This window comes from Phoca vitulina, unplaced genomic scaffold (genome assembly GCF_004348235.1).
Source record: "Phoca vitulina isolate PV1807 unplaced genomic scaffold, GSC_HSeal_1.0 scaffold64, whole genome shotgun sequence".
NCBI lineage: Eukaryota > Metazoa > Chordata > Mammalia > Carnivora > Phocidae > Phoca > Phoca vitulina.
Window position 1 is genome coordinate 3,438,418 of NW_022589767.1, and position 256,442 is coordinate 3,694,859.

The 256,442-nt window shown below is 39.2% G+C and overlaps 8 protein-coding genes and 1 non-coding gene across 9 annotated transcripts; 2 read left to right on the forward strand and 7 right to left on the reverse strand.

Moving 5' to 3' along the window:
• Positions 1 to 248: 248 nt before the first annotated feature.
• GUCY2C (guanylate cyclase 2C) lies at positions 249 to 121,420 on the reverse strand. Its single transcript, XM_032391787.1, has 30 exons — positions 121,198 to 121,420; positions 98,539 to 98,730; positions 84,150 to 84,294; positions 71,653 to 71,817; positions 65,270 to 65,382; positions 63,508 to 63,572; positions 60,321 to 60,536; positions 59,129 to 59,250; positions 57,577 to 57,673; positions 55,078 to 55,195; positions 53,334 to 53,469; positions 47,436 to 47,521; positions 45,221 to 45,332; positions 36,802 to 36,883; positions 33,380 to 33,485; positions 30,257 to 30,319; positions 29,632 to 29,703; positions 29,059 to 29,163; positions 23,504 to 23,590; positions 22,235 to 22,367; positions 19,599 to 19,736; positions 18,721 to 18,809; positions 17,010 to 17,101; positions 13,982 to 14,140; positions 9,619 to 9,811; positions 7,975 to 8,149; positions 5,371 to 5,469; positions 4,031 to 4,125; positions 1,956 to 2,032; positions 249 to 839 (listed from the first exon to the last, which is right to left on the reverse strand). Exons 3-30 carry the CDS (start codon positions 84,181 to 84,183, stop codon positions 662 to 664), a joined length of 3,207 nt encoding a protein of 1,068 aa, XP_032247678.1. The 5' UTR covers positions 84,184 to 84,294; positions 98,539 to 98,730; positions 121,198 to 121,420; the 3' UTR covers positions 249 to 661.
• A 465-nt stretch (positions 121,421 to 121,885) lies between these two features.
• LOC116624117 (histone H4) lies at positions 121,886 to 122,261 on the reverse strand. Its single transcript, XM_032391754.1, has one exon. It carries the CDS (start codon positions 122,252 to 122,254, stop codon positions 121,943 to 121,945), a length of 312 nt encoding a protein of 103 aa, XP_032247645.1. The 5' UTR covers positions 122,255 to 122,261; the 3' UTR covers positions 121,886 to 121,942.
• Positions 122,262 to 125,217: 2,956 nt separating this feature from the next.
• LOC116624138 (histone H2A.J) lies at positions 125,218 to 125,922 on the forward strand. The gene has a single exon (XM_032391782.1). The coding sequence runs from the start codon at positions 125,362 to 125,364 to the stop codon at positions 125,749 to 125,751; it is 390 nt and encodes a 129-aa protein (XP_032247673.1). The 5' UTR covers positions 125,218 to 125,361; the 3' UTR covers positions 125,752 to 125,922.
• A 13,776-nt stretch (positions 125,923 to 139,698) lies between these two features.
• WBP11 (WW domain binding protein 11) lies at positions 139,699 to 155,290 on the reverse strand. The gene is made up of 12 exons (XM_032391751.1): positions 155,145 to 155,290; positions 153,061 to 153,168; positions 152,588 to 152,619; positions 151,663 to 151,756; positions 149,024 to 149,220; positions 147,602 to 147,735; positions 147,187 to 147,386; positions 146,594 to 146,785; positions 143,728 to 143,829; positions 143,009 to 143,302; positions 141,833 to 142,015; positions 139,699 to 140,727 (listed from the first exon to the last, which is right to left on the reverse strand). The coding sequence occupies exons 2-12, from the start codon at positions 153,122 to 153,124 to the stop codon at positions 140,294 to 140,296; spliced, it is 1,926 nt and encodes a 641-aa protein (XP_032247642.1). The 5' UTR covers positions 153,125 to 153,168; positions 155,145 to 155,290; the 3' UTR covers positions 139,699 to 140,293.
• Positions 155,291 to 155,709: 419 nt separating this feature from the next.
• On the forward strand, positions 155,710 to 169,622 carry CUNH12orf60 (chromosome unknown C12orf60 homolog). Its single transcript, XM_032391752.1, has 2 exons — positions 155,710 to 156,130; positions 168,700 to 169,622. The coding sequence occupies exon 2, from the start codon at positions 168,724 to 168,726 to the stop codon at positions 169,456 to 169,458; it is 735 nt and encodes a 244-aa protein (XP_032247643.1). The 5' UTR covers positions 155,710 to 156,130; positions 168,700 to 168,723; the 3' UTR covers positions 169,459 to 169,622.
• Positions 157,595 to 165,504, reverse strand: SMCO3 (single-pass membrane protein with coiled-coil domains 3). Its single transcript, XM_032391753.1, has 2 exons — positions 165,472 to 165,504; positions 157,595 to 158,381 (listed from the first exon to the last, which is right to left on the reverse strand). The coding sequence occupies exon 2, from the start codon at positions 158,363 to 158,365 to the stop codon at positions 157,688 to 157,690; it is 678 nt and encodes a 225-aa protein (XP_032247644.1). The 5' UTR covers positions 158,366 to 158,381; positions 165,472 to 165,504; the 3' UTR covers positions 157,595 to 157,687.
• A 5,103-nt stretch (positions 169,623 to 174,725) lies between the features above and the next one.
• Positions 174,726 to 186,860, reverse strand: ART4 (ADP-ribosyltransferase 4 (Dombrock blood group)). Its single transcript, XM_032391813.1, has 3 exons — positions 186,520 to 186,860; positions 183,389 to 184,097; positions 174,726 to 175,273 (listed from the first exon to the last, which is right to left on the reverse strand). The coding sequence occupies exons 1-3, from the start codon at positions 186,718 to 186,720 to the stop codon at positions 175,182 to 175,184; spliced, it is 1,002 nt and encodes a 333-aa protein (XP_032247704.1). The 5' UTR covers positions 186,721 to 186,860; the 3' UTR covers positions 174,726 to 175,181.
• Positions 186,861 to 196,652: 9,792 nt separating this feature from the next.
• On the reverse strand, positions 196,653 to 196,759 carry LOC116624166. Its single transcript, XR_004297837.1, has one exon. It is a non-coding gene; the product is annotated as a U6 spliceosomal RNA (small nuclear RNA).
• A 31,872-nt stretch (positions 196,760 to 228,631) lies between these two features.
• MGP (matrix Gla protein) lies at positions 228,632 to 232,181 on the reverse strand. Its single transcript, XM_032391750.1, has 4 exons — positions 232,036 to 232,181; positions 230,343 to 230,375; positions 229,436 to 229,511; positions 228,632 to 229,004 (listed from the first exon to the last, which is right to left on the reverse strand). The coding sequence occupies exons 1-4, from the start codon at positions 232,094 to 232,096 to the stop codon at positions 228,863 to 228,865; spliced, it is 312 nt and encodes a 103-aa protein (XP_032247641.1). The 5' UTR covers positions 232,097 to 232,181; the 3' UTR covers positions 228,632 to 228,862.
• Positions 232,182 to 256,442: the final 24,261 nt, after the last annotated feature.

A 256,442-nucleotide genomic window follows, 5' to 3' on the forward strand; every position in this document is an offset into this window, starting at 1 on the left:
GGAGACAGATGTAGGCCCTGTCTCCCATGGTAGAAGGCTAGGCATAACATCCCCTCGGGCGTAGCTGGAGATACTGAACATCCAAGTTCGTAGCCCTGAACAACAATCCTGGCTTTGTCTTGCTTCCGTGCTGGGGACTGTAATCCTTTGTCCAGCAAGCACAAGATGGCAGCTAGCGCATTTCAGGAAAATGGCTGGAGTCGCTGGAAACACATACACAGACTCAGGACATTTTTAACTTTTATTCCTGCCTCCCATATAGCATGTTTTCTGCAAAAATTATGAGTTAAATATAATTTAATGGAGATAGGGTATTTAAAATATCGTGACCATTCAAAAACTCTCATGAATACAGAAGGAAAAAGAGCCAGCAAACAAACCAAAACAAAACAAAACCAAAATAAATGAAATAAGAACACAATCTCTTCAACGTAGAGACAGTCCATCCATTCTTCTTTCCCAGGGGGAAGTTCCCTGGAGCCACTGCTGAGATCAGACTCCAGAGTAGAAGGTAATTTTTGCACCGAGAGTGCACATCTGATTCACAGAAGCAAGTCTATGTTCCAGCCAAGGCAGCCAAGGCTAAGCAGAGCGCAGCTAAGTCTTCTGTCGCTTTGAGGTCCCCGGGACACTTGAGGCCGCTGCCGGAGTGCAGCTCTACTTAATTCGCTTGTGTGTTCTCATTGTCGGTCGTGTTCAGCTGCAGGTATTCCAGAGTGCCACTTTTGTAGCTGGCCACCCGTGTGGGTTTTCGGCGTCTTATCCCCGCCGCCTGCCTTTTCTGTAAAGAGTTGGCGAGCATGTCAGAAAATTCAGCTTGTAAGCGCTGCTGATTCTCCCTGGAAAGAGAGTGGGGAGGGAAAATGGAACTTCTCAGCAATTCATACAGAATATTCCGTCGCTCCAGAACAATCAGTTCTGTTTACCAAACACTTATTGAGTGCTTAGTCCGTGCTAAACACGGGAAGTCCAGAGAATACAGAATGAGCCTTGCTTCTGATGGGCTTACAAGAGCTGTCATCCCTGCTCTGTGCATTTGTGGAGAAAGCAGGATACATTTCAAGCAGAGAATTCTATTTCAACTTCAGAGTGGAATGGCATGCTGCTTGGATTTGGAAGCACGGTTAGGTTTCCACATGCCACTTCAGGGACGGCAAACAAAGCTAGGACAACGCGAGGCCCCTGTGACCCAACCCTGAGGACTTGGGTCCCACACATTCTGGGGTGTGGATCTTGTTTGGGGAGGCCTCCAAAGGGATGGAGGGTTTCAAGAGTCTGGAATGGACCTCGGCGCTCCAATAATGGGCCAGCTCCCCTGTGGCCCAGGGAAGATCTTGCTTGTGTTGGCTTCTCTACAGGCTCGCCATCTATCTGGGTCCAGCATCTGGGAGTCTGCAAGACGGGGTCTCTCTACCATAGCAAAAGCCACCCCAGCAGCCATGCAACTGATTGCAGCAACCAAATGTGCAACGGGGTGACCCTGTCGTTCACCACGAAGGGAACTGAAACCTGTTCGTTAGACCTGAAACCTGGCCTTCCTCATCTCTGGGAGAACACAGTCTCCATGTGAAAACCCAGAACCACAGTCCTGGGGTGGGCAGGGGGTCGGGGAGGGTCCTGTTTCCATCAGCAGCCCCACAGAGAGCTGCGGGCAGGGGTCCGAGTCGCAGAGTGCCTCTTGGCCACCAGCAGGCCTTCCTCTGGTCTGAACCAGATCTGCCAGGAGGTGAGCTGTCAACTCTCCTCGGTTCTGAGCGTGCCTGGAACACCCAGCTTCTGGCATCCAAGAAGGGAGGTTTCTAGACTTCTCATGTATGTAGTTCCTGGCCGTGTATTCAATATATCATTGCCATGGGCAGAGCACTTGCCAACTGTTACACTGGCTGTAGGTACCACAACTGATAAAACCAAGCCTGCCCCTCCCCTGTCCCGCCCTGCCACACCCAGCAGCTTACACAGTAGGAGGGGTCGGCAGGTTGTACTCCTGGCCCTTCACCCCCGTCAGCCAGTAGGTGGTCTCAGTTCCTCTTCCCTGGGGAGACAAGAAATGTGGGCGCCACAGAGGCCAGTGAGACAGGTCAGCTCTAGCCCACGGTGCTGACAAACATCCATCTCCAAGAGACACCTCACTTCCATGTTTCTCATCAGTGTCCACACCTCAGTAGAGCCCATGTTCTGATGGGATTTGCATTCCCTCTAGACGTATCTTTCTTTCCAAGTGCCTTTTTAAAAGTAAGTCTCTCATTCCCCAGACGTGTTTTTTTTTCCAAAGTAGAGTTCTCTTTTTTCCCCAAAAGACATCTCAAAGTGTCGCTATAGCAACATCATAAGAACTCTAAATGAAAAAAGAAGAAAATTCGCATCCAATCCTGCTACGCCAAGACATCCAATTGGTTTTCATCACCCACTTTTTCTTCTAGCCCTTTTCGCCACAAGATTTCATCACAAACCTTTTGCCACAGTTTCCCCACCTTAAGCATGTAAATTACAAACACATGTACACCCTAAAAAATGCTTAATAAGTGACTTTTGCTGGGCACATCTGGAGGCTATAAAATGAATGGAAATGTACTGGAAATCCTATTTTCGCTAAACCTTGTATTTGAATAGGAGATGGGATGGCTACATATTTAAAAATCACTCATCTTTAAAGGTTTATTTATTTGAGAGAGAGAGAGCACACATGATAGGGAGAGGCAGAGGGAGAGGGAGAGAGAGAATCCCAAGCAGACTCCATGCTGAGTGTGAGTCCAATCTGGGGCTAGATCTCATGACCCTGAGATCATGACCTGAGCCGAAACCAAGAGTCAGATGTCAACAGATTGAGCCACCCGGGCGCCCTACAAATCACTCCTATTTAGTGAGTAGTTTGCTGGCTGTGTTTGGACTGCAGTCATCCATACACCACTTCTATGCTGGGGGGAATGCTCTGTGCAGAAAGTGTATTGATAATGCGTGTGATATTAGGGCACGTCTACGGGAAAGGAGGCTTTTCCAAGCTGCAGTCACAGTGTAAAGATTAGAAGCACCGTGACTCCTGGAGACAGATCATCTTACAGTCGGTAGTTGGCTTCAGATCAGTTGTGAAAGGACTGGAATGACGTTTGAAAAGCAGCCCGAGGGCCAACTGGAGACCCTTGGTGCCTCTGGAGGGCAGCTGTTATGAATGTGAGGAACAGCCTGGAGAGGAGAGACTGGTGATTCTCCATCCTTGGCGTGCATCCTGATCACTTAGACTACTCCTTAAAAATATAGATTCCTGATCTACATCCACAGAGGGTCTTTCTCAGCAAGCCTGGTGGAGAGTCCAGGCATTTACATTTTCTAAAGCACCCAGATGATGCTGAATCAGAAGTCTGGGGCCACAGGTGGCAATTCATGGGTCCAGAGCTTCAGAATGGTAAAGCAACCCCTGGAGAGGTGGTTTTAGAGAGAAGCAGCATCTTGCAGTGAGGGCAAGGAAGTAAGGGAGGACATGGGGGCTTTGACTTAAGCTAAATAAGTCCCAGGGCACCTGGATGGCACAGTGGGTTGAGCGTCTTGGTTTCACCTCAGGTCATGATCTCAGGATCATGGGATCGAGCCCCGTGTTAGGCTCTGTGCTCAATGCAGAGTCTGCTTGAGTTTCTCTCTCCCTCTCCCTCTGCTCCTCCCCCTACCCCCGCTCTCTCGCTCTCTCTCAAATAAATAAATACACCTTAAATAAATAAATAAATAAGTTCTGTCCCAGACCTTAGCTCTCAGCTTTGCAGGAGGAAATGGACACAAAACTTGGAGGTATGTGGAAGAAATGGTGGTAGCATTTTATAACATATTGGTGTTAGTTCAAAATATGAAAAAGGCTCTGAGTTCGCATTCTTCAGGGGTGGCTTCTCCTACAGGGGGTAATGGGTGATCACCGCAGGGAGTGCAGAAAAGGATTCTTCATCTTTGTGCTCCTCAACATTATTGACCACTGGATGTCCTGTCTCCAAGGAGGTGACCCCCGAGTGAGTGCTTTTTCTGGGTCCTCTCTCTGTGGATCCCTTACCTTTAAGTACGTTTCCCCTCTCACTTCGTACAGGAACTGGCATTCAGTTCTCTTCAGGATGGCTATTGTGGAGCCGCTCACATGAATTCTCAAGGCTGGAAATGCAAAATGATCAATGAAAATCTCATCCATTTTGAAGTCTATTATACGAACACATTTGTTTCCACTTGATTCAGGACATTTGTTACAGGAGTTCTTGACAGCTGAGATATTTTAGTGAAAGGACACTTGAAAATACAATCCGTGAGATAAATTCTATCACACATGGGATGAAAGAGGGTCTGACATTGCTTTTTGGGGTCCTGAGTGAAGGGGCTCCCCAGGTTGTGCTCTATAGATTCTCCCTCCTCCTCAGAGTGGTGGCCCCTGCGGTTCCCATCCTCAATTTATTCCTTCCACTTTCTGATGCCTAGAAAGATGAGGCAATTTTCCCCCCGTTTAGACAGACAGTGATTTGTATAGCTTTAACTGTAACCCAAATCCGCCCTTTCCTTTATACCATGATTTTCTAGTACAAACCAGTATCAGGTTGTCAGCAGACTGCCAAGATACCACTCTATCACCTGTGTTCTTGTAAGCCCCACCCACACCTACCAAAGCTTGCTTTCTCTCTTACACAGATTTCTGTTACTATCACTGTCACCAGTATTTATTATCTACTACATGTAGCTCCCAGCGCCTCTACCCTGTCAGGCAAATGCAATAGAGGCTTCTGCATATAATAAATACTTATGTTTTTCTTTACTAAAACCAATTCTCAGGAAAACAAAAGAGGAATAGGAAAGCGAGCCAGCGTATGCTCCATATCTAGCCCACTGAATTTTTTTTAAAAAGATTTTATTTATTTATTAGAGAGCGTGTGATAGAGAGCATGAGTAGGGGAGAGGGGCAGAGGGAGAGGGAGAAGCAGACTCCCCGCTGAGCAGGGAGCCTGATGCGGGGCTCGATCCCAGGACCCTGGGACCATGACCTGAGCCAAAGGCAGTTGCTTAACCGACTGAACGACCCAGGCGCGCCTGAATTTTTTTTTTTTTAACTTCCATGCTAAATTTCATGACCATTCCAGGGAAAGCATGTCTGAATGCATTGCAAATGAACCCAAACAAATAGAAATAGTCTACTACTGAGCTAAAAAGGAAGAACACAGTAATTCCCAGGAAATGGTGGCGACAAAAGCAAATGTCGCAAGGACCGAATGGACTCAGGCTCACGTCCAGTCAATGTGAAAGGTCATTCTTTCATCTCACTAGCACTTTGTAGCTCCTTATTGTGCGTTTTGTTCTCTAGTTCCCCTCTGCTGGAAGACACACTCTTCCTCTAAGAAAAGTGATCTTTCTTACGGAGGCCCGTGGATTCCATCCTAGAGGCTGTGTTGACGGTGTCTCCAAATAGGCAGTAACGAGGCATCTTGATCCCCACGACTCCGGCAGCACAGGGACCTGGAATGCACAGAAAGCAATTAGTGGAGGCAGCAGCAATCACGGTGCGGAGTTAGGGTGGGTAAGGCTTTTCTCAGGGGCACAGTGCTGCATCCTTCATTTGATGTAGGTGCGAAAAAGGAGCCGTGACTTTTCTTAAATGGATGTATTCAATGAGGAAAGCATTGTTCTAGCAAGACAAGCTTCCAGAAAATATTTTGCTATAGGACAGAAAAGTACATTTGCACAAAACAAGAAAGGTTTCCAGAGATCCAGGCTGCAGAGGTGGGAAGTCCTTCTTAATATGTTCAATAGAAGGTTCTCGGGAAGGATGAAGACTCCCCCACGGCTCACTTACTGTGCTAGGCCACACAGCCCCGAGCTCTTAGCTCAAAGCCTCAGTGGCCAAATTGTGTTTTATTTTTATTTACTCAGAGTAGCATTGCTCGGACTGGCGACACAATGATGGAAGACCCAGAAGATGAGGGCTTGGCACACTTCATGTGCCGTGTGAACGCAGAGGGATGAAAGAGGCCGCGGCGCAAGGACATTCTCGCAAGAACACAGAAACCAAGGCAAGACTGGGCACAGCAGCATACTGGGTAGGGAAGAAGGGTTGTTAATCAGGTATCTGTGTGGAGTGACTGAACATAAGGAGTTACAGATTTTAGACGTTAAAGACTAATTCAGAAATTGCAAAACCGGTTTTGGATAAAGGGAACTTGATTTTCTAGTTGGCTTATTAGGTTTTGACCTACATGAGTTTCTTTGTAGGTTTATCCTATAGATTCTCTGTGATTATTAACATTGAAAAAAAAAAAAAATCAAAATACCGGATCTTCCTTTGAGTGCTGAGCCCTTCTTTGTTAGGTTCAAGGCAAAACAACACAAAATAACCAACCAACAGCAACAAGAAACAAACAGAAGCAGAAGCAGCCTACCCAAGGGAAGGAGCGGGAGAGGCCTCTACTGTTCCAGAGGATCTCTCTGATCTGGGCCTGAGGTCCGCTAGGGCAAATTACAGGTGACTCTTCACTTCAACACTGGAGTGAAGCTGGGAAGGGCCGGGCAGTGAAAATTCCTGCAGATATGAGGTCTTGTTTTCAACTATCAATATTTAACTGCAACCTCTTAATTTCTGAGGGCTAAACCCCTCCAGGTATGTATGCCTAATATCTATGCTCACTCCAGCCCAATGTGGCGACACCTGGGACCCTGGCAGTCGGCTCAGGCTTGAGCTGGTCACAGGGGGAAAGAGATGGGACCGGGACCCAGAGCCCTGACTCGGCTCAGTCAGCCATGCCGCTGTCCCTCCCTCCAGGCCTGGCAATCTGTGATGGGTCAGAAACGGGACAGCATGCTGTTGCTGGCTGGGGAAACGCCTGAGAAGTCTCCTCATGTGTATATGGAAACATCTCTGATATATGGCTGTGGTCATGATTGTGGCAGAAATTTTTAACTTCTATTTACTTTTACTTTGAGAATCTCACCGGCTCATTACTAAATCAATAAATGTTTACTGCCAGGCTCTCTGCTAGGCATCATGGCTAGAGGATGACTCTTGCAAATGCAGTTGCCTGGTCCTCGTCACAAACCCTGGAGTGATCTTGGGTTTTCTGTATTTTGAGTCTTCTGTGAGCCATGGAGGGCAGAAAAAAGAGCAATGACAAGAAAGTATAGGGAGATGTGAGTTTTAACACAAGGAAAGACTGTCTAATAATTATAACTAGTAATGCAGTGAGTTGGCTTTGGAAACAGTGAGTTTTCAGGGAATCCTGGGATTATTCCAAAGGTAGCTATAGTATTACTTGTCTTGGAACCTATAAAAATAAGTTGTGCCCTATAAAGGATTAATCTAGATGACTTCTGAGTTCCTCTCCAACTTCATTTTTCTATAACATTTGTAGCTCATCTTCTCAAATCTCTACATTCTAGGCTGAGTATCTTTCATGGTCTTTGAAGTGATCCATGTACTTTCTGTACCATAGAGGGGGGTGGGGTGGACATAAATGCCCTTTCATTATAGGAATTTTACCAGCTATTTTTTTCCCCTGTAGATAATCCAATCCGTGAAAGATACTATAATAGTGTAGTGGGAAACAAAACAAAACAAAACAAAACAAAAAAAACAGACGTTGGGGGTGGGGGGAGAGGGAGGGAATGGGCAGGAAATAAATGAAACAGTAAATATGGGGACTTAAATAGGAGGAAGTCTGGAAGCTGTCATTTTAGTCTGTAGTTGGTGTTTATCATTCCAGGAGTCAAAGGTGCTGTAAAAGGTGTTGTTCCCTAGAACTCTCGAAGGAGGGTCGACTTATGTCAGGATATGTAATGGGACCTCATTAGGGTTTGGGATTGGGTCTAATTATGTCAGGATATGTAATGGGATGTCATATTTGCTAGGCAGACTCAAGAGTAAACTTCATGGGAAAATCGATCACACCTGGAGACCCTTTATCCTTTCTGATTTAGTTGGTGCACAGAGGTTCATATGGTTCCCATTTGCTACATTGCTTAACTCCGTACCAGAGTGAACTCCAATGCGAATCCATATGGGGAGGCCGGGAAGATGCTCCAGCTCGAAGGTCCCCATGAAGCTGAGGATGTCCAAGGCCATCTTGGCAATGTCGATTGCATGCCTGTTGCCATTCCTCTTGGGTAAACCGCTGGCCACCATGTAGGCATCGCCAATGGTTTCCACCTGTGGAAATAGTTGCTCATTAGCGGTCCTACCCCTTCAAAAGGCAGAAGAAATAAAAAACAAGCAGTTGATGGCATGTCAAAACAAAAGCTTTTGAGAACTCAGTGTGAGCACAGCCCCATACTTCTTTTTCTGGGACTAGCTCAAGACCAGGTCTCTGCTAATTTCTTCACGGTTTTAGAGTCTAGTTAAATGAATGATAAAACAGCTATAAAAGACTTTGACCATATGAAAGTACTTCATAATAATATAAACCATACAGATGTGGTGACCCTTCTCTAATGTTTACATAGTCTGAATGGTTGTATATAATTTCAGGAACACCTGTAATTACCAGAAAAGTCACCTTTAGCACTTAACATTTTTTCTCCTGTCCTATTTGACAAAAAATAATTGTAGGCTCCTCCAAGATGTAATGCACATTCTTATAGTATGGTGATTCCAAACACTTTTCTTGTAATAAGTATATTTGTATCAACAGTATCCTATAAACATTATTCTCTCTTTTAATTTTATTTTCATAATCATATAGTTCACGTTTGTTGGGTAGTTAACTTCTCTTTGCCAACCATCTCTAAAACGCATAACCATTTCCTATCCAACAAGAACTATTGTTCATATGGCTTTACTGACCTACATGGAGTGAAGATAGGGCTAAGACAAACCCTAAAAGTAACATCTTCTCTGTGGGTAATAACCATTATGACAGACTGTTACATGAGTGACCTCTAAACTTTACTTGAGCATACAGTATTTTATCTCAATAACCTTCACAATAATCTACCGAGTTAGGTGTTATTATCATTCCATTTTACAGATAGGCAAACTGAAACTTGACAAAGTTAAATGTATTTTATGAGGTCACACAGGGAGGGCCAGTTGGGATTTGAACAAATAGCTCTAATTCTAAGTTACTTGCTCCATAAGCTCTGCTGTTTTTCCAACATGAAAATGTAGGAATTCAATTCTCCTTTACTCTTCTGACTCAGACATTATGAGCCCAAAATGGGCCCTCACTCTAGTCAGATAGAGTGCTGAACTTACAGAATATTCTCCCTGTTCTTCTTTAGTCTTCTTTGAATGATGCTTGCTATTTCAACAGCAGATTCCTAGTCTACTTATTATAACTCCAGTGTCTTCTCTGCTTCCTTTGCAATCAGTCCACACACTGTCCATTTTTTTAAAAGATGACTTGAGAGAATGCCATTTTCTCTCAATTTAGTACCCAAAATTCATTCCTGATGAGGTTTATGTTGTTTCTTTCAAACTGCTTCTTAAAGTCACATGGGCATTTTGACTTCTGACCCTTGTTACTCTTTTACTTCCCTTCATTTTGAGCTCAGATTCAATCATGAATTCATTAAATCTTAAATTAGGACAAGATCTGAGTAATAATAGGAACCAACCAACTTTGGCTCTGCTGACCAAGGGCAGTACAATCATTTCAGCCTGTTAGGTGAAGTGGTTACCTTGTACACATCATGGTGATCAAGAATGTGGTCAAAACTCTTGTAGATGTCATTGAGCATGTCCACCACTTCCATAGGGGTGCTGTATTTGCAGATGGTGGTGAAACCTACAATGTCACTGAAGTAGACTGTAACTTCCTCATACAATTCAGGCTCCACAATGCCTTTCTCCTTCAGAGACTTTACCACTAGCCTAGATGAGAAAGGGGAAAAAATGACTTCGACTTCAGTAATTATTTTTTTTATCTTGCATAAATCTTAGAGACAGTAGTAACGATCCACAGGGAATTCTAGGATTTGGGTGGGGTGACCAGGAAGCAAAGACTGGTCGCACATACTGACTGTAGGAATATATTACATACATACACATATGATACTTGCATTTGAACTCAGAGGAATATACGCAGGTTTAGCATTAACTTGGTACTTGATTATTAACCCTAATAAACATGTACATATAACTCTAGTACCTATATAACCCTCATATGGATACACACTTGCCCACTTTTTGCCACTGTATTGATAGTCAGCTTCTTCTAGCTATAGCTCTACATCAGGAAGCTGAGGAGGGTGTGTCATTAACGTAAGAGCTTGAATCACTACAGCTGTCACACCTGACTTTTTTCATCAGAGCCAACAGTTTTGCCTCCCAAGCATGGTTTACTTGGTACTGTTTAATATCACTATAAAGGAACAATACATTTAAAAATTAACTTTGATATTTTCTGAACAAGAACTTATTTGATATATTTTTGAACCAGATTTGGGTCTTTTAAAAAGCAAAGTCAGTCAGTCAAGTTAAAATTATGGTAAAACTGCAGAAGTCAAATAAAAGCAACTTAGAATATCTTTGTTGCAGAAATGGAAGGAGTAGTATATCAGACTCAGAATTAAGAGAGAACCACAAAGAAGGAATTCCACACCATACTTCCTCGATGGGCCAAGTTGCCTTTTCATTGAGAAAATGGGTGGGGCCAACATGAGGCTAGCCTGTCCCTGTCTGCCCTTGGGATCCCTCTGTAAAGGATCCAAGTATGGAACCACTAGAATCAGAACATGGCCGCTGGGAGGTGCCGTGGAGGTCACTGAGAACACTGAGGCTTAAAAAGAAAGTACGACTTTCACAAGGTCCCACAGCCACTAAGGGGAGAGCCAGTACTCAGCAACATCCCACCTTTTGGTCTTTTTATTTCCGGGCATCTCCTCCACAACCCAGACCTTGGGTATTCATGGAGATGAGGAAGATCTGGAGGTAAGCTGATTGTATCGAAGGAGGAATATCTGCCATTCTCCCAGAAAACAGTTCATTAACCACAAGGACACGCAACACTCGTTGTGAGAACCTCCAAAGCATCGAGGAAAGTCTTGTCAATTGGTGCAATGACAAAACCTGGGACCTTTGAGAAACACCCCTGTGATGTGGCTGGTTGGATTCTCAGGGCACTTCTGGGGTGGTTGTTCTTGACCGGCCCAGTGTAAGGGTGCAAATTTTTTGAAGGCTATATAAATGTAATGATAAAATTGGATATTTCACCATCTTTACCCTTCCTATTACTGCTTATATCTGAAAAGTCATATGAGCTTGGAAACTAGTGCATTATCCAGAGAGAGAAACTAATGCTGGTAGATAAATGAAGAGCTGTGACTTAGCCTGACGAGCTTTGGTAACAGGCTGTTGCTGACACAGACAGATTAGTGAACACAGTAGATGTCTTGGAAAGGCTTCCCACAAGAAGAAAAGCTTCTATTTTACTGTCTCAAAACCCAAGGGGCACTGTTTAAATAAGTGTTTAAGTAGTATCTGGTTCCTACATGCAGTCTGAGTTTATTCGCAATTTTGCCATTATATTTCTTTTTGATCCTTGTAGTTATTGTTGGTGTATGTTTTAGTTTTCTTTTACAAATATACATACTTTTTACATAAATTATCAAAGTGAGTTGCACTGGAGGCCTGGTGTATTGCAGCTATTGAAGTGATTGGTGCCATATAACCTTTGGCAATCCAATAAAAACATCTACCCATGGAGATGAAAAGTAGAGCACAGGGAATATAGTCAATACTGTTGTAATAACATTGTATGGAGGCAGACGGTAACTAAACTTATTGTGGTGAGTACTGAGTAATGTACAGCATCATCAAATTAGTACGTTGTACACCTGAAACTAATATAACACGGTCTGTCAACTATACTCAAAACAAACAAAACATCTACCATCTAGTGGTCAAAGTGGCACATTACACCAAGGGTAAGATAAAAATCTGAGGTGGTGAGCTAGCTGTTTCTCAAACTAATCCTTTGAGTAACATTATTGGTTAAAGCCACTGATGATGACACCCCAGGAAGGCAGCTAGATTATGTGGATGTTGTTTTTGTCACCACTCAGCAGTAAAGGCCAGGGAAGGAATTATGCATCGTATAACTAGCATTTCTGAAGCTCTGATAGAAATCGCCATCTCTGGGGCGCTTGGGTGGCTCAGTCATTAAGCGACTGCCTTCATCTCAGGTCATGATCCCAGGTCCTGGGATCGAGCCCCACATCAGGTTCCCTGCTCAGTGGGAAGCCTGCTTCTCCCTCTCCCACTCCCCCTGCTTGTGTTCCCTCTCTCGCTGTCTCTCTCTCTGTCAAATAAATAAATAAAATCTTTCTAAAAATATATATATATAAAAAAATCTCTGATGGGAATATTAAGGGCTCAAGCCTATCTCCAGGGTACCATTCCCAGGCTGTTCCTTGGCACTCTGAGGACACACAGATTCTGCAGTAGGCTCCCTTTGGGCACGGATGACTGAACAGAGCATGTGTGTCACTCCCACCTCTCCACCCAGGTTTGTCAAAGAGAAACTGTCTCTTTATTTAGAAGACAGCTCCCATGGTCTCAAAATCATTCCTTTAGTAATGTAGAACTGATATTCCAAATGAAGCATGGGTTCAAAACCATGGGCATTGCAGGCTCTGTGCTGACTACCTTATATCCTGGGCATTATTTCAGGAAATTCTTAGGGCCAGCCTATGAGGTAGATGAGAAACTGAGGCTTGGCTCATGTAGGTAACTTGTCCAAGTTGGTGGTGGAACCATGGCTTGAAGTCAGGCCTTGCTGACCTCAGCTTCCACGATTTCACCCAATGCTAGACTCCTAGCTTAGTCTTCAGCTCATAGAACAGTTTAGTCTACTTTAATGACAGGAGAACATTCCTGCTCCCTTTGGCCCAAGCCTATTTTCTAGCTCTTCACATTTTAATTTCTTGCTTCTCTTAACTTTGCTTAGTTATTTTCTGAGTACCAGCACTCAGAAAACTTTAAACTGTTTGGGGATTTCAACCTTACCTCCTTTCTCTTATGTCCATGGCTGTGATTCTGCTTCACAAAACAGAGGTCAGCTCATAGATGCCTCTGTGATGAGGCATCTGATACGTGGCCCCCACCTCCTCCACTCACGACTGCCCCTATTTCTTGTAATTTGGCTTCTACTTTGAGGTGGAAATGGGCATTTAGTGCCTGCAAGAGCCTCATAGCTCCTAGATTCAATAGGAAAACTTTGATTTCCATTTTGAGATTAAGGAGAGACAGCCAGTGACTTGCCAAATGTCCCAGACTTCGTAAAAGTGGCAAAGAGGTGTTAGAACCCTGGTCATTCTAACTCCACCGCCCATGCTCCTTCTGGGGCACCACACAGCCACTTGAAAATAGCCTTTTTCCGGGTGCCTGGGTGGCTCAGTCATTAAGCGTCTGCCTTCGGCTCAGGTCATGATCCCGGGGTCCTGGGATCGAGCCCCGCATCGGGCTCCCTGCTCAGCGGGGAGCCTGCTTCTCCCACTCCCCCCTGCTTGTGTTCCCTCTCTCGTTGTGTCTCTCTCTGTCAAATAAATAAAATCTTTAAAAAAAAAAGAAAATAGCCTTTTTCTTTTAGATATATATATTTATTTATTTATTATTTTTTAAATAAGATTTTCTTTTCTTTCTTTTTTTTTTTTTTAAAGATTTTATTTATTTGACAGAGAGAGGGAGAGAGAGAGGACAGCATGAGAGAGCACAAGCAGAGGGAGAAGCAGGCTCCCCACTGAGCAGGGAGCCCAACACGGGGCTCGATCCCAGGACCCTGAGATCATGACCTGACCTGCAATCAGACGCTTCACCAACTGAGCTGCCCAGGTGTCCCTCTTCTAGATATTTAGAGTACGAACCAGACCAAGTCTTAGCAAGGTATTTTTTTTTTAACTCAATAATTTGCTGAAGAATGTGCAAAAGGGAGCGATCCCATATAGATACAAAGGAAAAAAAAGTACTAGACAAAAATGCTGACACTTTCAGCTGGAAGGAACAAGGCACAGCTGCAGAATCCTGCCGGAGGACTTGCCTTACCTTGGGAGCAACATGAAATTAAGTCTGTCGGCTCTGTCCCTCTCTGCCTTGTACAGCTGGGTCCTCTCCTCCACCAGGTGTTCCAGATTCCGAGAATACAGCTGTAGACGTCGGATCAAGGTGTCCATATAACTTTCACTTTTTTGGTCGTGAAATAGGCTGTACGTGGTAAAAGATAGAGAGCATAAACATCTAGTAACACAGTGGGCAAATATGATATGACAGTTAATTAAAGAAAAAAAATAAAAATGGCCAACACACATTTAAAAAAATTAACCTCAGGAAAAATTAAATAGAAATAAATAGATATAAGATTTTTTTTTTTTTTTTAAGAAAACCGAATGTTAGAACAATGGTAATCAATGGAGTTAAGGAGGAAAAACAGACACTATGACCTTCCTGGAGGGGCATCCTGGCAAAATGTGTCATAAACTTGAAAAGTACACACACTGATCAGTCCACCAGCACTACTTCTAGGAACTATCCAAAGGAAGCAACATGAATGTGCTGAAAAGTAACTATAAAAAAAGCTACAGCATTCTTTATAATAGCAAACATTCAAGAATAACCCAAATGTGTAACAAAACATAATTAAAGTATTATGATACAATGGAATATTAATGTATCATTAAACACAAATTAGAATAGTTAAATGTACAGAAAGACGCTACCTTGATATTAAACAAAGAAGTTGATAAAATGGCAAAAATTATTATTTTTAAGTTTTGAAAACCAGGTGGTCATCTACTGACAAATAGGTGGTTTTTTCTTTCTTGTTTGCTTATACCTGTTTCCTGAAATTTTAATAATAATTTACGATAAAGGGAGACATTTTTTTTTAAAGGCTCTAGCAGTGTGATAAATGCAACGATAAGAGAAGGATCAAGAAAAGCAAAGCTGAAGGGCGCCTGGGTGACTCAGTCGGTTAAGCCTCTGCCTTCAGCTCGGGTTGTGATCCTGGGGTCCTGGGATTGAGCCCTGCACTGGGCTCCCTGCTGGGTGGGGAGCCTGCTTCTCCATCTCCTTCTGCTGCTCCCCTTGATCATGCTCTCTCTCCCTCTTTCTCTCTGTCAAATAAATAAATAAAATATTTAGGAAAAAAAAAAAGCAAAGCTGAGCCTTCTATTATCTCCTTAGAACAGAGAGCCGAGCTCCTAAAGCAAAAAACCTAACTCCAGATGATTTGTTAGGCCAAGGAGACTTAGACAAGATGACAGCTTTTGGCAAGCCTTGGTGCAGAGCTTGGTCAGGGGATAAGCTGAGTGCCCGCAGGGTGGTTCAGGATCGAGATAATGTTTATAACGTAAATGGTGCCATTGAAGGGGCTGAATAAACCCTACCATTTATTACAACAATTGTAAGTTACCACTTCAGAGCTCAAGAAGAAGATGGCCTCCGTCATAGTCCCCTGGGGTGGGGAGGGAGGTTTGTTAAAAATTCGATACATTTCTGAGTCCTACCGCAGACCTAAATCCCTGGAAACCACTAAGCTTGGGATTATGAAGCAGTATTTTTTAACAAGTTCTCCAGGGGATTCTTCCTTGAAGCCACTAGTATAGAATCTAGTTGGGTGAGGGAGCAGGTGTAAGGGATGAAGATAGATTATCCTCTTTCGTGATGAATTGATTCAATTAAAACAGTTTCCTCAACCTTGACTGCCTATTTTAATCATCAGAGGAGCTATTAAAACTCCTCATGCCAGCCTGCTCCCCAGAGCAATGGCATCAGACTCTCTGGGGCAGGACTGTGGCCCTGGTCTTTTTAACAACCCCCCCCCCCCCACCACCACCAACCCGCATGCCCAGGCGATCTCAGTGTTCAGCCAAGTTTGAGAACCACCCTATTCGAGGCTAAGTACTGGGGGCCCAGTTTATCTTCATGAGTTTACATTTCATCTGTCACACGTACAGTCTCAGCTGATCTTAGTCAAAGGTCTGTGAAGGAATGAAAAATGGGCAAGAATTACATTGTTCATTATTTTCTGCTCCTTTCACACAAATGATGGATTAGATGTACCAATCAATGACCACCCTCTCATGAATTCACTCAACCCCATCTCAGCCCTGGGCTTTTCGGCTCATTAAGTATCTGAATCTTTGACTTAATGACAACTATGGAAAATTAAGAGCTGGAAGGAATTGCCGAAATCGTCCTATTCAAATCCAGTTTTACTAAAAAGGAAATTGACATCCAGTTAGGGTAAGCATTTTGCCCAATGTCCCGCAGCAAGCTATTACTAGATCCTAGTCTAGAAATCGGATCTCCTAACTCTTACTTCACAGTTATTTTTTTCACTCTGCATTGCATGTAACTGAAACACGGAAAATATGGAATTCAACCTTACTGGGTAATTGTGTGCTTTTTTGTTTTTGTTTTTGTTTTGGACCCTGAATTATAATCTGATTTAGGGCACAAGTCTTAAGTACCAAAGGCTAACGTTGCTGGTTTTAAGATCTTAAGAAACTTCTTGATCTTAAGAATTATCTGGTGGCTTTGCAGATTCATAGGACTCATGCTAGACTTCTAAATCCTAATTACCTGCAGAATGGTCAGGGAACTATATATATATTTAAAGATTTTATTTATTTATGAGAGAGAGCGTGAGTGCACGAGTAGGGGGGAGAGGCAGAGGGAGAAGCAGACTCCCTTCTGAGCACAGAGCCAGACCGGCTTGGGGGCTGCTGTATCCCAGGACCCTGGGATCATGACTTGAGCCAAAGGCAGATGCCTAACTGACTGAGCCACCCAGGCGCCCCAGGGAACTATATTTTTAACAGACATATTTATGATCAGTCAGAATTTATTTTTTAATCAGGCAAGTGTTGCCCTTGAGTATTTAACGTTTCAAGTGATTATTCCCTGAGAAAATGGTCTCTTGGTCTCCATCCCCTTGTAATTTTTTTGAGATAGATGTTGTGGTCTGGGGTTTTTCATTAGAACAGGCATTTCATTCTGAGGTGCTACTGAATGTCAACTGTTATTAGAAAAATCTGAAATTAGTGAGGAAATGTAAACATTTCAACAATACCCAAATATCTTGGCCAGTGTAGACTCAATTTTCTTGAAATCTGGTCTCTTCTCTGGATCCTCCTCCCAGCAGTTTTTTACAAGTAGATAGACCTGAAAGAAAGCAGGGGTCGATTGGCTCGGGGGGCGGTTTCCAATCCTACTGTCTTCCCCCCATGAGTAGTTGAGGCAGGGAATATTTTTAAAACAACTCAACTCTGACAAAGAGGATGAGATTGCTGGGTTCCCTTCAGTCTGTCTCCACTCCGCCCCCTGCACCATCTTGCCTCATCCTTCTAATGGAATGAATGCAAGGAAGCATTGCCCCCCTGAGAGGACATGTGACAAAAACTACAGATCTTCTCTCAGTAAGAACTACAAAATGTTTGTTGTCCCACTAGAGTGGTCTAGTTCAGGTGCTAAACAGACACACGTCCTAAGTTAATGAAAAATGTGATACCAATTTGGACAAGGCTGGATTGTTGGGAGAGACAAAATGCTCTACAGAAGTTTGCAGGGTTTCTGTTGCCGAGGACAGTAAATCGTTGGGGTCAGTGGATATGAGGCAGTGACTGTAATGGGAGGCTCTTCCACAAGGGTTTCCAACCAGGGCTACTAGTGGAATCATGTGGGGAGGTTTCCAGTTTCTTATGCCCAGGCCCCACCTCAGGAGATTCTGACTTCAGCAGTCCCTCCTTGTCTGAGTCAACCACGGTCCGGAATCAGATGATCCTCTTTCTGACCTATCGGCAGGGTCAATAGTAACCTAACAATACTTCACAACGCCTGTGTCATTCACTTAGCTTTGTCTCATCACGTGGGCATTTTATCATCTCATGTCAATACAAGAAGGGTGAGTGCAGTATGGAAGGATATTTTTGAGAGAGACCACAGTCATATACCTTCTATTACAGTATATATAGTTACAATTGTTCTATTATTATTGTTGTCAATCTCTTACTGCGCCTGACTTAGAAATTAAACTTTACCACAGGTATGTATTTATAGGAAAAAACCTAGTATATACAGGGCTTATCTGTGATCCACTGGGGGTCTTGGAATGTATCCTGTACATTTCTCGATTGTTTCTAGATGCTGACATATTCAATTGTAAATCAGTGGGTAGGATTTACAAGCCTAATAAGTGTATCGCATGGACACCTTGATCTTTTAGGTCCTAAAAATTGAGAATGGGATATGGGCTTCAGGAGCCAGCTTTTTTTTGAGCTGGGAGAGGTGAGAAAGGACGTGGGGAGTGTGGCAGGCTGATAAAGGCACCCAAAGGGAATGGCCGAGGTCTGGCCTCTGGAGCCTGTGAATGTTACCTTATTTGGAACAAGGGTTTTTGCAGATGTGATGAAGTAAAGGACGTTGAGATGGGAAACTTATTGTGGAGTATCTTGGTAGGCGCATTCAGTCACATGAATCCTTATCCTGGGGGGAGGTGGTGGGAGATTAGACCAAAGAGGAGATAAGATTGTAACCATGGAGGCAGAGATCGGAGTGTTGTGGCCACACGCCAAGGAATGTCAGTAGTCCCCAGAAGCTCCTGGAAGAAGCAAGGAATGGATTCTCCCCTTGAGCTTCTGGAGGAAGTATGACCTTGCTGACAACTTATTTCAGACCTCTGGCCTCCGGAACGATTAGGCAATAAATTTCTGTTGTTTTAATCCACCAAGTTGCTGGGAATTTGTTAGAGCAGCCCAGAAACTCATGCAGGGAGATGCACTCACTTCCAGTTCTTTTTCCTCTGCTGTTTCTAGGAATAGATCTGGGCGGAAGGGTTTTACTCCGTTGGCATTCTCCACTCTGAAAATCTTCTCTGATGGGATGAGAATAATTCAAATTACAAGAAAGAATGCAGCATGAAAACATTTTAGCAGCAGCAGACTCTGAATTGGTTCACCGTCCCCCCTCCTCCCGGATGGGTGCCCAGTGAGAATGTTGCAGAGCCGAGGCCAGCACTCAACAGGATGAATGAGCCACCAGGTGAAAGGGTCTGATACCCACTTATACCCAGGAGGTTAGCTTAAGTTAAGGTTCCTAAGCCTTTAAAACGTAACTCGGATACTACTACCTTTAGTAGGCTTCTTCTAAGACCCTAGCACGCCCTCCCTAGACCCCTTAGACACCCACCCTCCAGAGAGTTGAGACCTGGGACATAATTGCTCAGTAAGCAAGGATTGGATGAATGGATGGAAGCGTTTGCCGCCCCCCTACACCCCCCCCGCCCCCGCCCCAGAGAGGACGTGTGACAAAATCTATAGATCTTCTCTCAGTAGGAACTATAAAATGTATGTTGTCCCACTAGAGTGACCTAGTTCAGGGGTTAAACAGACACTCATCTTTTATTAGAATCAGAAGGGAAGGGGGAGATTGTAAGGAAAGAGTCTTTAACTGACAATGATGACAATGACAACATCTGGTACGTTATGCTCTTCAGAGCATTCTAACATTCATACTGTCAACCCCTCTAATACCCCTATGGGACATGCAGGGTGGATATGCCATTACTTTTTGCAGATGAGGGGACTGAGCTGTGGTCACAGAGAGATGAAGTCAGCCTAGAACACAGGCTCCCAGAGAGGGCAGACGAATCGGTCTGACTTACCGTTCTGGTCCCGGCAGCTCAACGTGTAGAAGGTTTCTCTCCGCAGGATGATCTCCTGGGCAATGATCCCATAGCTGTACACATCGCCTTTCTGGGAGATGTTGGCTTGGCGGAGGTGCTCCGGGGCTGTCCACAGGTCTGCTCATTCAGCAGTGAGATTGCAAAATCGAGGGAGATGAGTGGCCCATAGGTCTCCAACCCGCTTTTGTTCTTTAAGTCTCTATGCCATGCACCCTTAATCCGAGTGGTCCTGAATTTATATGTCCCAAACTTTGGAGGAGTTTATGTTAATGCTGGTGATTGGGGGAGAACACACCCTTGCCTTTTAAGCTGACTGTGTAATGCCAGGATTTGGGTGAGGTCACGTGGCAACGTCTCCCCTAAAATGTCTAGGATCATAGCGCTGAAAACCCTCAAGCCTACCTAGAATAGCACCTGGTGTATAGAAAGTACTCGGGAAATATTTGTAGAATGAGTGCAGTAGAATATGAGAGGCTGAGGATTTAATAGCTTTTGGGACATATGGCATACATCTATGAAAACCTTCATAAATAAAAAATATATAAATTTATATATTTTTATTATAAAATAAAAATACATTTATATATTTTGTCACATAAAAGTATTATGCTTAATATATATGCATACATGTTTAAAAGCATTTAAGTAAAGAGCCTATCACTGATATTTTGCAGGTGGGACGTATTGGCAGCCTCTAAATCCGCTATTGCTCACAGATGTGTTTTCTTGGGTTCCCACAGTATCCTTTAAAAAATAATGCATACAATTTGGGCGCGTGGGTGTCTCAGTCGGTTAAGCGTCTGCCTTCAGCTCAGGTCATGATCCCAGGGTCCTGGGATTGAGCCCCGCATCGAGCCCGGTGCATCATGCTCCCTGCTTAGCGGGTAGTCTGCTTCTCCCTCTGCCCACCCCCCCCCCAGCCCTGCTCGTGCTCACTCTCACTCCTTCTCTCGCAAAAATAAATACATAAAATATTTTTTAACATTACTGCATACAGTAATTTTACTCTGTGCCTGCTACTTCCTAATGCTTTCCATGTAGTTCACGTCACACAAGTGAAGTGTTCCTGTGTTCCATGTTTGGTTCCTATAGACACTTGGGTTTTGAACCCTATCACGTAGCTTATTTAGTAACAATAAGGGCATACCATTAATTTTCCTCCATCCCATGTAAGTTTTCTAGGATCACCTAGCTCCTTCTAAACTTTTTGTGATTTCTGTCTTCAGCAGTTTCAATGAAAAAAAATCTATAGATTCACGTTGTGAGGTCCAGTGGCATGCTTATGTTGAGGCACGTTTTCCTCACGTTTGGTTTGCCATCCAAATGTTCATTACCTTTTTGAATTTATGTCTTATTCATTTATGTGACTTGTGATTCATATACATATGATTGATCCTAATGGTTTGGGGTAGTAAGAAAGGTAAGTAGATCCACATATGCTAACAATTCAGGTAACCAACAGCACAGATAGGTAGGTATAACTGAGTGATGTTCAAGAGGAAAGCATTTGAACAGCAATTCATCTGATTTTGTGTTGTGGTGAGTCATCTAATGAAGGATGTTTGTTCCACCACACGATGAACCATGCTTGACATGCTAGATATTCATCAATATCTCAATATTGGATTGAGTCCAATGTCATCTTATGCTTGATGTGACTGACGAAGTAGGAGCAGAATTGTAATTTTTCTTTCATTTATTTATTTTTAAAATGTATTTTTATTTACTTATTTATTTTAAGTAGGTTCCTCGCCCGGTGTGGAGCCCAACGTAGGGCTTGAACTCCCGACCCTGAGATCAAGACCTGAGCTGAGATCAAGAGTTGGACACTTAACCAACTGAGCCACCCAGGCGCCCCACCATTTTTCTTTTATTAAGGGAAAACTAAAGGATTGCCAAGTAGAATTAGAAATAGAATTTAGGTTTTTGGATCTAGGTGGTATTTTGAGGCATTATATATGAGCGCTAGATTTCTGAGGCTGTTTGACCCTGAGTTATAGTAAAAAATGGATAAATGTTTAACATGAAAAACCCTTTAAACACTGCACATCACTTTTCTTTCTGTTACTTTTTTTGACCCTTAGCACAATCTAGAAAGGGATAGGTAAGAATATATTTTACTAAGAAGAGGGTTTTTTTTTAATCATTATAATTTCTTATCATTATCACAGATAAATGAATGAGAGTTTGGAAATAGGTCTTCGGCCTAGAATTCTATCTTCTTGGGCAAATCTCTTGGGCTTTTGGAACCTCAATTCTGTCTTCTATGAAGGATGAGGGTTAGAGCAGATGATTTTTATGTCTCTTACGACTCTAACCTTGTCTATTTTTTCACCCAGTTCTGCTTCCCCAGCCAATAAGTTCTTCATGATTTCCTCACTGATATCAAGAAACACAGGGACGAAGGAAATCCACAGAGGAGGTTTGTTGGACTCAAGAAGCACTTGTTAAAAACCGACAAGGGTGAAGTGCTGGAGAATGAGCCAACTGTTTCCTCTTGTGGCTCTAAGTCTTTATTTTCTGATCAGCATCACCTACTCCCTGACCACCTTACATGGACTTGGGAGAATTTTTTTTTAAGTGGGAAACCAGTAAAAATGTCATTCATTACAGACCTTTTCTGGGAGGCAAAATGGAATTGCAGCCAAAATCAGTGATCTTCACCACCATTCTACTGTCTACCACACAGTTGGTGGATTTCAGGCGGCCATGGACTTCAGTCTTACTGGAGTGCAGGTATGACATTCCCTATAATTTTTCAGATGACAGGGAAACAGAGATAGGACACTCTTCAGCTGCTTGATTATTTTAAAGAAAGAAATGACATTCTGAAACCATTTCAGCACGCATATAGAATCACACTATCAGATTTTAAATTTAGTTCTGTTAATTTTACTTGAAAAATACTGTTAATGCCCTAATATTTGGCTCAGCACTGCATCTTAAGAGGCAGTTGTCTAAAGACTGTAGTTAAATAGTTACATCTAATATGAAACAAAGCGTTGATCCTAATTTTTTTTTTTTTAAGTGTTTCTGCTGACTAATTATTCAATCTGTTTGGGTATATCTCTGGTCTTCCACCTCAATTAAAAAAATATGAATAATATAGCCTTGCCTTTCTGAAAGGAGGAGCTAGCCTTATTATTTCCTAAAATATAATTGGTCTCATTCTATTTTGAAAGAGAATGTTTCCTTCAGTTATGAAAGGGGAAGCCCCCCACCCCCAACCTTAGGTTTTTGGGCTGCTGTGTTTCCCTCTGGTGGCCAGAGGTGTCCTTGCAGAAATTGGTTTTCATCCCGGATCATAGGAGTGAATAGTGGCAAAGAGAGTGGGGATCCTATAATATTTTTAAAAACTGATTCTGATTCTAGATGACTTTCAGGTAATTTAAGACTGTATCAAACAGCTCAATCTTGGGACTGACTTTTCTTCATTCTTGAACGAGGTCCTGGTCAATGGTATCCACTTCCTTTTTCATATCCTATCTGGGAATATTCATGCTCAAATTCATTATTGCCTCGTGCAAGAGGGTTGCCTGCCCTTGATAGTTTCTCATAAAAAGTTGAAGATTGTTGTCTTGCCTGCAGCTTTATACGATTTTGCTTTCCAGCAAGTCTATGAAAATGTGTGCCCCAAACTCAGAGTAGAAAAAATATTAATAATAAAAAGAATAGCTTGTATATTGAACATTTACTTGTACCAAGCATCCTATGAAGCACATGTATTATTTACAAAATCCTCACAACAATCCTCTGACATAGGTACTATTTTTATTATCATTTTACAGATGAAGAAACCAATGGTCAGAGAGGTTGAAAGCCTGCTAGATCTGTTTTCCTATGTTTCATTTTCATAAATGCCTTTGTGTTTGCAGGTCTCTTACCTTAGCAATATCATATAAGACCGAGATCTTAAACTCCCAATCCATGAATGTACCATCAGGGTAGGAGATGGTGTCATTTAAAACTTCCTGAATGGCAGAAAAAGAAAAGGAAGAAGTTGCAAGGAGGGGTACTGTGGAGAGATAACTAAAGGCTAATCATGATCTTCTAATCACAGGACCTGGGGCTCAGAAACAAACTGAAAATCCATCGTCCTGATTTTCCTGAATATGTATTTCTTTTCTTTCTTATGAACCATCGGGTGGCTGTCACTGCAATGAAATGAGCAGGAGACACCCGTAGTATCCCAAATCCTGGTTCTTGCACCAGCCAGGGGTAAAGGAATGAGCAGACACCTGCCGGGAGCATGGGCTGTAAGCCTGACTCACAGGTGGGTTGTAGGTTCTAGCTCACTGAAATTCCACTAGTGTGTTTCAACCAGGAATTGCTATTCAGGAATCCCTTCCTTAGGCTTATGTTTTATGATCACTTGCATCCATTAGCTTACAGCCCTAAGTTTTCTTTACATTTACCGAGTCCTCTGTCAATAAGAGCGAGTTCTTGTATTTTGTGTGAATTGTATCACCTAGAATTTTGAACTCAACATTTTAATACGATGATGGTTCTATTAAGATACAGGTTGTTTTTTTTAAAAAGATTTTATTTATTTATTTGACGGAGAGAGACACAGGGAGAGAGGGAACACAAGCAGGGGGAGTGGCAGAGGGAGAAGCAGGCTTCCCGCTGAGCGGGGAGCCTGATGTGGGGCTCGATCCCAGGACCCTGGGATCATGACCTGAGCTGAAGGCAGACGCTTAAAGACTGAGCCACCCAGGTGCCCCAAGATACAGGGTTTTAGCGAAGTTAATAACTATTCTTCACAGTAAAACTCGAACAACCAACAATAGCCCCATCTGACCTTTAGTTTTAACTCAGGCACTGCACCAATAATTTCCAAAGAAGGGTCCAAAGTCATTAATCATTTCAGATAAGGCTGCCTTGGCTGTGGGTACCAGGCCAGGTTAAGAGAGGGAAATTATGAGCAGACAGATTCTAAAGTAATTCTTTCCCTTAGCACCTGACATATTTTATATTTTTATTTATGATCTCTTCTCCCTATGAAAATGTAAACTCTGTGATAATTTTTGTTCTCTATCTGCAATATCTAGACCAATGTCTGGCACGTATAGATGGCTCATAAATATTTGTTGCATAAATGGGTCAGTTGTTCCTAATAAGGTTAGCCAATGTTGTTGTACATTTATAAGATGGGAAGCATATTGTTTTTATTTAGGGAGAGACTGGTTCATTTGTTTCCTTACAAAAGTAGGTTCCGATGGGATTTGCTATGGATTGAAGCCTAAAGGGGTTATGTCAGGGAGGGGACTATAAAGTTTGCATTGGCACAGGCTTTGCTTTGAGATTCAAGACACAAAGGAGTGGTTTCCTGTAGAAGGGTCTGCTGTCTGCTCCCAACAGGAGTAAGCAATACCAGAAGGGGGCCCAGGACCACTCAGATAACAGAGGTTTCCTAGCTTGGGGCAGAGAGCCAAAAACACTACCTAAATGTTGACTGGGCATTTTAGGGATTAAAAGGCCCTGTGAAACCCTCTGACTAGGCCCTGTTAATTGGTATTCTAAAATTTCATCTCACGGAAATCAAATGAATCAGCTTTGGTCTAGCCCTCTTATGAAAAACATTTCTATAGATGGTCCCTGACTTACTATGGTTCGACTTACAATTTTTTTTACTTTACAATGGTGTGAAAGTGATATGTATTCAGTAGAGACCGTACTTCGAATTTTGAATCTGGATCTTTTCCCGGGCTGGCGATTCATGATGCTGGGCAATGAGCCTCAGACCCCCCAGCCAGCCACTCGATTACAGGGTAAATAACCAATACGCTTATAACTATTCTCTGCTCATACAGCCATCCTGTTTTTCATTTTCAGTACAGTATTCAGTACATTACAGGAGATATTCAACCCGTTATCATAAATAGGCTTTGTGTTAGAAGATTTTGCCCAACTGTAGGCTAATGTAAGTGTTCTGAGCACATTTAAGGTTGGCCAGGCTAAGCTACACTGTTCGGTAGGTCAGATGTATTAAATACATTTTTGACTTAGGATATTTTCAACTTATGATGGCTTTATGGGGATGTAACCCATTGTAAATCGAGGAAGCGCTGTAATTTTGAAAGACCTGAAATTGTTATTATTAGGAATGTGTGTTTATTTTATATCAGCATTGATTAAAATGATCATATGAGTTTTCTATGACCTTTTGTTATGAGGTGTTATAGTAATATTTTTTCCTTTCATAGAATTAACCATATCTGATTATATTATGCTTTTTACATGCAGCTGGCTTAGAGTTACTAGTATTTTATTTATAATTTTTCCTTCTAATTTCATAAATGTGGTTAGTCTTTAATCATATTTTACTATCAACTTTATGCTAGCCTTGTTGAATGTTAAATGAATTTAGAAGATGTTCATTTTTCATTTAACATTAGGATAGTATTTATGTGGACAATGAGAATTACTTTTTGAAGTTTTAAAGAATTAAGCTGAATCTGGTATTCTCTACAATGGAATTTATAATTTCTTGTATCATTATTGTCCTACTTAAGTTTTTAGTTTTTGAGTCAAACTTTCATGGTTATATTGCTTCTGAAATTTATTTTTCCTTTTTTAAGATTTCATAATTTAATAGTCATGAAGTATTCTTTCACAACTGAAAATATCTTTTCCATTGCCTTATTTTTTATTCCTATTTTTGTTTTAAAAATTTTAATTAGAAGTATGAGAGGATTGGGGCGCCTGGGTGGCTCAGTCGTTAAGCGTCTGCCTTCGGCTCAGGTCATGATCCCAAGGTCCTGGGATCAAGTCCCACATCGGGCTCCCTGCTCAGCGGGAAGCCTGCTTCTCCCCCTCCCACTCCCCCTGCTTGTGTTCCCTCTCTTGCTGTGCCTCTCTCTGTCAAATAAATAAATAAAATCTTTAAAAAAAAAAAAAAAAAAGAAGTATGAGAGGATTTATGGTTTTTTTTTTTCCTTCCAAGTTTTTATTTAAATTCTAGTTAGTTAACATACAGTGTAATATTAGTTTCAGGTGTAAAATTTACTGATTCAACATTTACAACACCCAGTGTTCATCAAAAAAAGTGCCCTCCTCAATCCCCATCACCCATTTAACCCATCCCCCACCCACCTCCCATCTGGTCACCATCAGTTGGTTCTCTACAGCTCAAAGTTTCTTGGTTTTCCTCTTTTTTTTTTTGCCCCCCCCATGTTCATTTGTTTTGTTTCTTAAATTCCACATGAGAGAAATCATATGGTATTTGTCTTTCTCTAACTTACTTCACTTAGTGTAATACTCTCTAGCTCCATCCATGTTGTTGCAGATGGCAAGATTTCATTCTTTTTTATGGCCCAATAATATTCCATGGTGTATATATATATATATATATATATATATATATATATATATATAATAAGAGGTGGTATATATATATATACCTCTTATTTATCCATTCATCTGTCGATGGACATTTGGGCTCTTTCCACAATTTGGCTATTGTTGATAATGCTGCTATAAACATCAGGGTACATGTATCTCTTCAAATCAGTATTTTTTTGTATCCTTTGGGTAAATATCTAGTAGTGCAATTGCTGAATCATAGGGTAGTTCCATTTTTAGCTTTTTGAGGAAACTCCATACTGTTTTCCAGAGTGGCCGTACCAGTTTGCATTCCCACCAACAGTGCAAGAGGGTTCCCCTTTCTCTACATCCTCCCCAACACACTGTTGTTTCTTGTGTTGTTAATTTTAGCCATTCTGACAGGTGTGAAGTGATATCTCATTGTAGTTTTGCTTTGTATTTCCCTGATGATGAGTGATGTTGTCTGTTGACCATCTGGATGTCTTCTTTGGAAAAATGTCTATTCATGTCTTCTGCCCATTTTTAAACTGGATTATTTGGTTTTTGGGTGTTGAGTTTTCTAAGTTCTTTATAGGTTTTGATACTACCCCTTTATCAGAGATATCATTTGCAAATATCTTCTTCCATTCTGTAGGTTGCCTTTTAGTTTTGCTGCTTGTTTCCTTCGCTGTGCAGAAGCTTTTAATTTTGATGAAGTCCCAACGGTTTATTTTTGCTTTTTTTTCCCTTGCTTCAGGAGATGTGTCTATTAAGAAGTTGTTGGGGCCACTGTCAAAGCTTTTATGTTTTATATTAAAAAAAAACCTCATAAAAGCACTTTAAAATTCTATCTTTTTAGTAATAATTAAACTTTGTAAGTTTCCTTTACTTAGGCCATAGTTATTCCTCTAAATTTTGCATTGAACAGATTATTCTTTTAAGAGAAAATAGCACTTAGGGCTATTTTTTTTTTCCTTGAAGCTAGATTTAAGTTTATGCCACACATTTTGAAAGCCACTCTTCTTTTTATAATTGAAGCTTATTTTAAAAAAATTCTAAGAGATTAATTTAAAAATTTTATTATTTAAAAATTTTATTGTATTGTGAATATTTGGACCTCTTTGAAGTTGCTGCTGCCCCGATTCTTCATATTTTGACTTTGTTGTAGGGAGGACAATGCGGTTATTTTTAAGAAAATTAAGAAACTGGGTCTGAATGTAGCCCAAAGGCAGTGACCACACGTCTTTGTTTGCTTGGACCCAGTTGCAGTTTCTATCTGCTGTTCCAACATAATTGCTATAGTACCCCTTTCCTTCTCAAAGTATCCTGATAAATTATATGGTCACCTTACCCAAAGGTATTTAAAAGGCTGAAAGCTCTTGTAACAGATGCCCAGAAAGTGCTCAAGGTGAGGTGCAAATATTTCAATGCTCTTTGATGCAATTATCCTGGATTCCTTTCTGCTCCTGCCCATTTCCCCATTCTGGTCCTGTTTCTGCTTGAAACCTGACTTTGTTTCTTGTATGTAAATGGTTCTCGTGTATGCCTGCCTTCTGAACTACCCAGTCATTTGATATTCCTCGCTTGAAGCTTTGTTCTTCCCAGGAACTTGGTTCAGCCCTGTCTTACACTCTCTTTCTGCTTTGGACTTGCTCAACCAGAATGCCTGACAACATCTGGCAACTCCTGGGCCATCCTCAGTCTCTCCCAAAGGACAAAAGGGTAGGAATTTAGACTATAGCAGAACCAGGACTTATGGACAAGTCTCCAATGCTTATTGGGTTAGGGTTGACTATCCATTTTTCTCTTAGTGCAAAAGCAAGTATGTAAGTAAAATAAAATGAATTTAGAGGTAATCACTCACTTTCCCACATCTGTTCTCTGGCTTTTCAAGTCTACACTCCTATTTTTGGCTTGTTTTTGTTTTTTGTTTTTGTTTTGTTTTTGTAAAGATGTAGTAAGACTGGTTGACAAAATCTAAGTGATCTAGTTAGGAAGCATATGGACCTACCACTTTTTCCTGATAATTCTCTGATACTTTTTCACTGGGTAAACATTTAACATTTCTACTAAATATTCTTTCTTCCCATATGGCTGGCCAGTTAGGAAATTGGAAATGATCATGGTTCCTTACCCGGAGGGATCCTCTCTCGCAGTATTCGATCACCCCGAAGATCATGGTGTCAAGCTTCACTGTGCCGTAGAACTTGGTGAGGTTGTAATAGTCAATCTGAAGCAACTAAGATAACATGTTTAGTTATAAAGCAAGTCAGCCAGAGAGCAGGGCCACAGTAAAAATTAATATGCTAATAAAACATGCCGTGCTTTAGGTCTTTGGGAAGATGTATTATTCCTGACACATTGGAATGTCAGTACATTTCTCACTGACACTACATCTTCCTCAACAGTTTTTCTTTTATCAGCAAGGAGCCTGGAAGACGAACCTTTGACGACACGCAAATAATAAAAGGGCCATTTTCTAGGACCTGCTAATAGATGTCTAAAATTTTTTACACCATCAAACACCACTCTTCAACTTCTGTTGGTAGAATTTTCAACAAAGAAGTAGAGTCTCCCATTTCTTGGTCTGAGGGCTTTTTTTGGTCTCCATCCCCCATAACATCTGGATCCACCAGGGACTTCAGTGCTCAGGGAAGATGGAGTGAAGCTATTTCTCCTTTAAGGATTTCAAGTAAGAGACACATACCTTGTTCAATTCTATCTTCTGTTTCTCAGTGAAATTGCCGTCGTTGTGCTTGAGATCCTTTAGAATCACTTGCTGCAAAGATCATTTGAATTAAGGAGATAATGTTGTAGCACGACCACTTCTGTGCATATTATAATAATTTGTTGTGTGTCTATCTTCCCTGTATACTGTAAGCTCTTGAGAGCAGTGACACGATTTTATTGATATTTATATCCCAGGTGCCTAGTACCTGGCATAGGCTCAGGTTTGAATGTTTCTTTGAGAATGACTCAATGAAAAGGGAGGGCCCGGGGAGGAAAGAAGATATAAAACCCCCATATGGGATTGTTGTATTCTCACTGCAGTGAGCCACAATATCATACTAGGGTAGTTTGGCCAGCTCTGAACTCTTTTATTTCTCCTTTTCCTTCCTATTCTCCACCCCCCTTAAAAATTCTATTTGTCCAGGCTTGTGAGTTTTGTAACCCTTGAAGCAGAGCCCTGCCCATCCCTATGAAAAGCTCCAGGAACAACCCTGGAGGCAGCCTGCACCATTGCACGGTCCACATCAGGAGCCAGGGCAAGGATGAGCAGAAGGCCTGGAACACAGCCCGACTAAGAGTTCAGAGAAGCAGAGACTAGTCACCTTTTTGTCATATTTGCACTGTCGGAGTCTCTGAATTGTGTCTCGTCTCCTGTCATCGTCGATCTGGCACAAGAAAAAGCTGATTATTATAGACACTTCATATCTTGTCGCATCTACTGTGAAGGCAGAGACGGTCTGCCAGGTGGGTGTATCTGTTGGTTCACAGCATGCCGGGAAGGCTTCTGGCAAAACTGTGACAATTGCCTTGTGTTTCCCTGTCACTACTCATCTTCCCTCCCCACCAGGGTCTTCTTTCCAGGTATCTACCTCTCATCCTTACCTCTGGGTCTTCCTCCCTCTTCCTCCCTTCTTAAGGCCTGTCAGCCAGGGATTTCCTTTGCTTCCTTCTCTCCTGGCCCATTCTGCTGGGAATCATTGTCTGTAGCTAGAGACAGGTGCTCCTAGGGGAGCCTGTTGTGCTCTTGAGTTGCAAACTCACACCTCAGCGTTCAATTAGCAAAGCAAGTGAGGACACTGGGTGGGGTGCCTAAAGGGGGCAGCCCCATCAGCTCTGGGTTCAGCGGAGAGTTGCCAGATCATCAGATTTGTCAAAAGAAGCTGGTAATATGGATTTTCCCATGCCATTCCAAAATTTTTATATTTGGCAATTAATTTTAGAAGATGTTAAATATTAAATGAAACCACACACACACACACACACACACACCTGCAGGCTAGATATGGCTCTTGGTCTGCCAGACTTCTGGTCTCAAGGCAGAAAAAAGATTGAGAAATAGTGCATCTTTTAATTTGGTTCTCATAGAAACCTGTGATGTATTATGATATTGGTTAAAACTTACCTCGTAGGACCTTTTGAAATGTGAGCAAAATAAACTATATCAAATTCCAAGCATGATGCCTGGCACAATGCAGATTAACAAATGTCAGATGTCTTCTCTTCCTCTTCTCATTTTACTAATGGGCCACATACGGGTTAAATGACACTAAGTGTCACATATGGGCATGCCAAAATCTGAGCTTGCTGCCTTGTCTCATATTCTTTTTTCTGAGCCCTCGATTAGTTCATTTAAACTATTTGAACCTCAGTACTTCATCTGGGAAATTCTAACTGACAGGGGTCCTGGGCATCAAATGCAATAAAGCTTGTGCAATTTTCTTGCAAATTTGAGTGTTTTATCCTCAAACGAGTTATCTTCATCTTTTTCATCGTTTTCATCTGTTATTCATCCCTTTGAACTTCCTGACTTGTCTCCTTGTCTGCTTTGGTTTTCTGCCCCTTTCTGTCCTCGTACAGGGATGTACTCTTTCTCATCCCATCCCGTGGTCTTGTTTCCTTATCTCTGCCTTCAGCGCACATGCACATCCGGGACTTGAACCATTTCCTGTCTGGTGCTGCGGCATTTCCACCTCTGGCTGACTTTGGCTGACCTCCTTGGGCTTTCTCCCTGCTCCACCTGACTCACAGTGCTGGAAGACCTCTCTTGACAGTTAGTCCTTGGCCACCTGCTTCCCAGCCTGCCTGAAACTCAGTGTGACTGTGACGGTCCATGCCTCGAATCACCTCTCTGGTCCCTCTCTTAAACTTATTGTCCCAAAGACTTAGTCCTTAGCCAGGTGAGTGGTTAATCTGATGAATTCATGCATAGAAATTGTGTAATGTCTGATGAGGGATGGATGGGTTATATTTCTAGGAATATCTACATTTGAAGAAAACAGAGACACAGTATTTTAGGCTACATCAAAAAGAACAAATATGAAATGTGGGGTTTGAGGCAGTGGGGGAGGCTTGTGAGGAGTGGAGGCATGGCTGGATGTGCGCAGAGGTGGGCCACACGGGAGCCCATCCTGGCGTCATACCAGAGGTGGAGGAGCACTCACTCCTTCTAGAGGTCTCCTCGCCCCTTCCTGGGGTACTGTCAATTAGTCATTTAGGTCCAAAAATTCTCTCTTGGGAAGTCCGATAGTCTTACGGTCATTTGCACCTTTCTGTGAATTACTGCAAGATGGATTTTATCCTGACGCTTGCCTGAGATAGAGTGGTCTTTGCAAATAGAAGTCTTATGTGTGAGGTTCCCAATGCAACAGGAGGGTCAGTCAGAGCAGGAGCATTACTGGGCGCAAGGGAGATCTAGTCCTTGTAGAGCGTGAGGGGATCCTAGCTCTTAGAGTGTGACATGCAGGAGATGGACACACCTGACCCAGCTGCAATTGTACTTTTGCTGGTTTTAGGCAGGGAGGCATCTCAAGTCACACTATCCTATCGACTTGGCCCTAGGCTGAGGAACCCCACCATGCCCTTCATGTGGAGGTTCTGGGTCTCCTTCTCTTAGTGTGCTTTGGTCTAAAAACTCTGTAAGAATATGGTGAATGGTAGGTTTTAGGATCTTAGACTTCACAGTTAGACACACTAGGTTCAAACTGTGACCATGTTGCCCAGGTTCTAGCCCTGTTACCTCCCAGGGTTTGTCGGGGGAAGATGAAATGGGTCAATGCCCCTGGCACGGGAGAAGTGCTCAGTAAGTGTCAACTCATTATTTGCAGTAATCCTACTCATTAGCTGTGCGTGACCCTGCACTGTTTCCTAACCCCACATCCTTTGGTTTCCTCATCAGCAAAGTTATGATAAAGTTTAACTCGTGCACTCCTTCTGGCGAGCACTGCAGATGAGATGATTGGGCTCCAGCACTGGCTGTGCCCAAGGGGAGTGATTATTCCTGGCTGCTGTGATGTGTCCTGGCAGAGGGAGAATGCAGGCAAATGTCAGCAGAGGCCTCTTCAGCAATGAGCAAGATAAGCATACATCCTTAGCATGGGCAGAGTAGTAGCCAAGGCTTAGGGGGGCTCAAATGCTCTACTTATTTCTACATCGCTTCCATGACAAATGCACACCATATGCATTTCCCTTCTGGGTCAGAGGCAAAGAATGAGTAACACACCAAATCTCAGCCTCCGCTGAAGTGTTCAGTGGATCAACCAGCTGACATTTAGGACACTGGAGGATCAATGGAAAGACGGGAGCTGAGAATTAAAAAATGTCCAAGTCTTAGATTCTCAAGCAGAGGATCCCTGCTTGGCCCATTTCTTACCGTGTTATCAGCCTTGTCAAATACCTGGCAAGTTGCACCAGCCCTAGCATTCTTCAACAGGTGAGGTTCATCTTACCTTCAGGCTAATATGGTTAGTCTCATTGGTATCCAGAGGAAAGATATTTTCAGAAGGAATGTGGGACCATTTTTTCTGACGAAGTTCATATTCTTTTTTATATTTTCTGTGAAAGGAATAGAACCAGTCAGTAGGTTTTTATTAATATTCATGTCATTTAGCTTCTGAACACTAAGAGAAATTTAGAACCCTGACATTCTCAGGTAGATATGTGGTGAGAGATGTTAGCCCAGTGGTGTGATTCTATGTTCTGCAAACTGGTGAATGCTGGCCATTAGGTCAGCTGTAATGATTTCTGATGGTAGTTTAACTTTTTCTTTCTTTCTTTTCTTCCCTTCTTTCTTTCTTTTCTTCCCTTCTTTCTTTCCATTTCATTTTCTCAGGTCCTTCACTAAGGCAGCCCTTCACTATTATAAAGAATCTGAACTGATGACATGGAAAGAGTAAGGAAAAAACAGAAACAATTCAAAACTGGTAAGCTTGAAAAGCAAATATGTTAATTTTTAAGTCACCAGAGAATACACCAGATTCCTAAACAAGCCAGTTCTTCTTCTTCTTCTTTTTTTTTTTTAAAGATTTTATTTATTTATTTGACAGAGAGAGACACATCGAGAGAGGGAACACAAGCAGGGGGAGTGGGAGAGGGAGAAGCAGGCTTCCCGCGGAGCAGGAAGCCCGATGCAGGGCTCGATCCCAGGACCCTGGGATCATGACCTGAGCCGAAGGCAGATGCTTAACGACTGAGCCACCCAGGCACCCCAACAAGCCAGTTCTTCTTATGCATTTGTGCCTTTAAGAATATGTGTATAGGGTGCCTGGGTGGCTCAGTTGGTTAAGCGACTGCCTTCGGCTCAGGTCATGATCCTGGAGTCCCAGGATCGAGTCCCACATTGGGCTCCCTGCTCAGCGGGGGGTCTGCTTCTCCCTCTGACCCTCTTCCCTCTCGTGCTCTCTGTCTCTCATTCTCTCTCTCAAATAAATAAATAAATAAATCTAAAAAAAAAAAGAATATGTGTATAAAGAAAATAGAAAAGCACAGAGAAAATGTAACATGTATTTCAGCATTCAAAATGTCAATTTTTTAAGTGTTTCCCCCAGATAGTACAGATAAAGCAGAATCCTTGGGTTATAGGAAACACTTACAACTTTACGGATATTGTCAAATTATTTTCCAAAGTGGTTATACTACTTACACCTTCCCAACATGAGAATTCCCGTTTCTTCCAGATTCTTAACATTTGGTATTATTAAACTATTTTTTTTTACCATTATGATGTATGTGAGATGGTGTTTATTGTTTTGTGTTTCATTTTTATATTACAGAGAGATCCAATATCTTTTCAAATACTTTCTAGCTATTTTATAGAACATACAGTTATATATTCATTCACAATTTTGCCCATATATCATAATTTACATGAGTTCCTTATATATTCTGCAAAACAGATCTTTTGTCCTTTTGAGTTGCAAATACTTTCTTCTAGTTTATTGCTTATTTTAACTTTGTTGTATAGAACATTTAGTTTTTATTATGGCCCCATTTATTTTGTTTCTTCTATGACATTTCTATCTTAGAAATATTCTCCTACTTGAGATCATAAAGTCCTTTTCTATTAATTTCCTCTAAGTTTTGAAGTTTGAATTTCACATTTAAGCCTTTATTCCATTTATAATCCGTATGGAATGAACTCTATATTTGTGTATGGTTTCAGGTAGGATTTTAATTTCATTTTTTCCATGTTGCAAGCCTACCGTGCCATCATTTTCCAATTGACTTGTAATGTCACCTCTAGCATATTCCAAATTCTCATGCTTGCTGTGTCTGGTTCTAGAATCTGAATTTTTCCATTGACCTATTTGTCCTTGAGTTTATCTTTGCTTGTGGTTATTTGACAAACTTCTACTCACCTTCTTAGGTCATTCATGATGCTTTCTTATTGGATTCTAAGCAGAAATGACTATTTTCTTCCTATGCTTCCATCTAACTCTGAGTATTCCTCTATTAAATACATATAAAATAGCATATTATTGACCAATGATTATCCTAGAACCTGGGGCAAAGAAGGCTTGTAGCCTTAAAGGCTCTCATCTCTGCATTTGGAGAGACTCTTGGGACCCTACAGAGCCACGTGTCATTCATATTGAATCAGAGGATGCCATAAATCATTCACTATTTTCCTTATATAGGCAGTTGTAATGGAAAACTATAAGAATAACATCTGTCTACCAGATCTCCTTGTGGACACACCATTGCTCCAGCCAGACAGGACACACCTGTCTCTTCCTGTTTCCATCTGTTACTGTCTTTTACCTTGTGATTCCCCCCGATCTGAAGCTGACACTCATTTGGACTCGGTTCCTGAAGGGCATCAGCCACATCTGTGACCTTGCTATTGACTGGCTTTATTCTCCTCAAATTTTGGTTTCTGGTTATCTTCAACTAAATGGCCATCATACACTGTATATGTGTATATACAGCTCAAATTTGGGGTAATGCAGAGTTACAGGAGTCAAGTTCTGCCTTCAGACTGAACAGAACATTCTACTGCCTTTCCTGGAGAAACCTTTAACTGACATACAACAGAGTGGACTCTCTCATGAGAAAGTACAGTGTCACACCGATAAAAGCATGTGATACGAAGAGAAAAACTGTTCTCTGGTTCAGTTGGGAAATGGGGGTGATCCTGACAATATAATAGGATGGAAAGTTTTATGTGTTTAACATAACGGATTAGCATAGTGTGGTATTCACTCATTCATTTATATATTCAACAAATATTTCTGAGCATACAGTATGCGTCTAACACTGTGCTGGGCACTTCATCTGTCCAAATTGAGTAGAACAACCATGGAACTGATGGTCAGAAGGCTTGAGTGCTAGTTTTGGCCCTACAACCACCTGGTGATGTGACTCCAGACAAGCCATTTGGTTTTCTGGGTCTCTTTCCCCAGGCTAAAATGGGAGGTGTGAAGTAGATGATTTCTAAAGACTCTTCCAGCCTGAACACTATATAATATAGAGATTGAAATGTCCCACAAAATACCAATAATACAGCAGAAGAGCTGTTTCCATCTATAGGATGCCTATTATATGGCAGTCACTACCCACACTTTATTTCAAGTTCTCACAACAGTTCAGATGAAGATACTGAAGTTAAGTAACCTGTAATAACACACTAAAAACTGCACAACTATTAAGTCACAGAACTGAGATAGATATGAGTTCAGGTGTCTCTAACTGATCCATTCAATACTGTTCTGCCCTCGATGTAGTCTTTGATGCAGAATGCCTCCATGATCTTAGATCTGTCTAGACACCTTCTTGTCGATGTATATTATCATTGATGACATCAGACTTCTCCCTCTCCCCTCCCCCACTCTTTGGATGATGAGCACAGCGAGACAAAGGGGGTGGTAGGTACCTCAGCACCAGAAGAGCAATGAGCAGGAGCAGAACCACAGCTCCTGTGAGGGTGAAGACTGCAATCAACAGGACTTGAGGGCCTGTGGCAGAAAAGAGTGAAAAATGCATTAGTAAGGATCTTTGAAAAGAGAATAAAATCATTTCAAAGATTCTAGTTATATAATCTCATTTGAAGGAGGGAAAAGGAGAGACCTTTTAAAAAAAATTTTATCTTTTATTAATCCCTTCATTGGTAATATAGGTCCTGTATCTGTGGTCTCTGAGGAAAACTACCTGGAATGTGCCAGGGGAAGTGGTTTAATTTCAGTGGTCCTTATAGACTGCGTACTGCGTTCCTATGGGAATCACCAAATATCACAAGAACATAAAATAGTGTCCAGTATGCAAATAGTTTTGGTGGGAAACCCACCTGATGTCCTTGAAACCAATATACCTAAGGAGGATTCACAGAGGAAGAAAGTCAACTATTTTTTTAAAAGATTTTATTTATTATTTATTTATTTAAGAGAGAGAAAGAGAGAGAGACCGTGCAAGCAGGGGAAGGGAGAAAGACAAGCAGTCTCCACTTGCTGAGCGTGGAGCCTGACGAGGGGCTTGATTTCAAAACACTGAATCATGACCTGAGCCAAGATCAAAAGTCGGACGCCTAACCAACTGAGCCACCCAGGGCTCCAGAGTCAACTATTTTTTAATACCAAGCACAGTCAGAGGAAAAGCCAGTCATTGTGGAATATTAAATGACAGTGTTGCCTGCTGGTCCTTCCCAAGTGCTACAAAATCATTGATGGAAGTCAGTGAAGGATGTAAGTGATTTTATTTATTAGAGCACAAGTGTGTAGGTGGAGTTATAAAGATGAAGCAATTTAAGAGACTGACAGAAGGGTAAGTGGAATTCAGGAAAATGTGGATCCAACCCAAGGAAGCTTTGAAACAGAAACTGAATATGCAGAGGAACAGGCCTCGACTGAGAAGGACAACAACAATAGTAAAACTATACAAGAAAGTCATGTTTTGTACATGCCACGATGGATTCTGATTAGAATAGGAAGTTAGTGAGTTCAAGAAGGAAAAATGGAATGGATTCTAAGCAATAGAGTACTATTAGCTTTATATAAATAATAATGATGAAAATGTTACTAATTTTCAACTTACAGAATCAACTTATAGGTAAATGACAGAGGGTTTATATGACTGCCAAATAAATATTATCAGCTATGACAAATTAAAGAAAAATACAGAGAATCTGGGAGGTAGGAAGGAGGTAGTAGGAAGGATAGATAGGTAGTAGGAAGGTAGCAGGAAGGTAACATCTTCATCTTACCAAGTTGGGAAGCAAGAAGTTTTTATTTTTATTTTTTTTTAAGATTTTATTTATTTATTTGAGAGAGAGAGAATGAGTGGAGGGAGAGGGAGAATCAGACTCCCCACTGAGCAGGGAGCCCAACGTGGGGTTCGGTCCCAGAATTCCGGGATCATAACCTGAGCCGAAGAAAGATGCTTAACTGACTGAGCCACCCAGGCGCTCCATGAAGTTTTTTATACAGTTGGTAGAACAGTACTAGAAGCTTATGCATATTAATTAAAATTACAAAGGCACCCAATAAATGTATTGACAAAAAGATATAACTAATTTGAGAAAAGGTTAGAAAAAAGTAGGGTTAGTGAAGATGAACTAAATCTTTTATCAATACAAGAAATAAACAGATAACATCCAAAGCTTATGAATCAAGAAATATATGCATATTATTTAGAAATATGCAACAAACTAAAGGCAGAAGTGACTGAGAGACCAGAGCTGACAGAGGAGGGGCCAGGCATACTCACGTTCCATTATGAATATTTTTACTATTGGATTTTAACATCACGTGCACAAATTTTCTTCACTAAAAAATGTCTCCATGCTTTCTATAAGGGGTGACTTTGAAGGATTTATGCTTTGCTAACACAGGACTTTACCTCTGCTTATCTTGTTTCCTGCTAAGGGAAATTTTTAACAGTGAAAATGTGAGCTCTGGATTTCTGTTCTCATCAGGGCAGAAACAGATTAGTATCTTGGATTTGGATGGGCATATCTGACGGTGTGAATTCTGTTTATTACTGTGATCATCACTCCTATCACCCCGCCACCATTGCCATTACCACCACTCTCAAAATCGGTATGAGAAATATAATTCACCCATCAACGATTCTACTCATCAGTCTACTGAAATGACACATCCCCTAGACTAGAGCACGAATTGGAGGGACTGGGGGACTTCTGTCTGCTGGGTCCTCCCCATCTCAATTCCTGTCTACCCCCCACAGCATGAACATCTCACTGCACTAAATATACTTATGATATTTATTTATATTTTTATTTTAAAGATTTTATTTATTTATTTGACAGAAAGAGAGCGAGCACAAGCAGGGGGAGCGGCAGGCAGAGGGAGAGGGAGAAGCAAGCTCCCTGCCGAGCAGGGAGCCCGAAGCGGGACTCGATCCCAGGACCCTGGGATCATGACCTGAGCTGAAGGCAGTCGCTTAACCAACTGAGCCACCCAGGCGCCCCATACTTATGATATTTAAATATGCTGTATACTATTTAAATATAGAGGTGGTTAATTCAACATACTTTTCAGTTTTGCTTGAGTTATCAAGTCACAGTATTATATTAGTTCGAAGGTTAAGCTTCTGCTGCCTTCTGGTGGCTGCTGTGGTTATCACAGTCTATTTAATTAGATTCACAGTGATGGTGGAAAGAGTTTATAACCCCAGGTCATATGGCATGATAGTTGGAAAGAATCTTGGAATCAGTTAACAAATCTCCTCATCTGAAGAAGGAAGAAACTCACACTTAGAGAAGTAAATTGACTAAAATTAACGCAGTGTGGATAAGTGCTGAGTAGAAACAGATTTATAGTTATCTCATTGTCCCTCCTTTCTTCTTTCATCCCTTCCAAGGTACTTTGTTGGGCAGAGGTGAATAAAGAAAAGACCCAAAACCACAATGAGATACCACCTCACACCAGTCAGAATGGCTAAAATTAACAAGTCAGGAAACAACAAATGTTGGCGAGGATGTGGAGAAAGGGGAACCCTCCTACACTGTTGGTGGGAATGCAAGCTGGTGCAGCCACTCTGGAAAACAGTATGAAGGTTCATCAAGAAGTTAAAAATAGAGCTACCCTATAACCCAGCAATTGTACTACTAGGTATTTACCCTAAAGATACAAATGTAGTGATCTGAAGGGGCACCTGCGCCCCTACATAGCAGCAATGTCCACAATAGCCAAACTATGGAAAGAGCCAAGGTGTCCATCGATAGATGAATGGATAAAGAAGATGTGGTATATATATATCATGGAATATTACTCAGCAATCAAAAAGGGTGAAATCTTACCATTTACATCGATGTGGATGGAACTGGAGGGTATTATGCTGAGTGAAATAAGTCAATCAGAGAAAGACAATTGTCGTATGGTTTCACTCATATGTGGAATGTAATAAACAGCAGAGAGGATCATTGGGGAAGGGAGGGAAAACTGAATGGGAAGAAATCAGAGAGGGAGACAAACCATGAGAGACTCTTAACTATAGGAAACAAACAGGGTTGTTGGAGGGGAGGTGGTGGGGGGATGAGGTAACTGGATGATGGCATTAAAGAGGGCATGTGATGTGATGAGCACTGGGTGTTTTATGCAACTAATGAATCATTGAACTCTACATCTGAAACTAATGATGTAGTATATGTTGGCTAAGTGAATTTAAATAATAAAAAAAAAGAACAGACCATACACTTAAACAGTGTATGGTTTTAAAAAATGTGTAAACATATAAGTATCAAATAAATTCTAAGCTAGAAGTTGGGTGGGATGTAGGCAAGATCAATAGCCTCCTGGGGGGCTAAGGAAAAGCTTAGAAAAATGAAATTCAAGTTAAATGTTGAAGATGAGTGGCTGTTTACCAGTCGTATGGGGGAGTGATACATTTTAATCAGAGGTAGTAGCATTACTAAGGACACAGGGGCATGAAGTTGCAAGACCTCCCCTTCCTTTTTTTTTTAAGGAAGTAGGTGGAAATTGAGGGAATGGGGAAGGGATTTCAGGTAAGAAGAAAGATAAGGCTGGAGAAGTAGGAAGATCATGGACATTTTGTGCTATAATAAGTCATTTGGACTTTATGAGTAAAGGGGAGCTGCCAATTGAGTGTTAGCAATAGTGTGACAATATGACTGGATCCATGCTTTCATTCTGGTGGCAAAGCTGGTTGGACTGGAGGTGGGCAGGAAGCAGGACTGAAGCAGGAAGTCAGGTGGATGTCATTGTAACCCAGGAGGCAGATGATGTTGGCGTGGATGAGGAACAGGAACACATGTGCATTGTCCATTGCTGTGTTCCGGGTGCTGAGAACACTGCCTGGCACTAGCAAACCTTTGTAGAATGAATGAAACGACAGTGATGGTGTTATCTCCAGATGAGACATTCTGTTACTTAGGGGGCAGCGGTGTACCCAGATAAAAGACCAGATGAATATCTGATTTGTATACTATTTGAAAGATTGAGTTACTTTATTTATAAAGATTAAAATTAAATGTAGGGACAGTCGAGTAATGAAAAGCTCTGGCTAACTGAATTTTCTGGTTAAATGAGGATGAAGTGAAGTTGCTCAGAATGATACAATGTCCCTGTAATACGAATACTATAACATGAATATTTAATGTGATCTCTTTCAGGTAAATAATGAGAGCTCTCTCAAAAATTACTTCTTGAAGGGTGCCTGGGTGTCTGCCTTCGGCTCAGGTGATCCCAGGGTCCTGAGATTGAGCCCCACTTCGGGCTCCCTGCTCAGTGAGGAGTCTGCTTCTCCCTCTCCCCACCCCCACTTGTGCTCTCTCTCACTCAAATAAATACATAAAATCATTTAAAAATTGCTTTTTGAGAAGTTGAGCATTTTACAAATAATATAAAAAATACAAATAATATAATATAAAAAATATAAAAAAATATAAAAAATAAAAAAATACCTACAAACTCTTAAGGAAATATATTAAAAATACAAACTAACATTGTCACTATAATTAAGGGAAAAGAAAAAATAATTGTAATTCAAAAAGTTGCAAAAGAAAGAAGTAGAGAGTTGCAGAAATCCATAAGAAAAGAGATATATTTCAAAAGTAAGTTTGGTTTAAACCTACAAAGCTTGCAGATGGTTCTAGAGATAATTAAAAAGTGTCTGCCTTCAGCTCAGGTCATGATCCCAGGGTCCGCTCCCTGCTCAGTGAGGAGTCTGCTTCTCCCTCTCTCTTCCCCCACTTGTGCTCTCTCTCTCTAGCTCAAATAAATACATAAAATCATTTAAAAATTGCTTAATTAAAAAAAAGCTTGCTAATGAAAAGAAATCAACTTTAAAAAGCAATGATAGCATTGCTTTTCTTTTTCAAGACTGCTTTGGATATTGGGGGTCTTCTGTGGTTCCATACAAATTTTAAGATTGGTCTAGCTCTGTGGAAAATGCTATTTGTATTTTGATAGGGATTGCATTAAATGTGTAGATTGCTTTGGGTAATATAGAAATTTTAACAATATTTGTTCTTCCAATATGTGAGCATGGAATGTCTTTTCATTTCTTTGTGTCATCTTCAATTTCTTTCATCAGTATTTTATAGTTTTCAGAGTACAGGTCTTTCACCTCTTTGGTTAGGTTTATTCCTAAGTACTTTATTATTTGGGGTAGGATTAAAGACCTAAATATGAGATCTGAAACCACAAAAATCCTTGAAGAGAGCACAGGCAGTAACTTCTTGGACATCAGTCATAGCAACTTCTATCGAGATATGTCTCTTCAGGCAAGGGAAACAAAAGCAAAAATAAACTATTGGGACTACATCTGCACGGCGAAGGAAACAATCAATAAAACTAAAAAGCAATCTCCAGAATGGGAGAAGATATTTGTCAATGACATATCCAATAAAAGGTTAGTATCCAAAATATATTGAGAACTTATAAAACACTGAAAAAACAATCCAATTAAACATGGGCAGAAGACACGAATAGATATTTCTCCATAGAAGACATATAGATGACCAAGAGACACATGAAAAGATGCTGCTCATAATCACTCATCATCAGGGAAATGCAAGCCCAAACTACAGGAGACACCACCTCACACCTGTCAGAAGGACTAAAATCAGCGACACAAGAAACAAGCGTTGGCGAGGATGCGGAGAAAGGGGAACACTCACACACTGTTGGTGGGAATGCAAACTGGTGCAGCCACTCTGGAAAACAGTATGGAGGTGCCTCAAAAAGTTAAAAATAGAAATACCCTATGATCCAGCAATCGCACTACTGGGTATTTACCCAAAGAATACAAGAACACTAATTCAAAGGGATACATGCACCCCGATGTTTATAGCAGCATTATTTACAATAGCCAAGATATGGAAGCAGCCCAAGTGTCCATCGATTGAAGAATGGATAAAGAAGATGTGATATATATATATATATTTATATTTATATTTATATTTCTACATATTTCTATACATCACATCTTTATATATTTAATGGAATATTATTCAGCCATAAAAAAGAATGAAATCTTGCCATTTGCAATGACATGGATGGAGCTAAAGAATATAATGCTAAGGGAGATAAGTTAGAGAAAAACAAATACCATATGATTTCACTCATATGTGGAATTTAAGAAACAAAATAAACAAGCCAAGGGGAAAAATAAGAGAGAAACAGAGAGAGAGAGAGAGAGAAAGCAAGAAACAAACTCTTAATTATAAAGAACAATCTGATGGTTACCAGAGGGGAGAGAGGTAGGGGGGATGGGTGAAATAGGTGATGGAGAGTAAGGAGGGCACTTGCTGTGATAAGCACAGGGGGATGTATGGAAGTGTTGAATCACTATATTGAACACCTCAAACTAATATAACATTGTATGTTAACTAACTGGAATTAAAATAAAAACTTAAAAAATGATAGCAGTAAATCTGAAATCAGTTCAGGATTGCTTATTGTTTAGAAGAATGGGAACCTCACTTCCCACTTCCCTCTTTGCTTCTTTGCTTTAGTCAACTGCTCATGGCTACTGAATAAAAATACAGGAGTCATTTTTAACCATATTTGACTCATGGAACACAAGAGGACTGAAAACATAGCAAGTGCATCCAACACATTAACACAAGGAAGTGCATCAAACCAGAACTTTTCTCTTTAAGTCATATCGACCTCAGTTTCTGGCTATAGACCAGGGCTGGGAGAGAAATATTTCTAGTTTATTTTTTAATATTTAAAAGTGGTAAATTAATACAGTCATTATGGAAAAATTTGGAAAATTAGGAAAAGCATAAAATAGCAAATAAATAAATAAATAAATAAGTAAATAAAATCTCAACCAACCAAACAAACAAAAAAACCCACTCCTAGGATCCTATTACTCAGAAGCTACCACTGTTAACATTTTAGCATATTTCTTTACAATCTATTTCTAACACTGTTTTACAAAGTTAGAATCTCATTAAATAAAAAAGTTGTTTATTTTCCTGTTAATTTACCTTATAAGTTTTCCTATGTCATTTAAAATTCTTTGTAAATAATTATTTTAATTGGCTTATGATGCTCCATTTATGGATATATCATCATTTGCTAAATCATTTTATTAATGTTGCTTCTACATTTTTTTTTTGCATCTTTGGGCATAAATGCTTGTCCAAATTTAAACTTCTTTCTCTAGAAATAGATTAGTAATGTGATATTACTTACTATTCATTGTCGTAAGCCTTGGCTAAGCCAGACTGTCCTGAGACCTTGTTGCCCAGGAGATACCTGGCTGGTCCTGTCCAGGGATGGCCAATGTTATATGGTTGTATGGGAAGTTGCATGGGTGAAGTCCTGGTCATGGTAGGGCTTTCCATGACATGATAGGACCTCATCTTAAGTAGGTGAGTAGCCATCATTATAACCCAAGTATGTGTCCGGTGAGGAAACGGGGGATACTTTTGAAGCCATGCTCACTGATGACTGATGGCTGATGGCATCTTGTGTTCCTTGCTGAAATATGTATACTTTGAGTTTATTGAAATAAAATGGAATCAGTGGCATTAAGAATACATGTGTCTGTGTTCATTTTGCCAATTGTCAAACCTAATTTTCTATAGGATAATTTTGTCAGTGGTTAGGTAGGACACATATTAAAAAGAGGTATAGCTACATTAGAATAGGGATATTTTCAGTGTTTAATCAAAACTGTAATATCATTCATTAGGCAGGGAAGTAAAGCCCACATTTTACAAACCTGGCAAATCTAATTCAGACAACAAACAAAACAAATGAAAACATAAAAATGCAGGCTAATTGCATAAACCATTGAATGTACTTACCTTACCAGAAAAGCAACTTCACAAAAACAAAATTCATTAAGGGATCTCTTACCCTGGCCTGGGATATCACTTGGAAGTTTGTGGTTCATCCAGATGAACGTGGGGTTCTTAATCTCTGGGGTAGTCTTATTTACATGGGTGTCATACCTCAAGAGAACCATGTACTGTGTCAGGGCATGAAAAAGAAGAAGGATGAACAGAAAAAGACATTTTAGAATGACTTCTGATGAGATTGTCCTGCCCAATGACATCTGAATTTCTTAGTAACAATTCTGAGTGAAATAGGTAATGTTTAGCAGGCAGGAGCTAGCTAGTTAGCATCCATTTATTGGTTCACAGCATGAAAGTAGATTTAAGCTCCAGCTGGGTCAATTATTTTTGTTTCTTTATGACCATAGGGTACTTTAGTAACTCCTACCCAACATAGATTCTTTGGGTCTTTAGAGAACCAGTTCAAGTCTCTCATATTACAAAAATGTTAAAATAGAGACCAAAAGAAATTAAATGGTTAGGTCCAAGTCACATGGCAAGTGAAGTACCAATGTTTTCCACAATATTAAGTTGCTATTGAAGATAATAGCTTAAAAAAATGCACTACAGCTAAAATCATTTATTATCCATTTTGATACATGTCAAGGGGCTCTGAAATAATTCACATTTAAATTCTGTCAATTACATAATTTTCAAATCTCTTCTATCCTTTTGCTCTAATGTGTTGTCTTGTACATGATACTAATTAGGTTTCTAAGATAAAAGTTTTCTTTTTCAAGCAATCTGCTGATAGGATATATTACTATATCCTTATATTACTGCTGCATATAATGATCATCTTTCTAAATTCAACACCATTCCCTCAAAACTTTCTGGACAAAAGTTTTACATCTTTAGAAATATACTTTTAACTTGAAAGCATGATCTATAATTGCATATATTGAGGGTAGTAAATATCCTACTATTAGGAGACAGTACATTGAATCTCTATTGAAACTTCCTCCGGATATAGAATAATTTATTTATATCCCTGTGTTTTGAGAATTAATCCCTGGTTTCCCTATATGTACATATTATACAGCACAACTGATGGCATTAGATTATTGAAAAATTCAACTAGATTTGCCTTTATTGAAAAATTCAGCTAGATTTTCTTTCAGAGAGAATAAGTGCACAGAACATTTTTCATATTGAAGAGCAGTTATGAGGCTGATGTAGGATCTTCCCACATGTATTTGCTTCTCTCCAAGAGCATCATCCCAGTACAAATAACTTAGAGAGGAGTATAGTTCTCTTTATAATTACTATAATAACTGGAGAATTGATGACACTTCAAGGTTTTTATAGTAACTGAAAACTATGGAGTACTTTTCTGAAATGTTGTCCCCAAATTTCTGGTTTAACTTTCTCAATCTGGACATCTTTCCTCTAGCTTTCCACATTTTTATTACAGATATATTTTTAGAAAGTGGGTTAAGATATACACTAAATATATGACTTAAAGATGTCATAATGATCACATCGGAAAATCACATGAAAAAATGAGAAAGAAAAGAAAAAGAAAACTTTTTCTCTTAGATTCCTAGTTATGTCAGGACATGACATCTTAAAGAGAGAAACTTTCTACTGACCATTTGGTTGGCAGAACAGTGGCTTTCATAGTTTGTGACAGGCACTACTTTGGGTGACATAAAGACAGGTGATTTGTTTTTAAATTAAATGATGATCAGCCATCAACTATATGCCATATAAGAAGCTAAGCACTGGAGGCATAGAGAAGTAAGACCCACTCCCTTTCTTTAAAGAACCTATATGTAGGTGAGGAGAAAAGAGATACATAACATGAATAAGAGCATGACATTATAGGACTGTTTATATGTGTCAGAAAGATAGCACAATTAATGGTTTTCATGAGTTCAGAAGGAGAGAATAGAGAATGTTTCATTGAAATTTTTAGCTGTGGAAATGAATAAACAATTCTTAGGAGAGCACTGTCATCTTCTTGTTAGTATCCCATCAATAGTCTGGTCTTTATATCAATGTATTCTGGGTGGGTATTTTATATATAGCCAATAGAGTGTGGACGTTCTAAATAAGGTATGCATCAAAATGCTTAAAGAATACAGTCCTAAGTAGGTCATAATTGTGAATCTGAAATAAATAACTTGCAGATTTTAAACACAACTTCTCTAATTCCTTTGCTATCACTCGCCTTGTAGTTATCCTTCCTCACCTAGTCACTTAACCCCAAGTTCCTGATAAGAAGTCAGACATACTTTGTTGGTTTCCACAGAAGTATACAGAAGCACCATAGTGTTGTCAATATCCCCACAGTCGTCCAAAGTCACAGGACCTGCATGCCCTAGGGCAAAATCAGAAAGAGTTGGAGGTTATTTTTGACTTTTTGACTGAAAAACCAGTTAGATTCTTACAGACGGTATAAAATAGGTTCAAATTGCTCTATTTTACTGAAAAATTATCTTAATGAGCTAATCAGAGGGAATATCCATTGGCTCTTGGCCCTGAGATCTCTGATGGATATTTTTAAGAGAGATGCTATTTAGTATTTAGTTAGAAGAGAAAATTTTTGCATTGCAGTTAGGATGAAAATATAATCAGCCAATTGAATCTAATTATTAGTGAAAAGTTTTTGCTAAGAATATGTACTAAACTAGTAAAAATTCCCCATTTACCATGTGATTTATAGGATTATTAGATTCAAATTATTAGAATTCAAATATCTAGTTTTCAACAAAAATATCACAAGGCAGACAAGGAAACAGGAAAGTGTCACCCAATCAAAAGAAAAAAGGAATAAACCAACAGAAATTATCCCTGAAAAAGACCTGATGGTGGATCTAATAGACAAAGGCTTTAAAACAGCTGTCTTAAAGATGCTCAAAGAACTAAAAGAAGAGATAGATAAAGTAAGGAAAATGATGTATGAACAAAAGGGAAATATCAATAAAGAGAGGGAAAATCTAAAAAGGAAACCAAGAGGAAATTCTAGAACTGAAAAATACAATAGCTGAAATGAAAAATTCACTAGGGAGATTCAGAGGCAGATCTGAGCAGGCAGAAGAAAGAATCACTGAACTTGAAGATAGGACAATGGAAATTATCAAGTCTGAGGAACAGAAAAAAAGGTGAATCTGTAACACCATCAAGCAGACCACCATATGCACTGTGGAAGTCCTGGAAGAAGAAGAAGAGAGAAAGGGGTAGAGAGAATATCTGAAGAAATAATGGCCAAAAATTCTCAAATTTGATGAAATACATGAATATAAATATCCAAGAAGTTCAACAAACTCCAGTAGGATGAATTCAAAGAGATCCACACTGAGACACATTCTAATCAAACTGCCAAAAGCCAGACATCAAAAAGAATGAAAACTTGCCATTTGCAACAATGTGGGTGGAACTAGAGGGTATTATGTTAAGTGAAATAAGTCAGTCAGAGAAAGAGAAATACCATATGATTTCACTCATATGTGGAATTTAAGAAACAAAACAGATGAACATTGGGGAAGGGAAGGAAAAATAAAATAAGACGAAAACTGAGAAGGAGTCAAACCATAAGAGACTCTTAACTATAGGAAACACACTGAGGGTTGCTGGAGGGGAGGTGGGTGGAGTGATGGGTAACTGGGTGATGGGCATTAAGGAGGGCATTTGAAATAACTAGCACTGGGTGTTGTATGCAACTGACGAATCACCGAATTCCACCTCTGAAACTAATAATACACTATATGCTAATTAAATTGAATTTAAGTAAAAAAAAAAAAAGACAGAATTTTGAAAGCAGCAAGAGAGAAGTGATTTGTCACATGTAAAAGATACTGAATAAGATTTTTAGCAGGCTTCTCATTAGAAGTTTTTGAATCCAGAAGGCACTGGCCTGATATACTCAAAATGCCAAAAGGAACACTTTCATCTAAGAATTCTTTATCCAATGAACCTGTCTGTCAAAAATGAGGGGGAAAGTAAGACATTCCAAGATAAACAAAAGCTGAGTTTGTAACCACCAGAACTTGCCCTGCAAGAAATGCTAAAGGTAGTCCTATAGGTTGAAGTGAAAGGACACGGGACAATAACTTGAAGCCATATGAAGAAATAAAGATCTCAGTAAAGGCAAATACATGGGCAGTTATTAACATCTAACATTAATATAACAATGGTGTGTAATTCCAATTTTTGTTTTCTACATGATTTAAGAGATGAATGTGTTTTTAAAAACTAGTCTAAAAACTAGTATTATTGTAACTTTGGTTTGTAACCTTACATTTTGTTTTTGGCATAATTTAAGAGACTAATATTTAAAACATCATTAGTTTGTTTTTGGACACACACATATAAAGATGCAATTTTGCATCAATTTGCGTCAATGTCTAAAGAGGTGTATATGGAAGTATTAAAGGAGTACAGTTTTCAGATATTATTGAAGTTAAACTGGTATAAAGTCAAATTAGAATGTAATAACCTTAGGGTGTTAACTATAATATCCATAGTAACTACAAAGAAAATAGTTAAAGAATATAAACAAAACAATAAGACAGGAATTCAAACATTTCACTACAAAATAAATCAACTACACACAAAAGAAGACAATAATGTAGAAAATCAGAGACAAAAAGCTGTAAGACAATAGATAACAAAGAGCAAAATGATAAAAGTAAATCTCCCCTATCAGTAATTATTTTAAATATAAAATAGATTAAATTCTCCAATCAAGGATAGAGATTAGGAGATTGTATTTTAAAAAAATGATTCTATATGATATCTATAAGAGATCCACTGTAGGTTTAAAAACACAAATAGGTTGAAAGAGAAAGGATGGAAAAGGATATTCTATGCAAATAGCAACTAAAAGAGAGTGACTGAAAGAGAGTAGTATATTGCATATGCTAATATCAGACAAAAGAGACTTTATTTTTTTTAAGATTTATTTATTTATTTTAGAGAGAGAGTGCGCATGCAAGTGGGGGGAGGGGCAGAGGGAAAGAATCTTCAAGCAGACCCCCTGCTGAGCGTGGAGCCTGACGTGGGGCTCGATCTCACAACTCATGAGATCAGGACCTTAGCTGAAATCAAGAGTTGGATGCTTAACCGACTGAGCCACCCAGGCACCTCCAAAATAGATTTTAAATCAAAAAAGTTTACAAGAGACAAAAAAGGACACTATATATTAATAAAAGTTTCAATACAGCAAGAAGATATAACAATTATAAACATTTATGCACCTAATAACAGACTACCAAAATATATGAAGCAAAAATTGACAGAATTGAACAGAGAAATGGACAGTTCTACAATAATAGTTGAAAATTTCAATACTCCTGGTGCCTGGGTGGCTCAGTTCTTAAGCGTCTGCCTTCGGCTCAGGTCATGACCCCAGGGTCCTGGGATCGAGGCGAGCCCCGCATCAGGCTCCCTGCTCCGCGGGGAGCCTGCTTCTCCCTCTCCCACTCCCCCTGCTTGTGTTCCTTCTCTCGCTGTGTCTCTGTCAAATAAATAAATAAAATCTTAAAATAAAAAAAAGAAAATTTCAATACTCCACTTTCAATAATGGATAGAATAATAAGACAGAAGTAAGGAATAGAGGAATAGATCACAACCTGAGCTGAAACCAAGAGTTGGACACTCAACTGACTACAACACCCAGGCGCCCCTCTACAAATATTTAAAGAATAATTAACACCAATCCTTCTCAAACTTTTCAAAAAAACCTGAAGAGGAGGAAACATTCCCGAATTCATTCTATATAGCCAGAATTACTCTGATACCAAAGCCAGAAAATGACCCTAAGAAAACTACACATCAATATCCCTAATAAACACTGATATGAAAGTCTTCAACAAAATACTGGCAAACAGAATTTAGCAGCATATTAAAAGAAGTATTCATCATGACCAAGAGAGATTTATTCCTGGAATGCAAGAATAGTTCAACATATAAAAGTTGATAAATATAATATACCACATTAAAAGAATGAAGGAAAAAATGCATGATCTTTTCAATTTGATGAAGAGAAAGCTTTTTACAAAATTCAATATGCTTTCGTGATAAAACACAACAAACTAGGAACAGAAGGAAACTAGCTCAACATAATAAAATCCGTCTATGGATAACCCATAGCAAACATCATACTTAATGGTGAAAGACTAAAAGTTTTTCCTCTAAGATCAGGAACAAGGCAAGGAACTTTTATTAAACATAATACTGGAATACCTAGCCAGAGCACTTAGGCAAGAAAAAAATAAAAGGTATCCAAATTGGAAAGGAAGAAGTAAAATTCACAGCTGATATGATCTTACATGTTGAAAATTCTCAAGATTCCATCAAAAAAGAGGTCAGCAAAGTGGCAGGATACAAAGTCAACACTCAAATATCAGTTGCATTTCTATAGACTAACAATGAACATTCAGAAAAGGATGTTAAGAGTACAATTCCAGTGGTAGTTACAGGTCTCCATTTATGGAATGAATAAGTCATGGGGATAAAAGGTAGAGGAAGTAGAATCAATGTATAGTCAAAGGTATAGGGAACATAGTCAATGGTACTGTAATAGGGTTTTATGGTGACAGATGATAGGTACACCTGTGGTGGGCATAGGATAAAGTACAGACTGTGGAATCACTACGTTATATAGCTGAAACTAAGGTGACATTGTGTGTCAACTATATTTCAATAAAAAGAATACAATTCCATTTATGATAGCATCAAAAAGAATGAAAGATTTGAGAACTGACTTAGCCAAGATGAAAGACTTGTACAAAAAAAACTACAAAGCTTTTCTGCAGGAAATTGGAGAAGATATAAATAAATGGAAACCTCCCATGTTTATGTATTGGGACACTTAACATCATCAAGAAATCTATATTACCCAAAGCAGTCCACAGATTTAACACAATCTCTGTCAAAAAAATTATTTTTTTTTGCAGAAATAGGAAAAGCCATCTTAAAATTCATATGGAATCTCAAAAAACCCAAAAATAACCAAGACAACCTTGAAAAAGAAGAACAAAGCTGAAGGACTCACTTCTTAATTTCAAAACTTGCTAAAAAGCTACAGTAATCAAAACAGTATGGTACTGGCATAAAGTCAGATGTATATACAAATGAAATAAAATAGGATGTCCCGAAATCAGCCCTTATATATATGGTCAGACGATTTTCTCTAAGCCTGACAAGACCATTCACTGGGGGAAAAGAGAGTCTTTAACAAATGGTGCTGGAAAAATTCAATATCCACATAGCTCAAAATGCAATCATGACCTAAATGTAAACCTACAAGTATAAAACTTTTAGAAAAAAACACAGAGCAAAAGCTTTATGATATTGGATTTTGCAGTGATTTCTTGGATATGATACTAAAGGCAGAGGCAACCAGTGAAAAAATAGGCAAACTGGACTTCATGAAGATTTAAAAACTTTGTGCATGAAGACATTATCAACAGAGTAAAAAGGCAACTCACAAAATAGGAGAAAATATTTGCAAATCATATATCTGATCAGCCAATAATATCCAGACAAAAACCCAAACAATTCAAAAAGGGGCAAAGGCTTGAAGAGACATTTTCTAAAGAACATATACAAATAGCCTATAAGCACATGAAAAGGTGCTTGATATTGCTATTCATTAGGGAGAGGCAAATCAAAATTACAGTAAGATACCATACTTCACACTCAGGAACATGTGTTGGGAACCTTGGGATGATATTGTTATGAGAGGTTCTGGTAGTTTGAGGGGTAACACAGGGTCCCAGATCCCTAAAGGATAGAAAGGAGATATGGAAGGACCAAAACCAAACTGCAGAGATTTCTCTTCTTGCTAGTCTCCAAGCACAGTCAGGACATCGCCGCCCCAAATGCCCTGTGATGAGTTTGTTCAAAGTACAAAGTCCAAGCCATGTGCTCTTTCTTTGATATGGACAGATTCTGAAATCCTAAAGCATAAACTGGGGTCCAGATATCGCTAACAGCAACCCTCAAATGTATGCAATGGTATTTGCCTCCAAGTGAGTTTGAAGATATTTAGCTGTGGCTCTATCTACGGCCAACCCCCCTCTTTGCTTCCCAAAGTCCATCCACAAAGCCCAAATGTCTTTAGCTTTCTGTAGAAAGTGTTAGTTAAGTTTTGTTGCTGTTGTTGTTTGCTCTTAGGAAACCAGTACCTTCAAAAGTGAGGTTCCTGAAGGCCTGAGCAAATTTGGGGGTGGTAACAGATTCTCCATTCTCAAGAAATGTCTTCAGTATGTGTCCAAAGAGCAAGATTCCATCCAAGTAGGCAAGAGCAAAGTTATTTTTTGCCTGAATGAGAAAGAAAAATCTTAAAATGAGTTCCCAAAAAGAGATTCTGGTCTTGAGCCTGGAGCAAAACATTCTTGGGGTCTGCAGAGTAACTGGAAAGGTAAAGGGATGTTAGGACAATTGTAGGGATGGTATTAAAGAAGTCTTTTGGAAAATATGTCCTTGAGCCAGGGCTCTTTTATTAGCCTTGTGTCAAAATTCTGCCTTTCCTTGGCAATCAATAAACCTGGAACACTATCCTTAGGGAAGTAACTAAAAGCAATTATACTTTCTTCCCATGATGGCGAAATCTATTATTTCAACCAGGAAGAACAGCATGCAGCATTGTCATAATTCTTGTGAGATTTTATATAGAAAAAAATGTTTGCTTGTAGTGTAATGTTTTCACAAAGAGTAAAAGAGAACAACAGTAAAAACAACTCTCTGCCCTTCAGCACCCTGAACAGGGCAGGAAGAGAGTTGATTGGATGATACCATTGAACTTGCTTTGAAGACGGTTCTTGACCGTCTTGCATGGTGGTCTTCACAGAGTTGGGCTGTGGATTAAAAGTCTTAGGCCCCCTGAGACCAAGTAAATTCTGTCAGCTTGGGCATTTTAGAACGTCCACCTGTGAAGAATCACACTTTTGCCAGAGCCTAGCAGCTGGGCGAGTGATATCTGAATATTACACCCAGAAGTATATTTGCTAGAAATATAAAAAGAAAAAAGAAAACGCCTCTCATTGGTTTCAGTGTCTTTTGCTGAAATCATCATTTCATGAAACCAAAAGAATCCAGTTAAGTCCCAACCCCAAAAGTGGTTACAGCTCCTAATTTTGGCAGGGTTGTAAAACAGAGGGTTTAGAACTGCTAGTCTGGGAAAAAACTGTGATACTCCCCAAAGTACCCAACTTCCCTTATAGCTCTTTGGGCCTGGCTTGCCATCCCAAGGTTGTTCACGGTCTTCAGGACTGCTCCTTCCCTCCTCTTCCCAGTCCAAACCTGCTCTCAACTGACTCTGAGGGCAGAATACATTTGATGAATTTAGTCACACTAAGGTGCTGACAAAGCCCAAGGTGGTGTTAGGGTCAGGGGTCCCTGCATTATAATAAGGTGGCCAGGATTTAATGTCCAGTTAGAGGTTCTTTTTTCTGGGATAAATGCTAAACCAGATATGATGCTAAGACTCTCGTGGACAAATTTAAACAATGGTCAACTTAATTATAATTGGGGACAGTTGTCTTAACCTAGGAATATATATCTCTAAGGTAGAATTTTGATATCTGTGACAGCAGAAAGTTGCTTTAGGGTGTAAGGAACTTCATTTTTTTTACATTGTTTAGTTTCTACCCTCCCTAAATTAGCGGGGCTTCTTCCTGTCTTCCCATATTGTCACTTCCATTCCGATGTAACAGAGCGTGCATTGCTGTGTTGGTCCAGAGCCCAGCACAGTGACCTATAGTAAGAATTTTAATATACAGTAACCTTGCACATAGTTGGTCTCAGTTAACATTTGTTTAGTGAATGGGAGTAAAAAAACAATTGTTATTTTAGAATTTGGGTCCTACATAGGAGAATAATATCTTACCCTTGACAAAGAAAAGAGTAGTACATAACCATGAAACTTACCTCTGATAAACCCTTGGAGAAAGAGCTAATGGAGGTGGAATTCCCAGGAGGCAATGTCAGCACAAGGACATTTTTCATATAGTCAGGGGCTGTGACATTTTCCATGAAGTAGTGGTTACTGTAATAAAAGCACAAATTCCTCATGAAAATTTATTCCTCCAAAAATCACATGGAGCTTCTGCAATTCCCACAAACCTCATAGAGTGTGGGTGAAATGGCTAGGCAAATATGGGAGATATCAGTGCAGTAACAGTATCCCGTCTGAGTACAGATGGGTAATGATTAATGATGTAGTCACATAATTGAGGTCGTATGATCTAGCTGATGGGGCAAGGGGCACAGGTGCACCAGCAACACCTTCTAGGTGTTGAAATAGTTGAAAACATCTTTTTTTTTTTTTTTTCCAGTAACCTGGAAAACCTTCTACTTCCCCAGATAGGTTTATTGTCATATAAGATGCTAAGTTGAGTAAGAGGGCTGTGGTTCACATCCATGAGCGGAAAGGAAGATCAGATCACAGAGACTTCTTTGAGGGAGGTTTTTTTGGGCTCTGGACATGTGAGCTAATGCTTGCTTTCAAGGCTTACTGACTTTTTGTTTATACGCAGAAACTTTCTTTTCTTTATGAGCTCATAATAGTTTAGATATATTGGGATAGGATACAGAGAAATTTTATGAATTAAATTTATGGTGAAACTAAGTATGAAAAGACGAAACATTTTCTCTAACACTGTAAGCTCCTTGACATTAGTGTATTCATTGTGTATCCTCAATCCTAGGTGATAGTTGGCCCATTGCGGACCTTCAATACCATCTAAGATTGTGCTGCAAGTCATAGAGTTTCTAAACTTCCAAATCATTTGAGTGTTTTAATATGCAACGAATCTAACATGTTTGAACTGCTATCACTAGGATAACCATCATTTACTATTCAAACAGTAGGTGAACACATCTATGCCCTGAGGACTAGGTTGAATAGTTTGCTCATATTATCACATCTAATCCTAAAAGCACTCCTATGAAGTGGGCCTCTTTATTCTCATTTTACAAAAGAGAAGTTTTAATCTCAAGATTCTAAGTAACATCCAACAGTCAAATGAACCCCAGATGAATAGCTTTTTAAAAAACTGTTTAACTGAGAAGGTGTGATTTGGGAAACCCAAGAAATAAAAGAAATTAATCAACTGTAAAAAAAAAAAAAAAAAAAAAGTCAAATGAACCGAAGTGTCAGAATTAGAATTTGAAACCCAGTTAATGTCAACTTTCAAATGAATCTCATGATCTTCCCCAAACATAGCCAGGTGTCCTTTGAGAACAGTGACAAAGGAATGCTAACACTTTGGCAGTTGGTTGAGGATTTGCTAAGTAAGTAAGATTACACCAACCTGGCTACACTGAGGACTCCTTCCAGAGGGCAAAGTAACTATTGAAAGCAGCTGTCAATGTGGTTGTAGGAATGAAATATTGAGAACTTTGTCCTCTTTCTTGTATTTTGCAGCTAAAAGGCTAAGTTGATTGATTAGATTATCTTCATGAAGGCCTAGTCAAATAGGCCTGCAGTTCCTGTGCTTTATTCCTCTTAACACTGTGACAAGTACATAGAGTGTGGGTGAAATGACTAGGCAAATATGGGAGATATCAGTGCAGTAACAGTATCCCGTCTGAGTACAGACGGGTAATGATTAATGATGTAGTCAGATAATTGAGGTCGTAGGATCTAGCTGATGGGGCAAGGGGCACAGGTGCACCAGCGACACGTTCTATACGCTTACTCTGACTCAGACACTAGCTTGGTATGGTTTGTGGGGTCTCCAACCATATTAGAAGATGAGTGGTAAAATTTAACACTGTTAATTATACTCTAATTTAAAAAAATAAAAATTGAATTATAAGGAAAGAAAAAGAGAGAGAGGAAAGAAGGAAGGAAGGAAGGAAGGAAGGAAGGGAAGGAGTTTGTATTCTCCAGAATTTTCTCCCTTAGTTCCAGAGAATTACAGAGGATAAAATCACCACTGTGATTATACCACAGAGGGCCAAAAAACAAACTCATTTAACTAGAACTTTCTTCTTACCAAAGGTAGCAAAGGAAAAATCATCTTGGATCAAAGGTCATTAGCGATAGAAGGCACAGATATGGCCCACAGTCTCAAAAATAATGCTATTGGGTTGTTAGTTGATTTATCACTGCCTAGAAAAATACCTTAAAATCAGGCTGGAGACCAGGGTCCCTGTAGATGGATGGACATGTGGGTTTAATGGGTCATAACAATTCTGTTTTAGACATGATAATGATGTCAAAGGTAAGCATGTCTGCTAAGGCTACAATTAATTAAATAAAAATGAGGGTGTGATGAAAGAATAAAACATTGATTAAAATATTATCATACTGAACCCTGTGTGAGTCTGTGCGAAGCAAGAGAAAAGAGAATGCATCTTCTGGAAATCCTGGGAGTCTTTCTTTTCTGAAAAGAGGAGAGTTCTTTCAAATATTGTACGTACTTGAATAGATCCACTAGAATAATCACAGTGTCTTCAGCCACTGCCCTGCCCCCCTTGAGGTTGCCGATGACGCTTGGTGTACCACACATAACAATCACTGGAGGAGAGAGAACAAGACAAGGAGGGAAATACACAACGGTCTACATACAAACAGGTGGGAACCAGATACCTGAATATGAACCCAGTGTGTCCATGCTACATTTATGTTTTAAGATGAACGTCAATTCTTCAATTACTCTGTCTTCTGCTTTTAGTTTAGTTTAGTTTTGTTTTGTTTACAGGTGTAGAGTCAGAGTAGAGCTGTGTAGGATCTTAAAGAGAATCCTCTGGTCCATTCCCTTAATTTTATTGAGTTAAGGAGACCGGAAGCCAAGATGTCAAAGGTTAAAAATGAGTCGATGGCGGAGCCCTAATTTTCAAGTTTATGAATCCGGTTCGGTGTTTATTCCATTTTACCAGGTTGGAGTAGTTACAGAAACTATTTTCATTCATAAGTGAAGTGCACCTTACCAATTGTGAAGTGGTTGAAAAAGATATAGTCAAGTGAATGTGAGAATTTATGTAGTGTTCCTAAGCAACTTTCCTTGGGCTTTGTTTGTAGCCTCTTAACTCAGAACTCAGTCTTAGGGATTTCAGTGGCAGAGTCCAATCTGATTCTGTGAGCTTTACTACTCTTCACCACCAGATTTTTCAAATGCATGGCTATGAGAAAAAGGAGTTGGGGGACACTTCATTGGATCTTTTTATATACTATGTTGTTCAATTGAATTGTAAAAAGCAGCTTAGGGACATGAATACTTCTTTTAAGGGACACTTATACTTCTTTTTCTCCCCACATCTTGGCAATGTTTTGTACATGGAAGGTTCTTAATATGGGAAATGCTTAATAATGACAGATGATGATTTGAGTCATACTAGGAATTCCTGCCAAGCAAGCACCTTCCCTCATAGGAAAGGTCCACTATTGATTCCTTTACTCCTGATATATTCTTATTTGTAAAGAGAATCCTTGAAAAGTGAAACAAATCACCTCATGACATAGTAAGGATGATTTTATCCCATACTTGACTTATAACTGGGAGATCACTGGGCCTGTGAGATACAGGGACAGAGGAAAGTGAGATGATCTGCTAACCTTGTAATTTTAATTGAGGCCAGATATCAATAAACATATCCTCTTGGTCATCATGGGACCAGGGCTCAGAATGTGTGAGGATTAGTCACAAATCCAATAACAGCTTGCGCTGAGGTCAACTTAAAAAGCAGTTTATGGATGGTGGGTCATGATATTTTGATTTATGAAGGCTAGGTTTTCATCATTACTTTCACATTATGTTTAATTACCTTTCTCCTTTCTCTCATAGGATAAGGTTTTAATCAACAGGAAGAACAATCTGATGGAGTTGCATGCAACTCTAGATCTCCCCAAGTGAACAAAATATACGGAGGCAATGATGACAGCTCTGTGGTGGTAGATCTGTCAAAACAACTCATAAAAATGTGGTAGTTGTGAGGAAGAAGTTGGCAAAAAATTATCTCCATGTCTCCTTACCGTTGCTTTTCCTGTTCTGGTTCATTAAGATATCCTGAAACTGGTCATTTCCCCTCAATGTTCCCTTGAAGCTAAGTTCCTGAGAAAAATAGGACACTCCAGCCTCCAGAGCATTGAGGTACCTAGAGCAGATAAAAGAGAAACTCTAAGAAACCAGCTTAGTTTCTTCATGGCCTTCCATGTTGTTTGCTCCTTGTTTACAGATCTTTCCTGGAACTTGTTCATCTAAAATTCATTTCCACTATCAACACAACAGATGATAACACACGATGATATCAGTGGTCTGGATTGCGGACATCTAGTTTAGTAAAAGTATAGGAGAAGTTTTAGGGAATCTTCATGTATCTATACAAATGGTAGACATTTGGCAGGTCCCTTATAATGGCTTCCTGCTATATGCAGGAGGAAGGCCACTCTGCTCTATAAACCCCATTATCACAGATAAGTTGAAACCTTTGAGTCTATAGTAAAAAAATTCAGAGTTAATAGGAATCTTTTATCCTCCCAGTGAAATGGACTTCTGTGGGTTCTAAGTTCACCCCAAAGTTTCTAGGACAAGACCTTAGGGTTGATTCTTGCCATTCCCTAGATGCGTGTTGCAGTGGTACCCTGAGTCTTTTGCATACTTGGGTGGAAAGAGACTGCAGAGCTAAGCAGCATCCTGGTGGTGCAGGCGGTAACCCAACCAGAAGATTCTCTCTGCTACCTCTTCTGGAGTTGTGTGAACCTTGTAATTTTATTTTAGCCATAGTGACCAATGTCCCATTCTCCTCCCACCCCACTTAGTCCTCTGAAAAACTGAGAGAGAAAAATTATTTCTAACTAGTGGTAGGTGTTGGCAGAATGCATATTCTCTGGTATTGTATCTTGCACAGTAATGTGAAAGCAGTAACCACTGGTTTTCATTGTCCTTATCTGCAAAATGGAGATCATAGTACTTGTTCTCTTTTCTTTAGAGGATTTACTGTAAGGAATCAATAAAAGTAATGTGAAAGTACTTTGAAAACCAGAGTGTTGCAACTATCATACATGCCGATTACATTTATACTGTTTCCTTTGGCCCCTTCGCTTTCATGTGTGTAAGAAAGTGGGCTGGTGTCCATTCCCAGTGCTTTTATAGATGGAAGGTGCGTCTGATTATAACCTGCCAGGATTCTGTGGCTTCTCTCTATGGCAAGGGCCTCCTGCTTACCAGAAACAGTCTTCAGTCTCGGTGCCATTCTTGAAAACATATGCAGTGTTCCAGGAATAATCTTTGAATGGCAAGTTATTGACCTTCCAAAAGTTAACCAAGAAGTACATCAGCTTCCTAGCTGGAGACATTAGCCTGGTTAAAGTCTCTTTGTAGTCACATGACAATCCAAAACTCCCAGCTGAAATCATGGGATAGTTCAAATCTGTGTCAAGGCTATGCCAAGAGGTGAGAAAGAAACCAATGTCAGGATTAATTTAAGTAGCACAAATACGATTCCTCTTTAACCTGTTTCAGCCTGTGGTTGGTAATAAATGGTAAGAATGAATAGGGTCGTTCAAGCAGGTTTCTACCTTAAATAGGTGTCCCTTCCACACAGGTAAATTTTAAAACAATATTTATCGAGCATATGTTATGTTTTAAGATACTCTGGGTATTTTTATGTATACGTGGTGGCTTGGTTACTTCGATTTATTCTAAAATGAGTTGTCATAGCATTTAAGCTGGGACATATGCCTTTGGGGAGTAGGGCTAAGGAAACAGAGGATGGCCACCACAACTACCACAGATGTTGTAACGCCCAAAAGATGTCCTCCATACTTTTCCCTCAGTGCATTGCCTTACTTCTGACTCTTCTATGTACTACTTTGAGATACACATCACCTGACGATTTTACAATTTTCCTTCCCCGTTTAGCACATGGATCTTCTTGTGGTTCCTTAAACATTTCAATTTTATTCTCCATCGGGGCCTTGACATATGCCAGAAATGCTTTTCCCCTTGCCTTTTTGCCGGGCCGGCTCTTACTCATCCATCGGATTCTGGATTAAATATCCCTTTATCCATGAGAACTTCTCATTGATACCTGAAGTGGGTATGTGTTTAATATCTGTCTCCTCCACTAGACTGCAAGCTCCATGAAGGCAGGGATCATGGCTTGCTTGTTCACCTCCATATCTCCAGTCCTTTGGGGTCATAGGTAGGCCTTCAACGCGCACTTGATAAAGGAAGCAAAGCAGCACCCCCTTTTCCATCTTGAGCTCTACACTGAAGGGTTTCACTAAGTGTCCTGCTTGCATCTCCGACTCCCCATGTTCATGGTCAAATGTATCTTTTATTTTTATTTCTCAAAATTGTTCCTTATCCTTATTTCCCTATTTCTTTTAGTGTTTTTTGTCTGCTTTCCATCCCTCACTCCAACATCCAGTTATCAAATGCTATTGATTCTACCCTTAAATATCTTTAAAGGCTATCCTTCTTTTCCACGGCGACTGCTTGCATGCTAGTTCAGCTCTCCTCCTCCCCTGATGATGTTCTCCTGTGGGCTCCAGTCCTTCCTGTACAGTGTTGACACTTATTCTTCCCCAAGTTGAGCCGCTTCTCATGGCACTTCTCTGCATAATCTTAATTGCTCCTGATACAAATCTAATTAAATACACTTCCCTCACCTGAACTCATGACCTCCCAAATACAGCCCTACTTCATATTTCCATTTTTCTCTCTCTTATTCCCCTGCTCATCTCCTGCACTCCAGCTAATACAGACTTTCACAAAATTTCTACACTTCTCTGCTTCTTTGTTTTTTTTAATAAAGATTTTATTTATTTATTTGACAGAGAGAGACAAAGCGAGAGAAGGAACACAAGCAGGGGGAGTGGGAGAGGGAGAGGCAGGCTTCCTGAGGAGCAGGGAGCCCGATGTGGGGCTCGATCCCAGGACCCTGAGATCATGACCTGAGCCGAAGGCAGATGCTTAATGACTGAGCCACCCAGGTGCCCCTGCTTCTTTGCTTTTATACATGCTTCTCCCTCTGCCTGCTGGGATGCTTAAGCCCTCATCTCTACCCATTAACATTTCACCTGTTCTTCAACACTCAACTCATATACCATCTCCTGCATGAAGTCCTTCTTCCCCTCCTGAGCTCTACTCTCCCAACCAGTGGGGGCCCTTTCCTTCTGGGCACCCCACAGCAGCTTGTGTTTCTTCAACGGAGTGTGTTGTACTCTGTCTTGTACTGTTCCCCAGGGCTCTTGTCACCTCTATTTCACTGGGTAGGGGCTGTGTTTTACTTAATGCTCTCTACTCTGATAAAACCAAAATGCTTCTCTGCACATGGAAGGTCCTCACAAATAGTGAATCAATTTTCCCGCTCCTCCTTTCCCTCCGAGCACCTTCCGATTCTGCAGCAAATCAATAAGTGGTCAAAAAAGACAACAATCGGGAATGAGTGCAAGGAGGAGTAAGAGTCTGAATTTGCCTGTATTTTGGTTTAGAAGATGAGCTGAGAAAGTGCTTCTGTGGTGTGTCTGTGCCACCTAGTGGGTCTGAACACCTGAGTGTGTTTGTACAGCTGGGAGGAGGTGTCAGAAGCAGACTTTGCAACAGAAATTTCAGAAATCTAATTTTATCTTTTCCAAAATCTATTGCAAGAGCAGCATAGTTTTCTCTGTGTAGTCAAAGGTGATCCTTGATTCAGGGGAAGACTGAGCAGATGAAAGAAAGGCATGGAAGAGGGATTTTGATTTGGGGAAGGTGTGATCTGGCAGAACAAAATGTTTTGTGGTGATGAGAATTACACTGAGTGAAATGAATGGAAGGGATGAGGGTGATTTTCCCAAAGGCAGAGAAATATTTTTACTGTGGAATATATTAGAAGCGTTTTTTTCCTAAGCTGATAAGGGCACTGGGCAAGGTACTTTCATATGTTAATTATATAATCCTCAATGCTGTGAAGTAAGTACCTTGCTACTTTGCTTATTCCTCGGACCTAAGGAATAGAACAGAGCCCTGCCTATCCCGAGTGCTGTAGCTTTCCTGTGTGTTTCCATATACTCTGCTCATACTTTAGTGAAGATTTCCTTTATTAAACTCCTCAGATTACCCAAGTTCATTGTCTTCTCTGTCTCCTGCCAGGACTCGAACTTTTTACCTATCCCGTGTTGCCTCTCAGGCTCAGATGTTAATAACCCCTGAACAGCTATGGTCATTCACCCCACGGTAAGCAAGGGTTGAGCTCCCTGGATAAGAGAATGACACTTATGGAGAAGGAGCACAATACGAGGGCCCCAACACCCCTGACTGGGTTACCTTGACTAGACCGCTATTTGGTAAATCATTTAAATAGTGGTATCATGCCCTGACTTCAACTTACGGTGGCATTAAAGCAATAACAAACCAAATTACTTACTACATCTGGAAGGTGGAGTATGTACACGAGGGTCCCACGAGGACACAGCCCATTTGTTTTTTTTTCTGTAGAAAAAAAAAAAAAGAAAGAAAAATGAATCTCTAAAATGAAAACAATGGGGGCGCCTGGATGGCTCAGTTGGTTAAGCGTCTGCCTTTGGCTCAGGTCATGATCCCGGGGTTCTGGGATCAAGTCCCACATCGAGCTCCCTGCTCAGTGGGGGGCCTGCTTCTCTCTCTCCCCCTACTCCTTCTCTCCCTCTCTCACTCTCTCTCTCAAATAAATAGAAGCTTTAAAAAATTAAAAATAAAATGAAAACAATGAATAAATGGACAGGAAAGAAGTGGCAAGGGAAAAGGGTCCTAGAAAGTTTGAAGGTGGGCCTCTCAAGAAAGGAGCAAAACATGTTCCTTGGGCTGGGCAAGGGGCGCTAAGGGGTAAAGAAGTCTGAGAAAGTGACGATGTTGCGGGGGGAGAGAAGGAGATTCTGCTGAAGGTGAACTTGGATTCTTTGTCAAAAGGAGGATGCAGAGTGGGGGAAGAAGGACTGACAGACTGTAACATGAGCAATACCTGTGGGCCAAACTGTGGGGAGACTAGACTTGGAGGTGCTTTGGGGGAAGAGGGCAAGTTGCAGTTTTAAGGAGAGCTACAAAACAGGGCTAAAGAGAACAAAGTGCAATGTGACCAGCCAGGTGATTATAGATGGTGTCTCGTACTGTTTCTCAAAAAGAACGTGATTAGGAACATCCCATCCCTGGCTTTAGAAAACCAGGGTATACCTCTGTCTGTAGAGGTGGAGGGACGAAGTACACACTCCTGACATCATAAAGTAGAGTCTGTTAAACTCCCCTTGCTCACTCTTGGCCCTCCCAAGACTGAGAATGACTGCAGTAATCAGTCACTCTTCCTGACATGAGCCAACTTGTCTGGTCCGGGTGATGCTATTGATTAAGGCTTTCAAGTCGTGGTTCTACACCTAGAATTCTGCTTCTAGGAGAGCCTTTTCTTGGGTTTCGGTGGTAAAAAGGCTTCTTGCACATCTACCTGCCTCTAGAGAGCTTGGAACATTCTTTCACTCCAGAAAGCCCTGGCTGGGGTTGGGAGTTGGGAGGAGGGAGTAGGCAAGAAGCTCTCCCTTCCCATTTCTATCCTTTAACATTACAGTTACTACTTTAAAATTTAGGTTTCAGATTCAGCCCTGAAGCCATTAACCTGTGGCCCCATATAGGGTGACGACTTGAAACAGAGACCTCTGGTGTAGGGCTTTGGAATACCTCAGGTACTTCCCGAGGGGCACAAAAGAAAACCAGTTAATGCCAACATTTAAATTTTTAAAAGTTTTGAAGAAAAAGTTTTGAAGTCATGGAACACTACATCAAAAACTAATGATGTGCTGTATGGTGACTAATATAACATAATAAAAAAATAATAATAAAATAAATAAATCTTTTAAAAATAATAAAAAATAAAAATATTAAAAAAAAAAGGTTTTGAAGACAATTTAAAACAAAAAGAATTCCCCTCCGTAACACTGAAAGTGTACAAATAGAACATAGAGGGTTCTCCTCACTTTCCTGGATTCCCAGAAGGCCCTCATCACTTGGGAAATATATGGGGCTGAAGTCAGATTACCCTCTCTGCAAAGCACTCAGCTATGTGACTAGAGGTGACATACGAGATGGTCATGGACAGGTCCTCAAGTTTCACACTGTGACCTTGCTAAGAAGTGTGAGCTCTACCTACAAAAGCATTTACTTACTGAAATTTCCCGGAGTAGGTCGAGGCCTTCACAGGTGCTACTCCGGCAGTCATTTGACTTATAAATCACACTCTCCGAAGTGATAAAGCTGGCATTCACAGTCACATTTATGCCTGTTTCCAGAAATGAGGGAAAAGAGAAAATGTGTTATTTTTCAGTAGTTTGTAGCCATGAGGTTTACTTTTTGCCAGTTGATCCTGGGAAAAAAATGGATATTCATCTTCAGGCCTACGAATATTTGAGTTCTGAGTTCTTATATTACTCCTCGTCACTTCTTTCCTCTGTCTCTGTCTCTTGTTTCTGTCTACTTGTCTCTCTCAACAGCTTTATTGAGGTATAATTTACCCTCCATAAATATCACCCATTTTAAGTGTACGATTCAATGATTTTTAGTAAGCATATATATTTGTGTAACCATCCCACAATCCAGTTTTACGACATTTTCATTCCGTCCATGGCCCTCCTCTTTCACGCTTGTAGTCCCAGCAAGTTTCTTCTACTGTCTGGAGAGTTTTAGGAAAGCAGAGATACAGACAGTATGATATCTGTTCTTTCACGTTCCCAAGGTGCTGATTCTGTTTGCTGCCAATGTGCACACTGGTACCTCTGTGCTTGGCCCCCAGAGCCAAAGTGAACTGTGTCCATCAGGGTCTAGGATCTTTGGATAATGGATCAGATAAGGGCAAGAGCATTGAGGATGATATCCCTGGGTATTGCTAGATACTGTTTCTTGGAAGGGAATAAAAAGACAGCACAACCATTTGACCAAGCTCTTTCTCTTCCATTTTGTCTCCTTCCAATAAAAAATATTCAGGACAGATGTTTGATTCCTAAGCAGAGGCATCCTTCATTTGGCCAAGCCCTTACACAGAAAGTCTGGAAACTCAATTGCTAGTCACACTGCTGGTTGCAGGATGAGTGACTTTCTGTGGGTTCCTGCACAAGCCACTTGAATTTCTCTAACTTGGTGCCTTCATAGATAAAATGGGATTAAAACCATAATTGTCAAATGTAATAATTTTAATACCTTTAAAAAAGTAAAGCACATCAACAACAGAAGTTGTTGTTCTTCTGAACGTCCAAATAAGAATGTTTTTCAAGACAGAGAACGAAATAGTCTTTGTATTTCTATAGCCGCCTCAGAGATGTGTCTATCGACTAGGGAGCATTTTATCCCTTGCCTTTTCTGGGGGAGGGAGGGTTGATTCAAGAACACTTATTCTGATACTTTGTTCAGTAAGAGATCTAAATAGGGTTGGCAGTAGGTCTAATCAAATGGGAGAAGTCAATGCAGTAAGACCAGTCAGAGAAAATTAATAGAAGAGGTGGGGCTGGTGATGGATTTAACAGCAATTAACACTGAATGTAGCCATGTGCCAGCTGTAATACCAAACACTTTATACCCCCCTTTTGTTATTTAATTCTCATAGCAATAGGGCGAATGTAGGGTATATAAAGCCAGGAGGATAGTATGAGTGAGGCTGTGGAGGCCCCAGAAGAAAAGGAGAGTGCAGATGGGGACCAGTGGAAAAGTGCTGGAGATGGGTCTTAGAAGGCAGCAAGAGGAGTCAGGGAGTGGAGTGGAGACCAGGACACAGTCACGTTATGAAAACAGGGCTTTGGGAAGATGGCCACACCCCCAGCTGTTAATGTCTAGGATAGCTCTTCCTCCTCGCCTCGTATGAGGGCTCTGCTCCCTCCTGCCACCATGAGGGGCACTGAAGTTGACCCACTTAAAAATCCAATGGTCCAGGCAGCCCGTGGCAGATGGGCACAGCAAAACCCAAGTATAAATCCTGACAGGATCTGGAAGAAGGGGAGCCAACATCTATTGAGTGCGACCTCAGGCAAGTGACTTCATCTCTGGGGCCCCAGGTCCTCAGCCATTTATAGATAGACCAGAATTGGATGATCTCCGTTACTATATGCCTAGCATTGGGCTCTGGATTTTCACATGCATTATTTCAATCCTTAAGTCTCCCCTGAATCCTATGAGGTTAATTAATAGTTTATCTTCCTAATTTAAAAGTGGGAAAATGGAGGTCTAGAGAGGTAGATTAACTTGCTTAGGGTTACACAGCTGGGGTTTTGAACCTAGGACCGTCTGATTCTAGAATCTGATACGCTGTAGAACAGCAGTTCGCAAAGTGTGGGCCATGGACTCCAGAGGTACCTCGAGACTCTTTCAGGAGGGCTAGGAGGTCAAAGCTATCCTTAGTATATTAAGACATTGTTTTTTCCACTCTCCTCTCATGAGCTTATAGTAGAATTTTCAGAGGCTACATAATATTAATTGTATTATCGCAACAGATTAAATGCAGAAGGAGATATGAGAATCCAGCCATTTTCTATGAAGCCTGACATTAAAGATGTACAAAAATATAAGTGGATACCATTTTCCCCACCTATTTTTATTTTTTGGCTTGAGAAATATAGGTTTTCTTTAATAAGAAATTTTATTTATGTGAACAAAGTGTTTGTAGTTATTTTAAATGAATCAATAAGCAAATATTCAAAACATTTCTCAGTCTTAATTTCCAATATAGTAAATATATTTACTATAAATGTAAATGTAAAATGCAAAATATATTTATAGTAAGTTTACTATAAATATAAATGTAAATGTCGGTAAATGTAACTATATAAGCAGAACTCTACAGAGCCTGCAATTATTTTTAAGAGTAAATAGGTCTTGAGACAAAAAAGTTTGAGAGCCACTTCTGTAGAACATACGTAGTATGTTGCTGCCTCTCAACACTTTATGGTTCTGTGAACTGTTTTTGCTTTTGTTTTTTAATTGGGCAAAGAAAGATGATGATCTCTTCCCTTTTATCTTCCCAAATCCCAAGTGATTTCTCAAGAAAATACTGAAAAATTTCCAGACAATGTAATGACTTCAAATCAAAGCTTAACTTTTAAAATAAACAGTTCCCCCAAGTGCTGTTTCTCATCTTTATCCTGCCTGCACCTCTACCTCACCAGGATACCTCAGTCCTGGGAGGATGCGTGGAATGCTACAGAATATAGAGTAATCTCAGAGTCCTTTCTCTCCTACCTAGGGCTTTGAGGATGGGGTTGGACCAAAGTGGATCGGAACATAGGTGCTGGAGTCTAGGAAAGGGACCCCCCTCAGCACATGAGACCATTTGGAGATCACTGGAGGGTATGTATGTTCCATGCTGAGCCATGGAACATACATCTTTGAGGAGTTGATGTCCTTAGGTTGAAGGAATCTCTTTTTTCATGCTTTCCACCAAATCCTATCTAGTCTTCAAAACCCACAGAGGTTTCCTAAGTACTAGGAAAAAATACCGTTTTCTTCCATTTGGACATCAGCCACATTTGGACTCTTAATTTTCTTCAATTTAGCCCTTAAGTATATTGTCTTAGAATTTCCCCCAAATAATAATGCTCACAATGTTTAGAACATGAACCTATCTTTCCATCACAACCTGCACTTCTTGAGTTTCCTATGCACGAACACCCATCTAACAAAATGCATCATCACATGCAAAAATCTGGGCATCATTCTTTACTCTTTCACCCCCCACAAAATTCTCCATTCATTTAATCTGCTCAACCACTTCACCATGCCTAATTCTATTTTGTAAATGAGATGAGTAGAACTTAGAAGAAACAACCCAATAAAGCGTTTATAATTACTAGTGACAGATGGATCAGGAATTCAAATTCAGGTTATATGAGTCCAGAGATCAGATCTTACCACTATGCTCCTCTGTTTATTTTATATCCTGGTAACTTGTTCAAGTAACAGCACCACAGCAATAACACAACATCCTCAACAAAAACACAACAGTGACAACAATGAAACAACCAGTCTTCGAGTTCTTACTATGTTTCAGTCTGTGTATGAGGTACTTTATATGAACTTCCTCATTTGATTCATACCATATTCACACGAGGTAACTACTCTCTATTGTGATTTTATAAAGTCAGGGGATTGAGGCTCAGAAAACTTAAGTAATTGCTCCAGGTCACTGGTGATAAATGGTTGGATAAAAAGCTGGAATATGAACCAAGATCTGATTCCAAATCTCTGCTTCTAACCACAATGTTCCACTGTCTTATTTTAATGAGAAAGTTAGTTCATGGTGGGTAAAGATCTTACAGTGGCAATATGATGCGCTCTTTGGAACCAGACAGTTATGGGTTGGAATCTCATTTCCAAATAGGCAACCTGTATGACTTCAGCAAAGTTATTAAACCTCCACTGTGAAACTGTGTCAATAATGCCAATCTTACAGAGCTGTGATGACTAAAGAGATTATATATCTTACCTAAGACATGACAGGTACTCAAACAAGGAAACCAAGGCTCAGAGAGACTAAGGGAAATTGCTCACCCAGGGTCACAAAGAGAGAAAGCTCTGGGACAGTGACGCCAATCCACATCCTTAGGTTTCAAAATCAAATGTTCTTTCCATGATGCCACAGTCTTGGTAAATAAGGGGATTTTATGAAATGACCTTATAGTTCCATTATAGTTCTAGATCAGATCCATCTGTTTACGTCTGAATTGGTCTCAGGCAAGGTTGAAAGAAATGTATATTGCACAGCAGAAAGTTATTACACATATGTGATGTGTGATACCTCTTGCTATTATTACCATAGAATTTTATTGTATTTTTAGTGGTTATTCAAATTTTATTTATGACAACTTCTTAGAACACACACATCCAGTCCAGGAACAGAAATGTATAGCATGAGGCTAAATACCTTCTATTCGCTATGTACAGCCATTAGCAGAGGTACCCGAATAACATATAGCATATACCTGTGCTAGCCACATGGCACGGAGAGCATGAGCCTGATGAAACCACGCAGCGTGGGCACTAGAAAAGAGCTGATTACCACGGAGTTTTAAATACAGAAAATTAAGACATACCCTCTTTAGAACCGTAAGTAAACATTAAGATGTATGATATAGTCATTGACTCAGTAATTATACTTTTGGCTATCTAGTCTCAAGAATGGAAAAAAAAAAACATATACATATGTGTGTGTATATATACATATAAATAGATGTATATGTATATATGAAAATGCTTATTGTATTTTAAAATAATCATGAAAATTTAAAAACAATAGGAAATCATACAGCAGGGAATAATTAGATAGCTTGGGAAGACATCTACTCCAAGGAATAGTATATATCCACTCACGTGATGTGAAGATTCACGTGAAGATTATGCAGCTATAGGAAAGTCACTTGCAGAATAATGTGAAGTAAAATCAGAAGGATAGAAAATTGTTTCTAGGGGCGCCTGGGTGGCTCAGTTGGTTAAACGACTGCCTTCGGCTCAGGTCATGATCCTGGAGTCCCTGGATCGAGTCCCACATCGGGCTCCCTGCTCGGCGGGGAGCCTGCTTCTCCCTCTGACCCTCCCCCCTCTCATGTGCTCTCTCTCTCTCTCTCATTCTCTCTGTCTCAAATAAATAAATAAAATCTTAAAAAAAAAAAAAAAAAAGAAAATTGTTTCTATACCATAGTGATCCCAACCATGTTCTTAAAAACAAGAAACTGAGAGGCATGTTAACAGACACTGGAAATATCCAGGTGGCTGAAAATGATCAGGTGTGATATTTTCTCTTTATATATTTTATCTAAAGTTATGAAGTTTATTGTAATAATTAATAGATACAATAAAAAACTGCAACACTGAATTTGGTTGCAAACTTACTTGATTATGTCTTATAATAATAGCCAACAGAGGGACGCCTGGGTGGCTTAGTCAGTTAAGAGTCTGCCTTCGGCTCAGGTCATGATCTCAGGGTCCTGGGATCGAGCCCCACATCGGGCTCCCTGCTCAGCGGGGAGTCTGCTTCCCTCTCTGCCTGCCACTCCCCCTGCTTGTGCTCTCCCTCTCTCTCTCTCTGACAAATAAATAAATAAGATCTTGAAAAAAATAGCCAACAGAGATGTAAAAAGTGAACAGATAGATGAAAAATCCCAGAAAAAAGTCAGCATCTGTATGAATTTAACTCTCCTAATTCATCTTCTTGACTGGTAACCCTGCAAAATCTCAGGCCCAGACCAAATACTGCCTCTGAGCAGCTGCAGAAAGGAACATGATGCCTCCTTGAAACTGAGCCATCAATCCAGTTTTGTCTGGGGCAGTTCACTGCTGTGAACATCTGCCATTCCCTGGGTTAGGGTCAGGGTGAATTATGATGGAGCACATTGTGGTAGGACTTAAATCCTTCTCTTTGAGGACCTACTGCCTTGAAATAGAAAGGGATTGTCAGACAAGCCCTTAGAGGAGAGTGGGTGATCAGGCAAAGAATGGAAGGTCTTGGCTAAGCAACCCTTTGACCCCAGAGGCGATAACAGGGAGGAGGTGGACCCTGTGACTACATTCTTACCAGCATTAAGCAGACGCTGTCTCACTATTTCCACTCCCTCATTCACCACTTCTTTCAAGTTATCCAAGGACTCTGGGAAGGCTGAGTTGTTCATCATCAGGACGCTGATCTCGTAGCTGCCATTGTTGCAGTTCTGACTGATCTCGGAGGTCCAGAACGTCAGCCCTGGACGGAGGAGCAGTGACCACAAAGCTAAGCCCAATAGTGTCATCTTCGTGACCTTGCTTACCTCAGAACCATACTCCTTGTGCTCACTTGTTTTACTCTGTGCCTTTATGGAGGCAGGAACTCCAGCTGGGCAGCCTCTAGCTGGGTCCTTTGGTCCACTCTTCCCCACGCTCCTTTCTGGTCATGCCCCACTGGTCACGTGGACCATGGAATACAGCCTGCCTGCCGGCAATTAACAGCTACATTATGATAGGAGATAAACCAAAGTTCATTTTGTGTGTTTGCTCACAGAAAGGCCAGAGTTATAAACTGCGAGATTACCTGGGCCTCACCCAATAAAAATATATCAATTTGTGACACATCACTGGGAAGAGGAAAAAGGGGAAGAGAAAAGTATAGTACATACATAAAAAGATTTGTAAAATGAAAAATAAAGGTCAAAAGGCTTAAGGAAAGCACAAATATCATGGACTATTGGTGTTTAGGTTGTAACTGTACACCGGAACTGAATCCTTAACTAGGAAGAACTGTGTTTCAATCACCTGGTCAGCAACTATTTATTGAGACTTGACTAGGTTCTGGGCATTAGCAAGGTACTAGGTACCCAGCTATAGGTGGTGTGGATATATTAATGTCTTTATGGAACATGCATTCTGGTGGTGAAGACACACATTAAATAAATAATTATGTATAACTCAACTGTGAAAAAAGTGCAGAGTGTTGCGGGGCACATGGCAGATTAACAATCTATTCTAGAAAGTCAAGGAAGTTTCCCTGAGAAACTGTCCTTTAAGCTAAACCCTGAAGGATGAACAGGAGTTAACTTAATGGAAAGAGAAGGAGCATATGGAAGGCAGGGGGACAGCGTGTATAAAGGCCCAGAAGTGGGAAGTGATATGGATGTTTGAGGAACTGAAAGAAACACAGCATGGTTGGAGTAGAGAGAGCTAGGAGTCTAGTGGCAATAAAGGCTCTCAGTGGAGTAGACAGGGGTAGGCCATAGGGTTTTCTATAAGCCATTAAGGATTTGGAACTTCACGCTAAAGGTCAAGAAAGTAACATGATCAGATGAATTTTGTAAAGACCTCTTAGGCTGCCATGGAAAAAATGACCTAGAGTGGGGACATGGAACAAATTAAGACAGTGTTTCTGTGGTCCAAATGAGAGGTAAAGGAGGCCTGGATGAGGGCAGTGGCAGTGGAGATGGGTTCAAGAGATATCTAAGAGGTAAAATAGATGGGACTTGATATTTTTTGGATTTGGGGCATTAGAAAGAGGAAGGAGTCAAGAGTGGCCCTGATAAGTCCAGTTGGGTAGATGGGAAAGCTGTTTACTAAGCTCTAGGATTCTGGAAGAGGAGTAGGTGAAGAAGATCATGACTTCCGTTTTTGGACATGTTGATTTTAAGGAACCCATGCTGATGTGGGAGTAGCTTGGAGTTTTGGGAAGGGGACCTGGATCTAAATGGAGGTTTGGAAATATAGTCAGAGATGTAGTATGATTGCCCAAATAATGTCATTGTTTACATCATTGACTTGATGTAAGGCAAAATTTATGTTTTAAACTTAAAGCAAGTGACATCAACGGATGGAGGGTTAGAAGACCCAGCTTTCATCCCTCCACGAAAACAAATTAACAACTGCCCACTGATGAAAATAGCTCTGGGAGAGCTTTGGAGTACAATGAAGAAGCTGTGGCAACCCAGTGGAACACAAAAACCAAGATGGCCCCATAAGAAAACTATAAGCATTATATGTGTGTCATTCCATCCTCCAGTCTGGCACTGCTCCATACCAAGAGGGATCCCCTTGGCCATGACCTCCCACTGCAGGGAAAGGAGAGCAAGAGGACCCCAGCAGCCCTTACCACTGGTATGAAAACCTGCAGTTTTTGCCACCAAGGACCTCTACAGTCTTTGCTGACACTAACTCCAGCTGACAGAGCTGCCTGGGGTACATGCTGTTGTGTCTCCTTCGAGAAGGAGCTGCTGGTACACCCTCCTTGGGACAGGAGCCACTGCACCACCCTCCCCAGTGCCTTGGTGCCTACACCCCCCACCCCAGCACCAAGAGGGATCTCACTGGCCAGGACTTCTGCTGTGGGGGTAGAAAGAGAGCAGGAGAAGGCTAGCAGAACTTGCTGCTGTAGTTTTGATGTCAAGGATGCTTGCAGTCTACACCAGTGCTGACCTCGGCTGACAGAACTGCCTGTTTTTAATGAGTTCATGATATAAAAAGAAGCACTCTGATGATAAGAACACAAAATGTAGGGATAGGAGAATAAAAGTATAAGATTTTGTATGCAATTAAAATTAATAAATACAAAAAAAGAAAAAAAATAAAAGCAAATCACTACAAAAAATCATCAAATAGCAAAGAAGAAAAAAGAGTGGAAGAGAGGTAGAAATCAGGAGCAAAACAACAGAAAACAATGAACAAAATGGCAATAAAAAATCCTCTCATATCAGTAATTACCTTCTTTCTTTATTTTGTTTGTTTCAGGTTTTTATTTAAATTCTAGTTAGTTAACATATAGTGTAATATTGGTTGAAGAAGTAGAATTTAGTGATTAGCTTACGTATAACACCCAGTGCTCATCACAACAGGTGTCCTCCTTAATGCCCATCACCCATTTAGCCCATCCCCCACCCACCTCCCCTCCAGCCACCCTCAGTTTATTCTTAATAGTTAAGAGTCTCTTATGGTTTGCCTCCCTCTCTTAATAATTACTTTAAATGTAAATACATTAAACTCACCAATCAAAAGGCATGGAGTGGCTGGCTGAACAGATCAAAAAACCCCACCAATACTCATCAATATGCTATGTACAAGAGATTCACTTTAGATTTAAAGACACAGATAGGCTGAAAGTGAAGAAATAGGAAAAGATATTCCATGCAAATGGTAACCAAGAAAAAGAAGGGGGCTATACTTACATCAAACAAATTACACAAAGAAGGACATTATATAATGATAAAAGGGTCAATTCAACAGGAAAATAGGACAATTATAAACATATATACACTCAATACATGAGCACTTACCTATATACAGCAAATACCAACACATCTGAAGGAAAAATTTGACAACTGACAAGTTGACAACAATACAATAACAGTAAAGGCCTTCAATATTCCACTTACAATAATGGGTAGAATACCAAGACAAAAAAATCAATGAAAAAACAGCTGATTTGAACAATACTACAGATCACATAGATCTAACAGACATATACAGAACTTTCCATCCAATAGCAAAGAATACATATGTTTCTCAAGAGCACAAGGTCTTTTCTAGGATATATCAATGTTACATCAGAAAACAAGTCTTAACAATTTCAAGAAGATTAAATCCATTCCAAGAATTTTTTCTGACTACAGTGGAATAAAACTAGATGTCAATAACAGCAAAAAAATTAAAAATAAATAAATAAATAAAGGAAAATTCATGAATCTGTGGAAATGGAACAATACACTCTTAAACAACTCTTGGATAAAAGTGGAAATCAAAAGAGAACTTAAAGAGTATCTTGAGACAAATAAAAAAGAAAAGTGAACCCATACCAAAACTTACGGGATGGAGTAGAAGGAGTGTTAAGGGGGGAATTTATAACAATAAACATTTACATTAAGAAAGATCTTAAATAAACAATCTAATTTTGTACATCAAGAAACTAGAAGAAAAAACTAAACCCAAAGTTAGCAGACAGAAGGAAGTAATAAAGATTAGAGGAGAAATAAGTCAAATAGGGAATAGAAAAAAATCAACAAAACTAATAATTGGTTTTTTGAAAAGATAAAACTGACAAACCCTTAACTAAAGGGAAAAAGAGAGAAAACTCATATAAATAAAATAAGAAGTGAAAGAGTGGACATTACAATGGATGTCTCAGAAATAAAGAGGATCAGGAGGGACAATTATAAGCAATTATAAACACTAATAAACTGGGTAACCTAGAAGAGTTGCATAAATTTCTAGAAACATACAACCTACCAAAACTGAATGAAGAAAAAATGAAAAGCCTGAAACAAATAACAAATAAGGACATTGAATCAGTAATTGAAAACCTCAACAAAGAAGTCCAGGACCAGGTGTTTTCATGCATAAACTCCACCAAGTATTCAAAGGAGAATACAATCCTTCTTAAACTCTTTCAAATACAGAAAAAGAGGGAACACTTCCAAACTCATTTTACGAAGTCAGCCTCATCCTAATACCAAAACCAGATAAAGAGATCAGAAAAGAAAATTATAGGCCAACATTCCTGATGAACACAGATGAAAAATCCTCAATAAAATACTAGCAAACTGAATTCAATAGCACAGTGAAAGGATCATATACCATGATCAAGTGAAATTTATCTCTGAGATGCAGGGATAGTTCAATATATTCAAATCAATATGATATACCACATTACCAAACGAAAGGAAAAAAAAAAAAACCATGATCATCTCACTAGATTTAGAAAAAGCACATGACAATGTCCATTGATTCATGATTACAATTCTTAGGGCTCCTGGGTGGCTCAGTCAGTAGAACATGTGACAGGATCTCAGGGTCCTGAATTCAAGCCCCATAGCTCCATAGTCCCACACTGGGTGTAGAGCTTACTTAAAAAAAAGTACATGATTAAAATTCTCAATAAAATAGGTATAAAGGAAACTTACCTCAGCACAATAAAGGCCATCTATGAAAATCTAACAGCTAAAATAATTAATAGGGAAAACCTGAAACCTTTCCCTTGAAGATCTGGTACAAGGCAAGGATGGCCACTCTTGCCACTTCTTTTCAAAATAGCACTGGAAGTCCTAGCCAGAGCAATTAGGCAAGAAAAAGAAAGAAAAGGCATCTATTAAAGAAAAACTCCCTTCTATTTCTCCTTTACTCTCACACTACACCCATATTCTGACACCAGATGCGTGGGTTTTCCACACATCAAGCAATCCTCTGATATCAGATGGGTGACCTAAAATTTAACTCAATTCTGGCACTATCTACCTGGAGATAGCACTAGATTCCACAGCTTAAGAGCTCAGCCCAGCAAGACTGCTGACCCAACTTTAGATACCAATCATAAGCCCCAAGATGTCATTTGTAATCCTGACCAACTATCTATAAATTGGGGTTCTCACAAACATTTCCTTGGGTTTGATAACTTGCTAGAATGACTCACAGTACTCAAGGAAACACATTTATTGATTTATTATATAATAAAGAATATGATAAAGGATGCAGATGAACAGCCAGATGAAGAGATACATAGGAGAGGTCTGGAAGTGTCCTGAGTGCAAAAGCTCCTGTCCCCATGGAGTTGGGTTGCACCACCCTGTTGGCATGTAGATCTATTTACCAACACAAGCACTCTCCTAACACTGTACTTTGGGATTTTTATGGAAGCTTCAGTGCGAGTGCATTTACTCAATCTCTAGTCCCTCTCCCCTTCCCAGAGGATGGGGATTGGGGAAAAAAGTTTCAAGCTTCTAATCATGGCTTTGCTTGGTCTGTCTGGTGATCAGACCCCACCCTGAAGCTATTCAGAAGCCCACAAAGAATTGCCTCATTAGAACAAAAGCCACTCTTACCACCCAGGAAATTCCGAAGGATTTAGGAGCTCTGTGTCAGGAACCAGGGGGTAAAGATCTATCAATCTCTCTCTCTCTCTCTGTGTGTGTGTGTGTGTGTGTATTATTATTATTATTACACAGCATCCAAACCAGAAAAGAAAAAGTAAAATGATCTATTTGTAGATGACATGACCATATTTCTAGAAAACTCTAAACACTCAAAAAACAAACCCAACATTAAAACCAAGAGATAAATTCAGTAAAGTTGCAGAATTCAAAATCAACATACAAAAATCAGATGCATTTTTATACACAAACAAGAAATTATCTAAAAAGAAAATTAAGAAACAACCCCACTCATAATAACAACCAAAAGAATGAAATACTTAGGAATAAACATAAAGAGGTAAAAGATTTGTACACTGAAATTATAAAACATTGATGAAGGAAATTACAGAGACACAGATAAATGGAAAGACAACCCATGTTCATGAATTAAAAGAATTAATATTGTTAAAATGTCCATACTACCCAACGTGATCTACAGATTCAATGCAAATGCAATCCCTACCAAAATCCCAATGGCATTCTTTAAAGAAATAGAAAAACAATCCTAAAATTTGTATGAAACCACGTAAGACTCTGAATAGGTAAAGAAATCTTGAGAAAGAACAAAACTGGAGGCATACATCCTGAATTAAAAATATATTACAAAGTCATAGTAATCAAAACAGTGTGGTACTGGCATAAAACCATATTTATAGACCAATGGGACAGAACAGACAACCCATAAATAAATTCACACAGTATGATCAATTGGTCATTGACAAGGGTGCCAAGAGCATACAATGGGGAAAGGATATGTCTTCAATAAGTGGTGTTGGGAAAACTGGATTTCTACATGCAAAGAATGAAATTGGACCCTTACCTCACATCATCTCCAAAAATCATCCATCAAATGCATGAATGGATAAGTAAAATGTGTTAAATATATATTATATTATAATAATTATAACATATAATTACATTATATATTTATATATAAATAAATATATAAAATGTGTGTGTCTATATATGTATAGATATGGATAGATATTCCACACAATGGAATATTATTCAGCCATGAGAAAGAAGGAAATCCTGCCATTTGCAACAGTGTGGAGGAACTTAAAGGACATTATGCTGAATGAAATAAGACAGACACAGAAAGACAAATACATGAACTCACTTATATGTGCAATCTAAAAGAGTCAAACTCATAGAAGCGGAGAGTAGAATGGTATCTGCCAAGGACTGAGGGGAGAGGGAAATGAGGAGCTCTTGGTCAGGGAATACAAAGTTCCAGTTATGGGACATGAGCAAGTCTTGAAGATCTAATGTATAGCAATGTAACTATAGTTAACAATATTGTATTGTATACTTGAAATGTGCTAAGAGGATAAATTTTTAAGTGTTTTCACCGCTCCCCCCCACAAAAGAAAATGGTAATTATATGTGGTGATGGATATGTTAACTAGCTTGATTGTGGTGCTTATTTCAAAATGTATACATATATCAAAACATCAAGTTGGAAATCTTAAATACATACAATTTTTATTTGTTAATTATACCTCAATAAAGTTGGGGAAAAAACTTAAAAGTTTTGAAAAATAAGTGTTAACTAGCAGTATAACTTTTCCCCAGAGGTAACACTATTTACACTGTAAAAGTCACCAAATATAATATGTGTTTGCTGATAAATTCAATCAATCAAAGTGATGGTGACCTTCCAAATATTTTTTTTAATAAAATCTGAAGTGTAGCCATTCTTCAGGTCACTTGCCTGGTCCTCTAGTCCAGCTGATGACACCTTGCCACTGGGAGTTACATCCCCCATTGCAGGACTTGCTCAGGACATGACTTGAGAGAGATCCTGTGAGTGATTATAAGAAGTCTGTCTTCAGACCTCCTGGGATAGGACAGTGATTGCCTGGTGTAACTCTCTGGTTCCCCTGACTTAGCCTAGCTGGTTCTACTGTTCATCCCAGGTAGAATAAGAAATGCATTTTGGGTACTCAATAAACTAAACCTCAATAGAAGGGATTAGTAAAATTGAATGGTACTAGTTGTGATTCTCATCATTTTATAGTAGACGGGAACCTGAAGGATAGGCTGGTTCTAGAAATGTACTCAGTTATTGAAAACAAGTGGAAGTTATGCTTCTCTTACCAGAAGCAGAGGGGAGAAATCGAGTGGTAACCAGAAAGAGTAGAATTATGGGAAGATCTATTCATGTAACAATAAATTAGGGAGAACAACCAGTCCTTTAGCACTCAACAGGGGTTGACCAAAAGGGATGGAGAGTATCATGGCTGGACGGTGTCTGCCTCAAAGAAACACAGGCTGGTTTTTTAAAAAAATTGTTAAATTATGAAGTACATAATTCATATAAAGGCATAGTCTGAAATGAATATATACAAATTAAAAGAATCATAAAATGAACCCTCATGTACATACATTATAGTTTAAGATACAAGATATCACCAGGGCCTTTGTACCTGTGTGTACCCCATCCCTAAGATATCGCTCCTCCTAATCCCAGCATAGCCAGGAGGTATAGGGAAGAGCCCACGAAGAGATCAAAGATACTGAGGCATTTGTTGATTGTGGCATATCAGTTTGGGAATGAAACATGCTGGAGAAGATGGGACACTAAAGGCCCATGTCGGTGGGATGGTTGATGTGGAAGAGGGCGGGTTCAATCGTGGTGTCTCCTGCAGGGAGGAGAGTGGATACTCCGACTTCACAGAATTTAGCTTTGATTTAGAAGGAAGATGCTGGGATTATTCTATGGGGTGGGGTGGGTGGTGGTGGGTGACTGATAGAGGTCAGGAGGTCAGGAGTGGGTGTTCCCTGGGGAGTGATGTCAGGAAGACTGGAACACCAGGTCGCAAGAGAGGCACATGGCCATCCCAAGGCTGATTAACCTCTGCTACGGGTAATGGTTTTATATGTTGCACATCTGGCGGCCAAGTTGGGACTCAAGCAGTGGTTTTCTAACTTAATTTGTTGCTCTTGCCACTTCCTATTGTAGGAGAGAGTCGACTTTTTGCTTTTGTTCGTTTGGTCTGGAAATTGCAAATGTGAACGAAAGCCATGTCGGGGGGTGGTGGTGGTGGTGGGGAAAATGAGGTAGAAAACTGCCGGATGCTTTTTTTTTTTTTTTTAAGATTTTATTTATTATCAGAGAGAGAGAGACAGAGGCAGGCAGAGGGAGAAGCAGGCTCCTTGCTGAGCAAGGAGCCCGATGTGGGACTCAATCCCAGGACCCTGGGATCATGACCCGAGCCGAAGGCAGACGCTTAACCGACTGAGCCACTCAGGCGTCCCATGCCGGGTGCTTTTAATTCAGATATGAAAACAGAAGGTACATGCAGTTCTGGGAATCCTCTGATTAGGGCACGTAGCCAGGAAAAGATTTCCGAATGGGAAGACCCAAGATAACAGCCCTTCCCGGATCCTAAAACTACTAGTACGTAGATCATAATTAAAGGGAGGCAGGTTTGCTGGGAAAGTTTCAAGGGTCAAAAGCAAATAATAAAACACCGGAGTTGGCAGAGTTAAAGACACACTCCTCAACAGGACACAAATCCTCTCAAAGACAGGAGAAAAGAAGAGAAATGACTCCATATGGGAAGGGGTAACTGAGTAAGCTGCTTGCACGTGCCACCCTTTTGCTTCTAGCAACACTTCGGGTCTCTCTTGCAGGCTTCCTGCTAAGCTCTCCTTCTCACCTTCAGGACTGGAGGGGCCCTGCATCTCTGCCTCCACAGCAGAGCAGCCCGAGGCTTCCTCTGTCTTGTGATCTCAGTGGCGATGCAACAATGAGTTTTTCAAAAGGAATTTTACCAGCTAAGGGAACTAAAACATGACATTTTTTTTTTTAGTAAGTACAAAGTTAGAAATTCTGATCTGAATTTATTGACAAGAAATGGCAACAGTAAAACCTTTTTTTTTTTTTTTTTTTAAGATTTTATTTATTGATTTGACAGAGAGAGAAAGAGCACAAGCAGAGGGAGAAGCAGGCTCCCCGCCGAGCAGACAGCCCGCTGTGGGGCTCGTGATCTGGGATCATGCCCTGAGCCGAAGGCAGATGCTTAACCGACTGAGCCACCCACATGCCCCAGTGACATGTTTCTTAACTGATGACTGAATAGACTCAAACTGAAACAAACACCGGATGCTGGGAGCCAGCAGTCATGTGCACTTCTGCTCCCGGTAGTGAAGTTGTTTGCTTACCAAGAGTCCCTTGTGTTTGTGTCCAAATTTGCCAAATTTACTTACGAAGCTATGTCCCCAATTAAATGTTATGCATATGAAAAATTTTGGAAATCTTAAAGGCAAATTACTAAGAAAAGTGCTGTGGGAAGACTGCTATAAAGCACTGAGGAATAACATAAAAAACCTAAAAATAATCTGCCTTTATAGAATTTGTCAATTGTCTGCAAACAGCAAACACTGAAAATCATAGAAAATACTCTAGGGGTTTGGTTTACTTCAGAAAGCTGATTCAGAGCTCCGATCAGGGGGACTCCTGCACAAAGAAAACCCCTTGGCCTAACGTCAACCAACTGGCAAATAAGTGAACATGTATATGCTTTAACATAAAATTAAAAATTTAAGGTATAAAGATATACTTTTAAATGATTCCTGCCTTCATTGATTTTTTTTTTTTCCCTGCAAAGCAAATACTTTCCAGCCTTACATAGGATAACATAATGCCAGAAGGATTCAGGTAGCAAAAAGGCTATGAGGTTTTGCTGAGTACTCAAGTGGTTTTGGATATGTAAACCTTGGGAATTAGGCATAGGGAAATACAAATTGTTTTACATAATAAAATGAGGAAAATCTGAAGTTCCCAGGGCCAATCCAGGAAGAAGGGAGTAAGGAGGAGAGATGGAAAGAGGAACTAGCAAGGTGGAGAGAGGCTGGAAGTGATATAGAAAAAAAATGGCCAGTGAAAAAGGCCTAGTGGGACGGGTTGAAGACTTTTAAGAACAAAGATGTATAAAATAAATAGAGGTTGCTTGTATTTTCCTTGAGGAAAAGATGCCTCACTTTATGCCTACAGCTATTCACTGAGCATTCTCTTCACTGTTTTCAGCACTGGAGCTATTGTATGCATGATCAGATGTCTGCCTTTGTGAGAACTGTATTCTAGTGGGAATTTAAAACTGATAAAACTGGTTAATTCTTGGGGGCGCCTGGGGGGCTCAGTCATTAAGCGTCTGCCTTCGGCTCAGGTTGTGGTCCCAGGGTTCCGGGATCGAGCCCCGCATCGGGCTCCCTGCTCTGCGGGAAGCCTGCTTCTCCCTCTCCCACTCCCCCCTGCTTGTGTTCCCTCTCTCACTGTGTCTCTCTCTGTCAAATAAATAAATAAAATCTTCAAAAAAAAACTGGTTAACTCTTCCCAAACCTTCAGTCAAATCTGTGCCATATTGGTGGGAATTACAGAAAGGTGCTGGGATGCATCCAGACTGATAGGGTAAGAACAGAAACAGGATGGCTAGGTGATTTGCAGATGCAGGAGTCTGAAGTCAGAGATGATCATGATAACTCAAGACTTCAGGATTTAACAAAATATTGGGGAGGACTTTTAGACTTTCTACTAGTATGGAATGAGATTCAAAGTAATCTTATCTAGATCACAAGGAAGGGTGACCCTCCTGATCCCTGCATCACTATCGCAGACGAGGGCTATGTATCCCAAGCTAGCACCAGCGCCTGAGATGTGTCAGGCTGCAAATTCGTTTCTTTCCCTCATCAGAGTCCTTTCCTGGAGTCTTCCCCCTTACCCATTCTAAGAAAAACTCTGTTTAATCCTTGAGCAGCGTCTTCCTCTCCCACCTTCCCAAGCCCATTTTGTACAGTATTCCTCTGTGCTCAGGAAGGGCTGGAGGAGGGGATTGTTACACACTTGCCAGGGGTAGTTAGAAATCTGTTAAGTTTCCTAGTGACTCTCGGGTTAGCTCCTCCGTCCAGGTGGCTGTGTTTGCATACTACAGGAAGTAAGTGTTGGAGTCCCTAGTAGTGTGGCTCAGCTGTAACAATGTTGTCTACGTTCCAGAAATAGCTTGATTTGTCTTCTCTTACCTCAAACACAACAGACAAAAAAAGGCACAGTCCATTTCCTAAGCTGCCAAAGGGGTTAGTTGGGCTGATGTTTCAGTCCTGAGAAAGGAGCTCTGTATTTCCCTACAGAGAAGTCAAGTATTACTCTTGCTTTTCCTCCCTGGGGTGGCTGAAGGATTACTTCCTCATTGTTATATGGGTTAAAATAATAGCTTGGGAAAGGAGGAAAGAAGACAGTGATCAGTTCCCTGAAGTGTAAACTCCTCATGAACAGAGATTGCTGGTTTTATTTATGGATGCCTCCTTAGCAGGTGGTTGGAAAGGCAGGAAAAGCATTTAAAGAACAGAATGGTATATCTGAGGTAAAGAAGAGCTTCTCTGAGTTCCAGGAAGTAGTTTGATATTCTTAAACAAAACCCCCCAAAACCCACAAAACTTGGAGCTGGATTTTGAATCTTGTTTTGGCTATTTCCTAAGCATATGAACTTGGGCAGATTACCTAAATTTGCTGATCTTTGTTTTTCTCATTTCTAAAATAAATTAAAATAAATTTCTCTTCTAGCCAATAAGCCTGAGTGGCAACCTTTGTTGGAATTTGGCCATGGATCGATGTGCCAAATGATTGATGGGGTTTGCCCAAACAATATCCACTTACCTGGTGTTGAAGAGCCACATTGGAGGTAACTCATTCTCAGGGACACTGCCAATCATCGAACCGTAGAGCTTAGTGGCCATATTACTCAAATCTGTTTCCGGACCAGCCCATAAATGCATGTTTTAGTTCAGGGGAGAAAAAAGCCCTGGGATGAAAAAGTGAAAGAACAATGTGACACTTAGAATATTCAGTCACAGATGTCATTTCCTAGCGGCCCCATAATAAACTCCATCACATAACAGAGAGCGATGCTATTCTCCACTTGGTCAAAGGTGGGCACACTGCTCTGGCACTCTGAGGATCCTGCATGGTTGTGTCAGGGCCTGTTGGAGCTGTGGCAGCACCCAGATGGGGACTTCTGTGTATTAGCAGATTGCACCTGCCAGAGGGCAGGACCCGCGGGGGCCCTCATGCACTGTGGCCTGTAGCAATACACAGCACAAGAAGGCTTACTGGACAATATGCAAGATGTGCCCAGCAATTTTTAGAAACACAGGAGCAACAACAAGTAAAAATTAAGTTACTACTGTTGCTGTGAACTTTGCAGATTCCAGTGTGGAGAAGTTTGGGTTAATTAAATTAGAAAATGGCATTAGAAAGTGCTTATCACACACTCGGTCCTCAACATGCTAGTTATTGTTATTCCAAATGCCATTCTCTAAACAGCAGAATTGATTAATCCTTCCTTTGTGCCACTTCTGTGCACAGTAGGTATTTCTTTTCTCACTTCAATTAAAATTGTATTTAATTGAAGTTAATTGAAAACTTTAAGCATATGCCAGCTTTACTATATTACGAAAAAATGACAGTGGGAAGAAATTTCAATTGTATCCAAGAAATGATGGTATGGCTAGATGTGGTTTAGAAATTATCCCTAAAACAAATTTTTGGAAATCCACTACATTTATGTAGATATATTTCTTTATTGCCTGAAGTATATTTACAGTGAGCCAGGATATATTTGAAAGAAAGAAACAGAAGTTCCGAAATGTAGAGTGGTAGATATTCCTTTTCATGTTATATATATGAGGAAAAATTAATTTGTCAAATGTTTAAAATTTGTCAAAATTATTTGAAGGATGAACAAATGCCTGATGAAATAGGATTGGATTTAAAGTGATAAGAAGATCAAGGGGATAAAAAAGTCTTCTTAATCCTTCAAGATTGCAAAAATTGATTGCCCAAAGACACAATATATCAAGTGTATTAAATGTAACTACATTGCACACGTATCATTTTTCTTTTAAAACTTGAAAGACCTTTTGTAGTTTTGCTATTGGAATAAAATATAAAGTATCAGTTTTGACTTTACAGTTATTTTATTTTATTTTTGTATTTCAGAGCCAAGATTCTTTTCTCTCAGGTCTCAAACATCTTTATAGGCTTTTAAATTCTCAGAGATCTAGACAGTGATTAAATGACCCTGATAAGTGAGACATGAGAAAGAAGCCAAGCCCATTTACAGCGAGCACCCACAACATGCCAGTGAAATAAAAAGAAAGAGTGTTTAAGGTGTTTGCCAGAGAAGCAGAAGCTGAGTCAACAAAACAAAGTACAAAGCTGTAGATTTGTCTGGAAAGAAAATACAATCCCACTGATGATGGGAATGTGGGAGCTAGTGAGAATTCTTGGCAAGATTTTAGAGAGAAAGCTTTAAGGGTTGACTGAAACATAAACATGAAATTAGCAGGAATGGTAACAATGATGCAAGAGGTTTGGATTTTATTATGAGAAAATGGAAGTCGATCAAGTTTCTGGTATCAGTCTTCTTGGTGTTATTTATTGCTATATAATGTGTGTGGTGCTGCTGATGGAAACTTGAGTTTAACTTTAAAAAGGGAGTCAGAGATGACAGCAGTTGAGATACAAGTTTCAAATTCTCCCTGTTCAAGTTGAAGGATTCCTGAAATGGTATACTCAGATGAAGAACAAGAAATTCCCCAAATGGAACATGTGAAAAGCATGGTGAAGGATGGAGAGGGTTGAGGACCTAGGTTAGAAGCTCAGGAAAGATGAATAGAAGATAAGGATGAAAATATGGAGGTCTAAACAGGGGACAGAGTTGGACTTCATCAAACCGGCTTTGCCTCCTTTGCTGATAACTGTTCACTTAAAAGATTTCTATATGTGAGGCAGACAACAAACAAATAGCATATCTATATTTAACATAGAAATTATTGGGCTTGAAGAAAAGAGCCTGAAAAATCATGGAAGGGTCAGTGAAGTATAAGAGGGAGGAAACTTAAATGGCATAAGGATTAACATCTGCCTTTCATTGAGCACCTACTGGGCACTTGCTATTCCAATGGTCCTTTTTATAGTCATTATTTAATTAACTTCCCAACCGTACTTTGGAGAGTTTTTTAATCTCTATTTTATGGAGGAAGGAAGCTCTCTGGGCCCAAGATCACATGTGTGCTAAGTGATAGAGCCAGAATTTGGATGGATTTTGCCACAGGCCAGAGGCAAAGCTCTTTCTTCTCTGTGCCTATTAACAGAGACTGGGGGTTGGGAGTTGGCTGCAGGACAAGAAATTAGACCAACTTAAATAACCAGGAAAGAATTTAGAATTTAGCCAAATTATGGAAGCAGCCAAAGTATCCATTGATAGATAAATGGATAAATATGATGTGATAAATAATATATATAATAGAATATTATTTAGCCATAAAAAAGAATGAAATCTTGGCATTTGCAGCAACATGGATGGATGTAGAGAGTAAAATGTTAAGTGAAATAGGTCAGAAGGACAAATACCATATGATTTCACTCATATATGGAATTAAAATATTTATTTATTTATTTTAGAAGTGGGGGGAAGGGGCAGAGGGAGAGGGAGAGAGAGAAGCTCAAGCAGACTCTGTGCTGTGCATGCAGCCTGACTCAGGGCTCAATCTCACGACCCTGAGATCACGACATGAACTGAAACCAAGAGTTGGACACTTAACCGACTGAGCCACCCAGGAGCCCCACATATGTGGAATTTAAGAAACAAAACAAGCAAAGAAAAATAAGACACACCAAAAAACAGACTCCAAAATATAAAGAACAAACTGGTGGTTGCCAGACAGGAGGTGGATGGGGGGATGGGTGAAATAGGTAAAGGGGATTAAGAGTACACTTATCTTGATGAGCGCTGAGTAATGTATAGAATTGCTGAATCACTATACTGTATACCCGAAACTAATATAACACTATATGTTAATTATACTAGAATTAAAATAAAATTTAAAAAAGAAAAAAGGAAGAAAACATTAACAAGTTTGTTATTTAATTATAAATAATAACATTAAGCCCATTATGTGTTAACATCAATATATATTTTTACGGAAAAAACTGTATTTTCTAAAACAACAACAAAAAAAGTTGGGATGCCTAGGTGGCTCAGTCGGTTAAGCATCTGCCTTCAGCTCAGGTCATGATCCTGGGGTCCTGGGATCCAGTCCCGCATCGGGTTCCTTGCTCAGCAGAGAGCCTGCTTCTCCCTCTGCTTATGCTCTCTCTCTCTGACAAATAAATAATAAAAATAATTGAAAAAAAAGTTGATGGGAATTACGGCATTATCTTACATTTTTTGCAAATCTTTTAATAGAAGACAGCTGGAATTTTTTTTTTTTATAAACAACAGAAATTTATTTCTTGGGGTGCCTGGGTGGCTCAGTCAGTTCAGCATTCAACTCCATTTATTTATTTAAATTCAATTAATTAACATATAATGTATTGCTAGATTCAGAGGTAGAGTTTAGTGATTCATTAGTTGCATATAACACTCAGTGCTCATTACATCAAGTACCCTCCTTAATGCCCATCACCCAGTTACCCCATACCCCCACCTACCTCCCCTCCAGCAACCCTCTGTTTGTTTTCTATAGTTAAAAGTTTCTTATGGTTGGTCTCTCTCTCTGATTTTGTCTTAGGCAGTTGGATTCTTGTATCTACTTCTGCACTCAATCTTTTTGTTGTTTTTGATTGACGCATATGAAGAAAACCTGGCCTCACATAGATACATAGCTAAAAATGGGAGCAGTATTTTAATAGCCTTTTCAGATATTTGAAGATAGTCTGTTTCTATATTCAAACCTAACAAGTGGTAGTTTCTTTTCTTTTTTTTTTTTTAAGATTTATTTATTTATTTGAGAGAGAGAGAGAGAGAGATCATGACCTAAGCCGAAACCAAGAGATGGACACTCAACCGACTGAGCCACCCAGGTGCCCTTGACAAGTGGTAGTTTGTTAAATGTTTGTTGCAATCTGAAATCTGGAACTATATCAAGGAACTTTCATACTCTGATATATTAAAATCTATTGGGCTATCTTGTACACATCATGCATTGGCTAATCTGGAAAATATTGTTTACAGTTATGCAGATCTTTCAAATGTTAACACATTTCATTATACAATACCAAAATATCACATTTGTTATATCATCCTTGATCTCATTAGAAAAGTCTTTCCGTATCAGGAAGATGTTAAGCTCATAGTAGCTGATCCAAGTTTTCTGAAATTTTAATCTTCACTTGTGTGCTCGAATTTCAACATTGGTAACAAATACTGTCAGTGCGTTCTTGAGGTGACTAGCTTGCGACTCAATCATACAAACGATATGTGGTGAGTGAAGAATATAACAACTACTAGTATCGTTCGGGGATTTGTGCTGAGGTTACAGCAGTCTTACCTACCATTGCTTTTGAGCTATTAACACTAATGTCAACAAAAGAGAAAAGAAGAAAAGGCAAATGTTATCTTAGTATTCTTATGAAAGGAAAATAGTTTTGCCTTTGCTGACCTCTTAAAATGTCTTGTGGACACTTACCAAGATGCACCAGACTTGGAGAACCACTACTCTACATGATAATCCTCTTGCTACATTGCTGGTCTCATCTCCTATCACTCTCTGCCTTGGTTAGAAAGTTCCACGACTTATGGGTAGTTTGCATTTGCTGTTCCTTCCACAGGCAGCTGGCCCCAAGACAGTGTCCTTCCTGTTACCAGATTTCAGCTCAAATGGCACCTCCTAGAGGCATTTCTTTTGATTACTCAGTTTAAAAAATACCTCTTTCCCCTAGCCATTCTCTATTATATTACCTTGCCTTATTTTCTTTATAAGAGGGATCATCATTTAATACTATCTTGTTAATTAATGAATTAATTTGCCTCCCCCATTTAAGCTCTACTAATTCAAGGAATTAAGCTGTCTTACTCATTTCTGTATCTCCATCTCCTCAAACAATGTAGTTTAAGCTCTATTAATTCAAGGAATTGAACTGTCTTACTCATTTCTGTATCTCTATCTTCTCAAACAATGTAGTCAAAATTCAATAAATATTCATTGAATAAATAGATTTTTTAAAGGACCTTGAGGAATTAAAAAAGGTGGATTTGGCAGTAATGTGAAAAGTACAAAGCCTTATAAAGGTGGTTTATTATAGTTTTCAATATTAATTTCCTGATGACCATAATCTCCTGGCAATTATTTCGCATTTTTAAATATGATTACAATCAGACTTCAATATTGTCTCCAAACAAATATAGAACTTGTATTCTTCTATTTTCCCTTTTTCATTATTACACTTGGGTGAAGTGCAAAATACTTTAGGATATAGATGAAGAAGCCAGAAAGACAATATAAACCTCCTTACTTGTAAAAAAAAAAAAGAAGAAAATTATTCCATAGTGTCTTTAGGGGGTAGTGTAAAGGTTAAAAACTATGAGCATAATCCACTTGGGGATATTTGAAATCTTTAATGAGACTTCTTATTCAAGAACATGGTAAGTCTGTCCTTTCACTTACATCTTTATTGATGTATCTAAATGAAGTTTTACAATTATATACATAAGAATATTGTACATTATTTATAAGAATTATTCATAACTCCTATATATTTGTTATTGTAAGTGAATTGCAAGTTATATTTAAATCTGTAATTGTGGATGGAAATTAAAAGTTTTTATTTTGGGGTGCCTGGGTGGCTCAGTTGGTTAAGCAACTGCCTTTGGCTCAGGTCATGATCCTGGAGTCCCAGGATCGAGTCCCGCATTGGGCTCCCTGCTCAGCGAGGAGTCTGCTTCTCCCTCTGACCCTCCCCCCTCTCGTCGTGCTCTCTCTCTCTCACTCTCTCTCTCTCTCTCAAATAAATAAATAAAATCTTAAAAAAAAAAAGTTTTTATTTTGATCTTATATCTGACAACCTTGCTAAACTTTTATTACATACTAATTAATGTAGTAGATAAAATAAGTTTTCTGTATATGAAAACATTGTTTACTAAATGATATTTTTCTTTTTTCTTTTTTTAGTATGTTGTTTTAAACAGGAGTAGGGAGATTGTGCATTTTAATTTGCCTATGTGGGAAGGTAAGTTTTTATATGATTTCCCCTCCTTTCTTATTTCTTGTTTTCACCTAACAGTGTATGTCTTGCTATGTTTATTTTAAAGATAATGCTTTTTAACATTTCACCATTAAGTGTGATGTTCACTCTAATAGTTTTTGTTATTTAGATTCTTTTATCATGTTAATGATATTTTCTTCTATTTCAAGTTTTCCAAGTTTTTAATCATAAAGCAATGCTTTAATTGTGTGTCTGCATCTATTGAGATGATCAAATGCTTTTTCTACTTTTATTTTTTAATGAGAAAGTTATATCAGCATATTTTATCATGTTGAACGATTCCTGCAATATATCCCACTTGGTCATAATATATTTATTTTCTTATTTATACATTGCGAGATTTGGTTTGCTAATATTTTACTTGTATTTTTGCAGCTATGTCTTGAGTGATATTGGTCTGTAATTTACACTCATACTATGAGAAAGGACTATTTTTGTTTGGCTTGGAGTGTCAAGGTTGTATGAATCTCATGAGTTCAAATATATTATTTCTCTTTTTATTCTTTGAAAGAGTTTATATAAGATGGGAATGATCTGTTTTTAAATGTTTATGGAGGGTATGTTTTGTAAAACAAACACAAAAATGTAAAAATCACAAAGGGAAAGCTAGTTTTTTCCTCCTGCATTAGAATTAAGAACTTCTACTCATCAAGTGCACTTTAAAGAAAGTGAAAATACAATTCAGAGAAATAACTGTACTATGTGTAATTGCCAGAAGATTAATATGTGCAGATTACCTTAAAACATCTACAAATAGGGGCACCTGGGTGGCTCAGTCAGTTAAGTATCTGCCTTCAGCTCAGGTCATGATCCCAGGGTCCTGGGATTGAGCCCCATGTCGAGCCCCATGTCGGGCTCCCTGCTCAGCGGGGAGCCTGCTTCTCCCTCTCCTTCTGCTGTTCTGCCTGCTTGTGCGCACTCTCTCTCTCTCAAATAAATAAATAAAATCTTTCAAAAACCAAACATCTACAAATCAGTAAGAAACAAGCAATGAAATATAAAAAGTGATCTATATAACTTCATTCTAATCATTGTCCCCCTCTATTCTGTTCCATCTACCTTACATAGGTAACAATTCTTATTAGTTTTACTTTAATTATTCCAGCTTTTTAAATAAATAGATGAATATATATATATTCATATATATGTATATATATTCATATACATATATGTATATATATTCATAACATACATATATATATATATATGTTCCTTTTAAGCTACTTTCTTATCCACTGACATCACTTAATGGTAAAAATCCTAGAAGTATTTCCACATCTGTACATAGAGATCTTCTTCATTCTTATTTTTAAAATAGCTGCACAGTATTTCATCTTGTAGATTTTTCATTTTTATTGTAAGAGGCAGTCTCTTATGTTATGAACACGGATTTTCCCCTATCTTTGGCTATTAGAAATACTGCTACAAGGAATAACCCTGTGCATGTGTTATTGTACAGTCGTATAAGTGCTTATGAGAAATAGATTCCCAGAAGGGAGATGTTTGGGTCAAAGAGTAAATGCAAGCTATAGTTTTAATGGACATTGCTAGATTACCTACCTTGGCCTTAGGTCATGTGAGGCAATCCCCACGTGGAATGTGTGAGAGTACCTGGTTCTTCACAGCCCCTCATACAGAATCTGTTGTTCAACTTTTAGACTTTGGGTTATTTAATAGGTGAGGAATTATATTTTGGTAGAGTTCTAACCACATTGCTCTTATTGAGAGTTATGTTAAGGGGTGCCTGGGTGGCTCAGTCGGTTAAGCATCTGCCTTTGGCTCAGGTCATGATCCCAGGGTCCTGGGATCGAGCCCCACGGCAGGCTCCCTCTCCTTCTGCCCCTCCCCCTGCTTGTGCTCTCTCTCTCTCTCTCTCTTGCTCTCTCTCAAATAAATAAATAAATAAAAACTTTAAAAAAGAGAGTTGTGTTAAGAATCTCTTTAGAAGTTATTATGCTGAGCGAAATAAGTCAATCAGAGAAAGACATGTATCATATGATCTCACTGGTATGAGGAATTCTTAATCTCAGGAAACAAACTGAGGGTTGCTGGAGTGGTGGGGGGTGGGAGGGATGGGGTGGCTGGGTGATAGACACTGGGGAGCGTATGTGCTACGGTGAGCGCTGTGAATTGTGTAAGACTGTTGAATCACAGACCTGTACCTCTGAAACAAATAATACATTATACGTTGAAAAAAAAAAAGAAGAAGATAGCAGGAGGGGAAGAATGAAGGGGGGGAATCGGAGGGGGAGACAAATCATGAGAGACTATGGACTCTGAGAAACAAACTGAGGGTTCTAGAGGGGAGGTGGTGGGGGGATGGGTATTAAAGAGGGCACGTATTGAATGGAGCACTGGGTGTTATATGCAAACAATGAATCATGGAACACTACATCAAAAACTAATGATGTAATGTATGGTGATTAACATAATAAAAAACAGAGAATTTTCAAAATGGCATAAAATTGTATATCCAGCCAAGACAGTGCTTGCTATATTTGACTCATCAAATCACCCTCTGAACCAAATAGAGAAATATAGAGCAATAATAGAAAAAGTATTAAAATACAAACCTGTGAAAAAATTTTTAAAAAATTTTAAAAAATTAAAAAAAAAGAATCTTTTTAGATGTTTAAAGACAATTTTCACTAGGTACAATTTTAGGGTGACAGGACTCTGAAGACATAGTCTCCTATCTGACTTCCATTGATCTTGTCAAGAAGTCATCTGTCTAATCATGATTTTTTTTCTTTTACATTTTATTTATTTACTTATTTAAGAGAGAGAGAGAGTGAGCACAAGCAGAGAAGCAGTGGTAGGGGGAGACGGAGAGGGAAAGAATCTCCAGCAGACTCTATGCTGAGTCCCGCGTGGGGCTCAATCCCAGATCCCGCCACCCTGAGATCATGACCTGAGCAGAAACCAAGAGTCAGATGCCCAACCAACTGGCCACCCAAGCATCCCTAATCACGATTCTTTTTTATTTTCTGTCTAAAGGTTTTTAAAAATCATCTCTTTGTCTTTTGGGTTCTACAGTTCTACCACAAAGTTCCAGGTTATTTTTTATTTTTCTAGTTGGGATTCAGATAATCCTGTTTATGAGCATTGGTTTCTTTGATCATTCCTGGATAGTGCCAACTAGTAGCTCTTCAAATATTCTCATTCTCTATTCTTTCCTTTTTAAAGTTCTATTAGAGGTATACCTTCTTATCTTAGTTTCTATAGTTCTTAATACTGCTCTCATATTGTTTTATTTTTCCATATCTGTGCTGCATTCTGGTTAATTTCTTCAAATTCATGTTCTAGCTCTCCAAATCTTGTTTCAGCTATGCCAAAGACATGCCTAACCTGTACATTAAGAGTTTAAATTTAGGAGCTGTTATTTTAATTTCTCTAAGTTTTAGCTTTTTTCCCCCTTTTAAAGATTTTATTTATTTATTTGACAGAGACATAGCGAGAGAGGGAACATAAGCAGGGGGAGTGGGAAAGGGAGAGGGAGAAGCAGGCTTCTGGCGGAGCAGGAAGCCCGACGTGGGGCTCGATCCCAGGACCCTGGGATCATGACCCAAGCTGAAGGCAACCCAAGGCAGACGCTTAACGACTGAGCCACCCGGGCATCCCGTTAGTTTATTTTATCTTTATCATGTTTTTAAACCCCTCTTTTATTATAAAAATAAAACTTATTATTCTTGTAGTGTGTGTGCAGAATCTGGAGTGATATCCCCTATTTCATTATTGATATTAGTATTCTGTCTTTTCTCTTTTTTTCTTTATAAGTCTTGCTATAGGTTTATCAGTTTTATTGATATTTTCAATAATCATTGTTACCTTGATTTCTGTACCATTCTGTTTTTAATTTCATTCATTTCTTGCTCTTATTCTTAATTGCTTTTTTTTTTTTCCATCCTCCTGCTTTGAATTTACTTTGCTCTTCTTTTTCTAGGTGAAAGCTTTTTGGTTTGAGACTTTCCCTCTTTTCTAATGCATTCATTTAATGTTAAAAGTTTCCTTTTTAGCAATGCTTTCACTATATCCCATAAATTGATATATTTCCATTTTCTTTCAATTCAATGCATTTTTTAATTCCCTTGAGGTTTCCATTTTGAAAGAGAACCATGTAGAAGTGTATTGTTTAGTTTTCAAGTGTTTGGAGATTTTCTTGTTTTCTTTCTGCTGTTGATTTTTAGTTTGATTCCATAATGGTCAGAAAACATACTCTGTATGATTTAAATTTTAAAACATATTTTGAAGTTTGTTTAATGGCCCAGGATATGACTTATCTTGGTACATATTCCATGAGCACTTGAAAATAATGTGGGTTTTTTTGTTGTTGTTGGGTGGAGTGTTCAATAAATGTTGGTAAGACCTTGTTGTTTGATGGTGCTATTGACTTCCGTATCTTTGCTGATTTTCTGTCTAGTTGCTCTATCAATTATTGAAGGAGCGATGTTGAAGTTTCTAGCTATGATTGGAGATTTGTCTGTTTTTCCTCTCCTTTCCATTTGTTTTTGCTGCACATATTTTTCAGCTCTGTTATGTGGTGCATATACATTTAGGATTAATATGTCTTTTGGTGGATTAGCACTTTTTTTTTTTTAAAGATTTTATTTATTTATTTGACAGAGACAGACACAGTGAGAGAGGGAACACAAGCAGGGAGAGTGGGAGAGGGAGAAGCAGGCTTCCCGCCGAGCAGGGTGCCTGATGCGGGGCTTGATCCCAGGACCCTGGGATCATGACCCGAGCCGAAGGCAGACGCTTAACGACTGAGCCACCCAGGCGCCCCTGGATTAGCACTTTTATCATTATATTATGTTCCTCTGGCTCTGGTGGGGTTTCTTTTTTTTTGGCTCTGAAGTTCACTTTATCTGATATTAATATAGTCCTTTATGCTTTCTTTTAATTAATGTTTGTGTGATAGAAATGTTTGCATCCTTTTACTTTCAACCTGCTTATACCTTTATATTTGAAATGAGTTTCTTTTAAAATATCATAGTCCTATTTTCAAGTCTACTCTGCCAATATTACTTTTAATTTGTTTATTTGGACCATTTACATTTGATGTCATTATTGATATGTTAGGGCTTACGTCTGCCATTTTTGTGTTTGTTTTCTATTTGTTCTCTCTATTTTTATTTTTTGTGTTTTGTTTTTCTTGTCTTCTTGTGGGTTTCTTGTAAGTTTTGTAGAATTCTATTTTGTCTTATCTATAGTGTTTTTGAGAGTATCTCTATGTATAACTCTTTTTAAGGTTGCTCTAGGTATTACATACACATAACTTATCATACTAATGTCACTGTTTGACCAGTTCAAGTGAGTAACAAAATCTTACTCCCATTTACATTCTTTTATCCTCCTCCATTCATAATATAATTGTCTTGAATATTTACTCTACATATATATTTGGAACCACATTACATAGTGTTATAATTTTTGTTTCAACCATCAAACATATTTTAGGAAACCCAAGAGAAAAAAGTCTATCGTAATTATTCATATTTTTGCTTACATGTTCTTTCTTCCCATGTGATATTTCATGATTCCTTCTATAGTTTTAAGTTTAGAGAACTTCTTGGGTCATTATTTTAGAGTGGGTCTGCTGGTGACAAATTCTACTAGTGTTCCTTAATTTGAGAATGTCTTACGTTCCCCTTCATTCCTAAGTGTATTTTTGCTATATCTAGAATTCTGGGTTGTCAGTTCTTTTCTTTCAGCACTTGAAAATTGTGCCACTTTCGCCTGGCTTTCATAGTTTCTGATGTGAAATGTGCTGTCTTTGGAATTTTCTCCTAAATATAAGGTGTCATTTCGCCCCACTGCTTTAAAGATTTTTTTATCTTGAGTGTTCAGAAGTTTGACTTTAATGTGCCTTGGTAGAAATTTTTGTTTATCCTCTTTCAATGTTAATAATAGTGGGTTAACAGAAGAGTTATTGAATTTATTTAACTTGGATGGAAGAAGTTTTGAAACTGATATGCTTTTACTTTAAAGTTATATCAATTTTTTAAAAAGATGAACAAGTTTTGTCAATATATATGTGCATAATAAAGGAAGAATTTTTGGTACTTGATTCAGTTATTGAAAAGCTTTTAAGTGTATTTGGAACTTGGATATGTGGAATTATTTTTGAACTATAAATTTTGTGGAATCTACATACAGATCAAGTAAATTGTAAAGTTAGCTTCCTGGCTGAGATGTGTTGAATGTATAAAATACACATGAAATTTCAAACACTAAGGTCAAAAAAAGAATGTGAAACATCATGGTAATTTTTCTATTGGGTAAGTGTTGAAATGATAAAATTTTGACATACTGGTTAAACAAGTTATATTCTTTTTTTTTTTAAAGATTTTATTTATTTATTTGAGAGAGAGAGAGAATGAGAGACAGAGAGCATGAGAAGGAGGAGGGTCAGAGGGAGAAGCAGACTCCCTGCCAAGCAGGGAGCCCGATGCGGCACTCGATCCCGGGACTCCAGGATCATGACCTGAGCCGAAGGCAGTCGCTTAACCAACTGAGCCACCCAGGCGCCCAAACAAGATATATTCTTAAAATAACTCACCTGTTTCTTTTTACTTCTTAACATGGCTACTAGAAAGTTTTAAGTTACATATGTGGTTCACATGATAGCATTATATTCTATTGAGTAGCTCTGCTTATGGCTGGCTCCGCACACACACAAACTGATTTGAAGACAATTAGTTAAATGAATGTAGCAACTGGTTATTTTGAAAGCCACATTTTCTCCTGTTACAAAAAAGAGCTAATTGAATTGAGAAATAAAAATAATTTGGATTCAAACTGAGGTTCTTCTACTTCCTAGTTTTATGTCCTTTGACAAGATTATTAACATCTTGAAAATAATCTAAGTCTATTTTGTAGGGCTGTTGTGAGGATCAAACAAAATAGAACAGATAATATGCTTAACAGAATGCTGGGCACATAGTTACCCCTAAATCTGTGGTTAATGATTAAAACTTGAAATCAAAAAGAAGCTAAAGTAAGGGAGCACCTGGGTGGGTCAGTCAGTTATGCATCTGACTCTTGATTTTGGCTTAGGTCATGATCTTAGGGTCCTGGAATTGAGCCCCACCTCGGCTTTTGCTCAGCCTGGAGTAGGCTTCTCCCTCTGCCCCACCCCCTGCTCATGTGCACACACTCTCTCTCTCAAATAAATAAATAAAATCTTAAAAAAAAAAGAAGCTGGGGCACCTGGGTGGTTCAGTTGGTTAAGTGTCTGCCTTTGGCTCAGGTCGTGATCTCCGGGTCCTGGGATTGAGCCCCGCGTTGGGCTCCCTGCTCAGCAGGGAGTCTGCTTCTCCCTCTCTCTCTGCTGCTCCCCCCGCCCCTGCTCGTGCTCGCTCGCTCTCTTTCTCTCACTGTCAAATAAATAAATAAAATCTTAAAAAAAAAAAAAAGAAGCTAAAGTAGAAAGTGACTGGAGGAATAAAGAGGAGGGGATGTATTCTTAGAAAGTTCAACATGGAGAGGAGACATGAAGGTGGAGAAAAGAGGGAGGAATGAGGATGAGATAACTCTCAAATTTCTGCCCTGTGGGGAACAAGGAGGAAGATGAACTCTGTGGTGAAAATTATGAGTTCAGTTTTAAACATGTTGAGGATTGGGTGACTGTGGAAATTTAACAGGAGACGGTGATTAGGTAAGAAATCTAGTTTTGTAGCTACAATTGGTCTGAAGTGTCAACAGAGACAGAATCCATGGTGAGGGGTGGTGGGTGGAGCCATGAAAAGGTATGAGATTACTCAGGGACATTGTTGAGGGGGAAACAAAATGAAAAGACAGCTAGTTGTGGAAGGAAATCCGGAATCCTGACATCTAAAAAGGAGGGCTGAGGAAGAGGAGCAAGCCTGGAGAATAGACTGAATAGGAATAGAAGGGCAAATAGAAAAAAGATACACAATAAAAACTGAGGAAGAATGAATTCCCCTGCATGCTTCCAAATTTGTGGAAGAAAAGGAAACACAAGAAATATACTCACCAAGGCTTCCCTGCCCAAATCCGACGGCAGAAGAAGGAGTGTCTAACAACGTACCACCTGGTGACGTTTCAGCAAAGACTAAACCCCACAGAGTTAAAAATTCTGGACCTGTGGGGATGGTGATGGTCACATATCTCCCTTTCATTCCTTGGCCTGGGAAAGTCTGTGTTCTTCTGGATCTTAGGGTAGAGACTGTAACACATGTCATAGAAACAGATTATTAGTTAGGAGAATAAAATGAGGTGATCACAGAGTTCACAGTGAGGAATCAGGCTGTACACTTTTTTTTTAAGGCTATTTCTTCTAGAGAAACATTTTAACCAAGGAAAGTGCTGAAGTTTCATTACTATCTACTGTTTTATTTCTCTTGGGAAAAAAGCTAATAAATATTATAGGTGGTTCCATGGGAAAAAATGTCCAGTTATTTTGCAATAATATTATTAATAATCCTCCCCTCATTATTGAAAATGGTACAAATGTCCTCCTTGTCCCTCTTATTCTTTTTTTTTTAATTCCAGTATAGTTAACATAGAGTGTTATATTAGTTTCAGGGTGTACAATATAGTGATTTAACAGTTCTATACATCACTCCGTGCTTATCATAACAAGTGTACTCTTAATCCCATCACCTATTTCACCCATCCCCCCACCTACCCCTCCTCCTGTAACCATCAGTTTGTTCTCTAGTTAAGAGTCTGTTTCTTTGGTTTGTCTCTTCTGTTCTTTTGTTTTGTTTCCCAAATTCCACGTATGAGTGAAATCATATGATGTTTGTCCTTCTCCCTGACTGACTCACTCCCCTTCTGCTGTCTTCCCCAGAAGTCTATTCCTCTTATTCTTTAACACATCTATTTGTTCTGCTTTTTGATATCTCTCATCAATATTTTTTCTCCATATGCCATCTTAGTTCAAATCTTTGTCACCTCATGTCACCTCAGCAGCCTTTGAACTGGTTTGCTAAAGTCCCCTAACCTCAGCTTGATTTGTACACAGCTACTTGTACCACTTTCCAAAAACATAATTAGATTAAATAATCAAATCAAAATGTAAGTTTTTACTAAAAACTTACAGACGACTGACCAAAAAACCTGTCTCGTGTGGTATATATTAGAAGTTATAAAATTATTCAGCAAATACACTGAAACACTTCAGAATATGCACAAAAGTTACAACTGCTCTTTGATAATAAGTCTCCTTAGATGATATTTAAAATTTGGATAGTTATCAGGCCATTTCAGTTTAAAGTTATTCGTGAGAAAAGCAATGAAATGAATGTCCCCAAATACATACATATATTGTAGTCCCTGCTTTTACTTTTCAGCCCCTTGTTGGTACATCAGGAATCTGAGTGTCATGTTATCAAGTGAACTCATCATGGAGGCTCTCAGTCCTTGTCAAATCTGCTCGCCCTGCCCTTGCCCTACACAGTTCTCCACCTTGTGAATGGTACCACTGGGGGTGCCCTGCCACACGTGAGCTCTCTGCTGCCTCTTCTTCACCAGCTTTATCTGACTATTGCCATTTCCAGGCAAATTTGCCTTGTTAATGTAGCATTAATTTACTTTCTCATCCATCTTCCACTCTTCCTTCCCTGGTTTCTACCTTTCTTCTGGAGAAAAAGCATGCAAGGGTGAGGAGATCATATTGCCTGCAGGAACCTCCCATCCTGACACTCTCAAATTCACTTGTGACTGTTTCCCAAAGGATCTTTTAAAATACACATTTGATTAAAAGACCCTCTGATTGTTTTTGAATAATTTGCAAATTCTTTCAGCTGAAAACCCGAATTCCTCAATGGTCATGATACAGAATTTTTCTGTGCCTCTAGTCCAGTCCCTCAGCTCCCACCATTAGAGACTAGGTTGGAGACAGAGTACGTATCCTCTAGAATACTTTTCCTCACTCCTCCCAGCAAAATTTATGATTTTTTGTGCTTCTGAATACCTGTACTTTTTTCTTATTTCTGCTGTCACATTTATAAAACAGTTTCGTAAGTACTTGTTTTTACAGTATGTAATGTTACAGACCCTGAAACTTGTGACTTCGTTTCCCTGGAGTCTAAGATAATACTTGCAGAATATAAGATGTACAATCACACTGTGTAAATTATAATGCATTGCAAGAATGATGGCCCCACCCCCTCACCCCACTTCTCTTCCTGTGAGTCAGTACCTGGGATTTTCCCAGACCTGAAAACTGCATGGCCGTTCCCAGCAATGGCATATACCGATAAAGCAATATAACAATGACGTTATTTCAATATCAAGAACTACCTTCCTTTCCCAAGCAGTGAATACAACAAAAGAGAAATAATAAAAATGCTGAGATCCAAACTATAATCACAATTTCCCCCACAATTTTCTAAATAATTTATTTCTAGATGGAGAGACATATATTAAAGATTTATTTTTGAATATTCTATCAGTTCTGTCTTTAAATATTCCAAAAGATTAAGTACTTAGATGTGTTGAGAATGGCAGGGATGAATTGTCCTAGTGAAATATAAATTTGGTAAATTATAGAGTGGTCATATAACCTTTATCATCATGCTTTCAGGTTTGCTTTTTTCTTTTTCTTGAGAGAAAGAGGGAGCACGAGCGAGTGCACAGGGGGAGGGGGAGGAAGGGGCAGAGGGAAAGGGAGAGACAGAATGTTAAGCAGGCTCTACGCCCAGCGTGAAGCCAGACACAGGGCTTGATCTCAGAATCCTGAGATCATGACCTGAGCCAAAATCAAGAGTTGGTAGCTTAACATACTGAGCCACCTAGCCACCTCTGCTTTTTGACTTTTCAGTAAGCCTCTAATAATAAGCTTTTTTTTTTTAAATTTCATGAGACTATGTTTTATAGGGGAGAAAAAAAACCCCAACTGTACTGTATCGAGCACCCTCATCCCAGACCTGTGCAGATTTCATGGCATTACTTCTAACCACCTCCACCAACTGCAAGGCCATAGTACCTCCACTGACTCTACTGATAAGCAACAAGTCATCTTTTAAGATTTCTTGACACCTACTTGTTTTATAGGAAATTTCCTATATCAGTATGCATCAGTAGGATTCTTCATTATTAAGCAATGCTGCATTAAGTTCTGTTTTACTTAGGTGAGAAGATAGATCAGTGTTAAAGAACACTTTTGATTTTCATATAGCTTCACCTGAGTAAAAGTGAAGCATACGTACATACACACCTAAATCAAATCAGGAAAGAATGCTATCTTCTGACCATGAATACCTGTCCTCATTGGACTATCATAATAGTAAGACATTATTTTGTATTGCATTAAGCCTCTGAACGTTTGGGATTTGTTCAGTGTCAACATTTGTAATAGAAAATGTTATTCACAGTTAGGATTTTTCATAAGGGTTAGTTTGGAGGAAGAAGATGTGCTAACTTAGAAAGTGCATTTGTGAATAATATTACCCAGGTAAACCAGATAAAAGACAAGGAGAAGATGGATAGAATGCTGAAAAACACTAGCATTTTAAAAGGATGAGCAAGGAAATAGAGATAGCGAAGGAGATGGCCCAAAAGTAGAGATTACAAACATGGTTGTGAAAGACAAAAGATTAAAGATCCCAGAAAAAGACAACTGTTAACTGTGCAAAATGCTATAGAGAGAGCAAACCAAAATATTCTGTTCCTCTGCCTCTCAGGCACACACGATTACATAGCCAGATAGAAAAATAAGATTTTTGATGTGACCCCCTAAAATGTTCCACCTCTCCCTCTATTTTTAAAGATTAAATGTTTACTATGAAACTTGAAGTCAACTACAAGAAAAAATTTGGAAAGGCCACAAATACAAGGAGGTTAAAGAACATCCTACTAAAGAACGAATGGGCTAACCAGGTAATTAAAGAAGAATTAAAAAAAAATATATGGAAGCAAATGAAAATGAAAAAACAACAGTACAAAATCTTTGGGATACAGCAAAGGTGGTCCTAAGAGGGAAGTATATAGCAATACAGGCCTACCTCAAGAAGCAAGAAAAGTCTCAAGTACACAACCTAAACTTACACCCATAGGAGATAGAAAAAGAACTGCAAATAAAGCCTAAATCCAGTAGAAGGGAAATAATAAAGATTAGAGTGGCAATAAATGACAAAGAAATAAAAAAAAAAAACAACACTAGAGCAGATCAATGAAACTAGGAGCTGGTTCTTTAAAAGAATTAACAAAATTGATAAACCTCTAGCTAGACTTATCAAAAAGAAAAGAGAAAGGACTCCAAAAAATAAAATCATGAATGAAAACAGAGAGATCATAACCAACACCACAGAAATACAATCAATTATAAGAGAATTTTGTGAGCAATTATATGCCAACAGATTAGGCAATCTGGAAGAAATGGATAAATTCCTAGAAACATATAAACTACCAAAACTGAATGAGGAAGCAATTAAAAATCCGAACAGACCCATAACCAGCAAAGAAATTGAATCAGTAATCAAAAATCTCCCAAGAAACAAGAGTCCAGGGCTGGATGGCTCCCCAGGGGAATTCTACCAAACATTTAAAGAAGAATTAGTACCTATTCTTCTGAAACTGTCCCATAAAACATAAATGGAAGGAAAACTTCCAAACTCATTCTATGAGGCTAGCATTACCTTGATTCCAAAACCAGACAAAGATCCCACTAAAAAGGAGAATTATAGACCAATATCCCTGGTGAACATGGATGCAAAAATTCTCAACTAACTGAATCCAACAGTACATTAAAAGAATTATTCACCACAGGAGTGCCTGGGTGGCTCAGTCGTTAAACATCTGCCTTCGGCTCAGGTCAGGATCCCAGGGTCCTGGGATCGAGCCCCACATCAGGCTCCCTGCTCCGCGGGAAGCCTACTTCTCCCTCTCCCACTCCCCCTGCTTGTGTTCCCTCTCTTGCTGTGTCTCTCTCTAAATAAATAAAATCTTTAAAAAAAAAGAAAGAATTATTCACCACAACCAAGTGGGATTTATTCCTGGGCTGCAGGGGTGGTTCAACAGTCACAAATCAATCAACGTGATACAGCACAGTAATAAAAGAAAGGATAAGAACCATATGATCCTCTCAATAGATGCAGAAAAAGAATTTGACAAAATACAGCATCCTTTCTTGATAAAAACCCTCAAGAGGGGTGCCTGGGTGACACAGTTGGTTAAGCATCTGACTCTTGGTTTCAGCTCAGGTCGTGATCTCAGGGTCATGAGACAGCCCTGCATCAGGCTCTGCACTCAGTGTGGAGTCTGCCTGGAGTTTCTCTCTCCCTCTGTTCCTCCACCTACTCAAATAAATAAATAAATCTTAAAACAACAACTACAAAAACCCTCAAGAAAGTAGGGGTAGAAGGAAAATACCTCAATATCATAAAGGTCATATACAAGTTATCAGCTAATATCATCCTTAATGGGGAAAAACAGAGCTTTTCCCCTATGGTCAGGAACAAGACAGGGATCTCCACTCTCACCACTGTTGTTCAACACAATACTGGAAGTCCTAGCCTTAGCAGTCAGACAATGAAAAGGAATAAAAGGCATTCAAATCAGCAAGGAAGAAAAACATTCATTCTTTGCAGATGACATGATACTCTATGTAGAAAATCTGAAAGACTACACCAAGAAATTGGTAGAACTGATACAGGAATTCGACAAAGTTGCAGGATATAAAATCAATGCACAGAAGTCTGTTGCATTTCTATACACCAATAATGAAGCAGCAGAAAGAGAAATCAAGGCATTGATCCCATTTACAGTTGCACCAAAAACCGTAAGATACCTAGGAATAAACCTAATCAAGGAGGTAAAAGACCTGTACTCTGAAAACTATAGAACACTTATGAAAGAAATTGAGGAAGACACAAAGAAATGGAAAAAGAGTCCATGCTCATGGATTGGAAGAACAAATATTGTTAAAATGTCTATGCTACCCAGAGCCATCTTCACATTCAATGCAATCCCTATCAAAATAACACCAGCATTTTTCACAGAGCTAGAACAAATAATTCTAAAATTTGTATGGAACCAGAAAAGACCCAAATAGCCAAAGTAGTGTTGAGAAAGAAAACCAGGGGCACCTGGGTAGCTCAGTCGTTAAGCGTCGGCCTTCAGCTCAGGTCATGATCCCGGGGTCCTGGGATCGAGCCCCGCGTCGGGCTCCCTGCTCCACGGGAAGCCTGCTTCTCCCTCTCCCACTCCCCCTGCTTGTGTTCCCTCTCTCGCTATGTCTCTCTCTGTCAAATAAATAAATAAAATCTTTAAAAAAAAAAAAAAAAAGAAAACCAAAGCTGGAGGCATCACAATTCTGGACTTCAAGCTGAATTACAAAGCTGTAGTCATTAAGACAGTATGGTACCAGTACAAAAACAGACACATAGATCAATGGGACAGAACAGAGAACCCAGAAATGGACCCACAACTATATGGTCAACTAATCTTCAACAAAGCAGGAAAGAATATCCAATGGAAAAAAACCCATCTCTTCAACAAATGGTGTTGGAAAGATTGGATAGCCACATGCAGAAGAATGAAACTGGAAAACTGGACCACTTTCTTACACCATACACAAAAATAAATTCAAAATGGATGAAAGACCTAAATGTGAGACAGGAATCCATCAAAATCCTAGAGGAGAACACAGGCAGTAACCTCTTTGACCTTGGCCCCAGCAACTTCGTACTAGACACGTCTCTAGAGGCAAGGGAAACAAAAGGAAAAATAAACTATTGGGACTTCATCAGGATAAAAAGCTTCTGAACAGCAATGGAAACAATCAACAAAACTTAAAAGGCAACCAATGGAATGAGAGAAGATATTTGCAAACAACATATTGGATAAAGGGCTAGTATCTATAAAGAACTTACCAAACACCCCAAAATTTAAAAATCCAGTTAAGTAAAGGGCAGAAGACATGAACAGACATTTCTCCAAAGAAGACATACAAACGGCCAACAGACACATGAAAAAATGCTCAACATCACTCATCAGGGAAATACAAATCTAAGCACGATGAGATACCACCTCACACCAGTCAGAATGGCTAAAATTAACTCAGGAAACAACAGATGTTGGCGAGGATGTGGAGAAAGAGGAACCCTTTTTCTGTTGGTGGGAATGCAAACTGGTCCAGCCACTCTGGAAAACAGTATGAGGTTCCTCAAAAAGTTAAAAATAGAACTACCCTATGATTCAGCAATTGCACTACTAGGTATTTATCCAAAGGATACAAAAACAGTAATTAGAAGGGGCACATGCACCCCGATGTTTATAGCAGCACTATCCCCAATAGCCAAAGTATGGAAAAAGCCCAAATGTCCATTGAGTGATGAATGGATAAAGAAGATGTGGTACATATATACACTGGAATATTATTCAACCATCAAAAAGAATGAAATCTTGTCATTTGCAACGATGTGGATAGAACTAGAGTATGTTATGCTAAGTGAAATAAGTCAGAGAAAGACAAATGCCATATGATTTTACTCATATGTGGAATTTAAGAAACAAAACAGATGAACATAGGAGAAGGGAAAGAAAAATAAGGTAAAAACAGAGAGAGAGGCAAAGCATAAGAGACTCAACTATAGGGAACAAACTGAGGGTTGCTGGAGGGGAGGTGGGTGGGGAGATGGGGTAACTGGGTGATGGGCATTAAGGACGGCACTTGTGATGAGCACTGGGTGTTATATGCAAATGATGAGTCACTAAATTCTACCCCTGAAACTAACACTACACTATATGTTAACTAACTTGAATTTAAATAAAATCTTGAAAGAAAAAACATAAAGATAAATGTTCAAAGATCCCACATCTACACAAATCAAACACATAATTTGCTATTTGGAGGGGCAAATATTATTATTGAATTCTCCCAATATTTATAATGTTCACATAACTCAATATCATGTCTCAGGTTTTAACGCTAATTTTTAGTTAAAACCTGTGTAATTTTTAAATGTTTTTTCATTAATCAGGAGAACTTCCAAATCATTCTATAAGTATGTTCAAGTTTTGGTTTTGTTGAAAACTAAAATAAAAAGGAAAAGGAGAAATTGGGAAAATATAGCTGAAAAAATTGACATACCAGTGTATTTCTAATATATGAAATGATTCTTTAAAGCAATTTCAAAAACACTAACATTCCTATTGGAAATAAAAAATAAACAACAAAACCCAAAAATTCACACACAAAAAAATCCAAATGACCTATCAATATATGAGAGTAATCAATCTTTTCAAAATAATTCATTTATTAATCCAACAAATACTTATTGAGACATATTTTGCATCTTTTTCAGACGAAAAAGCCAAATACCATTTTTCAGGTAAAAAAATGGTAGTTTTAAAAATATGATACTATTCAGGGTTGATACGAGTGTGGAGAAACGAGCATTCCATTATCTAAATGGGAGAATTTCAAAAGGGTGTAATATTTCTCCATGGCAGGTTAGCCACATATTTCAAAAGTCGTGCATTTTCCTTCACCTAGAAATTCTACCTCTAGGAATATATATTCAAGTAAATAATCAGAGATGTTCACAGGATTTATGTGTAATAATATTTATTGTGGCATTATTTATAATAGCTCCCAAGGAAACAAGCAAAATGTCAAACAATGAGAAATTGGTTAAATAAATCATCATATGTTTATACGACAACTAATAAAAGTCATGTTGTGGGAAAATAGTTAATGACATGGAAAATATTCTTGGCATGCTGACAAGTTTAAAAGCAAATATTAAAATAATATATATACTATCATCCTGATTTTCTGACTGCTTATAAATGCTTGAAAGTTCTCTTAAATATAAACAAATATACAGTTACATGTGAATAGACTCTTTACATATGATACTATAATATAAACTAAAATGTTGACAGTGATGACCACTGAGGGCAGGACTTAGGGGAGTCATTAAAAATTTGTTTCCTCGTGCTTTTTCTATATATTCTGTTTTTTCCCTATTAAATAAACACTGCTTTCATAATAAGAAAAAAAGTTACAAAAACTGGATTTTTAAAATTAGGTCCTTGATAACCTATAAGTAGTTTCAGTATGGTATGAGGGTGGAAGATTTTTAAATTTGGGTAAGTAGTGGCTGTGATTTGAGGAAGTTAAGACAATGAATACAGACTGCATCTCAGAATACTTGGCATTTAAGTGCAGGAGGAGATCCAAGGATAGGTTTAGGGGGAGGTCAGGATAAGGGTAAAGAAGATATATATTCTAGTAATATACATATATAAATATATATTAATAATAATATATAATAATATATGGTATTATTATATAGCAATAATAATACACACACACATATATATGTTACTAGGATAAAGAGAAAAAGACATTGGAGAAAAATGTTTGTACACAGATTAAGGTCATCTAGAGATATAGTATCTTTCCTTATCCATGTAACTTTACCTATAGGTAGAACTTAAAGGAAAAAGAAAAATGCAAAATACTGTGCCAACACATAGTAAAACGTGTAAATATGATGACATGTTAGGTTGTACTGGTCAAGATTCTCAGAGAAACAGAACCAATAGAATATACATATACATATACAATAGAATGTATACGTACACACACACACACACACACACACACACACACACACATATATATAAAGAGAAATTTGTTTTAAGAAACTGGCTTTCATGATTATGCAGGCTGGCCAAGTTCAAAATCTGCAGGGTGGGCCAGCCTGCTGGAGACCCAAGAAGAGCTGATGTTGCAGTTCAAGTTCAAAGACCAGGCTGCTGGCAGAATTCATTCTTGCTCAGGGGAGGGCAGCCTTTGTTCTATTAAGATCTTCAAATGATTGCCCACATTACGGGCAAAGTCCACTGATTTAAATGCCAATCTCATCCACAAAAAATCACCCTCACAGAAACATCCAAAGTACCACTTGGCCAAATTTCCTGGCCCCATTGAGTTGACACATAAAATTAATCATCACAAAAGTACTATGAAAAATGAAAATAGTTCTTCTGGGTAGCAAGATTGCGAGTTTTTCTTTCTTTTTTTTTTTTTTTAAGATTTTACTTATTTATTTGATAGAGAGACACAGCAAGAGAGGGAACACAAGCAGGGGGAGTGGCAGAGGGAGAAGCAGGCTTCCTGCCGAGCAGGGAGCCCGATGCAGGGCTCGATCCCAGGACCCCGGGACCATGACCTGAGCTGAAGGCAAACGCTTAACAACTGAGCCACCCAGGTGCCCCGTGAGTTTTTCTTAATACTGTCTTTAATTTTGTTACCTTAAAGGTTAAGTATAATTTTTTAACAATTCATACACGCTGTTCAAAATTCAGAAGGGCTTCAACTTGTATAATGCCTCATCTTCAACCACATAACAGTTATGAGGTAATTATGCTATTTCTATGTTATCACTGACTCCTAAACTTCTTTTCAAACATCAGTCTGTAATTACATTCCTGACTGAATTTGAATATGTCCCATCAACATTCACAGAGTGGACATATTTAGTTACACATATATAAGCATATGGGACACTGGTATAAATACGTGCCATTAGTGTCTTTTGGGAAGCAGAAGTCAAGCAGCATGGGTTGTAGCCAGAACGTGACTACCAATCGGCTGTGGCAACTTGAACAATTATTCAAGGGACATGAGTCTGACAAACTACAAAAAACAAGAGGGACACTTACACACTAGTCTTAACAAGGGGTTTTAAGGAACAGATAGAATAATAGATTTTGCTTTGAAAATATAAAGGGATCCAAAAAGAAATAAATATTTCTCCAGTGGTTTAGGGATAAAGAGGAATCAAAAAGATGTTAGAGAGAAACAGATTTTACTTTCAGTCTCTCTGTGCTTGAGTCGCTCATAAGCTAGTCAGAACTCCCAAACTGGTCAGACAATGTTATCCCTTATAACTGTCATAAAATCCTGAGACGTATTACTGCCACATTATAGATGTGGAAAATGAAACTCAGATTTGTTAAGGGACTTACACAAAGCTAATACATGTGGCATGATGCTTGCTGGAACTTTCCCGTTGCCCCACAACTGGTGACAAGGGCCCCCAGTGCATTCCAGGTTTTTTACAGTGGGAAGAAAAGTGAAAGTACAAACCATCCCCTCCTCACTCCAAATCTATTGAGCTTCTAGCCTAGGAGGAAGGGAAAGTTGTTTTTTGTTGTTTTTTTTTTTAAGATTTAGTTATTTATTTCAGAGAAAGAGAGAAAGAAGAGTGGGAGGGGCAGAGGGAGAGGCAGAGAAAGAATCTCAAGCCGACTCCACACTGAGCGCAGAGCCTGGCACGGGGCTCAGTCTCACAACCGTGAGATCAACACCTGAGCCCAAACCAAGAGTCAGACAGTCAACTGATTGCACCACCCAGGGCCCCAGAAGGGAAAGTTTTGTTTTGTTTTTTTAAGATTTTATTTATTTATTTGACAGAGAGAAACATAGAGTACAAGCAGGGGAAGCGGCAGGCAAAAGGGAGAGGGAGAAACAGCCTCCCGCCTGAGCAGGGAGCCCGATGTGGGGCTCGATCCCAGGACCCTGGGATCATGACCTGAGCAAAGGCGGACACTTAACCGACTGAGCCACCCAGGCGCCCCAGGGAAAGTTTTTTATACTGTAAGAGATTGGAGCTTTAAGTAGATTTGACTTTTAATAACTGAGAGTGACCAAAAAGTAACAGAATCTTTTCAAGATATCATGAGGTGAAAAGACAGAAAATGGAAGAAGTTTTCACATTTATATCCTGAATTGAGAACATGTGACAAACCAGTTACATTTGGGGGTGGGAAATGGAGCAATTATCCAGAATCCTTCAAGAATCTCCACATAGACATAAATATGTATATTAGGTTCATCAAACAATTCTAGACGTAAAATTGGAATGGGAAAGATACCACGTATAGAGATAAGAATAGCCAATGGAAAATATTTAAAGCTACACGTATTCTGAACAGAAATTACCTGTGGATTATAGTATTTATGAGGATGTCAGAAGATGTTGGGTGAATCTTCTTTTGTTGTCCCAGAATTGATAACTAGGGCCCCAGCCGTGGCTAAAGAGGCATCACGTACCTCACATTCCAAAGCCGTAATTGTGATCAGACGTTGCCTTTCCAGGCTACTAAAAGGAGGCAGACTCAGCTCCACCACCACAAACCACTGCTTCAGGGGGGAGAGAGGGATAATCACTGTTATGCGTCGTTAGTCTGGAGGGGCATTTTACAGCTCTTTCCTCCTCCTTCCTTACGGGAGCCTACCAGAAGAGGATTAATCTCCTATTCTGGACAGACATCTCCACAGGAAATCAACTTACTGTTCTGCCTACAGCTACGCAGGCAGGAGAAAAGAGAATGGACACAGATGGTAAGCTTGACAGCAGGGATGGCTACAACCTGAAACTTGACCTGATTATCTTCTTTCTCTGACAACTGAATGTAGAAACCACTGAACAAATCTTATTTCATTATGTATTTAAGCAAGACCATTCCCTGGCAGAATTTAAATGCAAATGATTACGTTAGAATCCTTCTCTCCCTTGTGGGTCTCCCACTATAATTCAGGGACTCGTTTTTCAAAGGGACAGTTGGCATATCTAGTTGAGGAAACTAAGTCTCTTTTCATTCTCACCCCTTACATGTGAAATGTAAGCTAGGTAAGAGATGCAGACAAAGCTATATTGGTAAGGTATATATAATCTATAGATAATATCATATAGAGTCTAGTAGTGTGAGGGATATATTCTTCCCATTTGTAATACACACATACATATATAGAACCTTCCCATTAATCCTCTAGTCACGGGATGCCTGGGTGGCTCTGTCGGTTGAGCAACCAACTCTTGATTTTGGCTCAGGTCTGATCTCAGGGTTGTGGGATCGAGCCCTGTGTTGGGCTCCCTGCTCAGTGGGGAGTCCGCTGCTGCTCCCCACCCCCACTCGCTCATGCTCTCTCTCTCTCAAACAAATAAGTCTTTTTAAAAAATCTTCTGGTCATATCATGTTTGTGAAAATCCATTTCAAACTGAAAATTTTTTAAAATACTGATTTAATTATGAAAGTATACTCGTAGAAAACAGCAATATTTAAAGATGAAAATTTTAAAAATCATAAACCTCAGGGATTCCTGGGTGGCTCAGTCAGTTAAGCATCTGCCTTTGGCTCAGGTCATAATCCCAGGGTTCTGGGATCAAGTCCCACATCAGGCTCCCTACTCAGCGAGGAATCTGCTTCTCCCTCTCCCTCTGCCACTCCCCCTGATTGTGCTCTCTCTCTCTCTCTCTCCCTCTGACAAATAAATAAAATCTTTAAAATAATCATAAACCTCTTCCTATTAATAACTACTTAACATGTTGGTAAAGGGAAAGATTGATTGTAGTGTTTTACTATATCAATATTATGCTATATGCAGTTTTATATCCCACTTTGAAATTCTTACTTATACACATATTTGTGCTTATGAATAAAAGACCTGGAAATAAATGTTTCTGAATGTAGAATACTATCTATAGCAATAATAGCTCTGGGGTTGGTAACATAAGATGCATGAAAAGTAATAGGTTTCCAGGTCAAAAAAGAGACCTTAGAAATTATTGAGTGATATTTAAAATATTTAACAAATGGTTATGATAAAATCATTGACCGATCAGAACGGACACTAGGCACAAATAATTGGTTTGTCTCTACACTCATGTGTCTGAGTAGTACTCCTGCATAAGAGAAGACAAAAGCCTTGAGAAGCCAAATAATCAAAGGTCACACTGATATTTGGCAACAAAACTATGATTACCATCTAAGACTCAATTTCCTGGCCAGGGTTTTTCCTACTATATCAAGTTGCCTCCTTATATGAAAGCTTTTTCAAATGTATAAGGTGCTATTTAAGTGTACATTCTAATTAATATTATGAACACGGTCAAATACATAGAAATTAGTATCCAGGCTCCAAGGTGCTATTAGGGAAAGCACATTTTTAAGAAAGTGTTTATCATAAAGAAATCTGAAAATCCCTTTGGCTTTTATTATAGATACATCACCTTATTCTATATAAATTCTTGTTGAAGGCAATACTCTTCAACTTTTTGTATACATGTAGTATTGCACAGTAATGTTATGTAAAATTTCAATTATAAAATTGTTCATGTCATGAATAAAATACATTTTTTCCAAGTTCTCTGTAAATTCATCTTTGACTTAATAAAGAAATATTTAGCAAAGTGTTTCTTTCCTTTCTAATTAAATACCAGCTAACTCATTCTTACATGTACCTGTGAATTTTTCCACTTGCAAGTATAATAAATATAGCAGGGGTTTATTTTCTATGTTTCCTGGATACCTAGTCTGACAGAAGCAAACCTGATGCATTTTCAGGAAACAGTTCAAAGATTGTATTTATTGGACAAAGTTGACTGAACATCTGCTCTGTACCATGCATTCAACTAGGCGCTCAGTATAAAGGGGAAATAAAGTAAGGTCATCCTTGTCCTGGTGGAGCTTAACGTCTAGGACATTAAAAACAAACAAATAAACAAACTAACAGCAAACACTCTGAAATACTATGCAGATTGCGTAAAGTACCAGAGCTTTGGAGAACTTTCATCACAAACATTCTCCAGTCAGCATCGTTCTGGAAGGAAACATGTTCCAGTCATTTGATCTTATCTGCCCAGACAAATGCATAATAATCAACCCTCTGTGAAACTATTAGAACACACTGTAAAGGAAGTAAAGGAGGTAGGAGGTGCTGTCTGGGGGGGAGTTGAGTTGTAAATACTTCCTGTTATCCCTGATGCATTTATCAAATGAAAGTGGACATTTGAAACCATAAGCGGGATACTGTTGGGAGAGCTCTACGATAGTTGTCATGGGACTCTACTCTTGCTCGTGCCCTTCTGGGCGGTTCTTGAGCACATGGATAAATCAATGACACTTCAGTTTTTCATTTCCACAACTACAAATATGGTATTACTATCTACCAAAGTCTGCAGGATGATGAGCAGTAATAATAAAACTTGTAGGGGGTTTGCCAACTTCCTCCTAATCCATACTCGCATTTTTGTGTCATCCAAGTCGGCAACTTCTCCCCCCATCAGTCCTCTAATATAATCAGTCTGTGGCTTACCTTTTGAAATTGAGTCAATCTCACCATTGTTTAATGGTATTGTATACAGTAGTATATTTTCTAGTAACCAGTCAGAGCTAATAGCCTCCGTCAGATGGCCCTTCTTTATGGCCCCATGACACTGTTTCTCCTCTTCATACTATTTGACACATTGCATTATATTTGCTGACTTACTTGTTCATATCTCCCACTAGACATATATTCTGTGAAGGCAGCCAACATTTGTTTTGTTCACCATTGTGCATCATTCTTTCTCTAATGCCTAATGTGGTCTGGCACAGATAAAGAGCTTGGTATATATTTACTCAGTGAATGTGTGGATGGACAGTATGGCAGTGGACTCTGAATCCCTAGAGAATGGGGAGCATACATGTATCCCCAGCATCTAGCATCTTACCTAGAACTTCATAGGTCTTCCACAAATGTTCTAAATTGAAATGACAAAGTGGGTCAAGCTCCTTCAGATCAAAGATTTTGAGGTTGCTGGAACCTAACAGTACATGTTATCAGTTTCCAGGTAGTTGAGCAAGTACATTGTCCTATGAAAGATAAAAGTCAGAGCAAACTTAAGTTGAGGCCTGCAATAATAGTTCTTTGAAACTATCTGTGAGGTAAAGCTATATCGGGTGTTAAAACAAAAGTTTAAATCTGCCTCAGTTCTCTTCATTTCATGAAATTTGGATGGAGAAAAACTGCTTCCAAAGATTTATGGTTTTCCATCTAACAGATCCTTTTACAATTTAAAGTGAGGAAATTTCATTTTTCCCGCATATAAATATTCTGTATATTAAATGAACAATAAAAGGCTAATGTAATTTTCAGCTGAAGGTCACACTGCAGGGTTGTTAAAGGAAAACACAACCTTTAATAGTTGTACTAGGAAGAATTTCATGTAGAATAGCTCAAGACAAACTTGTATCCATTTAAGAAGCTTGCTTTTTCTTATTATAAGGAACTAAATCAGTATAAATTATATTTAAATTAACTCTTCTGTGAGGCCACTTTGCTCCTTGTGTTGCTTAAATTATTGCATATATATGTTCTTCATTCCCTTCTCCTTTATTTTACTGAGAAGGTAATGAATATTGTAAATTCAAAGCACATGACACATGCCCCACAATTAATTCTTTTCTTCCTTCCTTCCTTCCTTTCTTTTCTTCTTTCTCTTTCTTTCTTTCTTCTTTCTTTCTCCTTCTTTCTTTTTCTTTCCCTCCTTCCTTCCTTCTTTTCCCCCTCCCTCCTTCCTTCTTTCCTCCCTCCCTCCTTCCTTCCTCCCTTCCTTTTTTTTTTCTTTCTCTTTCTTTCTATTTAGAGAGAGAGAGTGTGTGCACAACCACGTGTGAGCAGGAGCCGGTGGCGGGGGGCGCAGAAGGAGAGGGAGAGAGAATCTTAAGCAGGCTCCATGCCCAGTGCAGAGCCCAACATGGGACTCGATCTCACGACCCTGAGATCATGACCCTGAACTGAAATCAAGAGTCAGATGCTCAACTGACTGAGCCACCCAGGCACCCCTCAATGCACTTTCTTATTAACAGAATCCTATTTTTTGTTCAAGTATCGAATGTCCCTGAGCAAGACAAGAGGTAGGATGCCTTATAAGCTCCAGATGTAAATCTTAATTAGGGTAAGAAAAACAGTAACTCAATCCCCTTTATCTATGATTGACTTAATCTTTGACAATAAATAAAAATATTTCTCCATTACCCCTTTTTCACGTATTCATTACTTCAGTGCTTATTTATTGAGTGCTTACTATGTACTAGATTAAATCAGGGAAACTCTGGTTGCAGATTTTATAGGATGCCCCATCCCAGGCGTCGGATATAGCCAATACTCTAATGTAAACTAAAGACTCCATGAAGTAATGAAATACTTAGCTGAATGATTTTTTTTTTTAAAGATTTTATTTATTTATTTGACAGAGAGAGACAAAGCAAGAGAAGGAACACAAGCAGGGGGAGAGGGAGAAGCAGGCTCCCCGCCAAGCAGGGAGCCCATGTGGGGCTTGATCCCAGGACCCTGGGATCATGACCTGAGCCGAAGGCAGACGCTTAACGACTGAGCCACACAGGCGCCCCTAAGATTTTATTTATTTATTTGACAGAGAGAGAGAGAGCGAGAGCACGAGTAGAGGGAGTGGCAGGCAGAGGGAAAAATGGAGTTTTGGAGAAATGGATGCGGGATTCAATCTCAGGACCCCAGGATCATGACCTGAAACAAAGGCAGATGCTTAACTGATTATTATTATTTTTTTTTAAGTAGGCTCCACTCCCAGTGTGGAGCCCAATGCGGGACTTGAACTCACGACCCCGAGATTAAGACCTGAGCTGAGATCAAGAGTCGGATACCTGACTGACTAAGCCACCCAGGTGCCCCCTGAATGATTCTTTATAGAATTATCTTGAAAAAGTTACACATCTTGAGTAGGAGAAATAAAGCCATGCAATGTCTAACAAAACTCTATATCAAATAATTTAAGTTTATTTTTCTAATATTGTTTGTATAACACCAAATTGTTCTTACACTTTTATTGCCCCTGAATTACAGGTGTAGATATTTTATGCATTATCTCAAATAATCAAAATAGTTAAAATGAGGGGGTAAGATAAACATTTTAATTAGATAATCAGTGTATTAAGGGTTGTAGGTGCCAAATAGCACTTGAGATAAGGTTAAAAAATTTTAACTAATTGGAATTCAACTTAATTGATACCTAAGGGACCAAAAAAAGGGGGGGCGGGTAAAAATAGTTATTCACATGATAAAAGGTATAGCCCATAAAAAAGTTATGGCAGTCATACCAAAAATACCAAATCACACATGACCAAATTATGTAAAATAAATATTATTTAAAATGAGGATAAATTGACAGAAACAAAAATATAGCAGGAGGCGACACAATACCATCAGGCACAATATACACCGAGTAGAGACAAAAACAAAGATCCAGGTTGTATTTTCAGAATATAATTAATAATTAACAATGTTGAACAGGGGCGCCTGGGTGGGTCAGTCTGTTAAGCATCTGCCTCCGGCTCAGGTCATGATCCCAGGGTCCTGGGATAGAGCCCCACATCGGGCTCCCTGCTTAGCAGGGAGTCTGCTTCTCCTCCTGCACCCCCCCCCACTCTCTCTCTCTCTCAAATAAATAAAATCTTAAAAAAAAAAAAAAGCCGAACAAATAGCTATAAATTGAATGTCATATTTTAAAACATATACAATGCCTCCTTGTCTAAGAACCATAAAGTATTTTCAAAAATTGGTCCCAAATAAAACTTCGATAATTTCCAAAAAGAAGAAATAGCAGAGGTCACTCTCTAGCTCAAATTTCTAAATAGAAATTAATATCGAGAACTAAAATAGGAAAACATTCCAACTACCTAAATTTTTAACCCCTTTTATAATTGGGTTAATTTGAGATGAAATAAAAATAAAATTATGGAACACTTAGGAAAAAATAAAATACACTATAACATTTCAAAAGTTTGAGATGCAACCAAACTGTAATAGAAATAAATCCAGAATCATAAGTTATATCTTTATTTAGAAAATAAAAATCTAATATGAAATGGGGATAATAGGTTTTGGAGAAATGGTAAAAAAAATTGTATCAAGGAAATTACAGGGTAAAAAAATACAAAAAAATTCAAAAATTCAAAATTGAGTAATTTTTTCTTTGAAGAAGCTAATATATGCCAGACTTCTGAAAAATATAACCAGAAGAAAGATAACACAAAATTCAAAATGAGAAAGACAGACAAGGTTTTTAATATTAGAATATATGATATGTGTATAAGTTTGTTCTAATTTTTTATAAAACATATAGCTTTACAGGAAAACATAAATTACCAAATTTAACTGAAGAAAAAGTAGAGAGTCTAAATAGACAAAAATAAAAATGGAGAAAGAATCTGAAAATGTAGTCCTTCCAGGGCAGGACTTCAAGGCAAACAGTTTACTAATAAATTCAAGGATCACATAACTGTCATGGTATATAATCTGTTCAGAAAATAGAAATGTTTGAAAAACAACTCAGTTTATTTTGTTACCATATTATCAAATACATAAGTAGACAATTTTCCCAAAACATTAATAAGTGCTTGTGTGTATTCAAAATTCTGGATCAGAGCTGTTCTAGGGATACAGACCTGAGTGATTCCTGCTCTCAAGGAGTTCAGAGACTAGGGAGGGAAGACATATAAAATCAAATGTTATAGTTAGCTAAACCCACTGCGAGCAGTTTGGCAAACTAAACAGTCTGAATGAAATTTCTAGCACAAATGTTGCATTACAGTGGTCACAGGAAAATAAGGAAAATCTTCAAAGGGCAAAAAAATTAAAAAAATAGTGAAATTACAACTGAAAGTGAGGGATAAGCAAGCATAAAATCTAGGACTATAAAGAATAAGTCTTGGGCCTCCTATAAGGAAGTGAAGTAGAATCTGAGAATCACCCATCAAGCTGAGATACTCGAGAGGGGACTAAAGGGGTCAGAAATTCATAGAAGCATCCGGCCCAAAGGTGAAGCAAATGCCAGTTTTTCTTGGAGGGCAGTATGCTCCATTAGTTCCTCAGGACTCCCACAGATGATAATCAACCATGTATTATTTCAGAATAAAAATCTGCCAAATGAAGACTCAAGTTTCCATGTGTATCAGCAGAACAAAACACTGGATGTAGACCACCCTGAGCTCATATTGTATTTATCAGTTCATTCTGATTGCCAAATTCTATTTTCACCATTTATTCATCCACTCTCTTGTCAACATGCATTTGGCTTCTTTGTTTTTGCTACTTTGGACAGTTCTTATTTTCTTTTTTTTTTTAAGACTTCATTTATTCATTTTGAGAGAAAGACAGAGAATGCGTAGCGGGGAAGGGGAGAGGCAGAGGGAGAGGGAGAAACAGACCACCCGCTGAGCCGGAAGACCGATGTGGGGCTCGATCCCAGGACCTGGAGATCATGACCTGAGCTGAAGGAAGATGCTTAACCATCTGAGCTGCCCAGCTGCCCAGCTACTTTGACCAGTTCTAAGGTAAACTTTAGTGAACATGTGTCCTGATACATGCGTGCAATAATCTCCCTTAGGTAAACACCCAGGAGTGGAACTGCTGGGACAGCATACATGTGAATCTATCTTTAAGTTTACAAGATAATGACAACCTTTTTGTTTCAGAAATAGTTGAATGTGTATTCTTACTAGCAACAGAAGACATTTTGTGCAGCATTGCTATTGTCACTTTTAAGTTTTCACCAATCTAGTGAGTGCAAGATTATATTTCATTGTGGTCTTGGTTTGCAGTTCCCTGACTAATCAAGCTGAATATTTCTTACTGTACTTGTTAGCCATTTTGCTCCACTGTCTTCTGTCCACTTTTGTATTGGTTTGGACCTGGTTTCAGTTTTTATCCATCTGTTAACCTAGTCTATTTCATTATTCTTGGACCACAGGACAAATTAAATACCCAACATTAGGAGGTCCCCAGTACACCATGTCTGGAAACTACTGTGGCATTTGTTCATGATGTTTGTTCCCTAAGCGTGGTGTGGCTTTCCCCTTCTCCAATGGACCTTCAGCTCAGAACAAATACCATCTGATCTTTGAAGATAACCCAAATCTGACAAAATTTGTCCTGTACACCAACAGCACTTAATTCATAGCACTCTAGTAAACCACATGTGTACAGTGATGCAGATGACTTTCTCCACCCTCTCTACTTTGAAAACAGAAGCTTCTTGATAGCAGGGACTGTGCTTATTTATCTCTGAATCTTCAAAAGTTAACAGTAGTTGGAACAAATGAGGCATTAAATGTTCAAAAATCAGAAGAGGATGACTTTGCTAATTTCAAAAACATTCTGTTCACATTGTTAAAAGAGAGGCATTACAGAGAAGATTTAAGTTCTTTCTTTAACAAACATTTGTAGTAAGGCATTTTATTAGTCAACTTCAGAAAATCTCAGTTCCACTTTCAGATACTTTATTGTGTTATCAATCATGTGACCCAGTTTAGGTTTGGAAAACATGATTACTTTAGGACTGGGTACTACTACCATGGGACTTACACAGACAAATATAAAGATTTCCTGTGCTCAAATAATTTGGTTATATTTTATAAGGAGCATAAAACATAAAAATAGCTATGTTACAAGGGAGGATATAAATTGTATTATGCAACTAGGAAGAATTGAGGCCATCACCAAAAATACAGCAAAAATAAATAAATAAATAAATAAATAAACAAATAAATAAATAAAACAACCAATGCGTAATAAGTTAAATACTTAAGGAATAGATACATTAAATTGCCATAGAAATACTTATTTCCATGCTCCACTGGCGTCTTAATCTTCATCCTCAATTTTTTTTTAAAGATTTTATTTATTTGAGAGAGACAGAAAGAGAACACAAGCGAGCGAGCGGGGAGGAGGGACAGAGGGAAAGGGAGAAGCAGACTCCCCGCTGAGCCAGGAGCTGGATGGGGGGGCTCAATCCCAGGACCCCCAGATCATAACCCGAGCCGAAGGCAGACGCTTAACCCATTGAGCCACCCAGGTGCCCCCTTAATGATTTGATTCATGTTAAATTGGAGATTTAATAGGTACAATATCCATCCATCCATCTACTCAAATTCACTCATTCACACTCAACCAACAGAGAGGCATAAAAGTGTGCCAGAGTTTGCAGCTTCTTTTAAGTAACTGTTTTTTCACTTGGATGAAAGAAAGCTGAGCTTCTGGGACTGTCTCAGTGCCCTAGACATTTAATTAATACCAGAATAAAGAACACACTTCAGTCTTTATGGAATAGGGGAAAGTACTTAGAAGTGAAATATCAGCAAATAGGGCCAAGAGGCCTCCATGGCAGAAGCAGTGTCATATAACGGTTAAGGACAAAGGGTGCGGGATCCAACAGAGTTGGGATCAAATCCAGCCTCCAGTTCTTACACACACGCCCCCCATTATCAGTTTCCTCATCTGTAAAATAATAATAACAAATACTTCATAGATTCGCTGGAGAATCAGAAGCAGTAATGGAACACACAGTGTTCCAAAGTGCCTGAGCCCCCAGTAAACGGTATAATGCCAGCCTCCGCTGAGGGAATACTAGAAATGTTCCAAACTGAGCTCGGTTCTCGCCTCGCCCCACTAGCGGCCCCTGCCGGCCCGCCCCGCGGTGGGTCTCCCCGTGTTCGGCCCCTACAGCCGCCTCTGCAAAGCGCCCCAAATGGCCGCCGCTTGCTCCGGGTTTCTAGGCGGCAGCGCGGAATCACTGAGCAAGGGGACCCGCGACTACACAGCTATCTCGCCCACACCATTTGCGCCGAATTTATTAGAACGCGGTCCTCCACTCATCTCCCTCCTACAGCCAACCCCACGGGCAGCTCAGAAAAGGGCCTTTACTCGAAAGCTAGGGCTTATCTCCCGGCTGCGACCGGGTCACACGACACTGCCTCCCGAGCAGCAGCAGGATGCTGCCCCGCGCCCCTGGCCGCACTGCGGGCTAACTCCTGCATCTGCGTGGTCAGGGGTTCGAGCACCGCCGCCGGGTACTCGGGCCGGGACGCTCACCCGCTCCTTGCCGCTAACAGTGCAGCGCGTCCCCGGTAGAGCAGCGGCCGCGAGCTAGGCCCCGCCTTCGATTTCGCCCGCGCTTTGCCGCCTTCATTCGGCGTCTGAACTTGGTCACCTCCTGCTCAAACGTCAGCAAAGAAATAAAATATTCACTCGGCAGCACTCCGGAGCGCCACACCAGGACAGCACTTGGCACTTTCGCGCCATCCCACTCCCGCGTTCTGAGGGGGCGGGTCTACGGCGAGGAGCCGCCCCCTCTGTCGCGCGACGCTCCGATCCAATCGGAGGCAGCATCAGCTAACCCTAATTTGCATAGAAGCTTCTCTATATAGGCTCAGGGACAGAGGCCTCCGCTGCTTAAAAACCATGCGCTACTTATGCGTGGATACCTCCTTACCCCAAGTGGGACCCAAATTCTAGACAGGATCCCAGTCTGCATGTGCACATTATAGCGAGGTCCCTACCTGGCACCGCGCTCTCCGGACTACGTCCCAGGGGAGCGGCGCTGGATCCCCATTGCGAGCCCTACGGGTCATATCTCTCCCTCCTAAGCCCCAAGCCCGCCGTCTGCAGCCCGGAGCCACCCGCCAGGGTAGGAACTTCCACGGCACAAGGCAGGGCTTCATCTGACACACCTAGGTCCCACATTCACACAGTAAATAAAGTGTTGGCTCTTTTCCTGACGTTCTGAGGGCCCTTAAAAGGGCCTTTTAGGGATTTGAAGAGAAGCCGCAGAGACTGCTCAGCCGCCGAAGCCATACAAGGTGCGGCCCTGGCGTTTCAGCGCGTACACCACGTCCATGGCGGTGACCGTTTTGCGCTTGGCGTGCTCCGTGTAAGTCACCGCATCGCGGATCACGTTCTCCAGAAAGACTTTCAGCACTCCCCGGGTCTCCTCATAGATGAGCCCAGAAATGCGCTTGACACCACCTCGGCGGGCGAGCCGGCGGATGGCGGGCTTTGTAATGCCCTGGATGTTGTCCCGGAGGACCTTCCGGTGGCGCTTGGCGCCTCCCTTCCCCAGCCCCTTACCGCCCTTCCCGCGACCAGACATCCTCCCGACCCAGAGAGCCAGCAGCCAATGGTCGTGGAAGCGTAGACCAGGGCTTATATTTCCTGGTAGCGGACCTGTTTGAAAACCTCAAGAAAGTGGGCGGAGCTCTAGGCCCCAGGTGATTTTTGTCTTTCCTCTAATAATGAGTGAAGGAGCCGTAAGCAGAACAAGACTGGTATTTGTTGTTTGATTTCTTGGGAAAACTTTTATTTTTGCCATAAAACTGAGGAAAGAGTCAATGGAATTTATACTGCTTTTTCTCAACGCTTAAATAAAAATAGACCAGATCCTTTTGGCGCTCGTTTCCTCCCTCCCCTCCCTCCTTCCCATCTCTCCCCGACTCCCATCTCTCGCGCGCGAATTCTAATTATTTTTCAAAAGGAATGCGTCCATTAACAAACCCGAGGTTCTCACATCTCCCACTTACAAATTCAAAGTTCTTAAAAATAATGATGCCACGACGGTAGCTTTAAAGAGTGATTTCTACTGCAAATCGCCCATCAGGAGGCTCTCAATCCTTTCTTAAGAGAATCCCTGAACAAATATGAAACTTTCAGTAACGTCACCGCTCTAGGATACAGGACTCTGTCTTCCCAAAAGGGTTTACTGCAATAAAAGGTAGCGGTATTTAGAGGATGATTCATAACTCTTTGTCAAGCATTTAACATCTGGAGGAAGGAATATTTTAGTAAATTGTGCTCCCTGTCCCGAGTCTTGAAAGATAAGCTTTTCCAGGAAAAGCTTTGTAGTAAATATTTGTATGTGTCTGAATGCTTATAACTTACCCATCCTTACCCATCTGCATAACACAGAAAGTACTTTTTATTGTTAAAGATAAATTAAAAGAGCCCTCAGAGGGGCGCCTGTGTCGCTCAGAAGGGTTAAGGGTTAAGGGGCACTCTTGATTTCAGGTAGGTCATGATCTCAGGGTCATAAGATTGAGACCCAGCGTGCCCCCCACCACCCCAGCCGGGAGTCCGTTTGTCCCTCTCCACCTCCCTCCCTGCTCCTCCACTCACTTGTCCCTTTCCACCCCCCTCCCTGCTCCTCCACTCTCTCTCTAAAATAAGTGACTCTTAAAATAAAAGATCCCTCACAATACTGTTTGTATGGCTGCAAAAAATCCTGAATAGTCATATTTTACTACATGATTTTCATCTTTGACTCACAGGGAAGAAGAAAGTCTATCAGATCTGGAAGAGATTGGGATTCTTATAATGGTAAATTGGTTGATTATATTTACTAACACTAAAAAATCGAGGTTAGAACAAATTTTTCAAGTTAGAAATCATTCTTGCTTACAAGAATAAAAGGAAAAAGTGTTCAAAATAATAACAATAATTGTTAAAAATTTCCCTTGATATAGGCAAAAATTTAAGCAAAATTTGCAAAACTCATATCAGGAACATGTTAATAACTGCATCAGAAACTTGTATGTCCATTTATTTAACTCATCTAGCAGTTATTGGATGCTTACTAATGTATTTAATCTTCAAAATAACACTTTGGGATAGGCGCAGAGCTTACCCAAGTCAACCGGTAAGTGGTAGAGCCAGGATTTGAACCAAGGCAGTCTGGCTCCAGGATGACTGACTTAATCATGACAATATGCTGCTTCTCAACTCCAAAGACATTTATTGAGTTCCTACTATATATAGGTTAATCAGTGTTCTAGGCAATAAGGACATGTACAGAAATCGCTGAAAATGATTTCAGAAATCAAATCTTTATTAGGATGGTGGGAGGGTAAATTTTACTTTTAAAATGGTTACTATAATCTCCATAAAATGTCGCTTATTTTAATGTGTTTACAACACATAGCAGAGTAATTGTATAATTATGGGAAATGTTGAGGTAACTGAAATTACATCAATGAATTAGTAAAAAATAATTTATAATAAAAAAAACTTATTTTGTTCCAAATGCTATGGCTCTGCAATTTGGGTAAGGACAGTTGCTCCCGTTCTTCTTTAGTCTTTTCATGACCTCTGAGCATCGCATGTGCAGTAGAGGGCTGGAAAAAGGGACAGCCAAGTGCCATCACAATGTCTTACGCGACCTTATTTACCTCCGGGCTCAGAGTCGCCATGGAGAACATGATCAGCAGCGCGGTGACCACTAAGGAGTAAGCCAAGACCAAGACTCCGTGCCTCAGAGACTGATCTTGCAGCCTCTCCCTGGAATCCAGAGACTCTTTTCAGGCTCATAATCTCAAAAGACAGGAGATGTTAAGTTTTGGCTAAGCGAGCTTGTTCTGCAGTCTGTGAAGAAAGCATTCACATCTAGTGTAGCACTAGTTTCGCAGTCCCTAGAAGCTAAGATTGGCAACCTGTGAACGGCAGAACTGCTCGGGGAGTCCAGTGTCACCTGGTCTGGTTAAGAAAGTTCAGATGGCCAGTTCAGTGCGAGGCATCTTTTGGAGCCAGCTCCCCACACTGCTGGGTAGCAGCAGTCGCATCTGGGTTTGCAGGAGACAGGCGCTTGTTTAAAGAAACGGCAGGTAGAGGGGTACTGTTGCTTACAAGCGCGGTGTCTGGAGTCAGCTAAGCTGGCTAAGGATGCTATATAACGTGAGAAAATCCACCTAGGGGGCACAGCACCGTGGGACGCAGCACCGGAGGGCTCATCTTGCGACCTCAATTGCTTGAGGCGTTTCTTGCTTGAGTGTTTTTGTACTTGCATGGGTAGCTCTTCCGGATTTTTCAGTTTCTAACCGTGGTTCCTTAATTCTTAAGACGTTCTTGTCCCAGGAGCGAACTTGGACGTTGAAATCTCAGAGCCCAAAAAATTCAACGGAGGCCCCAAATGCGGAACGGTCCGGTCCTGGGTATTCATATGAGAGGCTATGTAAATGAGGGCTAGGAGTTTGCTCTTTTGACTGGACAGAGCTGGAGAAGGCGGTCCCTCTGCCAGCAGCTCTGGTTGGGAGCAGAGCCTGCCTGTCATTGGTCAATAGAGCCGAAGATGTTGCTGCGCCCAATGGGAAGGCGCTGCCTAGTGTCAGCAAAGTGATAGAGGCAGTTCCGGTGTTGGTAAATTACATTCACCTACTGAGAACCGTGTCGCTGTGTTTTTCCTCTCGCAGGAGTTTTAGGCGAGAGGTAAACATGTCTGGTCGCGGAAAGCAGGGCGGCAAAGTGCGGGCCAAGGCCAAGTCTCGGTCTTCCCGCGCGGGCCTGCAGTTCCCGGTGGGCCGAGTCCACAGACTGCTGCGCAAAGGTAACTACGCGGAGCGAGTAGGCGCTGGGGCGCCGGTGTACCTGGCTGCGGTGTTGGAGTACCTGACGGCAGAGATCCTGGAGTTGGCTGGCAATGCGGCTCGTGACAACAAGAAGACCAGGATAATCCCTCGCCACCTGCAACTCGCCATCCGCAACGACGAGGAGCTAAACAAGCTGCTGGGGAAAGTCACCATTGCTCAGGGCGGCGTCCTGCCCAACATCCAGGCCGTGCTGTTGCCCAAGAAGACGGAGAGTCAGAAGGCGAAGAGCAAGTGACCCTGACGCCACCACAGGGGAGCTGGCTTCCCCAGCAAAGGCTCTTTCCATAGCCACCCCGCAGTATTTTTCAATATACTCGATGTCATGGAAGTCTGCCGCGATCTAGTGGGGAGGTGGGTGGCGAGGGGCCCGCCGAGTCCGGGGCCAATAAAGTCGGTGAAAATCGTGTGGTCGAGAGAGCTATGTAGTCTCGGGGACCTTCCGGATGACCCGGGGGGCAGCCAGGAGACCTCTGGAGCAGGTACTGGGGGGTTGGTTTCTGCCGCTTTGTGGACTACTTTGGTCCGCACCCTCGAGGTGTTTTGTGGGCGGTCAAGGGAGACCATGAAGGACCCACTGGCTGGAGGTGGGCAGAACTGGGATCTCTCCCTACTCGCCTTAATGCAAAAGAGAAGCAGACTAGGGTGCGGGGGCGTCAGGGGGATTATTTTTACCTGTCATTCTCAGGGCCTTCACTCCTGTCTTGTCTGGGCTGTTCATGGGGACCCAGTTCTGAAGACGCAGTGGGGGCTAGCTGGTGTCGCGCAGGAAGGTGGCTCTCTGGCCATACTTTTCAAAAAGTATGGGAGTAACTTTCCGTCTTGGAAGAGTGTTCTGATGACACAGTGCCCAACAGATTTTTCGTAGCCTAATAGCTGTTGTGTTTTCATGTTTTGGATATCAGATATTTCTATATACACATTTATGTTCCCATTTCTTTAAAATGAAGGGAACATCCAGTAATATGTGTAATATAGAAGCATGAGTCATAAGTAAATATGTTCCCCCCGACACTCATGTTGCATAACAGTGCAGTGTCTTTAGTCATACATTACTTATGCTTAGGAGCTTTTAAGAGATTTTTTCATGATGGTCTTGTCTCCATCATATTATACTCCTTTGGAAATGTAATCAGTTTGATTTTGCTTCCTAACAACAAATAATCTGCTTGAAGTCTCATGTTCATTCCCGCGTTAGCCTGGAGTAATGACCTCATTCCAACAGTACTGTGGGGGTAGCATTGCTTGATTGTACAGCACTGCTTTCATAAACATGAAATGTGAGAAAATGTAAGGATAAATGACTTAAGTGCCGGAAGTTACACATTTCAGATCCGGAATCCACATTTAAAAGTTAAATAGCCATCTTATTCTGTCCTTAATTGACCCTTCCATTTCACCCTTTTCTACAAGCTTCATCCTGGCCCACAGGGCCCACAGCACAGATCCCAGTTCAGATTTCACATCTTTGGTGTCATCTTTCCTATGAGTCAGAGTTGAAGTCTTCCTGAAAAAACATTATGGTATTTCTTCATCCTTAGTAGTGGGTGGCCCATTTTCCCAAGCGGACTTTCTTTATTTCTTCCCCAGTATTTATTGAGCTCTTCAGTATGCCATGCTCAATACCAGATGATGGGAGTACCGCTGTGAATAAGGCCAACTAGATTTCCACTCTCTTGGAGCTCACTTCTTTTTCTTGGTACCTGATGACAGAACAATGAACAAATAAGTTAATATCGGAGAAAGGATTCACCTTCAGCTTCCATCAATACTTGTGTCTCCCTGCTGCTTATGCAGTGAATGAATGTTGGGATTACTTCCCCACGTGGTCATCTTTTTGAGGTGTACAAAGATCAGGCTACACGTACCTCTGTTAGGAGGCAGATTATTGCCCCCAAATTCCTGAGGAGAATAGACCCCAAGGCTACCATGGGCAACAGGTGCCAAGATGTCCACAGCTATTTATTGCACTCCCACCTTCCATACGGAAGGCTTCTTCATATGTTAAACAGTCCTAATGCCAATTTTGAGGACTGAGACTGTTCATTTATATACACATTAGGCATATATTAGGTGCTGAATAAATTAAAAGAAGCTCCATTTCCTACAAGATATGGGCTTACTCTTATAGGTTAAGGTATAGGTCACTGTAATTAATAGGATTTTGTTTTGTTTTTATTTTTATTTTTAAAGATTTTTTAATTTATTTATTCATGAGAGACAGAGAGAGAGAGAGACAGAGGCAGAGGGAGAAGCAGGCTCCCCACGGAGCAGGGAGCCCGATGCGGGACTCGATCCCAGGACCCTGGGATCATGACCTGAGCCGAAGGCAGACGCTTAACCGACTGAGCCACCCAGGCGTCCCTTGTTTTGTTTTTAATGCTCAATCGTTAAGACAGTTCTCCATATTATCACTTTGGGGACATGGTGCGCAGTGGAGAAAAAAAATGTATATATATATATAATATGTAGATATCCAATGCTGGTTTTAACATTTAAGTCTTAGTTTCCTAAAAGATTTGAGGCACCTGAAAGATTATTACTAAAATAGTAACAAAATAAGAACAAGGATCACTAAGACATTTATAAGAAAAAGGCATTTTTCCTTTCTCTCTGAAGATTCAGAGTTGTCTGTCTAAGCCTGTTACCCGAGGAGCAAGACAGACATGATAGAAAGTACAATGACTGCCCCCTTACCCACACCACCTCCACTGCCCCAGGGATTCTGTTTCCTCTCAAATCCTCCCCCTGCCACAAGTTTCCACAGGTCTTTCACCATTTCTGTTTTTGAGGGTTTTTTTTAAAAACCTGAATAATTTATTGGCAGTTAAAGATGCATACCTCCTGCAAAATCAATTCAGCCTGTGATCCTTGAACAAATAGTTCTTGCCAAGATATGATTGTTAATTTAAAAGGACAATATTTCTTCAAGCACAAGACCACAAAGAAGACTTAGGACAGAACTGGGTGGGACCTGAATTCTGGTTTTTTTTTAATACATTTATAATCCATAGTTGTATTTATAGACACACATACTCTTTCCTGCCAAGATAAGCCATTCGTGTGGCAGGCTGTGACTTGGGCAGGATTTGTGCTTTGTTTTTCCTGTGGGGCCAGTCTCATCTTCGTGTCTCTGAGAACTGGTCTGTTTAGTTTTGTCTGCCTGGAACCGAAAGGTTTAGTCTGGCCCTATAATTGGTGATGCCTGGCCTACGATATGCAAACTCTTCACAAATGGCCCTGGAATGTCATATACCATGGTGTCTAAGGACTCCAGCTCTCTGGAACAACACTCAAGTTCAAAGCCACTCTGCTCCTTACTAGTTAGATGATTTTGGAAATGTTACTCAATTTCCTTAAACCTCAATTTTATTTATTAAGTGGGCATAATAGTAGAGTTTACATCAGTGGATTTTGCAGAGGATTCATTGAGTTACTGTGAATGAGGGCACTAGAGTTCCCCATGTAGAAACATGTTCCACGAATAGTAATTATTCTTATTTTTATGTGCAACTGGATTTACAGTGGGTTGCAACAATTCTGGGACCTACTAAAATAGAAAAACATGGCATTCTAGCAGTCCTGTGATTTTTCTGATAGCAAACCATAAAAACAAGTTTAATGGCTGTTTTACTAATTACAGGACATCCACAACCAATCTGTAACAGGAAAGAGAGTAATAAATGGTTAAAGCTTGTTAACCGTTCAGGTTAAAACCTTAATTTGCATTTCCCCCCTCCCTAAAGACGACCTAGTTTGGAATTAATGGCTTACGTACACCCATACACGGAACCTTTTGATTCAACAATTTATTGAGTATATATTATGTGTGAAACCTATGATTGATACCCAGCTGTTCAGAAAAGTGATTATAACAAAAAGGTGATTACAGTATAGCAGGGTACATGTAAAGAAAGGGAGATGCCCAGGGTGTTACAGTAACAGGGAATGGAAGCACCTGTATCACTCAGCCTGGTGGGGAATGGCACCTGAGATAGGTCTAGGTGTGCGAGTTAGCCTAACATGCTAGAGTGTTCTGGACAGAGAGGCAGCATGCACCAAGGCACAGGAGTCAAAGGACAGTGGCTGCAGTTGGATGTGAGAGAATCTAGGGGATAAGGCCGTTGGGGAGTCATAACTAAAAGTCGGCATCCAGAGGGAATATACATACACAGAATATATGTATAGATGTGTAAGCGGATGTATAGAAAACAGCCCAGCTGAACAGGGGATGTGGGGATCCATGAGATCTGATGGACTGACAGAGGAATGGGAGCCACTGAGGACATGGAGGGAGTACGTGGCCCAAGGAGAGAGACTCTGTCAAAGGATGGAGATTTCTCACGGTTTGGATCCCTGCACTCCTGGACACCCCCTAATTTGCTTGTATTTTGCCGTATAATTAGAAAGTGTTCTTTGAAAGTTATTACATTCTCCTATCCAGGAAATGCTGACAGGCTGGCTCAGCTTACTAATGGAGTTGGAATGGATATGCTTTTTTACCCTTTGCGTTTTCATGTGGCACATGCAGAAGCTCGGGGTCTATATGGTGACAACAAGAGCATTTTTTTTTAAAAAGCTGAGAACAATGTTGGTAAAGAACCCTTTAAAAATATGTCCTTTATTATCATTCCATTTAGTTGAATAGTTTTTTTACATGTTTTAATTTTAATTGAAGTTTTAAGTAAGTTTTAATTTTAAAGAAGTTATAGAAACAGTGGTGACTTATTAACTCAGAAAACCAATGTAGTTAATTAATTAATTAATTTACTTTCTTAAGGAAAGGTATATTGCTTATAAGTATTATCTGTAGAAAGTTATAGTGATTTTTATTGAGGTATAATTGACAACATTTTCAGGTATATAACATAATGATTCGATATTTGTGTATTTTTCAAAATGATCACCATGGTAAGTCTAGTTAACATCTATCACCATTCATAGTTCCATTTTTTTTCTTGTGATGAGAACTTTCGAGATTTACTCTCTTAGTACTTTCAAATATGCAATACAGTATTATTAATGATAGTCACCATGCTGTACATTACATCCCCATGACTTCATTATTTTATAACTAGAAGTCTGTACCTTTGACTCTCTTTACCCATTTTGCCCAACCCTCCCAATGCATCCCCAGCTCTGCCTACCACCAATCTGTGGTCTGTATCTAGGAACTTGGTGTGTTTTTTTTTTTAGTTCCATATATACATGAGATCATACAGTATTTGTCTTTCTCTGACATATGACTTATCATAGTACCCTCTAGGTCCATCCATGTTGTCAAAAATGGTAAGATGTCATTCTTTTTTATGACTGAATAATAGTTGTGTGTGTGTGTGTACCACATTTTCTTTATTCATTCATCTATTGATGGACACTTAAATTTTTTTCACATCTCAGCTATTGGAAATAATACTGCAATGAACATAGGGGTGCATATATCTTTTTGAGTTAGTATAATGTAGGTATTTTCAAATGTTTAAAACAAGAGAAATTTGACCCAAACAAATCAAAAAATTTTTTTAATTAGCTAATGTTTAGTTTCCTAAGGGAGGGAAGTGGACCTAAGAGGAACAGAAAAAAACAAACAAAAAAGCCAAAAAAAAAAAAAAAAAAAAGGAAAAAGAAAAAAAGAAGAAAGGGAGCCAGCTGGCTTTAGGCAGATATGAAATCACCACTGTAAAGCTTTATTTTGTTTTCTCTATAAGGAGAGGAAAGAAAGTTTAGGTGTTGAAAACAGATTTTAACATACACATACAGAAAAGAGAATGGCAGCACTTTTGGATAGTAACATGGGTCCTTGATAATTTTATCAAGCCATGAAGTTAAAAAGCCAATACTCCTTGACTCTAATTTATGGAAGTGAAGGAGGGATAAGCCCTGTATTCAGTTATCTATTTTTTAAAGACAAATCAGACCAACCAGTCTGCTCATGAGGGTTTATTTGCTTTCTCTTTTAAAGTACTTCTCAATGAACTATCTTGTTCGTGTCGAAAGCCCATGTAGCAACTGCAACTCTAAAACACCCCTGGTGAAATTGTTTATTAGGGAGAGAGGTGTACAAATTCCTGTGAAAATGAGAACACGTGAAGGAAGCAAGTGGTTGGCCTGGAAGAGGTACAGTTTGAGATTGTGAAGGCTAGGAAAAATAATCTGGTTTATAAAAATGGGTAATTTCTGATCCCCATAACTTGGCCAGGGGCTAGTCATCCCCAATCATAGGTCCAGACAGACAACTAAATGGACCAGTCCTCAGGGACACAAAGACAAGAGTGAGGCAGAACTCTTTCTCTGATTGAGAAATGGCGACCCAAAGCCAAGTTTGCCCTAGGATCGCTGGTCTGAAGAGCCCTGAATGCCTCAGTCCTCGGGAGGTTAGCTCGAAAACAGACTAGTCAGACTTCTGTCCACTCTCTCCCTATGGACCTTGCCTCTTAGGACAACACGAAATATCAAGCAAGCTAACAAGCAACGAAAGCAGAGAATAGAAGACTGAAAACAATTTCATCAAAGAATACTAATGTGATCAGACAATCAAAAAAAAAAAAAAAATTCCAAGAGCTCTTCTTCCAGGGGAAACAAAATTAACTCAACACTGAAGCTTCAACAAAATATAGGGACTCAGTTCAGCATGAACTGACCTCCCAGCCCTGAGCAGGTGGCACCTTATCCAGAGAGAATCACAAGTGGTCTCAGATGTGTGCAGTCTTACTGAGTTGAGAGTCCTGGTCCAAGCAATGGGAGCTTCAGCTGAATCTATATTTTTGTCTGTGCCCTCCAGCAAACACCACGAGGGATACACCCATAGTTGAACAAATTGGGGTTTTGCTCTTTGCAGCATGGAAGACACACACTGTGGGGCAATGTGGGTGTCTCACTAAGAAGATGTTAGAAAAGATTTATTCTAGATTTTCGGTTTTGTTCGGTTTGTGTTAGGGGCATTGCCTATGATTGCATGCTGCTGTGGGTAGGGGTAAGTCTATGATTTGGTAGCTTAATACATATAATAAGGTGTAAAGAATGAAGTGAGGCTATAGCTGTAATTGGTGAATCTGGCTAATGCACATCGGGCTGTTTGGGCATTTTTGTGGTGTGGATAATAACATTTGTGCTTTTTGGGTTCAGAACATGATTACAGAGTAGTCTTGGTTTTCTTTTGATTTTTCACGGGCACAGAATGGCCTTGTCTGGTGTTGCTGTGCTGTGACATTGTTTGTGTTCCACGGGACAGCATGACACCTAGCAGCACCAAGGCCTGGCTGAGAGTCCAGGCCCGTTACAGGCTGTCATGGGCTGCCTTCCTCTTTGTCAATAGCTAAAGAAAAAATGGAACACCCAGAAGAGGGCCTGCGGAGCCGTGGAAGTAGACAAGGACATCTCAAGACAAATGTTGGCAGTGTCCAAGCACCGTGCAAAAGAGAGAGAGCTACCGTCTATGGGTATTTCTTTTTTTTTTTTTTTTTAAAGATTATGTTTATTTATTTGAGAGAGAGAATGAGAGAGAGAGAGAGCACAAGAGGGGGGAGCGGGAGAAGCAGACTCCCTGCTGAGCAGGGAGCCCGATGCGGGACTCGATCCCGGGACTCCAGGATCATAACCTGAGCCGAAGGCAATCACTCAACCAACTGAGCCACCCAGGTGCCCGTCTATGGGTATTTCATTTCTGTACTTCAAACATCCAAATCCTCGAGCGACATCCTCTTGTTTTCATGTTCATCAAGGAAATTTTTAATCTCGAATTTATCTTTTTGTGTCTTTGTATAGGGTAAGAATGTTCTGGTTTCTTTAACGTGATAATCCATGTACTGCTAATCGTAAATGATGTTTTAAATGTAAGTTTATATTTTATTTATATATACTTATATATAATTTTTATATATTTAAGTGTATATATTAAGTAAATACCATGACCTCACTTTCCTCCCGTCTTCCAATATCCTGCTCCCCATTGCCCAGCCCAAATACAAATCGCTAAGTTTTTCTGATTTGAATTCATGTCAGAAAAAAAACATTCAACTCAATAAAAATCTACACATTTATTTATAAGCTTGCGAAGCCTCCGTTTTTTCATGCATAAAATTGGATGATCAGATCTATGCCTATAATGAAACAGTTGGTGACGAGTGTATGGTAAGGGCTCAGTAAATTACTGCGATTGTTATGATCATTACCCTATATTTTCTACGTGGCTTTTTCTCTTTCCCTTTTGTGTTGCCATATCTCTGGGTCAGTGTTGGTGATCTGTATCCCCTACCTGCCTACTCCCTCTGCCTGTTTCAGGTTTCCATGAGGTTTTCTCCCTAGGACCCCAACCTGAGCTTGTTCCACACTAGCCCGGTTCCCTTCGTTCTACTCCTCCCTCCCTAGGTCTGAATTTCTGCTCCGTTCATGGTGTACTCTGCGCAAGTTATTTAATCACTCCGTGCCTCCATGGACACATCCGTAAAATGAAGGAAATGACAGTAGCTGCCTCACCGGGTTGAAGGAAGGACTGAATAAATTAATGCACATAAGGCAGAAATACTAGGGACTACATTCTGATTTCTCTTGCTGCCTCATCCCCTGTATCACACGGATGACCCAGGCTTATGCTTTCTGTCTCTGAACTGGATCTTCAGCTCCTCTCCTCCACCCTCCTGTGCTACTCCGAGTGGTCTCCTCACGCATCTCCCAGCTCTGGTCTTTCACCCTGCAGCCAGCCTACCCCCCTGCATCACAGCCCTGGCCTCATTCTGAAACACAAATGTCATTCTGGAAGCGCATTATATTTACCATGTGCCAAACTGCTCCTGAGAAGTTTTATGATGTTAACTCATTTGTTATCTGTGTTCAGTGACTTCTCCCTCTTTCATAGAGTATTTATTTATTCCATAAATCTTGTATTTATTCAATAAATCAGGAGCTCAATCAGCCAGGATCCTGTCAGGAAAGAGATGGCATGCCCAGATAGGGTGATTTGAGAAATGTAATAATGGGATTATTTACAATGATGTGAGTAGTGTGCAGGGAAACCACAGGGAAGGAGGTTAGGGACAGCTGGGCTCCATGACCACCCCTGGGCTTGATGGAGTGAAAGGAGGGAGTGTTCACCAGACCTGGTAGGAGAAGGTTGTATGGAGGGGGCCTGCATGACAGGAAGAATCAAGGGGGTCTAATCTAAGACAGCCATTCAGGTTCCCATGACCTCATTTTCCTCCCTTCCTCCAATATCCTGCTTCTCATTGGCCAGCCCAAGTGAAAGCCAAACGACAGAAAAGGCCCCTGTTGCAATCGCTACAATTCAGCCTCCTGGGGCCATAGAACAGAGTGGAAATATGTAAAGAGAGGGGCTCTGGAGGGCCAGACCTCTTAGCCATCCAGACACGAAGTGGGTAGGCACCCACTGCCATAGGGGAAGAGGGGAACTGGGCCTTGCGTGGCGTGACAAAGATCACCCTCCCCTCACAAAACCCTTGACCTACAGAGAGGGCTAGCAAGAGCAAACAGAGCAGATGAGATCCCCATGTTCCTGAAGCTTTCACAAGAGTAGAGCTTAAATTAAGTCTATAAAACTTAGAGATTCCAGCCTATTCTGCCATTTTTCCATATATATACCACTCACCAGCCATACCAAGCTACCTCCTGTCCCTTCCAGCAGCAGATGCAGAAATACAGGGAACTCACACCCATTCTTCTTTGCTTCAGCCCCTTGAGTAGAACTAACCCCATGTTTAATTTAACTGCAAAGAAGTTTGGAAATTGTAGAAGAACCGTTGGAAAATTTTAGTGAGTACCACTGTCTGTCAGAGTTTCTCTCAGAGCAGCTTTTGCTTACCTTCTACTTAGCTTTGTTCTAGTTAGCGTACTCCTGACATGGAGACTGCCAGTCAACCAGGGTTCTCTTGAGATGTTTGAAGAACAAAAATGACGGCCCAAAAAGCCTTTTATCGTTAGCTCATACACATAAGCTAGCAGTGCCTAACCGGTTACCTGGCAGAAGGAACTTGAGAAATACTCCATTTGTTTTTGTCAGAGGAATTGGTGCTAATAATTTTGTAAGTAGGTTGTGACAGGAGATTGGATTTTCTTCGCACACACATAAGCCAGTTATGAATTTCTTGCCTCTGAGCCCCACATTCAACCTTTGGTACTTGCTCTGAGAAAAGAGGCAGAATTCCTTTAATCATTTTTTCTATTTTGGTAAGCATGCTAGTCTCTCAGTAGAAGGCACTGGAACGACTTGGCAGGAGGAAGGGACAGCTCTTGTTGGCTCAGGCTGTCGGTGGTAGTGATGGGTAAGCCGTGAGGTGTGAGGACATCAGATGGCAGTCTGCCCCAGCCATGTGTCCAGAATGCACAGTCTCTCTGTGACCCGGCAGCCCCGACTCGCTCTGGGGACTGCCTTCCTGCAGGCTTCCACCAGGGAAACCACACTCCAGGCCTCTGGCCTTCAGCAGTGCCCAGACCCCTGCACAGGGCCACCTCCCAGAGCTGATCTCCTGTGGTCCTTTCCTGGAGGTCAGGGAGTGTGACTGTCTGCAGTGCAGAGTTCACACTACAAAGGCAGCATTGAGTCGTTGTGACAGAGACTATAGGGCTCACAAAGCCCCAAATACTTACCATCTGGCCCTTTACAGAAAGTTTGCTGATCCCTGTTCTTGTCTAATAGTGGAAACAAATAAAAAACAAAATAAAAAACCGAATAAACACAAAGTATCTATTTAAATGAATTGTCCTAATTTTTTTCAGAAATGTATTTTCATGCCATTCTTTATGTTCACCATAAGTTTTTTCATGAACATGTATTTTATGAATAAACTTTCAGAGTATAAATACGGATTTTAAAATCGCTCCTCCTGAGATCTGGGTTACTCAGCAGTAAGAATGGTCATAGGAGAAGCTGGATTTGTATTTGCCTGCAGTTTGATTCTCTTATTCACTTGAAAAAGCCGACAAATATTATTTGAAGGTATGGAGTTTTTGTTTTGGGTTTTGTTTTGCAGTAAGTCCCTAAACATGGCAACCTTTATTAACTCCCAGAAAAAAAGTCCAACTTTCATAATAGCATGGCCTTTTCATTTGTGGGTAGTGTATTTTATAAAATCAGACAAGATTTCATAGCTATCTATATTCATGTTTTCCCCCTCTCCCTGCCTGAACTTTGGCTGTTACCTTTCTTTACCTTATTCCCCATTTTATCAGAGTCAGCTCTGAGCTCTTGACCTTGACTACCATTGGTGCAGTGGTAATGATGGAATTAATTGTTTTTCCTTGGACTCTAATTTTTCTTGAGATTCTATGGATATAAACACTACTGGATTCTAATTTTCCTCTGCTATGCAAATCCTTAAAATCCTTTAAACTTTTTTGCATCTCACAGCATTCTTAAAGTGTTAATTCTCCTAGTTCTCAGTTATTTATCTCCTGTAAATGCAATATAATTCTAATAAGGATTCATGATGGTAAACTGCAATAGTAGACAGCTTATTTTTAGGCTTCAGATGCCCAATGAGGGGAAATAATGTTTGAATAGGACAACAGGTCAAGGAAAAACAATGTATTGGGGAATCCATGGTCTTTTCTTTGCAAACTTATTTTTTTTTTAATGTTTTTCTCTATTTGGTTGCAGCACCGTTAAGGTAATCAGTTGATATTTAGTATTTTTAAACCTTCAGAGAAAACATTTCAATTTTTTAAAAACTTTAAAAAAAGGCTTAGATTATAAGGTATGATGAATTAGGTCTTCACTGGCACATGGCATAGAATAGCTGTCAGATTATTTTTTTCCAAATTGTTCATTAGCACAGGTTAAATGAAATAAATTCTTTTAAAAAATTAGTATTGGTAAATACCGTATTCAAGGTGTAAGACAGAAGTGATACAGACATTGATGCTTTATGCCTTAAAATTTCCATAAGGACCCCGAGGGTAGGGACCTCATCCGACTTTCCTTGCCACTATTTTCCCAGCACCTAGCTCACAGTAGGCGCTCAATGACTATCTGCAGAATAGATAGTTTATGACTCACACACCTCCCCAAGCCCTCAGGTAGCTCATTCCATCAATCACTCTTTTCATTCTCCAACCTGTCCCTCTCTCCTGGCTATTAGCCCTCAGCAAACTGGAACATGCTGATCAAGCAAAACCCCTCCCTCTGCTCACCCAGTCCTTAGGCACCTGCCCTCTGTGCTACCTAATTTCCTTCACAGCAAAACTCAAAGGCATTCTTAGAAATAAAAAGAACTGTGGTATGGAGAGTTATTTTGGTCTCACAGAAGTCCTAGCTCTGACCTTTGCTAAAAGCCCTTAATTCCAGGGATGTAAAGAACAGAAAAATTTCTCCACAGCTTGTTTATACCTTCCTGAACCCAGGACTAGGTGTGGTAGACATTATCCATAGCTCTGCTCGGTGACAGCTCTGAGTTCCGGAAGTGCTGTAAGGCCTGTCCTCCAAACTTGATTCTGGCTGAGGAACATTTTCATGTATTAGACCTGCTGCAGCTGGAATGGAAGACAACATGAGTGTGCAGTTCTATATGGGATGGGGATTGTGGCATCTTGTAGCCTGAAGAATTACTTGAAGTAAAAAGAAGTTTAATATTAAAAAATGTCTCCCAACTATGTATAAATAAAGCAATAGTTTATAAGGAGCACAAACTAGAATATGCAATTGAGAATTGAAACTAACAGAACTTTGGATGTCATCTAGAACTTTATGCTGATTCCACACCATGGCAGAATACTGTTGTGATCATTAATTCACATTTTATACCTTAAAGCCCAGGGAAAAGAGTAAAAGGAATTTCAAAATGACTTTAAGGGGCAGTTAATGTATAATAAAGTGACACTTTCAGAAGGAAACAGGATTGAGCCGTATTTTCTGATTAAAGATTTGTATCAAATTTAGCAGTGATCCATTTTTTTGAAACCATAATGTAAATTATGATCATGACAACAAATTCCTACTCAGAATCTACCCAAATTTTGAACTGCTGATTCCCCTTTCCTGCAAATACAGCTGACATATGAATGTATCAGATTTTACAACTGTTTTCAGAAAATAAAACAAGCGATACTAGAAGATGACTTTATGATAAAACTGTGAACAGCTTCCTCAATAAATATGAACAGAAATCTTGGAAAAAATACAAATTTCAAGCAAGAACATTAAAAATATTGCAGACCAAATACCAAAGAATAATTGTTTACATTTAAATTATAATACTGACTTGATGATGTAACTGTGTTCCATCCTTTCATCTAAATGGTTCAATTCACTTACTGGCCTAGCTAGAATGATTATACTAAAAAAAAAGAAAAAAATCCAAAGTGACCTATAGACTGCTTTGACAGGACCTGCTTTAATCTGGAAGAATGACTTCCAAGAAAAGTCTCACACACAAAGTATCTCAGAATAGAAATCTAAAAATCCATCAAGGAAATCACCTGCAAGAAAATAAAAGCCTTATTGTGTTATTGTATTATCTTTTTAGGATACCACCAATTTTTGATGACATGGGATTCACATGAAAGGTATTGAAGATACAATGGAAAGTAAGAATAGGTATGCCTAGTTTAAACCCAATGCACACATTGTCTCATTGTGCATGTGTGTGCGTACATCTTTGTTCATAAAATATTCATACTTTGGGCCACTGGATAATCCATTAGCTTCAATATTCTCATCTATAAAATGGGGAAACTATCTGTGAAAATCATTTCCCAGGATTACTGTCCAGCTGAATTAGTTATTAAAACACTAAAGAAAATGGTATCAATGCAAATTAACAGTACTGAGCATTCTTCATTTTATGTCTTTTAATAATAAAAACTTACACAACTGACAAATTGAACAAAGTAAAAGTAACTTTTTCTGGCTATCTAATAATTTAGACATGGTTTAAAAGCTTTCGCCCATCAATTAGTGTCAGCTTACAGAGCTCTGGAAAAATAAACAATCTTTGAGGAAAAGACTCATGTTCTATGCAATTAATAACCTCTCAATTTCTCCAAAGCCAATATCATAATCCATTAAGGAAAATAATTCTCTTTTCTTTATGCCTTAAAATTTAAAACTTATTTTCAACGATATTCTTAATAAGATTCTCATTGTGGTAGTTCCTTAAAACACAATTTAAATACTTGCTTCTTTTCTGCCCATAACACAGATACCATATTTATATATTATCAGTTAACACAGAGGATATCTTGGTGTAGAACATTTATTTATTTATTCCACGAAACACTCAAAGTTTAGCTCAATGGGAAGTAATTTTAATCAAAGAATTGTACATTTTCTTCCCACATATCTTGCTTTATATTAGGAAATGACACTGCGATCCATTTCACTAAAATATTACAAAATATTTACAAGAAAATATTAAAATAACTCAAACGCAAAAGGCAAGATGGGGTAAAATAAACCTTTTTTTTTTTTTTCTTCCCAGAAATCTCTACTCCAGTGCCCACCGCACACGAGAATCAAAACAAGTAAGTAACAAAGATTCCCCCCGATCACAAGTTTCCAAAGAATTGGAGAAGGGGAACAAACGGGATGAAAAGGGCGGTATGAAAGGGAATGGATGTTAGCAGCACTGCTTCAATAACCAATCTATTCTGAATGAAATAATCCTCTCTTATATGCAATAAATTCTGAACAAGGCTAAACTTTAGGATATTCCTTGAACTAAAATTTAAAAATACCCTGACAGCGAAAGTCGCTCTTTCACTAAGTGTAGTAAGAGCCTCTTTCCCCACGAACCACTGATGTGAACAGAAACCTGCTGTGGCATTAAAAGCTGTCACAGGAGCCCTTCCATCTCTTTCATAAAAGCTTCATACACATCATCCTTAGTCTGCACTGAGACGGGAACAGATGGACCAGATTTGGGAGCTGCTTTGGCAAGAGGCACAGCAGAATCATCCTCTGACTTTCTTTGGGGAGCAGCAGTGGCCCCTTTATTCTCCCGACGTACCCTCAATGCAGTGGGCACGAATCGAGTAATCTCTGCCTTGGGATTAGTGATCTGTGGCTTGGCACTGATGGTGGCCGTGGCCTTCTTCTCAATGGTGGCTGCGCTCGTATCATCCGCCTTGGGTCGCTGAATCAAGTTGGGTGGAGCACTTAACACCCCCGGGTTCGGCAAGGGAGCTGGTGGGAAAAGCCCAGGTGGGGCAGGTCCAAGTGGAGGCACCAAAGGTGGGCGCATCATGCCGGGACGAGGTGGAGGGATACCTAAACGAAGGAGAAAACAGGCAAATGAAGACTACGAGAATAAATTTTAACTACTATGAAGGATGTGAAAAACATAGGTTGACAATTTTTTAAAAATTGGCATTTACAGAAAATACGCTAAAACCATGCTGCTTATTACTATCTGAAACTCAGGAATACGTTTTGATAGTAAGGAATATTTTATTATGAAATAATATTCGCTTTCAGTCTGTACCCCTGTACTTAGGTTTTCTTCCTCTCTGAGTAATGTACTATTTTAAAATAGAAAGCTGTCAACACCAACTGGTTTCAAATATGATTTCAGATTTGACAGCCGAAGACTCTATTCTAGCTGTATAGTGCAGATGCTATCAAGGCCAAGACTGGGGGTTTGATTCTCATGCATTATTTACTGATTTCCACACCATTCCTCCCCCGGAAAAGGTAACCCAATGGGCAGGAAATGGAATTTTAACCATCAGAGGACATGAATGTAACTGATCACAGTACGTTACCGCCACTGGGAAAGAATTCATGTCCTTTGATGGTTCAGACATACCGTCGTCGTTTACCCAGAATTGCAGATTTAATTTTCTTCAAATGCCACTTTTAAGAACAATTATAAAATGTCAAATTTCATTGAACTTAAGATACTACTGCTTATACAGACTCATAATTACTCCAGATACCACTGAGAGTCCAAGCTGGGGAGTTTAAAAGGAGACCTTCACATTAAACTGGGACAGTGTAATAAACCAGAAATACACCTACCACATGTAATAAGAGCACAAGGAAATCTGCCTTGTAATTTCAAACTTAAAGTTTGTACTCATGCAAATATATGGAACGACTTCACAATTGCCTCCCCCCGTCCCCCCACCAACACCCTACTCAAATGGAGAATTTAATCCAAAGTGGTCTCTGCCTGGGAAAAGTCCCTCACATGACAGGCAGAATCCAGTGCAAATACCCTGTGGAAGAACTCAACTTCAACCTAGGCCAAAAGCAATTAAAAAACATCATTTTAGGATACCCCTTGATTTCAAGATACTGAAATGTGAAAATGTCTTAGAGCAGATGAAATACACAGTGGTCAAGTTTTTGTACTAGAAATCAAAAGCTTCACCTGGAGGTGCAGGGGGAGGTAGCCTTGGTGGGGGTCCCCGAGGAGGAGGGCCAGGAGGCAGACCTGGAGGTGGACCTGGGGGAGGGCCAGGGGGTCGGCCTGGTGGTGGGCCTGGAGGCAAAAGTCGGGGTAAAGGCCCTCGGAGTCCCGGCATTCCAGGTGGTCTCAGGAATGGAGGAGCTCCTGAAAAGAGAAAAATGACAAATTAATGTAAGAGACATACATACGAAGTCGTAACTATGGTATAAAGGTAACTCAAGTGTGGTCTGACTTAGCATTTTAACTTGAAATCAGGTAACTTCAAAAACTGATCAAAACATAGGTAGAAAAAGAATTCATTCAACAAATATCTGAGCACCAGAGACACGGAACTGGATTTGTTACGGCTCATTTCTCTTTATTTGCCAGTACTGACAAAAAGCATAGCTTTTTTTTTTTTAATAGCACAGCTGAGCTGGGCTAGAAACTGTACAAAGAGAAGAGTAATTCTTAAATGGGTTCCAAAATAAGCTGAAAATGGAATATAAAGCAGGGTGCTTTAAGGATCCCCCCTGAAACGCAGGAAGACATAGGCAACGATGACTGAAGATGACATAAGACAGGTAATGTGCTTTTGCACCACCAATCAGAAAAAGATGAACTCAATGAAGAAAACCTAACTGGACAACTATAGGATGAAGGACTATAAAATCATAAGTAACCAAGAAGTTCAAATTTCAAATGAACTTCTCATTCTTATATGCCAAAGATTATATTAATACTGATCCCTTTTGTCTCTAAAGACCGACATCCAACAATTCCCAACCAAAGAACGACGCCTGTTAGTATTTACTGTGCCCCAGTCCCATTAGCTATCAATTTAGAATTGGGTCAACTTGTCATATTTAAAAAACAATACTGAAGAAACCCCCAGATTCATACTCCTCTGCCTGCTAACCTCAAAACTACAGAACCCTAAAAAGAGAAGAGCCTTGGAGAAAAAGATGGCTGTCAAAAGTACTATGAATTGCAAACAGTGCTGTAGGAATAAACAAACTGCACGTACCCTTTATCTCTTAGTGACTTATACTAGGAGAAAACAGAACATTGATACTAATGATGTATATTTTTGGAAGGACTTCATCCCTCTAATCACAGGTAGACTTATTTATTCACAATGTATCAGAGCTGACTTACCCGGAGGTGGTCCAGGAGGAAGGCCCGTAGGTGGTCCAGGGGGCCGTAAGGGCGGAGCTGGTGGTGGTCCAAGAGGAGGCGGTCCTGGCATGGGAGGTGCTTGGATCTGAGAAGGAGGAACAGACTGCGGGGGGGCCTGCTGCTGTGAAGAAGCAGAAGATGTGCCATCGGAAAGAGATTCCTCTTTATGCTGTTTTTGTGATTGCTTTTCTGCTTCAGAATCATCGGAATCATCTTCGTCGTCATCCTCTGAAAATTCTTCTACTTCCCGTCCCTCCTCAGGGATTTCCTGACCTAAAAGAAATAGTAAACCAGGTAAATGGAGTTGATTCATTTTTTATAGCCTGCAAAATAGCAATGTCTGAAGACACGTGCTCAATTAAGTGCTTTCTTAAAATTAACAACTAAATAGCTTTCTTCAATAAACTACTTGGATATGGAGGAATCAAACAGTATTCTACTCACCTATGCTAGTGGAGCACAGTGAAAACAAGCCCAGGCTTTAGAACAAGAAAGACCTGGATTTAAATGCCAGTTTAACCACTTACTAGCTGGGTAACTCTGGGCAGCTTAGAATGTCTCCAAACCTTAACTTTTGTAAAACAAGGATTACTTACTTACTTCAGGGTTGTTGAGATACTAAATGGGAAAATGTACATAAAAGAACTGGCAGGAGGAAATACCCGAAAGGTAATTTCACTACTCTTTCCTTGTCTTACCTGCCATTCGAAGCATCATGGCTTGAAGAGGAGTCAGCTCCTTCATGTTCTTCTTTTTCTTCCTTGATTTTCCAGGCATATCTGCAAATCTTACACTCAGACCTAAGGGGGTAGAGGGAGAGAATGGGGTGGATTAGTAACAAAATTCAGCAAATGCATACTATATAATACTGAAAGCCCTAGGTAAGATTGCTGCCCACTATTTGGCAGAAGTTAAGTGCCGGGAAGAGACAGCCATATAAAAGATAGTGTAATAAGTGCCAACTGGTGGGTAAACATATGCTATTGTGATTTAAAAATCTATGAATTTCAAAAATTTAAAGAATACTATTAACATCTTTATGCCAATAAAATTGGAACACCCAGATAATACACAATTCTCTAGAAAAACATAAACCACAAAAATTGGCCACGGCAGTGCTAATACCAGAACATATAAAACTGAAATGGTAGTTCAGAAATCTATTTTTAATCTGGCCCAAATAATTTTATAAGGAAGTTCAGCCAAACATTAAGTTACAGAAATTTCCTGTAAAAGGGCACAGAAAAGATGGAATGCAATCCAGAATTCATGAAGCCAGCACAACCTTGATACCAAAACTAACCTACTGTAAAATACAGCTGACTATTGAACAACATGGGTTTGAACTGAGTGGGTCCACTTACACATGGATTTTTTGTGATACGGTACAGTACTGTACTGTATTTTCTTCATGAATTCTCAACATTATTTTCTTTTCCCTAGCTTACTTTATTGCAAGAATGTAGTATATAATACATGCAACATACAAAACGTGTGTTAATTGACGGTTTATGTTAACGGTAAAACTTCCAGTCAACAATAGGCTATTAGTAGTTCAGTCTGGGGGGACTCAAAAGTTATGCACGGATTTTTGATTGTGCAGAAGGTCAGTGCTCCTAACCCCTGTATTGTTCAAGGGCCAATTTTATAACCAAATTGAATCCAACAGTGTTTTAAAAGAAAAACACATCATAAACATGTAGGGTTGGTCCCAGAAATGTAAGATAAGGTTGAACATTAGAAAAGCCATGAACAGAATTCATTACAATAAACAATTTAAAGAAAAACTAAAACATCCCAACAGATGCTTAAAAATATTTATAATAAAAAACTCTTAACAAACTAAGACTAGAAATTTTTACCTATTTTAGTTATTTAATTAAATAATTAATTTATTTGAGAGAGAGAGACCGCAAGAGCGGGAACACAAGCAGGAGTGGGAGAGGGAGAAGCAGGCTTCCCGCTGAGCAGGGAGCCCAACGCAGGGCTCCATCCCAGAACCCTGGGATCATGACCTAAGCCGAAGGCAGATGCTTAACGAGGGGACCTTTTCAACCTGATAAATCAGGCTATCCACTAGACGCTATTAAACATCTTGCTAAATGGTGCATTAGGAGCAGTCTTAGTTGGTAAACATTTACAAAGTTCCATGTGGGCAGGGCTTTAGTTTTGTTTACTTTGTAGCGTTTGTCTAGGAAAATTCCTTGCATACAGTAACAACTCAATGTAACAAATGTCAAATCATAGTAGGAGAGCCACTTTAAGCACATGTACACTGATGAGTACACAGAAATAAAACAAGTTGGCAGAAAAAGAGAAAAATGAGGTAAAGAATCACACAATACATTGCAGAGAAAAATGAAGCTGCTGTGGCTCTAAGGACTTTCTACTTTCTAGTACAAGCTTCCACAAAAGTCCTCTATAGTTTTTCATTACCAGCTCTATCCACCCTGTTAAGATAGCTTTTGGTTTGCAACCATGATTCTTTTTTTTTTTTTTTTTTAAAGATTTTATAATTTTATTTGAGAGAGAGAGAGAGAGAGAGGAAGAGCAGGGAGGAGAGGGAGAAGCAGACTTCCCACCGAGCAGGGAGCCCGACATGGGACTCAATCCCAGGACCCTGGGATCATGACTTGAGCCAAAAGCAGACAGTTAACCGAGCCACCCACGTGCCCCTGCAACCATCATTCTTAAGAAATATCAGAACAAAAATTTGTCATCATTATAAATACGAACATCAGTAGTATTACAACCACATAAATACGGTGTTGAAGGCTACAAAAACAACTTATTTCTTTTTTTTAAAGCTCTTATTTATTTTTGAGGCAGAGAGATAGAAAGCATACGTGTATATGCATGAGCAGGGGGAGGGGCAGAGGGAGAGGAAGACTGCACTGATGGCAGAGCCCGACACAGGGCTTGATCCCACAACCCTGAGATCATGACCTGAGCTGAAATCAAGAGTTGGACGCTTAACCCACTGACCCACCCAGGCACCCCTACAAAAACAATCTTAAAAGAAACTCCAGGACTACTGAGGTGTGACAGATTATACATTTTGTATTGCTCAGTATCTATCATGATGCTTAAAATTTTCTTGATGACTGTCATAACTACTTTTTAAAAATACACATAACTCAGTCTGATTTTATAATAATCAAATGGACATATGTCATACATTATGGATGTTTCCATTAGATCATGATTCCACTCACAGGTGTAGCTAAATTATAATTATGGTCTGGTTGATGTGAGACACAATGAACACAAAAAATTAAAACGGCTTCAAATGCAAATATTTAAGCAGACTTAACCAAAAAACAACGTGAATATGGCTTTCTCAGTATAGTTATGTGGTTATTCTTCTTTCTTATCCAGACCCACAAATGTCCACTGAGTACTATGTGTCCAGAACTTTTTAGATTTTTGATATAAAAATGAATAAAGCTATGATCCTTCTTTTCAAGGTGCGCACAATTACTTTCACAGATGCATTAATAAATCAGGACCTCCACCTTGTGTGCTACTTATTGATCAAGCCATGGAACTTTCATTTGCACATACCTGACTTTTTTTCTTCATTGTTATCTCTCTCGTTATCATCACGGTGCACAAATTCATCCCCTTCACTTTCTCCATCTGATCTGTCAGTGTCGCTGTCATCACTACTGTCATCATGCTTATCTTGATCCATGTCCTCAGGATACCCGTCATCTTCACTGGTGCTGGAAACATCATCATCATGACCCCGTTGAGCTGAAAAACAAGTATTATGACTGGACCCTGCACTACATGGTATACCAAAGCACAGAAAATTGTGCTATTTAACTTAGAATAACTTCATTATGTAAAATGATTCTGTATATGATATGGTTCTTCATAGTCTGACAATATTTCCATTTGGTAATAGTTTTAAAACCTTTTCTAAAAAAAAAAAAAAAAAACCTAGTTTAAAACACAATAAACATTTCTGTACTTCCTTACGTATGCTGCTTTTACTTGGGTAAGTTCTATGATTTATCCATCTTGTTAGTATGTACATGTAATCCTCATTTATTTCCCAAGTTCTGAGGACGGTGAACCAGATGTTAAACAGGGCCAACAAAAAAAAGGACAACGGAAAGGTCACAAGAGCAAAAGGAACAGTCACTCCTTACCAAGCTCCGGGCTATATAACATGTCTTCATCCCGCCTACGAGGGGGAAGATCTAGGGCAAAGCCCACTTTACGTCCATACATTTGCAAGACTTGAGGAGGTGGTGGACCGGGGGGAGGACCAGGAGGTTTTCTGCCAGGGGGCAAACGTGGCACACCATGTCCAAGAAGAGGAAGTATAGAAACTGCCCGTGTTGGAGGTCTGAAAGAAAATTCCACAGGAATCACATTCACAGTAATGAGGTATTTAGTTCCTCTTCTAAAATATTTTCAAGGGATTTCTTATCTCACATTTCATCAGGTGAGGCACCACTTATGTTCACACTGCCTTTTAATTCCCACTGCAATAATTTTGGCACTGGACAGTTACAAGGTACTTTTAATAATTGTCATTTAGTTATGCTACCACTTCCTTACCCATAGGCTGAGGTTTTTTTAAGGATGGAGGGTGGCTGGGCACCAGGAAGTGGAATGTCCTGGATCAAGATGTTGGAAGGAGCATGTGGCATATCCGGCAAGGGAATACTCTCCACTTCCACGTGCTGAGCATTCTGAAACAGAAAAAGTCCTTCAATAGTATCAGAGCAATCCACAAACTCAACACTAAAAATTCAGTTTCTGCGGTTTCATAACCTGGATTTGCTTTCCACCTAAGTATCAGGAAAAAACAAGAATATCGGTATTTGTCAACATTTCCAAAGTCTGCCAGTGAATGGAAAAAATCTCTATCGCCTGTAAAAGAAACAAAACTCACCTGTTTTTCTCCCATTATTAACTTATCCTTTTGGATTATGGTCTGAAATTGCTGCTGTTTATAGAAATCCAACTGTTGAAACTATCCAGCACCAAAGCCACCCTATTAAATATTCTGGATGATAAATAGCACTTATCAATTAACTTAGAGATAGTATATATCCAGTGGTAGAGCTTGGGTTTCTAAAATTAGTCTTTGCTGAATTTCTGCCACATACTAGCTGTATGACGAAGCAAGTTCCTTAGTTTCCTTTTCTGTAAAATGGGACCTATACTACCTACTCTGCAAAAACGATACAATTTTTTTTTTTTTACATTTCTGGACAAAATTCACAATGAAACGTATAAATTCTGAGTTCTGACAAATGCGTATAGTTCACACTTCTCAATCAATCCCTAACATTATCCCAAAGCAAACACTTTTACAAATGCTTTCATCTATAGATTAGTTTTCCCTGTTCTAGAATTTCATACAAATGGAATCCTAACTATGAAAGAAATTCAACATGCTTTGAGATTTATCTGTTAAAATTTTTTTTCTTGGGGCGCCTGGGTGGCTCAGTTGTTAAGCGTCTGCCTTTGGCTCAGGTCATGATCCCAGGGTCCTGGGATCAAGCCCTGCATCAGGCTCCCTGCTCAGCGGGAAGCCTGCTTCTCCCTCTCCCACTCACCCTGCTTGTGTTCCCTCTCTCGCTATGTATGTCTCTGTCAAATAAATAAATAAAATCTTAAAAAAAAATTTTTTTTTTCTTAATCCCATGTTATTTTGAATATCAGTAGAGCATTCCTTTTCATTGCTGAGTACACTCAATTTTACAAATATACTAGTTTGTTTATCCATTATCCTATTGATGGACATCTGGGCTATTTCCAGTTTTTGGCTATTACTGTGTTGGCAAATGAATTAATTTCTCTTGTATAAATATGTAGAATTAGATTTGCTGGCTCATGGGGTAGGGATAGGTTTAGTCTGACAAGAAATTGCCAAGAGGAAGAAGTTCATCATGACCAGTTCTCCCACTAACAATTTTAAGAGCAAATCTAAATATAACATTTTAGTTTCTCTCTCTAAAGAAACTTGATTACCTTGACCGCATCAAAATATTGGCTTAGTTGAGCCCTCTTCTGTTCGTATTCTACTTCTAGCTTTCTCAGTTCTTTGTATATATCTGGATTCTCTTTCTCATAGAGTCGCAGGATACGTTCAAAAGTTTCACGCAGCTTTTTACGCTTGTCTTTCAGGACCTTCTCATTTAACTGTGGTTGCTGCACTGGGTTAAACTCTGAGAGAAAAGAGCAGATACTGAAATTCAACACAAAAGGTCACTTCATTTAGGTATCAGCTCTATCATTTAATAAAATCTCCTTATACGCTAAACCTTTTAAAAGGGCTTTAGACCAGGTATACTCTTTTAAATTTTATTAAAAAGAAGCGCAATAGATATTTATCGAAACTCCACCCTTTTAAGATAAACCATTAATTTTACTTTCTTAAGAAAGTCTAACGTCCCCTAATTAATTTTCATTATCATTGTAATAAAAATCAATCTTCACTCCTTTATGCTAACAACTTGTTATCGTGAGGCTTCAGTCAGACACCTGTGTCATTTAATTCTGAGATCTCAGGCACCTGACTTCTCTGATCTTTAGCTTCTTAATCTGGAAAATGCGGACATCAAGTACTTCACAACAAAGCTCTGAGGACTAAATGTTATCACAAATAAGATATCTAGTGGTGTCTAGCTCACCACTTAATTATTTTTATAACAGACTGGTGTTCTTTGTCTACCATACAATCCTTTCTCTTTCCACGTATTCAACATGGGGCTTAATTTCAGGTCTTTTGCCCCAAAAGGGATTATTAGCACAAGACCAAACTTGCCTGGTCAATTATACCTGCCTCCCTCCGTTCCCCTCACCAGTGACTGACTCAGAGATCAACTGGCACATGATCCAAATTGAAACCAGATCCTTCTCTGAGACTTTAAATGTCGATGTAAGAGAGTGAAGCTCTTACAGGAGGAAGAAAATAAACCTAAAGCTGTGACCTTGTTTCCCCCTAATTCCACACCCATTTTCCACTTCCAATCCCAAGAAGTTCATCAGCAATGTGCTGAATGAGGCTAACAAGACAGTAGACTAGACAGATGAACAGTCTTAATAATGATACCTGTGTTTTCTAGGAGAGTGTCCCTTTGGGATTTCCAAATTATAGGAGTCAATGTATGTATGTTTTTCTGCCTAAACTAGTTTTTGAATTTTATAAACCGTGTAAGGTTTATCAATTATAATTAGAGCTCTGATGAACAGTGTTCCCTTCTCCCTTTTCCTTTTTTTTTCTTTTAACGGATAACAAGTTTAATTATCTTCTTTCCTAATTCCTTTTAGCCTTGTGATTTATTCAGAAGGTAGTCTGACATCACACACTATTCTTAGTGTGATTAATAAAAATATTGAATGCCTGAGTTTTAATCCCAGCTTGCCACGTCCTAACAGCATGACCTTGAGGAAAGTATATAATCTCTCTGTGCCTGAGCTTTCCTACCCATAAAATAGGGGTAATACACCTACCTAAAAGTTGTTGTAACATGTGGAAAAAAAAGTGGTGCATTGTAAGACAAGAGCTCAATAAACCCCCATTACTACTATTATCTCCTTAAACCATATGAATCAATCTGAAGTCATTTACTAGGTCATTTAATGTCTTGATACCCCAGGGATATCAAGTGCCCATAGTAATATTTAAACCAGAGGCAACAAATGGGATCAGTTAGAGCTGAATTGGGAAAGATTTGGGATCATGCAATCTGACCCAGAACTCTTGCCCAGGCTAAATGCATAAGCTGCGCTACATTATTTAAGAGAGCTATAACCCCACACAACTGGATTTTTTTTTAACCCATTTAATCTATCATTGAGATCCACTGTACCTCTTTCACTTACTATCTGATTTTTGGCAAACCACTTAAACTGAGTACCTTTTGAAAACAAAACTTGCCAAGATCATTTCATTATGCAAAAAAAAAAAAAAAAGGGCAGAAAAATAAAAAATTCCATGTTCTAAGATTAAAAATGGGTTTTTAATTTGTGGGTTGCAATAAAACTTCCAATGGCAGCATCACACAGACAATTCTCAAGCAACTTAGATGCAAAGAAAGATAACATGCAGCTATCTTGTGTGATTCCAGTTATGACAAAAGCAGTAATACTGAAGATGCATATGAAAAAACGGAGTAAAATTATTTAGAGAAGTGTGAAAAAAGGGAGAAATCCCAATATGATATATAGGATATTCTATAAAATTAGATTTTAAGTATTTCATGATTTCTTCTACCACCTTACTTAGTGGGTCAAGTGTCTTTGATGTTCTCATTGGAAAAAATAGGGAACTGATAAATTCATGGTAGCCTAATACTTAGATTTACATGGTAGTTGCCAAGATTAAAAAAACAAAACAAAAACTCCAGATTTCAGTCTTCGCTCAATAACTAGTTCAAGCTACATAACGGCATTCATCTAACTCTAGAGGAGATCCCCAGTGTGCAATCGCCTCCCACCACTCCATTTTGTCTTTCTGACACTAAAACTAAACCCAGTGTCAAATGTCATCATGCTTTTCTGTTTTTCTTATGCCAGTGCTGCCTTTTCATTACCTGCCTACCTGCCTCTGTGTATCAGACTGTTAGCCCTGCTCTAATATCTAGCCTTTTAAAATAAATTCTTACCCATTTCATCCAATTTCTCCATGTCCCGGATAATCTGTTTGGGATCCTTCATCTTCAAAACTGCAGCTCGTACCATCATGCGCTGTTTTTTGTTCTTAGAAAAAAAGGAGCACTATGTCAAAAAACTGGACATACTTGAGTTCTTACTTCAATTTGCATCAAGAATCTATTTAAACTGAAGTTGAACTTCTCTTTGGTTTCTGATCACTTGTTTCAACTACCATAACCAAAGCTATGTAATTTTTGGCTCTCAAAAAATGTTTCAACTTTAGACAAAAAGATAAACACTATTTAGTATGTGTACTTTCTTAGGCAAATATTGCTTTTAATTTTGTGTTATCTTTAGCAATTACTTAAATTAAGATTTTTTTTTAGGCTAAATTCTAAAATTATATATTAAAGAAAAGTTTTGCAGGATTTGATGCTAAACAATGAAACAGGAAAACCCAGTTAAAAAACCATTAAAAATCTGCATTCTTTCAGTGTGTTAAAGAATACTAAAAAGTAAATACGGTCTTATTCTGGGAGAACACTTTGCCACAAACTCAACAGCTACATAATGAGGAAAATGAACCCACAAAGCTATTCAGAATCACATTTATTTTCATTCACTAATTTGGTACCTTTTAACAAAGCAGTATGCTTTAATAGCAAAAAAAAAAAATCCTTTCAAAGATATTTATTTAACTCAGTGGGAAAGATAATCAAATATATATTACGATAACCATCATGAGCTTATCTGCAAAGTTATTTCAGTTCAGTTTCCAAGTAGAGCATTTTGGCTTAATAAATTTTATTGTTATAAGAAGCATAAAGTATCTTTTCTGACAAATAACTGTAAATATTGTTTTGAAATCCACTAATCCCATATAATAAGATGTACCAAACATCACTTGTGGCTAACAGGATGCTTCTCAAGTCCTACCTTCTTTAATTCTCTCTTCCGGGCTTCTTTTCCTTTAAGAGAGAGAGAAAATATAAAACTTTCAAATCTTGAACGCTAGCATTTTCTCCATTTTAATACAGACAAAAATTAATGTGGGAGGCTGTCCTGTGCATTGCAGAGTATTTAGCAGCATCTATGGCCTCCACCCACCAGATGCCAATAGCAACCTTTAATTATGCCAACCAAAATCTGGAGAAACTTTTGTTTTAAGCTTCTCAAAACTAATCTATCCAAAATTACAAACACAGTAAGTTTCAAGCCAATTCTACTCTGCAAGTCAATCAAATTAAAAATATCGGTATTTTTTTTGCATGTTTAAAGTTTTCATCATGTGCCCACAACACTGGATAACTTTATATAACTGACTCCTAGCAATGCTGATTTTGTAATTAAGACATAATAGATTCTCTGGTGTTTGGAATTTTTATCACTCCACACTAATGGGCACTTACGGGCTTGGTCTGTGGGGTTCATAAATTTTCCACTCTTGGTGGATGATGTAGATCTCCGTCCCATGTTGACAATTTGTATGATTTACTTGTTTATTAAAACAAAAAAACCTGCAAAGACAAAGAAATAGCTTATTCTTCTGATTTATTTACAGAATTTCTTCCTTTTTATATTATGAAATTTCTTTCTACCAATCTCTTTAAAAGTAACATTCCATTTATTAACTTTTTTATTTTTATTTTTTAAAGATTTTTTTATTTTATTTGACAGAAAGAGAGAGTGAGGGAGGGAACACAAGCAGGGGGAGTGGGAGAGGGAGAAGCAGGCTTCTGGCTGAGCAGGGAGCCCGATGCAGGGCTCGATCCCAGAACCCTGGGATCATGACCTGAGCCGAAGGCAGACGCTTAATGACTGAGCCACCCAGGCGCCCCCATTTATTAACTTTTTTAAATGGATCACGGACTGACTCTGAAATTGAAAAAAAAAGAATCCATCAGAAAATGCTTCAACAATATGGGATAAACCATGAATATGAAAAGCCATTAGTCCTTTTTCTTTTCTTTTTTTAAATTTTATTTATTTATTTGACACAGAGAGAGAGAGTGAGAGCAGGAACACAAGCAGGGGGAGTGGGAGAGGGAGAAGCAGGCTTCCCGCTGAGCAGGGAGCCCGATGCAGGGCTCGATCCCAGGATCCCGGGACCACGACCTGAGCCGAAGGCAGATGCCTAACGACCGAGCCACCCAGGCGCCCCGCCATTAGTCCTTTTTCTACACCCTCCCTTTGTTTACATGTAAGGTGAAAGAGGAATAAAAAGGGAATGGGGGTAATTATATGGGTTCAACAACAAATGTCACCCTTGACTCTCTCCATGGTTTTCTTCACATGTATTCTCAATGTCTGTAAGATAGTAAAAACTCATTAATTTAAGCCTGTTTAATTCAAATTTAGTTCTAATTCACATATAATTCTTGACTCTGAAGAGCTTAAGACATAACTGAAAGTGCAAATATTAAAAATGAAAGTATTACATGAAGGAGTGTCCAAAAACGTCAAGACACACATTTTTCTACCAGTACCTACTTGACTCCTGATTTCCGTTTTTTATGGTAACTGAAAGGGCTGACTGTATTTGAGAGAAAATGTTTTGCAAGTCAAAATTTTTATTAACCTAAGACACTACTATATTATTTCTCTTATTCCAGTCGTTTAACTTTTTAATACTTATTCTTCCCAATAATAAAATTGACAAATTTACTTCCTTTTGGAAGTAGACTTTTAAAGGGTGTGAAAGGGAAGATCATGAGGTAAATTTTTCAGTAGCCCATACAATTAATTATACCTTCCCTTCTTCCTTGAAGATTTGTGTCAGAAGAGTTCATTAGTTAATGCCTTGATTTCTGCTAAATGCTTCAGAGCTGTTCCAGTGGCAACTAATTTACCCTGTGCAGGGTTTCCTTCTCAGAAAAACTGGGAGTGGGGGAGAAGGGAGGCCGAAATAAACAAAATTAGTATAAATAGGCTCTCCTGTCTTTGATGGCCTGTTTATCTTTTTTGCTGTCCTCTCTCAATTACCCTCGGGCTCCTGTTTTGACCCTCTTCTCCCACAAGTGAAACAAAGAATAAATAGGATTTACAGAGAATTTCTACAGAAGACAATGGAGCCTTAGCGTGCACAAACTACTTTTTGTCTAAAAGCAGAAACAACAGGGAAATCGGGCCACAGAACCGAAGAGGCTGCAGTGGGACGGAGCCCAGATCCACCAAGAGAAGTAACAGCAGCAGCAACTGCCGAAACCATAGCGACGATTGACCCTGACTCGAGGTACAAGACGTCAAATCTAAAGCAACCGGTCAACGAGCAAAGGCAGGAGGCGGCGCGAACCGACTCGGACGAACAGCTGCTTAACTGCTGGAAGCCGCACCGCCCCTGGCTCCACGATCCCCCGGTCCGTGACCCGGGAGACCCAAACCGCGAAGAGGAAGAACCGGGCAGAGGGGCCTCGCGTCCCCGAGGCAACCGCGCGGACCCGGGGCAAGGCGGGAAAAGATGAAGAAACGGAGTGAAACAATCCTGCACACTCACACTTCTGCTGGACTCCTGGCACTGCGAGAAGCGGGGAGGGGACGATTCTCGGCGTCTTTTACCTCGTAGGGGCCTTCACCTCTGTGTGCCGGTCAGCCACCCAGCCACCGCCATCTTGAAAGCTCGCGCCCCTCCGCCATCCTTACGTCACTTCCTATCCCTAAGGGCCCAAGATCTTAGCGTTTCTTCGCCCTGGCACCATAGAGAGTAACCAAGAACTCCAGGACCAGAGTCTCTTCCGCTCCAAATCAATACCGAATTGGCTGATTCTCTGCTAAGGTCCCGCCCCCATAACGCAGAAACACGTCAATTGACACTTCTTTAGACCAATAGAAATAAAAAGAAAAACGAAGCGGGTCGGATAGGTGATTGGCTGATGAGAAGACGACTTTGCCTCTCGGACCGAGACAGTTTGACTTAATTTCCGGAAACTGCGTTTATTGGGCTGCATGAGACCGCTGATTCCAGCTAGGGATCTGTTTTGCTGTCTCTGTAGGGTGGAATTGTATTAGTTTTTGGATTTTGTTTTTTCATGATGTAAGCGAGTGCGATCTCTTTTGATAGTGTCTGTTTTAAAAATGGATCCCTGAATAACATTTGCTACTCCGTTTGTTGCGCTTTCCTGGCGTCATGTCCGTCTGGGAAGTTTATAGGCACACAGAACATACGTAGACCTGAGCAAATAAATCAGTGCCCGTGTTAGAGTCCCAGATTGTTCATCTACGGATAAAGTAATCTACAGTAATCTACAATGAGTTTTTTGAGGAGGAAATATGGGGATACATGTGCAGTCAGTTTTAAATTTACGATTGCCGAGGTTGCTTTATATTGGCTGCTCTTCCCTGTTGGTCTTTTGACCAGCTATAAGTCCTTTATGATGTCACTATACGTATATACGGATTATCACTTAGGTCTAGTCTTCGTCCTTCCCTTCTCTTCTGTCCACTCTTTGTCTAAGACTCTTATCCTGTCTTTTCCCCTTAAAGGTAAGTTTAAATATTTAAACATTTTATTTTTAAGAGATACCCTTGGTCATTTCTGATCTAAATATTCCTTATTGGAAAATACGTTAGGTATAGGTCAGTTCTTACTGTTAATTATAAATATTCCAAAATATTGAAAGAGATACACATTAATTTTTAACAGCAGAATATTTAAATGTGCACTTAACCATTTAAGATGGGTTCTTTACCTAAACTAAGGTAGAAGTCTTTGAAAATGATTTGGTTTTAGGCCGAATTTTGAGTCCCAGAAAAAGCAATAACAAGGTCTTGTAGTTTAGAACTTGTAAGTTAAGTAATAAAATTTAATTTTGGAGGTGAACTAATTTAGTTTTGCAACTAATTTTAAGAAGCAGTGACAGGAGAAAAATGAAGAATACATTTGAAAAATTAAAGTTTCATCTAGCTTTTTAAGTTTTGACATATGCTTAGGTTTTTAAAATTTCAACACATTTCTTGTACTCAGATGCAAGAATCAACTATAACAAACACAAAACTTAATGATTATGTAAGTAGAACCCAAGAGTCACAATGGGGAGTTATTGGTTGGTGAAGGATTTAGAAAACACTTCTGTCTGCAGAAGTTAACTGAACCATTAGGCCTCCTTAGCCTCTGGATTTTTCTGAGATCAGGTAATTAATGAAATGGGGCACCTGAAGTTTTATGTAGCAAGGACAGCATCCTCCATTCTGCTAGTGTAGAAAATGAAATTTCATTTTTCTGGAAACTCATGAGGTAATAAATTATGACTCTCCTTTAAATAACAAATTCCTAAAAGAGTAACAGCTTCCTCTCCTGCATCCTAAATGCATTTTATGCACGTGTAGCTGGGATTTGCATGTTTGTTTTTTAAAATGTTCCAGAGTGTTCAAACATTCACATGAGGGCTATTTAATCATCATACCACAGTTGGTCAGGGTTGATTGCAATTATAGAAACAGAACCTTTATCTTTTCAGTTTTAACTTTTATCTTTTAAAAATCCATTCGAGTTTATAGGGTGTAATTAGTGGAAGTTACAGAACCATTGCGTCCTTTGATCATTGAAGTAAATTGTTACAACTCGTATTTCAGTCTCTTCTACTTTATTGAAAATTGGACTTAAGCCGAAGGTCAAAATTATGGTAGTATTTCTATTTCATTCAAAGGTCCACAGTTTGTGTCTAGGCAGAAGTTACTAAGTACATCCCCTTAGAAATAAATGATGTCTGAAGCCAGTGGTGAATTAGAAAAGGAAGAGGTAACCCCTACGCCCGCTCTTATACAATAGCATTTAACCTAATGTTGATCTGGTAGAGCAGAGTAAGAAGGTATCCTGGGATATAATCTTTAACCTCGCAGGGTCTAGCACCAACTGACGTAGGCATTCGTTGTTGATACAAAACTCTGGAGTCCTCTCGTTTTAGCGTCCCTTAAACCATCTTTCCAACTTGTTAACTGTATTTCTGTCCATGTTGGAAACTTGGAAAATGAACCTAATCAAAGAAGCAAAACACTATTATTGAGAAAAACAGAAAAATATTCCAATGGCACAGTGGCTGTTCATTTCATTTGGTGTTTCACTGTGTTGGTGACCTCAGTAATGGCATGATGATATTTTTCTGAAGCGGACTTGAATTCCACCAGATGCTTCTCATAACTTTTAATGGCTGCTTGAAGCTGTGTTTTCTCCACTGCTCCCAGGATGGCACGGAAGATCATATCTATGCCAAGGCCAAGAACAGCAACTCCTATACTACCAAGGAGAGAAGCGCCAATTTGAGCTAGCACAGTGACCAACTTGCTAATGATGCCAGTTGTGACATTTGAGCCCACAAGTTTAACAGCTACAACACTGGCTGCAGAAGTAGCTTCTCCCAGGATGACTGAAATGACCTTTTGTACTATTGCGATTTTCTCTGTTTCCCTTTCTTTAATATCCTGAAGTTTTCTGTAAAGGGTTGGCTCTAGCTTATCTTTTAGTGCTTCATCAACCTTTTGCAATTCCTTTTGGATTTCCATCATGGCTTGGATGATGATATCACAGTTTTCTTTGATGGTCCCATCTCTTTTCATCTCGATGGAGGCCAGCCTGCACCCCAAGTGCATGTTTAAGACCTCAGTCAGCGTATTAGTGGCATGGAAACTATCAGATAAGCAGTCAAGAAGCTGCTGGTGAAGACGGCTTACTTCCTGCCTTCTCCGTGGGTTCTCTGGGTAGAGGAAGTCACTGTGAGCCATATTTCAAATATAATCTCTGAAAAATAAAATAGTAAGTCTTCACTAAAAATTTTGAAAAATACCTGCTATCTGAGTGCATTTGACCAAGAAATCTTTTACTTTATGAGTAGAAAAACAGCACTGTGCTATCTAAGGAATTCCTCAGAAAATTCAACAGGTTCTTTAAAACAATTATTTTTATGAAATTTAGAGTCCGTGTTTGGGAATGTGGGTCACAAGGCAACCTACTGATGCAATAAATATGGCACTAGGTTTTTTGTGGTGGAGAGAAATCCTAGATAGGAAACATCTGTGTTTATCAAGCATCTGATTATTAATAAATAAATGTGATTATTTCCAAGTTATATTTAATAAGGTTTGACAGAGACTGCAGTTTGATATGGTTAGCTCTTGATTACCAGTACTCCTTAATTTTCCCAGACCCTACTCACCATAATGAATAGACCTACCAGATTGGTTTCTCTAATATTTGGAGATAAATTACTAGGGCCAGAAGAATATTAAGATCTCTGAGTTTACAGAGCTATTAATAGCTAAGTTTGTTTATATACTGTTATCTTAATTTATAATATTCAAGTCACTCTTTATGTCTTTACAGGCAAATTATTTGTTCTCTAAGCCTAGGGGACATCAAAGGCAACACACAGAATCATTACAAAAACTTTTCATGTTAAGGGTATATATTCAAAATCCTTTAGATTAAAATCTCACTTGGGGAGAGATTGCACATGGTGCAGGGGACAGTGCAGTTATGACCCCCTCTGTGGTCTCCATTTGCAAAGCTTAGAAGTTAAGTTATTTAGACTGGTTTATAATGCACTTGGGCATGGTGAAGATTAGATAGAATTAGCCTTAGATAGAAGATAATGCCATTTCACAAAAGAAAGAGTAAGTAGCTAGAGTACATCATAGAATGAATAAAATGAATCAGGTAGGAGCCTTCTTGTGTTTGTTCTTATGGCTCAGAGTACTATGCAGAGAAAAAAGGAACAAGTATGTTCTGAGTTTATTTGGTTAAAAAATTTGAGCACTGTAAGAACAATATTACAATATCCATACCTTGAATAGGCTTACTATGTGCTCAGTACTTTTATTTTTAGTTTAAACTCTTGGGAGAAAAGAGAAAATGAAATCTGTGTGGGGCTGGCACATTCTTTCTCTCTTGAGTAAACAACATCCTGATGAATTTGGGCCCTATCTGTTCTGAGACCATGGCTCTTAGTCTAGATATGGGGAACCTCACAAGCATGGAATGAAGGAATGAAGATCTTTTTCTCTCAAGAAAGTAAACATGAAAATAACCTATCCTCCAAGTCATAAAGATATAATTTGGAAATAGAAAGGGGAAATATTTATTTATTTAAAAGATTTTATTTATTTGAGAGAGCATGAGAGCGAGATTGAGAGAACAAGTGGGGGGAGAGGCAGAGGGAGAAGCAGACCCGACGTGGGGCTCGATCCCAGGACCCCGGGATCATGACCTGAGCCGAAGGCAGCTGCTTAACCGACTGAGCCACCAAGGTGCCCACGAAAACTTTTTTTTTAAACGGATTGGGAACATCGTCATTTATGCTGTTCAGTTTAGAAAAATGCCTTGGTACCCTTGTTAGAATAAACTTTATCACGGTCAGAAGTTCATTTGTATCTGATTCAGATCCAGCACGCGCACGCACACGCACACACACACACACACACACACGCTCACACCCATGTGTTACACAAATTTCCACAAAACAGTACTTAGAAAATATCTCAATTTCATTTAAAGAATTTGTTGAGGGTTTATTAAATACTCCCCAACTCACCATTGGGTTGCATACTGCACTTCGATAACCATGAATCTGGACTTTGTTTCTCCTAGAAATTTTCCATTCAACTTTTTTCTTTTCTTGGCTCCTAGTTTTCAGATACTATCATGAAGTGAAAACTCCAGTTTGAATTCAGAAGATCATCAACTACAATCCTATTCAGATATTTAGGTGAGAGGAGTCTTTCTTAGCCTGAGAAAGTGTAAAATATCTCTAGCAGCTATCAGCTGCAGTTATCTTAAGGCATAGCTTCCAGAAAAGGTATGTGGTTCTATTTACCTAATGATAAACAAATGGAGAGATGAGCTTTCCTCCTGGATAGGAGGTTGAATGCTTCCAACTGGTCAATTGCTTCCCACTTAACTCACTGTTTTAACACACCTTGACAAATTAATCATAAAATAAAAATAAATTGGGGTGCTGTTTACTTGAGAAAATGTACCCAGATCTCACACAGATATAGAGGACTCTATTTTCTCTTTCTTTTCTTCCAAGAATTGAAGCAAAATTAAACAAAACTAAATAAGATTTCTTATTTTTTCAGGAAAAAGTAATGATAGGATTTTATCCTCCCCAAATATGAAAACATTATAAAAATAATATTAGTATTGTACAGGTACAAGAGTAGATGGAATCATGGAACAAAATAGTTCTGAAAACAGACCCTTCTATACATTTAATATATAATAAACGTTGACTCTCAAATCGATAATAGTTGAAATTATTGTTCTATAAATGTTCCTGGCATAATGGGCTAGTTTGGGGAGTTAAAAATTAATTTAAAAACTTAGTGTAGTATTTGTAAAAAATGATAAAATAGCCACTAAAAAGAAACTGGGAAAAATGCAAGAAAAATGAAGTATGAATTTCTAAAGACTGTTGTTATCAATTAGAAAAACAGTAGTTATCTAATAGCTAAATGAGCAAACAACTCTGGACAGTAAAAGAGTAGTAGCTAATTAATTGATGAAAAGACTTCAATCTTACCAGAACTCAAAGACCCAGTACTTTTTCAATTATATTTTCTTTCTTTTATAATACCTAAGCCCTGACACCTGCACTTTTATACCCTTCTTCCCAGTTTCCAGATATCGATCTATAATTTTGTGCCAGTAACAAGTTTGAGTAAGACATCATGATGTGCTCAGAATTACTTTTCAAATCTAACGAAAAAGGACTTGTATTTTTCTGAGTCGGGCTTACCTTCCTAGCTCCTTTTGTCTTGGGGAACGGCTTTGGGAGGGTTCCTTATGGCCTGCCACCATACCTTCCCAGTACTGAATACAGTTCAAAATTATTTTCATCCCAACAGTGAGATAAACATTAGAGAATTAGGTGTGGGGGAGAGGTAGGGTTTCAAGGTGAAACTAATGAATTATTTTTGGGCAGGTGAAATTTGAAGAGCCTGGTGAAGGAAGCAGTTTAATAATTCAGTAACTGTTTAGTGGACTAGTACCTTACTATGTATAAAGTAGCATGCTGGGCTTTATAGAGCATACAAAAATGAAAAGGACATGGTCCCTGCTTTTATGGCATTTTTAATCTGGTTAAGTAGTTAAGACAGACTTCAAACTACTTGTTGAGTTGAAAGTATTATGTCATTTGAAATTATAGGGTTGGTGCTTGATTTGTGCAAATTCAAATTTTAAACAACCTGCAAGTTAATATGTATTACTACTAGGGCCATATGGAAACATTCAGTCATTTAGGGAAGGTTAATAATTTGTTCCCTTTCAAACTATTATTCTTAAATACATGCTTGATATTTAGAGGAGAGGTTATATAACACATGGAAAAACAGTTGGCAACGTGCAGCATTTCCACTATTGCCCATGACAATTTAGCTCTGACTCTCAAAGTGCTTACTTCACTCAGCAAAACAAAAGCCTTGCAATTAGCTGGAGGCATCCTTCTTGAAGATCCGAGTTGTCACTTAGGCATGCCTCAAGGGATGTCTTACCAACAGATATGTAGTATTTACCTAAGAAAAGCCATTTACCTAAGAAAAGAAATTACTTTTCCCTATTTTACTACATTTTCAGGCATGACCTTTTAAATATTGACTTAAAAATTCAGTCTTTCAAAAATCATTTCTTTTGGGGCGCCCTGGGTGGCTTGCTTGAGCATTTGGCTCTTGGTTTTGGCTCAGGTCATGATCTCAGGGTCCTGAAATCGAGCCCTCCGTTGTGCTCTGCGTACAGCACCGAGTCTGCTTGTCCCTCTCCCTCTGCTCCCTGCCCCTGGAATGAATAAATAAAATCTTTAAAAATAGGTAATAAAATAAGAACATTTTTTCTTTTTAGTTAAGCTCCGTGCCCAACACGGGGCTTGAACTCACGACCATATCAGGAGTCCCATGCTCTACTGACTGAGCTAGCCAGGTGTCCCTTAAAAGTCATTTCCAAGTCATTTTATAAATGAATTTTAAAGATTGGCGCTTTCAGGTAGCTAAATGGTATTCTTAATCCAGTTCTTACTACCTGCACCATTTGTGTGGTAAATGTGATTTTTACAGTGTTTGTTATCAGATGATAGTGCTCCCTGTCTGTGAAAAATTCACTCTGCACAGTTGCCATCCATTTCTGAACTGCAGAGTTTGTACTGTTATTTGAGTACTTTTTGTTGTCTTGGTTCATGAGGTAGGTTGTAAAGAGCCCTAGGGCAGCCTGACGGAGAATTGCTGGCCAGCAGGCGGCGCTCTTGCTCTCCGGCATGCTTATTTCACCCTAGTCTTTGTGGACCAGCAGAGCTCTCTTGTTGCTGTATTTGGACTATGGGTGCATACAATTTTATTTGATGAGAGAGTTCTGTTGCTCTGTTGCTAAAAGGAAGTTTGGAAATCACACGTATTGTTATTGTATCTGTAACATGACTTGTTATTTCGCACAAAAAAAGAAACTTGGAAATGCTGATGCCAGTGGTCAGCATGTTTTCGGAAATTGGAATGGAAACAAAGACCAGCCTCAAATGGATTCTCACTGAAATTAACCTTGTCAATTTTGTTGAAATGAGAAGTCAACATTCAAGGTTAAAGAGCGTATGAGAAATAGTAGAAATATATTGGTGATTGTCTCTGAAAGTTAAGATCTATTTAGTAATACTATACAGTTGTTTTAGTTTTTGGGGGGGGGGAAGGAATCACCTTCCAAAATGAAAATGTATGGATTATCACATATTCAAATAAAAAACTCTCAGGATACTTTTGTGAATAACAGCTAAATGTCAAGCGTTATAAAAATTTAAAGAGGGAAATTATATTGAGCGATTAGAGGAAGTTTCATGGAGAAAGTGACATGTGATATGTGTTCTGATAGATGGTAGAATTATAACATGAAGAAATTAAAAGATTAGATAAAAAAGTACTTTGAAGTATAAAGTCAGTGCAACTAATATATAAACACTTTAAAAATAAAGAAGGAAAAACACCCATACACCTACCATCTTAAATTTTTTTTGGTTGTTCTTTTCTTTTTTCTTTTTTTTTTTTTTTTTAAAGATTTCATTTATTTATTTGCCAGAGAGGGAGAGTACAAGCAGGGGGAGTGGCAGGCAAAGGGAGAGGCAGGCAAAGGGAGAAGCAGGCTCCTTGCTAAGCAAGGAGCCTGATGTGGGACTCAATCCCAGGATCCTGAGATCATGACCTGAGCCAAAGGCAGATGCTTAACCATCTAAGCCACCCAGGCACCCCTTGGTTGTTCTTTTCTAAAGTTTGTTTAAATGTGTAAGTATTTTTACCAAGTTGTAATAAGAGTGTAAAAACAATTTTCATCTTATATTCATTTACTTAAACACCTTCCCAAATTCTTAGTTTTTTAATAATTTTATTATATAAAATATTCCATAAGATATCCACCATAATTTAATAAATACCCAATTGTTTCCCTATCACAATATTGTAGTGGGCATTTTAATACACAATTCCCCCCCCCCCCCTTTGAATTATCTGGATTATTTCCTCAGGATAAATTTCCAGAAGAATTGCATAATCCATGGGAATTAAAGTTTTTATTACTTTTGATATGTATTACAAATTGCATTCCAAAAACTTTTATACCATCATCAAAAAAAATTTTTGATAGCAAGTCACCGTGTATGTTTCAAAGCCAAAGATGGTTCTGTTAAATATCTATTGTTAATTTGGGAAGCACAAAGTTAAGTTTCAAAAAGAAGAGTTTTTGCTTTTGTAGAAATACATAGTGAGTATGTTAATGATGAAATGATACGCATGATCTCTGAGATTGGCTTCCAAATGATCTGGAAGGGAGTGTGGAGTAGGGTTACAGAGGAAATGAGATCAAGCTTGTTTTGAAAATTTCTGACCCTGGGTTATGGGTACATGGCAGTTTATTATTTTGTCATCTCCACTACTGTGTATGTTTGAACTTTTCCCATAGTAACAATTAAAGAAAGAGAAACAAAGAAAACATGTCTCAGCCTCTAACGTGTGCTCTCTGAGGTTTTGCGTTTCTCCCTGCTGTCACTTTCCTCACTATCCACATTGGGTCCAGCTATCCTACAAGTTCACTTATTTGGGAGTTTTGGAATAGGAGATAGGTGAAACCAGAAACTTTTCAAGAGAAAATAACAGCTACTAACTAGTTCTGAGACTTCTCCTTTAATTTAAATAAAAACCCTGGCCTTTAATTTAAAAAAAAAAACAAAAGGAATTGATGATGGTATGATGACACTTTTAAGTTCTTCTAAAGAATGTTTCTGACCAGAAAGCAGAATATCAATGACATTCATCAGCCTTTGTCAAATGCTCAGGTGAGAATCCTCTATTTCTATGCCTTAAGACATTAAAGAAAAAAAAAGTAGACAATGTTTCTTGCCCTCAAGAAGGTAACGGTCTATTTGGAGACAGACGGCATTTAAATGCAATATAACTTAATGAGGGAGCAGAAACTCTATAAATTAACTAGTATTAGATTGCACATTCCTTCTTTCACAGATCCTGAGTGCTTATATTGATGTTAGAGACATAAAAGGAAATGTTACAATCCATGTAAACAATACACAGGTGTCATTTTGTCCTTAATCCTTTCTAAAATTGATGTCTTTACAGCTTTCTCTTCCCCTCTGACTTAATCAGTTATATAAGCTGTTAATTTTCTACTATATCTGGTGTCTTCAGAGAAATAATCACAAGGAAGCTGCCACAGGGTCCTCTTAAAACAAAGTTGTCTTGTGACTTTACTATATTTATGGCTAGGATTCAAGACTGACATTTCAAATACCCTTTAATCCGGAGAACCAGAATATCATATCAATACTAGCAGAAATATCCGTATCGCTTACCTTGCTGTGTTTCTGAGTTCAGTTCAGTAGTCCCCGCAGTTGTTTAGGAATATTGTTAAAGGGCTTTTTCATCTGGTTTCATCTGGATGTTTCCATGGAATGTGATGACTTACAGCCTTTGCTAGTCTCTGCTGGGTCCCTCTGCCTGTCTAGTTTATAGACGATTTCTGCATTCCTAGTTCTCAGAATTCTTCTGTTTCCTATATTAATATAAAATTAGTATGTATGAAGTAATCTAATTTGAAAGGCTAATAAAGTGGCGAAACATTGAATTTTCTGTTCTTTAATGGACTTTCTGGTTGAAAAATGCTGTACAACTGAGTTAATTCAGTTCAGCAGAGGAGATGGCTCTTTGCAGGGCTTAGATTCTGGGATTCTGTCTTGTCAGCTATTCCAGATACTAAGTTTCTTTTAGCTTCTGTTACATTCATACCTCCATCTGTTGCTGATGTCTTTGTTTCAGTTCTCAAGAGATAGAAAGCCAGATATGTGCAGCCAAATATGGTTTTTGTGTGTGTGCTCTTCTTTCCTGGCTAAAAGTTCTGCTCTTTATTACCATCTCTCATTGTGTTGGTGAATGTCTTGACAATAGGAAAGCCTTGAAGTCCAGCTTGACTTCTTTCCCTTAAAGCTTAGATCAGTCTTTCGTGCTTCTCCCTCTAGATTCTGTCCTCATCCCCACTGATTCCTCTATAGCAGGGACACCTCAGAAGCAGGAAAATCACTCAGTCCCCTATAACTTAATGGAAAGAAAACCCACAGCCTTTATAATTGGACAGTTCTGATTTTGTGTACCCAAAGTATTGCTTACTAGCCATGTACCCCTGGGAAAGCCCCTTAATCTAATTTTTTTCATTGGCGTGATGTGTTAGTTTGTAATTGATGGGTTGTCATATGGTTTAAATGAGATAATGCATGTAAAGCATTTGGCAGAGTGCCTGATATATGACAAAAACTTACTAAATGGTAGCCATTCATCTTACGTTAACAACAATCATTTCTGTTGTTATTGGGTGGGTCAAAGGATACAGAACTGAGACTCCAGCTACAAATCTAAAAGGTGCTGCTCTGTAGTTTTAAAGGAGGACTAAGTGGGGTATTATTTTGCTTTTGTCCCAGTGGGTCATTTTGCACTTGACATATCCTGGAGCTTATCATGTATGGGCACGGGGATAAAAGGGAAGAAGGATGTGTGTAGATAGTGTATCTGAAGTAAGTATGGATGGATAAGCAGGATTTTAGTAGATGTGTAGGGGGTGGGGTAGGGAGGAGAGAATGTGGGTGGAGGGAATACTATAAACAAAGGAGCTAACAAAATGTTGTAGAGCATTTTCAGGGCACAAACTTAATCCAGGATGCTGGTGGCCCAGGACATATGTGAGAGCAGTGAAGGGAAGAGAAATAGTGGAAAACTGAGAGCAATCTGTAGATGACCTTAAATGCCATGCCAGGAAATTGTATTTTTTAAAAAGATTTTATTTATTTATTTGACAGAGAGAGAGACAGTGAGAGAGGGAACACAAGCAGGGGGAGTGGGAAAGGGAGAAGCAGGCTTCCCGCTGAATGGGGAGCCTGATGCGGGTCTCGATCCCAGGACCCTGGGACCATGACCTGAGCGGAAGGCAGACGCTTAATGACTGAGCCACCCAGGCACCCAGAAAATTGTATTTTATTCTCTAGGCAATACTGAATCATTGAAGGACTTTTATTATGAGATAATATGAAGAGGTTGGATTTCAGGAAGCTTACTTTATATAAACTACATTAGTGGGTATGGCCAAAAAGGAACTCCAATGCCTACAGCAGCTGGACCAGACATATGTAGTTGAAACACTTAGTGTCAGACAATAGGGTGTAGATGGTAAATGTCCAGCTTGAAAAGGACAGCTATAGCTCTAGACACTTTTTCTAACTTATAACATGGGCTTGTGCTGCCAGTTAATCTCATTTTTTCAATAAGCAATAGAAATCCGGATTTCTATCTTTCAATTTTTTATTTTATTTTATTTTATTTTATTTTATTTTATTTTATTTTTTTTTTTTTTAAAGATTTTATTTATTTATTTGACAGAGAGAGACACAGCGAGAGAGGGAACACAAGCAGGGGGAGTGGGAGAAGGAGAAGCAGGCTTCCCGCGGAGCAGAGAGCCCGATGTGGGGCTCGATCCCAGGACGCTGGGATCATGACCTGAGCCGAAGGCAGACGCTTAACGACTGAGCCACCCAGGCGCCCCTCAATTTTTAATTTTAATTTTAATTTTTTTAATGTTTTATTTATTTATTCATGAGAGTCAGAGAGAGAGAGAGAGAGAGGCAGAGGCAGAGGGAGAAGCAGGCTCCCCGCCTAGCAGGGAGCCCGATGCAGGACTCGATCCCAGGACCCTGGGATCATGACCTGAGCCGAAGGCAGACGCTTAACCATCTGAGCCACCCAGGCGCCCCTATCTTTCAATTTTTTAAATTTAGCAGTTGATACAAGCAGTTGTTGGGTCAAACAAAACGCATCTTCTGGTTGGACTTCGCCTGTGGATGCCCTAGTTTGGGACCCCTGAGCCAATGTTCACAGTCCTGTCTTTTTGTATCTCCTCCAGAATTCTACTTGTGAACATTGGTTAGAGACATCAACACTCCTCTCTATAGCAGAAGAGGATGAGTTGTAATGAAAGTATAGAAACATTCTTAGGCAAGACAGACACCTTGGGAGTTGGCGTCAGATGGTCTTGATCTTCTTTGAAGTTCAGTACTCTCTTTGGTCTGCTCTTCCCCACCTTTCAGAGTTATCTGATAGTTACTTTATATATTCTGTCCAGGATTTTTAGTTGTACTCAGTAGGAAAGATTGGACAGAGTGTGCTTGCTCTATCTTAACTGGAACCAGAGCCCTTCTATGTAATTTTTAAGTTTTATACAATCTTCTCCACTAGATTGGATAATTATTGAGGGTGCTGCCTGAGAATAATATTACTCCATATATCAGCATATCCAATTGAGCATCCAGTACACAATATTCGCTCTGTGGCTTAAATTCATTGAAACACCCCTATTCTAGTCTTTTAATTATTTTTGTTGTTATTTTTATTAAAGCACAGGATCAAGTCCCACTTTATAGCTGGTGTAGCTTTCCTACCCTTGACAGGAGTTACTTTCCACATTTAGATTATATGGTCAGTCTTTTATGGTTGACAAATAGAATTTAAGTTTTCATCTGGATTACTACTTTTTTTTACAGTGCTGAAACATTTTTGTTGGAGAAATGTCTTCAGAATCAGAAAAGAACAAAGAGAGGCTACTGCAAGCTGCCAAAACGTTTTTCTTTCATATGCAAGATCTTGTTGCCTTCACTAACACACTTATTGAATTGTTTAACAGTGCGATGAATACCCAGATCCACTCTATGGCTGTGAAAGAACATGATAATGTTAAGGATGTCTTTGAAAAAATATTCACAATTTTTAAAGAGATGCAATCTGTCCTGGAGGCAAAGTATGACCAGATGCAAAAGGAACCTTTATGTTCCAAGATTGCAACAGCGGTTTGCTCTATGGTTGAGAAGAATATCAATGTACAGGAATTGCAGCAGTCAGCTAAAGAAATGTTCAAAAACGTTCAGACACCAATCATTGTCGCTGCCCTGAATAGCAGTAACATCCTTGGCAGTTTGGAATCTTCTCTTTCACTCTTGATGACATATCCCATCATGAATCTTCAGTTAAGTGACCTCTATAGAAAAGACACCGAAGACCAATCAGATGCCAACACATCGGAGAAAAACAGAAGTCCGGGTCAATCCAAAATTGGTATAGTAGACATCTTGAAAAAATTGCAGGATGCGCTAAAAGCTGAACATGTCAAGAATACCATCGAGTCAGCTGCAGATCAGTTGGAGCACATTGTCAAAACTATAGGCCCAATCTTAGAGGTCCTCAAAAAAGCCATAAGTACTATGGAATCCAAGATTCCTGTGCCCAAGAAAGCCAATGACCAGTAGGAGTGCAACAGAGGTGCTCATTTCTGTCAGAAAATCAGTTCACATCCTGTGAATTTTGGGAGTATGTTCTAGGACCTTTGCTGCCAGAAATGTGTTATATTAGGACATAAGTGCAAAGAGTAGTCACCCAGAAGACCATTTGCCTCAAGTTTTGCTTTATTCAAATAAAAATAATCAATGAAAGCCTGCTTGACATGGGAATTACTAAAAAAATTTTTGTTCAGAATATCAAAGTAATGTATTACATTTGGGGAAGTCTCTAAACATTACATATCATCTTAACGCATAATTAAAATAACCCTAAACTAATTTCCACTCTTGGTAATTCTATTTCTAGATACTATGTGTGAAGTCCAGGTAAATGTAAACATTATTGTTAGATAATCTGGCAGAAACTACTGTTCAGGTGCAGGAAACATATAAAATAACCTTCTGCATTTTTAAAAAGATTTTATTTATTTACTTAAGAGAGAGAGAGCGAGAGAAAGAGAACATGAGCAGGAGGAGTGGCAGAGGGAGAGGGAGAAGCAAACTCCCCGCTGAGCAGGGAGCCTGACGTGGGGCTTGATCCCAGGACCTTGGGATCATGACCTGAGCTGAAGGCAGACGCTTAACTGACTGAGCTACCCAGGTGCCCCCACCTTCTGCATTTTTGTCACTCCTATACCAATCTCTGTATCATCAGTGCCTTACCTATCGTAAGCCATCACTAAATACTTTTGGTATGATTTATCCAGAAGTTAATTGAGAACGATGAATGAAGAGTAATAGTTTTCTTGCTTAGTTGAATAAGAACAGAGCAAATGATTTATTCTTGTCTGCCTCCTACTGAGGTCTTGTGATTAGGAGCTATTGGAGGTTCAAAAATGATGGTGCTCTAACCTTTCACAAAGAAAAGACTGTAACACTCAGAGAAGTAGGATTTCTGAGATGTGCTCGTGAAGAAAGGTTAGACAAGTCCCTTTGCCCTCCCAGAACGTCTTTGGCTCTCATGCAATGGGAAAGAGTGCATGCTTTCAAGATTGCCCTATTTTACATGATACTTAACAGGAACGTTGTTGAGAATAAGAAAAGCCATTAATAACTCTAGTTCTTTAGTGGAATTTTTCTTCTGAGAATACTTAAGTTTTGTCCTCATTCAAACATCTTCTCATCTAAAGTCTTAAATCCCATTTTCTCCTTTAAAAATAAAACCTATTTCCCTATACCTAAAAATAAGGCCAAAGCATGAGAAACTAAAAGGGAATAAAATTGTGAGCATTTGGTGGAGAGGGGGAAGAAGACTCGCAGTTTCTGTACTTTTTAGTCTGCGATGCAGTGACGTCCACCAAGGTTGCCAGGTCACCTCCCCAGTCGTGGCTACTTCGAAGTTGCACTTTTTGCGAGCCTGAGTCAGGAGCTCAGCTCCAAAGCCAAGGCTGTCATTGGAATCACCCCTGTAATTTTGAATTAGGAATCCCTTCTTTGCTCCCTAACAGTAAGACCTTCAGAATGTCCTGTGGCCAAAGGCCAAGGGGATTTGGGCTATTTCCAGGGCTTATAGGGCTTGGAAAAAGGATGAGTTTCAATACGCGAACTCTGCATTTTCTCTCAGCTCCAAATAGCTGGCTTATTTTGAGGACGTTCTTGAGGGTATCCATTTGCTACCCTGTCCTCAAAAATACACATACATCAATGGGAGGAGGGAGGTGCAGCTCTCACTTTGTTACTTTTTCTGAACCTGTGTGTGTTCAGGTTCTCGCCTGCCTTCTCTCGGTCTTAAGATTGTGTCCCAGGAGGGGCACCCGGGTGGCTCAGTTGGTTAAGCGTCTGCCTTCGACTCAGGTCATGATCCCGGGGTCCTGGGATCGAGCCCCGCATCAAGCTCCTTGCTCAAGGGGGGAGCCTGCTTCTCCCCCTGCTTGTGCTCTCTCTCTCTCTCTTTGACAAATAAATAAATAAAATCTTAAAAAAAAGACTGGAAGCATGACCGGGGGCAGTCTGAGGGAGGTCCTCACCACACGTCAATGGGAATGGCAGCTAGTGTAGCCGCTTGAGGTCAGGATGGGCCGCTCGTGCTTCAGTAACGGTGGTTTCCAGATGCCGGTGACTTTTGCGAGGCTGGCCATCACGGGCAGTGCCTCTCACATTTTCCCAGCCCCGAGGACCACTGATCTGCCCACTCTGATGACTCCTTGTCTGCAGCTGCTTCCCAGCCTCTCGACATACGCGGCGGGGGCGGGGTGCGAGGCGGGGGGAAGCCGCACTCTTCTCAAACCCGGTACTCTTACTTAGTGTTTCTCTCAAATTCTTTGTTTTGGGTTCCTCTCATTTTCTCTCCATTCCTTCAGGTTTTGAAAAGCAACCTGGGGAAGATTCACTAGTTTCTACCTCATATCTAGTTTCATTCCTCCTCAGAGGCCATGAGCACAGTGTGACCTAACTGAATGAAGCAATAGTGGGGAGGAAGAAGTGAACTGCCATAAAGCACAACAAAATAAAACACATGGGCACTTACTACAAGAAGATAAGGGAGGGAGGGAGGGAGGAGGAAGGGAGGGAGTCCTGTAATACCTGTAATAACCTTTTTTTCCCACATTTTATCACTTGCCAATATTTGGTACATGTTGGCGTCTCTGAAAGCGTCTAGTTCAATAAATGTTTGTTGAATTTTACCAAATCAAGATCTGGGCTCATAAAGTATAAGTCAGTTTGATTCAGATCATTAGACAACTCAGGCCAAGAATCCTGGTGCTCCAAGTAAATCAAGCTTTACAGAAATTTTCTTTCACTGGATTTATTATTTTTTAAAGTCAGAGCAAATAGGGGACCTCGGGACAATCAGACAGGCATAGTAGAACACTGGATCGTAAAGATACAAATAAAACAATAAATGAAGCCAAAGTATTTTTTTGTGTACACAAAAAAGAGAGAAGTATTAATAACAATTACTGCAACTTTATAGTGCCAACTCTTTTAATGATCCATGTGAATTTATCCATTTACCTTCAAAGATATCCCAGAATGAAAAAGCAGAAATTACAGTGAAATTTTTGAAACTGGTCTCCTAATGTTTCATGAACTTTGAATTGATTTAAATCAATGGTCCGCTTCACAGGCTTTTTGCACAAAAACTTAGGACTCTAGGGAGAGATTGAGGGAATGCAAAGTATGCACAATCATCCTTAACCCACAAATCTACACAGTTCAAGAGAATAACTTCTGTCTCTGGAGATTTGTTCTATAAAGCAGCAACAGGAGGAAGAATTAAGTTATCTTTTCAAAAACCTGGTTATTCCTTTACGGATCATAATCCCATAAGTCACAAGCCTGAAGGGCTTCTTAACACAGGTTCTGGGTTTCTGATTTTATAGATTTGGGATCAGTTCACATTTCTAATGTGTTCTTAAGGGACATTGGTGCTCCAGGTGCTGGGAGCATGCGTTAAGATCACCTATCGAGCGTGTCTTACTCAGAAGACTGATTTCTCATGGAGATCCAATGCGTTAGGCTGTCCTTTTAGCTTGATTGGGTGGCTCTTTCCTCTTTAGTCCACATTACAGCTTCTCTCTGCCAGATCTATTTCCTGACCCTTGTGTACACTGATCATTCCTATATCCCCTGTCTCTTTTCTACTCACCTCTCCTTTTTCCATCTGAAGCCCTCCCTTGAGCCTCATTTCCAGTAGAAAGCTGTGTCCAGCTTTGAGAGGGATCATAGAAGAGGGATCTCGCTTTTCTCTAAACTCGAAGCGCTTATTATTTGCATGCATTTCAGCACTAAGCGCTTGACACACACCTACGCTGACTTCCTCCTCTCACCCCTTGCTCCCACCCCAGGGTCCCAAGACCTCGCTCAAATGCTGCCTCCTCCCTGAAGCCTTCCTGGCTTCTTCTCTTGCCTCAGAAGTTCTTCTGAGCTCTCGTGAACAGAAGGCTTGATATTCCCCTTTCTTTTGGTATTTCCTCTGTGACTTGTGTTCTTTTCTTCATTTCTCCCAAGAGATTGTAAACTACGGAAGATCTGGCTTACACTATTCAACTTTTAATCCCCAAGGTGTTTTGTACATAGTATGGCTCAATAAGTGCATTTATATGGCACAGAAAAAAAAATATTCACAAGATGTTGGGAGGCTTTTCTATTGCTTCGCTAAAGCTCACAACAAAGCTTGTTCGCAGAGCCAGGCCGATGAGACTCTGTTCAGTAGCCGCTAACCTGCCAATGTTCCTGGGCAATAAATCATGAAAACTGTGTCCATGAAAACATGGAAAATTTATGCTTGCCTTATTAGGCATAGAGGCCAATGTAAGCTAGGTGACAGAGGTGAGCTTGGCCCTGTTCTCAAAATTCCGTGTAAAGAATGATATACTAGATGCCTGAATTCTCAACCGGGGGATTATATGCAGCTAATTCCCCACTGAGTCTCTTCTCTCATGGCACTGTCCCTTTAGAAAGTCCTACTGGGGTCAAATGAGCTGATTTCACTTTCGTTGTTTCTTACGCAAATCTCAGAGGGGCTAAGTAGCATGGACTTTCATAATTTCACTCCGTTTAGCCCAATATCCGGATCTTTGGAAATCAGGGCAACTCCCATTGTCCCATTTATATTGTATACAACTGAAGGGAGCTGGAGAAAATCCCCAGCTTTGAAGTTTGGTGATTTATACTTCCTTTTATTTAATTACTGTCACATAGTAAGTACTCGATATATCTTTGATATTTGCTTGGTTATCAGATTTTTTTCCCTCTCATATCTTCTCCTTTATATCCACACACATCTGCATGCTTTCCTAATAAATGTACCTAAACTTTTGATGACGACTTAAAATCTAATTTGCCATAAAGTCCCTCTGTAAATTAACATGTGAATTTAAATTCTAACTTTTGTAATACTTTAGAAACATGTGTGGCGCCCCATTACTGCCAGTGAATGAGATTTCACTAACATCTTTTATTAACTTTCCCTTTTATTTCTCAAGTTTTCGTATTTCCTCCTATCTGAGTCTACACTGGTTTGGTCTTGAATGCTGATAAAAATCTCTGAAGAAAATTTACACTTTTAATTATTTCTCTGGGGTTCAAAGCTTTTCCATTTGATGAAGATTTTTTTTCTGTGCTTTCGAACTCAAGCTTCTCGATTTGTTCCTATTTAGGATTGCTAAATAAAAAAAAGAAGCATTCATAACTCCTTTGATTGCTTGAGATAGGAAATTTAATTCAAATTATTTATGCAAATATACAATTTATTGATTTATGTAATTTTTAAAAAGCCCAGGATTCCAGTTTCAGGCATAGTTGGATCTAGGGGCTCATATTCTCTCATCAGAACTGTTTCTTTTCATTTTGCAGTTCCTCCTTCATTGTGTTCACTCCATTCTCAAGGAGATAGAGTCTCCCCTACTGGTGGCAAGAGAGCTGCTAGCAGCTGTAGGCTCATACTCGTTCTGCTTTCATCAATCTCCACTCAATAAAAAGGCTCCCACACCCCATTCCCAATCCCAATTCCAAAACATTACCATGACTGTATCTCACCAGCTCTGATTGGGTCCTTTTCTATTCCAGGATGAATCTCTGTGTCCATGGAGAAGAAATATACTGCATTCTAGGTCCGCTCACAGGCAGCGGGCTGAGCCAATCGCTGCATCAGTTGATAACTGGGCAGAGTGATTCCCCGAGGGTATTCAGCTTGCCTCTGACTGGCATCAAGCAAAAGGGCACAGAGAAAGCAAAACCACAAGGTTCCTTTATACTCCACTTTTGGAAGAGATGACAACACTGGTCAAAAAGGAGAGAGAAGCAATAACCACAGGAGCAGGGTTGTACTTTTTGCTGGAACCTGTCAAAACGAACACAAAGTTAGAGAACTTTTAGGTAGCAGAGTTTATTTTTTTAAAAACGACCTTATTTCTCCTTTGATTCACTTTTTTTAACTTCGAAAATTCCTAATAAAAATATTTGAAGTTAGCTACTTTAAAAAAAGTATCCCCTTAGAATTTTTTCTAACCAACAGAACTCAGCTTGTTTATTTTGCAGATGAAACAGCACCAACAAGTTCAGAGATTTACTCCAGGTTACCCGCTTGGGTAGTCGGTGTGTGAGATCTGATTTTCCATCTTTGTTGTCATCAGCGGCACCATCACCATCACTGGTATCCCTATTTTAATTACCATCATCTTCTTCACCATTATGAAAGCTAACATTGATTAGCAGCTTATTCTGTGCTGTGTGCGTTTTAAGCACTGGCTAGCAATTAGCTCATTTAATCCTCACGGGAAATCTACGAGGTATTTGTTCTCATTATCCTCATTTTTCTGCTGATCAAACGGTGACACAGACGTGTAGAAACTTACCGAACATCGCACATCTAGTATGCAGTGAAGGCAGCATTCCAACTCAGGCAGCCTGGCTCAACTCTATCTTCTTAGCCACAGTATTGTTTCTCCACATATTGCAAAATGCTCTAAAGAGTGGGATCTCCTTTCCAACTAGCCTTCCCTGACTATTTAGGATAGAAAAGATGTTTGGGGGTAGGAAGACATTCAACTCTGTGATTGCCTCAATATTTGAATATATTGCTTGATAGGATGACCAGACGATGGAGAAATATTTTCCCATTACTTTCACATAATAACGCATAAAATCCTTTGAGTTTCCTGGAATTTCTTGGAATTCTATATATACAAACTATTTAAAATCCATTTTCACCAATAAGAGTAGATAAGGAAAATTAATAGTACATACCTATTTCTAAGCTTTTGTCAAAGTTCCTGCTAAAATTGTATTATCTGAATTCTCACAGGGACCTCGAGACCATTAATACCACTTGAACAGCTCATTCATTAGAATAATTCTCAAACATTTTTTGTTTTGTTTTCTCTTCACTGAGGCTGAGATCACAAGGACCTCTGTCTCTGTCCTTTCTCACTTTGTAACAGGATATGATTCTACTGAAGAGTTATCAGAGAATATTGATTGACAGTGAAACAATATAGTGGGTAGAAATTATGGTTATTGGAAGTGATTAGCTTGGGTTTTGAAGCTTTGTCCCTAGCTGACCTTTATGTTAGTTACTTTCATTGGACCTGAGCTTTCTCATCTGTAGGATGAGAGCATCTCATCTCAAGACTGTTGGAAATACTACAGTCACTACCATTCCCCTTTGCTGTACTTCATGGCTACTATAATGATTGATGCTCAAATAAGGACAAATATATGGACATTACCATTTTGTAATCATACTCATCCTTCAAAACCACCTCTTCAGCCCCCTTCATAATAACTAGGATATTAAAAAAGCTTACTTTCATTTTATTTTCTCAGGTTAAAGTAACTTTTCTTTCCTCTCTTGTTACTTTTTTTCTCTCTTACAGTCTTTAACATTTCTACCTCACGCTTTATCATTATTATCATTATTTTTACACAGACAGTATCTTTATGTAGGTGAATAAATGAAAAACATCTGTGAATTAAATGCAATCTACGAAATCTTTCATTTAAGGATAACTCACATTAAATTTACTTTTGTATTTGTTTTTACTTTCCTTCTAGACTATCTATTCAATGCTTTTTATTCCCTCTGTATCCTAGTATTTTTCAAATCGGAGGTTGTGATGCATTAATGCTTTATCATGACCATCACTGTAATAATGTGATAAAATGGGTTAGAATAAAAAACACTAGAGTCAAACAGCATGTGAAATGGTGAATGATTGTCTTGTTTTACATGCGTGTGTGTGTACTTGTATGTTTATGTGTATGTGAAGTGAGTTACAATGTAGTCACAGTCACAGAGGATTGAGACTAATAGTAGGTTCTTAGTAATATTTTTGAACAAATTAATCTCCTGAAAGCAGTCTGTGGAGAACATTGTCCTGGGCTTTTTGTCATAAAACACGGGAAAGGGTCTTACTTTTGTCATTTATAAGCTGAATAATCTCATACAAACCATGTAACCTCTCTCAACCTCCGTATTCACATCAGTATAGTGGGGTCAGTAACCAATGTACAGTGTGGTTGTAAGAATTAAACAGATAATGTGTGTGAAAACCTTCTGTGAATGAAATTTGCTACATAAGTATCATTTTTTTTGTGGATCATAACCTAAATTTGGTCATTGCTGCCTTAGGATATACAGTTTGGGGAGAAATACATAATTATTACACCCTGTATTTCATGAACTCCGAATCTGTGAATTATATCAGATTGTTCAGAAAGAAATGCTCAATCCCTTGCAAAAAGCAGAAAAAGCTAAAACTGATATGCAGTATATCTAGTTAATCTCATATTTGGAGGCAAATACTCCCAATGCTCTAGAGCCCCTTTCTGTCCAATGTGGAGATTAATGAGTGTTACTCTTTAGAGAGTTATCTAGGAACCAGTTGGTGCTCAAACAAGGATAAGTTTTGTTTCTTCCATCTCTTCGTTTTTTTCTTCACTGTCAATATCACTGAAGCTCACATTTGTGCCACTAAACTATTATCCCACTTCCATGTGCAAAGTGCTTTCCCAGAGTTTTTCAGTTGTGTTTGAGAGGGTGGACGCCAGGTACCGCCATAATATTCCCCTTTGCCTCCACTTTATAAATGAAGAAACAGGCTCTTAGGTTGTCATTTATTCGAGGCCATGTAGCTACTAACATATATGCCCAGCCCTTCCTGGCTCCAAAGTCTAGTCTCTTTCCACCATGCATGTGGCCTCCTAGATTCATTCAATTCCTCTTTTTCTTTCCTTCCTTCTTTCTTTCTTTTTCTATTTCTTTCTTTCCTTCTTTCTTTCTTTCTTCCTTTCTTTCCTTCCTCCTTCCTTCCTTTCTTTTTCTTTCTTTCTTTCTTAGGTTTTATTTATTTATTTGAGAGAGAGACAGAGATAGCAAAAGAGAGCAAGAGAGAGAACGAGCAGGGAGGAGAGGGAGAAGCAGGCTCAGGAGAGGGAGAAGCAGGCTCCCTGCTCAGCAGGGAGCCTGACGTGGAACTCTATCCCAGGACCCGGGGATCATGACCCGAGCCGAAAGCAGACGCTTAACCAAATGAGCCACCCAGGCGCCCCTCATTTACTCATTCTTTCATCCATTCAGCTGAGACAGACAATACTTCAAGGTTAATGTGATGCCACAACTAGGGAAGACTAGTTTGAGATAAAGCCCAGAGTAAAAGAAAACAGGAAACAGGAAATTAATAAATAAATAATATGTAACAGTAATAGTACCTGCCAATTTTGAGTACTTACTAGTGTCAGAATCTGTTCTAAGAGCTTTTACATGCATAAGTCATTTTATCCTCACCGGAATCCTAGAAGGGAGGTTTCATTACATTTCCCCCCTATATTACATATAAAGACACACAAGGACTAAGCCTTTGCCCACATTCTCACTGCTAGTAACTGGCACAGTTAACATGTAAAATCAGGCTTACTACAAAAGCTGACTGTATTTTTTCTAGAAACATGCTTAAGAATTTTGATTATGTGAAACATTTTAACAAATAAATCCTTCTTTGTGAATCCAGTGATACAGAACAGAGTATGTATTTGTGTGTTTACAGATTTTTTGGCACAGATTATTTTCCTGAACAAAACAACATTTAAGGGCAAATAACTAACATAACATATTTTGAGTCTTTCAACGGGCGTGAAAACATCTGTTTCTATGGTAACCAGTATAGGTCACGAAAGGGATGAGAGAAGAATTAGAAGGGAGAGCCGTTAGTGTAGAATGTCTTAAACAATTTTTCTTTTGCATTGCCCTTGCTTAAATATATTATGCTACCAATTTGACCTTTTAACTCTGAACATGACAGATTCTTCAGTACTCTTTGAACTTGAGAACTGTAGTTACAAGTTAACAGAACCAATTCTGAAATAAATCGAGGGACTGGGGAAGCTATATTCTCTAATCTATTATCTTTTCATTGGGACAATTATGGTGTCCTGGCTGACCAATTTTAAAGGTCTTCATGTTGTCTTTCAAATATGATGTCTGTCAGATTAAGAGGGAACAGGAGAGGAAACAAGTCATTGGCTCAGAGGACTTTTTAGATGTAGAATAGCTTGTGGCTTCTGCTTGGGAAAAAAAATGAAGGGATAAGAAATAGTTTCCTGAGAGGATTCTGGTTTCATGAGGAATTAGGTATCAGTCCTCCAGAATACCATCTGGGAATCCCTAGACTGAGGTTGATGGCGGAAAATAGCAGTTAGCTAGAAAAGCAGGTCTGGGGAGAGTCCATTGATCTTACTCCCTTCCAGTGAAGGACTCCCAGAAAAGAAAAACACACCACTTCCCTCCTCCCATTGTTCATGTATGGATCAACCCAATACTGCTCCAGGATGTTGGGATAAGTAAAGTGTTATTAGTCAGTTAACAGAAATGACTTAAAGACAGTTTCAGAAATAGCTTACTTATTGAGAAAACAAACACCACTGCAGTGAATAGCTGAAAGCATCATGAAGCTAATCAAACTTTTTTTTGTTTGTAATCAGTAGAGATAGGTGCATATTGGTTGGGTTTATCTCAAGATGATACAGTCTTTTTGTCCTCAGCTAACTTGTCTGTGCTATCAACCAGCCAATGGCAGCCTTGAGGCTTCCCTAGTTGGCCTCCATATGAGGTTTAGGGAAAGCAGAACCAGAGGATGGAGCAGCCTTCTCTGCAACTTTCAGCCAGAGCCAACAGAGTCAAAGGAAGAATGGCACCCCTGCAGCTTGAGCTGATTCTTCTCCCTCTTTCAATCTCCTGAATGGTTTTGTAGTTGTGCTGGCTGGGAAGACACTCCAACTCCAGCTCTTGGCCTACCATGCAATGTCTCTGACCAAAATATCACCCTTTACGACCAGGGGTCGTTTTTTCCTGCCATTTACAATCTCTTCCCAAGACTGCACAGTGGTGAATTTCTAGGAAAAATTTAGACGTAGTAACTCACATTGCAAACGACCACATTCTAGATTAGTCATATCGTGGCTAGAGCTCCTTATTTTTGACTAGGGGTTGAGCTTTCTAGAATATTTTCTCTTTCTAGTAAATATCGAAACTGTTTTTAGTCAATTGAGTTATCTGGTCATCTGACCCAAAGACCAGATCACTTGGAAGTATTAAAAGAGAATGCTTCATTTATTCACTCATTCAACAAATATAGATTTTTTTTTTTAACAAATGTAGATTGAACATCTCTATGTGTCAGGAGACTAAAGTTAATATTGGTTAACACTTATTTACCATTTATTACATGCTAGGTCTTGTAAAAATACTTTAGTATTTTATTTTATTTTATTTTCACAAGAGCCCTGAGGGGCTCTATTATGATGCTCCTTACATAGTTGAAGAAACATAGGGAGTTTAAGCAACTGGACTGAGAACACAGCTAAAAAACTGTACAAGTTGGATAGGAATCCAGACAGAGTGGATCCGGGGTCAAACTGCCAGGATTCCATGCCAGACTCTTAAATACTGTGTAGTCACATGTCTGCCTACAAAGAGCTTACAGAGCAATACAAGATTACTGATTCCCTTAAGTATGATTTGTGATTTCAAATATCCAGTCAAGACCAGCCAAGCTTCCAGAGTCTAGCAATGTGCATGGTTATTCCAGCTAAGCCTTAACTCCAAGTTGTGTTTGAGTAGCTTCCTGACAGGAAAGCAAAGATCATTAGTTTGGTGGGGACGGTCTTGAAATAGTTTCCTTTGAAACTTACAGAGTAGAGAATATGGGTAATAGTTTCTATTATAGGGGAGCCTGGGTGGCTCAGTCCGTTAAGCATCTGCCTTCGGCTCAAATCATGATCCCAGGGTCCTGGGATTGAGCCCCGCATCAGGCTCCCCAGGGAGCCTGCTTCTCCCTCTCCTTCTGCCTGCTCCCCCTTCTTGTGCTCGCTCTGTCAAATAAATAAATAAATAAAATACTAAAAAAAAGTTTCTATTATATACTCCTTTTTCTCCGTTTCCTACCCTTTGATGTAAATGTTCTACAACATTTTGCTTAATGTATTTTACTGTGTTCCTCAACCCAGTAGAAAAATTTTTCTGTCTCAACTTCATCCTGATGAGGATGAAACAACAATGTAGTTCCAAAGAACCCTGGAATCTGGCTATGAATGTTCTTGTTTGGTGTTAAAATCTCACTGTTTGCTTCATACTCTAGTTTTTCATTTGCCTCTGCAAACACTAATCTCTTGGTTCTGTGGAACAGATCCTCATTTCACTCATGTTGCTCCCTGCCACACTTCTAAGGACAGGCAAGAAGAGATAAAAGTATTGATAGGTCACCTCTCCCCTGGTCTGTGTTTGCAGATAGGCCAGAGTAAGCAGGCCCAAGACCTCAGCATGGATGCCAATTTCAGGATCATTGTAACACTGCAGCCCCCAAATGCTGAGAAATGCTGATAGCCTGAATTATTAACAGTAGCAATAATGATGGAATAGAGAAAGATTCAGGGATATTTCGAAGGTAGACATTACAGTTAAGTGTGAGTGTGAACACATGCACATGTGGATAAGGACGATCTTCCTTCTAAATCAAACAGGGCACAGCCACTTGCCACAGAACTACCATTTTGTGCAGGGACTCTGGCTGGCAACGTACAGGGATGGAATGGAGCCGGCCACATATTTTTCTAAAAAAGATCTTAATATTTTTTTGTTCTGTGATGTCTCCAATTTCTCCCACTTCAGTTCATTTTTCACAATATCATCAGAGCTCTTGCTAAAATACTGATCCCATTGATGCTCCACTCTTTAAAAACTTCCAATGACTTCTCATTACCTACAGCATGAAGTTTTAAAGTCCTTAGCATAGAATACAAGAGTTTTAACCATCTGGCCTGTCAGAAGTCTCCCCACCCCAATCAATCCCCTATTCCTTTTCTTCTTCTTTTTTTTTTTTTTTAAAGATTTTATTTATTTATTTGACAGAGAGAGAGACGGCAAGAGAGGGAACACAACCAGGGGGAGTGGGAGAGGGAGAAGCAGGCTTCCCGCTGAACAGGGAGCCCGATGTGGGGCTCGATCCCAGAACCCTGGGATCATGACCTGAGCCGAAGGCAGACGCTTAAGGACTGAGCCATCCAGGTGCCGCTCCCCTATTCCTTTTCTACTCCTCGCCTCTTCCTGTGTCTTATACCTCCTATATTCCAGCCATCCAGAATTATAAAGATTCCCTAGACACTGGCTATTTGAAACCTCTGTGATTCAGCATATGCTGTTTTCTGCTTGAAATGACTTTTCCTCTCTTTTTCACTGAAAACCCCCATTCTTACTTCAAGTCCCATGGGGTCCTCTATCGTGTAGACTTTCTCACTTTCTCCAGAGAGAATGAGTAGCTTCCTACACTGAGAAGCCACAACCATTGCTTAAACATCTGGTATATTGCTTAGTGCTTTGGAGTGTGGACATTTGCTCATATTTCCGTTTCTCATTAGACTAAAACTCTTCCTGGGATAGTGATTTTGCTTTATTCATTTCATATCACCTGACGCCTCCCATCCCGGTTCCTGGAACATAGAAGATGGGTAATAGATAAGAGTGAATGAATAAATCATGCCTCCTGCTTTACTCACGGCACTCCTTATTCCTGTAATGACCGTGACAAACAAAAAAACCCAAAAAACCAAAAAAAAAAACAAAACCAAGTTTGAGGGTGAAGGTAAAAATAAATAAAATAAAAAAAAATTTATGTGCCATCTTTTTCAGTAGAGGTTTACTCTCTGTGTCTAGAATGTCCCACATATTAGTGCCACTGAAGAAACACATTTTTTCTAGAGGTAGTTGAGGAGAAAGAAGGGGAAGGAAACCAAGAAATAAGGCAGGTCTTCTCTAATCTGTCAGTTCCACTACTTCTGAAGGCCAATTTCCATGTTTTTGGCCTTTCCCCCAGTAAGCCCACTCAGAAAAGTAACTTTTTTTAAAAGAATAGTGGCCTGTGATCCTGATAAAGAGTAGATTCCATTTAGATCGATAATATGGTACCTTTTAGCAGCTGACAGTTATATGTGCTCACGTTCCCAGCTGACCGCAACAGCAACCAATTTCCTCGCGGGTGGTAGCTCACATTTACAACCTTGAACAACTCATAGGGAGGGACCAGGACCTCCTTCTTGAGAGAGACTTCTTGTACAGGTGCACCCAGGCAGGTAAACATGGTAAATAGAGTTTGGTTCCCAAACTTCTGTGCGTCTTTTTTCAGGAGGGAGGTGGAGAGGAATTGGCCAAATCGGATGGTGGCACCTCTGTAGGCTTCCAAATAGATATCCTTCATCTCATGATGCACCTCAAAACACAGAGAGTCATTCTTCATGACCATTTCTTTCCTTAGCAGCTGGATTGCTGAGGTCAGGTAGTAGTGCAGGTATTTGAAACGGAATGAATGTTTATACTGCTGTGGAGACCTCCCAGCACTGGCCATGGCTTTAGTGAAGTCTGTGCGGACACTATTGTTTGATGTATAAACCAAGATGGCCACAGCATGTGTAATATTCATGTTCTCGGGGAGATCTTTTCCTCTGTTCAGCCAGGTTAAGTGGGCATTCGCCCAGACCCTGTGGTAATTTCTATGTGCTTCTAGTTCTTTTGTGAAATAATCCCCTTGACTTAGCTTCTCCATGACTTGTGGGCTGCAGCCTTGGTACTGATCATCAAAGGAATCTGGTGTCAAGTCAAAGTCAATGTTAACTGCAACCTATAAGAAAAGAAAAGTCTTGACTTTAACTTTTCAAATCAGATGGTGGATGTGGTGCCTGACTTGCTATCCTCCATAAAGCCAAGTCTTCTTCTCAAAACTTATATGCTGAAATAAGTTTCACTCATAATCATTACCCTGTCCTAATACTTCCTGCCTCAGGACCTGTGCCAGAGATTGAATTTGGTTTGATAACTATTACTAAAAGCTCAAAAAAAACTCTCCTCCCCAGGGAGGAAGTGACCCTTCTTCTATAACCAAAACCAGTATTTTTGCATAGCACTTTGAAGAAAAAAAATTATAATCTTAAAGTTTATGTGTACTTTCTGTTTCCTCTACTGACCCCCTTCACATCCTGTCATGGGTGTTAAGGAAGATCTCTTTTATGAATACCTAAAACTTGTATTAAGTCTCTGAACTTTATTTACGAAAAAACTTCAGTGATGAGTAATGTTGGGTTGTCCCTAGGGGTCCCCAGTAAATAACAGCCCTCTCTTCTGACCAGGATCTGATTTAAAAATTGAGGAAAAAAGAGCATGTATGAAGGTTAAAATATCATCTTTACTGCTGAATTGTTGGGGCACACATCTTTGGGTCTGATGGCAAGTAGATTTGTTAAGAGTAAATCCCAGAACAAGGCAGACTTGCCCACTGAGCTGCAGACAGTATTGGATTGTGGCCTGCCCAAAGATAAGATTCTTGTCATGGAGGAGCACAGAGCTCATGTCCTTTTCTGTCAGGCTAACTCCCAGGAGGAAAAAGAGCAGAGTCAAACTCAGAATGCCCAGTTATTATTCCTGATGTTACCAAACAACTAAATTTGCCCACCACCAGGGGAGTGGTAAAGTGCTCAAGAGCGTGCCTAGGACAGTCCCTCCTCTTAGAAACCAGGAGTGGGAAAAAGATAATTTCCTATGGGTAGTCAATTGAAGGTTACTTATTAATATCTAGTCCATATTAAACTGAAGTTAGAGATTTGAATACAAGTTCATTAAGTATCATCAGTCTGTTTTTTATTTATTTATTTATTTTTTAAATGTTTTATTTATTTATTCATGAGAGTCAGAGAGAGAGAGAGAGAGAGGCAGAGGCAGAGGGAGAAGCAGGCTCCCCGCCTAGCAGGGAGCCCGATGCGGGACTCGATCCCAGCACCTGGGATCATGACCTGAGCCGAAGGCAGACGCTTAACCATCTGAGCCACTCAGGCACCCTATCATCAGTCTGTTTTTTAGAGCCATGATTTCAACTATCTAAATTCCAAGATGTTTTCTTCTTGGCAAAGAAACGATGCTTTTCTAATAAACAGCACTCTTTATATTAGGAGATAAGATTCCATCCAGTCAGTGTCAAAGATGTTGCAGCTGAAACTCAAAAACATACCATTTTGGTGTTTTACTGTTATTTATGATGAGAAGACATCTAGGTGTGTGTAAAATGGAACAGATTTTTAAGACTGCTTAAATGATCTTTACCAATAACTCTTTACAGAAGGTTTACAAATAGGTCTACAGAATCTATTTAAGCCAAAACAAAACAAAATCAATCATATCATGTTCTGTTACATCTTGTGAGCTCTAAACACTTTACTATATTACTAGATCTCAAGTATGTACTCTGTTATCTCAACAATAGATTATTTTTCATTATATCGATCTTTAAATTATAATACTTCTTTTGAGTTGATCCCTATGAAACAGTCGAAAGCCAAATAGACTTTATTTTGCATCATTTGTCCTACAGAAGCAATGTTTTAAATTTTATGGAGAATCAAGAAAATAACATTATGCCTCTAGCTTCCATTAACGTCAAATTTATAAACTCTAAAGAATTCCACAATTTTTAAGAATTGTTTTCAACACCCTTCACTAGCATTATTTTTTTTTAAAGATTTTATTTATTTATTTGACAGAGAGAGACACAGTGAGAGAGGGAACACAACCAGGGAGAGTGGGAGAAGGAGAAGCCAGCTTCCTGCTGAGCAGGGAGCCCGATGCGGGGCTCGATCCCAGGACCCAGGGATCATGACCTGAGCCGAAGGCAGACACTTAACAACTGAGCCACCCAGGTGCCCCCTTCACTAGCATTATTGGTTAAAATGTCTGAATGAGGGGCGCCTGGGTGGCTCAGTCGGTTAAGTGCCTGCCTTTGGCTCAGGTCATGATTCCAGTGTCCTGGGACTGAGTCCCATATCGGGCTCCCTGCTCAGTGGAGAGCCTGCTTCTCCCTCTCCCGCTCCCCCTGCCTGTGCTCTCTCTCTCTCTCTCTCTCTCTCTGTCACATAAATAAAATAAAAAGTCTTTTTAAAAAAATGTTTGAATGAAATCAGATCCCAAGTGACTAAAAGTCACTTAAAGGTTGTCACCAGGAAAGCGCTCCAGTGGGGCGCTGACCATAAAGAATCACCTCCTCAATTGTGCCCTACCTCAGAACACCCGGTGGGTGTCTGCAGGGCGGAGAACAGCATCAGGAGAGGAAGCGACCTCGGGAGGAGCCAGATTCTCATCCTGGGGGCTGCAGTAGTTGGGAGAATCCTTCTGCCTCTGTTGGTCAATGGACGGTATTCATTTGTGGTACAAATACTTCTCTGCTCTTGCAGCTTCATCCTGAAATGAGTGCTCAGCATTCTCCTCTGGGATTTTCTTTGGGTGAGTCTCAGCAAGAACTTGCCTTGTTCATGTTTTGTTGAGATTTCGGTTGACCACCTCCAACCAGCGGTTTTTCTGAGGGAAGCTCCAGCTCCAGCTCCAGCTTATTTGCAGAGCTGAAATCTCTGCAAAATAGACAGATCTGTGCACCAAATAAGGGATTGGGAAATGAACTCGTTAGTTTCCAATTAAAAAAAAAAATCCCTTATCTAGTCTGTGTAGGGGGGAATTCCAAAGGCCTGCTAAGGGTCAGGCTCAGCAGCTCAACCTTAACTTTCTCAGGAAGACAGGAAAGGCACGGGCCGTGCAGTGTTTGGGGCCAAGTGACATTATCTGGAGCTGCAGGTTTCCACTGCGAGTGATATGATTGGCTCACGCAGGTTGCTGGGGAGATGCCACCTCAAGGTGGGCCTATGTCACGCGCATTTGGTGCTGCTGATAGGCCCCGCCCAGAAGGGGCTGATAGGAAACAACACACCTTTTAGGATTACTGTCAGAAAGAAGGCTCTCCTTGGTGCTTTTCCACAGTAACTTTGAAACTCTCCAATCCAGAAATTATACCTGTTGGGGTCACAGCTCTTCCCCGTTTTCTCTTCTGGAGGCATCAGATCTTCTGTCCACACTAGTTCAGTCTAGTGTGAATCCTAACTTCTGTGAGAACAGCTGACCTCAATGGAAAGTAGGGTCCAGTGTGCCAAGTTAATGCCTTACACCTGCTCTTTTAAACACCCTCTCAGGCACGGCCCTTTCTAGTTTGAACATCTGGCCTCTATTCCCAATTCTTGGGGTAATTGTTTTTCTTGCAAATCTTTCCCATCTACACTTCCTGATTCATTATTTAACTGTGAAGAGAAACTAAAGCCCGTTCTTAGAAATTCTGGTATTTTTTTTAGCACCCCAAAATAGTTTTTCATGTAAATTTTCTGACGATCACAGCAGTTCTTCTTCTTCTTCTTCTTCTTTTTTTTTTTTTTTTTTTTTTGAGGTTTTATTTGTTTATTTGAGAGACACACAGAGAGAGAACGTAAGCAGAGAGAGGGAGAAGCAGACTCCCTGCTGGGCAGGAAACCTGACATGGGGCTCGATTCCATGACCCTGAGATCAGGACCTGAGCCGAAGGCAGGTGCTTAACCGACTGAGCCACCCAGGCGCCCCAGCATTTCTGTCTCATTACAAAAGTTCAGGATATTCAGACAAGTATAAACGAGGACACAAAATTACCCATAACCTATCACCTGGAGGAAGGTACTACTTAGATTTAGATTTTGGTGCTATACACACACACAGACACACACACACACACACATTTAGGACTGAAATAATATAGTATGCAATTTTTCATACTGTTTTTTCCCTTAACATTTTTAATGTAAGCACATCTCCATATAATTTAATAATTATTGAAAACATGATTTTTTTCACTGTTGCACAATAGTCCCCCCAAAGTACTACCATGCAGTGAAATGTGGACTGGATCCATGGATCTGTCTCAGAAGCCGACTGCATGCTTTGATCTATTCCTAATTCTTAAGACAGCATCTGGCACCGAGAAATAAATGAAATAAATAAATAAAAACAATTATCATTATTTGTACAAAGGTTTATTGAATAAATATATTTAGCTTGATTTCAACTTTGTACTGTTATAAGTAATGATCTGTGAACATATTTTGGACATAAATCTTTTTTTTTAAAGGTTTTATTTATTTGAGAGAGAGAGTACAAGCAGGGGGAGGGGTGGAGGGAGAGGGAGAAGCAGACTCCCCTCTGAGCAGGGAGCCCGATGCGGGACTCGGGGACTCTGGACTCGATCCCAGGACCCTGGGATCATGACCTGAGCCGAAGGCAGACACCCAACTGACTGAGTCACCCAGGCGCCCCTGGACATAAATCTTTGTGCGCTTCTCTTCTTGCAATTTTAAGACCCAATTCTGGAGATAGGACCGCAGGTCTTTGAAATGCATATTTTTTTAAATTTAATGGAAAACACAGGTAGTATATGAAAATATCCCTTTAAGACTTTTAAAATTCTTAAGATTCCTCATTATCACCTATTCATCTGGGAGACTGAGGTGTGAGGAAGGGCACTAACGTCTGAAAACTTGGATTATGGGCTTAGTCCTACAGCTCGCTGGCTGAGTTAACTTAAGAAAATAAGTAAGCTGTGGGGCGCCTGGGTGGCTTAGTTGTTGGGCGTCTGCCTTCGGCTCAGGTCATGATCCTAGAGTCCTGGGATCGAGCCCCGCATCAGGCTCCCTGCTCAGCGGGAAGCCTGCTTCTCCCTCTCCCACTCACCCTGCTTGTGTTCCCTCTCTTGTGTCTCTCTCTGTCAAATAAATAAATAAAAATCTTAAAAAAAAAAAAAAAGAAAAGAAGTAAGCTGTGCTGAACCTCTCTTTCCTAACCTTACAGAGCTGTCAAAAGTAAATAATAGTTAGCTCTTATTGGGAGTGTACTGTGCTTCAAGACCCTTTACTATATTATCTCAACCCATAAGACAACTGTGAGAAGGGGATAGTCTAACGTCCCCGTCACAGGTGCATTTTCTGAGGCCATGTGAGGTTAAATAGACTGTCAGTGATCACAGGTTCTTTCCTCTCACCCCGTTGCCCCCCTGCCTCCAAAAACTCTAAAGGAGTCTAAGTGTCATTTTATTCCTACGGTCTGTAAAGTTTTCCTAATTTTCCTAATGTGACTGCCACTTCTAGACACATACCACTAGGGGGAAGCAGGAACCTTCGTAACCTTTTTATACAACTAGAATTTCAAGGAGGCGGAAGAAAGGGAAAGAAGGGAGGGAGGGAAAGACAGAGGTAGAACCAGGGAGAGAGAGAAAGAGAGAAAGGGAAGAGAAAACACTGACAATAAAATGGAGTAGGGAAAGACAAGAGGTCTGATGTGTGACTGTATGTACATTTTTGGATTAAAATGAAAATATTTTCTGAAAATGTTTATAGAGTCAGTGAAAAAAAAAATCATCTTTTGCCTTCGGGGCTGTTTTAGGAAAGTTCCCATGGAATAATTTAATATTAGTTACTTTAGAGCTTGGTGTTCACTCAGGTATCATTTTCTTGATAGCCAATTCTTCAAAATGCAATTTATTTCTGCTGTCTTGATGGGTAAAAGGGGTAGGGGTTTTGAAATTGCACATAACTGTGTTGGTGTTTTGCCTTCATCTCTTTCTAGTTTTTATGAATGTGCACAAGTTATGTTAGTTCTCAGTCTCATTTTCTTCACATGTAAAAGTGGAGATGTGAGTGACGTCACTCTTATAGGGCTGTGACGACAGGGAAATTGAGATACTCTATAAAATATCATGGAATGGATCCATGAAACATTACTGCATTGGAAGCAGATTGATTAGTGAATAGAACACAGGCTCTTGAGAGAGACACCTTGGTTTCAATTCCTAGATCTATCACGTCATTAATGTTTGACCTTGGGCAAGGTATTTTACCTCTCTGTTCCTCAGTTTCCTGTCTCCTAGTGTCACTGACAGCAGCTTCTCAAGGCATGTTGGCTCTTCTTATGCTCTAATCAGATTTGTGAAGACCAACTCATCGGGTATCCAACAAAGTGAAAGGTAATTTTTATTAATGTTTTAAATAAACAGCTGTTTAAGGAAAGGTTTTGCCCACTTTCTAGGATAAATTCTAAACACTAGTGTTCTACAGCTCCTTTTGGAGCATCGGTTGAAGTCATTGCTAGAGGGTCTCGTCCAGGGGTTACTGTATATTTTGCAACCAGCCTAAGGGTTTTGAAATGGAGCTTAGCATTTCCTGTTTGGCTCTCATTAAACTCCTTCGGACCTGTGTCAATTTAATGGGGGTATTTTACTGCCAGAAGTCCTTGTTATCCAAAGGAGGGTTGTTTGATAGTGACCTCCAAATTTGGTAATTCAAAATTGTTTCAACATTTTAACTGGTCAGTTCTCTTTTACCCTTGATACCCTTACAAAAGTGAGCAAAACTTGCTTAATTGTTTTATATAGATAAAATTTTAAACTTAACAGAAATGTTACAAGTCTGTACAAGGAACACACATATGTCCCAGGAACTCTCATATCCCATATCCACATTAGATAGCATATAAGTTTAGATTTCGAGATTTTGCCCTACTTGATCTAACATTCTCTCTCTTTTTTCTAAACCACTCGAGAACTAATTGCAGACATCATCTCCTGGTGAAAAGATAAACAGAGGCATATTACAATTTTTAAGAGCTTATTTGAGCAAAAATAGATTCAAATCAGGCAGCACCAGCCCGGAAGTGATTAGAAGAGCTCGCTCCACCAACAGGAACCAGGGGCAAGATTTTTATAGAGGAAAAAGTGGAAGCAGAGCAAGACATCATTTGATTGGCTGTATCTTAAGCATTTGCCTCATTTGGGGAAGGCTAATTGGCTGTTTGTGATTAGTTGTCTTTAGGTTTTGATTTCTTTACCTTGAGGTCTTTACACACTTAGGTTTTGGCTTGCTTACATAGGCTGTTAAGGGATTAGAACCATCTCAGTCAAATGGCCTCCTTGTTTAATTAACACACTTTACCGTTAAATGCCTCAGAATTTATTTCTTAAAAACAAGGACATTCTTTTATATAACCACAGTGCAATTACCAATATCAAGAAATTTTTTTTTTTTAAGATTTTATTTATTTATTTGAGACAGAGAATGAGAGAGAGAGAGCATGAGAGGGGGGAGGGTCAGAGGGAGATGCAGACTCCCTGCCGAGCAGGGAGCCCGATGCGGGACTCGATCCCGGGACTCCAGGATCATGACCTGAGCCGAAGGCAGTCGCTTAACCAACTGAGCCACCCAGGCGCCCCCAATATCAAGAAATTTAACATTTATAGAATATCATTATCTTACACAGAGTCCATTAACAAATTTCATCAACCTTTCCTATAATTTCCTTTCTGGCTATTTTCCAGGATCACCATTTACATTTAGTTGTCAAGTTTCTTTCGTCTCTTTAAATTGGAACATTTCCTCAGTCTCCATATTGCTTTTTGACCTTGACGTTTCTGAAAATTATAGGCCAGTTATTTTGTAGATGTCTCTCAGTTGGGGCTTATCTGTTATTTCCTGATGATTAGATTCAGGTCATACAGGGTTGGCAGGGAAATCATAGAAGAGATGTGCTATCTCAGGAGGCACTTGCATCCATTACTTCAGTATATTTATAACAATAGTTGTAAGATCAATCACTTCATTATGAAGCCTGTTATCTAACCTTTCTCATTTCTCCTCCTCCTCCTCCTCCTCCTTCTTTTTTAAGTATAGGACCTTAGTGTTGGGAAAGCTTTGTTTTCATCATCTTCTACCCACTGAATTTCCTCCTCAATATTCTTGACAGACAACCTCTTGGATGGAAGATGTATAATAAATATATATTTGCTCTTGTCTATGGTTTGTGCCACACACCTCCTAAAACCTTTGCAATTTCTTAAATGCTCAGAGCTTTAGGGGCATCTTTTCCATTCCTGAAATAACTCCAGAGTCAAAAGGGTCAAATGGGTGTCTTTTGTTATTCCAAATCAGCCCCTTTCAAACATACCTGAGTTATGTTAATGAGGTGGTTCCTTAAAGTCCCTTAGGAAGTTCTGGTTCAAGATAGCTTTTTTTTAGGAAGACTCTGAACTCTCCTCCCTCAGGGCAAACACCAAATTACACCTATTAATAGAACAGTTACTCCTGAAGAAGTAAGGGCTGACTGAGCAGATCTGGAGCAACCAAAGGTAGAGAGAATGGCAAAAGGAACAGGAAGAGAGATGGAGACCCAGCAACAAAGGGAACCCCCACCCCTGAGGCTGCAAACGCAGTGGGGAGGGACAGTACTGAGGATTTGGGAACAAATCCCTCTGTCCTTGGGCACAGGAAAAAAAAGGTCTAGTTTAAAAGAACAACTAGCATATAAAAGAGATAGCACTAGAACTCTGCTGTGGGAAAGCTTTCCAGGTCAGAGGGATATGGTTTATGTTATCACCTCACCTAGATGGGAGCAGGGTCTGGACACCGGAAGGGGCAGGTCCACCTGTCTCAGTGAGCTTGGGACTTCAGTGAACCCAGAGTCCACAAGCCTACATCAGCACTAGCCACGCTGGGGCACAGAAAAAGAAGCTGGGTTTTAAAAGGGCCAAGGAGCTGTGGAAACGCTCTCCTCATGCCACTTTAAAAGCCCAGACTGGAGCAGGGTCTGAACATCATAAGGCACGGGCTGGGATGCCATAATTAGTGGGTCCTGATGCCATAACTGGTGGGTCAGATTGGCACAGAAAGTTTGTGACCTCAGCAAGCCCAGGGTCCACAAACCCACACCAGCCCTAGCTGTGCTGGGACACAGAAAAAAAAAAAAAAAAGCCACCATTTAGAAGCACCCAGGAACTGCAAGAACGTTCTCTCCCTGTCCACCTTAAAAGCACAGACCGGAGCAGGGTCTGGATACCATAAGGTGCAGGTTTGGTTGCCATAAAAGGCAGCTTCAGACTCCATAATTGGAGGGTCCCGAGGAACTAACGGGCGGGTCCAGACACCATAACTGGTGGGTCCAGTCATCACGGAGAGCTTGTAACCTCAGCAAGCCCAGGGTCCTTAAGTCCACACCAGCCCCAGTTTTACTGAGGCACAGAAAGAAAGCTGAGGTTTAAAAGGGCTGAGGAACTGTGGGAAGGTTCTCTCCTCATCCACCTGAAAAGCCTAGACCAAAGCAAGGTCCAACTCCCAGAGCACTTGCGACCTCAGCAAGACCAGGGTCCACGAGCTCACCTCAGCCGCCCTGTGCACAAAAAACAGGCTGTGATTTTATGGCCTTTTAAATTTAAAAAAATTTTCATTCTTGTTCTCTTTTTCTTCTTTATGTCCTTTTCTTTAAATTTTTTCTTTTCTTCTTTTCTTTTATCATCATCATCATCATTATTATTTTTCTTTATTCTTTCTATAAAAAAACCATGGTTTAAAAGAGTAATTAGCATATACAGCCATAGGTCCAGCCAGCCAGCAAAAGTCATCAAGCACACACAGTCTGCACAGGACGCAGCAATCACAAGACCACTCCTTCAACTTTAGGAGAAGGAGCCTTTTCACCTAATCTGTAGAAACAAACACAGAGAGTCAAGCAAAATGGGGCGATGGAGGAACATGCTCCAAAAGAAAGAATAAGAAAAACCTCAGAAAAAGAACTAAATGGAACAGAGATAAATAATATGCCTAGTAAAGAATTTAAAGTAATGATCATAAAGATACTCACTCACTGGGCTGGAGAAAAAAGTGGAAGAACTCAGTGAGACCTTCAATGAAGAGATAGAAAATATTAAAAAAAAAATCAGAGTTGAAGAATATAATAACTGAAATTAAAAAACACGCTAAAGGGAATCAATAGTAGGTTAGAGGACGCAGAAGAATGGATCAATAATCTGGAAGACAGGGTATGGAAAACACACAAGCTGAATGGCAAAAAGAGGAAAGAATTTAAAAAATTCTTTAAAAAGAATTTAAAAAAAATGAAGCTAGACATCTTTTGGACAACATCAAGTGAACAAACATTCACATTATAAGAGTCCCAGAAGAGAGAGAGAAAGTTGTGGAAAACTTATTTGAAGAAATAATAACTGGAAACTTCCCTAGCCTAGGGAGGGAAATAGATTTCCAAGTCCAAGAATAACAGAGAGCTCTGAACAAGATGAACCCAAGGAGGTTCAAACCATGGCAAGTAATAATTAAAATGTCAATGGTTAAAGATAAAAAGAAAATCATAAAAGCAGCAAGAGAGAAATAAAAAATTGCCTACAAGGGAAAAACTATAAGGCTATCAGCTGATTTTTCAGCAAAATTTTGTAAGCCAGAAGGAGTGGCATGATATATTCAAAGTGCTGAAAGGAAAAAACCTACAACCAGGAATACTCTATCCAGCAAGGTTATTGTTCAGATTTGAAGGAGAGATAAAGAGTTTGCCAGACAAACAAAAGATAAAGGAGTTTATCACCACTAAGCCAGACTTACAAGAAATGTTAAAGGGACCTCTTTAAATGGAAAAGAAATGGCCATAATTAGACATAAGAAAAATATGAATAAAAAGATGTAAAATATGAGAACATATACATAAAATGTGGAGAAAGGAGTTAAAAGAGGAAAAAGAAAGATTGTTTTCTTTTTTCAATTTTTTGTTGTTTTGTTTTTGTTTTTGTTTTTTTATTTTAGAACGTGTTTGTACTTAATGACCATCAAATCAATATGGACTGTTATTTACTTAAGATGTTATATATGAACGTGATGGTAACCACAACCCCAAAACCTATGACAAATACACAAAAAATAATGAGAAAGAAAGCCAAACAAAACGCTATAGATACGCGTTGACCACAAAGAAAGAGAGCAAGGGAGGAAAAAGGAACAAAGAAGAACTATAAAAACAACCAGAAGACACATTTTAAAAATGGCAATAAGTACATACTTATCAATAATTAATTTGAATGTAAATGGCCTAAATACTCCAATCAAAAGACATGGAGTTGGGGGCACCTGGGTGGCTCAGTTGTTAAACATCGGCCTTCTGCTCAGGTCATGATCCCAGGGTCCTGGGATCGAGCCCCGCATTGGGCTCCCTGATCAGCGGGAAGCCTCCTTCTCCCTCTCCCATTCCTCCTGCTTGTATTCCCTCTCTCACTATTTCTCTCTCTGTCAAATAAATAAATAAAAAATCTTAAAAAAAAAAAAGACATGGAGTGGTGGAATGGATAAAAAAAAACCTGACCTATCTATATGCTGCCAAAAGAGACTGATCTCAGACCCAAAGATGTATACAGACTGAAAGTGAAGGTATAGAAAAACATTCACCCTGCAAATGGAAGCAGAAAAAAGCCGGCATAGCAATACTTATATCAGACAAAATAGACTTAAAAATAAAGACTATAATAAGAGACAAAGAAGGGCATGACATAATGATACAGGGTTCAATCCAATAAAAGGATAAAATGATTGCAAATACCTTTGCACCCAAATACATGAAGCAAATGTTAATAGACAAAAGAGAGAAATTGATGGTAATGCAGTAATAGTAGGGAACTTTAACACTCCACTTACATCGATAGATCATCCAGATAGAAAATCAAAAAGGAAACAATGTCTTTGAATGACACATAGGAGCAGATGGGCATAACAGAAATATACAGAACACTCCATCCAAAAACAACAGAAGACACATTCTTTTCAAGTACAGATGGAACATTCTCCAGGACAGATCACATATTAGACCATAAAACAAGCTTCAAAAATTTAAGAAGACTGAAATCACACCATACATCTTTTTTCAACCACAACAGTATGAAACAAGAAATAAATCACAAGTAAAAACTGGGAAAAAACACAAACACATGGACACTAAACAACATGATACTAAACAACCAATGGGTCAAAGAAGCAATGAAAGAAGAAAGCAAAAAATACATGGAGACAAATGAAAATGAAAAAAAAAAAAAGTCCAAAATCTCTGAGACACAGCGAAAGCAGTTCTAAGAGGGAAGTATACAGCAATACAGGCCTACCTCAAGAAACAAGAAAAACCGAACCTTACACTGAAGGGAACTAAAAAAAGAAGAACAAACAAAACCCAGGGTGAGTAGAAGAAAGGAAATAATAAAGATCAGGGCAAAAAGAAATGATGTAGAGATTTTAAAAAATAGAAAAAAAAATCAATAAAAGCCAGAGCTGGTTCTTTGAAAAGATAAACAAAAATTGACAAACCCTTAACTAGATTTATCATGAAAAAAAGAAGAAAGGACCAAATAAATATAATCAGAAATGAAAGAGGAGAAGTAACAAAAGATACCCCAGAAATATAAAGGATTATAAGAGAATACCATCAAAAAATTATATGCCAACAAACTGGACAACCTAGAAGAAATGGGTAAATTCTTAGAAACATACAATCATTTGTGGATTTGCATGTTATCCCTGTGCAGGGATCATGCCAACCTTCTCGGTATCATTCCAATTTTAGTATATGTGCTGCCGAAGTGAGCATGAAACATACAATCTTTCTTTTTTTTTTTAATTTTATTTATTTGAGAGAGAGAGAGAGGGAGAGAGAGAGCATGATTGGGTGTTGGGGAGAAGGAGAAGCAGGTTCCCCACTGAGCAGCAAGCCCAAAGTGGGGCTCTATCCCAGGACCGAGACCATGACCTGAGCTGAAGGCATATGCTTAACTGACTGAGCCACCCAGATGCTCCTATAATCTTTCAAAACTAAATCAAAAAGATATGGAAAATCTGAACAGATGGATTACAAGTAACAAAACTGAATAGGTAATAAAAAAACTACCAAAAAATAAAAGTCCAGGATCAGATGGATTCACAAGTGAATTCTACCAGACATTTAAATAAGAGTTAATACCTATTCTTTTCAAACTATTCCAAAAAATAGAAGAGGAAGGAAAGTCTCCAAATTCATTCTATGAGTCTAGCATTATCCTGATACCAAAACCAAAGACACCACAAGAAAAGAAAACCAGAGGCCAATATCCCTGATGAACATAGATGCAAAAATCCTCAAGAAAATATTGGCAAACTGCACAGAATATATTAAAAAGATCATTCATCATGAGTAGGTGAGATTTATTCCTGGGATGCAAGGATGACTCAATATTTGCAAATCAATCACCATCATACACCACATGAGCAAAATAAAGAATAAAATATGATCATCTCAATAGATGCAGAAAAAACATTTGGCATGATTCAACACCTGTTCATGATAAAAACTCTCAATAAAATAGGGTTAGAAGGAACATACATCAACAAAATAAAGGCCATATATGAAAAACCACAGCCAACATCATTCTCAATGGTGAAAAATTGAGAGTTTTCTCTCTATGGTCAGAAACAAAACAAGGATGTCCACACTCATCACTTTTATTCAACATAGTACTAGAAGTCCTAGCACAGCAATCAGACAAGAAAAAGAAGAAAAAAGAGGCATCCATATTGATAAAGTAGAAGTTAAACTGTCACTATTTGCAGATAACATGAAACAAAGAAAATTCTAAAGATTCCACCAAAAAACTAGTAGAAATAAACAAATTTAGTAAAGTGGCAGGATACAAAATTAGTACCCAGAAATCTGTAGTGTTTCTATACACTAACAATAAAGTTGCAGAAAGAGAAATTGAAAAAGTAATCCCATTTACAATTGCACCAGAAAGAACAAAATACTTAGAAATAAACTTAACCAAGGACGTGAAAGACCTATACTCTGAAAGCCATAAAATATTGAAAGAAATTGAAGATGATACAAATAAATAGAAAGATATTCCATGCTCATGAATTGGAAGAATTAATGTCAAAATGTCCATATTACTTACAGCAATCTACAGATTCAATCCAATCCCTATCAAAATATCAACAGCATTCTTCACAAAACTAGAACTAATAATACCAAATTTGTATGGAATCGTAGAAGACCCCAAATAGCCAAAGAAATCCTGAGAAAGAACAAAGTTGAAGATACCACAGTTACAGATTTCAAGATATACTACAAAGCTGTAGTAATGAAAACAATATGGTCCTGGCACAAAAACAGACACACAGATCAATAGAACAGAATAGACATCCCAGAAATGAACTCACATTTGTATGGCCAATTAATCTATGACAAAAGCAGCAAGAATATACAATGGGAAAAGACAGTCTTTTCAATAAATGGTGCTGGGAAAACTGGACAGCTACATGAGAAAGAATGAAACTAAACTACTTTCTAATACCATACACAAAAATAAACTCAAAATGGATTAAAGACCTAAATGTGATACCTGAAACCATAGAAATCCTAGAAGAAAATACAGGTAACAATTTCTCTGACATCAGCCATAGCAGCTTTTTCTAGATATATCTCTTAAGGCAAGGGAAACAAAAGCAAAAATAAACAATTGGGACTACATCACAATAAAAAGTTTTTTTTTTTTTAGATTTTATTTATTTGACAGAGAGAGTGAGAAAGCACAAGCAGAGGGAAGCAGTAGAAGGAGAGGGAGAAGCAGGCTTCCCGCTGAGCAAGGAGCCCGATGCGGGGCTCGATCCCAGGACCCTGGGATCATGACCTGAGCCGAAGGCAGACGCTTAACTGACTGAGCCACCCAGGTGCCCCAAAATAAAAAGTTTTTGCATAGCAAAGGAAACCATCAACAAAACAGAAGGATAACCTACTGAATGAGAGAAGATATTTGAAAATGATATATCTGATAAGGGGTTGATATCCAAAATATATAAAGAACTTACACAGCTCAACACCAAAAAACCACCAAATAATCTGAATAAAAACAGCCAGAGGACCTGAATAGACATTTTTCCAAAGAAGACATCCAGATGTCCAACAGACACATGAAAAAATGCTCAACATCACTGATTATCTGGGAAATGCAAATCAAAACCACAATGAGATATCACCTGATACCTGTTAGACTGGCTAAAATGAAGAAGATAAGAAGCAAGGGTTGGCGAGGATGTGGAGAAAAAGGAACCCTTGTGCACTATTGGTGGGAATGTAAATTGTTACAGCTACTGTGGAAAACAGTATGGAGGTTCCTCAAAAAATTAAAAACAGAAATTCCGTATGACCCAGTAATTCCATTACTGGGTGTATACCCAGGGAAAATGAAAACGCTAAATGGAAAAGATGTATGCACCCCTCTGTTTATTGCAGCGTTGTTTCCAAAAGCCAAGACATGGAAGAGACCTAAGTGTCCATCAGTAGATGATGGACAAGGAAAATATTATATATGTATGTGTAATATATACTGTAAATATATATTATATATATATTCTTATATATATTATATATAAAATATATAATGGAATATTACACAGCCATAAAAAGGATGAAACTGTGCCATTTGTGACAACATGGATGGACCTAGAGGGTTTTATGCTAAGTGAAATAAATCAGACTGAGAAAGACAAATATCACATGACTCCACTCATAAATGGAATCTTAAAAAAGAAGAATAAATAAAAAGCAGAATCAGAACTATAAATACAGAGAACAAACTGATGGTTGCCAGAGGGAAAGGGATGGGGATGGTGAGCAAAATGGGTGAAAGGAGAGAAGGAGATACAGGCGTCCAGTATGGAATGAGTAAGTCACAGGAATAAAATGCAGAGCATAAGGAATATAGGTAATGATATTGTAATAGTGGTATAATAGGACAGATACTAGCTACACTTGTGGTCAATGTAGTATAATGTATAAACTTGTCAAATCACTAAGTTGTACATCTGAAACTAATGTAACATTATGTGTTAACTATACTCAAATAAAAAATACAATTAATAAATACAATGAAGTTAAAAAAAAGAAAAAAAAAAGACTTCTAAGTCCAAGTATCTCTTTTATGCAATTGGCATTTGGGGAAATTAATATGTCAAGGATTCTTAAACATAGACTCACAGCCACTGTATAAAATGATGTTGTATGTTATTGCATTTTCTAAAAGAGATGGCCCATAACTTATACTAGAATCTCAATTATTTGTAACCATAAAAATTAAAGATAATAATTTTAAAATATATCATTTTTAAATAAAATTATTTATATTCCATTAAAAAATAAGCCCCTAAAGATGGTTACCAGGGGGAGCAACAACTGTTAGAGGGTTGGAACTTTCAGTCCCACTACCTCCAGGGAGAGGAGGAGGCTGAAAGTTGAATCAATCACCAAAGGCCAATGATTTACTCAAGCATGCCTATGTGATGAAGCCTCCAAAAAAAATCCACTAGGGTGGAGTCTGGAGAGCTTCCAGGTTGGTGCACACGTCAACATGCCAGGATGGTGGTGCACCCCACTTCCATGGGGACTGAAGCTCCTGCACTTAGGACCCTTCTGGATCTTGCTTTATGAACCTCTCCATCTGGCTGCTTATCTCTATCTTTAAAAAAAAACTGGTGGAATGTAAGGAAGTGTTTTTCTGAATTCTGTGAGCTGCTCTAGCACATTAATTGAACCCAAGGAGGTGGTTGTGGGAACCTCTAACTTATAGCAAGTTGATTAGAAGCACAGATAATAACCTGGACTTGTGATGGCATCTAAAGTGGGGGAAGGCAGTCTAGAAGGACTGAACCCTTCATCCACGGAATCTGATGTTATCTCCAAGTAGATTGTAAGACTCAGGTAGATTGAATTAATTGTAGGACACCCAGCTGGTGTTGCAGAATTGCTTGATGTGTGAAAAGCCCACACATCTGGTGTCAGAAGTGAAGTGGTATTGTAGCTGAGTATTTAGAGTAAGGAGACGTATGGGAGTGTTTGCCTTTATAGCCCCCACACAACAGTTGGCTCTCAGTAAGTGTTTGTTGAATGAATGAATGTTTCCAAACCTTCAGTAACTGGACTGTCTCCACCACCCCAGGATGCTGACATTTGCATTAGAAATGTGAAATGGAAGAGTTGACATTTCCAACAATCTTCTAGTCATTTGTTCAAGTTCATGTCTCTCAAGAAACATGGGAGAATACAAAATGAATAAATACAAAGAAAGTAAATAAGGAAAGACATGAAGAAGGAATCAAGAAAGAAATGAAAGAAAAAGAAAGTGACTGAAGGAAAGCTGAAAGAGAAGGAAAGAAAGAAAAGAAAGAAAAAGATAACTTAAAAATTATCAAGACAACATTTTATTAAGTCATTGTAATCTTACTTTTTTCTTTGCTGGTACATATGCATACTCTGACTGGGGCAATATTGTCTTTGAGGATGAAGCAATGAATGGAAGAAGACCAGAAGACAAGGAAACTTAGAGCTGAAGGAGGAGGCAGAAAGGGCTGGGGGCTGGACAGACAGGACAGAACTCCTACAAGAGGCTCTAAGCCTGGCTCCCAGGCAAGACATAGGTTCAAGGACTACAGTCAGGTCTGTCCATAGCTCTGGGTGCACAATGGGCAGCCGAAGATCCATCAAAACTCTGGGACCATCTCAAAACTTGGGTGCAACAGAGTGGAAGTACCAGTGGCCACCATTCATGCATTTGTTTATAACATATTTACTGAACTCTGTCTGAGGCCCTGGGGATTCAGCAAAAACCAACCAGATATGGTCCTCGCTCTCAAGGAACTTAGATTTATGCAATTTTGAAGGTCATTCGTAGGGAACAGGGGCTTAACACTTAGGAGAAAATTCAGGCAAAAATCTCCATCTTTCGAAAGGGATATATGTATATGAAATACTAGTCAGATTATTTAGCTAGAACATGGGGATTAGAACTGAGGCATAGTCCCCAAACTATCAATTTTTAGTAGAGAATGGAAGCTATAATATTTTGAAGACATCGTCAGGATTGAGGGTACTGGAAGTTAATTATATTTCTAGGGAGAGATCTATAATCCCAGATAAATCCTGAGAGCAAGTTCCTGGATGGGAGAGTAGCAAATGAGAGGACCTACATCCAACACCAGGACCCAGGCCCTGGGTCCCTCTGAGGTGCCCACATGAGGCTGGATCTATGGCAGTCCTGAAATAAGCAGGACCGAGATTTTCAGAGGTGGAAGGAGTGGGACCGTCTGTGGGAAAAAGGCTGGCAGAAATGGGAGAACAAGCAAGGAAAAGAGCAGCATGATGACACGAGCAGCGCTGCGATGTCATTCTAGTGAGATTGCTGGCATTTCTATTTGAGGGTTTTATTTTTTTTATTTTTTAATTTTTTTTTAAAGATGTTATTTATTTATTTGACACAGAGAGAGCCAGAGAGCAAGGAGAAGCAGGGAGAGCGGCAGGCAGGGGAGAAGCAGGCTCCCCGCTGAGCAGATGTGGGGCTCGGTCCCAGGACCCTGAGATTATGACCTGAGCAGAAGGCAGACGCTTAACCGACTGAGCCACCCAGGCGCCCCTCTATTTGAGGGTTTAAAAAAGTGTATGTGTGCATGTGCATGTGTGTGTGTATACATATTTATATGTGATAATATAATATTTTGGAGGCAAGTGTTCTTTTTTTAAGATTTTTTTTATTTATTTGAGAGAGAGAGAGAGAGAGAAAGAGAGCACAAGCGGGGGAGGGGGGGAGAGGGAGAAGCAGGCTCCCTACTCCCCGCTGAGCAGGGACGCTGACATGGGGCTCCATCCCAGGACCCTGGGATCATGACCTGAGCCAAACACAGATGCTTAACCGACTGAGCCACCCAGGTGCCTTGGACACAAGTATTCTTCATGATACAGAGTTTTCTCTTGACCTAGGTTCTTTCATTTTCTGTCCTTTCCCCATTTTGGCACATGTTTTGATCTACATCCTGGTTGTTTCTCATGTATGTGGAGCTTACTAAGTATTGACCAAGATTTCCAACCAATAGCAGCAACTCTGTGTTCCATGCATATTCAGTTCCACACTTATGTTGGTTCCTACACTCCTGGGAAATTAAGGTCACTTCTGTTTTGGTATAATAGTTTTACATTCAAAAATATTTTCTTCACACATTTCCATTTTGTTCATTAAAGGTCCAAGGGACTGGAAGTCTTTTTTTTTTTTTTATTTTTTTACCAGGTTTACATCTGCATCTTGTGTGGTCAGTCCCTTCCTTGTATTTCTTACATGATGTGTCTCTACCGCTGAGAGCAGAGAAGTATCATTCAGGGAGGATAAACCTCACTTTCCTCCTGATCCTCATAGTGAGTGAATGCTTTTTGTGGTTCAGAAGTCTGCTTCTGGAGTGTTCTTTTAACCCATGACTCCACCAAAGATAGGGCTTTTGTCCTATCTCCTGCTTCTCTGGGTTCACAAACCACTCCCTAGAAATAGAATTAACTTCTAGTACCTTTAGTCCTGACTGTGTCTTGAAAAATGTGTGGCTTCTGTTTTCTAGTAAAAATTGATGGCCTTCCTCCTCCATCCAGGCATTACCTGGATTCTGGGTTCACTGTTCATTGATGTCCCTCGAGAGGTGGGCAGAGTGAGCTATCTTTTCCTGGATGGTGGTGAGGATAGCGAATTATCCATGCTATAGCCATTTTTTTCCTAGGTTCTATGACAATCTGAAGTCAAATTCAATTTGGTAATTTAAAGATTAGTTTTCTTTGAAAAACTGTCATCTTCTCGACAAATTAATGTTTGAGTCATAAATATAATATTGGTCTTATTCTATAAAATGCATTATCTTGGTTTTATGCTAACAGGACTCTTCTTGCTCTCCCCTTGCTCTGAGACATGTTACAAATCTTCTTACATTAACTAATAATGAATGGTACAAACAAATCACATTTCTCTAATTATTAGCTTTTATTCCCCCCACTGACCAGAAGAGAAAATGTTTCAGTCTACCTTAGCCCAAATGTAGTAACATATTAAATAACACATATTATTACATCAGTTTCATCTATCCTTTTGAATAATCTCTGATGTGGTGACCAAATCCCTCCTCCCCCATTCTTTTCTAAATTTGAAGATCTTATTATGCTTTTTCAAGTTTTCTTTTTCCAGATTCAACATTCCAGCTCAACTGTTCTTCAGAATCTCTATCATCCTGGCCATCTTCCTCTTTCAATTCCAGTAACTCAATGACCCGTGTGAAACGTGGCAATGGGACACCACACGGGTCTCTAATCAATGGGACTAAGGCTTCTTTTGTTCTGAACACTCGCCTTCACTGTTGCAACCTAATGTGAAGCAGCTTGTGGGGCAATTACATCATTTTTTTGAATCACTGAATTCACGCCTATTAGAAATTATAGGTCATTTGCACGTCAACTTCTACTGTTAAGTAAGATATCACCAATGCTATGCACCTGTAAATCTGAAGTAGATTTAACAAGCTCACTTTTAGGACCTTACATTTATGCATACTTAACCACTTTATTTTAACCTGTCAGTGACTTCATGAATCCTGATTCTGATATGAAGTGTTATAGCAAGAACTCTTTGTTTAATTTCATGCAAAAATTAGAATACTATTCTTTTTATATCTTCATCAAAACATTACTTAAAATATTAAAAATAGCACAGAACTGAGTAGAGATTCCTGGGCATGCTAATAGGTGTTTCCTCTTAGGTTGAAATTATGCATTTTAAAGTTCTTTTTAGTTATGCATCAACCAGTTGCTTAACCAGGTTTGAACACATCTAATTCTACTAACATCTTAGCCAGGAACCACATTTTATCAGGTGAAATAAAAAGATATTTTGGTTTAGCATGCATAATATTAAAACATTTTTCAAAACTGGAGTTAGGTTGGTTTGTATTCTCCATTTAGCCATAATTCCCACCTTTTACTCTTAGACTAGTTTAATAACATATGCTATTACGGACTCTTCAGACATTTGCGTTGGCCAGCCCTATCTGAGTCATTCCACTTAGGATGTAGAAACCTTAAGAGAATAACACTCCCACCCTAAAAATGAGAAAAAAAGCCAGATAATCTACAAAATAATAAATTTCCTGGAATCCATGAAAGAGCCAAGGTCACGTGACAAGCAGGTCAACTGAAATTCAAAGGGTAACAGACCTTCCGAAGAGAGATGGGACCCATAAGTTGCCACATCTTTGTCAAAATAGAGGAGAAAGAGGCAGCTGCCATCAAAGTGGGTAAAAAGTAAACAGCCAAATTTTAACAAATCCTTAAAGGTCAAGTGTGGGATAACAAAACAATTTAGAATCTGCTGGAGCCCCAGACTCCAAGAGAATAGGCACTAAATCTCAAGGTCTTTTCTGTGCCTCCACTGGATAGTCACAAGGAAGAATGGGGACAGGACAGGATCAGAAAGATTCCTTCTCCTTGGTAATGAAAACAGGTTCACAACTTCTCTCATTTAAAGCAAAAGCCATCTGCATTTGAGGGACAGGCAGGGAAACCCATCTGGCTCAGGCACCTAAAATCATAGAAAGCAGAGGTCTACTACCATTGGGAAGGGGCAGGAAACTGTCCATGCCAGACCCTTCATAGATTAAGGTAGAGTTTGACTGCCATGATAGGGGATAGAGGGGGAGATTAGAGGACACAGTGGGAGTGCTGAGATAGTCCCATCCCAGAGGCCAGGCCAAGAGTCCTTCCTAAGTTTGAGGCTGTAGCAAGAGGACAGGGAACCCCTTCCCCTGCCCCACAGGGCTTAATTGTCTTAATTCTCTCAACAATTTTATGAAGTGGTATTATAGTCCCTTTTTTACAGATGATCATATTGAGATGTTCGCCCAACATCACTAATTTAGAGTAAAGCAAACAAAAGATTTAAACCAGGTCTCCTGACTCCTAGTCAATGAGTGTTTGCACTAAACTGTACCATTATATTAGAAAGCTGAAGGCAACCCTCTAAAACAACAAGACCACCACTAACATTTATTCAATACTCTCCATATTTCCAGATATGTTTAATTTCATTTAATTCTCCCAAATGCCCTTTTTGGTAATTATCTTATAATTATTCCAAGTTTCCTGATTGAACTGAGGTTTAAAGTAACTAAAGTAATCTTCAGTCTTCTTCCTTAGTTTCTGTTACCTCTTGTTCTCTAGATCCATTGTTGGGGTGGGGTGGTGGGGACCTGTTTGGTTCTTTTGTCCTCACTCTTCTGACTTGTGTTTTTGACCCCTTGTACTCAGAATCTTGCTTTCCTGGAGTGGTGGTACAAGCCTGTTTTTTCTATGTTTGATTCTTATCCTTATGAAGCTATAGTACCTAGTATCTCCTTTCTGACTCAGCTTATTTCTCTGAACTTGACAGAGTTTGGCAGTTCACAGACCGTGATGTGCATGGTTTGTGATTCTCTAATCCAGTCTTGATGAATTATAGCCACAGTTTTAACACCTCTTGGCCAGACTTAGAGTCTTGATGTCTAAGTTCTCACTGGCATTATCTCTTTCAAGTTCCTGCAGGATCAAAGGACACAGTGCTTAAGAAACAGGCAGATGTAGGCTTCATTCCTGATTCTGCTTTTTCTAGTCTGATGACACTGAGCAAATTACTTACCTTCTCTGGGTCTCAGTTTACACTTTTGGCAAATGGAGATAATACTATCCACCTCATATGGTCATTATTAGGACTGAATGAACAAAGTTTGTGAAGTGTTTAGGACAGTGTTATATAGGGAATGCTCAAGGAATGATGATTACTACTATAGTTTTTATTACTATGATTATTATGGTTTAGAAGGAATTTGCCTAGACCTAAATTGATATTTTTATTTTTCTTAGCACTGTAGGTTAGTCATCAGGTCAAACCAGTCAAAATCATCTATCTGCACAATAGTTTCCTGACAAATGAACCTCACTTTTCACATATAACCATGTTTTTATGTGTATTCAGTTGGTTGATTGCTTAGCAAAGACCTTGGGGAGAGGGGTGGAGGGAAGAGGGATTTAAGTATCAGATAAGGGGCCATAAGGGTTCTTATAAATTTTAAATTATATAATTCCTTTAAGTTGCAACTGCTCAACATTTTATTATGTTCACTGTTCTTTTTTATTTATTTATTTTTTTAAGTAGGCTCCATGCCCAATGCGGGGCTTGAACTCATGACCCTGATATCAAGGGTCACATGCTCTACTGGCTGAGCTGGCCAGGCACCCTTCTCCCTTTTTCTTATTTATTTATTTATTTATTTTATTTATTCTGTTTTTTAAGGATTTTATTTATTTATTTATTATTTGAGAGAGAAAGAGAATGCAGGGGGAGGGGCAAAAGGGGAGGGAGAAGGACAAGCAGACTCTGCGCTGAGCCCAGAGCCCAATGCTGGGTCGATCCCAGTACCCTGAGACCATGACTGGAGCTGAAACCAAGAGTCAGATGTTCAACCAACAGAGCCACCCAGGGGCCCCGACACTCTTCCTTTTAAAAAGCAATTATGAATGTTATAAAGATTATTATTCTTTTCTTTTCTTTTCTTTTATTATGTTATGTTAATCACTATACATTACATCATTAGTTTTGATGTAGTGTTCCATGATTCATTGTTTGCATATAACACCCAGTGCTCCATGCAGTACGTGCCCTCTTTAATACCCATCACCGGGCTAACCCATCCCCCCAACCCTCTCCGCTAAAAGAAAATATATGTACATAGTGCAAAGAGATGCTTTGTAATTTCAATGTATATTTAATTGTAAAAATGTTAATTAATAGATACCATGTTATTCAAATGGAGAGAGTAGTAAGAATATTTTAACTGAGATATAACATAGGTTTTCTGGGCCTGGCATCCCATTTCATTGCTTAATTAATAGTAGTATTTTTTCCCTTAATTTTAAAAATATGTCTTTAACTGTTGTTTCAGGCTGGCAGATCTTTGGGTAAAACCCTAATTGCTGTCAAGGAAAACACAATTTTCCGGCCAACTTAATATAACCACACAGTTCTACATTCATGTAAGATGTGTACAAAAGCAGAACTGTCCTGTAATATTCAGAAGGAAAGTTTTGGTCAAGCTGGTGCCTCTGGATTTTGACTGTAGGTGCATAAACATTGACATTTGTGACTAATGGCCAGGAAAACAGCTACTCACACCAAAAGTTCAGGATTAGTGTTGTTCACTTACTGGCCTAGAAGAACAATTTACTATAATTCTCTCAGTGATTTGAATTGGGAGGTCCCAGAGCCAGCTGGGGCAGAAGGGGCAGGCAACTAAGCACATGAGCTCTCCTTGCTCACTTGTGCCCCATCTTCCTTCAATTAAATAGGGGCTAGGCTTGCAGGCTATAGCTAGGGATAAATCTGAAAAGGTAATCATCTATGAAAAGGAGGATGCATTGATTTTCATGTAGCAAGGTACACGTGACTGCAGATTATTTCTCAAGGAGAGATTTTGGATTGGATTATGGGTTAAAAAGGCTGGCACAGGCTACCCTTTACCTAGAAGTAAGGTGTGGTAGTGGAAGAAAGGGCAAACAAAAGGGAAATGAGAGACGGTGAAGAAAAACCTATTTTAGGATTTTACCTTGAGTTGGTCCTTTTTTTTTTTTAATAAAGATTTTATTTATTCATTTGAGAGAGAGAGACAGAAAGAGCTCAGAGGGAGAAGGAGAAGCAGACTCCCTGTTGAGCCAGGAGCCCAATGCGGGGGTTTGATGTAGACTTGATGTGGGGCTTGATCCCAGGACCCAGAGATCGTGACCTGAGCCAAAGGCAGACGCTTAACCATCTGAGCCACCCAGGCGCCCCTTGACTTGGTCCTTTGTATGATGAAGAGTCTTCCATTATCAGATTTAGGTTAGAAGTATTGAGTTATCAGAAAACACAGAGATACATAAATTAGTATATTTTCACATTTTTCTGTTTATAACATATAGGAAACTCCTATTTTAAAGACTGGTGTTAGAAATTTAAAAAAAAAATAAAGTGAGTTATGGTCTGCTAAAAAGTGGTTGACTAGTATATAGTTTTACAAGTCCTGTATCTAGAAGTATATAATAGTGTAGATAAAAATATCTAACCTGGGTCAAAAATTCTTTTTTATGCATGTTTTCCCCTTTCATATACCAAATATACACTTAAAAGTTTAAAAATTTTCATTATCTGATTTAGTTGTAATAATAAGTGATAAGATAGGTAAAAAGATATTATTAGCCTTATTTTCCACAGTGAGGAAACTGGGTCAAATAGGCCAAATGTCTCTGTTAAGTAACATATAACTAGCATGTGTTAGGATTAGGCATAAGACCCTCATCTATTGTCTACTGCCTTTTTTCTTTCATTTAAATTCAAGTTAGTTAACATACAGTGCATTATTAGTTTGAGGGTAGAGTTTAGTGATTCATCAGTTGCTTATAACACCCCAGTGCTCATTACACCTAGTGTCCTCCTTAATGCTCATCACCCAGTTACCGCATCCCCCACCCACTTTCCCTCCATCAACCCTCAATTTATTCCCTATACTTAAGAGTCTTTTATGGTTTTCCTCCCTCTCTGTTTTTATCTTATTTTATTTTTCCTTCCCTTCTCCTATGTTCATCTGTTTTGTTTCTTGAATTCCACATGAGTGAGATCATATCATATTTGTCTTTCTCTGAATCATCTACTTCTTAAGATTAGATTAAACCCAGATACATTTCTACTATATCACATGGACCATAGCAAAAAAAAAATGTGTAATAAATGTTTATATTAGTTTAATTACATTTAAGATTATGAGGCACAAGATGTTTAGAGAGTAATAGAAATTCTTTCTTTCCTTCCTTGTCAGACTCTTGAATGTTACCCACATTTGACCACATTTATTTCACAACCCAGAGCTGTGGTTACAATGAGACCTAAAGAATTAAATCAGTTATCCAAAAAGTAAAGTTCAAGCTCCAAATATGCTCGCTTCAAATACATGTTATCTGTGCATATGAATGATGAGTCCAGATGTGGGCCTAAAATGTCAAATAGTTAGTTAATTTTATTCTGTTACCATTCTAATAGCTCAATTGTAATTATCTCCTTTTTTGCCCATTCCCATATGCTCATTCTTTTTTTTAATTTTTTTTTAAGATTTTATTTATTTATTTGACAGAGAGAGAGAGAGCATAAGCAGGGGGAGGGGCAGAGGCAGAGGGAGAAGCAGGCTCCCCGCAGAGCAGGGAGCCCGATGTGGGACTCGATCCCAGGACCCCGGAATCATGATGTGAGCCGAAGGCAGTCGCTTAACCAGCTGAGCCACCCAGGCCTCCCTTCATATGCTCATTCTGTCTGACCTGGAGTACCTCACTTTCTTCGTTTTTTTTTTTTTTTTAATCTTATACTGTATAATTCTCTTCCTATTCTGAACAGAATGGGTGCTAACAGCTGGTTTTATGGATATAAGTATTGGCTTCATATATCTCTCCTCTTTGAGCATGATAAAAATCAGAGTATTAAGGGGCAGCTGGGTGGCTCAGTCATTTAAGTGTCTGACTCTTGATTTTGGCTCAGGTCATGATCTCAGGGTCATGAGATCAAGCCCTGAGTCAGGCTCCGGACTCAGTGGGGAGTCTGCTTGAGATTCTCTCTCCCTCTGCCTGAGACCCTGCCCCCCCCCAACTCTCTCTAAAATAAATAAATAAATCTTTAAAAAAATCGGAGTATTAAGGTTAGAAGTTTCATTTGGTCTAATCAACAATCTACCCCAGGAATCCCTTTTTCGTTGTCCCTGTCAAGTGGTGTTATTCCCATGTTTAAACACTATCTGTGATGAGAAGCTTACTGCGGCAGCCCTTTTCTAATTTGAACTTGTCTCTTAGATTTTGCATTCATTGAAATAAATTTTTTCTCCCTGTCTTTTTTACCCTTTGTTCATAGTCCTACCCTTAGGATAACATGTAAGTCTTTTTCTTTTCCCACGTGCTGTACCTCTGCATATTTGTACCTGGATGTCATATACACCTTCTCTGCTTCAAACCAAAGAGCACTCATTATGTCAACCATTGATCATATAGCTTAGTTTTAAGTCCCTTTCCTTTTCATATTTATTCTCTTTTAGACATAATGCCCCTGATATCCAGGGCCTGTTTTTAGGTTATAAAATAGAGCCGTAAAATGAGCCATAAAATAGAGACAGCCATTCTGATTTAAGGGACATGTATATCTGAGCTTTCTAAGGAGGAGAGGTGGGTTACATAAGATTATGACATGAAGAGAGGTCAAACAAAGGAAGGGGTCTTTTCTAGCTTTTTTTTTTTTTTAAGATTTATTTATTTATTTATTTGACAGAGAGAGACACAGCGAGAGAGGGAACACAAGCAGAGGGAGTGGGAGAGGGAGAAGCAGGCTTCCCGCTGAGCAGGGAGCCCAATGCAGGGCTCGATCCCAGGACCCTGGGATCATGACCTGAGCCGAAGGCAGACGCTTAATGACTGAGACACCCAGGCACCCCTGCTTTTCTAGTTTTGACCCTCTTTTGCTCTAGTGACTGGGGCACAAAAAGACATGGAGAGTGATACTGAAAATAAGCTCCAATTAATCTTAGGGTAGGGGTGAAGGTGACTTATATTTCTTGCCCTCTCATGAAGGAGTAAGATTTCCAATCCACCCTTCCCAAAAAGTCACATGCTCAGTAAAACATCAGCCAATGATGAATTATAGAAGCAGCCTCATGACCAAATAGGGAACAACCACAAGGTTTCATTTTAGTGCATCCACCCATCTCTTGAATTATTTTGCATTTCATTTGGTAGTTGAAGACAGAAAGAAGGCATTTTGCTAATTCTCTTTGAAAGCCCAGATTTATGTGTACCAGGATTAGCATAGTTATCTGTTAGATAAACTAGCTGTATTGTAGGGTAGTGTCTCATGAAAGATCTTGGAAAACTGGTGGCTTACAAATATGGATACTGAAAAAACTTTGAAGTATAATACAGGGCTAATTCTAGAGCTTGAATATCTAAATACTTAGCTGATCCTGTCAAGATCTTATTTAGCTTCTGAAGTCATATCTATTTGTTTTTAATATGAAGGTAATAAATCATGTCATTGTTTAAAATTGTAAGGTATGCAGTACACCAGGCAGGCACAGAGCTGAATTATGACTTTGAAGCTTTTTAACTGCAACATTTAGAAACCCAGTGCAGCTTGTGGAAAACCATGGACATATTTTGGTTTGGCTCAGAGCCTTCTTTTCATCTTTCAGGTCACTGAGTGCAAAGGGGAAAAAATCCCCCAAGGTGTAAATATGTTTGAAGTACAGGTCTATTTTTCCCTCTTGCAAAACTAGAATTGAAGTATTTGATTTTGTCCAAGGGATCTAGTTTGTTCTAAGACAGGAGACTGAATTTTTATTACTGAAAATTGTTGTTTAGACAGATTTCAAACATGTGACTTTGTGATTTCCAAGGAAGTCTTATCAGAAACTTGACTGCAAAGACGCTTTTCAGTCTCAACATTTCTTCCTGCATTCGGGTTGGATCTTCTCTTTTCATGCTGTTGAAAGTCTGGTCAGTTTGCAAATGTTGTCCATCCCTAGTTTCGCTTTTGCAAAAAGACTCCTTAAGCTTCTCACCTGTAGTGAATAGGGGCCATTAAGATATCGAAAATTGATATCAGTGCTGGTTTGGCTTTTAAATTACTTATGACTTTAACCCGGTAATGTTTTAGTTTTCACATCTCTTGATTATGGATAATGATAACCACTTTGCCTACAACCTATAGATGCTGTTAATACCAGTGAAAATGATGTATATGTACCAAAGCATTTAAAATATGGAAAATTAATACCATATATCCACGGCTCCTTGGACAGAAGTAAGGGCAGAGCTTATATGGAGAGGATCGTGAATTATGTTTGCACTGAGCTGGGAGAGAGGAGAGTTACCAGTCCTGAGATTGCTTCTCTTCTTTTTTCCATGGCATACATGCAGGCGTGCACATGCAAATACCATTTCTAGTTAGGTCTGCACTCACAGCTGACATTCTAGATATTAGGCCTAGCATGCTTCTCTTTCAGATCAATCCTGTCTTCTTACATATACTGGGAAAATGTAGGGGCTCTAGAAATGAGTAATTCCCAGGGGTCCAGATAAGCTTCAGGTTCCCCCTCATGTAAAGAATTCCTCAGAGACCAGGTTAGTCTGGGCCTCTTTTTTCCTTTCTCTTGATGGACAGCTTGAGAAACCTGCCTAGCTGTTCAGCTGACAAAGAAGAGCCTCTTTACTTGTCCATAGACTAGGTTGCTACTTTGTAATACAATTTGAGATGTACTCTGGGAGCCATGCAGCAAAACATCTTGTTCAGGAACTTGTCTTGCTGCCTTTAAGGTTACTATTTTAGACTTAGTTTTTGTGTGTGTGTCAACACAGTCCTCTCCAAATTCTGTTTTTAAAATGCAGACATCTCCTTGGGAAGACAAAGGCCAACTTGTTTGGGTCAGTAGTGGGGAGGGAGTTGATAGAAAAAGAGACACTGGAAAGGAAAAGTGTGGATGCTTAAGACAGTATTTTCCTTCTTTGTCATAGTTCTAGCTCAGACTGACCTGGGCTCAGGTCTTTCTATGCCAAAGCACATGTTAGTACCTGCCCAACATGGACTCAAATCTCTGGGGTGGGAGGAGTGAGTAAGACCTGGCCTGGGAAATCCTCTAAATAACACTTCATCTGGGAGACTTCATCTGACTCACTGTAAACTTTTAATGACCTTTCTTTGTCTTCCATCCTTTTGGCCCAATTAGTGGGTTTATATTGGATTATATGTTAGCCAATCATTATGCCTAGGCATTTTGAATGATAAGGGAATAAAGTAAACGGGGTCAAGTGACTAACCTCAGACAGCACATGTGAGGAATTTATTGGCTTCCTAAATCTGCATTGGAATCTCCAATATAACAGGCTACATTAACGAGGATGCTGTGCCGCAGCAGGTGATAGAATTAGCTTTGAAGTGAAATTTTTTTTATTGTTTTTTTAAAGATTTTATTTATTTGTCAGAGAGAGAGAGAGAGAGAGAAAGCACAGGCAGGGGAAGCGGCAGGCAAAGGGAGAAGCAGGCCTCCCGCCGAGCAAGGAGCCCGATGTGGGACTCGATCCCAGGACCCTGAGATCATGACCTGAGCCGAAGGCAGACACTCAACCAACTGAGCCACCCAGGCATCCTGAAGTGAATTTTAATGCCAACCTTTCTTTCCTGGGGCTGCCTTCCCTCACCCTTTTTGTCTCTTTCCTTCTGATGAATCTGTTGCTAATCTTTGTTGGTAAAGATATTTTATTCAAGGGCATAGATGACTTTCTCATCAAATTTTCAGGTGAGTCAGACCTCCAAAAAGAACTAATAAAATAAATGACAAAATTATCTCAACTATTGAATTCAACAAGATGACAATTAAAAAAACAATAAAATACACTTTGCATTTAGATTATAAAATTACTCAGAAGGACAGGATGGGGGAAGATATGATTTGTTAGCAATTTATGTCAAAAATACCTGAAGGCTTTAATAAGCCATGAAAAGCAACCATGAGAGAAATAAATGTAGGCTTGGACTCTCAAAAAGTGCAACAAGGGTTGGGTCATGAGCAGTCACAATTGTACTCTGAAGCCATCAGACAATGTTTTCTGCTTCATATTGGGTCCTATAAGACAGATACTGATCAACTAGAATATATTCAGAAAAAGTTGCTTTGGGGGTATGTGACATAAGCAAGATGGTGAAGTGGGAAGCCTTGGACATGCCTTCTCCCCAAAAACACCAATTCAGCAACAATTTACAAATTCCCTTTGTGAGTAACCCAGAAACGAATTGAAAGGCTGCTGTGCCCAGAGCAAACACAAAACCAGACTCACTGAAGTTGATAGAGAAACTTGGGACCCCCTTACACTGGAGTCCCTGTCCCTAGCACAGCCATATGATCTGGAAGACACTCTTTAGCTCCCAGCTTCAATCTGGGGAAGGAAGGTCTTGGTTTGTATATCAAGCATCCCAACTTTTCTGAGGGGGCTATCCAGAAGACTGGCTTCTATCTTACTAGTCTTGCAACTCTGACAGGTTTGGCACAGCTTAGTCACCTGGGGGAAAATGGAGATGGCAGCTTGGACTGGTAAATGCAATAGATCCTTCTCCCTGCTCAGCATAGAATGATTAGGATCTGGGAAAATGTCAGCTCTCAGCTATACCTTGGGGAGGGAAAAAGTTGATCCATGTGTCCAGTGCCCCAACTTTCCTAGGGCTGACCAAATAATTAACATCTGTCAGTCTTGCCAATCTTGCAGGTCTGATGGGTCTGGCACAGTCTAGCTGCTGGCAGAGGTTGGAGATGGTGGGTTAGGTGTGTAGAAGCCATAGATCCTCTCCCCAGCTTAGCACAGGATAAGCAGATTGAAAAAAATCCCAGCTCTCAGCTTCCCCCAGGATAGGAAAAGAGTTGATCCATGCATCTAGCATCCCAACCTCTCTGGGGATTCCCCAAGAACTGGCATCTATTTTCCCAGTCTTGAAGCTTTCATGGGTCCAGCATAGTCTAGCCAATGAGAAGGAATGGAAATAATCGTTTGGACTGGTAGTCACCAAAGTTACACATCCTTCGCTTCCCCAACTCAGCACAGAGCACGAAGACAAAAACCACAGCTGCCTCCTTCTTCCTGAGGAGGAAAAGAGTTAAGAGAGGCCCCCAGACTCTCTGGCTGGGCTGATAGATGAAGCTGTTCTTCCGTATGATGCCCATCCATGAAGACTGGGATAGGTGCTTTGTCTAATGTGCAGACACCAAGAGAGCGTCAAGAAAAATGAATCAGGCAAAGTTGTTCTAAACAAAATAACAAGATAAATCTTCAGAAACCAACCCTAATGAAATGGAATTATATGATTGATCCGAGAGAGAGTTCAGAATAATCATCATAAATATGCTCACTGAGGTCAAGAGAACAATACATGAACAAAGGGAATTGCAACAAAGAGATAGAAAGTATAAAAAAGTACCAAAACAGAAATCATGAAGGTGAAGAACACAACTGAATTGAAAAATTCACTAGCGGGGTTCAATAATAGACTAGATCAAGTGGAAGAAAAGATCAGCAAACTTGAAGACAGGTCATTGGAAATAATTCAGCCAGAGAAGCAAAAAGAATGAAAAAAAAGTAAAGAAAGATTTAGGGAACTAATTGAACAAGAGGACCAATATGCACATTACTGGAATCCCAAAAGAAGAAGAGGAAAAGAAAGGATCTGAAAGTTTATTTGAGGAAATAATGGCTGAAAACTTTCCAAATTTGGGGAAGGAAATGGACATTTAGATTTAGATTCAAGAAGCCCAACAAAAACCCAAGTAAGATGAACCTCAAAAAAATCTACAGATCTTCCTCAATTTATGATGGAGTTATGCTTTAATAAACACATTATAAGTTGAACATACATTTAATACACTTAACCTATTGAATATCATAGTTTAGCATGGCCTACCTTAAACATGTTCAGAACACTTACATTGACCTACAGTTGGGCAAAATCATCTAACACAAAGTGTAACAAGTATTGAATATCTCACTTTAATTTATTGAAATTTATGTAATTTGTTGAATATATACTGAAAATGAAAAAAGAATGGTTGTAAATATATTCTCATGATTGTGTGGTTGACTGGGAACTCTGATTTGCCATTGCTGCCCCGCATCATGAGAAAGTATCATACTACATATCACTAGCCTGAGAAAAGATTAAAATTCAAAATTCAAAGTGCAGTTTCTACTGAATGTATTGCCTTTGCATCATTGTAAAGTCAAAAAATTATAAGTTGAACCATCATAAGTTGAGGACTGCCTGTATTCTGAGACACATTATAATCAATCTGTCAAAAGCCAAAGACAAGGAGGGAATCTGAAAACAGCAAGAGAAAAGAAACTTGTCACATACGAGGGAACCCCCATAAGGGGATTTTTCAGCAGAAACCTTGCAAGGCAGAAGGGAGTGGGAAGATATATTCAAAGTGCTAAAGGGAAAAACCTGCCAACTAAGAATAATATATCTGGCAAAATTATCCTCTGAAAATGCAGGAGAGAAAAAGATTTTCTGAGACCAAAAAATATACAACATGCCACACACACACACACACACACACGAGGGAGTTCATCACCACTAGACTTATCTTATAAGAAATACTAAAGAGTTTTTCAAGTTGAAATAAAAGGATGCTAAATAGCAATATGCTGGCATAAGAAAGTACGAAATTCGGGGCGCCTGGGTGGCTCAGTTGTTAAGCGTCTGCCTTCAGCTCAGGTCATGATCCCAGGGTGCTGGGATCGAGCCCCACATCAGGCTCCCTGCTCAGCGGGAAGCCTGCTTCTCCCTCTCCCACTCCCTCTGCTTGTGTTCCTGCTCTCTCTCTCTGTCAAATAAATAAAATCTTAAAAAAAAAAAAAAAAAGAAAGTATGAAATTCATTGGTAAAAGTAAATATATAGACAATACAGAATACTGTACTACTGTATTCTGGTTGATGAATCACTTTTAATTCTAGTTTAAAGGTTTAAAAAGAAAAAGTATTAAAAATAACTAAATAAAAACATGTTAAAAGATACACAATATGAACAGATGCAAATTGTGACAACAATAACATAAAATGTGTGGAGTGGGAGAAGTTATAGTGTAGGATTTTTGTATGTGATTGAATTTAAGTTGTTACCAGCTTAAAATAGACTCTTATAAGGATAAAATATTTTATGTAAGCTCCAAGGTAGCCAAAACAAACTACATATATATTTAATATATATCTTTATGTATATATTTAATATATATCTTTATATATATATTTAATATATATCTTTATATATATATATAAAATTACACAAAAGAAAAATAGAAAGGAATCAAAGCATACCAAGACAAAAATACATAAATAAACATATACATATAAAATATATATCACACATATATGATATATATATATCAACAAAACACAAAAGAAGACAGCAAGAGAGGAAAAGACAGACAAAAGAACTACAAAACTAACAGAAAATACCTTAAAAAATGACAACAGTAAATCCTTCCTATCAATAATTACTTTAAATGTAAATGGATTAAACACCCTGTCTTAGTCTGTTTGGGCAGCTATAACAAAATATCTCAGAATGAGTATCCATTTTAATTTAACAGAAATTTATTTCTCACAGTTCTGGAGGCTGGGAAGTCTGAGATCAAAATGCCAGCATGGTCACATTCTTGTGAAGTTTTCGTTCTGACTCATAGTCAGCATTTTCTTGCTGTGTCCTCACACAGCAAGGGGCTGAAGATCTCTTTGGAGAACCTCTTTTATAAGGCACTAATCCCATTCATGAAGCCTCCACTCTTATGCTTTATGCACTCCTCAAAGGTCTATACCATCACCTTTGGGAATTAGGATTTTGTCATATGAATCTGGGGGAGGGGACAGATTCAGATGATAATACTCCCAAATCAAAAGACATGGAGTGTCTTGGATTGACTGAATGGATTAAAAAATCCCAACTATATCCTGTCTGTAAGAAACTCACTTTAGATTTAAGGACGTACATAGGCTGAAAGTGAAAGGATGGAAAATGATAAGCCATGCAAATAGTAATCAAAAGAGAGCAGGAGTATCTATACTTATATCAGACAAAAGAGACTTTAGGTCAAAAACTAGTCAAAAGAGGTAAGGAAGGTCATTACATAATGACAAAAGGGCCAATTCAACAGGAAGATATAACAATTATTTATAATTGATAATTTATAATATTTATAATAATATAATTATAATATACAATATATAATAATAATATAATTTATAATTATTTATAATATATGAACCTAACATCGGAGCACCTAAATTTATAAAGCAAACATTGACAGAACTGAAAGAAGAAATAGATAGCAATACAGTGATAGTAGGATACTTGAATACTCCACTTCAATAATGGATAGAGCATCTAGACAAAAGATTAATAAAAAAGTGGAGGACTTGAATAATGCTATAGACCAATTGGACCTAATATACTTATACAGAACATTCCACCCTATAGCAGCAGAATACACATCCTTCTCAAGCATTTATGGATCTTTTTCCGAGATATTAGGTCATAAAACATATTAGGTCATAAAAGAGGTCTTCACAAATTTAAGAATTGACATGTGAATGGATGAAGAAAATGTGGTATATACATACAATGGAATACTTTTCAACCTTAAAAAGGAAGGAAATTCTGCAATGTGCAACATGGATGAATCTTGTGACATTATGCTAAGTGAAATAAGCCAGTCACAGAAAGAAAAATATTGCATTATTCCACTTATATAAGGTACCTGAAAATAGTCAAATTCATATAATTGAAAAGTGGATAGTGATTGCCAGGGGTTGGGGGGGGTGGTTTGAGGAGTTATAAATCCAGATTATAAAGTTTCAGTTAAACAAGATGAAGAAGTTTTAGAGGTCTGCTGTAAAACATTGTACCTATAGATGATAACAATACACTTAAAAAAATTAAGAGGGTAGATCTTACGTTAAGTGTGCTTACCACGGTAAAATAAAATAATAAAAAAGAAATTGTATAGCTTTTCTGTCCTAGAATCATGGCAAATGGAACATATAGCACTGGGTTATTTTTTGTGTTAATATAGAAAGAATATTTCAATTGGTAAGTGAAATAGACCCTCATTCCTGAGAGATGTGACTCCTGGTCACCATGTACTTCTCAGACCATGGCTGATATACCAGGTTACCATGCTTATGATAAGAAAATAACTTTATTTTACAAATGAATGGAGTTTGTGTTTCTGTTTGCTGAGAGAGAGAGAGAGAGAAAGACGCCTGGGAGTATGAGTGTGTCTGAGTAGCATATCAAATACAGAAGTTTAAAAAGGAAAAAAGAGAAATGAGGCAGTTGAATATATGCACTCTGTTTTATTCTAGAGAGAAGAATTAATGCCAAAATTTTTAAATTGATTCAATATAAGAAAAATTTATTTTTTAAAGAGTTTTAAAATTTATTTCTTTTAGAGAAAGAGAGAGAGAGAGAAAAAGAGAGAGAGTGCCAGCGTGGGGAGGAGCAGAGGGAGAGGGACAAGCAGACTCTATGCTGAGTGTGGAGCCCGGCACGGGGGGCTGATCCCACGACCCTGAGATCGTGACCTGAGTTGAAATCAAGGGTTGGAGGCTTGACTGACTGAGCCACCCAGGGGCCCTGGTATAAGAAAAATTTCTATCCTAACAATCAGTTATCCAAAAATGAGCTAATGTATCATGTGACCTAGAGAATTTTCTAACACTGGAGATTTAAGTGCAAACTGATCGTTTTCTACTGCATGGCCATACTGTGTGGAATAGAGCAAGTATATGATAAATACTTGTTAAATGTTAAATACATGGTAGGCATGCTATAGAAGGAAAGAGAGAGAGGTTGGGCTTGACCAATAATTCTGAAGTAAGCTGTGCAAGATGGTGACAAATACCCTTTAAAAAGAATATTCTATTGTCACATTATCTTGTGTAGCCCTGTGTTAAATAGATTCAAACAGATTCCTTTACTGATGGACCACACAGAGGGTTTAATATAGCAAATTTCCCATAAATATATATCTCCAAGAGGAGATTATGCAAAAACAATAGAACTTATTTGGGCATAAAACAACTTTTGGCAAGACACTGACTGGGACATCATTCTTTAGAATACTTATTTGAGAAACACTGGCCTAAATTTGCTCCATTTTTTCCTTCTAATTCTTAATTCCTTTTATGTTTTCCAAGAGATGGGTGCTATTTGTCCTTATGCTTTTACTAAACTTTGTAGTTCTAGCCGCCTTTTCCTGGATAGCATGGGTGTATATAGAAATGCATTTACCAGCTTAGTGAAAAATTTATCTCTTCTTTCTCAGCTCTATGACATCTTCTTTGGTATACTCTCCTGTTTGAGGTCTAATTTACTTCTAGGGGTAAGCCATAGCACTTAGGATTTTCTTTGAATATTTTTATAATACAAAATCATTATCTTTAGGAACATTTCCAAGACTTCTTGTAAAGAGGAAAATTCTCTCTCAGAATGTTTAAAAACTGTATCTAAATGTATGCAGATTATTTTCCTATTTTATTATAGGTTTGTGGTCAAAAGGAGTGGTCATTATCCTTAGATGAAATGGCCAGAGATAAATTCTGTGTATTGCTTTCTCCAAAGTAAAGGAGTCAGAGTGTTTCTAGGCAAGCACCTAAAAATCTCCTCTGTTAACTGAGAAAAGAGCACATTTCTTGAACAGTATTTTTCAAAGCTTAACCTCATATTTTAACAACCCCAGATGACTTATGTTCCTGGCTTTCTTGTTCGTTGGTTAGCCTTCAATGCCTGAATTCAGAGAAATGAGAGATGGAAAAACCCCCAATGGGTCACCCAGTTCATTTCTCTAAAGAAATTAACCGATGAGCCTCATAATGTAGTCCCTCGCGTCAACTTGCTTAAGGATAACTCGAAGGAGAGGGGTTTACATTTTTAAATCAGAAATAACTGGGGCCAATTTCAATCTCAGGATGAATTTAGAGTCCATCAAAAGATTTCCATATCCTACCTCTGCTGTATTTGTGTGTGTGTGTATATATATATATATCATAAACTGAGTAATTAAGCCAAATACATTCTGGCTTGGAGCTTGTAAGGGGAAGGGAAGATAAAAAAGAAGGAAATCACAAGACTGAAAGATACCAGTGTCAGGGAAAAGGCCTAGGTCTTTATGCCCTTGCATTGACCAGTTTTGAGATGTGGGCTGGTTCATGACTTGGAGCGAGCTACTCTCTTCAGCTAAGGGCAGTTTTGGGAGAGGGACTCAGCCCACTCAAAGCCATCAGCTGCTGGCATTTGAGGGAATGAGTGCCTCAGTCCTGAGGGAACTGAGCCAAGCACCATAAAATCAATTACAGTCCACACTTGCCCTGTTACATCCACTTGTTTCATACAATATGTTTCAGAAATAGCTTCTTCAGGATTCTGGTTGGTCTCTTTTCCAGGAAAAAAATTACAATCTAGTCACTTTTTCCTGGATACTGTGGCTGTTTCATAGAAATGTGTTTAGTGTAACAGTGATCTCCTCTTTCTTAGCTCTATTGTTTCTCCTTTGGTGTAGTCTCATATTTGAAGTCTAGTTCACCCCTGGAGCATGTTAGAATACTTACAAAGGTTAGTCGGACAAACGACAGCCCGTGCTGAGGCAGCTGGTTGTAAAGTCACTAGTAAAACTATTTCCCTCTTCAACTACCCATTCTCGATCACCTTACTCTTAGTTAACACATCTGGTGGTCTAGGTGTGTAATTTACTAAGTGAAATAGATCCCCATTCCTGAGAGTTGTGAGCTGGTCGCCATGCCCTTCTCAGACCACGGCTGATATACTATTTGCCCATTTACTATCACAATTGGGCAGAGAAATGTCAGGAGATATTCCAATGGATTACCAAGATATCCAATGTATTTTTCTTCTTAGATTCAAAAGCCCTACCTTCTCCTGATAAACAGGTTCAATTATCCCTTTTAGAAAAGATGACTCTGTTACTTGCTCATTGTTCTCTTAGCATGAAGAGACTGATGTGACAGCATCTAGAGCTTAAATGGGACTCTTTTAATGTCCTGTGGTGAAATCGTTCTCTCTATCTGAATCAGGATTTCCAACCCACAGATACTAGAATTGTAAGGAGGGAAAGTATAAATTCTTCATGTGGGTTACAAAATATGATAAATAGAGCCACTCCTGCTTCCTTATCTGGGGTCTGAGAACCCATGTAGTCTTCCTACTGGGGACATGCCATTGTATGATGCTTGGTAGTTTAGGGTGTATAACACATCATGGATAAAGATGCCCCATTCTTGCAGAGAAAGTGGAGTGGATTAATATATTCTGTTCTGAATTAACATCAATTGCTAGGGATTCTTACTGATGCAGGAGGTATGGCAGAAGATATATCTGGCAATAGTCAGAGAGGTAGCAATTTCTGGGCTCCAGAAGAGGGCCATCTAGGATGAAATAGAACTCTAGTTCATAAATAAAAAAAGGCAATCTGGGCAAAGTTTCAGGGTTCCAAATCAAAATAAGTTCAGTATAGAATTTTCTCTCATTAGAATTCTGTATTATGGCAAGGAACTGGGCTAGAGTGTTAGAATTGAGGAAGTGAAGGAAAGGCTATTACTTGCAGATTTCCTTTATTGAAAAGGTAACCATGGGGATTTAAATAGTGCTTGAATATACTACTAGTACTACGATTTAAGTATATATCTTTAACTCCATTCTAATATGGACACTTTTATGACTGCATAAAAATATAGTTGCATGAATTCTAAACCCAGGTGAACATAAAAGCTAAGATAATGAATTTTCCTTAAACAAAAATGAACTTCCCTGGCCTAGGATTCTAAAACTACATGTTTCATCAGCACAGGTAGATAAGGCATGGGGGAGAATTGAGGAAGAATGGAATAGGTACAAGCTGGCCTATGCTATCAATAGTTTTTGGCTGTAAATTCTGCTGGCTGCTTTCAAAGTGTAAGTGGGAATCCCCAAAGAAAGATCATCTTGCCATTTCTTAATATCCAGACCATAGTACATTACAATAATAGAAATAGTACAATAGAAAACAACAGTAGAAATAGCTAACATTTATTAAGCACTTACTGTATGCCAGTGTTTTGTGTACTTCACATATATTTCATTTATTTGATATATACAACAAGGTTAAGGTGGGATACCCACCTTAACTTATAAAGATGTATAAATAAATACAACTTATAAAGATGAAAGTAATATCAGGGAGCTGTGGGACAACTTCAAGTGCATGTCATTTCAGTCTCCAAAGGAGAAGAGGAGTGAAGGAAGGAAAATATTTGAAGAAATAATGACTGATAATTTCTAAATTTAATCTAAATAAGAATAATCTTATTTTACAAAGTCTTTATTCTCAAACACTATGCTAAAATGTAAGATGGCTTTTATGGGGTGGGAGAAGAACATTCTGACTCTGTTTAAGCACTCTTTGGTTCCCAGGATGTACTACTTCATGAAAGGCCTTACCAAGGTCATGAAAGAGGAAGAAAATAAGGCCTGTGACCTGTCACTTCATGTGTCTTAGCTCTGAAAAACCAATTATTATTATTATTATTATATATTTTTTTAAAGAATTTTTATTTATTTGTCAGAGAGAGAGAGAGAGCGAGAGAGAGCAAGCACAAGCAGGGGGAGTGGCAGGCAGAGGGAGAAGCAAGCTCCCAGCTGAACAAGGAGCCCAATGCAGGACTCGATCCCAGGGCTCTGGGATCATGACCTGAGCTGAAGGCAGATTTGTAACCAAGTGAGCCACCTAGGCATCCTGAAAAACCAAATTATTTCAAGAAAGAAATAGAACAGAGAAGGTGTATAAACAAAATTTTGACTGACCTGAAACTACATTAAAACTAGCTTTATCAGATTGGAAATTGTGACTGCATACAATGAAAGGTTGATACAAATATATGGACCATTTGTACATAACTCTTCTAAAAACTGGCTTAAGGAATTAGATTTTATGAGGCCTAAAGTGAATTTCTCAAGAAAATAAAATACTTGTCCTTGGAACAGTCATTTAGTCTCTAAGCTCTCAAATTATTCAACATAAAATGAGGGGGTTGAATGAGGTTTTTGCTGAACTCCTTGTCAGCTCAAAAGCTATGAATCTAATGTTGTGCAATTGATAAAACAAGAGGTTTGGAGCTGGAAGACCCGGGTCCCCCTATTAACCAACTGAATGATGGTCACAGATCTGGCTCCTGGGAAACAGACTCTAAGATTTGGAGATTTGTGTGCAGATGGTTTATAGGGAAGTACTCTTGGGTACAACATGGGAAGAGTGAGGAACATAGGCCTAGACAGAGTGAACATTTGAGCTGTTGTACAATTCCAATAAATGCCTCAGCCAATTCCAGGTGGAAACTCTGAGGCTAAGATGACCATTCAGAATAGTCCCGTCCGATAGTGGGCTTTTGGGCAGTATGGAGTCTTAAATGGGATTTACCCTTTCTTTAGAAATAACTAAAGAAAACAGACAACAATACATATGAAACAATGATTTTCAAGACACTGGGCATCAATCAATGAAAGATGATGGTGATCCCTAAGAGATGAGAAACAAACAAAGTGAGTCCTGTGATTGCCTCAGTTTATTGCCTTAAGAAAGTTTCCAGGCCATGGCTCAGGGAGGAGGGAACCAAAGTGAAATATGGTGAACAGTTTGAGTTCAGATGAGTTGAAAGTCCTAGGAGAATATGGTGGTTATAGTTTAAATGGCAAAATACTGGAGAGGAGAGTTACCAAGAAGGGGATCTCTGGATATCTGGATATGCAGCAGAGAACTGATTGGCACATAAATATAAGAAAATAATCATCCAAGAGGAATAGAGGGAATGGTGACTGGCATTAATTCAGGGCTGGGATTATTTCCTCCCTACCACCCAGTCATGGGACATTGGGTATAGTACTCAGAGGGTCTTTCTTCAGTGTGGGGGAAGCAACTGGCCCTAGACTAAATACTGAGTTGGTCTCCTTTTAAAAGCAAGATTTAAGCAATGAAGCTTTTCCCAGGTCATTTAACTGTCCCAGAACAAAGCTCAAGAATACTTACAGAAATACAAGAATATCCAGCACACAAAAAAATAAAATTTGCAATGTCTGGTGTCAAATAAAAGATTACCAGGAATTCAAAGAACTAGGAAATTAAGATCCATAACAAATAGAATAATCAACCAATCAAAACCAATGTGGAAGTGACATAGATATTGGAATTAACAAAGATATTAAAAAAGTTATCCTAACTGTATCTAAGATGTTAAAAAAATTGAGACAGAAAATACGAAAACACCCAAATCAAACTTCTACAGGTGAAAACTTTAATGTCTGAAATGAAAAATGCCCTAGATAGGATTAACAAAATTAGATACTACTGAAGATAAGTTAACAAACTTGTAGACACATTTAAAGAAACTGTCAATAATGAAATACACAGAGCAAAAACAACTTATAAAGATGAAAGTAATATCAGGGAGCTGTGGGACAACTTCAAGTGCATGTCATTTCAGTCTCCAAAGGAGAAGAGGAGTGAAGGAAGGAAAATATTTGAAGAAATAATGACTGATAATTTCTAAATTTAATGCAATCCTAGAAGCTCAACAAACCTCAAGAACAAGAAAAATAAGGAAAAACCACATGAAGGTACATCATAATCACTTTGGTTAAAACCAATGATAAAGAGAAAAACGTTAGAAGCTGCAAGACATAAAAGACTCAGTACATACAGAAGCATAAAGATAAGAATGACAACAGATTTATAGCAGAAACAATGCTAGCTATAAGACAGTGGAACATCTTAAGAGAATTAAAAGAAAAAAACTAGCAACATAGGATTTGATATGCAGTGAAGACATTTCAAATAATAAGGCAAGATTTCAAAACCAAAGGAATCCAGCAGATCTGCACTAAAAGTAATGTTAGAGGAAATCCTTTAGGCAGAAGGAAAATGAGACCAGATAGAAATCTGGATGCATACAGAAGAATGAGGAACTGTGGAAATCAAACTACATAGGTAAATGTATGAGATTTTTTTTTGGTATTATCTAAGCCTTTTAAAAATAATTGACTATTTAGGGGTGCCTGGGTGGCTCAGTCGTTAAGCATCTGCCTTTGGCTCAGGTCATGATCTCAGGGTCCTGGGATCAAGCCCCGCATCGGGCTCCCTGCTCAGCCAGGATCCTGCTTCTCCCTCTCCCACTCCCCCTGCTTGTGTTCCCTCTCTACCTGTCTCTCTCTCTGTGTCAAATAAATAAATAAAATCTTTTAAAAAAAATAAAAAAAATTGACTGTTTAAAGCAAAAATAACAAAAATGTCCAGTAAGATCTATAACATATGTAAAAGCAAAAAAATAACTGGACTATTTAGACTATTTACATATAATGAGATTACTGTGATAAGTTTAAGACTATCATCTTGCTTTTCAATTTGTCCCTTTTGTTTTTTTGTTCCTCTTTCCCCCCATTTTTGCCTTCTTTTGGACTCCTTGACACTGATGCAAATGAGGATGAGTCCTATAACTGCCCCAACTTCTTGGAAAGTTTTCAGGTCATAGGATAGACAATAGAACCCACCAGAGCCTTATGGCCTTCCTAAACTGAGGAGATAGAGCTGGGAGTCCAGAGAGGTGGCTGGTGATCACAAAGAAGAGTAACAGAGAGGAGAGAGATGCACATAAGAGAGAGCCCTAGAGATCTGTAGAGAATTGCACTCAAGTCCTTAGCTGGGAACCATCAGCTGCCAATATATCTGGTGGCCGGGGGAATAATATCTCAGCCTGAGTGATATACCACTGCATTTATTACAATGTCTTCAGGAAGTTACTTCTCTGAGTCTCAGTTTTACCATCTAATAAATATTACCCATCTTCTAGGTTGTTGTAAGACCCAATGAGTTATCACATGCAAAATAGCTTAGAAAATGATAAAACACTCATCATCATATTAATATGATGATGGTTTAAATTATATAACACACATTATTATGATGAATGTAACAGTTTCCAAATTGGGTGAGCACTCCCAAGCATGACTAGTCAGTCTGTTTTTAGTCAGCTTTCATTAAAAACCCTTTGTGAACAGAACATATTAATAAGCCTGTAGAGAGAAAAGAAACTGCAGTTTCTTACCATAATGTTAGCCAAGAAAATATACATAAAAAGAAACTTTAATCAAAATATGAATTGAATAATATTATTGTACTTGATTCTACATATATGGTTGAAGGGCTAGACACTGGCTTGAGTAGTGTCATAGGAGGTGGGTGGATTTAATCATTACTGATTTCATAAAGTACTTGAGTTTTGAGCTGGATTTTGAAGGATTAGAAAGATTATCCACTAAGGAGATGAAGGCAGTGGGCCTACCAAAAGGAATGGATGTAAAAGTTGGACATGGATGAGTTCTCATGGAAGAGAAGAGCAGTTTGAAGTGGGATTGAGAAGTCCTGGGCTCTGTCTCGCACTACCAAGCAGGAGACTCTGGAGCCTCATTTCCTCATCGGCAAACCAAGCTTAAGGGAGATATAGATCATCTTGTCTGGCTCCAAAATTCCATGACTGAATTGTTTAAACATCTCTGGTGATTGTGAAAGCAGACATTTTCTTGGCCCAAGTGAGTTGAAACTGTGACATCTTAGGAAATGATAACACTCAAGATATTATGATGAGGGTGATGAGCCAGGATAGAGCCTGGAATCCACACAGAAGGAATTAAGGGCCATTTAAAGTTTGGGAGCAGGAAAATCATGATTAATCACCTCTGAGGTTTGAAAACTCTGGAAAACATCTAATAGGCGGCATTCACCAATCCCAAGATAGAGTCTAGACAACTTATGGCTGAATGTCGTCTAAGTTTCATTCTTTCTGTGTAATTATGTTTCTAATCAACACTAGAATATGATTAACAGAATTTCCTATTCTGGGTTAGGTGGGCCATGGTTTAAATATCTCAGCACTTTTTCCAGAAGAAATCAGACTCACAAAACGAAAGTATCCAACCAACAGTTTATTGTGTAATAATCACACATCTGAACTCCCTCTTGACCTTTCCCTACATTGCTCTCTCACTGCCTATCAACCTGGGGGCAGGAAGGAGGGTAGCAGTCAGACAAGAACATTTAAGAAGAAGCAATTCGTACGTGTTTATGTAGGTCAATGATGCTACTGCAAAGGAATACAAAACCAGGCACCAGACTCTGGAAAGAAAGAGACTTTTTCCAATCTCATTTGGCCCCTCGGCGCTGCCTGAAATAGCGATTGTAGGCAGCGTTGTATCCATAAACCATGGCATAGCGTTCACAAAGCTTGAAGTCATCACAGGCTTCCCGATTGATCTCATAGGCAGGCTTGATGCTTTCTCTGATCCTAGAAAGTGGGGGGAGGGGGGAGATGGAAAGAGGCCCAAAATGAGAAGCATAAATAGAGTAGGGAAAAAAAAAAAAGGAAAAGGGGAAAAAAGAAAGAATAAGAAAATATAGGAGAGAGATCCCATTCATCCCCCAATATTAGAGGTACTTAACAGGGGGAAAGGTGGAATGGGGACTTTTTTTTAGCAAAAATAGAAATTTTCTTTCTGTCCTCCTTTCCCTTCTCCCTCCCTCTGCTTTCTGGGTCTTTCACAAGCTAGTCTTCTTGAAATCCAGTTGTTTTCTCTATATTGTTTTTTAAATTCTATGATTTGGGGATACAATTAGAAATAATACATATGATTAAAAATAACGGGTTTCTCATTCTGTTCAGATCAGGGATGCTACATTGGGAAAAATTACCTCCCCTCATCAAGTTTTGTTACCCACCTCTCTTGGGCTTTAGCTCTCCATCTCAGTTGCGGGTATATAAAAGTGTTGGCATTTCTCCTGTTAATGAAGGGATCTTAAAAGAAAAAATAAAAAATTGCAGTTTTAGGGAAGCAGTAGTTGGAGATATTTCCATGAATATTCCCTGACATAAGTATATTTGAAAACTCATTAACTCATGCATTTCATGTAACTAGAGATCTTACAAAAGTCAGAGGGAAAGATAAAGCAGGTTTCATAAACTGCCTGATCAAAAGAAATCAGTATATGTTTTTTAGAGATTTGTTACATAGGCCCCAGTTATTTTTTTTTATTTCGCCTATGGGCAATCGCTTTGCCTTTCTCAATTTGGTATTCCTGGTCAGTGTGTGTTTAATTCCTGTGAGGAGAAATTTTCTCTGTCCTGAGGACTTGTAAAGCATAACTTTAGATTACCAGAAATAGACTGTGTAAGTATTATGAAAATAATGAACAAATTGAAAATGAGAGTGGTATGTTACTTCTTCCTATACTCAGTCTTTGTGAGTCCAGATACTCAATAGCATTCCACATGCTGGCGACCGTGGTTTCCCAGCTGACTAGGCCTCTAATTCCCTACTTTGCCATTTGTCATTACTCCTTGTTTTCCATCTGTGTGGTTGATGTGGTGCCGGCTTAAAATTTCCAAATGCCTCCAACTCTGTTGCAGCTTCAAGGCCATATTACACTATTTCAAGCTTAAACAATTGCTCATCTGGAGATTTTTATAGTCATTAGATTTTTAAATTTACTTTAGTTTTCCCAAAAGAGACCCCCTCTTTCCCTTCCTTATTTGACCTCCATATATTACCATTTTGTCAATTTAAGAATAGGAAGAGAGATTCTTTAAAGCATGAGATTTAAATAAGGAAGTCAAATGTTTACTTACTAATTTCATAGGATTCCATGCTTTCATGAGATTCTGGAATAAAAAAAAGATTCATTTGATTGTTATTTATCACACATGGCAATGGTCTAAATTTAGGGAAGGAAGGAGAGAAAAGAGTCAAAAAGATGTGAAGAATATAGTGAGCAGTGTGATTATTACAAATTCCAGGCATTAGGATTTATGAATTGTTTCTCTAGCTCCGTCCTTGGTGTAGAGATCTTTACACTTTAGTTTTTTCTGTTGTTGAAGGAACCAGTGGCTACGGTCTTGGTTAAAAGTTCCCAAGGGCTACGAGGTCTTCAGGCTAGTGAAATAAGGTAATTTAAGTGCTACACACAGATTTCCAGAGAGGCTTCTTCTCTGATTCATTTGAGACCTGTCCAAGAGCAGGGTTGAGAAAGGGACAGAGGGGTCCAAAAAATAGCCCAGGTCCTCCAGGCAGTGTGGGGAGATGGTCAGCTGGGCTCTACCAGGATAGGTTTCAAAGAGGTTCCTAAAGGCTCTTAGGAACCTGTATGAACTTGGCAGCCACAGAAACCATAGGCTCCAGCTGACAACTCCCACTGGGCTGAAGCCAGTTCAGAGGAAAAACTGAGCTGGTGCCAAAGCAAAAGTTTTCTTCTTTCTACCACTTTCCTGTGCATAGTAGGTAAATTTGGCAATAAGAGGTTTGTATTTGTAAGCAAGTGATTTTATTTCAAGAATTAAAAAGGAGATGAAAACACCAAATCCTCTGATACAGAAACCATGTGAATAATTTCAAGAGTCAGAAGAAAAGTACTAATGGTTGTTAATACAATTGAGGTTTAAGGGCATCTAAATATCCAGATAATTGAAGCGTAAGACAGATCAAAACTAATCTTACTTCAGTTTTTCTTTCGTAAGCTTTGAACAGACACAGATCTAGTTACCAACGGAGAGAAACCAGGTGGAATTTATCTTTTGACAATCGAAATTATACAATCCGTTTTTTCTCTGAGATTCTTCAAATGCGAAACTCTATTTTTTTTTTTTTTAAAGGTTTTTATTTATTTGACAGAGAGAAAGACAGCCAGAGAGGGAACACAAGCAGGGGGAGTGGGAGAGGGAGAAGCAGGCTTCCCGCGGAGCAGGGAGCCTGATGTGGGGCTCGATCCCAGGACTCTGGGATCATAACCTGAGCCGAAGGCAGACGCTTAACGACTGAGCCACCCAGGCGCCCCCGAAACTCTATTTTTAAATTAATTCACTGAACAAATGTAGGAAGTTCATGAGATTGTCCTGTCCCTGCAGAGGGCTAAACTTAACACTTCATGTGAAAACTGATTTTCTTAAAGGTGAGTGATTTCACTGATACCTTTAACCAAATTGTTACAGAGTATAAATAAACATCCCCAAAAATGGGAACTCAGGGGGCTGGGAATTTGATATCTTCTTTCTGTAACAGCAAAGTTTCTAGGTGTATAGCAACTTACCATAGACAGGACCTGCTTGTTAAGTTGCCTACAGAAATCTGGATATTTCGGATGTGAAGAAGACTTGATGGGACAAATCAGTGTCCACGGGGCTTGGGAAATGTTAAATTGACGGTACTTTAAGATTCTATTAGGGAGAGGGGGGAGAAGAGGAGGAGGGAGGGAAAAAAAATCAAAATAAACTGAAATCAGAGGCAGAAGAGAAAACCTAGAAAAGTGGCAGGAGAAAGGTTTCTCACCATAGCACAGAGCTGCCATAGCCCAGGCAGCCAGAAGGCAGGGAAGGAGCAGGCTCTTCATGGTCTCTCTGTGTCCGGTGGGTTGGTCTCACTGGCTTTTGTGGCAGCAGAGGGGAGAGAGGCTCCTGCAGGCTGTTCGTGAAAGGCTGTGGAGGTTTTATAAGAACGAGGGCAGCTGAAAGGGGAGGAAGCAGTGGGAGGGGGCCAGAGAAGGTGGAGACTGGTTGGCCCTAAACTAGCACTGGGACTTTTCCCAAATCCTCATTCCTTCCAGATATTATCTACTCTGGGTGGGCAGTTTTCCCTCACTCCTGGACCAGACGGTGCTATAGCAGGATGGTGCCCTGCTATAGACGTGGCCGCCCTAGGTTTGGGGCCAGACCTGGGCAAAAGTCCACAGAAAAGGGAGTTGCCACAAACACGTGTTTGCCTTTCTAATTCCTTCTCCGATCCACTCTCCTGGCCCTGACTGCAGGTCTGGTGTGCAGACAGAGCTGAAGTGTTCCGCTTGCTCCCCTGATGGATGGATGAGCAAAGGACTTCGCTTCATAAACTGGTTCTAATGTAGACTTATTTTCCCAGTAGGGTTGAACTAACAGTCCTGGACCAATTGCATATGTGCCCAGTGATATGCAACTTTTGCGTTTTTTCCAAGTGCTCAGCAGGGCAGAGATGCTCAGTGACGCCCTGAGTTCTGTTTCCTCAATTGGCTCCATCGTAACTTGCCCATCCAGTTTTGTGTCTTGAGTCCAATCCTGTGCCCCAAAGCCCTCTTAGGCTGGATATCACTGATCTAAAGTGCAGCAAAAATAAAAGGGTAGCTATCTCTCATTTTCTGAAGGCATTGTCCTGGTAATGAACTAATCCAATATGCTCTTAGTGAGCGACAGATGAGAGGCAAGGAAGTGTGCTGGGTGCTGTGGGGAGATCTAGAGACAAACAAGACACGTCCCTAAGGGGTAAGTAATAGCTACTTACTATATTCATTTTGTGCTTTAGCTGCCATGTGTCCTCAAACATAGATTTTTCACAAACACACACTTCCATTATACCATTATACCCTCAGTAGCAGAAGTGCTGTTTCTTTTCTTGCAGGAGGAGGATTGTAATTTGGTGCCTCTGGTTATCTTGTAGACAGAGCTTTTTTTTTTTTTTTCTTCTTCTTCTTGGACAATCAGAAAACCTCTTCTATCAAGATGTGTCTCAGCTGTCTGGTACCCCAGAGTCCTCTTGGCAGACAGAGAGGCCTGAGTCACAGAGCAGCAGACTGTAGATGGGCTAAAGCTGCAGGACCACTCACTTGGCTGGAACAGCAAAAGGGTTGGCTTGGGAGTAGGTGGGTATAGTTTTCAATAATAATTTATTTCAAGGAGCAGTGATGGACAACTAGGTGAAGCCACATGCCTCATTCTTTTTGTCTTTTTGGGGTGCACTTTCCCTCCCAGCCTCCACCTTCTGAAGAGCTTTTATAAATACTAAAGGATTCCCTGTTAAAGGAAATAGTTTGCAATCCTTGTAATCGGAAGGATTCATGAGTTGTGAAGGACCAATAAATGTCAGGGTTTCCCCTCCAGATTTTGTCATATTGAGAGATATATTCTTCATGATAAAATCCTAAAGACGACCTCAAAAAGAAGACAATGTATGTTCATCCCTGATAAATTCATCCATTGTGATTTCCAGTCACAAGATTGGTGGTTGTCTTCTTCTTTAAATCGTAAACTTGCTCTCAGGATTGGCTTCAGTGCCCTTTTTCCAAGATAAATCATCCAAATCATTATATTTGCAAAAGCCAATTTACTACGTTGCATTTACTACATTTACTACATTCCTTGTTTTGGGAAAACAAGCTAGCTGTGGCTTGTTCATGTAGCATTTTATATGTACTAAACTCTGTTACTAACCCCCAATTTATATGAAATGAAGCAAGTTTGGTTTCAGTGTTTTATCCCTAAATGAGTAGGATACTTCACCTCTCCCACCCTATCTCCGGAATTAGAGAAGTCTCTCTTTTCCAGCTACAAACATGTGCTTTGTGATGTACGTTAACTTGGTCTTTTCTGGCCAGATTCCACATGTCTCCTCCACTCCCAAGTTCAAATGAAAGCTGTGCTCTGTCTGCCTTCTGACATTGCAATTGTTTATTCTTACACTCTCTGAACCCAAGTGTCAAAATCTTACACTTCTCTTTCCAACATAAGCTTCCACCTTTCTTCACAAGTTGTTTTCATCACTGCTTCCACTGGCTTCCCTAAACTTTTTTTTTTTTTTTAAGATTTTATTTATTTGACAGAGAGAGAGAGAGCACAAGCGGGGGGGGAGGGACAGAGGGAGAGGGAGAAGCAGACTCCCCGCTGAGCAGGGAGCCCGATGAGGGACTGGATCCCAGGACCCTGGGATCATGACCTGAGCCAAAGGCAGATGCTCAACCGACTGAGCCACCCAGGCGCCCCTTCCCTAAACTTTTAAGCATGTTTCCTTATCATCTTGCTTTTTGCAAGGCTAACACTTTCTGTTGGAAACTATCTCCCTCTCACCAGTCACTCATCTTCCCTTTCCCCTGTTTTCCATATATTTATGGGTTCTCCTATGCTAAATACCATTTTTATATAATTTATAGCAATTAATAACATGTGTGAAAACTCAGAGCTCTTCTTTTTCTCTTCTCCCACCCACCACTCCCTGTCTCAAAGATAATTTTGCATGTGCCGACTCCAGTCATGTGTTTTTATGAAGAGGATCAGACTAACTCGATGGGGGCTTTGTATTGGAAAGGGTAGAGATTGACCTGTCAGAAAAAAGAGAGAGGGAAAAAAAAAACGAAGGTAGAAAAAGGTGGAAGGAGAGAAATGAGGAGGCCTTATAGATTTGGTTTGCTGGATGGGAGAGGTTTGGGTAGAGATTGAGTTGTAGAAAGAAAAGCTTTGAGGCTGCTGTAAGACGTGAGACGTTGAAAATGAGACAGGGGAAAAGACAAATAAGAGCTGTTTTGGTTATGAATAGACTTGTTTGAGGTTGTAAAAGATTGAGAATTGCCAGAAAATATTAAAATTGTTTTTAATTAATGTTGGCTGGTAGGGGTTTTTTGAGAGAGAGAGAGAGTGCGCATACGCTTGTGTGAGAGCTGACTGAGCCACCCAGGTGCCCCTAATTTGTATTTTCTTAATTGAACTATCTTGTAAAGACTAGACCACATGAAATTCCAATTTGTATTTGGATTTTAGATAATTATGAAAGATATTTGTATAGATATTTCCGCCTAGCTAAAGAGGAATATTCTTTAGTGGAGAGACTATTTGCAGATACTCCCAGGAGTGACGACAAAGGGATTGGAGAGACGGTGACATGATTGGCAGTGTTTTCAGACTCCACAGGAATCTCTGCATGGGAGATTGGAGCATGGTATAACCCAGGCAACAGAATCCACAGAACAATACAGGATCTCCTCTTCCACCTGCCCTTAGGAGGGAAAGAGAAGCATGAGAATGCCCTCTGGGGCCAGAAATAGCCTCATGTTTTAGTCATTCTTTCATCCATCCAGCCATCCATCCCATCATCAGTCCATTTAACAAGTGTATCGAACATCTTCTATGTGCCGACTCTAAACTGGAAATAGAATGGAGAAAAATATACAGATAGGGACCCTACTCTCAGGAATCAAGCGTGATCTTAGATCATAAATTTAATTAGTGTGTCTTCTTCTTTAAAAATTTGTTTAGGCAGCCAACTGGCCCTAGAGAAGTCTAAGTGATTTGCTTTCTCATTGGACTGACTTTTTGTGGGTACTCAGGAGCATCTTTATTTGCAGAACATTGTAGAAAGCACTGATGACAAGGTCAGATAATTCTGAGTTCAGGGAAAGAATGGAGGAGAGGGAAGGTTGGCAGACCTGCCAGGAATTATTGTGAGGAGAAGCTTTTCAGAAAAGTATGTGCTGGTGGACATACTAAAAGAATTATCCCTTTTCTATAGTATTTCTGTGACTAAACCCATAACATTGTAATAATAAAGTTAACATATTTCCCACAATTCTACATCCTCTGTCCATCCTTGCTTATCCATTCTTTCTTTTTCAGACTACTAGATATTTTGTCTCCTTGAGGAATTTTCCTGGCTCCAGTCAGACTTCCGTTTTTTTTTTCCTGTTCCATGAGATTCCACTTTATTTACAGAATGTTGGTTTTATGAGTTCACAGTACTATTTTACTGACAGCACTAAAACCCTTAGTCTTGCCGTTAAAGAAAAAGGCAAAGGGGAGAAGAGTTAGGAAGTACCAGCCCTGAAAATAAAAACAAAGATCTCTTTCTAGGACAACGAAACGAGAGACAGAAACCTAGCCAGGTTCCTAGGATAGTGCTGACCTCTTAGTTCTGTCTTTTTAAGGGAAGCCCCTTGAGTGGATCCTACATCTCAGAATCCTTTCCTTTTTAAATTTTATTTATTTATTTGACAAAGAGAGCACAAGCAGGGGGAGAGGCAGAGGGAAAGGGAGAAGCAGACTCCCCACTGAGCAGGGAGCCCAAACTGGGGCTTGATCCCAGGATCCTGGGATCATGACCTGAGCCGAAGGCAGACACTTAACCAACTGAGCCACCCAGATGCCCCCACATCTCAGATTCCTTAACTGACATAGCTTCCCAAGCCTGAATCCCTCAGTCCTTTCTTAATTTGTCTCAGCTGAACTAAGTGAAAATAAGTGCTTGTCAAGCTGAGGTATGGGAGGGACATCTAGGGAATCCTAGGGAGAAATGTCTGGGGAAATGCAGAGAAGCCTGGATAGTAAATAAACTGGGCTTCTGGTTGGGAGTAGCTGCCACATTTTTTTTTTTCCCTTCCCATATAGATCAACTCCTCTACCCTTTTCCTGTCCATTAAAAGCTTCAACTTTTAAATAAGATAGCAAATGTGAAATAATAATTATACAACTATCCAAGTAATATCATCATGTATCATATAGGTACTATGATAAACACTTTTTATTCATTATGTTATTTACTTCTCATAATAATCTTACAAACGGAGTATAATTACCTATATGTTATATATGAGAAAATTAGGGCTCAAAGAGGTTATGTATTTTTTCCAAGGTCACATAGTAACTAAATCGCAAAGGGCTATTTGATTTCACAGAGACACAGGGATATATGACTTGAATCACTGATATAACCACACACTGTTCCCCAAGGTTCTGACAAATGCTTAAAGAAGTCTGTGATTCTGTCTACAGGGAGTGCTGAGCCTAAAGTTTCAAAGATAAAGATAAAATTATAAAAAGATATACATATTTAAAATGCTAATTTCTTCAACATCTTTTGAAATAGGATAATAGGAATTAAAGATCTGCCTTTTGCCACTTACACCCAGGTAGTTAAATGACTTACAAAACCAGAGAAAGGGATGAATTTGGTATTCAAACTCGAGTCCCCCGTTTGTTTGTTTATCCAGTACTGTGCATACTAAATTGTCTGTCCAAAGAAGCTCCAACTCAAATATGTTGCTTTCTAAAGCCTTTCAGCTTACTTTAGACATCACCACGTCTACGAACACCCACGTTTGCTGACTGTTAGCTGACACTGACTCTAGTTTGGTTTAAGAATACCGTCTCTGTAGTGTGTAAAAGTCCATTTCTATAGTTACTTAGACCCCAAGCGAAACTGGGCTCTAAGCTCAATGTATGGCCTGCTCCTTCAACTCAAAGCAAAATGGAGAACAGGTTCTATGTCTCCTGTCTTGGCTGGACATGAAGTTAGGAAAGGTTGGCCATTTACTCATTAGACTCTCGCTGCTGGTTCTCAGTGAGCTGTGAGGTTAAAGTCTGGGGAATTTCTCCCACAGCACCATGGCAAGCTGTCCTTTTCGAGGAGGGGAAGGAGCCCTTTCAGATCTCTTCTACTGTCATCCAACACTCACCACGTCCTTGTATTCACCTTTCATTATTCCAACTCACCAACAGAAAATACCCCTTCCTACGTTCAGGAAATGTATGACAGCAAGCAAGGGACTCCAGTAATTTGTAGGAGTTGAAGAAGATATTTGAAGAAGACTCACAGAACAGGAGACTCGAAATTTGGACTGGTGAGCTGGGATATGGGAGGAATGAGCTGATGTCTCCATCAGTGAGGTGGAAGGAGAACAGGAGTTAGCTAATATTTGTCAAGACATGAAGGGAAGGGAGAGGATGATAGCTTTGCTCATCAATCACAGTATACAAGAACTTGAGAGCACAGTTATAAGTTGTAAGAAGTATTTTGGAGGAAGATAAGACAAGAGCTGTAAATGACAACAAGTGATTTAATAGAAATTTAGTAAGCATAACAACGACATTAGTTATTAAGAGAATTTAAAAAATGGTTGACACTTATAAATTTGATGTGAGAAATGAAATATGCTCTTTGAAATCCTTCAGTTAGAGATAGATGTCTGGATGGATCTTGTATAATCCAAAGGGACTTCATTTAAATGAAGATTTAAATCATTCTTAAAGTGATTTTAACTTTAGGTAACAGATTGACTAGAAGAAAATCTGGTAGCCAACTGCATGAACCAAACCTACCAAATTCCTTTGCACTTCAGCACACTTCACCTGCTCTTCCATTGATCTCTCAGACAAAACAAACAACAAATTGGGTGTGTGTGAGCATTTCCCATCCTTATTCCATTTTCGTATTCCCTCCATACTTTTGGCACCCTCTCAGACAAAAACTCATCACATAAACTAGAATGGACTCTAAAGAAAGGCTCTGTAGGAAGTGAAGAGCTCTTCTGGGTGAGGGATATGCTTTTCGGAATAAGAAAGCCTATGGAAACAGTCTAAGTGTCTGTTGACTGACAAATGGATTAAGATGATATGGCATATACATAGTGGAACATTATTCAGCCATAAAAACCATTTGTGACAACGTGAATGAAGCTGGAGGACATTATAATAAATCAAATAAGCCAGAGGCAGAAAGACAAATACTGTATGATATCACTTATACGTGGAGCCTAAAAAAGTTAAACTCACAGGAACAGAGAATGGAATATACTGTATTGTATACTTGAACTAATTCAAGGTCAAGTTGCTAAGAGATCTTTAGTGTTCTTACTGCACTAAAAAAAAAGATAATCGTGGGAGGTGATGGATATGTTAATTAACTTGATCATGGTAATCATTTCACAAGGTATATGCATATCAAACCATCACATCTCAAATATATACAATTTTTGTCAATTATACCTCAGTAAAACTAAAAAAAAAAAAAAGCCTGGATTTGGATTTTGGTTCTGCCACTTAACTCCTTGTGTGACATTCGGTAAGTTAAAATTCCTGAGCCTAACATTTCTCAGTGACACAATAATGGATTATAAAACCTGACTCACAGGACTGTTGGATGGATTAACCAAGACAATAAATGTAAAAAAAAAAGAAGACAATAAATGTAGAGCTCCTTGAGTAATGGCTGGCATGCAATGCTTTCAGAAAGATTGGTTTAACTCCATTGGTTCAGTGGTTCAGTTCATTTTCCCCAGCAGTTGAGGAATAGATCACTCAGGATGGCCAAAGCAGAGGATTGAATGCAAAAAGTGGGAGTGACTGACTCAACAAGGTCTCCGAAGGGAACCGAATTGGGAGTTGGCTGAGCTCAGTTTAATTCTGACACCGCCATGTAATGCCTATGTGACTTTTGAACAGATAGTTTAAATCTCTTTTCAAGCATGAGTTGGAATAGACTAGTATAATTTTGTGCTTCCAGATTATTTCATCCTTGAAGTAGATAAATAAGATAGAAAATTATTCTACAATTCGGCATTTGAATAGAACACTCTGCTCCTCATGCTATTTTGCCAGTGATGCTTCCCGGGCTGACTCCTGTTTGGATGTCAACCCCTGGGCCTGAAAACCGCTAACGAGGTGTCTTGCAAAAGTTCCATTCAAATAAACCACTGCCCGCCAGGAGGCCCTGTCAGCTGTTGTTTCCCAGTGTAGTCAAATATCTACCTACCTTTGCATTAGATGTGGATATGCTTTGAAATCTTTGGGACAAAAAAGAAGATTTTTTTCTTTTCTTTTCTTTTCTTTCTCTCTTTCTTTCTTTCTCTCTTTCTTTCTTTCTTTCTTTCTTTCTTTCTTTCTTTCTTTCTTTCTTTCTTTCTTTCACCAGGGTTTGGTCAGTGAGAGAAAAATCTCATGGAAGAGATGTGTAATTCTGCAGTTTCTCTCCTTTGTTACATAATCTAGTCATTGCCAACCCTGGAAATAGGATGACATTCAGAAAAAGAATATTTAGAGAGGACACAAAGGAAAACTTTCCAGGTTGACATGAGGGATTGTATAGTGCAGAACGTGCCTTTGCTGATCAAGCTACAGAATGAACAGGCTGCGAAATGAGAGATTGTTTTCACATCTGATTTCTCCCTGATTGCACCATGATGGAAAATAACGCAGTGAACTGTGGGTTGGGACGGCCTGTGGAAATCCAGTTCGGCCCTGCCTGCTGGGGGCGTTCACCTAAGCAGTCCTATAACCAGTGCTTATCTGAATCTTGGTGGCCTCACCCTGACTCTGTTTCTTCCAATTCATCATTCTCTGTGTTTCCTGTCTTTCTCATAATCTTAGATTATTTATTTCCTGTCCCTAGGGAATTTGGAAAGAGACTTTTTTTTTTTTTAAGATTTTATTTATTTATTTGACAGAGAGAGACACAGCGAGAGAGGGAACACAAGCAGGTGGAGTGGGAGAGGGAGAAGCAGGCTTCCCGCGGAGCAGGGAGCCCCATGTGGGACTCGACCCCAGGAACCTGGAATCACGACCTGAGCTGAAGGCAAACTCTTAACGATTGAGCCACCCAGGCGCCCTTGGAAAGAGACTTTTATTTTGTTGAGGGAATGAAAGGACTTTTCACTGGAGTTCTTCCTCTGGCTTTGGGTAGGAGAAAACGAGTGGGTGCCAAGAATGGGATCCAAAGGAAAGGGAGATAAACTGAAAAAAAAAAAGGCAAAACAAATAAAACCCAAGATGTAATGGAGTTTTTTGTTTTGTTTTGGGAGAGCAGTAGAAGGGCAGGTAAAATGGATAGGAGCTGGGGTGTGGGATTAGTAATGATGAGAGTTCGGCGTGAACACTCGTCTTGCTCTTCCTCCAGACTTCGGGGTCTTTGAGGTTAGCCTCTGGATCTTATTCTTTAAAACATACAACGGTGGCTGCCACTGCTTGAATGAAGCCAATACCCCTCTTACATGGGTCCTCAGTTCTCTGGTGACATAAAACAGTGGACAAGAGCTTGGGCTTTGGAGTCGATGGGACAGAATGTGAATTCTGCTCCATCACTTAGGGATCTCTGCCATTTCCCTAATTCTCATTTTATTTATCTAAAAAAAAAAATGGAAGTGATCATGGAAAGTAGCTTATACAGCTGTAATGAGGATTAAATGAAATAATGCATGTGAACATCTAAACGGGCGTAGTGCCTGCATATAGTAAATATACCATGAAAGTAACTATTATTATTATTACGTCAAACTAGCTTTGTGACTCTGAATAAGTCATCTCCTCACTGTGGCACGTGAGGGATGACAATTGTTCCATAAACTGTGGTAAAGATTTAATGAGATAGTGCTTGTAAAATACTCCATGTCTGTGATATAGTAGTTGGTCATTAAATGTTTGTTTCCTTCCCTCTACTCCTGATTGTCTTTTTCATTCTTTCTTTCACTATTTCCCTGCATATAACCAATACTCTAGTCAAATGGAACAACTTGTTCCTCAATGTTTGCTATCACACCTTTGCTCATTTGTTTACTCTCTTTTTGGGGCTTTTCTGTCTCTGTCTCTAGGAAACGTGGGGATCTTTGGAAGCTTATCTCAAAAACCGCTGACTTCATGAGATGTATTACTTAAGTTAGCTTCCAATGGGCTCTTTTTCTCTCCTTTAAACACTCCCTTGATACTCTGTTTTATTTCCTTATTACTATGTATCTTCCTTTTTGAGTTACAGGCATTTCTGTTCTCCATCTTGCTACTTACCCTCTCCCCAGCTGTTGAGGGTACAATCACTGGTCTCCAGACACATTCATCCACCAGACTCTACCTTGTTATCTAGGAAACTATCATTTCTAGAAGATCGAAATCTTTCTGAAAGAAGAAAGAATTCTCTTGCTGAATTCATGCATTGAGTTAAATGTCTCTCGTATGTTCTCACAGTAACCCTAGGATACCCTTTCATAAATCTTATCTGATTTGATTACAGAAGACTGAAATTGTCTCTTTACATGACTGTGTTCTACACTGAATTTTAAGCTTCTCAAAGGAAGTCAGGGTTTGTATTTTATTCATCTTTGTAGCCCTAGTCCTGTGCATGTCATCTTGTCAGCAAACCTAGTATAGTGCTTGAAAAACACATACTCAGAATATCCCTACCCTTTAATTAAAATATAAATTTAATTCTTGTGAAGACAAGAAATTGATCTAATTTGAAACATGAAATAATTATACAGTATGCTAAGAAAAAAAGGGAAAATGCAATTTCACTCCTATTTTTTCTACCTTCACGTTATGTAGCAATCCAATGATTGAATTAGTTGATTATTGTCTTTATGAAATAGCAGTATTCCTGAAAGGTTTCCAGATAATAACATTATAAAATTAAATTACAGCATAAACACGTGAAAAAGTATATTCTTTCTTAAAGGGAAGTCACTTGAAAAGCAAGAATTCCTCCGGAAGAATAAAATAAATAATGTACCCTGGCTGTGTGTGAAATGTAAGCTCTGCCCTTATGGGCTTTTCCTTCTAAATTTTACACATTGATCTATTGGACTTGAACTGCACTTGCAACATGAGATCAAATAAAGAAACTGACTCCATGTTACAGCAGCAGATGCTTGCCAATTATGGAGATAAGAAGTTTGATGGAAAGAAATCAAGAATATGCGAAAGATTGCCAAAGGGCAGAATTAATTAATTAATTAGTTAATTAAATGACCCTTTCCCCTAAATTAGAAATGAATAACATTTGTTAAATAGTATATCATTTCTTTCCTTTCTCCATTTTTTTTTTTCTGGTTCGTCAAAACAAGCCTCTCATCCATGCCAAATAGCTTAAAACAAAGCACAATTTTTAGTTTGAAAAAAGAAAAAGATGACTGACCTATCTATAATTAATATATAGAAAGTTAACTCGAAAAACAGAGAGAGTTGGGCTAGCCAAAAGCTTCTCCTCTACCTTGATAATGCAGATGTTTTATATTCACTGAACATTTTACTGAATAGCTGAAAGGAAGACACTTTTGTACCATTTTCCCTTTTCCCAGAAGCTGTGCTGTATTTACTGGAATGAATTTCAGTGCTTTCTTCCCATTTTCAGATGACTGTGACATATGAACTTTCTCACAAGGTCAGCAAGCCAGAGCTGAAGGATTTGTGGGGAGGCCAAAGATTCTTGGGAACAAGAAGAAACTGAGATACAGATATTGGCCATTCTCTAGGCTGTGTATTCTCCAGAAAAGCTGTTTTTAAAATACTTAATATTTTTTGTGCCAGAAAAAATGGACAATGGCGCAAAAATAAAAATGTTCCTGGAATAACTGGAGGCTTTTGACCTTAGCTAGTCTGGCAACTTTAACTTGGATTTCTCAGCCCCCACATTTGGTCTTCATATTGTGCTCTGTACCTGGATTCACCCCTTCTGAGGCCAGGCACAGTTCATCTGGCTGCGTTTTTTCCTGTGTAGGTTCAAAGATAAGTAAAAAAGCGGACTCACTGTTCTTTTGTTTCTCTGTTGCCCCAAACAAAAGCAACAACATAGGCTGTCATGAGTAGATTGCGCAAGGCTTACTTGTAGGAATGATTTCCATATGGTGTAAGATTAATTACTCAAACACAGGGCAGTTGAAGGACCCTAAGGCATTTTAAGTGTCCTGAAAGAAAAGATCTAGCAAGGAAAAGATAGGGAGACATTTCAGTGATTCTCTAAATAAATGTATGCAGGTCATGACATGTAGCCTATTATTTAAACTCTCTAAGCCTTAAATTATGTTTTTTTTTAAGATTTTATTTATTTATTTGTCTGAGAGAGAGAGAGAGAGAGGGAGGGGAGGGACAAGCACGGGGAGGGAGAAGCCTACTCCCTGCTGATCAAGGAGCCCAATGTGGGACTCGATCCCAGGACTCTGGGATCATGACCTGAGCTGAAGGGAGATGCTTAATGGACTGAGCCACACAGGCATCCCTTAAATTATGTGTTGTGGAAATTCTTTTTTCTTTATTTTATTATATTTCATTTCAATATATATTTCATGACACAAAGGAAGTTTCAGAATCAAAGTACTGATATTATAGATAGGCTACATTTTCTGATTATGATCCAGTAAAATTAGAATTTAACATGAAAATGATAGCTAAAAAAACTGAAACATTTGGAAATTAAAAATATATTAGCAAATAATCCTTAGAAAAAAATGAAATAAAGGATTAAAGGAAATAAAGCAATGCTTAGATCTGAATCATAAGGAGAGCACTACATATCAAAATTTGTGAGAGCCCATCAAAGTAGTGCTGAGAGGAAAATGCATTGCTTTACATACATTAATCAGAAAAAAAGAAAAGTTGAAAACAAGTGAGCCAAGCATGCAATCCAAGTTGGAAAAAGAGCAAGAGAAACAACCTAAGAGAAAAAGGAACAAAGTAATAAGGATACAGTAAGAAATCGGGGAAGTACAGAACCAAATATAATGTAGTAGATATGTATACAAACTTACTGTTTGAAAGATAAGTAAATAAGAGAAATATCTCTGCAAACGCAAAAGTAGCAAACCCAAAACTGGCAAAAGAAGAAATAGAAAATTTGAACAGATCATTAAACGTCAGAGAAACAAAATGGCATCCAAATACCTCCCCTCCAAAATAGCCCCTGCACAGATGGCTTTCTAGTTCAGACATACAAATCTTTTGAGAAATAGTTTCTATCTTATACAAGTTGTTCTACAAAATTTTAAAAATGTTAAAGATATGTAGCTCATTTTATGAGACTAGTGAGCTCTTCATTGTAAAACCAGGTAAAAACTACTGAAGAAAACAACATTATTAGGCCTATTTTATGAATGTGGATACTAGAATCCTAAATAAAATAGTAGTTAACATAGTCTGAAAAATACTAGAAAGTCTACATGCTGATCAAGTAGGTTTGTACTAGGAATGCAAGCATTTTTAACATTAGGAAATATATCAATGTTATTCACCATAATAATAGATCAAAAGACAAAAATTGTGTTATTATCTCAATAGATGGAGAAAAACCAGCTGGCGATGTGTATCTTTTAATTTAGTTATATTTTATATATTAATTTTGTATTTATTTATTTAGATAGAACTATAATATAAATTTTATATATAATTATAGGTATATATATCTTACTAAATTAGGGATAGATAGATTGGTAAAAGTTATATGCCAAAAACTCACAGCAAACATTCTTCTTAATGGAGTAAGTTAAAATGCATTTCCTTTAAAACTAAGGATAAGAAAAACACATTTATTGTTATCACTATTTGTCACAGGACTGGAAGGCCTGACCAGTGTTACGCAGAGAGAAAAGAAGTAAAACAAGAACTGAAAGGGAAGAGAAAGATAAATAACATTGTTTTGAGACAATATTATCTAAGAAACATAAAAATAATCATCCATTCAACAAACTATTAGAATCAGTGAGAGTTTAGCAAACTTGCCTATAAAAGATCAATTGAGAAAGTACCATTTCTTTACATCAGCAATAACTGAAAAAAATAATGAAAATAGAATACATTTCACAATATCAACAAGAACAGTTGGGTATCTTTGAATTAACTTAATCAAGAATACATAGACTCTTTATGAAGAAAATTCTAAGACTCCAACAAGACTGATGGAAGATAATCTGAATAGATGGAAATATCTTCCATGCCCCTGGATAAGATGGTTTCCCACCATAAAGATATCAATTTTCCTGAACTTAACCTATAAACTCAGGGCAATCCCAATAAAAATTCCAATTGTAAATTTTGAGACATCATAAAGATAATCTCTCAAGAATTTTACTTTTTATTTTTCACATTTAGATCTTTAATCCATCTGGAAATATTTTTGTTCTGGATGTAATAGTTCATCCTTTCCTCATTGGTTTGCAATGTTCTCAAGCTCCCATCAATGAGGAACTATTTCTAGTTTCTATATTCTGTTAGACAGCTGATTTCCCTGTGCCATAACAAGTCTTCCAATTTCCCAAGACATCTAGTAATTTTGCTCTCTAGAAGACTAAGTTTTCCCCTTTCCTTAAAATTATTTTGGCTATGCTTGGCTTTTTGGTTCTTCTATGATTTTTGATTAACTTGCCAAATTTTATTTAAAATTTTCTTGGAATTACATTTTATATTCATTGAGGAATTTGGGAAGAAACGACATCTTTAGAAAATCGAATCACTCCATCCATGGCCATGACGTGTTTTAGAATTTCTTTAGTTGCTTTATATTTATTATAAAAAAATTTACATTTGTTTTCTGCAAAGATCTTGCACACCTTTTGTTTGATTTATTATGACCTTCAGTGTTTTTGTGGATAGAATTTTAAAAGTTACATTTATATATATAATTTCTACTGGTGTATTTAGGAACACTGAGGATTTTAAAAAACCTGTATTTTATAACATGGTAAACATATAGAACTCCTATATTAATTTAAAAATTTTTTTCTATGGATTCCTTCAATTTTCTGTGTAGGAAAATATATAAACAGTAAATATTGACAATGCTGTTTTTGTATATTCCTTTCAAAAATATATTTTAGATATTTTGTTTGTTTTATTCCTTTGGTAGGAATAAGGTAGACAGTAGGTATCCTTACCTCGTTCTTAACTTGAAAGGAAATGCTTCTCGTGTTGCCCTTGATTATAATGTGATATATTTATAGATTTTTTAATGAGTATCCTTTATCAGGAGAAAAATGTTCTCTTCTAATCTTAATCTTCTAAGAGTTATTATTTTTAAAACCAAGGGGGTGTTAAATTATATCGAATGTTTTTTCATCTGTTGTAATATCACTGTTTTTCTCCCCACTAATCTCTCAACATGGTGAGTTACAATAATAGATTTTCTAATGTTGGCCCCATTAAATTATTTTGGTTTCCTTGATTATTAAAAGGTTTTAATGCCAATTAAGTTATTCCCATAATTAGTCACTGTTACCATTAATATTTTATACAACTGATGTTTGTTTTGACTTACACATTTGTTTACCAAACCCCTTGCATTTAATTTCTGAAGTAAATCCATTACCAACAAGTTACAGTATTTGTCTAAAAATATATTTATTTTGGGGCACCTGGGTGGCTCAGTTGGTTAAGCGATTGACTCTTGATTTCAGCTCAGGTCATGATCTTGGGGTCATAACGTCAAGCACTGTGTGGAGCCTGCTTATTCCTCTCTCTCTGCTTCCAGCACCCCCACCCTCCCAGTCTCAAATAAATAAATAAATAAGTAAATAAGTAAGTACATAAATAAAATGAATCTAAGAATATATTTATTTTGTCCTTCCTCTGAAGTGATAGTTTACTTAGAAATAAAAATTTTTGTTTGAAATTTGCTTTCCTTAGTACTCTCAAAATGTTTTTCCATTGTCTTCCAGTTTCTTCTGATACTATTGCAAAATCTGAGGTCAGTCTAACAGTTGCCTTCTCTCTTCAGTGATTTTAAGATTTTTCTCCTAATTCTTTGGTGTTCCATGTTTTGCTAGGATATGGGTAGCTCTGGCTAAGTTTCTATTTACATGGCTCAGGACTGTGCTTCTGTAATGTGATGAATTCGTGTCTTTCTTCAATTCGTGCATTTTCAAAGACATTATTTCTTCAAATATTGCCTCTGCCACACTTTTCTTTAATGCCTCTTTCTTCAACTTTTACTAATTTGTGTTGGACCTTTTCATTTTAGCCTCCATGTGTCTTAATACTCTTTCATACTGAATTCTGAGTAGTTTGCTAAAATATTTTCTCCTATTCACTAATTTTCTCTTCTTGATTTTTATGTCTGGTGATGAGTTCCCTCATATATTTTGTGTCTCTGGATAATGAGTTTATCTTATTTGGGCTGCTATTTGTGGGAATCCTAAACAACCAACTCATTAGATTATCTGTCCAGAATTGTTCTACTTTTAATGAAAGTGCCCAAGGGGGCAGAATTTTGTGCTAATTTATCAACTTGAGAGTTCTTGGACACAAAGTTCGTATATATTTAGAATTCAAATCCTTCCTCAGAGTAAGCTTAACTTTTTGATTTCTCATGGGAGACTTTTTTTTTTTTTTTAAATACGCAGATACCAACAAGCATCCATGTAATCTCTCTGTGCTGCTGGATAAATGTCTTTCTGGCCATTTATTGGCTCATTTATCCAACAATATTTAATGCACATTAACTGTGTGCCACACAAAGTGCTAGATGCTGGCTACTTTCAATACAAAGGTGTACCTGCTACAGTTCTCAAAAGAACCCAGAATGTAAAATGGCTCAAGTTAGTCACTCAAATGTCACAGTAGCAAAAATATAGGCACTCCTGCCTTTTTGAGACAGTAGACCCTCCTCAGGAGGTAGCCAGGTTCAGTCTGTGCCAGAGTATAGGCACTACACTTCCTACTTCAGATTCCACAACCATGAAGTTGTATTGGTTTGTTTTTAACACTTCTCAGTGGAATGAATGACTCATTGGCATGAGTCACCTTGGTCAGTCTGTGCTGCTCATTTCTCTAGCCTCTGAAAAGCCCCAAAGCTCAACCAAGCCCAGAATAATGGCCTCAACACTTTTTCCTGGTTCATAGATCTGCCATAGTGGGGTTTCACAATTTCAGCTGCTTAGAATATATGAAAAGGATAGAACTGGTATTAGAGGCTCATTCTTCAGTGAAGTGGTTACAAGGGTGAATACAAGATTAATCAGCTCCTTCCTCTGTCTACTCATTGTTAGTTTTACTCCTTATTAAAATAGCAACAACAGGGGTGCCTGGGTGGCTAAGGCGGGTGAGTGGCTGACTCTTGATTTCGGCTCAGGTCGTGGTCTCAGGGTCCTGGGATCGAGCCCTGTGGTTAACCCCTCAAAAGGTCCCCTGCTCAGTGGGGAGTCTGCTTCAGGATTGTCCCTCTCCCTCGGCCCCTCCCTCCCCCCTCTTGCTCTCTCTCTTTCTCTCTCAAATAAACAAATAAGTAAATAAATCTATAAACAACAACAACATAAACAGAGGATTACAGAGATGCATTCAACAAATATAATAATTTAACCACATATCTCACAGCCATTTTGGATGTCTGTTCCTCTCTCCATAGCTACCTCTCTAGGTATTCATTCCCACTTTCCAGTCATACGTATTATTCTTAGACACTGACCACCCTCACACATTTATACTGACTTCTAATTATAGACATAATTTTCTTCTTCCCTGGGGCACAAACTAATTTTTGTGGCATGAGTTATTTCTTTTGAATTGATTCATTAATTTTTTTTTTCATTTTAATGTGACATTCACTTTCATTCATTTTTCAAACCATCTACTTATCAAACCGATACTATGTGTAGGTCCTGGTAAGAGAGGGGACAAACAGTAAACTAATTAAATAAATAGTTTCATTAGAGCTAGTGGTAAACGCTAAGAAAAAATGGAAGGATTATAGGAATTGCTTTGAGGGTCTGCACCTATATACTGCAGCTCACTTATTCATATTTGAGTGTTCCTTTGGGTTAGCCCACCCCCATCTACTCCCAACACATGCTTATCACAGTTTAGGGCTGTACTAATGAGCAAGAGGGATACATCTCTACCCTCTGGGACACATAGTCTTATTAAATGAGATAATCATGAAAATGCATAATTATAAACTTTAATAAATATTATGAAGGAAAAGTACTTCAATTAAGAAAGTATGTGACAATGGATCCAGACTTGATTGAGGAGGTTAGGAAAAAATTTCTTGAAGAAGAATGTTTGGTCTGCAATTTGAGGTATAAAAAAGAGTTAAATGTATAAAAGGGGCTGTAAAAACAGGCGGAGAAAAACTGAGATACAGTAACTGTATACATTGTAAGGTGGAATGAGGCTTTGTGTGTTCAAAGGCACAAGATCTTAAGTGTTCTCACTGCACACACACACACACCACACACCACACACACACAAAGGTAGCTATGTGAGGTGATGGATGAGCTAATTGACTACAGTAATCATTTCACAATGTATATTTAAGTCATCATCTTGGGCAACTTAAAAACACATTGTACAACCCAAATATATACAATTTTTATTTGTCAATCATACCTCAATAAAACTAGAAAAAAAAAGACACAAGGCTTGGGAATTAGGCAGGACCATGTGATTACTTGAGAGAGAGAGAGAGCACATGGTGCAGAGAGGCAGAGGGAGAAGGAGAGAGAATCTCAAGAAGACACCCCACTGAAAACAGAGCCTGATGTGGGCCTTGATTCCACAACCCTGAGATCACGACCTGAGCCGAAACCAAGAGTTGGACGTTTAACCGACTGTGCCACCCAGGGGCCCCCTAACATTTTGAAGTCTTAAAGCTAGTTGAAAACCACTGAAGCACTTTAAGAAGGAGGAGAGAGACATAATAAAATATTGTTTCAAAAACATGATTCTGGCTTCTGTGTAGAGAATAGCTTGAAAAGGGGCAAGAGTTAATGCAGGAAGATCAGTATGGGGGGCCACTGGAGTAGTCCAGTGCTGGGTGATGGTAGCTTAATCTAAGATGATGTTGAAAAGAAGGAAAGGAGGAGGGATATAAAAGTTACTTCAAAGGTAATGTTGAACCAATAAATGTAGAGGTAAAGGTGTGGTGTCAAACATGTGTCCTTTGTTTCTGGATTATACAAGTGTTGCTGATCTAGAGCAGTTTACAGCTTTAGGACGAAATGAACATGAGTTGAGATGTTTTTGTGATCTTCATATAGAGAGATCACATTACTCCTTACAGTGTAAGTGTCTTACACCTTACACTGGGTGTAAGACCTAGTGTATTCTCAGGTCACGCCCATGGCCTGAGCATAACTGGGCAATACACAACCATGTAGTTGGTGTTCAGTGTCTGAGCTGAACTGGAAATGCAAATTTGGGAGTCATTAGCCCATATAAATGACACACATTTATTTTTCAAAATAAATGAAAATACATTTCTCCCTAAATGGATTCCCACCTGCTCTCCTCCATAGAACAAGCTGCTTTTTACTCAGGGATGAATGAAGGAGATGAGTCCTGTCAAATCCTTTTGCTTACTATTTCCTAAATCCTTCATGAGTTATAATAATAAAACCAAACAATAAATATATTGTACAATACCAGCAAAATAGAGTTACGCAGAGGGAGTTTAAACACACAAGTTCATTGGGATGATTTGCTCAGAGTAGGCGATCAATACATATTTGTTGTTTGACCAAGTCACACTAAAAATATTGCTAAATCATTTTTTTAATTATGGCTTATACTTGGGTTTGTTGTAAAAAAAAAACAACAAAAAAAACATGATTATGACCATAAATACTCCCCTGTAAGAAGACAAGAGAAAGCCCTTCCCACTCTGGAGAGGTTGACTTTGGCTACACAGTTCAAGTGACCAGGCATAACCTAAGACCCAAACTTTCAGTCTGTCACTTAGCGTTTGGTGGGCCATGGGCCTTCTCAGCTAATATAATTTGGCAAACACAAAGTGTTTTATGAGAAAGGCAATGTGGAAAGAACTCTATAATTTTGTAAAAGATTTTGCCAATGTTTTTAACCACTCATCTTCCCAAATGCTCTGCCTCAGTCCGATTAATTTACGAATATCTTGTATTTTCCATGTCTTTTTCCATTCCCTCTCTAGGGACCAAGTAGTCGGCATGAATCCTGGTGGTAAATAGCCTCATGGGATAAGGTTGAGTAATCATCTGGATACACCAGAAAATTATGCTATTTATTGGCCAAGTTCAAATTACTATCAAGGAAAGGGAAGGCATGGGATAGAACCAGAGGAACAATGTTAAATGTGTCCTAAGGTAGAGTTCCGGGCTGTACATGGAAAATGCAGCAAGAAGTCAAGAGATCAGCTGTAGGTCTCTGAGCATCGCGCAAGGATATGAGAATATAAAAAAGTTCCAGAATGTAGCTCTGAATAAAGCAAGGGTGTTAGAAGTTTCTCCCACTGGGGCTGGGGCATGGGTGTTTGAAGGCTCAGGATCATCTCGGACATCTGGGTCCCTTTGCCGCACACCACTCCCCTCTTTTAGAATGCTTTCCTCTCCCTTTGTCTATCTAAATCCTGTCTGTCTCCTTTGGACCAGACCAAGTCCTATGTGACCGGTGATCACTGATACAGTATTTAATTGGCCTGAGAATAACTGGGCAAAAATCTATTTCCTAATAAAAATGCCAAGTCATTGCAGTATGTTTGTTTTAGGGGGTAAAATTTGCAACCTTTTATGTGTCTTTAAGCATTTTGCTCTCATTTCCCCAACATTTTCAGAAAGTTTTTCTGAAATTTTTTTCTGGTTTTATTGCTTATAAACCTTTCTGAGAGTAAGAATCATGTTTTACTTATATTGCTTTATATGCTTTGTAATAATAATGGTAACAGGGACACCTGGCTGGCTCAGTTTGTAGAACATGTGACACTTTTTTTTTTTTTTTGGAGCATGAGACTCTTCATCTTGCAGTCATGGGTTTGAGTCCCACATTGGGTGCAGAGATTACTTTAATAATAATAATAATAATACCTGTTATTTAGTATATTCGAGATACTTCATCCATATTATTTCTAATTTTCATAAAGCCCTTCCAGGTATGCATGTTATCCCCATTTTGGGTTTGGAAAGGCTAACCTGCTCAAAGATAGAACCAGTGAATGCTGGAGCTGAGACCAAAACTCAGATTTGAGTTTTCCATTATTCTAAGCTGCCTTTGAATATTTGTTGAATTGATTAACCTGAATTGTTGGTTACAGAGTTTATGTCACCCATCTCCTAGAGCTTCTGTGGCTATCTATAGAGCTGGTATACACAGGAAGCAGAGAGAGAGAGAAATGATAGATAGATGATAGATAGATAGATAGATAGATAGATAGATAGATAGATAGATAGGAAAGAAGAGGCCCACATTTTGTGCCTCCTCATTTCACATGGGAAAAACTCCAGTGTCTTTTTTCTTTTTTGGTTTTCATCTTTCTTTGTTTTTGCCTTCACTGTTCTTTTCCCTTTTTCTTGTTCACAAACATTTACTAAAAAAAAAAAAAAAAAAGAATTTCTTATATCATACTTCAACGCTTCCTCCCACCTCCCTGATTTAATTTTCCATCAATAAAATGTCTAATTTATATGCATAATTTTCCAAAAGCTCTTCAGGTAAATAGCTAAATTCCAAAAAGTTAATTTGTCCAGCAGGAGCTAATTTGTATGGTCTTCCTCAGGGTGATCAGGGATGGAAGAATATATATATATATATATATACACACACACACACACACACACACACACACACACAGAGTTTCTAAGAGAAGAAAATCAATATGTTCCAGCAAATTTATTCTTGGAGGCAACTTAGCTAGTTTTCTACACTAAAAAGACAAACTCCGTGGAGTCTCTTTCTGACTGGTCACTGTCATAGGCTCATACATTTTCAGATTAGCATAGACGTGGTGGAAAGAAATGATTGACAACAGGTTTTTGGATGTATCCCAGAGATATCTAAACTATGTATTGAGTTCTCAGTGTGTGCTATATGCTTATTTATTTATTTATTTATGTGTGTGAGAGAGAGAGAGCATGAGCAGGAGGGGCAGGGGGAGAGGGAGAGAGAATCTCAAGCAGACTCCGTGCTGAGTGTGGAGCCTGACTCGGGGCTTGATCCCACGACCCTGAGATCACGACCTGAGCTGAAACCAAGCATTTGATGCTCACCCGACTACGCACCCAGGCACTCCTATGCTATATGCTTTTAAAAGAAAGTTAGACATGTATGTAAATTAATAGTGGCAATAAGATATGATCACTGCTGTATTAATTGACACACACTTGTGTCATGTACTAGGGGAGCCCGGAGGTCCGAGGGAACCTCCAGAGAGACCCATTTGAGTGTGGCCCTTGGTGGCTAATGAGGGGCTGCCAACTAGGGAAGGTGCAGCAGATACTCTATGTAGAATGAATAGCTAGTACCTTAGTACAAACTAGGAGGGCGGGGGGAAGGAAATCAAAGAAAGCTTGTGAAGTGTGTGTCTGCCCACTTTGGGATATTCCACAGGGAACGGAATTGATGCTCGCTCTGTGCCAAGTGATGTTCCAAGTCCTTAACTTGTGCTGTTTCATTTGATCTTCACAATAAACCTATGAGGTTAGTCTGTTATTCCCATTTTGCATTGTAGGAACTGAGACACAGGAATTAGGAAACTCATAAACACACACACAGTTAATATGTGGTAGGATCAGACTGTCTGACCCCAGAGCCTATGGGCTTAACTGCCATGATATATTGCCTTCTACCAGGCCCTTCCAAGTGTTTGTTGAAGAACTAGAAATAATTATTAGTATGGTTTCTTTTGCAGGTCACTTGTGAATCTCACTAATTATAAACCCCTATATTTTAATAGCACTTCACAAAATCCCTGAGGAGAAAAGGAAGAGGCAGATTCACAAGGAAAGGAAAACCTCTAAAAGGTGGAAGGGAGAGGACTGAATGCAAACTCAGTCCTGGATCTCGTTACAGAACCTGGGACAGGAAGTGATAAAGACCAGCATCCTTGGTTAAAGCTAGAAGCTCAGTGACTGCCAAAAAACATAGAGTGGGGGATGAAGATAAAAATGGGTCTCACTCACTGGGATTAATGTGACAGCTTTTATAAAAGGAAGATAAAAGATCCTACCAGGGTTCGGTTAATTAATTTCTTGTCATGTCCAAATTGTATTACTGTTAACTTCCCTTAAGAACTTCTTGTATTCTTGTCATTATTATTCATGAAGTGGTCAGGTGTTCTTCAAGGATCTGGGACAATAATCACACAGTGGAGCCCCAGATTCCAAGGGCTTTGGGGAGCAGATTTGTGAGAAAAGAGTGAAAAGGAAACAAGGAGGATGTTTATTTTAAATAAAGAGACCCTGCCCTAACTTCCTGAACTCAAACCAGTCTAGACTTGTTTTTTCCATTTTACACAATGTCCGCAACAACATAATAAATTTATTAAAACCAAACAAACTGGGGGTTGAGCTTTGGCACCGAAAGTCAGACAGAAATAGAACCAGCTGCTTTTGAGTTGAGTCTAATGACTGACTTTCAAACCAGTGGGAGACTGAGGCTGCATTGGCCTTAACTGAACCAAAGTTATTTTCATTATGAGTAGACAATGGGGAGGTAGAATGTCTGGCCTGGCGCCCAGGACACAAACTGGTCAGTTCTGCCCTCCTTTTCCTCCAATTTTCAAAACCCAGAATGCTGGAGTTTAAAAGAAACTTTACAGCCATTTCCTTCATCACCTCATTTTGTGTGGAGGAAACCAAGACTCTGAGGAGTCAGATGTCCTCCCATCCCTCCAGTAGCATTAGATTAGAACAGTATGTCGCTACACTACTGGATGGTACCTACAAATGAGGAGATTCCATTTTGGTTCTTCTGCATTGGAAAGATAAACGTGGAAACAGTTCGGTTTGCACACATGAGCAGAAATTCAGAGTTGACTGTATTAACTGATACACTCTGTGTGGGAGGTTGTCCAGCTTCCTCCCCTCTCCTTAGCCTTGTGAGGCTACCATTAGTGGTGCTTCAGGGTCGGGACACAGGTGTGTGTGTGTGGGGGGGGGGCAGTTTGTAGCGCCCTTGCTCAGAGGAGTTTCTGGGTCCAGACCAGATTCAGTGTATATTTTTACATCTCAGAATGCTTCCCCATTCCTCACTTCACGTTATCTTTGCTATCTATTTGCGAGGAGATAGAAAGGTAAAATTAACTCCATTTCACATGTTAAGGGAGTAGGAAAGTGAGGGAAAATGCTGGGAAAGGGAAAAATGAGACACAGTGATGTTCCCAAATTGAATGGAGAAGTCAGAACTGTTTCAGTTTTCCTAAGAGTAGGGCCACACTCTCCCACCATTCCCTCCGTTAGTATGATTTAGAGAACTTGTACGATACATGGATGCTGGGATGTACCTATGCTCCTAAGTTCATTTTTACAAAAGATGCTTCTACTTAATTTGCCACAACACGTTGGGCTAATTTTGAAGAGACATGTGGCATTTGGAACCCATATGCTACTTTTTTCCTTGATCCCATTATTTTAAAATTTAACTCTGTCTAAAGAGACAGATCCTTTCATTGGCCTCTTTGTGATGAACAGTACTCCATGCTAGACCCCTCTCATGGACAGTCATTTTCCTATGACACATTATAAG

What these genes read in the sequence shown, in the direction of transcription:
- GUCY2C (XM_032391787.1), bottom strand. Translation starts at nt 84,183, where the DNA reads ATGAGTTACCTCCAATGTGGCTCTTCAACACCAG. An exon ending in GAGACTGAAGACTGTTTCTG is followed by an intron (nt 59,251 to 60,320) that starts GTAAGCAGGAGG and finishes TATCTGCTCTAG; the next exon opens with GTACCTCAATGCTCTGGAGG. An exon ending in AAGTGATATCCCAGGCCAGG is followed by an intron (nt 36,884 to 45,220) that starts GTAAGAGATCCC and finishes TTTCTGCCACAG; the next exon opens with GCCCTCAAGTCCTGTTGATT.
- LOC116624117 (XM_032391754.1), bottom strand. Translation starts at nt 122,254, where the DNA reads ATGTCTGGTCGCGGGAAGGGCGGTAAGGGGCTGGGGAAGGGAGGCGCC.
- LOC116624138 (XM_032391782.1), top strand. Translation starts at nt 125,362, where the DNA reads ATGTCTGGTCGCGGAAAGCAGGGCGGCAAAGTGCGGGCCAAGGCCAAG.
- WBP11 (XM_032391751.1), bottom strand. Translation starts at nt 153,124, where the DNA reads ATGGGACGGAGATCTACATCATCCACCAAGAGTGGAAAATTTATGAAC. An exon ending in GGAAGAGAGAATTAAAGAAG is followed by an intron (nt 151,757 to 152,587) that starts GTAGGACTTGAG and finishes TTTTTTTCTAAG; the next exon opens with AACAAAAAACAGCGCATGAT. An exon ending in AAAAAAACCTCAGCCTATGG is followed by an intron (nt 147,387 to 147,601) that starts GTAAGGAAGTGG and finishes ATTTTCTTTCAG; the next exon opens with ACCTCCAACACGGGCAGTTT.
- SMCO3 (XM_032391753.1), bottom strand. Translation starts at nt 158,365, where the DNA reads ATGGCTCACAGTGACTTCCTCTACCCAGAGAACCCACGGAGAAGGCAG.
- CUNH12orf60 (XM_032391752.1), top strand. Translation starts at nt 168,724, where the DNA reads ATGTCTTCAGAATCAGAAAAGAACAAAGAGAGGCTACTGCAAGCTGCC.
- ART4 (XM_032391813.1), bottom strand. Translation starts at nt 186,720, where the DNA reads ATGCTGAGCACTCATTTCAGGATGAAGCTGCAAGAGCAGAGAAGTATT. An exon ending in CACCCACCGGGTGTTCTGAG is followed by an intron (nt 184,098 to 186,519) that starts GTAGGGCACAAT and finishes CTTTTCTTATAG; the next exon opens with GTTGCAGTTAACATTGACTT. An exon ending in TAACTGTCAGCTGCTAAAAG is followed by an intron (nt 175,274 to 183,388) that starts GTACCATATTAT and finishes TCGTTTTGACAG; the next exon opens with GTTCCAGCAAAAAGTACAAC.
- MGP (XM_032391750.1), bottom strand. Translation starts at nt 232,096, where the DNA reads ATGAAGAGCCTGCTCCTTCCCTGCCTTCTGGCTGCCTGGGCTATGGCA. An exon ending in TATGGCAGCTCTGTGCTATG is followed by an intron (nt 230,376 to 232,035) that starts GTGAGAAACCTT and finishes TTTTTATTCCAG; the next exon opens with AATCTCATGAAAGCATGGAA. An exon ending in AGAGCTAAAGCCCAAGAGAG is followed by an intron (nt 229,005 to 229,435) that starts GTGGGTAACAAA and finishes CCCACTTTCTAG; the next exon opens with GATCAGAGAAAGCATCAAGC.